At 36.8% G+C, this 249,629-nt stretch overlaps 1 protein-coding gene across 1 annotated transcript; it reads left to right on the top strand.

The window, feature by feature from the left end:
• The first annotated feature begins 28,822 nt into the window (after positions 1-28,822).
• Positions 28,823-222,896, top strand: LOC123538529 (uncharacterized). The gene is made up of 9 exons (XM_045322688.2): positions 28,823-28,957; positions 48,692-50,073; positions 55,121-55,255; positions 103,169-103,249; positions 144,446-147,298; positions 163,331-163,377; positions 189,838-190,006; positions 208,855-209,023; positions 219,765-222,896. Exons 2-9 carry the CDS (start codon positions 48,741-48,743, stop codon positions 219,913-219,915), a joined length of 4,938 nt encoding a protein of 1,645 aa, XP_045178623.2. The 5' UTR covers positions 28,823-28,957; positions 48,692-48,740; the 3' UTR covers positions 219,916-222,896.
• The last annotated feature ends 26,733 nt before the right edge of the window (positions 222,897-249,629 follow it).

Raw genomic sequence — 249,629 nt, 5'->3', positions numbered from 1 at the left:
GTTTTCAGCTTTTTGTCTTCTTCATTTTGGCGCTCACGTTGCTTATAAGTAATAGTCACTTTTGGCACACATTCATCCACTGCAGTGTTAAGCTTTGTCATAAATATGTTCCACTGTTCTTCAATATCTTTATCTTTTAACTCTGTTTCCCATTTTACATTCAAAATTTCTTTCATTTTCTCAAAATCTAACTTTTCATACAACTATCTGACCTTATCTGGTATGTCTTCCGTGTATGCATTAAATTCAGTTCTAATCACAGAATGGTCGCTCTTGCCTAATGGACTGTCTATAATTACATCATTCACCATGCTCTCTTCATTCGTGAAACAGAGGTCTATCAAAGTCGGGTTATTAGTTCCTCTACATCTAGTTGGATCTTGAAACATAAAAACATCCCTATTCTTTTCAATAAATTCATATTCTGCGTTAGTAGGTCCACCAGGAGTACTCATAAGTTTCCAGTCAATATTTGGGATAGTTTATGTCACCTACAACCAATACATGTGTGTATCCCATGTTATTCACTTCATCAAGCAGATTGTTCAGTTTCTCATTTTTTTCAACTGTAGAGTTTGGAGATCTGTATATAGATAAGAATAGTAATTTATCATTTTCTTTTAAGGATATCTCAATGCACTGGTATTCCTCAAACTCATTTTCAAGTGTTATAGGTGTATAGCTAAGATTTTCGTTCACACAGAGTAACATGCCCCTGCCTTTCTCTGATTTTCCAATATTTCTGTGTATAAATTCATAACCATTCAAATTATATTCACCCAGCTGCCTTTCAAATTTAAAGTTTTTAGGTTTCACTTCTGATAGTGCAATAATACTTGGCTTTCTTTTACATGTTTCGAATAAGTATACTAGTTCATCCATTTTATCATTGTTCAACATATCTACATTAGTAAATCTAACAATAGGCTGTGTTCAATTGAAACCATTCAGTTTTGGCAAATTGTTTATGTGACTCAGGTGTGACTCAGGTGTAACCTGGATTTGCAGAGATGCACTACATGTACAGAAACTGTTGAAAAGGCCTTTCTGTTAAAAGTATTAAAGCATTGTTACAATAATGTTAACTATATAATTACGCATGACATGATACAAATTTAGCAATCATTCACCATTTTCATGGTCATTGCGATTTAGTTTTACACCAATCATTTTATAAATCATGCAGCTAACAGAAATTCAATCTTTATGAAATATGGATAGACACATACTTTATTTAGTTTTCATATTGTACAGTAAGTATGCCATTTGAATCAGCAGTTCAAAAACTATCATGTTATATTAATAAAATCTTGGAAGTCTATCGCGCATAAACTCATTTTATTGAAATCTTTAAAGAAATCACAATGTAAACATGCATTTATTAATACTGAATTGTATGTATTAAGAAAATACCTTTATTTCTAAATCATAGAAAATACATGATATAACAAACACTTCTTCAATGATGCGTCCTGTCCATCCTCTATTCTTATTACCAACAAAATTGCACTAATTTATGTCCCTCTATATTATTCCTAAGATGAGATTATATAACATAACCATGGTAACTAGAAGATATGCTGTGAATTTGTAAATTGGATGGATTAAAACCATATGTTTCCTGATAAAAGAGGTAAAGGCCTTCTGAATGACTCTGTAAAGTAAATACCTGGCTTCAAAATTGCGATCCATATAACAGATCACGTTCCATTAGCGATCCATTACAACTATTTCTTGACAGTTTCAATGGATCGCTAATGGAAAGCTTTAACAAACACCGAAAAAGTGGTTTCGACAGTGTTTATAAGGTGTTTTGATAGTGTTTATTAGGATTTTTTTCTTTGGGAATAATGAGAACGGTATAAAATTTACAAAGAGCCAGGAGACTATATTTTATCTTTAAAAACGGACGTTGATTAAAAAAAATGTTTTAAATACATGTACATGGTAAGTCACAGGAAACAGAAGTATTTATCATTCTTTATTCACGGGAAAAATACGATCGCAAATTCGACAAATAATTTATATACATATACTGGTTCGAGTCGTAAATTCGGCCAGGTCGTAAATATTCGGCCACCCACTTTAAAGCTTTTTTCGAGCCAGATGCTTGAGAACGCATCTGTGTCATCACAAGCACTTGCGTTAGCAAAATGTGGGCAAAAAAAAAACAACAAGTTGAGGTGAGAAGAAAAAAAGTTGTCCTTCCCTGAAGTTGTGTACTCTAAATAGCAAATATTTTGTCTCGCGGGTCGCGTGACGTCATCGCACGCGCTCGTTTATGCCCGGCAAGGGTTAATTCAAATCTAAACTTTATAACACGAAAAGAACATGCGCTAACTAGCATAAACACGTTAAAACCAAGTAAATGAATATATTGTCCCTCAACGTCGTTGAATTTCCATGTCTACGTTGTTTTTTTCACGCTTACCTCATTTCCTTCTGAATTATTCGTTATGGGGCCGTAATACGTTTATGCTTTGCCACGGAACGCGCATATATAAAAAGGTGTTATAACAGCACGTGAGCGCGCGAATGTCTCTTTTAACACACGTTTACTCCCCTGTTAAAACACCCCCGCAAAGTGACAAGAACAGCAGTTTTATGCTAGAATGTGTAATAAACAGTGACGTAAAAATTAAACTACGTCATGCTGGTGTGAGAAGGATGACAGGCGCTTTTTTGTCTCTGTTGGCAAATATTTCCCAGGAGGTATGCTATTGAAAATTGATTGCAGTTTGTTGAAAAAAGAATGATTTTGTCTGTAGCATCGATTTATTTCCAAGACAATGTTGACAACATAACCAACTTTATATTTGTGAGTACATACCATGGCACGTGGTTTGCGACGTCATTTTCGGGTATTACGGCAAGAAAATTAATAAAACAAATCTGTCGATTCAGAACATTAAAACACCGAAAGTATTGTAAGGCAATGCCTCCCTTACAGATGATAGGATTGGGTAAATGGCCAGCCATTAAGTTATAAATATTAAAATTAAGTGTAGGTAGATTTCACATACCTCAGCCAAGTGAAGAATATTAAGATGAATACTGAATCAGTGTTCAATAAGAGTTAATAAGTATCCATTTCATGGTGACACATATTTATAAGATGAATATCACAAAGTGCACGGTTAACTTTTCCACTAATTATAGAGCCTGAACTTCTTATGTTGAGAACTTATCATTTAATTGCGATGATATTTCGGTGGTTTGCACTGGACAGGAGAGTTTATCTACAAGTAGGACTAGATACAAGACAACAGGAATTTGTTGGTATTTTCAACAGAAAAACTCTAAAATAGCTCAACAAATCTGCTCTAAAGTGTAACTAAATAAACATATTTGTGTTTGGATTCTACTTGGAAGGTATGGAACCTTGAATCTTTGAATATTTCAATGTTCTGTTAACATTTTAAAGCTCTGTTAACACTTTAATAGCAAATCAACATTTATTACTAGGAATGCATAATAACAGGACACAGATAAGTTATTATCTGCCTACACCAATAAGGTACCATGTGGTCGCTGAACCTAGATGCTGTATTGGTTTGCGAGTAATTACATTTAAGCTGTTTATTCATTAATAAGTAAATTTAACTGAAAAAGATGTGACTTTGCGGACTACTGTATATTCATAAGAAGATCCCATTACATAGGCTGAGTCCTTTGTTGCATGGCTATAACTTCGAGACTTTTGACTTTCGTATATACAACTACATGTATAGTAAACAATTACTATTCATTACGGCGTTTGTTCTGTTTGGCGCTAAGACAACTCCAGACATCTACATACAAGTGTATGCAAGTCACGAGGTGTGACTGTTTATGCTTGCATGTTATTCACTCCCTTTCCCCGACGTACCGGCTAATTACAGTTGGACATCCACACGTTTGCATGCAGGCCACAGGAGGTAAAAAGACATGAATCTGACAAGACGTTAGCATCTCTTGGTGATGACCTTCGTATTATGGCACAGCGAGCATATCCACATCTTGATAATATTGCCCAGGAGTCATTGGCACTTCATCAGTTCTACAAGGGAGTAAGTCCTGAGATGAAATGTCGTTGCTTGGACAGGGAGTGTAGGACAATTCAGCAAGCCGTGGATGTTGTGGAGCGGTATGAGTTGGTCTTAGGACGTGACGATAAAAAAAGAGCCACAGTTAGAATGGTTAAAAGAACTGACAATGATGAAAAATCAATCAAGCATGCCAACAATAGTACAGAGATAGTAGGTCACTCGAGGAACAGATGAGCATCATTATAAGCAGACTTGATGAAATGGAGACCAGACTGGAGAAACAAAACAACCAAGCAGGAAGTAACATTTATGACAGACCTAGGAGGAAGTACACTGGTTGTTATGTCTGCAAATCTATGGACCATTATGCCAGCAGCTGTCCTGAGAAGCGGACACAGACAAAGGGTTCAAGGTCGTATAATGATAAAATTTCGATTAACTTTTCTTGCAGGAACTGAGTTTTAATTTAAAATGTTTACAAAAGACGCAATTTGGTTTTAAGGGGACGCATATTGCTACATTCACAGTTCATACAGCAATGCGGAAGGGGTGCATATTCAAGAAATCGATGGTGGGAAAATAAAAAAACATATTCCTAAACTGATATAATACTGATGGACACCTGTAATATTCAGTATTTTGTGGATAAGGATGTGGTACTATGAATGTAATAGGAAAACAGAGGTGTTTGTGAAAGTACATTCAACACAAAATATTAAGCTTTTGTATAAGGAAAAAACAGGTGTTTTACAATAACAGTGTTCCAAATAATGTTGAAGGGATGAGATTTTCTTTCTAACACACCAGGTGTGCTTAAACGTGTAAAATTTAACGCCACGTCAGTTCATCTCGGGATGGACGCCATATTTCTCATTGATAAAAAATGTAAACAAAAAAATCAGAGTGGGATTAGCATTGCAAGGGCATAACACGGCATTCTACACAATGAATACCTTAAAACAGATATCTAAGATGCTACACAGGTCAGGCGGGTTAAATGCATAATGTCGATCACTTGAAATTCATCTTGAAAAGGTGGTTAATTTTAGTTTGTTTACATGGTTTTTAATTTTCCCACGACTTCTCGGCGATTCACTGCAAATGTATTACTGCGCCGGACGAAAGGTAACTCTAATTAACAACGGGAGACAACTTAGGTGTCAGCACGTGTATGATTTTTAAAAAAAACATGTCGATGATTATAATTTCTTATCAAATAATGAATCCTATTCAGATATTCGTCTTTAATATTAGAAAATTATTAATTTCTGTGGACATTTGTCAAAAAATATTACTTACAGTAGACTACTTTGCGCATCAAACTGGTTTCCGCTTCAGTTGTGAGGCACTTCCGTTATACTTTTGACAACAATAACAAAACACAAAATGAATCAATAAAGTCACTTATAAACCGACTGCTACTTAAATCAGTGTAAGTAAAGTTGTTGTTACAACATGTTCGTTACGTTATGAGATAAAGTTTATCTTGAACTGCATAATCCATTAACTACGTTTACCGCATTTACAACTTATTTGACCCCATTTTTTTACGTGAATGACAGCATTCTCGTGCAACTCGTGCAAACAGAGTTATGAAAAGTATGGTGGAGAATTCAAGGACAAATTATAAATGACATTAAAGTGAGGATAACTGTATATTCGTCCAGTTTTGATCATTGACATTCCTGCTGTGTATTAGTAACTTTTGTGAACAAGATTAGAATGTTGCTTTTGCACAAATACACATTGATTGGACCTCTCAACCAAATTTCATAACTTATTTTAGGGATTTTTAAGACAGTACATTTTCAAAAGTTTGTTGAATGTGTTTTGATATTTAAGTCCATTGCAGTTCATGAATACCAAGTTAAAAATTAATAATGGCAACATTTCTAGGCCTTTATTGTAAGCCACTAGACTTCTGTAATGATAAATGTTTAATGTATTAAGGGGAATATACTCTTTTAGTTTTGTAATGTGGCATTCCTTGACCACCGTATCTTTTCTTATGCACTACTTTGTAAACAAACTAAATAATGTGTTTTAGCTCACATATGCCAAATGAAAAGCAAGACAGTGAACTTATTTCACATTCTTTCTTTAAATTAGAATCTGTAGGACATTGATAAATGTTTGGTCAAAGTGAAGCACTATTATTTTCGCACCAAAAAGTCTTAATTGTTGACTTTGAATGTACACAAGAAGTCTTATGTAATTCAACAACAACTTTCTTGTTTCAGTTTTTCTCATTTTTATTTTAGTGAGCAATCCTTTGTGTACTTATAACAGTTGAAACAGTATTCATTTCATTTACCAAAACCTTGTACTTTTTTGCAGGTAAATTTTATAATACCCCACCCACTTTTTTCTAATTTCAAAGTATGCGCCCCCTTAATACAGGTTATAGATCCGGCCTACGCGGATGGTACTATTTTGTAGGTTATTTATAGTTTATTTTGGTCACGTGATGAAGAATTGTTTTGGTCATGTGACCAAAAAAGCATGCTCATTTTCATACGTTTTTTTTTTTGTTATAAAATATAGATTATGACATATATGTAATTAAGCAATGCATTTTTTGATAAAGTTGAATCTCGGAATCTTTCTGAAAGTAAAAAAGACTTGAATTACATAAAAGTTATGGAGGAGATGGAATACTTGTTCTTCGGTTTCGAATAAGCGTATCGTTTGTAAATTTATGGTATGGTTAATCTGTGGTCACGCTTCGCTGCCCACAATAAATCGCACACAGAAAAGACAACAGTTCGTAGAAATAAAAGTGTCCACCACATAATATTTTCTATGGCCATTTTCCTCCGACAAGTGTATCGTTATACATATCTAATCAGCTGAACTCCATCTGCATTGAATCATTTTATTTATCCCCCCGCCAAAGGCGAAGGGGATATTAGAAATGCTCTCCGTCCGTCCGTGCGTGCGTCCGTCCGTCCGTGCGTCCGCAACGATCTTTGTCCGGAGCATAACTCCAAAAGTACTGGAGGGATTTTCTTCAAACTTCATACACTGATAGAACACATTGGGAGAAAGTGCAATGTGCAAGAACAATAACTCTACCTTGCCTATTTTTTGAGTTATTCCCCTTTATCATATTTTCTTAAAACATTTTGTCCGGAGCATAACTCCAAAAGTACTAGAGGGATTTTCTTCAAACTTCATACACTAATAGAACACATTGGGAGGAAGTGCAGTGTGCAAGAACAATAACTCTACCTTGCCTATTTTTTGAGTTATTCCCCTTTATCATATTTTCTTAAAATAAATTTTCCGGAGCATATCTTCTTCATGCATCGAGGGATTTTGATATATCTTGGCACAAATGTTTACCACCACGAGGCGCAGTGTCATGCGAAAGAATCAGGTCCCTGGGTCTAAGGTCAAGGTCACACTTAGAGGTCAAAGGATACAAGAATAAAAACCTTGTCAGGAGCATTTCGTCTTCATGCATAGAGGGATTTTGATATAACTTGGCACAAATGTTCACCACCACGAGACGGAGTGTAATAAGCAAGATCCAGGTCACTAGGCCTAAGGTCAAGGTCACACTTAGAGGCCAAAGATCAGATACAAGAATGACTTTGTCCGAAGCTTTTCTTCTTCATGCATGGAAGGATTTTGATGTAACTTGGCACAATTATACACCATCATGAGACGAAGTGGCATGAGCTTTTCCCTTCTTTAGAATTACTTCCCTTTGTTGTTACTTTAAATAGCTCTTATTGCAACTTTTTCATTACTAGTCATAGTGAAAAACCGAGACCACTTTTCTGTAGTACAACAAGCATGCTAAATCCAATTTTGAGGTGTATTTTGACCAATCTCTAAAGGAATCAATCGACTTATCTGCCTAATTAATGACAGTCTTCACATGCCCCAAAATTAATGCAGTTAAATGTCGCATTCCTCCATTTCTCTAATATTTTCAAGTACTTCTCCATATTCATTGTCATGGTTGGAATCGTTTCATTTCTTGAAGTGTTTCTTGATTTGAAAGTGACTGACTTGTCAAAAGTTTTGTCTTATTTGAAATGTGATTTCAGTTTTATGACCTATTTTTTATCGGTGCACAAATTAAGCACTTTCTGAGTGACTGTATTTTGGAGTAGTATGTGTTCTTATTGTAGAACTTGCCTTCAGCGGGATGATTGTGTTCATTTGATTTAATCCCTTCGCAAAAAAAGGCTTAGCAAGATATTGTTCTTCTTTTAACTTGTAAGGGGAGGTCTACTTTTCACCTTGAGACTTCTCATCTGCAACGAATAAACAGTGTGCATGATACTTGAATATATAAAAGCTTTATAATGTGATTAAAAAATTAGTCGTTCAATCGTTATTCACACACATGCTTCTCTTAATTCTAAAATAACTTTAAGACAATAAATCCAAAAAGGTAAATAACAATCCCTGTAATCATACCTTATTTCTCTTGAATAAAACTACTTACTTGTAGTCAAACCGTCCGCCACAGCGCCAGCACTACGGTATAGCGCCATCACTAGTGCGAAAGCGCCACCACTTTTAAAAATGCTGGTGTAGTTCTTTTACGGGAGATTTTATTAATACTAATGTATGTCTGTGTGAGTATCATACATATTTAGATCATTTGCATGCGCGAAAATGTTCATATAGTGTGTCTATGCATCGAAATTTAGTTGGAATGCATATAGATGTCAAAATTTACAAACGTCGGAATCAGGGGAAGTTAAAGCTCTTGACACAACAATTTACATAATATCTCAACGAAATTACAGTCATCATGTAGCAAAAATGTTGTTATGCAGCACTACATTCTCCGATTTTTGAATTAGGTTATATCAACGAAAATGTAACGTAAAATATAAATTGTACTCACCTGTTACGTTTTAAAACCGGTGATAGCTGCACCACGGAAATATCAATAGCTCTTTTCCTTATCACCACTTTTTGGTGGTGGCGCTAGGGTTTAGTAGCCGTGTATTCGCCGAAAATTCGAGATATTACTCGCAATGAACTGTAGGTATCCGCATTTATGTTTATATTACTGAATACTGTATGATTAGACGGAAAAACAGATTCATAGTCAGTTATTTTGATTCAAACTACATTGTTGTGTATCTATCGCAGGAACTTTCAAGTGTAACAGGACTGACCAACGTATCAACTTTATCAAGATTTCATTGGACGGACAGACGGACGAAAAGTGGTCACAATTCCTGATTTAAATTAACCCAGGTTCATTATTATATTAAATTGAAATCTATTTTATTTGACCACTAAAAGAAAAACCAGTTCAGAGTACACAAATACTTTATTGAACTTATAATGTTTTATCAATGATAATTATCTGAAATACACTCAAAAATAAAATCTGAATTATAAATTTAGTGAGAGGTAAGAAGGATAAAGGGAGAAATGACCAGCCTGGCGACAGCAGTTAAACGTTATCTTGAGCGTCTGTAGATCTGGCAAACGTACATGAAGAAAATTCGGTATATATAGCGAAATGTTCCCCGCCAAAATTAGAAAAAATATACTTTACATGAAATACAGCATACTGATAAAATTATCTGAAAAAGGGATGATACAAAAATATCTCTAGAATGTATAAAATGACGTAAGTTTCAAAAATGCCAAAGAATAAAAGTAGCTGTATGAGAGCTTATTGAACTGTCCCTCTTGTATTTACTAATACAAACAAAATGAAGAAAAAGGATAAAAGCAAGAAATGCATGCTCTTTGCACAATAAAGATACTAAAATAGGTAGGAAAGGCCCAGTTGACTGAACATGAATTAGGCCAGACTTAAAATATCTTTGTTTTAGGCCTTAAAACTGCCTAATATGATTATTTAATAAATGGATACAGGTAGATTAGTTAGTAATTGTTTCTGAAAATAAGCATATCCGTTACACAAGCAACGAGGGAGTGATAAAGTCACCAAACGCTTCAATAAGATAAGGCGGTGACACGAGATTGTCGCCTGTTGCCATTCTCTGTATTTTATACTTCTTTGGATTAACCAAGAAACTATCAAGATCAACTTTCAAAAGATTTAAAACAGAATAATTGATATATACATATATACAAACAAGGGTGTTACTCAAATGTTAATAATTCAAGCAGATTGGCATCGTATAGTCTTTACAAACACTCATTTCAACTGGAAGAATACTTTGATCGTGTAAACATTAGTAAATACAGAATATCATTGATAAAATTTAGGTTACCTTCTCATAATTTAACAGTAAAATCGGGACGATATGAACATGTCAGACAAGACAGACTGTGTCTAAATTGCCACATGAATGTAGTAGAAAAATTTTATTTTAATTAATCCGCCCAGAATATTACAGTTTAATTAGGAAATTTTTGAAACCATATTTTTGTCACTGGCCAACTGTTCATAAGTTTGAAATATTAATGTCTTCAACTTAATAATTTAACTAAGTACCTTTATTTTGCCACTAAGGAACGAAATAATGTATAATTTCTTGTGCTTTACTTTGAATAATTCGTATTGTATTGCAATACTGTTTTCACCTGTAAGTATTATCTTGTTTTTTACATAAATGTTAAAGTATTTAGAGATGGATAAAGAAAGCCTTAGAATGCAATTAGAAATACAGGCTTTAGATAAGCAGCTGTTGGCATGTGGCCCTCAAAAGGCCCCTAATTCGCCTTTGAACACTGCAGAATTTTTCTATAATTTAGACAAAATCTTGCCTGATGGCCAAATGCATAGTACACCAAAAGAAACAGGACACGGCATACATTACTGGACGACTATGTATCCAGAAAGGGCATTGAAAAAAAAGAAAAACATAATATACGTAAACCAAGTATTAGGCCATCCATCAAAAAAGGTACCCAGACACCAACAATGGTATTGAATGATATAGGATCCAGAACTGAGTGTGCGGAAGCACCGACACTGCCAGTTGACGAAACCCCAATATCTGATCAACTTGATAGCAAAAAGCTAAGGTTTACCGACCCCATTCCGCATAAGGACGAGCACTGTATGAGACATGACAAAGAGCAGACAACAATTCCTTCCACAGAATGCCTTTCCGTCAGTAAGGTGGGGAAGCAGCATCAAATCCAAGGAACAAAAGTTAAACCAGCAACAAACGACGATATTAGAGGTTAGTTAGATTACAAAGGACATTTTGAGGTTTGTGCGAAAATAAATGATTGGTCATACACAGAAAAAGGAATGTATCTTGCAGTATCTTTAAGGTGCCAAGCACAAGATGTGTTTGGTAAATTAGAGAAATCATTTGACTATGACCAATTGGTAAAGGCATTGCATTGCATTTCGCTCCTCCAAACCAGACTGAACTTTATAGAGTGCAATTAAGAGAACGTCGACAAAGGGGTTCAGAGACATTAGCAGCATAAGGGCAGGACATTCGAAGGTTAACGAATTTAGCCTATCCTACAGCGCTCGCCGATGTAAGAGAGACACTTTCTAAAGAACAGTGTTTTAGATGCATTGACTTATTCAGAGATATGACTCCGTGTCAAGCAAGCACGACCTATTGCTTTGAATGACGCTGTGCGCCATGCACTTGAGCTAGATGCCTTTAATAGCGCCGAAAGATAGCAAATGGAAAGTCACGGCTTTATAGTTAGAAGTGGTTAAATGCCTCCGCTACTATTTTCTTATGTAAAAATAACAATTTATAACATATTTTTTTCAGCATTTCTAGCAGTTCACTTCCTGCGAGACTACCCTTTCTTTAGAAGGGGTTAAATGCCTCCGTTACTATTTTCTATGTAAAAATAACAATTTATAACACATTTTATCAGCATTTCTAGCCGTTCAGTTCCTGCGAGACTACCCTTGTCTTGAAGGTCTGTCTTTAGTCAATCAAAAAATACCGGAAAAATATGGGGTTGACTATAATGCAGTGGAACCATGATCACGTGACTGAGACTACATTCGAATATCCAGCGAATTGCTACCTTCATGCCTGTAATGAGAAACATTTCTGAGCTAATTCATTCACAATATTCCAGGCAAAAAGCACCTACACCACAATACACTAAAACTAACTCTGATTTTGAAAAACTTCAAAAGTCTGTAAATGACTTGAGTGAGGCATTCTATGAGTGGAAAAACGGTTACATAGACCTCCCTCAACTCATAAAAATTTAGATACAAGAAAAGACCAACAAAACAAAAGGAAATGCTATACATGTGGGTCTGAACAACAACTAGCTAATACGTGTCCACAAAAGGCGAAATCAAGAATATTTAGCTCTTCAAATTAAAAAGGTCTTATTCAAATGTCGCATCATTTGGAGCAGAGCTCTTTCTTCAAAATAGCATTAACAATATTACACTTGAATGCCTGGTCGATACACTGACTTTACTTTCTCACAAAACATGGGATCTCATAAAAGACAGAAATACAGCTTCTTTGTGAAAATCCAATACACAAATCTATGCAGCTTCTGGTGATCCTTTGAACGTTCTAGGCAAAACATCGGTTCATTTTTATATCAATGGAATCCATGTAGTTACAGAGGTCCTCTTTGCTGAGACAAATATTGATAGGTCTAGACTTCATGAAAGCAAATAACTGCCAATTAGATAATTCACACAAACACCATTACCGTAAAAGGTATGCTTTGTGAAGGTCATTTAGGTTGCTACAATGTAACTCTTAAAGAAATGTGTCACATTCCCACAATTCAGAAATGATAGTGACTGGAGAGCTACCTATACCACCTTCAAGAAAAAATGACCTTGGTATTATGGAACTATTACATGACTACAATAAATGCAATATGGGCATAGTAGCTAAAGCACTTGTGCATGCAGGAGATACCGTTAAAATATAAGGTTACTAAATACAAGTCAGGTAACTGACAAATACTACCCAGGTACACACATTGCCAATTTAAGTCTCGTGTATCAAATATCACCGGTTACTGCAAAGACACAAAGTCATATACACATACACGCAAATCAAGTCCCAGAACATTTGTCAGATGTTTATCAAAGAACTACTATAGGCCTTACAAAGCTGACCTTTTGAAAAAGCATTCCAATATATTTTCCAAAACTGATACTGACATTGGTAGGACAGGCATTATAAGACATAATATCGATATAGGAAATTCCCATCCAATCAAACAGCATTTACGAAGAATGCCAGTTTGCATGCAGGAACATGCTAGAACAACATGTCATTCAACCTTCTTCGAATCCTTGGGCAAGCGGAACTGTTATGGTTTTTGCTTGTTTTTCTTTGGGTTTATTGCTTGTTTTTCTTTGGTTTTAACGCCGTTTTTCAACAGTATTTCAGTTATGTTACGGTGGGCTGTTAGCTTAATCAGTGTTCCTGGATTCTGTACTAGTACAAACCTGTTCTTCGCAAGTAACATCCAACTTCACCACATGAATCAGAGGTGGAGGACGAATGATTTCAGGCACAAAGTATTTTATCAAATCGTCACTGAGAACATACGCCTCACCCAGGGCTCGAAATCACGACCCCGAGATCCGTAGAAAAGAAAGACGGCACCAAAAGGTTTTGCGTAGATAAGCGAAAACTGAATGATGTTACTGTAAAAGACGCGTATCAAATACCTCACATAGACGATTCGTTAGATCAATTGTCCGGGGCCACCTGGTTTTCATGTTTAGACTTGTATAGCGGATACTAGCAGCTCGAGGTAGATCCCAAAGATAGATAGAAAATGGCCATTATATCCAGGGAAGGGTTATTTCAATTTAAAGTCCTCTCACTTGGACTTTGCAACGCCCCTGCCTTATTTGAGCGTTTAATGGAAAAGCTATTGGCAGGTCTAAATTGGAAAATCTGTCTTATTTATCTAGACAACATAATATTGAAAGGAAAATCATTTTCAGACATGGTTCAAAATTTGGATAAAGTGAAAACCAAGAAAATGCCAACTATTCGCCAGTGAAGTTGAGTATTTAGGTTATAACATCTCGAAACACGGAATCAAGACTGACCCAAAAAAGAATGAGGCCGTGAAAAATTTGGCATAACTCACTACTCTAAAGAGGTGCGGTCATTTCTATGTTTCTGTTCCTATTATCGTAGGTTCATTGAGAATATTTTTGAACTTGCAAAACCTCTTCACAACATTTCCGAAAAATGTTAAATGTTTTATGGTCAAAGCAGTGTCAACAATATTTCCTATTTTTAAAACAAAAGTTGATTGATGCTCCAGTGCTCAATCACCCAGACTTCAATGAGCCGTTCATTTAAGACACTAATGCTAGTTATCAAGCCATAGCTGGTGTCCTTTTCTCAAAACATTGATGGAATCGAACGTGTTGTAGCATATGCAAGCAGAATTCTCACCAAACAAGAACGAAGATACTGCGTTACAGGAAAAGAACTTCTTGCTTTGGTCCATATTGTAAGGTTAAACACTATTTATATGGTAAAAAGTTCTTGATCAGACCCGATCATGGTAGTTTAAGGTGGCTAATGAATTTCAAGAATCTTCAAGGTCAAATTGTGGCTGGAAATCCTATCATTATTCCAGTTCGACATGAAACAGCGTCAATGTAGACTACATGGCAATGCCGATGGACTCAGTAAAATACACTGTGGGCAGTGTGGCCGGACAGAACTAGAAGAAGGCCGTGTCAGATCAGTCACTAGACAGTTTGAGATTTCAACCTTCGCCTTCCCCTTCAACGTCTCTCATATATATTTGGGGTAACACGTCACCGATATGGGTGTATTTTATTTATATCAGACGTTGCTACTAAAGTTTTCCATGTAATAACAAGTAAGCCTAAGACTTCTCTTTATTACTATGTGAAATAAAAAGCTTTGTTTCAGGATTTCTGCTTATTAAGTTATTCGATTATCCATATGTATAATTAGACTAAATTTGATGCGAAACACTATCAATAAGTATTAGAATAATGAAGTTTTGTATGGCTAATAATTTTAACTAAATACATTGAATTGAACCTGGAAGTATGAAGTTATCAACTGATTTTGAGAAGCATTGAGATTTTGTTCAAACTTTAACTTCTACGGCATAACTGTGTCCCCAGGCGGTATTGATTATACTAGATGGGCCTTTTTGTCGTATGAAGTGAAGTTTTGAACGTCCAAAGATGTGATATCACGAAAGTCACAACTTCAGTCTTTTTTCATCTACTCTGTCCACATACTCGGCATCAAGACGCACTGACGTACGCACGCACGCACGCACATACACCGATCATTCATTTGGACAACTATGTCTTCGCTCGCTTACGGGCTCGACAAAAATTGTATATTCAAACAAATACATGTATATGCCCACATGTTATTTTGTGCGACAATTTCCGTCTCCACCTAACATTTCTTGACTGTTTCGCTAGGCACATGGTGACTTGGCACGATTATATTGTGCTGTCTGAGAGTTTGGCATTATACAGAGCCATGCAAAGTGTCATGATGCCAAAACGTATGATATCACGAGAGTATCTTACATTTGTTCCAATTCGCTTGTTAAATGTATTCATAACTTGTGTATATTGGCTCATGTTATCAACATATCTTTTAAAAGGTTAATTTTTCATCAGGAACATTGTTTATGAGTGTCTACAAGTAAAACGCGTCTTTTAAGGAATTCGTTGTACAAAGTACCAATTCAAAGTGAAAAATCCTTTAAGAAAAACTATGAAATACTAGTTTCATGTTTTTTGTTTGAAAAATATTAACTGCATCATCTGTCAAGAACACCATCAACAATAAAATACGTTGATATGATTCATCAACAATAAAATACGTTGATATGATTATCATTTTTATAATGTACGAAAAAAATACGATCATAACTATGGATAAATGATAGGGCGGATTAAATGAAGTAAGGTTCATTCTAAAGTTTGAAATCTCAAGGAATTTTAATCGAACTTCAACTTCATACGTTAACTTCGCAAGAGACGTTGAAGGGGAAGGCGAAGGTTGAAATCTCAAACTCTCTTCTGTAGAGTCACAAACCTCTCCTGACTTCGAATCTCTTGTTGAATCCAAAGACTGTATAGGGACATAAGTACTATGAAAGAATGTGATATGTATGGCCAAAAACCAACTGCTGCAGACTTTTAAGCGAAAGTTACTTCCTTATAACCCTCCATAGTCAGTACCCTTTCTTCAGCGTAGAGAATAATTTGTTGATCGGTGAATGGAAAGATCATGAAACAAACACACAGTACAGTCAAGCCGTTGAAAATACGCAGAACAAGTCTGAGATTTTCACATGATCTTAATACCGTAGCACACCTAGGTATTTAGAAGACATTCGAACGAATACGTGCCAATTATTTTTGGCCAGGAATAAGAAAAGATGTAGACAGAATGGTCGAAAGGTTTAATAAAACGCTTGCTAGGATGCTTAGCATGTTTGTGGACGAAAATCACACCAATCGGGATGAACATCTTCCATGCGTCATGATGGCCTATAGATCATCTGTTCTGCCAACTACTCCCCTAATATGTTAATGTTAGGTCGTGAAACCACAGCTCCACTTGTCATAATGTTTGAAATGCCCCCGACTATGTAAATCAGTGGGTGTGGGAATTACAGGAGACATTTGAAAATAGTTACAAAGTAGTTACGGAAAACACTGGCAGGTCAATGAGTAGATAAAAATCGTATAGGGACACTAGAGTTTCATATGAGAAGTTTGAGCCAGAAGATTTAGTTTATGTTTTTTTCCCCTGTAAAAAAGTAGGTTGCTCTTCAAAATTTACCTCATTGTGGAGAGGTCTATTCAAGGTGAGTGAAAAGATTTCTGTTGTTCTTTACAAAGTTAATTATGGCAGAGCAGGCGTTATGCAGGTCATACATTGTGACAGAATGCAAAGATCAAGGAAACAAAATTTTCAAGGTCAGAATGAAATGGAATCTGAGGAAATACAAGAAGATTCAGTTGATGCAAAAATACTGAATAATAAGTCTAGCATACAGGTTAATGGTAAAGAAATGCTAAATAAAGACGTAAGTAGTGAAAGGAGAAGAAAGAAAATAGAAAAAGAGAAAACTCCACAGGTCGTTCAACACAATAAAAACGAAAATCTTGCAGGCTCGGTTTGATTGAGACTGTTCATGGACGGTAGTGGAAATGCATGCTATCGTTCACGCCCTATAGCAACCGGGTTGAGCTGAACTCAACATTACACATGTTAAAAGTACAAAAAAAAAAACATTTAGAGACATCCGCAGATGTGCACATGGAACCTTTAATGCTACACTTGTGTGTAATTCTACGAAAATCGGCGTATGGTCCCCAGTTAAAATAAGCCATTCTGGCATAGGGATTACATATTTATAATCAGTTCAAAGTTAAAACTTTGATTTGGTTATGCCAAGAAATTGAGGTTTTGACATTTTATGATGTTTCGTTAATTACTAAATGAAAAAAAAAACCCTGTTGATATTCAAGTTTAGGCGTAAAAAATTGTTTGTTTCCGGTATCCCGACCTACACTAAATTTTTGGCCCGACCCTTAATGTTTTTATGGCCTTGGAGAATTTTTTTTTTCAACTTTGCAAAACTGCACTTTTTATGCTTTAAACATTGCCAGTGATGTTAGAAATCAACTTACTGATGCTCTAAAGGCATAACCCCCTTATTTGTATCCATTCTGACATAAAAATAATTTCCGAAAAGTCTCCCTTAATAAAAATCAAAGCCTTGAGATGTCTGGTGGTTGCGGGTTTTGCTATATTTATTTTCATTGTAAATGCCAAATGTACATGTATAAGAAACAAAATACTAAGCCCGCCCACTTAGCTCAGTAGGTAAGAGCGTTGGTCTACGGATCGCAGGGTCGCGAGTTCGATCCTCGGGCGGGGCGTATGTTCTCCGTCACTATTTGATAAACGACATTGTGTTTGAAATCATTAGTCCTCCACCTCTGATAATTCATGTGGGGAAATTGGCAGTTACTTGCGGAGAACAGGTTTGTACTGGTACAGAATCCAGGAACACTGGTTAGGTTAACTGCCCGCCGTTACATGACTGAAATACTGTTGAAAAACGGCGTTAAACCCAAAACAAACAAACAAACAAACAAAATACTAATGTGCCTCATATCTAAGATAAACTCTGCCTAACCTTACATGAACAGCTGGCAGTCAGTGATGTAACCATGGACTGGAATACCTAATCATTGACAGGTCTTATATAATCTAAATGGCCAGTGTGAATGGATAGAGGATGAATAAGAACTGCTTGATCATTGATAATTCATCCGCATTGTTCATGAATGGGACTACTTTGTGTAGCACATGAACATATTCTTTGGATGTGAATTGGAATCAAATAAAGATGCTACATGATTGTCAGAAATACACTTAACTTTGGTAGCGGGATAAACCCGCAACCAAAAAATCCAAAAAAAAAAAAATTCCAACCTACCTACCCTAATTTTTTTGAGCATGTTACCGGAAGGCAATATTGACATTCTGAGTTTCGAGTTTAAAGTATCTTTATTGTCATGTCAAATTAAAACATTATGTTTCGTTTAGTAAAAGCAGTCGTTAAATAGCTATAAAAAGTTTTTCTATTGTGAAGTTTCGTAAGACTGGTTTTAAGTTAAAGCGTGGGTAGTGTGACAAAATGTCTCTGATACTCTAATTAGATCGTTCTTTTAAATTGCTGCCCTTGAACCAAACTGCTCTAGATAGGTTCTACTTAGTTCTTTCCCCTTTATTATACTGTTAATCACAACCCGTACGTATTTGGGGTAAATTAAAGCATTGATAGCATTCATATTTCGTTAAATCATTTAGTATTCTGCTGTTTATGATGCACTTTCGCTGTTTGAAGCTTTATTTTAATAGGTATCAATAAACGCTTATTGTTTGCATATATACGTACACGTATAATCAGTCAATGTCAGGACGGCGTTCTTTCAAATGAATATATGTATTTTTATCCAATCAGTGGACGTTTTACATAGTTATATTTAGTAGCCTTACGCATTTCACAGAAGAATGTCCATGGATAAGTAAGGTGGCTGGCGCGCGCGAAGATCAAGAAGCAAGTCAAAGGACTTGGCTTCACTTTAGATGACTCTCAGTGCGCAGTTGGCGCTCGAAGGAGACACATCGGTAATGATTAATTATTTAATTATTTGTTGCACTAGTCAAGCTGGGACTTTGGGACGACAATGCCAAGTAAACAATTTATTTTAAAGCAAAAGACATTCGTTAGCTAGATATATTGAAAGGCATTTGAGGCTTATTATACTAGTTGCACCAGGGCTTTAGGCTGAAATTTCTATGTAGAACAGATAAGAGCATTCTGTGTCTTTATTGATCAAACGGTCATAGAAGCCTGGGTCGTGGTATTCGATTTGTTATTTTAGTTAGGCCTTTTGTTGTAAGTTAAGGATTTAATTTTTTTTTTTAGAGTTAACCTATCCACAAACCCACGACCCCTGGATTGAGCGGACAACACCTTATCCACTAGACCACCGATCCACCATTTTAGTGTTATTGCATTCTAATACTTTTTCTTGTCTTTTTATGATATTAATTAGTGTATTTCTTATCTAGACCGCTTGGATAAATAATAAGACCCACCGAAATGTGTTACAATAGTCTCATGAACAGACTCAATCAAACCACGTCTGCAATTTTCACTGTTTGCCTTGTTCTCCATGCTTCCGGGGGATCTATTTTTCAGATTTTACATAAAGTATTACAAATTTTATCCTCTTTATACTGTTCAACAGTTTACACCAGTATAGTTGATAATTCTACTTTTTATTTGCAAAGATATTGGCGTAGTCCACCATATAACATACAATTAGGATTTATAAAATTAAACAGGAGATATTTGATTTGATTTATTTAATACTGTCATGGTTAATAAGAACATGTGACATTTACATCTATATCTACGGGATACTCCCAACAATCAATTTCTGATCATAACTGGGAGGTCGGGGCAGTTGTTAAAAACATGTTGCTATATTACATGATACGTGATGTGCATGTGTTAAGAGAGTAAGAGTAGTTCTAAATAAAGCTTAGTTAAAGGTAAAAACAGGACGGTGACATTAGTACATATAGGAGTCTAGGCCAGATGTGAAGCATTGAAGGTTCACACTGTCCTTAATGTTATAAGGAAAGGCGTTCCATTTTTAGCTTAATGCGTTATCATCTGTTGTTGTTTTTTTACTCCTTTTTCAAATAGACAGTTCTATTTTCCAAGTGAACAAATCATTTATTTTTTTTGCATTGATATATATAATAATTCAAGACATATAGTGCAGTATTTTTATTATTATAACTTTTTAAATAAAAAAAATGCCCTGCGTAATGCCTGCATTTTTTAAACCATTAAGTACTATATTTTTATCACATTTAAGAACTATAAACATGAACTGAACTTTTTGTTTTTATCTCAACTGCCTTTTAAACATTTCGAATAAAATTTTGGTGAAAAATCTATTTGCCCCTAAAAAATTCTGTTTGTGATAAAGAAATGTGTAACAGCCGTCCCCCCACATTAATTATTTAAATAGAAGAAGCAAAACTTTAATAATTAAACACTGATTCCGATACAGTTTTACATATTGATTATGAAAAAGGTGAAAAATGAGTAATATGCTATGTTTTAAAGAAAATAATTACTAATGTGTAAAAGTTGTCTGTAACATCCGTCCCCGTAACATCCACGCACTCCCCCCCCCCCACCCCCCTTAGCATGGCAGCTAATAACTTGTATATCTACTTTATTTCAAATTTATTTATTTGTTGGATTTTAAATTACACCGACACAATGTAGGTCATATGGCGACTTTCCAGCTTTAATGGTGGAGGAAGACCCCAGGTGCCCCTTCGGACATTATTTCAGGCCCGAGCGGGCACCTGGGTAGAACCACCAACCTTCCGCAAGCCAGCTGGATGGCTTCCTCACATGAAAGATTCTATGTCCCCGGCGGGGATTCGAACCCACAGTGGTGAGGGGCAAGTGATTTGAAGTCAGCGACTCTAACCACTCGGCCACGGAGGCCCCTACTTTATTTCAAAGGCTAAATGAACATTGTTAAACTTATATTTACAAAACCAGGAAAAAAATACATCAAAACCTTTTTTTGTGGTCCTAATGTCTCATTTAAAAAAAAAAACAAAAAAAACCAAAAAAACAACAAGCAAATTCGATGAATTGGTATCCCCCGCCGAAAAGGTTTGTGGTAAGGAATGGCAAAAAAATATATCCGGCAAAAAGTTAAGGATGTTAATAAGAAGCAAATAATTTCATTAGTCAAAATCATTTAACAGAAAACAAATGTTTAATTAAAGAGTACATAATAAATGTATGATACTTTGATCTTGACTAAAGAATTTATTTTGAATGGGATATGCTTACTGTAATAAGCTTAGCTTTTAAAATTAAATGCAGTTAATTGAAATGTGAGCTTGAAGTTTAACTGGAACGAAATATTGTCTTTGAGTGGTTTGGCACCAGGTATTGCTGTTTAACATGAACATTTGAACTTAAAATAACAGATGTCCTTAAGAGAACACAATCAAGTAAGATATGTATCTATTTATTTTTTTAGGGGGGTGGGGCTGCGGGGGAACGGGTGAGGGAACAAAATTTCACATGTTGATCATAAATATTGATGGAAAATTAAAAATGAAAAAAAATGGGTGAAGTGGGGGGGGGGGGGGGGGGGGGGCAGAGGATGCATGATTAGTGGTGGGCACGACTGGGCGGAGGAGCGAGGTGGGGGGAATGGTACAACTTGCATGTTGATAAATATTCATGGAAGGTTTGAAAGAAATCTAAAATAAGGAATGAAAAAAAAATAAAAAAATTTAATGGGGGGGGGGGGGGGGGGGGGGGGGGGGGGGGGTGAGGGGTGTGACCAAAGCAAGTGGGTGACCAGGTGTGGGTGCGCAACTTCACATGTTTATAATAAATGTTCATAAAAAAGAATGAATGAAATTCTGCCAAATGGTAAGTTTGTTATGTACAAATATGTGGATTTTTAGACAATTAAAGGGCAATAACTCTGAAGTTACAAATGAAATCCGTACGAAATTGTGTATGCACAACCACATTATAGTGCTCTAAATTCTGTTTAAGTTTCATAGTTCAAGGTCAAATATATCAAAAGTTATGATGCAGAAATTGCCATATCTACAGATCTATAGTACCCTATATAGTTAACACTAGAAACTTCTAAGGGCCATAACTCTGGTGTTACTTGGGCAATCTGACTGAAACTTGATGGGCCCTATAACTTCATAGTGGTGAACATGTATATGAAGTTTGTTTGAAAAAAATCTAAAATAAGGAATGAAGTATTTTTTTTATTTTTTTTTTTTGGGGGGGGGGGGGGGGGGAGGGGGGGGGGGGGTGTGATCAAGGTAAGGCGGTGACCAGGTGTGGGTACACAACTCCACATGTTTACAATAAATGTTTATGAAAAAGAATGAAAGAAATTTAATGAAATTCTACCAAATGCTATTGTTATGTACAAATATGTGGATTTTTATACAATTAAAGAACAATAACTCTTAATTTACATATAAATCCGAACGAAATTGTGTGTACACAACCACATTATGGTGATCTAAATTCTGTTTAAGTTTCAGAGTTCTAGGTCAAATATATCAAAAGTTATGATGCAGAAATTGCCATATTTATAGTACCCTATATAGTTAACACTAGAAACTTCTAAGGGCCATAACTCTGGTGTTACTAGGGCAATCTGACTGAAACTTGAAGGGCCGCAAGAACTCATAGTGATGAACATGTATATGAATGACCATTTCCTAGATATGGCTCCGGACGGACGGACGGAAGGAAGGACGGACGGACAACGCCAAAACTATATCCCTCCGACTTTCGTCGGGGGATAAAAAACCCAACAAAATTTAGCAATTTAAAAACAAATTAAAAAGAAAATGCATTTTTAGAGGGCGGGGAGGGGGGGGGGGGGGATTTTTTTTACTTAAATGATGAAAAAAGTGTAAAAAGATGGTATGATTTTGAATAGTATGTTCATGCAAATAATCAAGAAACAAAAAAAGAAATTTAAACTACAATAAAATGTCTTCATTATATGCCTATAAAATAAGGGGACGGGTGTTACAAAAAAAAGGGACAGATGTTACATTATTTCTATGTCGAAGTATTTTTCAATTTAATTTTTTATACTTAAATAGGTTAAAGCCATGCAAGTCTTTCCTGTGAATTTTAACATTTTAGTCAATAAATAAGGCAAAAAATTTCAAATTTCTTGGTGGCAGAAAAAGTTGCAGATTAATAGGTGCTAATAACATCTTATCAATTAGTTATAAAAAACTGAACTTCAGCGGCATGAACTAATAAACAAGTTAATCCCCTCTCATAAAATTGATGAGGTCAAAGGACCATTTTTATTACCTAATTGGATTATGATTAACAATAAATGGACCCTGACCTTGCTCCTGTAAAAACAATATTAAATTCTTAACTAGCTTTGATTAGACAAATTGGTCATATCTCACCAAAGGAGGGGGAGGAGCTACCTGACGGAAAAGGAGGGGGAGGAGCTACCTGTCGGAATATGCAAATTAGAAAAGTGACCAGTGCTTAATTAAATTTAATGCTAAGAGCCTATAAATTCATATGTTTGAAAAAAAACAGTATTGTTAAAGTTCGCAAACATTGACCAACAAGCTAAAAGAGAAAAAGAGAAGAAAAAAAGAAGTCCGAGAGAAAAACTGAAACGAAATAAGATATTATATTGAAATTTGAAAATTAACTTAATTAAGTAATATTTGTAATTGAATTCAATATTAATTCATGTATTTCTGAACAAAATTATTACTCTACATTAAAAGTTCAGTGGTGCCAAGTAAATAAAATCATTTTTTAAAAAACAAAATCATATATATTGGCGAGGCTAGATGTGATTTATGTCACTGGCAATGAGATTTAGTCACATAAATGCATATTTATGTAGATCAAAGCTTTATAAGAAGCTAAATCTGATGTACTTTATACCTATTCATTTGCTTATGAAAAACAATGTTCTATAATATCCATTCCCCCTCTTCTTAGGGATATTTGTGTGTTATTTTGAAATATATTTGCAACTTATTGACTAACAAATGAAATGATTATATTAAAGATGTGTTTGTTCCTTTCTTTTAAAGCTGTTTTGGTAAACATCCCTTTGTGTTTATGTTTGATATTGAAAACATAAAATTTTGTACTTTCTTCTTCCTGAAATCTTGGGATTCAACAAATGAAAAAAAAAGAATAGATATAATATCAGAAATATTTCTGTTTTATTTGTTAAGGAGAACCCATATAACAACAAAAATAAGAAATTGACATCTAAACCGCAGAAAACCTCGAACAGAATTTAACATTTAATATGTTTATGTAACATCTGTCCCCTTGCTCGACTGCCCGAGGAAAAACTAAAAAAAAAAAGAAGAAATGATAACTAAAATGCTATCTTTTCTTTGCTTGAATGACAATATAGACATACTACGGCCTTAAAATATATCATCCCGCCGCTTTTATATGCAGTCTTATAACTCTATTTTTTACGGCAATATGCCTTGTTCAAAGAACCCGATTTGACAATTAATAGATGTAACTAAAACAAATTTTGTACAAATCATTTTTTTTCTCTGAATATCGCATATTGCTGAAAAATGTAGGAAACAGAGTTAAAAATATCAAGTGATTTAATTTCCTCCACGTAGGAGTTAAAAATATTTTAAAAGGTAGTCGATTCCGACACTTTCGAAATATTTACTTATTTAGTTCATGAAAATAATTGAATACAATGAATCTGAATTAAAAAGCACAGTATTGAAATAAATGCGAATTGATCAAGTTATAGTGATGGATAGATTGTTTTCTTTTAATATTGAAAATTTATACTTTTACAACTTCAAATGCATAAAAATAATATATTAAAATTATATAAATCAAAATAATTGGGACAATTATTTCTAATTCAAATGTTTTAATTAAGTGTCCTTTATAAAAGAATGACATAGTGTCAGTTTTTCACACCTTAACACATTCTATGTCGTCTGCGTTTTCCAATATCCTTCTTTACCTATATGGTCTGCATAAGAGAAAACCCTTCTTTGTGTATGTGGGCTTCAGTCACTCTATCTGTATGTGGTCTGCGTTTTACCCTGTCCCATTTTGTACAACATTATTAGGGATGCATGTATTCTTCTCTGTTCTAATGTCTGCCATTTAAGAGTTTCAAGTATTGATGTTACACTGCTTTGGTATGAGTACTCATTCATGACATATCTGAGTGCAACTCTTTGTAACTTTGTGGACGTATGTTTTGTAGGCAGTTTCTTTGATATTATGGTTATTACATTAAATCCATGAATCACTATAGCGATTCATATTTTAATTTGCCGATTCTATTCTGTCATTCATTTCGCATGAACACCTGATAAAAAGTTTAATTTCTTATATTTACATTATATTTCCTTTCCATTTGTAAACAAGAGATTATTATAAATTGCACATATTTTGTGGCATTTAACACTAAAATCAGCTTCCCCGCCATTCTGTGCATCAGACGGAACAACTGCGATGTCATCTAAGGAACGTTCTCCCTGACTATACGCGGACGTCGTCAAAACAGTGGCTGGTTATCACTAAGCAGCGATGATGTAACGTTTGCGCCTTTTCTTTTGCTGTTCATACGAAATGAACATCATAATTTTCAATGGAAAAGAATAGTGCGAATGTAAATATTAGCTTTTGAAGATATAGTTTCAATATGTTTTTTCCATCTAAAGTCATCACTGATGGTAATCCCCAGGTATTTAGCATTTTCTGTAATTTTTTGTTCTTGATTTTGTAATTAGTATGGAATGATGGTGTTTTTTTCTTTTTTTGGTGATTCTTATAATTTTGCATTTATCAGGATTGAACCGGTCAGTGTAAACACCCGGGACACCCCGTGATACCACGGGACACCCCAGGATACCTATATTTTTATAGAAAGCTTTGAATATAATTGTTTTTATTGCAGCTTTATCAAATTAAACAATAAATTGAGCATGAATATAGGTGTATCGTAAGTAGCAGACTCATAACACGAACCCCGGGACTCCCAATTCTTCTTCGCGATTACAGTCATAAACTGCATACAATGGGATGCCTTATTTCCCTAAGAAAGCTTGCAAATACTTATTTTGTTATTTAGATGTACTTATTTCTGAAATAAATAAAACATAAATTCAAGAATATTATAAGTAGGCTATACTGCTCATAAAGCATACCCCGTCACTATTATGCAGTATGCGATTCTCGGATGAATCAGGCGTCCCGGGGTTCATGTTATGAGTCTACTTATATTCATGCCCAATTTATTGCAAAATATGAAAGAAAAAATGCAACAAAAACAGTTAAATTCAAAGCTTTCAATGAAAATTAAGGTATCCTGGTGTGACCCAGAGAATCCCGGGGTGTTTACCCCGACCCGAATTGAATTCCATAGACTATTTAATATTAATTAATTAAGTTCATTCCCATTCTTCTAATTTTGTCAAATCATCTTGAAGTTTGTTAGCGGCTACTGATGAGTCGATGGTGAGATAGATGATGGTGTCATCAGCGAATAAGCGTATTACCTGTTACAGAGTCAGAAAGGTCATTGATGAAACAATGGAAGAGACTGGGCCCAACAATGAACCTTGAGAACCCCTGACAGAACTGGTAAAGAATCAGGATTTGAGCCTTCAACTATTACAGATTAAGAGCGATTACTAAGGAAAGATTGACTGAGTGGGCTCATTGGTTGAGAGGGATAAGACGCTTTCCTACGGATGTTAAGGCCCCTGGTTCGAATCCTGGCTACTCCCATTGCGGTGTGTCCATGGGCAAGGCACTTTATTAAGATTGCCTCAGTCGAACCAGTGGTAAATGGGTACCAGCAAATTGCTGGGGGTAAGGTACAATTGGTTTTAACTGTTTTTAAATAGGGTCTCACAAAAAGCTGTACAGAGCTTATGTTAATTGTTTCACAAAGCGACGGTAAATAAAATTTATCTTTACCATCATCTTTACCTTTACTGAATCCAAGATAGACATGTTTTGTTGATACAATGTTTCTTGAGTTTATACATAAAATACAAAGGAAGTGTCTATCCGTCCGGTAACCGGACGCCTAGCCTGCGTTCTAGTCGTCCGGTTACCGGACGGCTATCAAATCCTCGGGGGGATTTTCTAGTCGTCCGGTAATTGATTTCTTAATGGATAAGTAATGATTTTATATAGTTATAAATGTTATTGACTTAAAATATCAATACTTACCTGATTTTTCAGTCGATTAAACGCAAGAGATCGTGTTTGTTTACAAATCTGTTGATATTCTATTTTTAGAAATGATAAAACATTGATCGCCGAACGTCCATATGCTATTTTGTAAAAAGTGATGTTTTTTTCTAACGGCCGAAACTTTAATTATTAAAACACAAATTTATATATATTTTTTGAATAATGGAAAGCTTAAAAAAGGCAATGCATTCATTAATTTTGACAATTATAATTATTTCAAAATAAAATGGATTAATTATGAACGCTTAACTACTGTTTTTCTTCAAGTTTTGAACATCACGCTGCCGCTTTTGAAATTAGATGTTATTTAAAACAGCTCTAATTCATTAATAAATATTTGAATACTAAAATATGAAAATTGAAAGTTCTTCAAAACTGTTCTAATTTTAAAAATTCCGATCCCATAAAAGCCTCCAGATGAACATATTTTAATAAGTGACGTCACGTTGATCTCGCCATGATTGAGTTCGGCAAACTTCCATTTTATCGGCTGAATAATGCAGTGATTTATTGTAAATGTTTATTGTATGTATTTACACAAACTTTTGTTTACAGATAAGTATCGATATCTTAAGTAAATAACATTAAAACTATATAAAATCATGTCTTATTCATTAGAAAATCAATTACCGGACGACTAGAAAATCCCCTGAGGATTTGCTAGCCGTCCGGTAACCGGACGACTAGAACGCAGGCTAGGCGTCCGGTTACCGAACGGCTAGACACTTCCTAATAGGCCCTACAAAGTAAAATAAAATGTTAACATGTAACAACCGGAAAAGACAAAATTATACAAAGTAACAGGAGAATGAGTAACAATTACATTGTAATCATAGCGAGCTCGAGAATCGAGCTTTACGGTAACGCAAGTATACTTTCACACTTGGTGATGGATTTGAAAAGTTTCGTCGGAAGTTTTAAAAAAGCGCACCCTAGCGGACTGGTGCTCACAGGAAGTACTTCTTTCCGGAGTGAATACAGAACTTCATTCAATTGCTAAAAATTACTCATCACTTAACAATAATGAAAAAAATGATTTCCAGTTGTTTGAAAAAAATATTGTTTTCATTTAAAAGATCAAGCATCGGCCAGAAAATGGAAAAAATGTCATAATAAGCCAAAAGAAACGGGAACGCGGTAATGACGTCACCGTGACACCGGCTTCCCATAAACTTTGCAACGTATGATATTCACTGTTAATAGGTATGGTGACACTAAATGTAGACTTTTTAAGTGAATAGGTTCTCCTGAGTTCTTGTGACTAGTGAATAGTTTCTTTGTGACAAATAAATGATCCATAATATTTTCAGATAAATCCGATTTCTTTGAGCTCGCTTTGAGGCTTTGCCTTATTTCATATTATTTTTTCTCCCACATTCAAGGATTCCGGACCAAGGCAATTAGCATGGGATCATGACAGTAACACTTTGTTGTGATTACTAATTCTTCGTGGTATTTCATCTCGCACTTAACAAACAGAACGAGATGTAATTACTTCCTGTGTAGAAATTTAGTAATCTCTACCGACAGTTTTATGATATATATTTGCTTTAAAAGGAAAACAAAAGGACGAGACATAAAAAGATATCACCCTAGTAAGTTAATATAGAGTTTTGTTTAAGTTTGAACTACCAAATCTTGAGCTGTCAGCCTGTACATGTTTAGTCAAAAGTGACACGAAATTCGGATAACTTGCGACACATAATCTATTATTTTCTAAAGTCTGTTCCATTCCAAAGGTTTACCCCAACTTTGGAGTCATATGACAAAACTACGACACTTACCGGCAAAGTAAACATGGTTTGATAAACTAAAAAAAAAGTCACCCTCGAGAAATTTAACGATTTTTTTCTGCTTTGCCAAATATCCAAATAAATGACAAATTTATATTTTCAACGGCAGTCTCCCATTGTAATTTCTTGTCGCCATTGGAGTTTGCTCTCTAATATGAAGTATTGCGGGAAAATTCTCGTGAATTTTATCGGGAGCGACTCAAAACTCATTTCGTTCACAATTCACTACAAGTGAATGCATGGGTGAAATGAAATTTTGTGTTTAAAAAACATGTTATTTAGATCTAGAAAAAATGTAAATTGACTCACTTTTAACCTATCAAAGTTGTAAACACTCCAAAATTCTTCCAAGTCTTCAATAGCTCTATCCAATCCTCAATGAATCAGTTGTAAACAAACAAGCTCTTTAAAGTCTTTTACACATCGATGAAATTTAGGCATCAATCGCACCATGCCCTTGAAACGATGACTTGTTCAATTTAACATCATTTCCAAACGCATGGTTCAAAGATAACCTGTATTTTAGCATCCTTAATGAAGTATTTACAGTCCGCCACATATCCAATTTCTTTCACAATGAACACAATATTCACCCTATCGAGTCCCAGTTGTGTATGCTTCTTTTTCTTTGAAAGAAACTTATGACGTATGAGATAAATGACGTAGTATTGCTGGCACTATGCAGATTTATATGAGGCGCACAAGGGAAAATTTACATAGGTGTACAATCAGCCCATAGAAGATAGAAATCTTGAGGTGTGTCATGCTATAATCATATTTTACTTTTTGAAATTTATAGATCTATTTAAACAATGATTAATTCTTTATCATTTCGTCAACCTATCTGTTTTATTTTTTTTATAATGTTGCTGTTTATATAAAAGCATCTCCTTTTTTAAAAGCGAAATCGGATAGTGAACCCATTCTCTGTTTTTATTAAATTATTATTATTATCTTTATTATGCCAGATTTACATTTGACTTAAATAACTGGTAAAAAGTCCAGAGAGCAGTCATAGAACGTAAAATATTGTTATTCATAGCCGCCGATTTCAATTATAAAAAAAATATCCCCGAACTATCGTTTATCAACTTTTATTGTCCATCAGAGCTACGATGTCCAGAAACAGATTTAAACATTTACAAACTATTTTCAAATCATTCATGAATAATTAACGCTAATGCGAGCTGAAACTTGTTTTCTTTCCGTTAAAGTTTTGCTTTAGTCTTACATTACTCCAGTCAGGGTTTTTTTTAACAAAGGTTTGATATTTTCTTTTTGTTTCTAATCATTATTTTTATATATCCTATATTCCTGTTGAATTTGCAGTCTGGAGTATGCTTTTAAATTCCACAAAGGTATGAGCGCAATCGTCGCAAGTGTTACGTAACTTCAGATTTTTTTGCTGGATTTAACGAGCACAGATTAATTATTGTCTCTGGCACAAAGTCTTTTTAATAAGGTCCACGGAGACAGATTGATAATTCTTTTCTTTTCGGTCGGTGCTCACACGTGTAACATTTGGCACGTGACGAGGCGCGCGATCGAAGAAAATATGATAGAATGATCAAAATGATAAGCAAAAAGTGTAACATAGGCGTAGGAGCAGCGGGACCTGAAGGACACCCGGTGTACAGCATGTATTTTGCCCCCCCCCCCCCACCCCCTCCATCTTACCTCCCCGTCGTTTCCCGCACTTTTAATTAAAACAAGAGGGTTTTTTTTCCTAGAATTAACAGAAAAAGTCCATTTGAGAAAGCATTTATATAAGAATTTAGACTAAATTACAGGGGTGTAAAAAATTTTTTCCCACCACTCGCCCTGCAGGACTAATAGCCAGTAATATCTACTCGCCCTTAGTGAACAGCCACTCGCCCTAATAATTGACACTTTTAATACTGTCACTTTTATGAAAGGAGTATTATGTACAATAGTATTATTTCCCGAAAAATATTTATTTTGAAAAGTGTCAAAAAAATGTGGACACAATAACCATCGTCCATCCACCCGTGTTGAAAGAGATGAAAAAAACGTTAAAGATTATCGGTAATTATTCAGTTGATAAATTAAGTAATTGACCTTGTTTTCATGATCAATTTACACCCCCTCAAAGAGCTAAAAGAAGTGTGTCAGTATCTTGACATCTGAAGTGGAGATCAAAGCGGTATTTTTGCTTGAGATTGTCATGGCATTACGTCATGTTTTTTCGCGCCATGTGACACATCACTGTTTGATCGTACCGCATCGGTTCTTAAAGGTAGTCAATCACATTAATTTTGAGGAACATTTTCTGACATTTTTCAGTATTTATATATTCTGTTAGAGATTTATTTAAGGAACGAAAAGACCCATTACATAAAGTTAGATACCTATTGGAAATGTATGATTTATTACTTCTTAAGAAATTTTGTAATTATCTCCCTTTAATACAAAAGTGTTTAAAACGTGGATTATTTCTTTTAATTTCAATATAATTTCTAGTTTTACATTTGCATTTGATATATATTGGAATATTACAACTATCTGAAACAAAAGGCAAGTTTTGAAACAAAGTGTAGCTTTGGAATTGATTTATTTTAAATCTATCTGGGTTGCGCAACCGAGATAGACAAAGGGAGGTAATAATAATTTTATAAACTTGCATTTCTAATGAATTTGGCAAGATATGTTCTTGTCAATGCAAATCTTTTACAACTCTAATACAGTAGTGCTTTTATTCATAACATTCCTTAGGCAATGTATGTTGGTTGGGCAACCAGGATAGGAAAATCATAGTTTAAACATTCTTCCAGTGAAAATCTGATGTGTATTAAGAACTAATTAAACACAAATAAGTGTAAATTATCAGTTGGTAAAGTCTTTTAAAAGTCTGAAAGTTGACCAAAATCTGATTAACCACCTTTAAAATTGCTGAGAAATAGAAATCAATAAAAAGTTTCTTCTTTAATTTGTTATCAAAAGCGAATGTGCTATATCCCGTATAAAAGGTAAATGTCTCAAACGATAGTTACTATAGCAGATATCCTACCTCTGTGACCTATTTGCCCTCAAGGAATTTACATTATTGTTTGACAAAAAAAAAACTTTTAAATTGTTGGTAAAAAAAATACATGTACAAAGATTCATTTAAAACTTAATAAAAACCGCAATGACATCACATTGCTTTATTTTAAAATCGCATTTCTATTTACGTTCATGAGGTCAGGTACCCTATTCTGCCGCACTAACAGAAATCTGTTTGCCAAAAATCGTTTTACTCTATGTATTGTAATTGCTGCCGCTTTTTCATTATTTAAGATTTTTTTATTCTGTTTTTTGTTCTTTCTGGTCAAAAGTCTGAATTTTATGCCCAGAGTATTCATCATTTATTTACTTTTCGAAAGAAATAAGTATCTAAGATCGCGCTGTTTGAATTTTTACAAATGATTATATGAAAATTCGACCGTTTTTATAGAATTTTGCCTACATTTCTGTCGATATCTTATTAAAATCATTATAGAATTCAAATAGTATTATTTCTCAAGAGGTGTTGAAAACTTGAAGCGAAAATGTTAAAAAATGAATGCACTACGCACGGTTTTTGTGTACGTGTCGATGTAAATTAGATATTTAATACGACAGGTCGCACGTGCTTGTGGAATGGAAAATTACCGGCATGACGTTTTGATATCTTTACGATTCGCGGGTAAATTCCAGTCAATCCAGGTAGCGACTGAACCATCTCAAAGTTTGTTGAGGTTTTGGAGTTGTAATTTCTGAATTTTGGTAAAGTAAGGACGTAAAAAACCACTCGCCCGATCGGTCGAGTATACAGCGAGGTCCACTCGTCCTACTCAGACTTTAACTCGCCAATGCGAGCGGGCGAGTGGAATTTTACACCCTGTCAGTAAAACGTTAAATTGTTACCTTTGAAAAAGAGGCCATTGTCCGTTCTACATTTTTTATCCACAGTGGTGACTAAAGGAGTTTACATGCAACATAAATATGGAGTCTTAAAGAAAAAATTTGTTTACGTTATTACTTTTCTGTATGTTTTCCGTCACTGGTCCAATATAAAAATTTGGCCTTTCAGTGGAACATTTACATAAACTGATATTTCTTTATAAATTAGATCTGGGTCCTAAATATAACTAAAAAATACAGAAATGTTAACAAAATTATTTAGGAAAACCCAATATTTCTATTTCTAAACGGTCAAGATAGTTTTTGTAACTATGAACGTATTTCAACGCAAATATTTCGAGTAGTAGACATCTAACCATTTTATGTTTAAAACATTTTTTTCCTTGTCCTGTCCGTTCAGATTAATGTGACGTGATTGAAAGGGAATATCCTTACGGACTGCGAAGTTTAGTTTCCACTTTTATTAATTAAATCCATAAAAATACTCCCGGGAGGTAATATCTATCTAGGTCACATCCACAGAAGTCAAATTATATTATAATTTTCCGGTCTAACAACAGAAAACATAATATAAGAAGAATACCCATGTGTTATTAAAATATCGAGACGCTCGCACGCACATTTGTTTTTAGAATGCCATTGATTTTTGTGTTTGTTTCTTTCTATTTTCTTATTTATTTATTTATTTATTTATTCATGTTGAGGTGGCCTGACATGAATTCCCCAAGAATTAGCATAATACGATAACAAACAGAGTATTTTCAAATATTAACTCGGGCGTTTTAATTTTGAGTTGACCCCTAGTTTGTTGCGCTACGGACGCCACCATATTGGAAAGTCGACGTAACGTCATATAGCATTACGGCCTATGGGGAAAAAAGAAAAATCCAAGATTATATCTTTAAAATACACTTTATTGAAAAAATGAAAAAAAGGTCTAGAGATATTGATGTATGGTATATAAATATGTTTTTTGGACGATTTTATCGATACTGATAATTCAGAAACGAGGTAAACGTAATAGGTGGAACAGACTTTAGTCTCAATTTTTCGACTGCAAGGCAGGCCAATTTCACAGACTGACAATTACTGTATGTCTTTAAAGTAAATCCTGGGAGAGAAAATACAAAGGTCCCTGGGGCTCGAACCCGGGACCTCAAGAGGAATTCCAGACGTTTCACCCCCAAGACTTTTCCTCCCCTAGACCAGGCTGGTAACATTGCCCGATCGAGCTTACAACATAAAAAGTAATATTTCTTGAAAAATAATGAAGATATTTCTTTCAAACTTGGTCCATTTATTAAGCATAACAAGTGATATAAATTAGAATAAAAATATCTTGCTTCCCTTCAGTTTAGATAGAATTATTTCCCGTTTTCAGATTTTTAAGATGCATAATCTTTGAAGTCCAAAAAAAATATGTTCTAATGCTAAGTTTAAAACAAAAAAGGGTTCAATGGCTTTCTAATGCTCTTAATTATTGCGCCAGTACATGAATGTATACATTTTACTGTGCTTTCACTTACAACATTATAGAGAAATGTTAGTTCTAAAAAAATTGTTCATACATCTGCAATAAAAACAAAGTATTTACCCTAAATATATTGAATAAAGGTATTGGCGCACAAGTTTGGAGCAATAGAAAGCCATTGAACCCTTTCCTGTTTTAAACATTGCATTAAAACATAAATTTTTGGGACTTCAAATATTATGCATCATAAAAATCTGAAAAAGGGAAGTAATTCTAACAAAACTGAAGGCAACAACGTTATTTCTATCTTAATAAGCATCATATGTTATGCTTTATAAATGGACCAAGTTTGAAAGAAAAATCTTCATTATTTTTCAAGAAATATTAGTTTTATTTCGAAAGCCCGATCGGGCAATGTTACCAGCCTGTAGACTTTTCACCCCCAAGACTTTTCACCCCCAATTTAACAAACCCTAGACTTTTCATCCCCAATTTTCAATATACTGAAGATATTTTGAAATATTTTGTTATTTGAGATTTAAAATTACATTTTTTTTATTTCTTATAGGTTGTTGGGGCATTTATGAAGATAACTGCTACTTTCCTGACCATAATTCTATAAGTGGTACCCTGAATTTAGGGTAATACAATCAACTTGGTCCATTTTTTTAAACTTCTATTTATTCTGTGACTTCATAATGATTTTCACTGTAAGTCAATTTTTTAAACTCTTCATGTGTGTTGATTTAATCAACACCTTTTGATTGACAGAAATAGACTTAAGTGTTAATCTTTTTATCTCTTCACAGGTGTTGTAATTTAATCAACACCTTTTGATTGACAGAACTTAAGTGTTAAAAGATAAATGGATTAATTTGCTAACCTGTAGTATATTATTCTTTAATATGTCACATGTGTAACAGGAATCCACCTATAAACTGGAATACACTTTGCATAACCTGAATACACCTGTATTTCTTTAATTAATGGTATTTTTGAAGGGTTTTTGACAGAATTCAATCATATATAATTAACATACGAAAGGAAACTAAAATACGTTCATGCAAAATAGTTTTATATGAGATTGAAATTTGGTGAGCCTGCAGGAAATTCCCTTAAACCTACCATAACACCTTCCATATACATACTAAAAATTTGAAATGTAGTAAACGTGTAACCAATGTAAGCGGAAAACACACTGACAGACGTGGAGGTTAAAAGTGTTTTGCCTACAAAATGGAGGTTTTCTCAGTAGTTAGGACATAATTATAATGATTGTATTTGGAATGAGCTTTCCAGACATGTAATTTTTAGTGGGATGAATTGGGTTTAAATATATGTATTTGAAGCCTCCAAATTTAGCTACGCGATTTGCTTCGCTGGTTAAATATACACATTATGTCATAGAAGGAAAACTTTTCGCATTGTTTTGAATGGTTAGTGGGTTATACGTGGAGGAGAGATCCTGTGCAAAAATTATCATAATATCGCGACTCATACAATTAGTTGGACTAATTATTATCTAGCTCAAATTCCCCACAGCAATTACGTCCTCTTATGGTAGATAAATCACTGCAATTGCGAGTTGTTTAACCAGATTTGTTTTTTTTTTTAAGTTGCATTATTCGCATCTCGATGGTAATATTTGCGCACATAATTATTCAAATAACAAATTGAAGTGATTTTTGTTAAAAATATCCATTGGACATAAACTGGGCAAACAACACTGTATGCGGACATCAGTATCACAAACATATCAACAAACAAATTCTGTTATTAGAACTGGAATTAGACCTCGCATAAGTTGTTGATTTTTCCACACGAGGTGACAATACCCGTGACCTTTTCCTCACCAACTGACCTGAGCTAGTGAACAGGTGTACACCCATTCCCAGCATCAGCAACCACCCTTGGATCAATAGGAATGTTAGGTGTGCTACAAGGTTTGAAGAGGCATTGGTTCTAACGTGCCAGGAAATCTAATACTCCAGCAGACTGGGCAAAGTACAAAGTTGTCAAACGGAGAGTCCAATGCATGTGCCTCTCAACCCATGACAACCACGTTTCAGATATGCTGACCGAAGACCACGAAAATCCCAATGCCTTCTAGAATTACATCAAATTCAAGAGAAAAGATAGCTTTGGTTGGTGTGTCAGTGTCTGCTGTCAAGATGGATGGCCTGATACATTGTGGTAGCACCTTGGTCTTCACAAAAGAAGATACAGCAAACTGCCCAACTCTGCCCCCAAGTCATACACCACACCTAGCTGCCATACATATCAACAGAAAAGGTGTCCTTTAGGACTTAGCTTTAGCTACTGAACAATCTCAAGCCACATAAAGCAGCAGGGCCAGACCAAGTCTCGACCAGATTACTCAAACTGGCATCTGAGGAACTGTCTTCAGGCCTGACCTGGCTATTACAGCTTTTATTTACCTTGGCAAAATCCCAGATGATTGGAAATCCACCCTCGTCTCACTGATCTTCAAGAAAGGCAACTTTTTCCTGCCCATCAAACTACCAACCAATCTCCTTGACTTATGTACTTTGTAAGGTTCTTGAACACATCATTCACAGCAACATCATGTACCATTTTGACATACATTGTATCCTCCTCACAGACAGCCAACATGGTTTCCACAAAAGGTATTCCTGTGACACCCAACTTATCACCACTATCAATGATCTCGCCAAAGGCATAGACAACAACCATCAGATTGACACAATCTTACTTGATTTCTCCAAAGCCTTCCACAAAGTTCTGCACTGAAGTCTATTACAGAAACTAGATCACTATGGTGTCCGGGGAAACATCTCATGCATCAAAGACTTTTTGTCATCAAGAACCCAGCAGGTTGTCCTTGAGGGCTCCAGTTCAGCTACCATCTCAGTCACTTTAGGTGTTCCCCAGGTCCTCTTCTCTTCCTGGTTTACATCAATGATCTCTCGTCCAAGGTTAAGTCCACAGCTTGATTGTTTGCCGATGACTGCCTTCTATACAGGATCATCAACACCAAGGAAGATACACACCAGCTGCAACAAGACCTTGACAACCTTGCATCATGGGAGCATGATTGGCAGATGGCATTCAATCCCGACAAATGTGAAGTTATACACATCATCACAAAGCGACACCCAAAAATCACCCCCTACAGCATTTACAGCATTCAACTGAAAGCCCTGAAATCGCCCCCTACAGCATTCACGGCATTCAACTGAAAACTACAGACAACACTAAATACCTTGGTGTTACCATATCAAATAACCTCTCCTGGAAAAAGCACATTGACAACATCACTAAAAAGGCAAATTCCATCATGTCCCTTATCAAGAGAAATATCCGTTCTAGCCCCCAGAGTACCAAGGCCAATGCGTTCAACACCTTTGTCTGTCCAACTTTGGAAGCATGCTTCATCAGTCAGGTCCTCTCACTCTGGAAGTCAAATCAACCAACTTGAGATGGTCTAGATTTGTGAAGAACAACTACGCCTGAACTAGCAGCGTTACTAATATGCTCTGTGAACTGAGGTGGGACAACCTACAAGATCGACACAACTCCTCAAGGACTACTATGTTCTACAAGATCAGGAACAATCTCATCGGCATAACTCCCGACCCATCACTTCGTGAGGCCTAGACCACCAGAGGCCATAAGCAGCGTTTCTGCCAAATTCATGCACGAATAAACATCTTTCAGAACAGCTTCTTCCCTGCCACCATTATCCTATGGAACAAGCCGCCTCAAATTGCTGTTGGCTAGACAACCGTGGAAGGTTTCCAACTGGTTCTGGCCAACCAACACACCTACTAATCTCTTAGAGATGTTTTTATCAACTTTTATTCTACTGTGTATAGAGGAACTTATTTGGAAAAGGTCGGTCCTGCCAGCTGCACATGTGTAATATAGTTTTATCAAATCGCGAATATACTCCATACGGAGGGAGACAATTTCTCAAGATGATGACGATGATGTTTTACAAATGAAACAGGCTGCTGGAAGAACAAATTTGGTGGTGAAACTCTGTTTCTTTTTAGTAACATAGAAAGTTGAAAATGATAGTCAGTTTTCATAAATACAGTGCTCAGCAAATAAAAAGAAATTTCTACAGATGACGGATTACCTCGCAAGTATTTTATAAGTGCAGAAATAAAATCGTCATCAATAGGCATTTACTAGCAACCACACATAAACCAATAATCCCTTTAGAATACACAGTAAATTCACGAGTGATTGTTTTTAATAAGTGGCAGTGGCTAGGGGTCCGGTTACCGGACCTTTAGACAACCCATACAGGGCTGACTAGAGATCCGGTAATCAATATGAATACTGAGAACGGTAATTTACAAAGAGCTAGAGACTATTTTATCTTTAAAAACGGGAGATGATTTCAAAGTTTGTTCTCATATTTTCTTGTTGTTTTAAATACATAGTAAGTCACAGGAAACAGAATTATTTATAATTCTTTAAATTGATAATTTGAGATAAGAATTTAAAATCTAACTTTTTAGGAGCAATTTGTACTTTATTTATAAATTCATGATAATAATAATGCAATATTCAATTTCCTATTGTTTATGTCAAAATAGATATAAATATTATGTTTATGAAATGCTAAATTTAAAGAAAATAATGACGCTGAACTATTTACTGAATTTAGAAAAAAAATGTCACCTCAGCCATTTTTAGCAAACTTTCTAAATTTAATCTAATACTTATTTTCTTGACAACATTTTAGAAGTTTTCATCAGTTTTGTACAATGGAGAAATAATTGTTTTTTAGCTCTGTATGCGAGTGATATTTAATAACTTTTTCATTCAAACTTTATAGTAATGCATTCATACAAAAACAGTGTTTTTCCACAAAATTTATGTGAATTTTTAGCAGGACTATTCGAAGAATAGTCTAGCTATTCTACTCACCCTGGCGTCGGCGTCGGTGTCTGCGTCACACCTTGGTTAAAGTTTTGCATGCAAGTACATATGGCTATCATTTCAAGACATATAACGATAGCTTTGAAACTTATTTTTTCTTTTTCTAGGTCAATTACCAACCTCACTGGGTCAAGTCCCATAACTCTGACATGTATTTTGAGCAAATTATGCCCCCTTTTGGACTTAGAAAGTCCTGGTTAAAGTTTTACATGCAAGTTACTGTCTCCAAAACTAATGCAGATATTGAATTGAAACTTCACATGTGTCTTCGGGGTTACAGAACTAGTTGATAGCATCAAGTCCCATAACTCTGACCTGCATTTTGGCCAAATTCCTGCTTCTGGGACAATAATTCGAATAGTCGAGCATTGGCTGTCTTATGGACAGCTCTTGTTATTTTGTTTATGTATCTACTGATGCTGATGAAATTCACAAAAAAGGATTACATAAATGAAAAGAGCAGGAAAAATTACATTAGAGCACCAGATTTGAAAAGAAAACATCAAAAACTAAAAAAGATACATAAACAATTATGAAAAAAATATCAAAATTGGTTGCGTCGTTTCGCTATTGCTTATTGTTTTGAAAATGTCTCTTCATACTCATTAATTTGGTGAAACTTCATTGAAGAAATAACAAGTTTTAAAAAATGGTTTGGGGTTGCTACATTTACAAGCGATCTGCCTCCAAAACTTCCAGTCGTAAAGTGCTCTCTGCGCATTTGCAATGTAAGTAATGAAATTTCTAGGGAGAAGCACTTATTTACTGTCTGGGTTCTTAGAAACGCTTAACTCTGCATATTTGTACACATTCTTTTAGGAAAAGGACACCTAAATATTCCAACAGCGTGTCAACAGCCTTGACATCCATTCCACAACGCTGCCACGCATCTCTCGATCTTTGACTTTTATTTAAACATGCGATAAACCAATGACAGCTTTGGATGTAGAACGCGTGACGTATTTTGTCGGCAAAATTATTTAGCTCAGCCTTTACATGTCATCGTTGATTGAAGTAATTTGGCGAGGTAGTTATTGTTGTCATCAGAGAAATGAAAATCATGTTTCACAGACTGAAATAAAAGGCAATGACAGACGTTGAATGAAAAATACACATCAGTTATAAATTTCACGGCAATGTTTTTTTAGCTAAATCACGGAAGTTGCCATTTTAAAATTATATTTTGTAATAAAACTTTTGAACAAACAACTGATGGGACATCTGCGATAATTTACAAGAATTTTTAAATCATGATCGTAAATTGATTTTGGCAAATTCACAAAATAGCAAATATGATGTTCACAAATTCAAATAAAAACTGCATATTAACTTATTAGCCAAATTATCCATTTGTTACCCTGTCCGTTTCAAAAAATAATCTTTAAAATCATTGCGCAAATAACAAATTTATTGCGCTGTGCATTTTATGAATTGCGCAGGCTTACAAAGCTTGCGTAACATCCAGCGAAAGACAAAATATAGTTCCAGAACATACTGCTAGTATTTTATAGAGTGGGTACCTCTGAAAGTATTGGAATGTCTCTTATCAAAGAGTTTACCACATCGATGAAATTAAATTATGACAGCTTCATTTTAAATGACCCGAATAAGATATGTGCAGTATGTTAATTCTTCCGCGAGACTTTGCGGATGAATCCTAACTACATTCTGGACACTTGTTGGCGAGCACGCGTGACCTGTTTATAACAACGCTTCTATGACTTTGCATGGGTTGAATTTTGCAGTCAGTAAACGGATAAATTATCGGAAGAAAAAGCTCTTACTGGTTTGTTTAGTTACTGCTGATATAAAAAATGATTTTATTTCTTATTTTTCGAGAAATAAACAAATCGGCGAAATATTAAATTGTATTTTCTTGTAGTTTTTTAAATCGAAAGTAGATCGTAAAGGTAATTTAACTGTAAACTTCAATGTCAGATACTGCCAATTGCTGCTAAATGTCTTCGTATCACCACAATTTGTAAAATATATTGTTGAAACTGGAGAAGAGTGTAATCGTATCCGAATATAATATTTTGGGTAAATATTGAGCTGTGTTATGAAATTTTAACGTTCAAGTAACATGCATGATAGATATTATTGTAGCAGAAATGATTCTAGAATTTATTTTTATTACACCTACATATAATCTGTATCAGACTCATATTCTAGTCCTGAGGCATGATCTGAAAGTAAAAAGAGGAAGTGACGGTCATACTTTGGATATTGTAATACTAGAAAGAATTTAATAATAGGTAATATTTAGAAATTGAAACAGAAGATTTTCAGTTAAAATCGCACCAAAGGCTGTATCAAGGGTCTATATATTCAAAAATTTCTTGTGGTAATACCCCAAACCCTACTTGCAGGAAGGGGTATCCTCCAACACCCTTCCCCCATATTGCCACTTTACAGTTTGATACATTTGTCCTTTTACCACCTGCCGCAATGCCCATTTCAAAATCTGACTGCAATTTAAAGCGGAAAGAAACACCCCTCCCCACACCCAACCTGCTACCGACCACGTAAAAATGGCTCAAACATTTTTCTGCCCAGTCTGGGCCTGTCTGTCTACATGAATCAAAATGGATAATTGAAAGTGGATGGACTTCGGGATAACAGACATGATTTTTAAGGGATTAACAAGTCTGAAATAGAATAAATGATAGTTTTAACTAAAAAAGAACTGCATCTTATTAATATCGGTTACACTGTATATTGACACTCAGCAACATTTACATACATGTATCTCTAAACGCAAAAGTAAGTATACTTTAAATTGACATCACTTATAATATGATTGAACAATACCTAACATATGACAAGGCTATCGCCAGGCCCATCATAATATCTGTAAAATATCAGTTCTTTCGTCCATCTGTTACAAATTGTATGTGGCAATCCGCGCTGTAAAATTTTAATATTATAAATTGTCATATTCAAATTTTATCATGTGCGAATATATACCAGCCGATAATTGCCTCTTTTGGCAATGCCGGAGGCAAATGTTTACTGGAAAAATATATAAAGTCATGGCAGGGTTCCCATGGTCAGGGAAAAGTCAGGGAAAAACATATTTTTTTCAAGGTCAGGGAAAAGTCAGGGAATTTTGTAATTGGTAAGGGAAATTTAGAAATTGGGCAAAAGTCAGGGAAATTTAGAATTACAGGTTGAGGGTTTAGGAATCAATCTGTGAAAAGCAGAAAGAATGTAATAAAAGGCTATGGCAGTTTCTTAAATTTTAGTTTAAACCTAGCACTTTTGCAAATATTTTAGTTTGCACTATAAATTATTCTGTATTTCATATCTAAAAATTACAGTCTATCTATCATTAAGTCTGTTAACAAAACTAATGTAGAATTTTAACAGAAAAATTAAAGACTGTAGAACATAATTTTATTAAACAAGCTTATATCCCTTCTGTTTGCTTTGAACAGTGTCATGTTTTACAAATGCAATATGAAATGTGTAGTCCTGCATAGTTGAAAAGTTATATCATTGTAAAATGTACTGACATAAAAGCCATTTAACAGTTACTGTTCTTTTCTGTCAGTTAGGCTTGCATGGAAATTTTATTAAGAAATGCTGAGGAAATTCCAGCGTTGCCTGGTTAAGATTTATGATTAGATCAGCTTTTCTCCTAAACTATCAAAGGTATTGTGTTAAAACTTGCAACACTTCTTCACCATCAATAGCTGACTCTGTACAGCAAGAAACAACTCCATCCTGCTTTTTGCAGGAATTGTGGCCCTTTTGGACTTAAAAAATATTATGTTTCTTGGTTATGTTTTGCGTTTAGGTCAACTTTTCTCCTTAATGGCCAAAGCTATTGCTTTAAAACTTGGGGCATTATTCACCATTAAAAGCTGACTGCACAGCAAGTACCATAACTCTACATCGCTTTTTGAAAGAATTTTGGCCCCTTTTGGACTTAAAAAATCATGGGTAGGACAATATAGAAAATCATTGGTAGGACAATATTTCTAATATATAGAGACAAAAATATCAGAATGATGAGTGTCTGCACCCAAAAGATGGTGCTCTTGTTAATCATATCAAATGATGATATGTTTACATATTACAGTTGTAGCAGTTTAGTTAATTTCAGGTTTTATTTTTAGTGAAAATATTATTGTATCCCCCGACAACAAAGTTGTAAGGGGGGGGTATACTGGTTTCAGGTTGCCTGTCTGTCTGTCTGTCCGTCTGTCTGTCTGTCTGTCTGTCCGTCTGTCCGTAGACGCAATCTTGTGCGCACCATCTCTCCTTATCCCCTTGACACAATTTAATGAAACTTCACACAAGTGATCAGTACCAACAGTAGTTGTGCATGGGGCATGTTAGGTTCTTTTAGAAAAAAAATTTGCAGAGTTATGGGACTTTGTTTTTTTTTGTTACTATACTATATACATAGACACAATCTTGTGCGCACCATCTCTCCTCATCCCCTTGACACAATTTAAAGAAACTTCACACAAGTGATCAGTACCAACAGTAGTTGTGCATGGGGCATGTTAGGTTCTTTTAGAAAAAAAATTTGCAGAGTTATGGGACTTTGTTTTTTTGTTACTATACTATATACATAGACACAATCTTGTGCGCACCATCTTTCCTCATCCCCTTGACACAATTTAATGAAACTTCACACAAGTGATCAGTACCAACAGTAGTTGTGCATGGGGCATGTTAGGTTCTTTTAGAAAAAAAATTTGCAGAGTTATGGGACTTTGTTTTTTTGTTACTATACTATATACATAGACACAATCTTGTGCGCACCATCTCTCCACATCCCCTTGACACAAATTAATGAAACTTCACACAAGTGATCAGTAACAACAGTAGTTGTGCATGGGGCATGTTAGGTTCTTTCAGAAAAAAAAATTTGCAGAGTTATGGGACTTTGTTTTTTGTTACTATACTATATACATAGACACAATCTTGTGCGCACCATCTCTCCTCATCCCCTTGACACAATTTAATGAAACTTCACACAAGTGATCAGTAACAACAGTAGTTGTGCATGGGGCATGTTAGGTTCTTTCAGCGACAAATATTGCAGAGTTATGGGACTTTGTTTCTTGCTAACATACTATGTACATACAGTCTGCATATGCAATCTTGTGCGTACCTAATCTACCAAACCCTTGCACACAATTTAATGAAACTTCACACAAGTGATCAGTACAAACCCTAGTTGTGCATGGTGCATGTTACATTCTTTTAGATAAATATTCTGCATAGTTATGGGACTTTGTTTTTTGTTACTATACTGTATACATACAGTCTACATAATTATGCAATCTTGTGTGCGTCAAATTGCAATGTACTGTGTCAGTGCATGCGGGGGGGTACATTCATCACCTTTAGTGATAGCTCTAGTTTATTCTATACACCAAGTTCAGAAATTTTTAATTTTCGAAAGTAAACTGGCATGTCCAATTGATTTCATGTCTGATCTTATATTATTATTTTTACAATGCAAACTGAACTACTGTAATATAAAACAAAACAAATAACTTCTAAATATATTGTAGCATACATGACTGTTTTATTAAGTCTGCAAGGGACCTACCATTTTAGTGAAAAAATGCTATTTTCTAAAAAAGTCATATGAATAAGGGCAATTTTTCATAGAATGTCACACAGTCATTTGAACTTACTCAGTAGTAAAACCCAAGAATGGTCATAGGTAGTCTTTCAGTGAATAATATGGACCTTTCTTATTGCCTGTTACATCTCACTAAAATAATACAGGGTTTGTTTAACTTGAACGAGTTTTATTTACACTATTGTTTTCATTATAACAAGAAAGGTGGTAAAACTTAGCTGATACGGAGGATTGAGGTCAATATTTATAAATCTATGCCCAGCTAAACTTCTGTGAACACGGAGCATTTTAGTCAGGGAAAATTGGACTTTGGTCAGGGAAAAGTCAGTGAAAAGTCAGGGAATTTTATATTCTCTGCTTTGTGGGAACCCTGCATGGGCAGTATCTTAGTGTCAGCTGTCCAATTGTAGTTTGTACTTTCAACATTTTTATTTCTGCGAACCACTCTTCAATTTTAGAGAAATATATTGGGTTTAAATACTTGTATAATGTCAATCAAAGTTTTACTAGGCATCGACTGAATGTTCATTTCATTTATTGTAGCAAAATCTCTTTTTAGTTGGGGAAAAAACTAAAAACAAACTGAAACTGGTAGACTATACTGTCAGTACATCAATCATTAGCCGACTCAGGCCCTTCAGGATTTTGATTTTCATTTGTCACACATTTTCGCAACCCCAATTTCCAAATAATTTTGGTTGTTCAAAGAAGACCTACCTTTAATTCAAAATAAAATTGTCAACATGCAGAATACAACAACATGTATATCTCTATTAAACTCTAATCTTGCATCAAACTGTTCTTTGAATTATAAAGCCCTTTTATTTGAAATATAATTCCAAGCCCCTCCCCCCCTACAGTTAGCTGAGAAGTGACTTATACTCATCAAAGATGCACCCCACTATTTCACAGAAACACACCAGAGGCCACCATTTCATATCTGTATTTCATAATTTCCTCCCCTCATCAAGGGGAGACTAACCCCTCCTTTACCTCAAAATTTAGACCTAAATATGCACCAGAGGCCCCCCATTTGGGCCATTTCATACCTATATTTAAAACATTTCCAGGGGGAGAGCCTCCTGACCCCCCAATAAAAGTTTAAAAAACCGAATGATGAAATAAACTATAAAATTAACAAATGCAACATGTACAGTGTGTTGGAGAATACACCCCTGCACCCCCCCAAATGCGTCACTGATTTCGATATTTTGTGGCCAAAAAAAAATTAGGGCCAGTCTCAGGAAACCCAGTTTAATCCTGTAGGAAACATTAATTAATAAATTATTTATACTAATAGTAACAAGCGTTCTTGAGTTATCATCCAGAAACCGTTTAACTGTTCCAGGTCACTGTGACCTTGACCTTTGACATACTGATCTCAGAATCAATAAGGGTCATCTGCAGGTGATAACCAACCTCCCTATCAAATTTCATGATCCAAGGCCGAAGCTTTCTTGAGTTATCATCCGGAAACGGATTGGTCTACATACTGACCGACATCTGCAAAACAATATACCCCTCCTTCTTCGAAGGGGGGCATAACTAGCCATTTGTCTGTAGTAATACTTAAGCAACTTAGTGTTTTTTCTTGGGATCAAAGGATTAGAATGATCAACTTATATTTTTCTTTAGTGTCTAAGACTTGATTTGTACTTATGCTGAATTCGTTTGCTGCAATATTATTATTATTATTATTATTATTATACCAGATTTATATAGCGCCCTTTTCATGATCAATTTCACATTCTAAGGCGCTTTACATAGTTCAAATGCAGCCACACAGGGCGCATAATTCATCCTCTACTAGTACAGACACAGAGCGATCTGACCAGAGGGACAGAGTGAGACAAAGCCCCCACCACAGAGAGATCAGAAATCAGATACAGGCTTGTCAGGCTAACTTAGCCTAGATCGTTGCGAATAGACAGCCTGGTTCTTTAACGTGCCCAGTGTATAGCACAGATACATGCAAGGATTGCCTGGGTTTCTGACCAGTACACCTCTAGTTAGGTGGGAAACACTGAAAAGCGTTTCTGAAAATTCCCGAGTAGCTGCCAGGGATCGAACCCCCGACCTCAGGATTGGAACAGCAGTGACTTATCATCGCCACTCTGGATGCAGACTGGATTTGAACACAACTTGTATTGGCATAATATCTCAGTTCCTTTTGAAAACTGACCAGATCCCATCATGAGTTCCAGAGTTATGGCCCCTTAAAGGGCCAAAATTTGCTATTTTTGAATAGAATAGAGACCACATTTTGCAATCAGCTTTAATCAAACTTGCACACAAGTTGTATTGGCATAATATCTCGGTTCCTTTTGAAAACTGGCCAGATCCTATCATAGGTTTCAGAGTTATGGCCCCTTAAAGGGCCAAAATTTGCTATTTTGGCTTTTGCAGCCATATAGAGACTTCATTTATGGTTTGATTTGATACAAACTTGCAAAATATCTTCAACAACAGTAAGTCTTGGATTCCATGATGACTCTGTCAGAACAAATCATACGTTCCGGAGTTACGGCCCCTGATTGACCCCTGAAAGAGCCAAAATTTGTTAATTTTTACCTTGTGAACACAATAGAAATGATATTTTATATTTTATACACTTACACACAACTTAAGTTGCAATAAGATCTGGGTTCCTTTCGAAAACCAGCAAGATTCCATCATGGTCTTACTACCTCTGAATGGGGCAAAATTTTCTATTTTGGCCCTTTCAGCCATATAGAGGTTTCATTTATGATTTAATTTGATACAGACCTGCACAGAATGATAAGCTTGATGATCTCTAGACCTTGATCGAAACTGGGTCATGTTTGGTCAAAAACTAGGTCAAATCAAAGGGAAAGCTTAAGTTAAAAACCTAGAGGCCTCATTTATGACCATATCTTAATGAAACTTGGTCAGAATGTTTATCTTGATAATTTCTAGGCCAAGTTAGAAACTGGGTCATATGGGGTCAAAAACTAGGTCACCCGGTCAGATCAAAGGGAAAGCTTGTTAACAACCTAGAGGCCATATTTATGACACTATCTTAATGAAACTTGGTCAGAATGTTGATCTTGATGATTTCTAGGCCAAGTTCAAAACTGGATCATACAGGGTAAAAAAACTAGGTCACCCAGTCAAATCAAAGGAAAAGCTTGATAACACTGTTCATTTGATATGCATGAAACTTGATCAGAATGTTTGTCTGCATGAAATATCATATGAATTTTTATCTGGGTCATGTGGGTTTAAAAACTAGGTCTCAAGGTCAAATCAAAGAATAAGCTTGTTTACACTGTAAGGGGCACATTTTTGATTTTATCTTCATAAAACTTGGTCAGAATGTTTGGTATCATGAAGTCTTGGATGATTTCAAATCTGGGTCATGTAGGGTAAAAAACTAGGTCAGTTCAAAGAAAATGCTTGTTTACACCCAAGAGGCCGCATTTTTTGGTCCAATCTTAATGAAAATTGGTCAGAATATTTGTCTCCATGAAATCACTAGGTAAAATATGTTTACACTGTTATGGTGTGTTACTCAGGTGAGCAACCTAGCGCCATCTTGGCCCTCTTGTTTGATCTTTAGGATCTACATTGTTTAATATTTCTTTTACCTTCATTTCAGTTATTTGTGCTTTTGGCGAATTTCAAGTTTCTTGTTGTACACAGATGAGATGGCAGGCAAGAACGAGAGAGCAGCAACTCTACCATCTAGTCTACGTCATAGTGTACCACATACTGAAGAAAATGAAGGGTTCTTTACAAAACTTAGAAAGAAATTTAAACTAAAGAAAGGGAGATACCATGTGGATGTGAGCACAGGAGAATGTGAAAATATTGCAGCTGTGTCTTTTAAAAAGCGACACAGTCGTGAAGTTCTTGATATTGAATCTCCAGATAAAACATGCAATCCAAAGTTAGAAGAACATGGTTCCTCAAAACAGTCAATAAAGAAACAGGTTGAAAAGAATTCTTTAGGTTCAAAAGGCAAGGAAAGGAAGTTGTCAAATCCTGAAACTTACACAAGAAATCTGAATAGTTCAGAAATGAACACCTTTCAGAGAAGTAGCTTTGGTGGCAAAACTAAATCTACAAATGAATATAGCCCTCTTACATATGACACCAAAGAAAATGTGACAGACAGGTCTCTCAAATTAAGAGAAAGCACTCTAAAGAATGATTGTGTACTTCATGATGACAGTGCCATAGATCTTGATACTGATGTTGAAAAAGTTGCAAGTAAACCTGAGAATACAAATCCTAACATTGGATCATTTGATCCAGGTTATGAAAAACTACCAGAAAGGAGACTGGATAACAGTATACAGAAAACAGATTACACAAAGAGAAGTGACTTTGATCCTAATTATGAATCTGTTCAGGAAGCTCAAGAAAATAAGGTTAAGACTGAAAGTGAAATTGATCCAAATTATGAAAGTGTTGATGATGTAAAAGCAAGAATGCAACAAGAAATACCAAAAGATGAATATTTCAATATAGAAGATGATCCTGGATATCAATCTGTTAAAGGTGTGAAAATGGTGACACCAGAGAGAGATACAGGTGGTTTAAGGTCACCAAAAACATACAGCATTAATCAGTCTATTGAATCATTAGATGAACCAGGATATGAGTCTCTTCATGATGTAAAGAAGAGAATCACTGAACAAAATTTTGCAAAGTGTGGTAGTAACATTTCTGTAGGTGATCATATGGCATCAAAAACTGGTGAGTTTTCTCTCAGTGTTAGCGAGGTTGATGATTTCAATGATTCTGCTATTGGTTCAGTTCCAAAAACTGATTGTTTGCCACAAATGGACTTTCCTGAAAACAGATCAGTGTCTGGAGATACAAGTATCGTGACATCTGAGATTAATAGTGGACTACATGCCTTTGCAGAGGCAGCCGTCAGTCTGGCAGGTTTTGCCACAGCATTGACCGGATCTGGAACCAGCAAGAACAGTGGATTTGAAAGCAAAGACAGAAGTGTAGAGTTGGAACAAGGAGGTATGTTCTTAAATAAATATACAAATATACCAGAATTAGTACAGCAGTCATTTCATAAATAATAAATAAATAATAAACGCTATGTTTGTTCTATTGTAGTTCGATCCAGATTGAAATTGTGTATAAACACTGTTTTGATCCTAGACATTTCATGTCGAATTAATATGCAGAATTTAATTAATTTTATTCACGTAATAAAGCATGGAGTTTTATGTTCTATTAAAGATTCAATTTAAGTTTTTTTTAAAAAAAACCCACACAAAATGCCCGATATGTCCCAAAACTGCCTCCAACAGTTATTAGTCCCCTACTGGTTGAAAACCAGTTTTGGGGACTATAGGAATGTGCTTTTCCGTCATTCCGTCTGTCCATCCGTCCGTCTGTCCGTCCGTCCGTCCGTCCGTCCGCAGTTTCGTGTCCGGTCCATAACTCTGTCATCCATGAAGGGATTTTAATATTACTTGGCATAAATGTTCCCCATGATGAGACGACGTGTCATGCGCAAAACCCGGACCCCTAGCTCAAAGGTCAAGGTCACAGTTGGAGGTCAAAGGTCAACAGGGCTTTTTTCCTGTCCGGTCCATAACTCTCCCATCCATGAAGAGATTTTAATATTACTTGGCACAAATGTTCCCCATGAGAAGACGACGTGTCATGCGCAAAACCTAGACACCTAGCTTAAAGGTCAAGGTCACAATTTGAGGTCAAAGGTCAACAAGGCTTTTTTCCTGTCCGGTCCATAACTCTCCCATCTGTGAAGGGATTTTAATATTACTTGGCACAAATGTACCTCATAATAAGACGATGTGTCATGCACAACTTTCAAACCCCTAGCTCAAAGGTCAAGGTCACACTTAGCAGTCAAATGTTAACATAGCATGAACAGGGTCTGTTTCGTGTCCGGTCCATTACTCTGACATTCATTAAGGAATTTTAATATCACTTAGCACAAGTGTTCCCCATGATGAGACGACGTGTCATGCGCAAATCCCAGACCCCTAGCTCAAAGGTCAAGGTCACAATTGGGGGTCAAAGGTCAATAAGGTTTTTTCCCTGTCCGATCCAGAACTCTGTCATCCATCAAGGGATTACAATATTACTTGGCATAAATGTTTCCCATGATGAGACGACGTGTATTGCACAACACCCAGTACCCTAGCTTAAAGGTCAAGGTCACACTTTGAGATCAAAGGTCAAGAGGATTTTTTTCCTGTCCGGTCTATAACTTTGTCATGCAAAGCAGGATTTAGATATCAGTTGGCACAAATATTCCCCTGGATGAGACAACATGTCATGCGCAAGAACCAGGTCCCTAGGTCTAAGGTCAAGGTCATATTTAGAGGTCAAAGGTCAAATTCAAGAATGACTTTGTACGGAACATTTCTTCTTCATGCATGGAGGGATTTTGATGTAACTTGGACCAAATGTTCACCACCATGAGGCACCCTTGTTTTTAGAATTACATCCCTTTGTTGTTACTATAAATAGATTTTATTGTAACTTTTTTATTACTGGCGGTAGAGAAAAATCGAGACCACTTTTCTGTGGTACAGCATGCATGTTACATCCAATTTTTAGGTGTATTTTGACCTATCTCTACCTGGTAAAGAGTTTCTTGTGGACTTATATTATATAGATTTTTTTTTTTTTTTTTTTTTTTTTTTTTTTTTTTTAGCTCACCTGTCACAAAGTGACAAGGTGAGCTTTTGTGATCGCGCGGTGTCCGTCGTCCATCGTCCGTCCGTGCGTCCGTCCGTGCGTCCGTCCGTAAACTTTTGCTTGTGACCACTCTAGAGGTCACATTTTTCATGGGATCTTTATGAAAGTTGGTCAGAGTGTTCACCTTGATGATATCTAGGTCAAGTTCGAAACTGGGTCACATGCCGTCAAAAACTAGGTCAGTAGGTCTAAAAATAGAAAAACCTTGTGACCTCTCTAGAGGCCATAATTTTCAATGGATCTTCATGAAAATTGGTCAGAATGTTCATCTTGATGATATCTAGGTCAAGTTCGAAACTCGGTCACGTGCGGTCAAAATCTAGGTCAGTAGGTCTAAAAATAGAAAAACCTTGTGACCTCTCTAGAGGCCATATATTTCAAAAGATCTTCATGAAAGTTGGTCAGAACGTTCACCTTGAGGATATCTAGGTCAAGTTCGAAACTGGGTCACGTGCCTTCAAAAACTAGGTCAGTAGGTCAAATAATAGAAAAACCTTGTGACCTCTCTAAAGGCCATATTTTTCATGGGATCTGTGTGAAAGTTGGTCTGAATGTTCATCTTGATGATATCTAGGTCAAGTTTGAAACTGGGTCACGTGCGGTCAAAAACTAGGTCAGTAGGTCTAAAAATAGAAAAACCTTGTGACCTCTCTAGCGGCCATATATTTCATGAAATCTTCATGAAAATTTGTCAGAATGTTCACCTTGATGATATCTAAGTCAAGTTCGAAAGTGGGTCACATGCCATCAAAAACTAGGTCAGTAGGTCAAATAATAGAAAAACCTTGTGACCTAACTAGAGGCCATATTTTCCATGGGACCTCTCTAGAGGCCATACCCTTGAATGGATCTTCATGAAAATTGGTCAGAATGTTCACCTTGATGATATCTAGGTCAAGTTTGAAACTGGGTCACGTGCCTTAAAAAACTAGGTTAATAGGTCAGATAATAGAAAAACCTTGTGACCTCTCTAGAGACCATATTTCTCAATGGATCTTCATGAAAATTGGTCAGAATTTTTATCTTTATAATATCTAGGTCAAGTTCAAAACTGGGTCACATGAGCTCAAAAACTAGGTCACTATGTCAAATAATAGAAAAAACGACGTCATACTCAAAACTGGATCATGTGGGAAGAGGTGAGCGATTCAGGACCATCATGGTCCTCTTGTTTTAAAGATTAATTTCCCTTTGTTGTTACTATAAATAACTTACATGATAACATTTTTATCAGCCAAAAATCATTAAACAATATAGATATAATTTATCATGGAGATAACAATTTTTATAATCAGCCAAAAATATATTCATATGAAAACAAGTATAGGTTTTTATAGGGGCCAAATATTATTCGTCCGAAAATGATTGGATATTCAGAATCATGTCCAAAACAAGCATATCGGTATTTAAAATCAGTGTTAAAAATGTTAGTTGTTACAATATACCTGACAATGCTCTACAACATGGATTATATATCAAACTATGTCTCCCCCCAACTGGGGGAGACATAATAATAATTGTTGTTGCTTTGTCCGTCCGTCATACTTCATTTCCGATCAATAACGGAGAACCATTTGACCTAGAACCTTCAAACTTCATAGGGTGTCGGGGCTTATGGAGTAGACAACCCCTATTGTTTTTAGCTCACCTGAGCACGAATTCCTCAAGGTAAGCTTTTGTGATTGCCCTATGTCCGTCGTCGTCCGTCCGTCGTCGTCAACAATTTGACTGTTAACACTGTAGAGGTCACAATTTTGGCCCAATCTTAATGAAACTTGGTCAGAATGTTACCCTCAATAAAATCTTGGAGGAGTTCGATATTGGGTCATCTAGGGATCAAAACCTAGGTCACCAGGTCAGATCAAAGGAAAAGCTTGTTAACACTCTAGAGGTCACAATTTTGGCCCAATCTTAATGAAACTTGGTCAGAATGTTACCTTCAATAAAATCTTGGACAAGTTTGATATTGGGTCATCTGGGATCAAAAACTAGGCCACCAGATCAAATCAAAGGAAAAGCTTATTAACACTCTAGAGGTCACAATTTTGGCCCAATCTTAAAGAAACTTGGTCAGAATGTTACCCTCAATAAAATCGTGGACAAGTTCGATATTGGGTCATCTGCTGTCAAAAACTAGGTCACCAGGTCAAATCAAAGGAAAAGATTGTTAACACTCTAGAGGTCACAGTTTTGGCCCAGTCTTAATGAAACTTGGTCAGAATGTTGCCCTCAATAAAATCTTAGACAAGTTTGGTATTGGATCATCTGGGGACAAAAACTAGGTCACCAGGTCAAATCAAAGGAAAAGTTTGTTAACACTCTAGAGGCCACATTCATGGCTATATCTCTATGAAAATTAATCAGAATGTTTGTCTTGATGACCTCTAGGTCAAGTTCGAACCTGGATCATGTGGGATCAAAAACTAGGTCACCAGGTCAAAAAATCAAAGGAAAAATTTGTTAACACTCTAGAGGTTACATTTATGACTGTATCTTCATGAATCTTGGTCAGAATGTTATCCTTGATGATCTTTAGTTCAATGTCGAATCTGGATCATGTGGGGTCAAAACTAGGCCACTAGGTCAGATCAAAGGAAAAGCTAGTTAACTCTCTAGAGGCCACATTTATGACCATATCTTAATGAAACTTGGTCAGAATGTTAATCTTAATGATCTAAAGGTCAAATTTCAATCTGGGTCAGGTGGGGTCAAAAACTAGGTCACAAGGTCAAATCAAATGTAAAGGTTGTTTACAATCTAGAGGCAACATTTATGATTGTATCTTCATGAAACTTGGTCAGAATGTTAATCTTTATGATCTTTAGGTCAAGTTCGAATCTGGGTCATGTGGGGTCAAAATGAAAGGAAAAGCTAGTTAACACTTTAGAGGCCACATTTATGACCATATCTTAATGAAACTTGGTTAGAATGTTAATCTTGATGATCTGATCTTTAGGTCCATAGGTCAGATGAGCGATACAGGGCCTTCAGGGCCCTCTTGTTTAAACTGAAGATTGAGGCAATGTTTATTAAAGGGTATCAGTATCCAGACATTAAAGTTTGGATATACGGATTTTGACCAGTAAAAAATTCTGGGGCGGGGTGTTTCAGATAGGGGCGGTTGGGAATGAAGGTCTTTTAATTTTCTATTGTTTGTGCAGTTGAGAATATTTGTCACATGTCAGTAGGACACATTGCATTGCATGGCAATACTTGATTTATTAATTTAACATCAGTAACTGCTTAAAATATTTCAAAAACTCTGAATTTGGTATTAATAAGATGAACTCCCTTCCCAGCAGCAAATGTTTCTCTGTGTTTATTTCAGAAAACCAGTACAACAGTGTAAAGAAGCCAGTGACAGATGATGGGGAAAACCCTTACAGCACAGTAAATAAGGAGAGAAAAGCGACTGATTGTGATCAGCAAGTGGAGAAAATTGATTCCTGTTTGATTAGTCCTGGTATAAACTAAATTTTATGCTTACATAACTCCCCAACAAAAGAAAGAAGTATATGCATATAGCTTTGCATTCAGGCCACATTTAAAAAAGTCTTTGTTTGCTGTCTCCCAACCTTACTTTTTAAAGTTGGGTAGGTAGGTAGGCAACTCATTTTTTGTGGGGGTAATAGACAATTACCAGTAGATATATGATAGTTTCTTACAGAATATTTCTTCTGTATTAATAAGACATATTGTATAATGTCATATAAAAGGATGAAATTAAATAATACAATTTAAACTTTCTTATTCATTATTTTGCTTACTTGAAATATATGTGGCACTTGTCATATCACAGCTTAAAAAAAAATTTGACCAGCATTGTCCAATAAAAACTTTTGGGGCACAGCATTTTAAGTGGGTAGGTAGGGAGACAGCAAACATATTTTTAAATTTGGCCTCATCTTTGGCTTCATTGTTCCGTCTGTTGATAGACCACAAGTTTTCTACTTATAAATGGGAGAACCTTAGACCTAAGTATTTTTGTGCCCCTCAAAATTTTTGGGAGGACTTTAAATTAGCCCTTGTTCGTCCATCCGTCAGTCTGCTTGGATGTCCGCACATACAGTAGGATGGTAATGTGGCTAGGAGAACAATAGATAACAATAATTCTATTCATTCTGTTTCTTTATTGCGCTTAAAAAGAACAACTATTACAGAGGGAACAAAGGTGTAGCTACCCTGCCATTAGAACATCAGTCAGGATAGTATCTGTCTATCCAAGTGTGTGTCAAAGAGTCCTCAAACATCATAGCATGTGAAGTTATGCATGTAAGATTCCACTCCAAAAGGGAGGATGTACAGTAGTATGCTGTAAGGATTAAATGCTATGACAAAAATGACTTATGTTAAACCGAAAACTACATTGCAAAAGGAATTTTTGAATGGTTAGTATGGTTTTGCTTGACATTTCACAAAACTAATTGCCAGTGCTATGGCACAAAGCCGGTTCTTTAGCAGTATTGTCTTCATAGCCGGATAACTATAAAGACAAATAAGTTTTTTTAAGGTTTTGGGTCTGGTGCAATGTTTACAAATAAATGCCTTGACATAATTTTGCCCCTTTCCCCCATAAATGTGACACTTCTTTGCATTCTACAAAAGCACTTTCATTAGATATGCCTTTTTACCAAAATTGATAGTTCTACTTCAGCTGACTATAATTTCTAGCCTTTTTATACGCCCGTTTGAAAAACGGGACGTATTATGGGAACGCCCCTGGCGGGCGGGCGGGCGGGCGGCGTCCACAGACCTTGTCCGGAGCATATCTTCTACATGCATGAAGGGATTTTGATGAAACTTGGCACAGTTGTTCACCATCATGAGACGGAGTGTCATGCGCAAGAACCAGGTCCCTAGGTCTAAGGTCAAGGTCACACTTAGAGGTCAAAGGTCAAATTCAAGAATGACTTTGTCCGGAGCATATCTTCTTCATGCATAGAGGGATTTTGATGAAAATTGGCACAATTGTTCATCATCATGAGAAGGAGTGTCATGCGCAAGAACCAGGTCCCTAGGTCTAAGGTGAAGGTCACACTTAGAGGTCAAAGGATACAAGAATGAAAACTTTGTCCGGAGCATTTCTTCTTCATGCATAGAGGGATTTTGATATAACTTGGCACAAATGTTCACCACCATGAGGCGGAGTGTCATGCGCAAGAACCAGGTCTCTAGGTCTAAGGTCAAGGTCACACTTAGAGGTCAAAGGATACAAGAATGAAAACCTTGTCCGGAGCATTTCTTCTTCATGCATAGAGGGATTTTGATATAACTTGGCACAAATGTTCACCACCACGAGACGTAGTGTCATGCGCAAGAACCAGGTCCCTAGGTCTAAGGTCAAGGTCACACTTAGAGGCCAAAGGTCAGATACAAGAATGACTTTGTCCGAAGCATTTCTTCTTCATGCATGGAGGGATTTTGATGTAACTTGACACAATTATACATCATCATGAGACGAAGTGTCATGTGCAGTTCCCTTCTTTAGAATTACTTCCCTTTGTTGTTACTATAAATAGCTTATATTGTAAGTTTTTCATTACTAGTCGTAGGGAAAAATCGAGACCACTTTTCTGTAGTACAACATGCATGCTACATCCAATTTTGAGGTGTATTTTGACCAGTCTCTACCTGGTAAAGATTTTTGTGAGGACTTACATTTTTTTTTTTTTTATTTTTTTTTTTTTTTTTTTTTTTTTTTTTTTTAAGATTAACTTCCCTTAGTTGTTACTATAAATAACTTATATTGTAACTTTTTTATAATTGAGCGTAGGGAAAAACCAAGACCACTTTTCTGTGGTACAACATAGATGTTACTTTCCAATTTTAGGTGTATTTTAAGGTATCTCTACCTGGTAAGGAGTTTTTTTGTGGACTAAGAAAAACAAAACACTTAGTTATTACAAAAATTACCACAAAATTAAAATTCCATTTGCAAATACAGGTGCTAGAGTAAAGAAATTTGCTGTGACGGGCGTATATTGTGACATTCTTGCACTCTTCTTCTTTGATAGTAAGTTCTGTTTGGTAGAGTGAAAACACATTAAGCACATTCAATTTGACTGTAAACATATTTATGTTTATTTGAGGTATCATAAATATGATGGATAGATCTTTTATTTTATCATCATGGATATTAAACATTTAGTTCCTTTATTAAATTACATTGACTTTTTGCTAATTATGTATAAATTTGCTCAACAATTCAAAGAACAGATAGAGCTATTACACTCACTCGTGCGTAAGTTTTTGTATGTAAGCTGGTATCTCAGTAAGGGGGGCATACATAGCGTTGCTGCTGTCCACACATCTGTATGTCTTGAAATTTTGTGTGTCCAACTCGTTCTATAATATTAGCTGATCTGCTTCAAACTTTCACAGGTGAACAACCTTGATGTGCAGATGACCATAGGAAGGAATTTTGTGTGTGACTATTTTTACTGCAGTCACGGCCCTTTGATAGTTTGGCTATAGAGACAATTCTTGTGTGGTCTTCTTTAAACATTGTTCAAAGAATTGACTTCCATTCATGGCAATCGGAAGGAAAAACTTTAAAAATCTTCTTTCAAAACCACAGGTCCTAGGGCTTTGATATTTGGCATGTAGCAATTATCTAGTGGTCCTCTACCAAGTTTATTCAAATTATCCCCCAAGGGTCAAATATGGCCCCGCCCAGGGGGTCACATGGTTTATATAGACCTTTGATATTTGGTATGTAGCATCATCTAGTGGTCCTCTACCAAGATTGTTCAAATTATCCCCCTAGGGTCAAATATAGCCCCACCCTAGGGGTCACATGGTTTATAAAGACTTATATAGGGAAAAACTTTGAAAATCTTCTTGTCCAAAACCACAGGGCCTAGGGCTTTGATATGTGGTATGTAGCATCATCTAGCGGTCCTCTACTAAGTTTGTTCAAATGATCCCCCTAGGGTCAAATATGGCCCCGCCCTGGGGGTCACATGGTTTATATAGACTTATATAGGGAAAAACTTTGAAAATCTCCTCGTCCAAAACCACAGAGCCTATGGCTTTGATATTTGGTATGTAGCATTATCTAGTTGTCTCCACCAAGTTTATTCAAATGATCCCCCTAGGGTCAAATATGGTCCCGCCCTGGGGGTCAAATGGTTTATATAGACTTATATAGGGAAAACTTTGAAAATCTTATTGTCCAAAACCGCAAGGCCTAGGGCTTTGATATTTTGTATGTAGCATCATCTAGTGGTCCTCTACAAAGGTTTTTCAAATTTTCCCCCAGGGTCAAATATGGCCCCACCTAGGGGGTCACATGGTTTATATAGACTTATATAGGGAAAAACTTGGAAAATCTTCTTATCTAAAACCCCAGGGCCTAGGGCTTTGATATTTTGTATGTAGCATTATCTAATGGTCCTCTACCAAGACTATTCAAATCATTTGCCTAGGGTCAAATATGGTCCCGCCCTGGGTGTCATTTGGTTTATATAGACTTATATAGGAAAAACTTTGAAAATCTTCTTGTTCAAAACCACTTGGCCTAGGGCTTTGATATTTGGTATGTACTATTGTGTAGTAGTCCTTTTCTAAGTTTGTTCAAATTATTTCCCTGGGGTTAAAACTGGCCCCACCAGGGAGGGATGGGGGCACATGGTTTAAATAGACTTGTATAGGGAAAAACCTTTTAAAAAATTCTTATCTTAAACCATAAGGCTCAGAGCTTAGATATTTAGTATGTGGCATGCTCTAGTGGTTCTCTACCAAGATTTTTCAAATCATGACCATGGATGCCTATGGGTCTCTTGTTTTACATTGACTTATATAGGAAATACCTTTAAAAAATCGTCTTGTCTTGAACCATGAAGTCCAGACCTTAGATATTTAGTATTGTCTAGTGGTCAACTATCAATTTTGTTTAAATCTTGACCATGGGGTCAATATAGGGTCAGTATAGGCTATGTTCGGGTTGTCCCTTGTTTTACATAGACCTACTTGTTTTTTTGTCCGGGTTGTCCCTTGTTTTGCATAGGCTTACTTGTTTTTTTGTCCGGGTTGTCCCTTGTTTTACATAGGCTTACTTGTTTTTTTGTTCAGGTTGTCCCTTGTTTTACACATGGTTCCCACGCTTCCTGGAAAACTGGAAAAGTCCTTGAATTTTTCATTTCATTTTCAAGGCCTTGAAAGTACTTGAATTTTAAAGAAAGAGCAAAAAACCTGGAAAAAGTTCGGAATTTTGTTCTTTCTGTATGCTCGCAATATTGCCAGTGTACATAAAAAATATTTAAATACAGAAACACCGGCATTGCTATCCCTTTTCTTGAAAAATTTGTGTCTTTAAGATTCTTTTCACTTCAGTTGAGATGTTAGTGGTGTTACACCTACTTAGTCTATACGGAGTTGTCTTTCTTTGTAAAGCGTCTGGTGATTAAGATGAAAGAAAAACGTGGCACACTTTGAAAAATGATTTCTTTCCTACAAAGAAGAGAAATTGGCAAAGCTAGTGTAAATTACGACCTCAAAAGTCTGAAAATTGACAATAAATTGGTATTGCCAGATGACTGCATTGTACGAGTCCTGTTTTTGAGTTTAATTAAATTTATATGTATTATACCCCCACCGATGAAGTTCAGAGGGGGTATATTGGAGTCTGTCCATCTGTCCATTTATGTCTGTCCATGATTCTTGTGAACCTAGCTCTAAACTGTTTGAAGGGTTTTGTTGAAACTTTACAGACTGGTAGTATATGGCATGAGGATGCTCATTTTACAAGATAATCTCCCAAAGGGGAGATAACTCGGACCTGGATATTTTCCATTATGTCTCTTAAACAGTACTACTTTAACCAAGTGACAGTGAGCGAGGTAGAAGTATTTATCCTCTTTAGGGATAACTCTAGCTTATTTTCTTAAAGTTCTAGCACCTAGCTCTAGCTTATTTTCTTAAAGTTCTAGCACCTATTAAAGATCTTAGAGGCAGTGAAAGAATTTCATATCTGACGGGACTTGAACATACAATGTCTGGATCAGGTTTGGGCGCTCTACCTTTGAACCACGAGGCGCTCTATCAGTCCTTGAATTTTGTGAAAATGTCATGGAAAAGTCCTTGAATTATTTCCACGGAAAAGAGTGGGAACCCTGTTTACATAGGCTTACTTGTTTTTGAAGCAATGGCAAAGAAATTTGGACCATAAGTAAAATGTTTGATACAAATTTCAATACTTATCTTGAATAGTCTTAATCTTGACCTACTGACCTACTTTTTTTGTTTTTGAAGTTACAGCATAGAAGTTTGGACCACATGTATAATTTTTGATACAGATTTCAATACTCATCTTGAATAATCTTGATCATGACCTACTGACCTACTTTCTTGTTTTTGAAGCTACAGCAAAGAGATTTGGATCACCTGTATAATGTTTGATAGTTTTCAATGAATAGTCTTAATTGTGACCTACTGACCAACTTTCTTGTTTTTGAAGTTACAGCAAAGAAATTTGGACCACATGTAAAATGTTTGATACAGATTTCAATACTCGTCTCAAATAGTCTAAAGCATGACCTACATTCTTGTTTTTGACGTTACTGCCTAGAATTTGGACCACCTGAATAATTTTTGATGATTTCAATAATCATCTTGAATGGTCTTAATCTTGACCTACTGACCTACTTTCATTTTCGAAGGTAAGCATAGAAATTTGGATTCATCTTTAATATTCTCAGCCCTGACCTTCTGACCTACTTACTTTTTTTTTAAGCTACAGCAAAGAGATTTGGATCACCTGCATATTTTTTTAGCAAATTTCAGTACCGGTAGTTATCTTGAAAAATCTTTACCATGACCTACTTGCCTAGTTTTTTATACTCCCACCAAACATGTCTGGGAGGGGGGCGGCTATATAGGAGTCAGTTTTGTCGCGTTGCGTCGCGTTGCATCGCGTCGCGAAATCTATTATCTCAGTTATTACTAAATGGATTTGATTCAAACTTAAAATAGATGTTCCACCTTATCACCCACATCATGTGACACAAGGTGCATAACTCTGACACCAAGTTTTCATGAACTATGTCCCCTTTTACTTAGAATTTAGGGTTAATTTTGTTGTATTTTCACTATATTTCAGTCATTACTAAATGAATTTGATTCAAACTTAAAATAGTTGTTCCACCTCATCACCCACATCATGTGACATAAGGTGCTTAACTCTGACTTAAATTTTTTATGAATTATGTCCCCTTTTACTTTAAATTTAAGGTTGATTTTGATGTATTTTCACTATATCTTAGTTATTACAAAATGGATTTGATTAAAACTTAAAATAGATGTTCCACCTCATCACCCATATCATGGGACACAAGGTGCATAACTCTGACACCAATTTTTCATGAATTATGCCCCTTTTTACTTAGAATTTAAGGTTAATTTTCATGTATTTTCTCTATATCTCAGTTACTACTGAATGGATTTGATTCAAACTTAAAATACCGTATAACTCTGTATTAACGCCCCCCTCTAATTAACGCCCCCCCCCACGTTTTTTGGGGGAAAATAAAAAAATCTTACCTTCAAAAATTGGTCCTAGATCCAACAGAATAATATCCAGATAATAACAATTCCATTACAATACAAATGAATTTAAAAAAAACACACTTGATACGGGGTTATACGCAAACTTTTAAACACGTCAACATCCTGAACAGGCATGGCACAAATAAATCTACTGTGTGTAAGTACCAAATAATGCCACGTGCAGGTAAATCCACATAAAGTTAATAATGCTACAGTATTGATGGAATTTAACTTGGATCACGTCACTCAGCGCGCGACTTTACACAGATTCCCAGTACGATTACGTATCGGGTTATGTCAGTGCATGAATTGGGATGAATAGGGGGGCGTTTATACGAGTTACTTACATTGTTTGGATCAAATTTTTAATAAAATGCATCGCCCCCGGGGGCGTTTAAACGGGGTTATACGGTAGATGTTCCACCTCATCACCCACATCATGTGACACAAGGTGCATAACTCTGACACCAATCTTTCTTGAATTATGTCCCCTTTTACATAGAATTTAAGGTTAATTTTGATGTATTCACTATATCTCATTCTGATTGGCTTAGAGCCAAAGGGAAGTAACCTTTTTTAGCTCACCTGTCACAAAGTGACAAGGTGAGCTTTTATGATCGCGCGGTGTCCGTCATCCGTGCGTGCGTGCCTCACTAGGTCAAATAATAGAAAAACATTGTGACCTCTCTAGAGGCCATATTTTTCATGGGATCTGTATGAAAGTTGGTCTGAATGTTCATCTTGATGATATCTAGGCCAGGTTCGAAACTGGGTCACGTGCGGTCAAAAACTAGGTCAGTAGGTCTAAAAATAAAAAAACCTTGTGACCTCTCTAGAGGCCATATATTTCACAAGATCTTCATGAAAATTAGTCAAAACGTTCACCTTGATGATATCTAGATCAGATTCAAAACTGTGTCACATGCCGTCAAAATCTAGGTCAGTAGGTCAAATAATAGAAAAACCTTGTGACCTCTCTAAAGGCCATATTTTTCATGGGATCTGTATGAAAGTTGGTCTGAATGTTCATCTTGATGATATCTAGGTCAAGTTCGAAACTGGGTCACGTGCGGTCAAAAACTAGGTCAATAGGTCTAAAAATAGAAAAACCTTGTGACCTCTCTAGAGGCCAAATATTTCATGAGACCTTCATGAAAATTGGTCAGAATGTTCACCTTGATGATATCAAGGTCAAGTTCGAAAGTGGGTCACATGCAATCAAAAATTAGGTCAGTAGGTCAAATAATAGAAAAACCTTGTGACCTCTCTAGAGGCCATATTTTTCATGGGATCTGTATGAAAGTTGGTCTGAATGTTCATCTTGATGATATCTAGGCCAAGTTCGAAACTGGGTCACATGCGGTCAAAAACTAGGTCAGTAGGTCTAAAAATAGAAAAACTTTGTGACCTCTCTAGAGGCCATATATTTCATGAGATCTTCATGAAAATTGGTCAGAATGTTCAACTTGATGATATCTAGGTCAAGTTCGAAAGTGGGTCACGTGCCTTCAAAAACTAGGTCAGTAGGTCAAATAATAGAAAACCTTGTGACCTCTCTAGAGGCCATATTTTTCATGGGATCTATATGAAAGTTGGTCTGAATGTTCGTCTTGATAATATCTAGGTCAAGTTCGAAAGTGGGTGACGTGCCATCAAAAACTAGGTCAGTAGGTCAAATAATGGAAAGACCTTGTGACCTCTCTAAAGGCCATATTTTTCATGGGATCTGTATGAAAATTGGTCTGAATGTTCATCTTGATAATATCTAGGTCAAGTTCGGAACAGGGTCATGTGCCGTTAAAAACTAGGTCAGTAGATCTAAAAATAGAAAGACCTTGTGACCTCTCTAGAGGCCATACTTATGAATGGATCTCCATAAAAATTGGTCAGAATGTTCACCTTGATGATATCTAGGTCAGATTTGAAACTGGGTCACGTGCCTTAAAAAACTAGATCAGTAGGTCAAATAATAAAAAAACCTTGTGACCTCTCTAGAGGCCATACTTTTCATAGGATCTGTATGAAAGTTGGTCTGAATGTTCATCTTGATGATATCTAGGTCAAGTTTGAAACTGGGTCAACTGCGGTCAAAAACTAGGTCAGTAGGTCTAAAATTATTAAAATATTTTGACCTCTCTAGAGGCCATATTTTTCAATGGATCTTCATGAAAATTGATCTGAATGTTCACCTTGATGATATCTAGGTCAGTTTCGAAACTGGGTCACGTGCAGTCAAAAACTAGGCCAGTAGGTATAAAAATAGAAAAACCTTGTGACCTCTCTAGAGGCTATATTTTTCATGAGATCTTCATGAAAATTAGTGAGAATGTTCACCTTGATGATATCTAGGTAAAGGTCAAAACAGGGTCACGTACCTTCGAAAACTAGGTCAATAGGTCAAATAATAGAAAAACCTTGTGACCTCTCTAGAGACCATATTTTTCAATGGATCTTCATGAAAATTGGTCAGAATTTTTATCTTGATAATATCTAGGTCAAGTTCAAAACTGGGTCACATGAGCCGAAAAACTAGGTCACTATGTCAAATAATAGAAAAAACGACGTCATACTCAAAACTGGGTCCTGTGGGAAGAGGTGAGCGATTCAGGACCATCATGGTCCTCTTGTTTTATTTTGGTGCGTATAGGTCGCACTTTTTCTACCCATTTTGCTGCCTGAAAAAGTTCCTGCGACCTATACGACAGAACATTGCCAGCAGTTTTTTTTTTTCGGGCCAATTTTCTGGCCATAGCTCTCGCAAAATTACATGCATCTGTTACGAACGAACAAAATGGATAAAAAATATCAATATCGGCGGCTTTTCAACCAATAGCGGTTACTTTCAATAAAATATATCGTAAATTATACTAAATAACCCATACAGACTATTAAAATTACGAATGACTTTAATTCAAAGATGTTTTTGCAGTCTGAATTACGTTTGTTTCTACTTTCGTTTTACTGGACGCCATTGACATGTACTCCGGGTTGGATAAAATCCGGACAGATCTGTCCTCCATTCCAAACATTGTTTATACTAATTCTTAGTGTATTAAAAAACTTGAAAGATAATTTTTTACTTTCAATTTTTAAATAAAAGAAAAAAATCCAAAAAGAGATGTTTTGTTAAGCTTTTTACTCAGAATCAAAAGAACGCGGTTAATATTTACATGACACGGAAAGGTGTTATAATTGCTGTGCAAACAATTCACACTTAAACTTGCATGATAACAGAATGTAAACGCAAACCGTCTGCTGCCAATTAGTGTCAAAAAGCCGCTTTTCTTTGATGTAGTCTGTTACCGATACTACTGTTGGTACGAAACGGTTGGGAACGAAAATAACACTGTTCGATTTCCACCAATCAGGTTCTGATAATGATTCAGTCCGCGGCATCAATATGGCAGCCGCCATAACTTTTTTGCCTGTAAATATTAAATATTGCTGGGGAAAAAATCAGAAATTTAACTGCAACTAATACGCTAGAAGTTAATTCTCCGACCATTTCCAGAGCAAAAATTAGATGCGGACTATACATTACCGCGACCTATACACACCAAAATACGGTATAAGTCCTATGTAAAAAGTAAATACATTTTTCTGTGGTAACATGGGTCGGTAAGACACTTTTTAGCCCACCATCATCAGATGGTGGGCTATTAAAATCACTCTGCGTCCGTGGTCCGTCCGTCCGTCATTCCGTCCGTCCGTCCGTTAACAATTTCTCGTTATCGCATCTCCTCAGAAACTACTGGGGGGATTTTGACCAAACTTTGTCAGAATGATGTATTGGTACCCTAGTTGTGTCCCCCTGAATATCAGACTGGTTCAACAATTCTTGAGTGAGTTATGGCCCTTTGTTTATTTCTATATTTTACATAGATTTATATAGGGAAAAACTTTGAAAACCTTCTTGTCCAAAACCACAGAGCCTAGGGCTTTGATATTTGGTTTGAAGCATCATCTAGTGGTCCTCTACCAAGTTGATTCAAATTTTTTCTCTGGGGTCAAATATAGCCCCGCCCTGGGGGTCACATGGTTTATATAGACTTATATAGGGAAAAACTTTGAAAAACCTCTTGTCCAAAACCACAGGGTCTAGGGCTTTGATATTTTGTATGTGACATCATCTAGTGGTCTTCAACTAAGATTGTTCAAATTATACCCCTAGGGTCAAATATGGCCCGCCCTGGGGGTCATATGGTTTACATAGACTTATATAGGGAAAAAACTTTGAAAATCTTCTTTTCCAAACCACAAAGCCTAGGGCTTTGATACTTGTAATGTAGCATCATCTAGTGGTTCTCTACCAAGTTTGTTCAAATTATCCCCCTAGGGTCAAAAATGGCCCCGCCCTGGGGGTCACATGGTTCATATAGACTTATATAGGGAAAAGCTTTTAAAATGTTCTTGTCAATAACTACAACATTCAAATTTGGACCACATGTATATTTTTGAGTGGCAAGATGAACCCTGACATGAGTTGACCTTGTTTTTAACCTAGTGACCTACTTTCACATTTCTGTAGCTACAGCCTTCAAATTTGGACCACATGTATATTTTTGAGTGGCAAGATGAACCTTGACATGAGTTGACCTTGATTTTGACCTAGTGACCTACTACTTCCACATTTCTGTAGCTACAGCCTTCAAATTTGGACCACATGCATAGTTTTGTGCACTGGAAAAAACTTTGACCTTGATTTTGACCTAGTGACCTACTTTCACATTTTTGAAGGTACAGGCGTTAAATTTGGACCATATGCATAGTTCCATGTTTCCAAATGAAATTTGACATTGATTTTGACCTAGTGACCTACTTTCACATTTCTCAAGCTACAGCCTTCAAATTTGGACCACATGCATAGTTTTGTGAACTGAAAAAAACTTTGACCTTCACATTGACCTAGTGACCTACTTTCACATTTTTGAAGGTACAGGCTTCAAATTTGGACCACATGCATAGTTTTGTATTCCGAAATAAAATTTGACCTTGATTTTGACCTAGTGACCTACTTCTACATTTCTCAAGCTACAGCCTTCAAATTTGGACCACTTGCATAGTTCTGTGTACTGAAATGAACTTTGACCGTTACATTGACCTAGTGACCTACTTTCACATTTTTAAGGTACAGGCATCAAATTTGGACCACATGCATAGTTTTGTATTCCGAAATAAAATTTGACCTTGATTTTGACCCAGTGACCTACTTTTACATTTCTCAAGCTACAGCCTTCAAATTTGGACCACATGCATAGTTTTGTGTACCGAAACAAACTTTGACCTTTACATTGACCTAGTGACCTACTTTCACATTTTTGAAGGTACAGGCTTCAAATTTGGACCACATGCATAGTTTTTTGTTCAAAAATAAAATTTGACCTTGATATTGACCTAGTGACCTACTTTTACATTTCTCGAGCTACAGCCTTCAAATTTGGACCACTTGCATAGTTTTGTGTATCGAAATGAACTTTGACCTTAAGATTGACCTAGTGACCTACTTTCACATTTCTGTAGCTACAGGCTTCAAATTTGGACCACATGCATAGGATTGTGTACCGAAACAAACTTTGACCTTGACATTGACCTAGTGACCTGCTTTCACATTTCTCAAGCTACAGCTTTCGAATTTGAACCACATGCACAGTGTTGTGTACGGAAATGAAATTTGACCTTGAGCTAGTCAATAAATCTTGAAATTTGGAACACTCAGAAATGGCACATTGGTGGGTGCCAAGATCACTCTGTGATCTCTTGTTTGTATTCACTTTTAGTGTATCTCTAATATTAGAGAATTTTTTTATATTTACTAGTATTACTATACTAGTATTATACTAGTATTACTTATATGTGGAAGCCCAGGATGATGTACTCCAAAGATGAGTAAAATTCTTTTTAAGTATTAAGCTTTTTTTGACATTTTTATATTATTCTAAGTATTTTTAAGATTTCTTATGGTTGCCATTCTTCTGTGACAAGACTGTATGGTGGGGGTATGAGTCACTCCTGTGACAGTTCTCGTTGTTTTTGAAGCTTTAGGAAAGAAATTTGTTCAAGCAAGCAATTGATCTCAGTTGAGTCGATATAGGGCCATTATGGCCCTCTTGTCTAGAATTATAGCCCTTTCTTTATAAAAACTTAGCTATTTAGATAATGGTGCAGTATGTGGGTGCATACACGTCCAATGGACACAATTCTTGTTGTTTTAAAATTGTATGTTAAAAATGCCAAATATTGAATAAGAAAAAAAAAGATGCCTGTGTCCGGAATAGAACTTGGACTGCCGTGGCAATAAAAACTTTTCTGCTGTTGTTACCAATACTGCTACGGAGGATTATGTGTTTTAACGCATTATATAGATATTTATGATGAAGGCAGTTTACCTTGAGTAATGAATAACGAATTATTTTCTATTTTCCTTGTAAAAACTAGTAAAAACAACTATTTCTCTTTTATTTTATGCTAACTAATGAAATACTGTATTCTATCAGTTAAATATTTTCATATCTCATCACTCAGACTGTGAAAATATGAAATCTATATTTTCACACTTTGAGAGATATAGCTCCTCCCCTCATTACATTGTGTATGAATTTTAAATTATTTGCTTAAAACTGGATGAAAATTGTAGTCGCACTTTGTTCTTTATAGTATATTTCTCAATTCAAATTATTTTACTTAAAGAGAATTTCATACCGTTATGCAGCAAAAAATGAAACAACATGGAACTTATGTTGCATGCGTCTTTATAGCGTCACAGCACGTCTGACGTCATGTCTGTTTACGCGCCTCTGTTTCCCGCGCTGAGATTAAAATAGTTGCAAAATGCACATCTCAACGTAATACAGCATAAAATAAAAAGAAAATTTGTTTGTTTTTCGTGAATATGGAATATATCTCACCTCGAAGTGGGAAAATTTTCACATTTTCACTCGCGCTACGCCCTCGTGAAAATATTTGAAATTTTCTCACTTCTCAGTGAGATATATTCCATATTCACTCAAAACAAACAAATATCCTCTATGTATTTCCATAAAATATCTGGCAGTAATTAAGTTTCAAAGCATTCTTAAGAAATATAGCATTAATTTCCTAAGACCTAAGTTTTTAGCTCACCTAAGCACAAAGTGCTCAAGGTGAGGTATTGTGACAGGTCATTGTCCGGCGTCTGGCGGTGTCCGGGTGCGTCGTCCTTCAACATTTGCCTTGTGAACACTCTAGAGGCCACAGTTGTGACCCAGTCTTTGTGAAACTTGGTCAGAATGTTTGTCTTGATGATCTCTAGGTCAGGTTTGAAACTGGGTCATGTGGGGTCAAAAAGTAGGTCAGTCGGCCAGATCATAGGAAAAGCTTGTGAACACTCTATAGAGACCACAGTTGTGGCTCAATCTTTATGAAACTTGGTCAGAATGTTTGTCTTGATGATCAAGTTCGAATCTGGGTCATGTGGGGTCAAAAACTAGGTCACCCGGTCAAATCAAAGGAATAGCTTGTGAACACTCTAGAGGCCACAGTTGTGACTCAATCTTTATGCAACTTGATCAGAATGTTTATCTTGATTATCTCTAGGTCAAGGATGAAACTGGGTCATATGGGTTTAAAAACTAGGTCACTAAGCCAGATCAAAGGAAAAGCTTGTGAACACTCTATAGAGGCCACAGTTGTGATTCAATCTTTATGAAGCTTAGTAAGAATGTTTGTCTTGATGATCTCTAGGTCAAGTTTGAAACTAGGTCATGTTGGGTTAAAAACTAGGTCACTAGGCCAGATCAAAGGGAAATTTTGTTAACACTCTAGAGACCACAATTTAAGTTTGAAACTCATGAGAATTGTTCAGAATGTTTGTCTTGATGACTTCTAAGTCAAATTTGAAACTGGGTCATGTGGGGTCAAAAACTAGGCCACTAGGTCAAATCAAAGGAAAAGCTTATGAACACTCTAGAGGCCACAGTTGTGACTGAGTTTTTATGAAACTTGGTCAGAATGTTTGTCTTGATGATCTCTAGGTCAATATCGAATCTGGGTCATGTGGGGTCAAAAACTACGTCACCAGGTCAAATCAAAGGAAAAGCTTGGGAACACTCTTGAGGCCACAGTTGTTACTCAATCTTTATGAAACTTGGTCAGTATGGTTGATCTCTAGGTCAAGTTGAATCTGGGTCATATGGGGTCAAAAACTAGTTCATCCAGTCAAATCAAAGGAAGAGCTTGATAACACCCAAGAGGCCACAATTATGACCCTATGTTCATGAGACTTGGTCAAAATGATGATCTTGGTGATCTTTAGCGCAATTTTGAATCTGGATCATCTGGGGTCAAAAACTAGGTCACTTGTTAAAATCAAAGAAAAACCTTTTGCAAGCAATAGGGGCTTCATTTTTCATTTGATATGCATGAAACTCGGTCAGAATGTTTGTCTGCATGGAATCTTGGAATACCTTTTATCTGGGTCATGTGGGGTCAAAAACTAGGTCACCAGGTCAAATCAAAGAACAAGCTTGTTTACACCCTAGGGGGCACATTTTTGATTCTATTTCCATGAAACTTGGTCAGAATGTTTGTTATCATTAAGTCTTGGATGATTTGAAATCTGGGTCACCTGGGGTCAGAAACTAGGTCACTAGAGAAGCTTGTATACACTCTAGAGGCCACTTTTTTTGCTTCAATCTTCCCGAAACTTTGTCAGAATGTTTGTTTTCATGAAGTTTTGGACAAGTTCAAGTCTGGGTCATGTGGGATCAAATACTAGGTCACTAGGTCAAATGAAAGAAAATGCTTGTTTACAATCAAGTGGCCACGTTTTTTGGTCCAATCTTAATGAAAATTAGTCAGAATATTTGTCTCCATGAAATCACTAGGTAAAACATGTTTACACTGTTATGGTGTGTTATTCAGGTGAGCGACCTAGGGCCATTTTGGTCCTCTTGTTGTTCTTTTTTTTTTTTTGGTAGACATTTGATCTGGAGGCCAGTGCCTTTAGTTTTTTCTGAGACAAGAATATTGGAACATTTTTTTACAAGTAAAACTTTCACTATGCACTAACTAATATATTCTTGTACTAAATACTTTAAGGGAAAATAACTCCTGCAGTAATGTTGTTTGTTTAAAATTATCTGACATTAAAACATTTTCTTGTGTCATATATACTTATTAGAGGGATCAGAAAGTTTTAGCTCACCTGAGCACAAAGTGCTCATGGTGAGCTATTGTGATCATGCTGTGTCCGTCGTGCGTGTGTGCGTCCGTCAAGTCATCCGTCCATCGTCAACAATTGTGTTTAAACAACATTTCGTCCAAAAGCACTAGATGGATTTTGATGAAACTTGGTCTGGATGTTCTTTGGGTGGTCATCTACCAAAATTATTCAAAAGGTTCCACTTGGTTGCACATAGGGGCCACCAGAGCTAAAAATAGAATAATCTTCAAACGACATCTCCTCCTAAACCACTGGTCTGATTTTGAAATAATTTCACACAAATGGTCCTTATGTCACCCTCTACCAAGATTATTCAAATTATACCGAATCGCCGAAAAACACGGCGGGCAGGGGGTGTGGTCACTTTTCCCTATATATATATAGTAGAAACTTTAAAAATCTTCTTGTCTGAAACTTCTGGCCTGATTTTAAAATAATTCAACAGAAATGATCCTTATGTGACCCTTTAAAATAATTCAACAGAAATGATCCTTGTGTGACTCTCTACCAAGATTGTTCAAATTATTTTGATTGGTAAGAAAACATGGCCGTCAAGGGGCGTGGTCAATTTTCCCTATATGTATATAGTGGAAATTAAAAAAATCTGCTTGTGTGAAACTGCTGGCCCGATTTTGAAATAATTTTACACAAATGGTCCTTGTGTGACCCTCCACAAATATTGTTCAAATTATTATTCTGAATCATCAAAAAACATGGCTGCCAGGTGGCGTGGTCACTTTTCCCTATCTGTATATAGTGGAAATTGAAAAAATCTTCTTGTGTGAAACTGCTGGCCCAATTTTAAAATAATTTTACACAAATTGTCCTTGTGTGACCTTCTTTCAAGATTGTTCAAATTATTATTCTGATTCATCAAAAAACATGGCTGCCAGGTGGCGTGGTCACTTTTCCCTGTATGTATATAGTAGAAACTTATAAAATCTCCTTGTATAAAACTGTTAGCCCAATTTTAAAATAATTTCAGACAAATGGTCCTTGTGTGGCCTTCTACACATATTGTTCAAATTTCTTTAAACAACATCTCCTCCAAAACCACTGAATGGATTTTGATGAAACTTTACACAAATGATCTCTGGGTAGCCCTCTTTCAAAGTTGTTCAAGTGGTTCCGGTTCATTGAACATAAGGGTCTTTTTGGTTAAAAATAGGTTTTCAGCCATCAGACTTTAAAAATCTTTTACTCTAGAGCTTTGACATTTGGCATGTGATATAAGAGTGTTACTCTCTACCATAATTGTCCAAATTATTGCCCTAACTTCAAAAATGGCCATGCCCATGTGTCTGACATGTACTTACTAAGAAACTTTGAAAATCTTCTTCTCTGAATCAATAATAGCTAGAGCCTTTATATTTGGCATGTGGTATCAGAGTTGTACTGTCTACCATAGTTATTCAAGTTATTGCCCTAGGTTCAAAAATGTGTGTGACAATATAATATAGGCCAACATAAAAGAAACCTTGCTTTGTACTTTGTACCATTATGTTACACAAACACACTTGAAGCCTTGTACACAGGTGAGCACTTTAGGGTCAATGACCCTCTTGTTAGCTCATCTGAGCAATGCTCATGGTGAGTTATTGTGATCACGCTGTGTCCGGCGTCCGTCATCTGTTATGCGTCCGCCCGTCCGTCCGTCGTCAACAATTGTGTTTAAAAGACATCTCCTCCATAACCACTGAATAGATTTTGATGAAACTTGGCATGGATGTTCCTTGGATGGTCCTCTACCAAAATTGTTCAAATGGTTCCACTTGGTTGCACATAGGGGCTGCCAGATCTAAAAATAGAAAAATCTTCAAACAACATCTTCTCCTAAACCGATGGTTCGATTTTGAAATAATTTCACACAAATGGTACTTACGTCACCTTCTACCAGGTTTGTTCAAATTATTTTGATTTGTCAAAAAACATGGCCGCCAAGGGGCGTGGTCACTTTTCCCTATATGTGTATAGTGGAAACTTTAAAAAGCTTCTTATGTGAAACTGCTGGCCTGATTTCAGAAAAAATTTACACAAATGGTCCTTGTGTCACCCTCCATCAAGAGTGTTCAAATTATTTTATTCGTCAAAAAACATGGCCACTAGAGAGCGTGGTCACTTTTCCCTATATGTATATAGTGGAAACTTTAAAATTCTTCTTGTGTGAAACTGCTGGCTGAATTTAGAATAATTTTACACAAATAGTCCTTGTGTGACCCTTTAAAATAATTCAACAGAAATGATCCTTGTGTGACCCTCTATCAAGATTGTTCAAATTATTCTGATTCGTCAAAAAACATGGCCGCCAGAGGGCGTGGTCACTTTTCCTTATACACTGGGACCCCGTTATAACGCTGTCGTCAGGGTCCAAGGTTCGAGACCCGCAGATCTAGCGGGGTTGTATTTATAACGCGGTTTGGACGTATCAGCGGTATATGCAATACCCCACCTCACCCACGTATTAGACATATTTTGAATGCTGTTTTATTTTACATAAGAAATTCTAATCGTATAAGTGGGATATTTATTTACCTTAAATGCTACTGAAAAATTCATTAAAAGAATTATAACGCTGTGTCAGCTTTTCATTTCGTTGTGATTCTAAAAGAAAGTTGGAATTGTGTATCCTGGAAGTAAACATTTAACGCTGAGTGAGAAGCGCACCGTAGTGAAAATTACATGTGCAACGCATTGGTTTATATAACTAAAAGAGAGATAACACGGACATTCTTAAAAAATAATTTTGAATTCATGTAGAAAATGGATAAAATAAGATTGTTAAATCACCATTGTTTCGTTAATTCCGATGTACTGAATAAGTAAGTAAGTAAGTAAGTAAGTAAAGACTTTATTTAAAGTGGATAACATATACGGCATTGGATACATTTTTCAAAAACCGATTAACAATATGGTCCACTAAAATGAATGTGATGATTACGAAAAACGGCTGCATTTTATTACAAATATGGGCCTGTTGTTCGATTTTTTTATTAGCCCACCATCATCAGATGGTGGGCTATTCAAATCACTCTGCGTCCGTGGTCCGTCGTCCTTCCGTCCGTCCGTACGTAACACTTCATTTCCGAGCAATAACTGGAGAACCATTTGACCTAGAACCTTCAAACTTCATAGGGTTGTAGGGCTGCTGGAGTAGACAACCCCTATTGATTTTGGGGTCACTCCGTCAAAGGTCAAGGTCACAGGGGCCTGAACATTGAAAACCATTTCCGATCAATAACTAGAGAACCACTTGACCCAGACTGTTGAAACTTCATAGGATGATTGGTCATGAAGAGTAGATGACCCCTAATGATTTTGGGGTCACTCCGTCAAAGGTCAAGGTCACAGGGGCCTGAACATTGAAAACCATTTCCGATCAATAACTAGAGAACCACTTGACCCAGAATGTTGAAACTTCATAGGATGATTGTACATGCAAAGTAGATGACCCCTATCGATTTTGGGGTCACTCTATTAAAGGTCACGGTCACAGGGGCCTGAACATTGAAAACCATTTCCGGTCAGTAACTTGAGAACCACTTGACCCAGAATGTTGAAACTTAATAGGATGATTGGTCATGCAGAGTAGATGACCCCTAACTATTTTGGGGTCACTCTGTTAAAGGTCAAGGTCACAGGGGCCCGAACATTGAAAAACATTTCCGGTCAGTAACTTGAGAACCAATTGACCCAGAATGATGAAACTTCATAGGATGATTGGTCATGCAGAGTAGATGACCCCTAATGATATTGAGGTCACTCTGTTAAAGGTCAAGGTCACAGGGCCCTGAACATGGAAAACCATTTCCAATCAATAACTTGAGAACCTGTTAACCCAGAATGTTGAAACTTCATAGGATGATTGTTCATGCAGGGTAAATGACGCCTATTGGTTTTGGGGTCACTCCGTGAAAGGTCAAGGTCACAGGGGCCTGAACATTGATAACCACTTCCACACAATAACTTGAGAACCACTTGACCCAGAATGTTGAAACTTCATAGGATGATTGAACATGCAGAGTAGATGACCCCTATTGATTTTGGCGTCAGTCTGTTAAAGGTCAAGGTCACAGGGGCCTGTTCATGTAAAATCATTTTTGGGAAATAACTTGAGAACCACTTGACCTAGAATGTTGAAACTTCATAGGATGATTGGACATGCAGAGTAGATGACCCCTATTTATTTTGAGGTCACTTCATCAAAGGTCAAGGTCACAGGAGCCTGAACAGTGACTTGAGAGCCACTAGGCCAAGAGTGTTGAAATTTAGTGGGATGACTGGACATGCCAAGTAGATGATCCCTATTGCAGCCAACCATCAGTGTCTCTTTGACTTTCGCTTCTGACCCCTATTGACTTCTTGCCTATAGGACTTTGCATTTGGGGAGACATGTGCTTTTTTACAAAAGCATTTTCTAGTTTCTTCGTGTTCCGGTCAGATGATTTTTGACTGAGTTATTGCCCTTTGATTATTCAATATTAGTATACTATAGTACCATGTCTTATCCGGGTATTACTCAGCAACCACCGGCTGGAATTCATGGAAAGCTTCACTTCCTAGAAGAGATGCTTACATTGTCTTCATGTTCTGGTCAGATAATTTCTCACTTAGTTGTTGCTCTTTAGTATTCAACATAGTATAATAGTACCATTTCTTGTCCAAAGTATTCCTCAGCAACAACTAGCTAGAATTTTTCAAAGCTTCATATGTAGCTTCACGCTCAACAGGAGATGAGCATATTGTCTTCATGTTCCGGTTGGATGATTTTTACCTAGTTATTGCCCTTTGATTATTCAACATTAGTATACCATGGTACCATTTCTTGTCAGGAGTATACCTAAGCAACCACTGGCTAGAATTCACCGAAACTTCATAGGAAACTACACTTCCAAGAGGAGATGGGCATATTATCTTCATGTTCTGGTTGGATAATTATACCCCCACAAGCGAAGTTTTTTTTTGTGGGGGGGAGGGGGGGTGTATATAGGAGTGAGCAGGGCGTTCGGTAGGTTCTGAAACTCAAGAGTCATTGACTCTTCAGCCTAAATTTTCAAGGGTCAAAATCAGATTTTCAAGAGTCAAGATCAGCTTTTCAGGGGACAAGATATACTGTTATTAATGAAACTTCCACATACTTTATCTGAAACAAGTACATTAATCTTTACAGATTTTCTTAAGCAATTCATATTTTAATTTTAGTTGTCTTTGCACATTGCCTAAAGTGGGTGGGGTTTGGGGCCTTTGCATGACTTTATTCTCGGCAAATTCTTCAAAATAAGAGCTGCTTTTGCAACAGTGATCATATTTTTCTTAAATACAGACTTTTTATTGGCTTTTTTAAGGCTCAGGGTGAGCTATTCTGATTACTCTGTGTCCGGCGTCCGTTGTCCGTCGTCCGTAAACTTTTACTTTAAACGACATCTCTTCATAAACTGCTAGGCCAATTTCATCCAAACTTCACAGGAATGTTCCTTGGGTGAAGCTCTACAAAAATTGTTCAAAGAATTGAATTCCATGCAGAACTCTGGTTGCCATGGCAACCGAAAGGAAAACCTTTAAAAATCTTCTTCTCAAAAACCAGAAGCCTAGAGCTTAGATATTTGGTGTGAAGCATTGCCTAGTGGACCTCTACCAAATTTGTTCAAATCATGACACCGGGGTCAAAATTGCGCCGCCCCAGGGGTCACTTGATTTTACATAGGAAAATCTTAAAAAATCTTCTTCTCAAAAACCAGAAGCGCTAGAGCTTAGATATTTGACTTGTAGCACTGCCTAGTGGACCTTTACTAAAGTTGTTCAAATCATGACCCCGCCCCAGGGGTCACTTGATTTTACATAGATTTCTATAGGAAAATCTTCAAAATTAAAAAAAAATAAACCAGAAGGCCTAGAGCTTAGATATTTGACATGTAGCATTGCCTAATAGACTTCTACAAAATTTGTTCAAATCGTGACCCCTGGGGTCAAAATTGACCCCGCCCCATGGGGTTACTTGATTGTACATAGAAAAATCTTCAAAATTTTCTAAAAATAAACCAGAAGGCCTAGAGCTTAGATATTTGACCTGTAGCATTGCCTAGTGGACCTCTACAAAATTTGTTCAAATCATGATCCCTGGGGTCAAATTGACCCCGCCCCAGGGGTCACTTGATTTTACATAGGAAAATCTTCAAAAAATTTCTAAAAATTAATCAGAAGGCCTAGAGCTTAGATATGTCACATGTAGCATTGCCTAGTGGACCTCTATAAAATTCGTTCAAACATGATCAAAATTGACCCCACCACAGGGGTCACTTGATTTTACATAGGAAAATCTTCAAAAATTTTCTAAAAATAAACCAGAAGGCCTAGAGCTTAGATATTTGACATGTAGCATTGCCTAGTAGACTTCTACAAAATTTGTTCAAATCATGACCCCTGGCATCAAATTGACCCCGTCCCATGGGGTTACTTGATTGTACATAGAAAAATCTTCAAAATTTTCTAAAAATAAACCAGAAGGCCTAGACCTTAGATATTTGACATGTAGCATTGCCTAGTGGACCTCTACAAAATTTGTTCAAATCATGACCCCCGGGGCCAAAATTGACCCCGCCCCAGGGGTCACTTGATTTTACATAGGAAAATCTTCAAAAAATTTCTAAAAAATAAACCAGAAGGCCTAGATCTTAGATATTTGATATGTAACATTGCCTAGTAGACTTCTACAAACTTTGTTCAAATCATGACCCCCGGGGTAAAATTGGCCCTGTCCCAGGGGTTACTTGATTGTACATCGGAAAATCTTCCAAAAAATTTCTAAAAATCATCAGTTTGACATTTGAAACATGTAGCTCATATTACTCAGGTGAGCGATCCAGGGTCATCATGACCCTCTTGTATTTAGATTGTACTAGAAAAATCTTGTAAGAAATGATAAAAATGTCCGAAAATGGCGGTTCCAAAAACAAATGACAAATTTGGAAAACGAAAGTACAAATTTAAAATTCTTGATAAAACACCAGTTTTAAATTTCATTTTTTCACCATACCACTTGTAATTTCTGCTTTTAATTCAGTATTTAATTTGTTTTGGCCCAAACAAAGCTCCGGCAATGATAATAAATTTGCTATAGACCGTGACGGCCGGCCAGCTCATGTAATCGTATCAAGCACACAAAATAATTAACAAGTGGTACAAACACCATAATCTAAGGCTGCATTGTTTATCAATTAACTTTTCCACATTGATCACAACAATCACCTTTGATAATGACATGGCATTATTGTACTAAATACACACCGCGAGATGACCACGTGTCAGTTGGCGCGTGGCATGATTGACATCTGTCTGTAGTTAATTAACATAGGATGCTCCACCTACTCCCATGCTTCCGCTTGTGCTGGCGAACAATATTGAAATTCACTGGAATTTTGATTGACAAGGGGCAGAATTTTCGAACTCGAGACGCATCAAGGTAAATTTCCGCATGTCAAGGGCATATTCTGTGCGATCAAATACGAGTTTTGCTTGATTTTCGCGGGTCAGTACCCAGGACCTTGGGTCAACCTAACACCTTGAGTGAGCTTGTTGGTTGGTCTGTTGGTCCAATGGTTTTCATGGTTTCCGGACAATAACTTATGAAAGGCTTGACAGATTTAAATAATTTTTGGTACACAGGTGTTACATCATAAAATACAAGTCATGTTCGACTTTGAGGTCAGTAGGTCAAAGGCCAAGGTCACAATGACACGGAACAGTTAAACAGTTCCCAGCAGATGACCCCTATTGATATTGAGATCAGTAGGTCAAAGGTCAAGGTCACAGTGACCCGGAACAGTTCAACCATTTCCGGATGATAACTTGAGAACGCTTGGGCCTAGGATCATGAAAGTTGATAGGGAGGTTGGTCATGACCAGCAGATGACCCCAATTGATCTTGAGGTCAGTAGGTCAAAGGTCAAGGTCACAGTGACCAGGAACAGTTAAAACGTTTCGGGACGATAACTTTAGAACATTTGGGCCTAGGATCACAAAACTAAATAGGGAGGTTGAACATGACCAGTAGATGACCTGTGTTGATTTTGAGGTCAGTATGTCAAAGGTCAAGGTCACATTGACCCAGAACAGTAGAACTTTTTTTGCAGGGTTGGCAGATTTAAATCATTTTTGATACACAGGTGTACCATCATCATATATATCAAGTTGGACTTTGACATTGGCTTACTTCTGTGACAAGGTCGTATTGTTGGGGTAAAATTTGTCACTCTTGTGACCACTCTAGTTTTCACTGAGTTATTTCTCATTAATTATTCAACAATAGTGTTATCAAAATGTACACTGACAAAGACCAACCTGTCACAAATACAGTGTTATCAATAAATTATGTCTCCCCCAGGAGACATATTGTTTTTGCCCTGTCCGTCCGTCCGTCCTTCCGTCCGTCCGTACGTCACACTTGATTTCCGAGTAATAACTGGAGAACCATTTGACCTAGAACCTTCAAACTTTATAGGGTTGTAGGGCTGCTGGAGTAGATGACACCTATTGTTTTTGGGGTCACTCTGTCAAAGGTCAAGGTCACAGGGGCCTGAACATTGAAAACCATTTCCGATCAATAACTAGAGAACCACTTGACCCACAATGTTGAAACTTCATAGGATGATTGGTCATGAAGAGTAGATGACCCCTATTGATTTTGGGGTCACTCTGTCAAAGGTCAAGGTCACAGGGGCCTGAACATTTAAAACCATTTCCGATCAATAACTAGAGAACCACTTGACCCAGAATGTTGAAACTTCATAGGATGATTGATCATAAAGAGTAGATGACCCCTATTGATTTTGGGGTCACTCCATCAAAGGTCAAGGTCACAGGGGCCTGAACATGGAAAACCATTTCCCATCAATAACTGGAGAACTACTTCACCCAGAATGTTGAAACTTCATAGGATGATTGTACATGCAAAGTAGATGACCTCTATCGATTTTGGGGTCACTCCATTAAAGGTCAAGGTCACAGGGGCCTGAACATTGAAAACCATTTCTGGTCAGTAACTTGAGAACCACTTGACCCAGAATGTTGAAACTTAATAGGATGATTGGTCATGCAGAGTAGATGACCCCTAACGATTTTGGGGTCACTCTGTGAAAGGTCAAGGCCACAGGGGCCTGAACATTGAAAACCATTTCCGGTCAGTAACCTGAGAACCACTTGACCCAGAATGATGAAACTTCATAGGATGATTGGTCATGCAGAGTAGATGACCCCTAGCGATTTTGGGGTCACTCTGTTAAAGGTCAAGGCCACAGGGTCCTGAACATGAAAAACCATTTCTGATCAATAACTTGAGAACCTCTTAACCCAGAATGTTGAAACTTCATAGGATGATTGTTCATACAGAGTAAATGACCCCTATTGTTTTTGGGGTCACTCCGTTAAAGGTCAAGGTCACAGGGGCCTGAACATTGATAACCAGTTCCGATCAATAACTTGAGAACCACTTGACCCAGAATGTTGAAACTTCATAGGATGATTGAACATGCAGAGTAGATGACCCCTATTGATTTGGGAGTCAGTCAATTAAAGGTCAAGGTCACAGTGGCCTGTTCATGTAAATCATTTTTTGGAAATAACTTGAGAACCACTTGACCTACAATGTTGAAACTTAATAGGATGATTGGATATGCAGAGTAGATGACCCCTATTTATTTTGAGGTCACTTGATCAAAGGTCAAGGTCACAGAAGCCTGAACAGTGACTTGAGAACCACCAGGCCAAGAGTGTTGAAATTTAGCGGGATGACTGGACATGCCAAGTAGATGATCCCTATTGCAGCCAACCATCAGTGTCTCTTTGGCTTTCGCTCCTGACCCCTATTGACTTCTTGCCTATAGGACTTTGCATTTGGGGAGACATGCGCTTTTTTACAAAAGCATTTTCTAGTTATTTCTGTTTACAGTAATGAAGACCAAACTAAAACTAATTTCAGTTTCATTCATTCTCTGAAAACTACTGAGAGTACTTATATAAAAAGCTGGAGAAGATATTAATATCCTATGGGGAAGTGTTAACCCTGCCGCGGAAACCGATGACAAATAATTTTACTGTCTCACTAAAATCATATTAGCTGCTCTCATGCAAACTACGTATAAATCAAAGAACAAACTAATTGTTTTTCTATTAAACTTAATGTAAAACTGTCTGCCAGTTACCTGAGGAGCTCGAATTCAACTTGAAGTACAGCCGAAACGTGGATCTTGTTTCCGTAAGTCACAACAAACAATTGATTTACCCAAAGTCATTTTTAAGTAACACAAGTATTTTGGAATACCATTATCCGGGCAAAGAACCGAAATGTATCTTTTCTTATTGTAAAGGACATGCAACAAAACAGTTCCCTAGTTTAAATTGGCTAACGGAACTACATTTTGTATGGAACTGGAATATCAGAGTCCTGAGACTAACGGAACATTTTCATTGGTCGAGAAAATCCGTAAGTCACGCTCATTGGATAGACTGAAAAAGACTGTTTACAATTTACGAAAATAATGCTGTATCCATCCGTGAGAATGGGCATATGGTTAAAATTTACGTTTGATCCTCAAGGTTACATTTTCCGTAAGTCACGGAATCCGTAAGTGAATAAAATCCATCAGTTAATAACAGTATATATAAAATCTATACAAGAAACAGTACAAGTTCAGATTATATACGATTTCCGTAAGTTACGGAATCCGTAAGTTAATAAAACCATTAGACAGTAGAGTCTACATTCAATCATAGATACAAGTAACAATTCACAAGACCAGCACTGGAGAAGCATACTACCAGTGAACGTTAACAACTTTCACCCCTCCAAAGAACTATTACAAAAGCAACACATTTACAAATTATTTTGGTTGTTTTGTTTCAACATCATTTATAAATATAACATACCATTTCAGTATCAATTAAAAGTTATAAAATGTTTAAGGGCTTTTATTGCTATTTTCTACTTGTGGCATTTTACCATTCCGGCCATTTCGGTAATTAATACAGGATTTTAGTCGATGCCATCCCGTACCTTGTACCGTAAAATACATGCCTATGAATAGCTTACAATACTGAACTATAGATACATCCTAGTCAGGACTATTTCTCAGCAACCACTGGAATTCAGCGAAAATTAATAGGATGCATGACTATTAAGAGGTGTACATATTTTCTTCATGTTCCAGTGGAATGATTTTTCAATGAAATATATTTTGCCCTTTGATTACTCAACATTAGTGAATATGCCCAGTCAGTGAATTCCACTTTAAAAATTTGTTCTTTTAATATGCAGCATTTCAGGGAGCATCCATCGCTGTTTTACTGATATTTACTTGTTCTTGTAATTTTGAATTATCATCAAGAAAAAACTCCAAACTGCTTTTACTAAAACAAAATGGCTGATAGTAGTAATTAATTGAAATTGTAAATTTAAATGGAAAATGATCGATAATCAGCATTGAAATGACGGGAATATACAAAAACACAAAACTGCTTTGAGAAAAATACTTTTACAGTCAATATGCCTAATGTGTTTCTGCATTACCAAAAAAGGGTTTACAGAAAAAGAAAATGGCAAGAAAATTGTGGGAAGTTGAAGTAGAACCATCAAGTTTAGAAAAACAGACATTTATAGTATGAAGAGATAGAGGAAAAGGGCAAACTAATGTCAGAAATCAAAACAACCATTTTAACCCCAAACCGTTCCATGAAATTTTTTGTATATAAAGTTATACGACTATAAATGCAATGTTGCTAAAGAGTAGACATTGCGCCACAGCACTGGCACATTTATTTTGTGAAATGTTGTGAAATGTGAAGTGAAAAACCTATTTACTGGTCAAACATTCTTAAGCACATGTGCCTACGATTAAAAACAGCTATTTTAACTCCATTATTGGGAGAATAGGGGGGCTATTCTACTCGCCCCGGCGTCAGCGTGACCTTTCTTGGTTAAAGTTTTTCGGCAACCTTTGTTTTTCTATCATATCTTTGTTACTGTTGCTTGTATCTTACTGTAACTTCACATAAACATTGACAAAGAATGTGCAGGGGCTGGGCCCATTATACCCAAGATCAGGATCACAAAGCTGTTATACTTAGGTTAGTTTTAAGGTTAAAGTTTTTCTGTTATATCTTTGTAACTATTGCTTATATCTTACTGTAAGTTCTCATAAACATTGTCCAGCATACAAAGCATGTGCAGGGGCATGGCCCATTATACCTAAGGTCAAGGTCACCAAGGTGTTATACTTAGGTTATTTTTATGTCCCCGAATGGAGGCATATTAGTTTTCAACTGTCCATCCGTTCGTTTGTTAGTTCGTTCGTCAGTTCGTTCGTCACGACGTTAACTTTTTGCATGAAGGCACTTTACTCGTGAACCACTGCACCCAGGACCGTCAAACTTAACGTGCTGATAGTACTTATTGAGTACACGACCACTACTGACTTTGGGGTCACCAGGTCAAAGGTCAAGGCGCTGTGGGGGCATTTATCACCATTAGTGACAGCTCTTGTTAAGGTTAAAGTTTTTCGGTAACTTTTGTTTTTCTGTCATATCTTTGTTACTATAGCTGATATCTTACTGTTACTTCACATAAACATTGTCCAGCATACAAACAAAATATGTGCAGGCGTTGGCCCTATTATACCCAAGGTCAAGGTCACCAAGGTGTTATACTTAGGTTAGTTTTAAGGTTAAAGTTTTTTGGCAACCTTTGTTTTTCTGTGATATCTTTGTTACTATTGCATATATCTTACTGTAAATTCACATAAACATTGTCCAGCATACAAACAAAATATGTGCAGGCGCTGGCCCTATTATACCCAAGGTCAAGGTCAACAAGGTGTTATACTTAGGTTATTTTTAAGGTTAAAGTTTTTCGGCAACCTTTGTTTTTCTGTCATATCTTTGTTACTATAGCTGATGCCTTACTGTTACTTCACATAAACATTTTCCAGCATACAAACAAAGTATGTGCAGGGGTTGGCCCCATTATACCCAAGGTCAAGGTAACCAAGATGTTATAATTAGGTTAGTTTTAAGGTTAAAGTTTCTCGGCAACCTTTGTTTTTATGCCCCCGGCATCTACTGATGTGGGAGGCATATAGTGATTGTCCTGTCCGTCCGTTCATTCTTTCGTCAAATTAGCATGTAAAGTTGTGCACCTGTGTTTTGTTTGGTGTTTCATTCAGTCAGACTAGAGTTATGACCCTTGACCTAGTCAAAAATATGCTTAAAAGTCTAAAAGTTTGTGATGCACATATCTGGTTAAATATTTGACCTAGAGTTATTAAATCATATAGGATTGTTTTAGAATGTGAAGTTTTACACCTTGGGTTTTGTTACAGATTTCACCCAGTCAGCCTAGAGTTACAGCTCTTGGGCAAATGTATGCATAAAAGACAAAAAGGCTTATGTCGCCTGTATCTCAAAACATACTGGATCTAGAGAGATTAAAACCTTGAGAAAAAGTGTTCAGTGTGGAAAACTGTGCACTTGGTGTTTTGTTTGTGATTTCTGTCAGGTGGCTAAGAGTTATGGCCCTGGACTTTGTCAAATATATTCTAAAAGGATCAAAAGTTTGTGGTGCATGTATCTCAGAAGTATTTTGCCTGGAACCATGAAACATTAGGGAATTGTTACATAGCACCTGATGATCTATTTGGTATTTCACTCAGCCAGACTAGAATTATGGTCCTTGACTTGTAACAAAATATGCCTGAAGTCCTTAAAAGTTTGTGCCAGAAACAGAAAATATCTTTAAAAGCTTCGTTTCATGAACCCTTGATGGATCTTCATTAAACTTGTAAGATCCTCTGCCAGATTTATTCAAATGGATGCACTTTGCCCCTTTTAGGAGTCACTAGTGCTGAAAATAGAAAAACCTTTCAACAGCTTCACTTCATAAATCTTCACCAAACTTGGTCTGTAGCATCATTATAAGGTCCCCTATTCACGTTGTTTAAATGGGGGCAAGTAGCCTCTTTTTAGGCGTGTAACATTCTTATAAAGTTCTCTGTTAATTCTCTTCCAATGGGAGCTCTTGTCCCCTTTAAGCAGAAAGAGAGCTTAAAATAGAAATATCTGTTAAATGAATTTCCCCTAAAATTCCTTTGCAGATCTTTATTAAATGTTGGACGGTAACATCCTAGTATGGTCTTATGTCAGAATTGCTCAGACGGGGGCACTGCTGATGGTAAGCTTTCAGGATTGTTATACGCCTGAAGGGACATATCATGTTATACCCCGGTGTCTGTCTGTCCATCTGTCCGTTTGTCTGTCCATTAGCAATTTCGTGTCTGCTCTGTAACTCTTGAACCCATTGAAGGATTTCAAAGAAACTTGACACAAATGTTCACCACATCGGGATGACATGCAGAGCACATGTTCTGGATGGCTCACTTCAAGGTCAAGGTCACGCTCGGGGGTCAAATGAGTGTGTTTTGTGTCCACTGTAGCTCTTGACCCCCTGGAAGGATTTCAAGAAACTTGACACAAATGTTCACCACATCAGGAAGACGTGCAAAACGCATGTTCTGGATGGCTGGCTTCAAGGTCAAGGTCACACTTAAGGGTCAAAGGTCATATGAGTGTGTTTCGTGTCCGCTCTGTAAGTCTTGACCTTCTTGAAGAATTTCAAAGAAACTTGACATAAATGTTCACCACATTGAGACGACATGCAGAGCGCATTTTCTTGATGACTTGCTTCAAGGTCAAGGTCACACTTAAGGGTCAAAGGTCATATGAGTGTGTTTCGTGTCCGCTCTGTAAGTCTTGACCCCCTTGAAGAATTTCAAAGAAACTTGACATAAATGTTCACCACATTGAGACGACATGCAGAGCGCATTTTCTTGATGACTTGCTTCAAGGTCAAGGTCACACTTAGGGGTCAATAATCATATGAGTGTGTTTCGTGTCCGCTCTGTAACTCTTGAACTGCTTGAAGGATTGTAAAGAAACTTGGCACAAATGTCCACCACATTGAGATGACGTGCAGAGTGCATGTTCTTGATGTCTCACTTCAAGGTCAAGGTCACACTTAGGGGTCAAAGGTCATATGAGTGTGTTTTGTGTCCGCTCTGCAACTCTTGACCCCCTTGAAGGATTGTAAAGAAATTTGACACAAATGTTCACCACATTGAGACGACGTGCATAGCGCATGTTCTGGATGTCTTGCTTCAATGTCAAGGCCACACTTAGGGGTCAAAGGTCATCGCTCTGTAACTCTTTAACCGCTTGAAAGATTTTGAAGAAACTTGACACAAATGTTCACCACATCGAGACTGTGTGCAGAGCGCATGTTCTTGATGGCTAGCTACAAGGTCAAGCGCACTTTTAGGGATCAAAGGTCATACTTCCGAGCGTTTATTGCTCCGCATTGCGGTGCTCTTATTGGATATTGAGCTGCTGTCTGTTGTCCACAGTTTCTTTAAAGAACATCTGCTCCTAAACCACTGTGCCTGTTTCAACAAACTTCTATGGCCTGTATCTTGGATGGTCCCCTTTCAGATTCCTTCAAATCTAGGTCTTCCACGCAAACTTCTGGTTGCTATGTCAAACAGAGGGAATTTTTTTTTTAAATAATCTTATTATAAACCTCTGGCACAATTTTGAAATAATTTCACAGAAATATTCCTTGCATGAACCTCTACCAAATTTTGTTAGATCATGCTGTTTCATTGAAGCAGGGCTAGTTTTTATGCCCCCGAAGGGAGGCATATATAGTTTTTGAACTGTCTGTCTGTCTGTCTGTCAGTCTCTCCGCAATTTTCGTGTCCAGTCCATATCTTTGTCATCCATGGATGGATTTTAAAATAACTTGGCATGAATGTGTACCACAGTAAGACGACATGTCGCACGCAAGACCCAGGTCTGTAGCTCAGAGGTCAAGGTCACACTTAGATATTAAAGGTCTTTTTTCATGATAGTGCATTTGTGTCCGGTCCATATCTTTGTCATCCATGGATGGATTTTCAAATAACTTGGCATGAATGTGAACCACAGTAAGACGACGTGTCGCGCGCAAGACCCATGTCCGTAGCTCAAAGGTCAAGGTCACACTTAGACGTTAAAGGTCATATTTCATGATAGTGCATTGATGGGCGTGTCCGGTCCATATCTTTGTCATTCATGCATGGATTTTAAAATTATTGGGCATGAATGTGTACCACAGTAAGACGATGTGTCACGTGTAAACTCTAACATCGGCCATAACTATTCATTCAAAGTGCCATCGAGGGCATGTGTCATCCTATGGAGACAGCTCTTGTTCATCAATAGATATATGGAAAATTTTGAAAATCTTCTCTTCTCAAACTAATGGCTCGATTTTAAAATAATGTTTGTTAGGTGATCCACTACCAAATTCCTTAATAAAGCCATGTTTATTTGTAAAATAGCATGGCTGCTGGAGGGCTCAACTAATTTTCTTTGTATGGTTTTATAGAAAACCGAAAACCTCTCAGAAAATGCTCACTTGATTTGAAAATAATTTGACAGCAATGTTGGTTGATCCTCTATGGAATTCCTTCAAGTCATTCTGTGTTGTTAAGGGGGATGGGCTAGTTAGCTTACCTGAGCACAAATGCTCGGGGTGAGCTGTTGTGATCACCCACTGTCTGGAGTGAGTCCATCTGGCCTCAACACCATTCCATCAATAGTAGGAAGTGTTAAGTGTGACTGAACTTATAATTCCAGCAGTAGTAGGCAGTGTTTAGTTAGACTATACTATTTAAACAATAGTAGGCATGTACTATTCCAGCAGTAGTAGGCAGTGTTTAGTTAGACTATACTATTCAAACAATAGTAGGCATGTACTATTCCAGCAACCGCCTCGGTAGCCTAGTGGTAGAGCGTCCGCTTCGAGTGCGGGAGGTCGTGGGTTCGATCCCCGGCCGCGTCATACCAAAGACGTAAAAATGGTACTAGCAGCTTCCTCGCTTGGCGCTCAGCATTAAGGGGATAGTGCTAGGACTGGTCAGCCCGGTGTCAGTATAATGTGACTGGGTAGGGTATCATGCCACGTGTCTACGGCGTGATATTCCAGTGAGGCAGCACTATAAAGTTGGGCATTGTGCTCACTGCTACAAGTAGACACCGTCGTTTATATGACTGAAAAAAAGTTGAACATATCAGCAGTATAGATAGTGAACATCACAAGTACACTATTCCAGCAGTAGTAGGCAGTGTTTAGTTAGACTATACTATTCAAACAATAGTAGGTATGTACTATTCCAGCAGTAGTAGGCAGTGTTTAGTTATGACTAATCGTTTAACAGGTTTAGTAGATGTACTATTCCAGCAGTAGTAGGGTGTAGTTAGACATACTATTCAAACAATAGTAGGCATGTACTATTCCAGCAGTAGTAGGCAGAGTTATTAATATATATACAATTTTGTTTTACAGGGAGATTTTTTTGTTAAATTTGAAATGAGCAGGGGAGGAGGGAATAAAATAAAAAGCTTGAAAGTGAGCATCTCGGAAAAAAATAAAATAAAATAGAATTTTTTAAGATTTTTTTTATTTTGATGAACTTTCGTTTCAAGTTTGTTTACTTGTGTTTGTGTCATATTTGATATTGTGATGTATTGTTATGTTTTAAGACTATAAAAGCCATTTATACAGGATGAACATTGAATAAAATTTTCATGCATGCTTGTGAATAAACTGCTTCAGGCACTGTAACTCACACTGGCAAGTCTTTAAAATTCAGAAAGCTTGTTTTACTTAATTTAAGTGGAAGACAAAAATTATTTTATCTGTTACAACAGCCACAGTAAATTTCAGTGACAGCAAGTAGAGACTAAACACGTCTGGTATAAAGTGGCCTAGTAGTGTAGTAGTTTTGGTGGTTTGGTTTGCTTGCATCTTCTGCTGTGTAACCTCTGCTTTTTATACATAATATTTACTTATTGTATCTTTCACCAATATCATCTTTAATGAGCTAACTTTACAGTTTATGCCAGCTCATAATATACTGGATTTTATCAGCAAAATAAAGTATTTAATAACTTTGAATAACAGTCACAGTGCAGAGGGCAAGATTTTTTTTTCAGTGATGAAGAACGAAAGATAATCTAGCAAAAAGTTATCTGAAAATTTACCTCATTTAACTCTGTAATTTGCACCTTTTTATAATACACTTAGATCAAGTACTGAAGTTGCTTCTGTAATTTGCACCTTTTTATACTACACTAAGTTCAAGTACTGAAGTTGCATCACTTTTTGTCAAAATATTGTCTCCAATAAAAAGTATTCTTTATTATTCTTTATACACTTATGAATTCTATTGAAGTTACAAAAGAAATGGACCATCTGTCTGAGATTTTGCCAAAACTACCAGCTGCTTTATGCCAGACAGTCCCAAGCCTGTGTAAAGTGTGAGGGGTCACCATTGAAATAAAAATGTAAAAAAAATCTGCTGTTACAAACATTTATTTGTTCTGCAAACAACTAATGTTTTGAATAAAATTTAATGTCAAAGCACCTTTGATATTGTATTGCCTTTCTATGGCAAACTTGTAAGTTGAATCTATTGAAAACAAAATGTGAGTAAGACAATCTTTAGACAATTTAATACTTTTAATACTGTCACTTTTATGAAAGGAGTATTATGTACAATAGTATTATTTCCCGAAAAATATATATTTTATGAAAAGTGTCTAAAAATAATTGGACATATTCATCGTCCATCCACCCGTGTAGAAAGAGAGAGAAAAAAACGTTAAAGATTATCGGTAATTATTCAGTGATAAACTAAGTAATGTTGACCTTGTTTTCATGATCAATTTACACCCCCTCTAAGAGCTAAAAGAAGTGTGTCAGTATCTTGACATCTGAAGCGGAGATCAAAGCGGTACTTTTGCTCGAGATTGTCATGGCATTACGTCATGTTTTCGCACGATGTGACATATTACTGTATGATCATACCGCATCGGTTCTTAAAATTGCTGAGAAATAGAAATCAATAAAAAAATTCTTCTTTAATTTGTTATCAAAAGCGAATGTGCTATATCCCGTATAAAAGGTAAATGTCTCAAACGATAGTTACTATAGTGGATATCCTACCTCTGTGACCTATTTGCCCTCAAGGAATTTACATTATTGTTTGACAAGAAAAACTTTTAAATTGTTGGTCAAAAAATACATGTACAAAGATTCATTTAAAACTTATTAAAAACTGCAGTGACATCACATTGCTTTATTTTAAAATCGCATTTCTACTTACGTTCACGAGGTCACGTAACCTATTCTGCCACACTAGCCAAAAATCGTCTTACTCCATGTATTGTAATCGCAGCTGCTTTTTCATTATTTAAGATTTTTTTATTCTGTATTTTGTACTTTCTGGTCAAAAGTCTGAATTTTAAGCCCATAGTATTCATCATTTATTTACTTTTAGAAAGAAATAAGTAACTAAGATCGCGCTGTTTGAATTTTTACAAATGATTATATGAACATTCGACCGTTTTTAGCTCATCTGATTTTTTGAAAAAAAATGATGAGTTATTGTCATCACTTGAGCGGTTGTCGGCGTCGGCGTCTGCGTCGGCGTTGCCTGGTTAAGTTTTATGTTTAGGTCAGCTTTTCTCCTAAACTATCAAAGCTATTGCTTTGAAACTTGGAATACTTGTTCACCATCATAAGCTGACCCTGTATAGCAAGAAACATAACTCCATCTTGCTTTTTGCAAGATTTATGGCCCCTTTTGTACTTAGAAAATATCAGATTTCTTGGTTAAGTTTTATGTTTAGGTCAACTTTTCTCCTAAACTATCAAAGCTATTGCTTTGAAACTTGGAATACTTGTTCACCATCATAAGCAGACCCTGTACGTCAAGAATCATAACTCCATCTTGCTTTTTGCAAGATTTATTGCCCCTTTTGGACTTAGAAAATCAGTTTTCTTGGTTAAGTTTTATGTTTAGGTCAGCTTTTATCCTAAACTATCAAAGCTATTGCTTTAAAACTTGCAACACTTGTTTACCATCATAAGTTGACCCTGTATAGCAAGAAACATAACTCCGTCCTGCTTTTTGCAAGATTTATGGCCCCTTTTTGACTTAGAAAATATCAGATTTCTTGGTTAAGTTTTATGTTTAGGTCAACTTTTTCTCTTAAACTATCAAAGCTATTGCTTTGAAACTTGCAACACTTGTTCACCATCATAAGCTGACCCTGTACAGCAAGCAACATAACTCCATCCTGCTTTTTGCAATAATTATTGCCCCTTTTTGACTTAGAAAATCATTTTCTTGGTTGAGTATTATGTTTAAATCAACTTTTCTCATAAACTATTAAAGCTATTGCTTTAAAACTTGCAACAGTTTTTCACCATCATAAGTGGACACTGTACATCAAGAAACATAACTCTATCCTGCTTTTGGAAGAATGATGGCCCTTTCTAGACTTAGAAAATCATGGGTAGGACAATATTTCTATTACACAAAAAAAATCAGATGAGCGTCAGCATCCGCAAGGCGGTGCTCTTGTTATAGAATGTTGCCTACATTTTTGTCGATATCTTATTAAAATCATTATAGAATTCAAAAAGTATTATTTCTCAAGGGGTGTTGAAAACTTGAAGCGAAAATATTAAAAAATGAATGCACTACGCACGGTTTTTGTGTACGTGTCGATGTAAATTAGTGTTACGATAGGTCACACGTGCTTGTGGAATGGAAAATTACCGGCATGACGTTTTGATATCTTTACGATTCGCGGGTAAATTCCAGTCAATCCAGGTAGCGACTGAACCATCTCAAAGTTTGTTGACGTTTTGTAGATGTAATTGCTGAATTTTGATAAAGTAAGGACGTAAAAAAAAACACTCGCCCGATCGGTCGAGTACACAGCGAGGTCCACTCGTCCTACTCAGACTTAACTCGCCAATGCGAGCAGGCGAGTGGAATTTTACACCCTGTTAATGCCGATAGATGTACGGCAAAACACGTTATTTTGCACGCGTTAAACTCCCTTTCTGTGAAATTACGTCCAGGTGAAAATACAGTAATTTTATTTTCTTAGGGGCTGTAAACAACCGACCAGCGGAAAAAATAAAATAAAACTCGGGAAAATGAATTTTAATTTTATTCCACTTTTGCAATATTTAGGACCGGCGCTCCCGTAAAACGAAAAATAAAAAAACTCTGGCCTAGGCAGTGTTTAGTTAGAATGTACTATTCCAGTAGTAGACAGTGTTTAGTTAGAATGTACTATTCCAGCAGTAGTAGGTGTTAAGTAAGACAATACTTTTCAAGCAATAGTAGGCATGTACTATTCCAGCAGTAGTAGGCAGTGTTTAGTTAGACTATACTATTCAAACAATAGTAGGCATGTACTATTCCAGCAGTAGTAGGCAGTGTTTAGTTAGACTATACTATTCAAACAATAGTAGGCATGTACTATTCCAGCAGTAGTAGGCAGTGTTTAGTTAGACTACTATTCAAACAATAGTAGGTATGTACTATTCCAGCAGTAGTAGGCAGTGTTTAGTTAGAATGTACTATTCCAGTAGTAGACAGTGTTTAGTTAGAATGTACTATTCCAGCAGTAGTAGGTGTTAAGTTAGACAATACTATTCAAGCAATAGTAGGCATGTACTATTCCAGCAGTAGTAGGCAGCGTTTACTTAGACTCTACTATTTAAGCAATAGTAGGCAGTATTAAGTTAGAATGTACTATTCCAGCAGTAGTAGGAGGTGTTAAGTTAGACAATACTTTTCAAGCAATAGTAGGCATGTACTATTCCAGCAGTAGTAGGCAGTGTTTACTTAGACTATACTGTTTAAGCAATAGTAGGCAGTATTAAGTTAGACTGTAATATTCCAGCTATAGTAGGCAGTGTTAAGTTAGACTATGATATTCCAGCTATTATAGGCAGTGTTATGTTAGACTATAGTATTCAAGCTATAGTATGCAGTGTTAAACTATAATATTTCAGCTATAGAAGGCAGTGTTAATTTAGACTGTAATATTCCAGCTATAGTAGGCAGTGTTAAGTAAGACTATAATATTTCAGCAGTAGTAGGCAGTGTTAAGTTAGACTGTAATATCACGTGCGAAAAAGAAACAGGAAATCCTGGGATTATCCCAGGAAGTCCCAGGACTATCCTGGGATAATGTCCTGAAAATATCTCAGTAATTCCTGGGATAGTCCTGGGACTTTCCACGCCGTTAAATGGGAATGGGACAATCCCAGGATTTTCCTGTGAACAGGAAAAAAACAAGACACCAGAACACCAGGAAACCTATTGCTGTACTGCTATCCTGAAAATCCCAGGAATGTCCTGTATATATTGTCCTGTTCTCAGGAAATCCCAGGAATGTCTTGAGAATTTTTGAAGTCAGGATATCCCAGGAAAATTGTCCTGTCTTCAGGAAATCCCAGGAATTCCTGATGTCAGGAAATTTCAGGACAATTGTCCTGTCTTCAAGAAATCCCAGGAATTCCTGTTGTCAGGAAATCTCAGGACAATTGTCTTGTCTTCAGGAAAGTTTCCAGGACATGTAATTGAATACCTTGTAAACATGATTTGAAATTCTCTTTGGCGGGAAGTACAGTTAACAAATTGAATGAATGTTAAAGTTCAATTGTATTTACAGTAAGAATAATAATTAAGGATTATCATTTCCAAATATTAAAAGATATTTTCTAGTTAAAAAGTATACATCATGTACATTGAAACATACAACCTGTCATAGCAGAAATATCTATTTATCAGTTCAAATATGTGCATACATGGCAAAAACACTAGGTGTAGTATTTAGTCTAGAAACATCACAATATGAGCTTCATACTGAGCAAAAAGCTCTTATCATTCTATGATCTGTTTACTTTTAAGAGTGAAACTGCCTTTGATCAAACATGTACAGATAATGTAAACAGTACCAACATATTTCACTCTTTAACGCTCTGATTTTAAAGAAAAATACTTTTCTAAATGACTTACTGGTATTGTTTTGTAAAATCATTAAATGAAGGTATATATTTAGTATTATTTCTAAAAGTTTAATACAGAAATAATTTGCTAACTTACAGCAAATATAGAATATATTCCTGTTACTCCAACAACACCACAGAGCAAGTGCTTAATGATACAAAACATGGGTCTTCAACACCAGGATGTAATTAACTTACTAGACCATTACAAGATCATGTTTCAAATAATTTACCATCTTTCAATTTGTATCTTTTAGAAAAAGTCCTGTCTTTTTCCTGTGAACAGGACAATTTCCATCAAAAGTCCTGTCTTTTTCCTTTGAACAGGATGATTTCTATCAAAAGTCCTGTCTTTTAGTGTTAAAGTCCCGTCTTCAAGACTTTTATGCAGCCTTGCTAAAAGAATCTCAGGATAATCCTGGGATTTCCTGAGAACAGGAAAATATTTCTGCACGGGATTCCAGCAATTATGGGCAGTGTTAAGTTAGACTGTAATATTCCAGCTATAATAGGCAATGTTAAGTTAGACTATGATATTCCAGCTATAGTAGGCAGTGTTAAGTAAGACTATAATATTTCAGCTATAGTAGGCAGTGTTAAGTAAGACTATAATATTTCAGCAGTAGTAGGCAGTGTTACGTTAATCTGTATTATTTCAGCAGTAGTAGACTATAATATTCCAGCTATAGTAGGCAGTGTTATGTAGGGCTATAATATTCCAGCTATAGTAGGCAGTGTTCAGTTAGACTATAATATTCCAGCTATAGAAGTCAGTGTTCAGTTAGACTATAATATTTCATCAGTAGTAGGCAGTGTTAAGTTAGATTATAATATTCCAGCTATAGAAGGCAGTGTTCAGTTAGACTCATATTCCATCTATAGTTGGCAGTGTTAAGTTAGACTGTAATATTCCAGCTATAGTAGGCAGTGTTATGTAGGGCTATAATATTCCAGCTATAGTAGGCAGTGTTCAGTTAGACTATAATATTCCAGCTATAGAAGTCAGTGTTCAGTTAGACTATAATATTTCATCAGTAGTAGGCAGTGTTAAGTTAGATTATAATATTCCAGCTATAGAAGGCAGTGTTCAGTTAGACTCATATTCCATCTATAGTTGGCAGTGTTCAGTTAGACTATAATATTCCAGCTATAGAAGTCAGTGTTCAGTTAGACTATAATATTTCATCAGTAGTAGGCAGTGTTAAGTTAGATTATAATATTCCAGCTATAGAAGGCAGTGTTCAGTTAGACTCATATTCCATCTATAGTTGGCAGTGTTAAGTTAGACTGTAATATTCCAGCTATAGTAGGCAGTGTTAAGTTAGACTATAATATTCCAGCTATAGAAGGCAGTGTTCAGTTAGACTATAATATTTCATTTGTAGTAGGCAGTGTTAAGTTAGATTATGATATTCCAATATAGAAGGCAGTGTTAAGTTAGACTGTAATATTCAAGCTATAGAAGGCAGTGTTAAGTTAGACTGTAATACTCCAGCTATAGAAGGCAGTGTTAAGTTAGACTGTAATATTCCAGCTATATTAGGCAGTGTCAAGTTAGACTATCATATTCCAGCTATTGTAGGTAGTGTTCAGTTAGACTATCATATTCCATCTAAAGTAGGTAGTGTTAAGTTAGACTGTAATATTTCAGCTGTAGTAGGCAGTGTTAAGTTAGACTATAATATTCCATCTATAGAAGGCAGTGTTAAGTTACACTGTAATATTCTAGCTATAGTAGGCAGTGTTCAGTTAGACTATAATATTCCAGCTATAGAAGGCAGTGTTCAGTTAGACTATAATATTTCATCAGTAGTAGGCAGTGTTAAGTTAGATTCCAGCTATAGAAGGCAGTGTTAAGTTAGACTGTAATATTCCAGCTATAGAAAGCAGTGTTAAGTTAGACTGTAATATGCCAGCTATAGAAGGCAGGGTTAAGTTAGACTGTAATATTCCATCTATAGTAGGCAGTGTTAAGTTAGACTGTAATATTCCAGCTATAGAAGGCAGTGTAAAGTTAGAATATAATATTCCAGTTATAGAAGGCAGTGTATAGTTGGACTGTAATATTCAAGCTATAGCAGGCAGTGTTAAGTAAGACTGTAATATTCCAGCTATAGAAGGCAGTGTTAAGTTAGACTGTAATATTCCAGCTATAGTAGGCAGTGTTAAGTTAGACTATAACATTCCAGCTATTGTAGGCAGTGTTCAGTTAGACTATAATATTCCATCTATAGTTGGCAGTGTAAGGTTAGACTGTAATATTTCAGCTATAGTAGGCAGTGTCTAGTTAGACTATAATATTCCAGCTAAAGAAGGCAGTGTTAAGTTAGACTGTAATATTCCAGCTATTGTAGGCAGTGTTCAGTTAGACTATCATATTCCATCTATAATAGGCAGTGTTAAGTTAGACTGTAATATTCCAGCTATAGTAGGCAGTGTTAAGTTAGACTATAATATTCCAGCTATAGAAGGCAGTGTTACGTTAGACTATAATATTTCATCAGTATTAGGCAGTGTTAAGTTAGATTATAATATTCCAGCTATAGAAGGCAGTGTTAAGTTAGACTGTAATATTCCAGCTATAGAAGGCAGTGTTAAGTTAGACCGTAATATTCCAGCTATAGAAGGCAGTGTTAAGTTAGACTGTAATATTCCAGCTATAGAAGGCAGTGTTAATTTAGACTGTATTATTTCAGCTATAGAAGGCAGTGTTAAGTTAGACTGTAATATTCCAGCTGTAGTAGGCAGTGTTAAGTTAGACTATAATATTCCAGCTATTGTAGGCAGTGTTCAGTTAGACTATCATATTCCATCTATAGTAGGCAGTGTTCAGTTAGACTAATATTCCGGCTATTATAGGCAGTGTTAAGTTAGACTATAATATTCCAGCTATAGTAGGCAGTGTTAAGTTAGACTATAATATTCCGGCTATAGTAGGCAGTGTTCAGTTAGACTATAATTTTCCAGCTATAGTAGGCAGTGTTCAGTTAGACTATAATATTCCAGCTATAGAAGGCAGTGTTCAGTTAGACTATAATATTTCATCAGTAGTAGGCAGTGTTAAGTTAGATTATAATATTCCAGCTATAGAAGGCAGTGTTAAGTTAGACTGTAATATTCCAGCTATAGAAGGCAGTGTTAAGTTAGACTGTAATATTCCAGCTATAGATGGCAGTGTTAAGTTAGACTGTAATATTCCAGCTATAGTAGGCAGTGTTAAGTTAGACTGTAATATTCCAATTATAGAAGGCAGTGTTAAGTAAGACTGTAATATTCCAGCTATAAAAGCTAGTGTTAAGTTAGACTGTAATATTCCAGCTATAGAAGGCAGTGTTAAGTTAGACTATAATATTCCGCTATAGTGGGCAGTGTTAAGTTAGACTGTAATATTCCAGCTATAGTAGGCAGTGTTAAGTTAGACTGTGATATCCCAGCTATAGTAGGCAGTGTTAAGTTAGACTATGATATTCCAGCTATAGTAGGCAGTGTTAAGTTAGACTATAATATTCCAGCGATAGTGGGCAGTGTTAAGTTAGACTATAATATTCCAGCTATAGTGGGCAGTGTTAAGTTAGACTGTAATATTCCAGCTATAGTGGGCAGTGTTAAGTTAGACTGTAATTTTCCAGCTATAGTAGGCAGTGTTAAGTTAGACTGTCAGCAGTAGACAGTGTTAAGTTAGACTGTAATATTCCAGCAGTAATTGGTAATGTTAAAAGGAAAGGCAATGTTGTTCTTATGTTAAATCATTTATAGAAGTGAAAGAATTTTCAAAATCAGCTTGAAAATGAGAAAGTTATGAGCATTTAAAAATTTGTGAAAATGTTGGCCATGGCAACAAAAAACAAAATGGCAGATTTACTAAATTTCAAGATAATAATTATACTGATTTGTTTAAAATATTTTTTCTACTTTTTTCAAGCTATAATGGAAAAAAATATCATGCTTGTTTTACATTTAACACTCAAGAAACAGTTGAAATTAATCCATATAAAAGGTAATTTGCTAAATAAAGGATTCAGCAGTGTGTAAAATTTTAAAGATGTCATAAACACACTAAAATTTTCTTAGATTTCAAACTGCCATATCTTTTTCAATAATGGTCTGATTTAAAACTTCTCTCAGCATTATGAATTGCTTGAGGATGGCTTTCATATAAAAATAACTTATTGTCATTCAGTCCTTTAAGTTACATTGAACTATTCCAACAACAGCAGGCAGTGTTAAGTTAGGTTGTATTATTCCAACAATATAGCAGGTAGTTTTCAGTTAGGTTGTATTATTCCAACAATATAGCAGGCAGTGTTCAGTAAAGTTGTATTATTCCAACAATATAGCAGGTAGAGTTAAGTGAGGTTGTATTATTCCAACAATATAGCAGGTAGAGTTAAGTTAGGTTGTATTATTCCAACAATATAGCAGGCAGAGTTAAGTTTGGTTGTATTATTCCAACAATATAGCAGGCAGAGTTAAGTTAGGTTGTATTATTCCAACAATATAGTAGGCAGTGTTAAGTTAGGTTGTATTATTCCAACAGTATAGCAGGTAGAGTTAAGTTAGGTTGTATTATTCCAACAATATAGCAGGCAGTGTTAAGTTAGGTTGTATTATTCCAACAATATAGCAGGCAGAGTTAAGTTAGGTTGTATTATTCCAACAATACGAGGGTTGTCCTAGAAAATTGCGAACTTTTTTAATTATTTCGAAAATAAGCGACGCATCAAATAATTATTTCAACTGGTGTTATTTCAGTGTATACTCGACAGGACTATAGAGTTTGAAATTAAATATCTGTCATATTATTCGAGTATTTTTAGCTCACCTGAGCACAAAGTGCTCAAGGTGAGCTTTTGTGATCGCCCTGTGTCCGTCGTCCGTCGTCAACAATTTGACTGTTAACACTTTAGAGGTCACAATTTTGGCCCAATCTTGATGAAACTTGGTCAGAATGTTACCCTCAATAAAATCTTGGACGAGTTCGATATTGGGTCATCTTGGGTCAAAAACTAGGTCACCAGGTCAAATCAAAGTAAAAGATAGTTAACACTCTAGAGGTCACAATTTTGGTCCAATCTTAATGAAACTTGGTCAGAATGTTACCCTTAATAAAATCTTGGATGAGTTCGATATTGGGTCATCTGGGGTCAAAAACTAGGCCACCAGGTCAAATCAAAGGAAAAGCTTGTTAACACTGAGGCCACATTTATGACTATATCTTTATGAAACTTAGTCAGAATGTTAATCTTGATGATATTCAGGTCCAGTTTGAATCTGGGTCATGTAGGGTCAAAAACTAGGTCACCAGGTCAAATCAAAGGAAAAGCTAGTTAACACTCTAAGAGGTCACATTTATGACCATATCTTAATGAAACTTGGTCAGAATGTTAATCTTGATGATCTTTATGTCAAGTTCAAATCTGAGTCAGGTGGGGTCAAAAACTAGGTCACTTGGTAAAATCAAAGGAAAAGCTTGTTAACACCTAGAGGCCACATTTATGACTTTATTTTCATGAAACTTAGCCAGAATGTTATTCTTGATGATGTTTAGGTCAAGTTCCAATCTAGGTCATGTGGGGTCAAAAACTAGGGCACCGGGTCAAATCAAAGGAAAAGTTAGTTAGCACTTTAGAGGCCACATTTATGACATATCTTAATGAAACTTGGTTGGAATGTTAATCTTGATGATCTTTATGTCAAGTTTAAATCTGGGTCAGATGGGGCCAAAAACTAGGTCACCACCTCAAATCAAAGTAAAAGCTAGTTAACACGTATAAGCCACATTTATGACCATATCTTAATGAAACTTGGTCAGAATGTTAATGTTGATGATGTTTAGGTCAAGTTTCACTCTGGGTCAGGTAGGGTCAAAAACTAGGTCACCAGGTCAAATCAAAGGAAAAGCTTGTTAACACTCTAGAGGCCACATTTATGACTTTCATGAAACTTGGTCAGAATGTTAACCATGATAATCTTTAGGTCAAGTTCGAATCTGGGTCATGTGGGGTCAAAAACTAGGTCACTGGGTCTAATCAAAGGAAAAGCTAGTTAACACTCTAGAGGCCAAAATTTATGACCATATCTTAATGAAACTTGGTCAGAATGTTAATCTTGATGATCTTTAGGTCAGTAGGTCAGGTGAGCGATACAGGGCCTTCATGGCCCTCTTGTTTAAGATACAGCCTTGAAATTTTGGTGACATACACCATTTTGCACACAAATCGTAAAACTGAATTTCATTGACCATGAATGTGACCTACTGACTTTCTTAATATTTTATCATCAGTTTGACATTTGAAACATGTAGCTGATATTACTCAGGTGAGCGATCCAGGGTCATCATGACCCTCTTGTTTAAATAATGGACAGTCGTCAGTGCTAGTCGGCGCACGCTCAGTTTTCCCCCTACAAAAAGAAGCGGCTTCCATTTAAACTCGTGTAACTTACCTGATATACATATGACAGGATTAAAATTTATATCGTTGTTATTTAAATGGCAACCTATGGAACGTAATTATGTTGCGTTTCAAGTCTTTGATGTCACTTGCTTTAAAAAAATGATGTAATTTTGAAAGTAATGGTCTCACGTACTTTAAGAAATGACAACATCAGATAAGTTCACGGCGCAGAAAGTATTAAAAGTATTTTGAATCACTTGCCCAACCTTCCTTAAAACATTTGTGCCATGTAAAGACCTGTGTCCTACTAAGATTTGCCTGACTTGTAGAATTTTCCACTTCCCGTTGTGTTTGAGAAGGAGTCATACCGCGACCTACACAACACTTTATCAATAGTGTCTGCGCCGCAAACTTATCTGACATCGCAATTTCTGAAAGTTTGTGCAAACGTTACTTTCAAAATTACATCACCATTTTAAAGCAAGTGATGTCAAAGACTTGAAACGCAACATAATTACGCGCCACACATTGCCATTAACGACAATGTAAATTTTAATCCTATGAGATGTATATTGGGTAAGTTACATGAGCTTAAATTGAAGCCGCTTCTTTTTGTAGGAGGAAAACTGAGCGTGCGCCGACTAGCACTGACTGCCGTCCATTATTTAAAGAATACTCAAATAATATGAGAGGTATTTAATTTTAAACTATATAGTCCTGTCAAGTATACATTGAAATACCATCAGTTAAAATAATTATTTCATGCGTCGCTTATTTTCGAAATAATAAAAAATAGTTCGCGATTTTCTGGGACAACCCTCATATAGCAGGCAGTGTTAAGTTAAATTGTATTATCCCAACAATATAGCAGGCAGTGTTCAGTTAGGTTGTATTCCAACAATATAGATGGCAGTGTTAAGGTAGGTTGTATTATTTCAACAATATAGCAGGCAGTGTTAAGTTAGGTTGTATTATTCCAACAATATAGCAGGCAGAGTTAAGTTAGGTTGTATTATTCCAACAATCTAGCAGGCAGAGTTCAGTTAGTTTGTATTATTTCAACAATATAGCAGGCAGTGTTCAGTTAGGTTGTATTATTCCAACAATATCGCAGGCAGTGTTCAGTTAGGTCAGGGTTCGAATTTAGCCTGATTTTCTACTTGCATTTTTTCGCAAGTGGTATTTTTTTAACTTGCTAAATGAAAAACAACTTGCATTTTCCGCGACATGTTACTTTATTAGAACATTAACACAATCATCCACGTGACAAGTCCAGCCAATCGTATTTGCGCTATATAAATATTAACTTATTAATAGATTACCAAAAAACCCACCGGATGCGGTAAATGTCATCAAAATTGGCGCAGGTACTTGTCAGCAGTTGAAAAGACATGCGCACGGGACATGTATCGAGTGTAAATGTCCTTTACGACGAAAGATGAAAGAGTGCTCCGAAAGAAAGAACAGTGTAAGATCGAGACGACCGTTAGAAATGCACATTATTCGCCCAAACATTTTCACTAGCAAAAAAATGCTGGTGTCTGAAATCTCACCTTGCAGTTTGAAATTTGCACTCGCATTTCGCGAGTATGCGAGCTTAAATTCGAACCCTGTTAGGTTGTATTATTCCAACAATATAGAAGGCAGTGTTTAGATAGGTTGTATTATTCCAACAATATAGCAAGCAGAGTTAAGTTAGGTTGTATTATTCCAACAATACAGCAGGCAATGTCCAGTTAGATTGTGTTATTCCAACAATATAACAGGCAGAGTTAAGTTAGGTTGTATTATTCCAACAATATAGCAGGCAGTGTTCAGTTAGGTTGTATTATTCCAGCAATATAGCAGGCAGAGTTAAGTTAGGTAGTATTATTCCAATAATATAGCAGGCAGAGTTCAGTTAGGTTGTATTATTCCAACAGTTAGCAGGCAGAGTTAAGTTAGGTTGTATTATTCCAACAATAAAGCAGGCAGAGTTAAGTTAGGTTGTATTATTTCAACAATATAGCAGGCAGAGTTAAGTTAGGTTGAGTTGTATTATTCCAACAATATAGCAGGCAGAGTTAAGTTAGGTTGAGTTGTATTATTCCATCAATATAGCAGGAAGTGTTAAGTTATTCAATGCATACTCAAATGTGTATTTTCCTAGGCATTGTGTATTCTACCCTCCCTTCATGTCTCTGATAAATCTATGAGAAAGTGCATGAAAAGTTCTAATCTTAGATTGCATCCAGTTAGTTTCCTTTCTAAATACATACCTTACTATTTTGCTTGTTTTAGAAGGACCTGTAGGTGGATATGACAGTGATACAGAACTTATGTTAGACCCTGGCTATGCTGAATGTGCTGATGCTATCAAAGGTATATCACTTTTTAGCTCAACTTTTCGAAGAAAAAGTAGAGCTATTGCACTCGCTCCGGCACCGCCGTCGCCGTTGGTTAAAAGTTTTTGATAAAGTTAGATATTTCTGTTACCATCAAAGCTATTCACTTGAAACTTAAAACAGTTATTTACTATCAAAGTCTACAACAGGAGAAAGAATCCCCATAACTCTGATTTGAATTTTGACAGAGTTATGCCCCTTTTTAACGTAAATTTTTCTTGGTTAAAGTTTTATAAAGTTTTTACTGGCAAAGCTCTAATTCAGAGTCAAGCACTTACAGCGTGCTGTTTTACGGATAGCTCTTGTTTTTACATCTAATTAATATGCGCAACATCAACCAAATCGACCAGTTAAATTTACCAGTTCATACAACAATAATCAGTTAAATTTACCAATTCATACGACAACAATCAGTTAAATTTACCAGTTCATACAACAACAATCAGTTAAATTTACCAATTCATACGACAACAATCAGTTTGTTTACTGTGTAACAAATAATGGCTGTGCCTGCAAAGTAGAAATAACACCAATTCGGCAATACAAGGTGGTTTATCTAATGCGTTAAAGAGCCTAAAATGGCAAATCACAGCAAAAATAAAGTATGATCAAGAATATGAAAAGTCAAAGAGGCCACCAAGAGTGGACTATGGATAGACTGTGGTTGAACAATATAGACCTTGGCATGGCTTATACAGATAGTAATACAAAACAAGAGAATTTGGACATGCATAGTTTGGCATCAGCTATCCACAATGCCCATAAAGAAACTAAATCCTGTTTTTTCCCATAAATTATAGATGGGTTTCAGACTGATCTCCAAGGATATGGCAGTAAGTATCCCAGATGGCTTAAGTCTGAGTGTTAATTTATATTCCAGGAACCTTAAACATTTGAAGCACAAGGAAATATGCTCATGGAACACATTGATGACCATTTTTTCTTAAATGTAAAATAGTCATGGAAATATGACTTTCTTAATAATTCCAAGTGTGGGTGTTTTTGGACACATATTTCCTAATTAATAACGCCCATCCCCATTCCCAGATCAGTGGTAAAAATTACTGCAGACATATTGCAAATTGGCAGTGAATTACCCTAATGGTTTTTGAGGCCAGTGAGCAAAAGGTCAAGGTCACAGTGACTGTACAAAATTAGTTTCTGCTCAATATCTCGTCAACATACAACCCTCAAGCACAGCAAGCACATTGCTCAAGGGCATTAAATGACACTTTAACTTAGAGCTAAGTGGGTCAAAGGTCAAGGTCACAGTGAATGGTAACACAACAACCATTTTGAGAACAATCTGATGTAAACTTAGCCAGTGGTCATGGTCACTGTCGTGCTTTGTGGTTATTTAGATATATTACGTGATGGTGCTTCTTTGTCTGTCTGTCTGTTTGCAATACTATCTCTGCTTAATAACTTCAGAATGCATTGAGACATATGGTCCTCAAACTTGAAAGGCACATTGCTTCATATGTATTTTATTCCACATGGCAGTGCTCTTGTTAACTCACCTGAACAAAAGGTCCAGCATGAACTATTAGTAAAGGTGGATGGTCTCGCATCCATAATTTATCAGCCATTATCCTGCATCAACATTTTTAGCTTTACTGGTCGAAGAATAAGGAGGGCTCTAAATTAAATTAAACTTTGAAATTAAAGGTTGAGCGCAATACTGCCATAGCTCTTTTTAGCTCACCTGAGCACGAAGTGCTCAAAGGTGAGCTTTAGTGATCGCCCTGTGTCCGTCGTCCGTCGTCGTCCGTCGTCCGTCCGTCCGTCCGTCCGTCCGTCGTCAACAATTTGACTGTTAACACTCTAGAGGTCACATTTTTGGCCCAATCTTAATGAAACTTGGTCAGAATGTTACCCCCAATAAAATCTTGGACGAGTTCGATATTGGGTCATCTGGGGTCAAAAACTAGGTCACCAGGTCAAATCAAAGGAAAAGCTTGTTAACACTCTAGAGGTCACAATTTTGGCCCAATTTTTATGAAACTTGGTCAGAATGTTACCCTCAATAAAATCTTGGACGAGTTCGATATTGGGTCATCTGGGGTCAAAAACTAGGTCACCGGATCAAATCAAAGGAAAAGCTTGTTAACACTCTAAAGGTCTCAATTTTGGCCCGATCTTAATTAAACTTGGTCAGAATGTTACCCTAAATAAAATCTTGGACAAGTTTGATATTGGGTCATCTGGGGTCAAAAACTAGGTCACCAGGTCAAATCAAAGAAAAAGCTTGTTAACACTCTAGAGGTCACAATTTTGGCCCGATCTTAATGAAACTTGGTCAGAATGTTACCCTTAATAAAATCTTGGACGTGTTCGCTATTGGGTTATCTGGGTTCAAAAACTAGGTCACCAGGCCAAATCAAAGGAAAAGCTTGTTAACACTGTAGAGGCCGCATTTATGACTGTATCTTCATGAAACTTGGTCAGAATGTTAATATTGATGATCTTAAGGTCCAGTTTGAATCTGGGTCATGTAGGTTAAAAAACTAGGTTACCAGGTCAAATCAAAGGAAAAGCTAGTTTACACTGTAGAGGCCACATTTATGACCTTATCTTAATGAAACTTTGTCAAAATGTTAATCTTGATGATCTATAGCTCAAGTTCAAATCTGGGTTAGGTGGGGTCAAAAACTAGTCACCAGGTCACATCAAGGGAAAAGCTAGTTTACACTGTAGAGGCCACATTTATGACCTTATCTTAATGAAACTTTGTCAAAATGTTAATCTTGATGATCTATAGCTCAAGTTCAAATCTGGGTTAGTGTGGGTCAAAAACTAGGTCACCAGGTCACATCAAGGGAAAAGCTTGTTAACACTCTAGAGGCCATATTTATGACTATATCTTCACGAAACTTAGTCAGAATGTTAAACTTGATGGTCTTTAGGACAAATTTGAATCTGGGTCATGTCGGATTAAAAACTAGGTCACCAGGTCAAATCAAAGGAAAAGCTAGTTAACACTGTAGAGGCCGCATTTATGACCATATCTTAATGAAACTTAGTCAGATTGTTAATCTTGATGATCTTTAGGTCAAGTTTAAATCTGGGTTAGATGGGGTCAAAAACTAGGTCACTAGGTCATATCAAAGGAAAAGCTTGTTAACACTCTAGAGGCCACATTTATGACTGTATCTTCATGAAACTTAGTCAGAATGTTAATCTTGATGATCTTTAGGTCAAATTCGAATCTGGGTCATGTTGAGTCAAAAACTAGGTCACGGGGTCAAATCAAAGGAATAGCTAGTTAACACTTTAGAGGCCACATTTATGACCATATCTTAATGAAACTTGGTCAGAATGTTATTCTTGTTGATCTTTAGGTCAATAGGTCAGGTGAGCGATACAGGGCCTTCATGGCCCTCTTGTTTTATTTAATAGGAGTTACGACAGTATTGTGCTCAACCCTCTAGACTTGCACTCAACCAGTAGCATCTGCATCATTATTCTGCATCTGTATTGTTATAATTTTTTATGAAGTCCAATATTTTCTTCATTACTGAAGATATTCTCATTGTGACAGTGTTCATTAGTTTATACTAATTTATTTTAGGTCGATTGTGAAGCAAGTTCTTCAACTTGTATTAATCACTCTCGACACCTCATTCCAGATGGAATTCATTGCCACCAGGGTATTAGCGTGGCAAGTTGTATAACTCTACCTACTGTATTTTCAGAATTATATACCTTTTTGACCTGGAAATTGTGGTTAAACTTTTTTCAAAGAGTACCGTACCATGTTTTTAACATTTGAAGATACTACATTAAAATTTCACACTAATCTTTCAAGTAGTAACACAAGGTCAGAGCATTAAGTCCCATAACTCTTACATGAAATTTAGCAAAACTATCACAATTCTAGTGTTGAAGTTTTGCATACAAATTTGCTCTCTCCAAAAGCTATGCAAATATTGAGTTGAAATTTTATACAAGTTATTGAGGTGGCTAAAACATGGTGAAAGGTGCATGTTAGTCAAGCAAGCTGTCATGAGGCAGCTGTTGTTACTTAAACGTCTTATCTTAAACTATTATTCAGAAGTATGCCAGCCTTAGTTTGTGGCGTCCTGACATGGACTTTTAAACAGCTTCTCATGAACTGTGTGATGAATTTCACCAAACTTGGTCTGTAAGCATGTTTGTACTTACCTTTCTGTAGTTTGTTCAAATGGTTCCACTTTACCCCTTTTAAGGGTTACCATGCATGAAAATAGGAAAACCCTTGCAAAACTTTTTAGTGAACCACTTCTTTTTTGATCTTCACCAAACATGGTACATACTTAGAGGAATCCATCCAGCTGCCTTACAGAAGGTTGATGGCCACCAGAGGTAAAAATTGAAAAACCTTTGAACGACGTCTTCATGTAAACCACTTGAAGGATTATCATTTAATGTGGTGTGTACCATCCGGGTAAGGGTCTGCTTGACTGATTTTTAAAGGGCTGCCAGAGCTTAAGATAAAAGAACCTTAAAATGACATTTACATATGAATTGCTTCAAGGATAATGAAATGGTAACCTTGGTCTGTAATATTCTTGTATAGACTTTTTAGCTCACCTGTCACGAAGTGACAAGGTGAGCTATTGTGACCACTTGATGTCCGTCGTGCGTCGTGCATCAACAATTTCTAATAAAATCTTCTTCTTGAAAACCACTGGGCAGAATTACACCAAACTTCACAGGAATGATCCTTAGGTGGCCCCCTTTCAAAATTGTTCAAAGAATTGAATTCCATGCAGAACTCTGGTTGCCATGGCAACCGAAAGGAAAAACTTTAAAAATCTTCTTGTCCAAAACCACAGGGCCTAGGGTTTTGATATCTGGTGTGTAGCATCATCTAGTGGTCCTCTACCAAAATTGTTCAAATTATCCCCCCAGGGTCAAATATGGCCCCGCCCCGAGGGTCACATGGTTTATATAGACTTATATAGGGAAAACTTTGAAAATCTTGTACAAAATCACATGGCCTAGGGCTTTGATATTTGGTATGGAAAATTTCTAAAAAAATCTTCTTGAAAACCACTGGGCAGAATTACACCAAACTTTAAAAATCTTCTTGTCCAAAACCACAGGGCCTAGGGCTTTGATATCTGGTGTGTAGCATCATCAAGTGGTCCTCTACCAAAATTGTTCAAATGATCCCCCAAGGGTCAAATATGGCCCGCCCCGGGGGTCACATGTTTTATATAGACTTATATAGGGAAAACTTTGCAAATCTTCTTGTACAAAACCACATGGCCTAGGGCTTTGATATTTGTTATGTAGCATCATCTAGTGGTCCTCTACCAAGATTGTTCAAATTATCCCCCTAGGGTCAAATATGGCCCCGCCCCGGGGGTCCCAGTTTTACATAGACTTATATAGGGAAAAAAGTTTAAAAATCTTCTTGTCTGAAACCACAACACTTAGACCTTTGATATTTGGTTTGTTGCATTGTCTTATGGTCCTCAACCAAAATTGTTCAAATTGTACCCCTTGGGTGAAAAGAGGCCCTGCCCAGTGGGTCCCAAGTTTTATATAGACTATATAGGAAAAAGCTTTAAAAATCTTCTTGTCTGAAACCATACGACCTAGGCTTTTGATATTTGGTGTGATGCATTGTCTAGTAGTCCTCTACCAAAATTGTTCAAATTATGCCCCTGGGGTCACTTGGTTATTATGTGAGTTATATAGGAAAAATACTTAAAAAATCATCTGATCCTATTTCCAAGACTGTTTGATTATAATTACCTGATGACCCCAAGTAATATGATGTCACTTGACTGTGACCTTGACCTACTGACCTACTTTCTTGTTTTTTAAAATACAGCCTTGAAATTTTGATGACATACACAGTTTTGCACACAAAGCGTAAAACTGAATTTCATTGACCATGAATATGACTTACTGACTTTCTTAATATTTTATCATCAGTTTGACATTTGAAACATGTAGCTCATATTACTCAGTTGAGCGATCCAGGGTCATCATGACCCTCTTGTTTCATATTTGTTCAAATGGTTCTTCTTGGAGGCTTTAAGGCGCTATGGAGAACCCTTTAACTAAATTTAAATGAACTGCTTAATGGATGTTCATCAAACTTGATTAGAAGCAAGAATTAATAGTCACGTCATCTTCAGGTGAGGGAAGTGGACCCGTTTGAGCATTTTGTTAGCCCACCATCATCACATGGTGGGCTATTCAAATCAGTCTGCAACCGTGGTCCGCCGTTCTTCCGTTAACAATTTCTCGTTATTGCATCTCCTCAGAAACTACTGGGGGGATTTTGACCAAACTTTGTCAGAATGATGTATTGGTACCCTAGTTGTGACCCCCTGAAAATCAGACTGGTTCAACAATTTTTGAGTGAGTTATGACCCTTTGTTTATTTTTATAGTTTACATAGATTTATATAGGGAAAAACTTTGAAAATCTTCTGATCCAAAACCACAGTGCCTAGGACTTTGATATTTGGTATGTTACATCATCTAGTGGTCCTCTGCCAAGATTGTTCAAATTATTAGTCCCCTACTGGTTGAAAACCAGTTTCGGGGACTATAGGAATGCACTTTTCCGTCATTCCGTCCGTCCGTCGTCCGTCTGTCCGTCCGTCTGTCCGTCCGTCTGTCCGTCCGTCCGTCCGTCCGCAATTTCGTGTCCGGTCCATAACTCTGTCATCCATGAAGGGATTTTAATATTACTTGGCACAAATGTTCCCCATGATGAGACGACGTGTCATGCGCAAAACCCGGACCCCTAGCTCAAAGGTCAAGGTCACAATTGGAGGTCAAAGGTCAACAGGGCTTTTTTCCTGTCCGGTCCACAACTCTCCCATCCTTGAAGGGATTTTAGTATTACTTGGCACAAATGTTCCCCATGATGAGATGATGTGTCATGCGCAAATCCCGGACCCCTAGCTCAAAGGTCAAGGTCATAATTGGAGGTCAAAGGTCAACAGGGCTTTTTTCCTGTCCGGTCCATAACTCTCCCATCCATGAAGAGATTTCAATATTACTTGGAGCCCGCCCGCTTAGCTCAGTAGGTAAGAGCGTTGGTCTACGGATCGCGGGGTCGCGAGTTCGATCCTCGGGCGGGGCGTATGTTCTCCGTGACTATTTGATAAACGACATTGTGTCTGAAATCATTAGTCCTCCACCTCTGATAATTCATGTGGGGAAGTTGGCAGTTACTTGCGGAGAACAGGTTTGTACTGGTACAGAACCCAGGAACACTGGTTAGGTTAACTGCCCGCCGTTACATGACTGAAATACTGTTGAAAAACGGCGTTAAACCCAAAACAAACAAACAAACAATATTACTTGGCACAAATGTTCCCCATGAGGAGACGACGTGTCATGCTCAAAACCTGGACCCCTAGCTTAAAGGTCAAGGTCACAATTAGAGGTCAAAGGTCAACAAGGCTTTTTTCCTGTCCGGCCCATAACTCTCCCATCTATGAAGGGATTTTAATTTTTCTTGGCACAAATGTACCTCATAATAAGACGATGTGTCATGCACAACTTTCAGACCCCTAGCTTAAAGGTCAAGGTCACACTTAGCAGTCAAATGTTATCATAGCATGAACAGGGTCTGTTTCGTGTCCGGTCCATAACTCTGACATTCATTAAGGGATTTTAATATCACTTAGCACAAGTGTTCCCCATGATGAGACGACATGTCATGCGCAAATCCCAGACCCCTAGCTCAAAGGTCAAGGTCACAATTGGGGGTCAAAGGTCAACAGAGTTTTTTTCCTGTCCCGTCCATAACTCTGCCATCCATGAAGGGATTTTAATATTACTTGGCACAAATGTTCCCCATGATGAGACAACATGTCCTGCGCAAAGCCCAGACCCTTAGCTCAAAGGTCAAGGTCACAATTGGAGGTCAAAGGTCAATAAGGTTTTTTCCCTGTCCGATCAAGAACTCTGTCATCCATCAAGGGATTACAATATTACTTGGCATAAATGTTTCCCATGATGAGACGACGTGTCATGCGCAACACCCAGTACCCTAGCTTAAAGGTCAAGGTCACACTTTGAGATCAAAGGTCAAGAGGATTTTTTTCCTGTCCGGTCTATAACTTTGTCATGCAAAGCAGGATTTAGATATCAGTTGGCACAAATATTCCCCTGGATGAGACAACATATCATGCGCAAGAACCAGGTCCCTAGGTCTAAGGTCAAGGTCATATTTAGAGGTCAAAGGTCAAATTCAAGAATGACTTTGTACGGAACATTTCTTCTTCATGCATGGAGGGATTTTGATGTAACTTGGACCAAATGTTCACCACCATGAGGCACCCTTGTTTTTAGAATTACGTCCCTTTGTTGTTACTATAAATAGATTTTATTGTAACTTTTTTATTACTGGCGGTAGAGAAAAATCGAGACCGCTTTTCTGTGGTACAGCATGCATGTTACATCCAATTTTTAGGTGTATTTTGACCTATCTCTACCTGGTAAAGAGTTTCTTGTGGACTTATATTATATAGATTTTTTTTTTTTTTTTTTTTTTTTTTTTTTAAAGATTAATTTCCCTTTGTTGTTACTATAAATAACTTACATGATAACATTTTTATAATCAGCCAAAAAAAATTCAATATGAAAACAACTGTGGGTTTTTATATATGCACATTTTAATCCAAGTGTGTTGTTATAACATATTGTATATGTAGTACAATATTGTTTATACATCATTGACAGATATCAGTTCATTATGTTATACTGCAGTAGAGAAAATTAGGTGCCTTCCAGTAGGGGACTTTGTATTGCATGGCAATACTTCATTCACTTGTTTCCCTAGGGTCAGATATGACCCTGCCCTGTGGGGGGTGGGGGTCACATGGTTTATATAGACTTATATAAGGAAAAACTTCGAAAATCTTCTTGTCCAAAACCACAAAGTCTAGGGCTTTGATATTTATAATGTAGCATCATCTAGTGGTTCTCTACCAAGCTGGCACAAATTATCTCCCTAGGGTCAAATATGGCCCCGCCCAGGGGGCACATGGTTTATATAGACTTATATAGGGAAAAACTTTAAAAATCTTCTTATCCAAAACCTCGCCCCATGTGGTTCTGGGACGATCTGTGTATGAAAAGAATTGGAACCACTGCCTTACCCTTGCATGATCGTAAGAGGCGATTGATAGGGTCTTAATACTTGGTTTTGCAGTAACTCTGTGATTCCAGCAGGTATGCAAATTTTGAATCCATACCTCATGTTTTTATTTTGATGTAAATGAGATGTGGAACCAAAATTTGTAGTCCTGTTTGGCACTATATAACCTATACTGTGTTGGTGCGCCGTAAAACCCAAATAAATAAATAAATTTCCAAAACCTCAGGGCCTGGTGCTTTGATATTTAGTATGTAGCATCATTTAATAGTGCTCTACCAAGTTTATTAGAATTATCCCCCTAGGGTCAAATATGGCCGTGCCCCGGGGGTCACATGGTTTATATAGACTTATATAGGTAAAAACTTTAAAAGTCTTCTTATCCAAAACCTCAGGGCCTGGTGCTTTGATATTTAGTATGTAGCATCATTTAATAGTGCTGTACCAAGTTTATTAAAATTATCCCCCTAGGATCCAATATGGCCCCGCCCTGGGGGTCACATGGTTAATATAAACTTAGATAGGGAAAAACTCTTAAATCACAGGGCCTAGGGCTTTGATATTTTGTATGTAGCATCATCTAGTGGTCCTCTACCAATATTGTTCAAAATATCCCCCTAGGGTCAAATATGGACCCGCTCAGGCCCAGGACAAATGGTTTATATAGACTTGTATAGGAAAAACTTGAAAAATCTTCTAGTCTGAAACTGGAAGGCCCAGCCTTTTGATATTTGGTATGTTGGATTGCCTAGTGGTCCTTTACAAAGATTATTCAAATTATGCCCCTTAGTTTAAAAGAGGCTCCACCCAGGGGGTCCCAAGTTTTACATTGACTTATATAGGAAAAAAAAATTAAAAATCTTCTTGTCTGAATGTTCAAGGTCTAGGCCTTTGATATTTGGTATGTATCATTGCCTAGTTGATCTCTAACAAGATTCCAAAATGAAATTTGACCTTGATTTTGACCTAGTGACTTACTTCCACATTTCTCAAGCTACAGCCTTCAAATTTCGACCACATGCATAGTTTTTTGTTCCGAAATGAAATTTGACATTGATTTTGACCTAGTGACCTACTTTCACATTTCTCAAGTTACAGCCTTCAAATTTGGACTACATGCATAGTTTTGTGTACTGAAATGAACTTTGACTTTGACATTGACCTTGTGACCTATTTCTCATTTCTCAAGCTACAGGCTTCAGATTTGGACCACATGCATAGTTTTTTGTACCGAAATAAACTTTGACCTTGACATTGAACTAGTGACCTATTTCACATTTTTGAAGGTACAGGGTTCAAATTTGGACCACATGCATTATGAGTTTTGTGTACCGAAATAATCTTTGACCTTGACATTGACCTAGTGACCTACTTCCACATTTTTGAAGGTACAGGCTTCAAATTTGGACCACATGCTTAGTTTTGTGTTCCGAAATGAACTTTGACCTTGATTTTGACCTAGTGACCTACTTTCACATTTCTCAAGCTACAGCCTTCAAATTTTAACCACATGCATAGTTTTTTGTACCGAAATGAACTTTGACCTTGAAATTGACCTAGTGACCTACTTTCACATTTCTCAAGCTACAGGCTTCAAATTTGGACCACATGCATAGTTTTGTGTTCTGAATTGAAATTTGACCTTGATTTTTACCTTGTACCTACTTTGACATTTTTCAAGCTACAGCCTTCAAATTTGAAGCACATGCATAGTTTTGTGTACCAAAATGAACTTTGACCTTGAAATTGATCTAGTGACCTACTTTCACATTTCTCAAGCTACAACTTTCAAATTTGGACCACATGCACAGTTTTGTGTACCTAAATGAACTCTGACCTTGATTTTGAGCTAGTCTTGAAATTTGGAACATTCAAAAATTGCCCAATGGTGGGCGCTGAGATCACTCTGTGATCTCTTGTCTACTTTTAGATTCTTCAGTGGGTAGGATGTAAATGGTGTCTTTCGTTGGTTTAAGTGAGAAAATTGTGTCTGACAGGTAAATATGGCGAATTTTGTTGACAAATCATCACCCTAGGGCAGATATTTTGCCAAGGATGTGAGTTTTTCTTTTACTTTGGAAACATTACATACATGCATTCTGTGATCACGCTATTTAACTACTTGCGACAATTTACCCCGAGTCTGTACCTGGCGCCGTAAAAAGTTATTGAACCCTTTATACGGAGATAAATAGTTAATGTCCTGCTCAAGGCCACTTTTCCAACGATTTTTGTAAAAAACAGTACAAATTCGACCAATGTATGATAGCCAAGGCTTTAGAATTATTAATTCTTACTTATAATTGCATAGCACAAGTGCAAGAACCTTTTATTGCCGATTTTTTCTTAAACAATTAAAGTCGATTTCAGTTACCACAAAACATTTCGATAGCCGAAGCGTTTTCAGTTGTGACGTTTCATATTTGCAAGCTAGCAGTTCATAAGACAAGTTAAGGATGATTTATTATACGCCCGAAGGGACATATTATGTTATACGCACGGTGTCCGTCCATCTGTCTGTCTGCTCTGTAACTCTTGAACCCCTTGAAGGATTTCAAAAAACCTTGAAACAAATGTTCACCACACCGAGATGACGTCCAGAGTGCATGTTTTGAATGTCTTGGTTCAAGGTCAAGGTCACACTTAGGGGTCAAAGGTCATATCAGTTTGTTTCGTGTCCGCTCTGTAACTCTTGAACTGCTTGAAGGATCTCAAAGAATCCTGGCACAAATGTTTGCCACACCGAGACAACGTGCAGAGCGCATGTTTTGGATGACTTGCTTCAACATCAAGGTCACACTTAGGGGTCAAAGGTCATATATGGCTTTGCTTTGTGTATATTGCTCTGCATTGCAGTGCTCTTTTTTTATTTGGCAGATCCTATTTTAGCTCATCTGATTTTTTGAAAAAAAAAATGATGAGTTATTGTCATCACTTGATTGGCGTCGGTGTCGGCGTCGGCGTTGCCTGGTTAAGTTTTATGTTTAGGTCAGCTTTTCTCCTAAACTATCAAAGCTATTGCTTTGAAACTTGGAACACTTGTTTACCATCATAAGCTGACCCTGTACAGCAAGAAACATAACTCCATCCTGCTTTTTGTAAGATTTATGCCCCTTTTTGTACTTAGAAAATATCAGATTTCTTGGTTAAGTTTTATGTTTAGGTCAACTTTTTCTCCTAAACTATCAAAGCTATTGCTTTGAAACTTACAACACTTGTTCACCATCATAAGCTGACCCTGTACATCAAGAAACATAACTCCATCGTGCTTTTTGCAAGAATTATTGCACCTTTTTATGCCCCCGAAGGGAGGCATATAGTTTTTGAACCGTCTGTCGGTCTGTCAGTCTGTCGGTCTGTCAGTCTGTCCGCAATTTTCGTGTCCAGTCCATATCTTTGTCATCGATGGATGGATTTTCAAATAACTTGGCATGAATGTGTACCACAGTAAGACAACGTGTCGCGCGCAAGACCCAGGTCCGTAGCTCAAAGGTCAAGGTCACACTTAGACATTAAAGGATAGTGCATTGATGGGCGTGTCCGGTCCATATCTTTGTCATTGATGGATGGATTTTCAAATAACTTGGCATGAATGTGAACCACAGTAAGACGACGTGTCCCGCGCAAGACCCAGGTCCGTAGCTCAAAGGTCAAGGTCACACTTAGACGTTAAAGGATAGTGCATTGATGGGCGTGTCCGGACCATATCTTTGTCATCGATGGATGGATTTTCAAATAGCTTGGCATGAATGTGTACCACAGTAAGACGACATGTCGCGCGCAAGACCCAGGTCTGTAGCTCAAAGGTCAAGGTCACACTTAGACGTTAAAGGATAGTGCATTGATGGGCGTGTCCGGTCCATATCTTTGTCATCGATGGATGGATTTTCAAATAACTTGGCATGAATGTGTACCACAGTAAGACGATGTGTCGCACACAAGACCCAGGTCTGTAGTTCAAAGGTCAAGGTCACACTTAGACATTAAAGGTCATTTTTCATGAAAGTGCATTGATGGGCCTGTCCGGTCCATATCATTGTCATTCATGCATGGATTTTAAAATAACTACACATGAATGTGTGACACAGTAAGACGACGTGTCGTGCGCAAGACCCAGCTCCGTAGGTCAAAGGTCCTAAACTCTAACATCGGCCATAACTATTCATTCAAAGTGCCATCGGGGGCATGTGTCATCCTATGGAGACAGCTCTTGTTGACTTAGAAAATCAGTTTTCTTGGTTAAGTTTTATGTTTAGGTCAGCTTTTCTCCTAAACTATCAAAGCTATTGCTTTAAGACTTGTAACACTTGTTCACCATCATAAGCTGACCCTGTACAGCAAGAAACATAACTCCATCCTGCCTTTTGCAAGATTTATGGCCCCTTTTGGACTTAGAAAATATCAGATTTCTTGGTTAAGTTTTATGTTTAGGTCAATCTTTTTTCTTAAACTATCAAAGCTATTGCTTTGAAACTTGCAACACTTGTTCACCATCATAAGCTGACCCTTTACAGCATGAAACATAACTCCATCCTGCTATTTGCAATAATTATTGCCCCTTTTGGACTTAGAAAATCAGTTTTCCTGGTTGAGTATTATGTTTAAGTCAGCTTTTCTCATAAACTATCAAAGCTATTGCTTTAAAACTTGCAACAATTTTTCACCATCATAAGCGGACGCTGTACATCAAGAAATATAACTCTGTCCTGCTTTTTGCAAGAATGATGGCCCTTTTTAGACTTAGAAAATCATGGGTAGGACAATATTTCTATTATACAAAAAAATCAGATGAGCGTCAGCACCCGCACGGCGGTGCTCTTGTTTAGCTCACCTGTCACATAGTGACAGGGTGAGCTTTTGTGATCGCCCTTCGTCCGTTGTCCATCCGTCGTCCGTCTGTCTGTTCACAATTTCCTTGTGAGCACGATAGAGACCACATTTTGTATTTGATTTTAATTAAACTTCCATACAACTTGTATGGGCATAATATCTCGGTTCCTTTTGAAAACTGGCCAGACCCCATCATGGGTTCCAGGGTTATGGCCCCTTAAAGAGCCAAAATTTGCCATTTTTGGCTTGTGAACATGATAGAGACCACATTTTGCACACAACTTGTATTGGCATAATATCTCAGTTCCTTTCGAAAACTGGCCAGATCCCTTCATGGGTTCCAGGGTTATGGCCCCTTAAAGGGCCAAAATTTGCTATTTTTGGTTTGTGAACACAATAGATACCACATTTTGCAAACAACTTATATCAAACTTGCACACAACTTGTATTAGTGTAATATCTAGGCTCCTTTCAAAAACTGGCCAGATCCCATCATGGGTTCCAGAGTTATGGCCCCTTAAAGGGCCAAAATTTGCTATTTTTTGCTTGTGAACATGATACAGGGTTCGCACAGACCTTGAAAAGTCCTTGAATTCGATGGTAGTCCTTGAAAACTTCTTGAAAATGACAAAAACCCTAAAAAAAACCTGGAAAAGTACTTGAATTTTGAAAAAAACTCCTTGAATTTGACCTTTCACTCCTTGAAAATATTCTTTCCGTAACTTTGCTTTGTAAAAAGAATTTAAGGCTTAAAATAAATCGGAGAAAATGAAAATAAATTCGTGAAATTGCAGGATCGGGTCACTCGTATGCTATTATAGTGGTCTATGGCCACACTTTATCGATATTTACAGAGTGCTATTTCTACTGTATCACCGTTTGCTTGTTTCCGTTTCCGTTTAAAAAATACGGAGAATAATAACTCGCAATTTTTAGCTATTTGCGCATGTTTCCAGTGAATTAAAATGTGTAAGAAAAATAAACATGTTTACTCAAGTAAGCGGGAGACAAAAGACAAATATAAACAGTGGCTGAAGCCCTATAGAGCAGACAGAACGAAGTGTATTTGTACGTCGAGTGACAAAATTTTGAGGTATCATTAGTAGGAGTGCGCTAAAAAATCACAAGAAAAGCGTTAAACCTCAGCAAAATAGTGAATCACATCAATCTAATAATCGAATTACGTCATTTTCAAAGGTGTGACAAGTGATGGTTGTTTTATTTTTGCATTACGTAATAAAAGTTGTTCAGATTAGGTTGTGGTTTTGAAAAAAAATAGTGCTTGAAAAATTGTAAAAAGTCCTTGAAAAGTCCTTGAAAAGTACTTGAATTTTGTCTCTGATATTCTGTATGAACCATGTGATAGAGACCACATTTTGCAATCAACTTCAATTAAACTTGCACACAACTTGTATTGGCATAATATCTCGGTTCCTTTCGAAAACTTGCCAGATCCCATCATGGGTTCCAGAGTTATGGCCCCTATAAGGTCCAAAATTTGCTATTTTGACTTTTGCAGCCATATAGAGACTTCATTTATGATTTAATTTGATACAAACTTGCAAAATATCTTCAACAACAATAAATCTTGGATTCCATGATGAATCTTTCAGATCCAATCATAGGTTCCAGAGATACAGCCCCTGATTGACCCCTAAAAGAGCCAAAATTTGGTAATTTTTACCTTGTGAACACGATAGAAGTGACATTTTATATTTGATTTTAACCACACTTACACACAATTTAGTTCACAATAAGATCTGGGTTCGTTTCAAAATCTGGCTAGATTCCATCATGGGTTCTAGAGTTACTGCCCCTAAATGTCGCAAAATTTTCTATTTTGGCCTTTTCAGCTATATAGAGGTTTCATTTATGCTTTGATTTGATACAAACTTGCACAGAATGATTATCTTGATGATCTCTAGGCCTGGATCGAAACAAGGTCATGTTGGGTCAAAAACTAGGTCATCAGGTCAAATAATAGGAAAAGCTTGTAAACAACCTAGAGGCCCCATTTATGACCCTATCTTCATGAAACTTGGTCAGAATGTTTCTCTTGATGGTTCCTTGGCCAAGTTTGAAACTGGGTCATATGGGGTCAGAAACTAGGTCACCCAGTCAATCAAAGGAAAAGCGTGTAAACACTCTTGTTCATTTGATGTGCAAGAAACTTGGTCAGAATGTTTGTCTGCATGAAATATCATATGAATTTTTATCTGGGTCATGTGGGGTCAAAAACTAGGTCACCAGGTCAGATCAAAGAATAAGCTTGTTTACACTCTAGGGGACACATTTTTTTATTCTATCTTCATAAATTTTGGTCAGAATGTTTATCATGAAGTCTTGGACAAGTTCGTATCTGGGTCATGTGGGGTAAAAAACTAGGTCACTAGGTCAAATCAAAGTTAATGCTTGTTTACACTCAAGATGCCATGTTTTTTGGTCCAATCTGACTGAAAATTGGTCAGAATATTTGTTTCCATGTAATCACTCGGTAAAACATGTTTACACTGTTATGGCTTGTTACACAGGTGAGCAGCCTAGGGCCATCTTGGCCCTCTTGTTGTTCACTTACAATAAAAGAAAATTGAATTACTTCCCTTTTATGTTACTATAAATAGCTTATTTTGAAACTTTTTTATTATTGGATGTAGGGAAAAACCAAGACCACTTTTCTGTGGTACAACATGGATGATACCTCAAATGTTTAGGTGTATTTTGACATACCTGTACCTGGTAAGGATTTTTTTGTGGACTTTTTTTGGGAATTTCTTCCCTTTGTTGTTCCTGTCCTTTGGGCTTCAACAGTCAAGTTCTTTAAATTTTTCTCCCATCCTCTGATGTAACCCTTTCGGGCGTATATTTCCCCGCTTGGCGGAGCTCTTGTCTTATTGTGTTATACTGAATTACATAACAGTGTTTCAGATTAACTTTTAAACTTGGTAGCCAGCTGGGCTCCTAGACTGAAAATTTTGGTAGCCCAGCTTGAAACTTGGTAGCCCCAGCTATTTGAATGGTATAATTGGGAGAATAAATACTGAATTACAAATATCACATAAATATATAAGCCATAAAAACCACCATTGCATAATTTCTGAAAGGTCTTTGAAGACAAGGAATTTTATTATTCTATCTAAAATGAAAATCAGTGCTCTTACTTTAAAGTTAGATAAAAAGAATAAAGAATCTGAAAATGAATTTTATTTTTTCAAGAACATACAGTATTAAAATAAGTGACAGTCTCTTCTAAGTAAACGTCATGAACACAACAACTGTTAGGTATCATGTTAAATATCATGTAGGTCACTAATAAGCTTTAGTGAAAGAGCTGTTTATGAACACATCATAGTAACTGGTAATAACCTGTGTAAATAACTTCCTACAGGTATGGCTTTGATGGAGGTTTTGAAACACCTTGAATAAACTGCTACATCATAACAAGAAACAACTAAAAACTGCACGTTTTACATTGTCAAACTCGTTACATCGGTGAGGCCATGACACCGGTGTCAGGGTTCATGGAAACACTTAATTCTGCGTGTTTGTACGCATACTTTTTGGAAAAGGACGCCAAAATATACCAACCACGATTCCCTGGGATGCATAAAAAAATTGTCAAACATGAACTTACCGATTACACAAAAGAATTACCCTTTCAGAAGATATTTTGCCTGTCAATCAAAGGCGGAGTTTGCGGTGGCTGCTTTACGCTCTCAGCCAATCAAAGGTCATTGTTTTCCAATAACTGCATGGTCAATTAAGGCAGTATTGTTTACTTAATAGATTTAATCAACACGCGACAAACATGCCTTTGATTTATGTGCTAAGTGTGTTGACCAGTTCATTTTCATAACGCGCAGCTCCCTTATGCTTTTTGCATTCGCTGCAAATTAAATGGTAATAACCTGTGAAAGTAGCGATGTTTGCAGGACAGTAATTGGACTTAATTGTGATGTTTTTCGCAGCCGTTCCCGAATTAATAAATTATTGTGACAGTAATTGACTTGCTTTGTTTCCACAATGGATGCGACATAAAATATATTTTAAACGCCAACATCGTTCAGTGATTTAAAGTATGGAATTTGGGGAATAAAAATTATTCAATGCAAAATTTGGACATTCTGATGTGATTCTGTTGCACTTATAATACACTGTGTATTGTAAAAACCACGTCGGAACATTTTGAAATAAATGAAACTGATAACAAAAAGTGGAACGGTCTGAAACGGATTTCCGGAAACCTGGAACGGGATAAGATGGCATTTAAATGCAATTATGTGTGCATGCTCATGCATTATTTCCTGGGCTCCCAGCTTATGATTTTTACTTGCACAGTCCGATTTTTGGTCGCATTGGGTGACCACTAATCTGAAACACTGCATAAGGTGTGCGTAATTTTATTATGTAAGTACATGCTAAATGCAATCAGTAATTGTGATTTTACACGTTAGAATAGTAAATTGTGATTACCACATACTGTGATGTTCTGTCGGAAACATATAAGTTTGGTTTCCTAGTTGCGGGTTTAGTGCTTATAACATTGGACCTCTATTCACAATTTTAATTTACTGATTGCATTTAGCATGTACTTACAATTATGCATATTTTATATAATTCAATAATTCAATTCTGAGAAATAAAGAAATCGACTTAAACAAGAAAAAATCGGCAATGATAGGTTCTTGCACTTGTGCTATGCAGTCTTAAGTAAGAATTAATAATTCTAAAGCCTTGGCTATCATAAATTGGGTCAAACTTGTACTGTTTTTTACAAAAATCGTTGGAGAAGAGGACTTGAGCAAGACTTGAACTATTTATCTCCATATAAAGCGTTCAATAACTTTTTACGGCGCCAGGTACTGACTCGGGGTAAATTGTCGGGAGGAGATAAATAGCGTGGTCACAGAATGCACACATGCAATGTTTCCAAAGTAAAAGAAAAACTCACATACTTAGCAAAATATCTGCCCTAGACTGATGATTTGTCAACAAAATCCGCCATATTTACCTGATAGAAACAATTTTCTCAATTAAACCACTAAAAGACACCATTTACGTCCTACCCCCTGTTCTCATGTTTCTTGATACTTTTAGCCTAATCATCTTGACCCTTGCCCATATTATCCCCCTGACTTCTGCACTTCACACCCTCCCACCCAGCAAACATACAATGTCATGAGCAACCATTGTTTATTAAGTGGAAACTTTTTAACTCACCTGTCCCGTAGTGACAAGGTTTGTGATCACCCTTTGTCTGTCGTCTGTTCACAATTTCTTATGAACACGATAGAGACCACATTTTGCAATCAGTTTTAATCAAACTTGCACACAACTTGTATTGGCATAATATCTTGGTTCTTTCTGAAAAATGACCAGATCCCGTCATAGGTTCCAGAGTTATGGCCCCTTAAAGGGCCAAAATTTGCTATTCTGGCTTGTGAACACGATTGATACCACATTTTGCAGTCAGTTTTAATCAAACTTGTGCACAACTTGTATTGGCATAATATCTCTGTTCCTTTCGAAAACTGGCCAGTTCCCATCATGGGTTCCAGAGTAATGGCCCCTTAAAGGGTCAAAATTTGCTATTTTTGGCTTTTGAACACGATAGAGACCACATTTTGCAATCAACTTTAATCAAACTTGCACACAACTTGTATTGGCATAATATCTAGGCTGCTTGCAAAAACTGGCCAGATCCCATCATGGGTTCCAGAGTTATGACCCCTTAAAGGGCAAAAATTTGCTATTTTGACTTTTGCAGCCATATAGAGACTTCATTTATGGTTTAATTTGATACAAACTTGTAAAATATCTTCAACAACAATAAATCTTGGATTCCATGATGAATCTTTCAGATCCAATCATAGGTTCCAGAGATACAGCCCCTGATTGACCCCCAAAAGAGCCAAAATTTGGTAATTTTTACCTTGTGAACACGATTTCCTTGTGAGCATGATAGAGACCACATTTTTAATCCCCCGCCGTGGTGGAGGGATTATAGGAATGGTCTGCATCCTTCCGTCCGTCTATCCGTCCTTCCGTCCATCCTTCTGTCCGTCTTTCCGTCCTTCCGTCCGTAACAAAATCGTGTCCGGTCCATATCTCCTAAACCCCTTGAAGGATTTTCATGAAACTTGGGTCAAATGATCACCTAATTAAGACGATGTGCAGAACCCATGAGTCAGCCTTGTCAGTTCAAGGTCAAGGTCACAACTCAAGGTCAAACGTTTGAGCCTGCCATTTTGTGTCCGCTCTATATCTCCTAAAGCCCTTGAAGGAATTTTATAAAACTTGGGTCAAATGATCACCTCATCAAGACGATGTGCAGAACCCATGAGTCAGCCATGCCGGCTCAAGGTCAAGGTCACAACGCAAGATCAAAGGTTTGAGCCTTCCATTTTGTGTCTGCTCTATATCTCTTAAACCCCTTGAAGGAATTTTATAAAACTTGGGTCAAGTGATCACCTCCTCAAGAGGATGTGCAGAACCATCAGTCAGTCATGCTGGCTCAAGGTCAAGGTCACAACTTAGGGTCAAAGGTTTGAACCTTCCATTTTGTGCCCCCTCTATATCTCCTAAACCCCTTGAAGGATTTTCATCAAACTTGGGTCAAATGGTCACCTCATCAAGGCGATGTGCAGAACTTATGAGTCAGCCATGTCTGCTCAAGGTCAAGGTCACAACTGAAGGTCAAAGGTTTGAGCCTTCCATTTCATGTCCGCTCTATATCTCCTAAACCCCTTGAAGGAATTTTATAAAACTAGGGTCAAATGATTACCTCATCAGAACGATGTGCAGAAATTATGAGTCAACCATGCCAGCTCAAGGTCACAGTCACAACTAAGGGTCGAAGGTTTGAGCCTTCCATTTCGTGTCCACTCTGTATCTCCTTAACCCCTTGAAGGATTTTCATCAAACTTGGGTCAAATGATCACCTCATCAAGAACTCATGAATCAGCCATGTCAACTCAAGGTCAAGGTCACAACTGAAGGTCAAAGGTTTCAGCTCTGTATCTCCTAAACCCCTTGAAGGATTTTCATGAAACTTTGGTCAAATGATCACCTCATCAAGACGTTGTGCAGAATTCATGAGTCAGCCATGTCAGTTCAAGGTCAAGGTCACAGCTAAAATCAAAGGTTTTACCCTTTCACTATCCATAGCAGTGGCGGGGGATTTAGCTGTCTTTCAGACTGCCTTGTTTTTTATTTGATTTTAATTAAACTTGCACACAACTTGTATGGGCATAATATCTCGGTTCCATTCGAAAACTGGCCAGATCCCATCATGGCATAATATCTTGGTTCTTTCTGAAAACTGGCCGGATCCCATCATGGGTTCCAGAGTTATGGCCCCTTAAAGGGCCAAAATTTGCCATTTTTGGCTTTTGAATATGATAGAGACCACATTTTGCAATCAACTTTAATCAAACTTGCACACAACTTGTACTGGCATAATATCTCGGTTGCTTTCGAAAACTGGCCAGATCCCATCATGGGTTCCAGGGTTATGGCCACTTAAAGGGTAAATATTTGCTGTTTTGGCTTTTGCAGCCATATAGAGACTTCATTTATGGTTTAATTTGATACAAACTTGCAAAATATCTTCAACAACAATAAATATTGGATTCCATGATGAATCTTTCAGATCCAATCATAGGTTCCGGAGTTACAGCCCCTGATTTACCCCTCAAAGAGCCAAAATTTTTGTTATTTTTTACCCTGGGAACACCATAGTATTTGGTTTTAACCACACTTACACACAGCTTAAGTCACAATAAGATCTCAGTTCCTTTCAAAAACCGGCTAGATTCCATCATGGGTTCTAGAGTTAAAATTTTCTATTTTGGCCCTTTCAGTCATATAGAGGTTTCATTTATGCTGTGATTTGATACAAACTTGCACAGAATGATTATCTTGATGATGTCTAGGCCTGGATCGAAACTGGGTCATGGTGGTTTAAAAAACTAGGTCATCAGGTCAAATCAAAGGAAAAGCTTGTTAACAACCTAGAGGCATTTATGACCTATCTTCATGAACTTGGTCAGAATGTTTAACTTGATGATTTCTAGGCCAAGTTTGAAACTGGGTCATACGGGGTCAAAAACTAGGTACCAGGTCAAATAAAAGAATAAGCTTGTTTACAACATAGGGGGCACATCTTTAGCTCACCTGAGTCGTCTGTCTGTCGTCCATCAACATTTAGCTTGTGTATGCGATAGAGGCTGTATTTTTCAACTGATCTTCATGAATTTTAGTCAGAATGATAACCTTGATGAAATCTAGGCCAGTTTTGAAAATGGGTCATCTGGGGCCAAAAACTAGGTCACTAGGTCAAATCAAAGAAAAACCTTGTGTATGCGATAGAGGCTGTATTTTTCAATTGATCTTCATGAAATTTTGTCAGAATGATTACCTTGATGGAATCTAGGCCAAGTTCGAAAATGGGTCACCCGGGGTCAAAAACTATGTCACTAGGTCCAATCAAGGAAAAGCCTTGTGTATGCGATAGAGGCTGTATTTTTCATTTTATCTTCATGAATTTTGGTCAGAATGATTACCTTGATGAAGTCTAGGCCGAGTTTGAAAATGGGTCATCTTGGGTCAAAAACTAGGTCACAAGGTCAAATCAAGGAAAACCTTGTGTAAGCGATAGAGGCTGTATTTTTATGCCCCATAAGGGAGGCATATAGATTTTGAACCGTCTGTCTGTCGGTCTGTCGGTCTGTCCGTATTTTTCGTGTCCGGTCCATATCTTTGTCATCGATGGATGGATTTTCAAATAACTTGGCATGAATGTGTACCACAGTAAGACGACGTGTCGCGCGCAAGACCCAGGTCCGTAGCTCAAAGGTCAAGGTCACACTTAGACATTAAAGGTTATTGCATTGATGGGCGTGTCCGGTCCATATCTTTGTCATCGATGGATGGATTTTCAAATAACTTGGCATGAATGTGTACCACAGTAAGATGACGTGTCGCGGGCAAGACCCAGGTCCGTACCTCAAAGGTCAAGGTCACACTTAGACATTAAGGGATAGTGCATTGATGGGCGTGTCCGGTCCATATCTTTGTCATCGATGGATGGATTTTCAAATAACTTGGCATGAATGTGTACCACAGTAAGACGACGTGTCATGCGCAAGACCCAGGTCCGTAGCTCAAAGGTCAAGGTCACAGTTAGATGTTAAAGGTCTTTTTTCATGATAGTGCATTGATGGGCGTGTCCGGTCCAAATCTTTGTCATTCATGCATGGATTTTAAAATAACTACGCATAAATGTGTGACACAGTAAGACGACGTGTCGTGCGCAAGACCCAGCTCCGTAGGTCAAAGGTCCTAAACTCAAACATCGGCCATAACTATTCATTTAAAGTGCCATCGGGGGCATGTGTCATCCTATGTAGACAGCTCTTGTTAATTGGTCTTCATGAAATTTTGTCAGAATGATAACCTTGATGAAATCTAGGCCAAGTTCGAAAATGGGCCACCCGGGGTCAAAAACTAGGTCACTAGGTCAAATCAAGGAAAAACCTTGTGTATGTGATAGAAGCTGTATTTTTCATTTTATCTTAATGAATTTTGATCAGAATGATTACCTTGATGAAATCTAGGCTGAGTTCGAAAAAATAGGTTATCTGGGGTTAAAAAGTAGGTCACTAGGTCAAATCAAAGAAAAACCTTATGTGTGCGATAGAGGCTGTATTTTTCAACTGATCTGCATGAAATTTGGTCAGAATGATGACCTTGATGAAATCTAGGCCAGTTTTGAAAATGGGTCATCTGGGGCCAAAAACTAGGTCACTAGGTCAAATCAAAGAAAAATCTTGTGTATGCGATAGAGGCTGTATTTTTCAATTGATCTTCATGAATTTTGGTCAGAATGATTGCCTTGATAAAATCTAGGTCAAGTTTGAATATGGGTCATCTGGGATTAAAAACTAGGTCAAATCAAATAAAACCCTTGTGTATGCAATAGGGGCTGCATTTTACACCGGATCTTCATGAAATTTAATCAGAATGTTTGTCTATATGAAATCTAGATGGATTTTGAATATGGGTCGTATGGGATAAAAAACTAGGTCACCCGGTCAAATTAAAGAAAAACCTTGTGTATGCAATAGGGGCTGCATTTTACACTGGGTTCTCATAAAATTTAGTCAGAATGATTGCCTCGACGAAATCTAGGTCAAGTTAGAATATGGGTCATCTGTGGTCAAAAACTAGGTCACTAGGTCAAATCAAAGAAAAACCTTTGTATATGCAATGGAGACTGTATTTTTCAATAATTGATCTTCATGAAATTTGGTCAGAATGCTAGCCTTGATGAAGTAAAGGTCAAGTTTGAGTATCGGTCATCTGGGGTCAAAAACTAGGTCGCTAGGATATATCAAAGAAAAACGTTTTGTATGCGATAGAGGCTGTATTTTTTAATCAAGGTTGATGAAATTTAGTCAGAATGATTGCCATGATCAAATCTAGGTCAAATTTGAATGTAGGTAATCTTAGCTCAAAAACTAGGTCACTAGGTCAAATTGAAGAAAATGCTTGTTTACACTTAAGAGACCACATTTTTGATCCATCTTAATGAAAATTGGTCAGAATATTTGTTTCCATGGAATCACTATGTCAAACATGTTTACACTGTTATGGTGTGTTTATCAGGTGAGTGACCTAGGGCCATCTTGGCCCTCTTGTTTATTTTATCTTCATAAAATTTGATCAGAATGTTTGTTATCATGCAGTCTTTTGGAAAAGTTTGAATCTGGGTCATGTGGGGTAAAAAACTAGGTCACTAGGTCAAATCAAAGAAAATGCTTGTTTACACTCAAGAGGCCACATTTTTACGTCCAATCCTAACGAAAATTGGTCAGAATATTTGTCTCCATGAAATCACTAGGTAAACATGTTTACACTGTTATGGTGTGTTACTCAGGTGAGGGACAAGGGCCATCTTGGCCCTCTTGTTTTAAAATCCTGTCAGAAAACACTGGCCTTATTTCAAAATAATTTCACAGATACTTTCTTTGTGTGACCATCTACAAAACTGTTCAAGCAAGCTGTGAAACACAAGTGAGCAGTCTAAGGACAGAATGGCCTTGATGTTGAAATATTTAAAGAATGATAATTAGTCCCCTACCGGTTACCAGAGGGAACTATAGGAATTATAGCTCTGTCCAGGCAAACGAGAGAACATTTGTTGGGTACCGACAGTAATTTCAATCTATTCCTTACTGTTTATTCGCTTGTTGGGTACTTTATAACAAAAGAAATCCCCAATAAAGGTCCATTCGTAAGAACATCTGTCTGTCCGTCCGCAAATCTGGACCCTGCAATTACTTAGACAGTATTCAAGCTACGGTCATAAAACTTGGTATGGGAATAGAGGGCAATATGTAGATTATGCACTAACATGACTTATGCTTGTAGGTCATAGGTCAAGGTCACTGTTGAAGGTCAAGTAAAAGTTGTTTCTGCTTCATAACTTTTATGTGCATTGATGGATTATCTTAGTACTACACACAAACATTCCGCGTGATGAGACAGTGTGTCAACACATCTTTGCTTGTCGGTTAAAGCTCAAGGCCACTGGTAGGGACTTCTGTATTGTCACTGCAATACTCAGTCACTTGTTTTATGTATTTGGCACTGTTTAAATTCCTGTCCCTAGATTTGCCACTATAATGCCACCCTTTTCAATGGTGGAGTATTTAGACAATTTTCCACCAAAATGCCACCAAAATGGTGAACAAATGAACAGGACAGTGGCAAACCTGTTTTCCACTAAATTCCGCCTTTTTTCACTTGTGTACACCTTTAGGTGGCAATAAGTGGAGTATTTAGACAGTTTTACACCATTATGGTGGAAAATTTGTTTGCCACTTAATTCCACCAACAGCCACCATGAAGGTGGCAGTAAGTGGAGTATTTAGACAAATTACCACTAAAATGCCACCCTTATGGTGTAAAATCTATTTTCCACTTAACGCCACTTATTTCCACCAATCGCCACCTAACAGGTGGCAGTAAGTGAACAAAATTTCACCAAATCGCCACCACTATGGTGGCAGTCCTATTTTCCACTAAATGCCACCAAATAGCTGGCAATAGGTGGAAAATATGTGGCAACTAGTGGAAATCGGCTGCACCTGCTGAATCTGAAAAAATCAGTAGTAAGCAAAAATCAAATTATATTAATATATTTTTTTTTCTATGCAAAAATCAAAGACCTTCACACGAAATCACAAAAGAACATGAGGATCAGGATGTTGTTGATGCAGTCTTATTTTTAAGCTCACCTGAGCACGAAGTGCTCAAAGGTGAGCTTTAGTGATCGCCCTGTGTCCGTCGTCGTCCGTCAGTTGTCCGTCGTCCGTTGTCGTCAACAATTTGACTGTTAACACTCTAGAAGTCACAATTTTGGCCCAATCTTAATGAAACTTAGTCAGAATGTTACTCTCAATAAAATCTTGGATGAGTTTAATATTGGGTCATCTGGGATCAAAAACTAGGTCACTAGGTCAAATCAAAAGAAAAGCTTGTTAACACTCTAGAGGTCACAATTTTGGCCCAATCTTAATGAAACTTGGTCAGAATGTTACCCTCAATAAAATCTTGGATGAGTTCGATATTGGGTCATCTGGGTTCAAAAACAAGGTCACCAGGTCAAATCAAAAGAAAAGCTTGTTAACACTCTAGTGGTCACAATTTTGGCCCAATCTTAATGAAACTTGGTCAGAATGTTACCATCAATAAAATTTTGGACAGATTTGAGATTGGATCATCTGGGGTTAAAAACTAGGTCACCAGGTCAAATCAAAGGAAAAGCTTACTAACACTCTAGAGGTCACAATTTTGGCCCAATCTTAATGAAACTTGATCAGAATGTTACCCTTAATAAAATCTTGGATGAGTTTGATATTGGATCATCAGGGGTCAAAAACTAGGTCACCAGGTCGAATCAAAGGAAAAGCTTGTTCACACTGTAGAGGCCACATTTATGACTATATCTTCATGAAACATGGTCAGGATTTTAATCTTGATGATCTCAAGGTCCAGTATGAATCTGGGTCATGTAGGCTCAAAAACTAGGTCACCAGGTCAAATCAAAGGAAAAGCTAGTTTACACTGTTAAGGCCACATTAATGACCATATCTTAATGAAACTTTGTCAGAATGTTAATCTTGATGATCTATAGATCATGATCAAATCTGGATCAGGTGGGATAAAAAACTAGGTCACTAGGTCAAATCAAAGGAAAAGCTTGTTAACACTATAGAGACGACATTTATGACTGTATCTTCATGAAACTTGGTCAAAATGTTAATCTTGATGATCTTTAGGCCAAGTTCGAATCTGGGTCATGTGGGGTCAAAAACTAGGTCACCGGTTCAAATCAAAGGAAAAGCTTGTTAACACTCTAGAGGCCACATTTATAACTATATCGTCATGAAACTTAGTCAGAATGTTAATCTTGATGATCTTTAGGTCATGTTCGAATCTTGGTCATTTAGGGTCAAAAACTTGGTCACTGGGTCAAATCAAAGGAAAAGCTAGTTAACACTTTAGAGGCCACATTTATGACCATGTCTTAATGAAACTTGGTCAGAATGTTAATCTTGATGATCTTTAGGTCAATAGGTCAGGTGAGCGATACAGGGCCTTCATGGCCCTCTTGTTCATATTCCAGGATGGTTTAAGTAGATGGCGAATGACTCTCCAAATTTCACTCCTTTGGATGTAAGGCCATTTTTCGAGCACACAATCTGTAACAGCAAACCATACATCTATTAATAGATATATTTTTCTAACATTCTGAATAATTTTGCAGAAAATTGTATATTTCCTCTAGGAGATATGAAATCAAAAGACTGAACTAACTCACTGACACAACAACAAACTCTACAAACTTAATCTGTTTCAAATAATATGCCACATCTTTGTTAAAACTGTGAGAAGTTTCATCAAAATCTACATTGTAGAAAAAGTTATATTCCCTCAAAAGGTTACATTGTTTTGTGGGAATATATGCATCTTGAATCAATGAAAGTGCAATAACACTGCAAGAACTTGAGAATTGATGTGGAAGCACCATTGCTCTAAGGTGATTTACACCTTGTGTCAGATTTCATGAATATCTATCAATGAATTACTTGTTATGTAGGAATTTATGGATTGAAAAACAAAGAGCAACAACTCTGGTTACTGAAGCGATCCCGACAGCAATTGCACATGCTTTTGTTTGTTTGTTTGTTTGTTTTGGGTTTCAACAGTATTTCAGTCTTGTAACGGCAGGCAGTTAACCTAATCAGTGTTCCTGGATTCTGTATCAGTACAAACCTGTTCTCCGCAAGTAACTGCCAACTTCCCCACATGAATTATCAGAGGTGGAGGACGAATGATTTCAGATACAATGTCTTTTATCAAATCGTCACGAAGAACACACGCTCCTCCCAGGGATCGAACTCGCAACCATGTGATCCGTAGACCAACGCTCTCCCTACTGAGCTAAGTGGGTGGGCGTTAAATTGCACATGCAATGCTGTCCTGTAGTGATCTACATCTTTGTAAAGTTTCATGAAGATCCATCAATAGATACAGGAAAAATCCCTATTTTTTTACCAAATCAAGGGGAAATACTTCTTTTACTAGGTAAATAATTGAGCGTTGTTAATGAGCTGATAATAATTACATGAGGTTAAGTAATTTTATAGACAATGCTACTAAAATATTTTTCCAGTTACAAGCATTTTTATCATATAATATGCCAGGAAATTCTATTAATTGGTGTATTTCTTTAAAAATTAAGGGTTATTTAAACATTAGCTTTTATAAAAACATATAATATTTACCTGATTCAGGATTATCTTGATATGTTTCTTTTATGCAGTAATAAGCTGTATGCTGTTCAGGTATATACAGTCAGGCAGGCAGATCATGTCACAAAGTTGCACTTTTTTCACAGAAGGTTCCTGGTATGAACAGTTTAAAGTACATATTAGTGCTAATCAATAATGTAAATAATTAAAAAATGATACAATTTTACAAGCAGTGTTATAAACATGATTGAGCTATATTCCAGAAAATATATCTGGGATAATCCATCTGGCAGGCTTCCCAAGAAATAAAAGGAGATTTGTTGATTTTAATTTCAAGCAGTTTTGTAAATGTTGTTTCAAATTCAAGTATTTGTTAAGAGTAAGTAAGTAAGACAATGTTAAAGACAGTAATAATTAAAAACTAGAAATATGTCCATGGGACACAGATGCCCCCACTACATGACAAAAGACACAGATCAACTTTGGGAGAACAATAAGTGCTACAAAACATTAAAATGATAATTTTTTCCTAGGTCAGGGGCCATATCTCCTACACTACTGAATGACTCCGGATGCGAAACCCCAGGTGCTCAACTGCTAATGCTGACCAACATTCCTGTAAACTTCGGTGACTCTAGGTCAAATACTTTTGGAGCTACGCATGACACAACATTAAAATGACCAATTTTTAACTAAGTCAGGGGCCATAACTCCTACACGACTGAATGAATCCGGACGCGAAACCCCAGGTGCACAACTGATCTTTTCAAATTCAGCCAGTACAGCCAATTTCCACTAGTTGCCACTTATTTTCCACCTTTTTCTGTCTTTGAGAATTGTTGATTGAAAAAGTGACTTATTAATATTTACATTGAATATAATAAGAAAATATAATAAATAATAAATATTCCGTCTCACAAAATAACCAAAATTCAAATTTTCTGTAACCACTCTGAATTTTATTTTTGTCCAGCTGGATTCCGCGTAGACTTATTCTCGTTTTATCAAAACCCTTTGAAGAAGGAGCCTGGTTACTGTTTTGCAGATGTCGGTCAGTCCGTCTGTCAGTCGTTCGGTATGTAGACCAATCGGTTTCCGGATGATAACTCAAAAATACTTGGGCCTAAAATCATAAAACTTTATATGGAGGTGGGTCATGACCAGCAGTGACCCTTATTGACTTTGAGGCCAGTAGGTCAAAGGTCAAGATCACAGTGATAACTCTAGTACTCTTTGGCCTAGGATCATGAAAGTGAATAGGAAGGTTGATCATAACTAGCAGATAACCCCTATAGATTTTGAGTTAAGTAGGTCAAAGGTCAAGGTCACAGTGAGCTGGAACAGTTAAGCAGTTTCCGGATGTTAATTTGAGAACTCTTAGACCTAGGATCATGAAACTAAATAGGGGGGTTGATCATGACCAGCCGATATTGATTTTGAGGTCAGTTGGTCATAGGTCTAGGTCACATTGACCCAGAACACTAGAACTTTTTTTGCCCAATAACTAGAGAATGCTTTGGTCTAAGATCACATTTGATACAGAAGTCACTTATGACTGGTAAATGACCTATAATTATTGATTTGAGGTCAGTACATCAAAGGGTCCAGGTCAATTAGGCCTGAAGTTTGAAGTTTAGTGTTCATTACACCTTGATTCCAACCTGAGTCCATTTGAAGATTTTTATTCAGGGTAATCCGATGTCTTACAGTTCGCTTTTAAATCAAACATCACAAAAATTTCTAAGTTATTTTTCCACCTATTCGCCACCAAGAAAATTTTCTAAGTCCCTATTTTCCACTAAACGCCACTCAATTTCCACTGTGAAAACAAACTATGTTCTACTTTACACCAATTTCCACCTTTTTGCCACCATAAAGAAAAACTATGTTCAAATTTACACCTAATGCCACCAAAATAAAGTGGCTTTTCATGGCAAATTTACCAGTTATGTTGAAAAAAAGAGTTGAATTACACCAAACGCCAGCTAATGCCACCTATTTCCACCAATTGCCACCATTTTTCCATGGAAATAAGTGGCAAAGAGTGGCATTAGGTGGCAAATCTAGGGACGGGTTGGGCAAAATCACAATTTCAAAAAAAAAAAGAAAAAAAAAGTCCAAAATTAATGTTTGCATGAAAATGTTTTTTTTTTATGCTAATATCCTAATAGTTTTATAGCAGTCTACCAATAAATAAAGCTAAACTTTGAATTAAAAATATTTTTTGTCCAAAGTGGCCAAAATTTACAAGAGATTACTTCAGCCAGCAGATCTTTTTTTGATTGTAAATTAACAATAAATCAAGAAGTTTTGAAATTTAAAAAAAAAATCTGTTCTTTAGCATGATGTATTATAATCTCAGTGGTACCTGGCTGAGAAAATTCCAGAGGTTTCCATGGAATGTCTGTAAATTTCCATGGAACTCCGGAGTATTCGGACAGACTTTCCGGAGTTGGATATGGAATACTGCAGAAAACTATGGAAAAAATGTCCAGGGATTTCCAGAGTACTTTCCATGGACAATTTTCTGGAGTGATTCCACAGACGTCAGTGAACAGTTTTTCGGAGTTATTCCATGGATGTCCATGGACAATTTTTCGTAGTTGTCCAGGAAGTTCTGCTGACAGTATTATTCAATAGCAATACATGTGATTTATGAGACTTTTTTGCAGTGCATGTATAGTGAGCAATAACACTTACAAGCAATATGATTTTATTGCATGTGAAGACTTTGCAGTTTCAAACACTATATGAGATATATAACCAAGGAAAATGTATTCTTTGTAATAAACTTTTGCCACTTAAAAGTAGGTGATTAGACAGGGCTTTTTTCTGGGAGTTTTCGGAAAAAGGCCCCTGGTCAAATTGGGAATTTTTTACGTGGTAAATTGTCAAAATTGGGAAAATGTATACAAATCAAACAAGTTTTTAACATTTAATCATTTGAGTTTAAAACTTTAGTTTCTTAAGTTTTACTGGAAGATTTTCAAATGAATTACAAATTTAAAGTATCTCCTAGTGAAATTTTGAGAATTTATTTTTTCAGGATTTTTTCCCAAGTTGCTGATACATGTATACTATTATTGTAAAAATAAAAAACAGTAACTCTTCATTTCTCATGTTTAAGGTTTTGTTTACACACAGTTTGTTTCCACCATAATTACAACTGAATTGTCAAAAAACAGAATGTGTGTGTGTTCGAGTGAAAAACTGGGTCACGAAAATATGTGACATTTGATTTTAATGGTGTAAGAACTATTTTGTGTGATTTCCTTAGCAAACAGAACTTACTATTCAAGGGTTATCTTTAAATAATCAAAAACCTGATTTCAGTTGGGAATTTTTTCTTTGAATTGGGAATTTTTTGCCTTAGATTGGGAAAAATGGTGCATATTTGGCATTAGGAATGGGGCCGATATTCGTCCCCGTGAGACAGGTGGAATTTAAAAGCCCTGTTAAAATACTTTTTATCACCCGTCGAAAGCGGAGGGATATAGTTTTGGCATTGTCCATCCGTCCGTCCGGAGCCATATCTAGGAAGTGGTTGGAAATATTTAAATAAAATTTCATATACATGTTCACCACTATAGGGAAATGCGGCCCGTTAATTTTCAATTTGCCCAAGTAACACCAGAGTTATGGCCCTTAGAAATTTCAAGTGTTAACTATATAGGGTACTATAAATATGGTAATTTCTCCTTCATAACTTGTGACATATTTGACCTAGAACTATGAAACTTGAATTGAATTTAGATCACCATAATGTGGTAGTGCACACACAATTTCATCAGGATCTCTTTAGTAACTTCAGAGTTATTGCCCTATAATTGTTTAAAAATCCACAAATTTGTACATAAATTAACCAATTGGTAGAATTTAATTAAACTACTTTCATTTTTTTCTGTGAACATTAAATTTTGTTGTTGACATGTGGAGTTGTTTACCCACACCCGGTCACCCCCACCACCCTGGTCACAACCCCCCCCCCCCCCCCCCCCCCCCCACACACACCACCAGCAAAAAAAAAAAAGTCATTCTTTCAAAATAATTTTTAAATCAATCAAAACGACATAATCATTATGACACTAAAACAAAGTTGTACCCTCCCCCCCACCCTCACTCCTCCACCCAGTCCACCGCCACCACTCCGATGCAGCATTCCCCCCCCCCCCCCCACCACCAATTTTTTTTTTTTTTTTTTTCAGTTTTTATTTCCCTCAGTATTTATTATCAGCATGTGAAGTTTTGTACCCTCAACCCTGGTCACCCCCAATTCCCCCCCCCCTCTCCAAAATTTTTTTCTCTTTTCATTCCTTTTTTTTTTTAATTCTAAAAGCTAAGCTTATTATAGTAAACATATTCCATTCAAAATAATTTCATTAATCAGGATCAAAACGTAACATACATTCATTATGTACACTTAAAACATTTGTTTTCTGTTAAATTGATCCTGACTAAAAAAATTATTTGCTAGTTACATCCTTAACTTTTTGCAGCATATATTTCTTTGCAATTCCTCACCACAAACCCATTCGGCGGGGGATACCAATTTCATCGAATTTGCCTAATTACATACTCATGAATAAAGATTAATTGCAAAAAATAATGATGAAATCATTCAAATAAAAGTCTGACCTCTGTTGTAAATATGCGTATTATCCCCCACCAAAGGCGGAGGGATATAGTTTTGGCGTTGTCCATCCATCCGTCCGTCTTTCTGTCTGTCCAACCATCTGGAGCCATATCTAGGAAGTGGTTTGGAATATTTAAATAAAACTTCATATATATGTTAGCAACTACAGTGAAACACCGCTCGCTCGAGCATCGATGACTCGAGCACCTGGGCTCGCTCGAGCAATTCATGTGGTCCCGGCCGATTTCCTTCTATTTTCTATGTGAAATTACCATGGCTGGGTCGAGCATCGATAACTCGATCGCTCGAGTATGACACCTGGTCCCTGTGTATTAACTTACTCTTTGTTGCTTATGGCAAACTCGAGCAGAGGTGTCAAAATTTTTCACACCATCCGCGGTCAGAATGTATCGGTTAATTTAAAATTTTCTCACATCGTGAAAATTGCATGGTCTATTCCCCGACTATCTTAAATGTTTGTTTGTCGGTATATTTGATCTGATAATGAGATTAATTACTGATGAAAGGTGGAAGAAAACTTTTATTGATCAAAATTGTTATTAATTATTACTTTTTTTTCTGTGGGATCGAGGAGATAATTATGAGATCTTAATATTTTAATCAACAGTTGTTTGCATGCAAAAAAAGGAAATAAGATAGCATTTTCATAAAATTGAGACGATAATTATGAGATCTTATTTTGGAAAAGAAAATTGCGAATTTGATTACAGTATTTCAAATAAAAAATGTCTTAGCTGTTTCTTCAAATGTGCCATTTACGATCTCTCATAAATAACGTTTGTAATACGTTTTTTTGAAAATGTCACGAGTGTGTTATTATAACGCATCAATGTTTCCTCTGCAAATGGTCTCAATGACAGTTGGTAAAACAAACTTCAATTTTCTTCGTATGTTGGTCAATGTTTGGGTCGCTCGAAACCATGGATAACTCGAGCATTTTGCTCATCCCCTTGCGACCTCGAGCGAGCGGTGTTTCACTGTGTAGGGAAATGTGGCCTGTCAAGTTTCAGTCAGATTGCCCAGTGACACCAGAGTTATGGCCCTTAGTAGTTTCTAGTGTTGACTATATAGGGTGCTATAAATATGGTAATTCATAACTTGTGACATATTTGACCTAGAACTATGAAAACTTAAATTGAATTTAGATCACCATATTGTGATAGGGCACACACAATTTGGTCAAGATCTCTTGAGTAACTACAGAGTTATTGCAGTTAAATTGTTTAAAAATCCACATATTTGTATATAACAAACTAACCAATTGGTAGAATTTAATCAAACTTCTTTCAAACTTTTTCCATGAACATTATTTACCAACATGACATTGTGAAGTTGTGTACCCACACCCGGTCACCCCAACCTCCCTGGCCCCGTGTTCACAAAACATTTTTCAGTCTCAGCTGAGTTTGAGTTTGAAATTTTAATATCAATTTTACTAAAACGACAAGGTTAATTTCCATCTGAGACTGACTCTCAGTACTGAAAAGACACTTGAAAATAGTTAATAACTTAAAATTTAGTTTTAAACGTGCCATTTAGATATAAATGACAAATAAAGTTTCATTATTAAACTCAGCTGAGATTGAAAATGTTTTGTGAACATGGGGCCTGGTCACCTCCCCCCCCCCCCCATCTAAACCTTCTATGAATATTTATCAACATGCAAAGTTGTAACCTTGCCCCCACCTGGCTCCTCCACCCAGTCACCCCAGAAATGCACCCCCCCCCCCCCCAAAAAAAAAAGAAAAAATCTTATGTATATTTATCAACATGTGAAGTTGTAACCCCCCCGCTCAATCATGTATTGAGCAATTTATAGAATCCCCAATATTGACTTTGAATTTTATTACCTTTCATGATAAAGTTTCACAGATTTCTACACAACTTGTTAACATAGACTTCCGGTTACATATTTTGAAAATTCATCCTAATGTAAGATCAGCTGATCTTATTGGCTGACCTTGATCACATGGTATTCCCGCTCTGAAGCTAATTGTTTCCTGCTGTGTTAAAAGTCTCTCAGAAAATGACTTGAGTTGTTGTCCAGAGTTAAATGACCAGAAATTTTTTCTAGGTGCTTCATTTTCGCAGTGTCAGCGAACATTCCATGAACATTTTGAAGGATGTGACCCCATACAAAAGCAGGGCCTTTGCAGAGTATACTTTTTATCTTTGCAAAATATTTGCCATAACCTTTGCAGAACAGTTGTAGCACATGATTGCTGAATATATTCCACAGACGAGTAGAAATGGAACGAAACGTTCAACTATTCTGCAAAGTTTTTGCAAATATACACTACACACACAGAATGCAAATACTTTGCAAACAATTTACAATTCACAGCTAAAACTTTGACAAATACATCGCAAAGTAATAGCAAAGTATTTGCAACTTACGTGCAAATAATATGCAAAGTATTTGTACATATGTAACAAATAGCAAGAAATGAATTTCTGAGGTTCAAAGAAAAGAATTAACTTTGTTTAATATCTGAAAATTGATGTGAAGTGACAAAACCATTTGCAGTTTAAATAACAATTTTAAAAAATTAATCATTGCAGTGATCATTCAGTAACAATAACTAAAATCATGTATGTAAGTTTCAACAATTGCTTCTGTACAAATCATTTTATATAACTATCATTGTTTAACATTACCTTTTCAAGATCAAGATCACATGCTGCAATTCTCTGGTTCTTGGAAGAGCATTATCCTTAATCAACAAAATTTATATCCAGAAAATATAATCAGAATATAATGATCTGTCTAACACAAAAGTTTGCATCACCAAAATATTTCTACTACATGATGTGTAAACATTTCCTCACAATATTTTCAAAAATCCTACCATTTGAATATAGACCAATCAGAAAACAGAATGGTTAATTACTTCCTGTACCTAGAGTCTGTGAGGAAAGTAAACTTATCTGTTTTAATTATTAATCCCCCGCCACAATTGGTGGGGGGTTATAGGAATGGTCTCCGTCCGTCCTTCTGTCCGCCCGTCCATCTGTCTGTCCGTAACACTTTCGTGTCCGCTCCATATCTCCTAAACCCCTTGAAGGATTTTCATCAAACTTGGGTCAAATGATCACCTCACCAAGACGATGTGCAGAACCCATGAGTCAGCCATGCCAGCTCAAGGTCAAGGTCACAACTCAAGGTCAAAGGTTTGAGCCTTCCATTTTGTGACCGCTCTATATCTCCTAAACCCCTTGAAGGAATTTTATAAAACTTGGGTCAAATGATCACCTCATCAAGACGATGTGCAGAACCCATGAGTCAGTCATGTCGGCTCGAGGTCAAGGTCACAACTCAAGGTCAAAGGTTTGAGCCTTCCATTTTGTGTTCGCTCTATATTTCCTAAACCCCTTGAAGGATTTTCATCAAACTTGGGTCAAATGATTACCTCATCAAGACGATATGCAGAACCCATGAGTCAGCCATGCCGGCTCAAGGTCAAGGTCACAACTCAAGGTCAAAGGTTTGAGCCTTCCATTTCGCGTCCGCTCTATATCTCCTAAAGCCCTTGAAGGAATTTTATAAAACTTGGGTCAAATGATAACCTCATCAAGATGATGTGCAGATTCCATGAGTCAGCCATGCCAGCTCAAGGTCAAGGTCACAACTGAAGGTCAAAGGTTTGAGCCTTCCATTTTGTGTCTGCTCTATATCTCTTAAACCCCTTGAAGGATTTTCATCAAACTTGGGTCAAATGATCACCTCATCAAGGCGATGTGCAAAACTCATGAGTCAGCCATGCCGGCTGAAGGTCAAGGTCACAACTCAAGGTAAAATGTTTTAGTCTTCCATTTCGTGTCTGCTCTGTATCTTCTAAACCCCCTTCAAGGAATTTTATAAAACTTGGGTCAAATGATTACCTTATCAAATTGATGTGCAGAACTTACGAGTCAGCCATGCTGGCTCAAGGTCAAGGTCACAGCTTAGGGTCAAAGGTTTGAGCCTTCCATTTTGTGTCCACTCTGTATCTCCTAAACCCCTTGAAGGATTTTCATCAAACTTGAGTCAAATGATCATCTCATCAAGAGCTCATGAGTCAACCATGTCAACTCAAGGTCAGGGTCACAACTCAAGGTCAAAGGTTTGAGCTCTGTATCTCCTAAACCCCTTGAAGGATTTTCATGAAACTTTGGTCAAATGATCACCTAATCAAGACGTTGTGCAGAATTCATGAGTCAGCCATATCAGTTTAAGGTCAAGGTCACAGCTAAAGGTCAAAGGTTTACCCTTTCACTATCCATAACAGTGGCGGGGGATTTAGCTGTCTTTCAGGTTGCCTTGTGCAAATGCTTTGATCTTTCATTTGTGTACAAAGTGTTTATTTGCAATACCTTTGCTAACAAAATGAGCTAAGTGTTTATTTGCAAATGCTTTGCTGTCTGCTAACTTAATAAAGTATATGTTTGCAAAACCTTTGCAGTCTGTAATTTATCTAAGTGTTTATTTGCAAACCCTTTGCTTTACTGTGATACATTTTGCAGACTGTTTGAAAAAGTCTGATGCAAGTACTTTTCACCTGGAATATAGTTTATGAGAAAACAAATATTTAAAATATATTCTGCAAATACATAACAAAGGGTTAAATGTGTTCAGAGTGATTTCCAGAGATGTCCGTGGAACATCTTTGCAAACACTCTGGACATGTTATATAACAGGTCACGTTTCAGGTCACTTTTCCATACTATTCCATGGAAAATACCTACTTTCCATGGAAGTTTTGCATTTGTCAGCAATTTTTCCACAGTTACTCTGGAATATGTACAGCCGGGTATTGTCTTTTATTTAAAGCTACTTGCCCAATTTTGAAGTGATATTGATCAACATGTTCCTTCCTACCAAGTTTGGCATAGAATGTTCATATAGCCCCGAAAAATAATGAAGTGAGTGAAAATAAATGTAAGAAAGGATGTTGCTTTTCTCCATTATATGAAAACAGTATTCCTTATTGCCCAATATTTGTTATAAAATATTAGGATACTTTGGAAAAATATTGTCAGTAAGTTCATACTACAGGTCAATTTCACAGTACCTACATCTTAAGATTTTTTTTGCCCCCCCCCCCCCCCCCCCCCCCCCCCCCGACAAAAAAAATAAATACATAAAATTGGAGAAGTGGGGGTAGGTGGGCACTAAGATTTGCCCTTGTCTGTTTTTCTCTCCATCCATCCATCCGACTTTGTGTTGTGCATGTCTCCAAAAGTATTTGACCTAGAGTTATCAAACCTCACACAGGATTGTTGTGTACCTGGTGCTTCAGATGGGGTTTCACACAGCCAGATCAGAATCTTGGCCCTTTGCTAAAAATTATGCATATAGTGACAGGAGTGGTGGCACCAGGACACATATCTAGCTGAGAGAATTTCCCCCCTAAAATATGTGAATGAGTCATTTCAGACAGAAATCATGGAAAAAAAGCTTCATAGGGAAAAGGTGGATCAAACAGTTTCTAAGGTCCGTGGTTAAAAAACACAAAATCTAACTTTCCCAGTATTAAAGCAGAATCTGTAGGGGGGCCTCTGTGGCCGAGTGGTTAAGGTCCCTGACTTCAAATCACTTGCCCCTCATCAATGTGGGTTCGAGCCTCACTCGGGGCGTTGAATTCTTCATGTGAGGAAGCCATCCAGCTGGCTTACGGAAGGTCGGTGGTTCTACCCAGGTGCCTGCTCGTGATGAAATGATGCACGGAGGGACACCTGGGGTCTTCCTCCACCATTAAAGCTGGAAAGTCACCATATGACCTATCATGTGTCGGTGCGACGTTAAATCCAAAAAAAAAAAAAAAAAAAAAAAAAACGAATCTGTAGACTATTAATTGCTTTTATCTCTAGTTAGTCTTAATTTCTCTGTTAACAATTACTTGAACTATTAATTAGAATAACTTAATGTATAATTATTATGCCCCCCCTTCGAAGAAGGAGGGGTATATTGTTTTGCAGATGTTGGTCGGTCTGTCGGTCGGTCGGAATGTAGACCAATCTGTTTCTGGATGATAACTTAAGAACGCTTGGGCCTAGGATCATGAAAGTTGATAGGGAGGTTGGTCATCACTATCAGATGACCCCTATTGATTTTGAGGTCTGTATGTCAAAGGTCAAGGTCACAGTAACCCTGAATAGTAAAACGGTTTCCGGATGATAACTCAAGAACGCTTGGGCCTAGGATCATGAAAGTTGATAGGGAGGTTGGTCATGACCAGTAGATGACCCCTATTAATTTTGAGGTCAGTATGTTAAAGGTCCAGGTCACAGTGACCCTGAACAATTAAACGGTTTCTGGATGATAACTCAAGAATGCTTAGGCCTAGGGTCATGAAAATTGATAGGGAGGTTGATCATGACCAGCAGATGAACCCTATTGATTTTGAGGTCAGTTAGTCAAAGGTCAAGGTCACAGTGACCAGGAACAGTACAATGGTTTCTGGGCAATAACTCAAGAACGCTTAGGCCTAGTGTCAGGAAAATTGATAGTTAGGTTGGCCATGACCAGTAGATGACCCCTATTGATTTTGAGGTCATTAGGTCAAAGGTCAAGGTCGCATTGGCCAGGAACAGTTAAACTGTTTCTGATCTTCTTGTCCAAAACTATAGGGCCTAGGGCTTTGATATTTGGTATGTAGCAAAATCAAGTGGTCTTCTACCAAGATTGTTCAAATTATATCCCTGGGGTCAAATTTGGCCCCACCACGGGGGTCACATGGTTTATATAGACTTATATAGGAAAAAATTTTGAAAACCCTCTTGTCCAAAACCACAAGGCCTAGGGCTTTGATATTTTGTATATGACATCATCTAGTGGTCCTCTACTAAGATTGTTCAAATTATTCCCCAAGGGTCAAATATGGCTCCGCCCTGGGGGTCACATGGTTTACATAGACTTATATAGGGAAAAACTTGGAAAATCTTCTTGTCCAAACCACAATGACTATGGCTTTGATATTTTGTAATGTAGCATCATCTAGTGGTTCTCTACAAATTGTTCAAATTATCCCTCTAGGGTCAAATATGGCCCCGCCCCAGGGGTCACATGGTTCATATAGACTTATATAGGGAAAAACTTAGAATCTTCCTGTCCATAACTTACAACATTCAAATTTGGACCACATGTATAGTTTTGAGTGGCAAGATGAACCTTGACATGAGTTGACCTTGATCTTGACCTAGTGACCTACTTTCACATTTCTGTAGCTACAGCCTTCAAATTTGGACCACATGCATAGGTTTGTGTACTGAAACAAACTTTGACCTTGTTATTGACCTAGTAACCTACTTTCACATTTTTGAAGGTACAGATTTCAAATTTGGACCACATGCATAGTTTTTTGTTCCAAAATAAAATTTGACCTTGATTTTGACCTAGTGACCTACTTTCACATTTCTCAAGCTATACAGCCAATTCGAAATACAAGCATAGTTTTGTGTACTGAAATGAACTTTGATCTTGAGATTGACCTAGTGACCTACTTTCACATTTCTGAAGGTACAGGCTTCAAATTTGGACCACTTGCATAGTTTTGTGTTTCGAAGTAAAATTTGACCTTGATTTTGACCTAGTGACCTACTTTCACATTTCTCAAGCTGCAGCCTTCAAATTTGAACCACATGCATAAGTGAGCATATAATTTGTTCCTTGTGCAATTACTAAATGCATCAAGGGGGGCCTTTCGTGTTCGATGAGCTCTTGTTTTAGTTAAATTTGGCATAGATGTTTGTAAAATATAATAAATTTCTCTTTTAGGTTTCATACCATACTCCTTATATTCAGAAGGGAGTGGTTCAAAGATGTCAAGTTGTACTAGTCTAGATTTATCCGCTGAAGATTTTGCACTGGAACCAGGCTATGCAGAATGTGCAGATGCAATTAAATCAGGGGCAATAAAGAAGATATCAGTTTCTCATGAGAGACTTGTTGATCAGACAGTAGGTGGAAAACATGAAGACCTGAAAGTGAAAGGAGAAATTAGTTCAGAAATTTATGCTAACCCACAAATATTGTTCAGAAAAAGGTCAAAATTGGTAGAAGATGGCAACCAAGATAATTTGAATGAAAACAATGAAGAAATGGAAGTTAGTCAAGAAAATACCTTCTCTCTTGGAGAAGAAATCTGTCTTGCAGTTGAAAGTAATAGTAAAAAGCAGGAAAAGAAATCAAAGAAGACAAAAGAAGTGAAAGAAGTGCCCTCTGAGGCACCTCCGCTTCCAGCAAGAAACTATAGTTTGTATCTAGAAAGTGAGGAAGCTGAACAGGTTGTGCAAGAGGTGTTGCATGATTGTGGGAAAGATAAGAATACGGACATTTGTATTTTTGATGATGCCTTTGAAACAGAAGAACAAACTACTAATAAACCAGCAGAAGGAAAACAAAATAAGGAAGTGAAACAATCTGACATTGATGTTAACTGTGAGGTTTCTTGTTGTGAAATAGAACAAAAAAGGAATAACAAAGCTTTAAATGAAAGGTGTGAAAAAGGTAGAGAATATGTACAAACTGATACTGATAAAAGTAGTTCTCGAATGTCTTGTGATTTATTTGACAATGATGTAACAGATCCATCTGAGGGAATCACATGTCTACAATTTACAAAACATGAACAAAATGAAAAGACACAAATAACAGCAGAAGAAAAGCAAAATAACAAGGCTTGTAAAGACGAACTAATGCTGAGCTTTGCAGGCACCAAGTTTTCTGCTGCTATCAGTACACAGGCAAATACGACAGAACAGTTAAAAAGTGCAGACCAGGACAAATGTGACAGTAACTATTATGATACAAATGAAACTTTGCAAGAAAACACTTTTGATACAATTGATGATACACAGCCACTGGAGAATTGTCTACAGGTGATAGTTAAAGATGAAAATGGCCTTGAGAAAATTCTCAAAGTTATTGAGAAACAGGAGTCATTTAAAATACAGAAGAAAAGGGAGAGCATCAGAATGAAAGCAAGTAAATGTACAGATGTGCACATTTTTGAGAATGAACATTATGACGATAAAGATCTACATGAACATTATGATGATAAAGAGCTACAAGAAACCAAAGATAAAAAAGATTTAAAAACTTTTACTCCAAATTCTACAAACATACAAGAAACCAAAAACTATAATGATGTTGCTAAACAAAGGCAGTGTTGTAAAGAAGATTTGTATATGCATTCATGTTGTGGAATGATGTCTGATACTAACTGTTCAGGCCAAGCTTTTAAGTTAAAAGAACTGGAACTGTCAGAAGCTAGAGGCAACAAAAAAGATGACATAATTGAATCTGTGCATGGTCCATCAGAGACAGACTCAAATAATTTTCTTACAGTTGCAGTGAAAATGAAATCTATTTCTGTTGATTCAGATAGCGACTTCATTAACATTGAAGATTTACCAAAACTTGAAATAAATGAAAGTGACCTAGAAAGCCCTTTTGACAGTAGTGATAATTCAAATAACTTAGATATTGAAATAGAAAGTGCATGTATCAATGAATTAACTCAGAAACTAAATGCTGAAGACATTCCTTGCACATGTTCAACACATTATGAATTGGAGTTAGATATAGCTCAAGATGAATCAGAAAAATGTTGTTTAGGATGTTATGCTGGTGGAATTTCTGGAGAAGATGAAGGTGTGGAAATTATAGCTTCAGGAAATACTGATAGTGTGAGAAAACATCTTCATACATTAGAACATAAATGTTCATTCACTCAATCAGAAGAAGCTAAACCACAGTGTTCACTTGTTTCATCACAGAAAGAGAACTTAATTGCAAGTAAAGAGAGCATGGACATGACTGATACAAAAGAAACCAGATTTACAGATACATATCAAAGTGAGGCTAAGGTATTTGAAGATGTAATTATTAACAGTGAAATAAATGACAGAAAAGCTACACTGGACAGTAGACTTTGCGTGATTGATTCTGAAAAAGAGAGTGAATGTGATCTCTCTAAATTAATGGGTAGTTATTGTGATGATACTGTAGCCCATGTAGACAAGATCAATAATGAATTAAGTGATGATAGTGCAGTAGGTAATATTGATGACTATCCTCAAAATGAAGGTCACAATCATATTGATTTAACAGTGGCTAACACTTACAGCAGTGCTAGTCAAGATACAACAAATTTTATTGCTAATACACAAACTAATACAGAAAATGTGTCCTCACAGGAGCTGCATTTGATATATGAAAAAGAGCATCCTAACTTGTATGAAGATACAGAACCCACTCATATGTCATTACAAGAAGCTATGGGTTTGTCACCTCAAAATCTTCATGTGACTAGGTCTCATTCAGATAGCAGTGGACACAGTTTACTGTTTGCAACCAGCTCTAACATTTTTATTCACTCTAATATTCCTAATGAAAACACCAAGCAAGAATCTGCTTTAACTCCACCTCCCAGACCACCACCAGTATCTAATGCTAGTCAATCAAAAGCCAGGATTTCTGTTCCTGATCAGTCAGGGGAAGCAGTCACACCTGTAGATGAGGTTCCACTTCAGTTCAGTATCTCTTACATCAGTGGCCAATCAGAGGAAGATTCCCCGCCTGCTATACCTCCAAGACACAAGACTATTAGATCACCTAGACGTCCAGGTAATTGAAAAGCTGTTTGTACAAGTTTGTCTCTTCTAAACAGAGTGCCTTCATCACTTATGAATACAGTGAAACATAGCTGAATGGAGCATTGATGGCTCAAGCACTCAAAATCACCCGAGCAAATCATTTGTTCCCTGCTGTTTTCTGTATATTTTCCTTAAGAAATTCCCATGGTTGTGTCAAGCATCAGTAATTTGATATTTTGGGAATGAAAACCTGTCCCTGTTGATAAACTTATTCTTGGTTTCTATTGGCAAACTCAAACATGTGTCAACAATCTTCACATCTTTGATTGTCAGTTAAAACAGAAAATACAAAATTTTCTCATGTGAGATATTCTCTAATTTAAGATTTTTGCAGATATATCTGAGCTGATAATGAAATTGTGTATTAGTGTTAGTGTAAAAGAAATGTTCTTCTGTATAATATTGGATTAAAGAATCTAAAATCTGTCTAAATTCAGTTTGGACCTCAGCTTTGGGCTGATATGAAAACATTGAATGGGATCACAGGACATAAAACACGTTTTTGTAGATTAAAAAAAGTCACCATGGGGAATTTTAAGGATTTTTACAGCAATGGTCTGGTTTTCTTGTGCGACTGAATTTTATTTTCTCTACAAAAATTCACTGGTCGCCATTGCCAAATATTCTCTATTTTGGAGATTAACGGAAGGTGTTATGCCCCTTTTTTAGCTCACCTGTCACATAGTGACAAGGTGAGCTTTTGTGATCACCCTTCGTCCGTCGTCCGTCGTCAGTCTGTCCGTGCGTCCGTTCGTCCGTCAACAATTTCTTGTCTGCACGATAGTGGTTTCATTTATGATTTTATTTTAACCAAACTTGCACACAACTTGTATCACCATAAGATCTCGGTTCTTTTCTTGAACTGGCCAGATCCCATTACAGGTTCCAGAGTTATGGCCCCTGAAAGGGCCAAAATTAGCTATTTTGACCTTGTCTGCACAATAGCAGCTTTACTTATAATTTGATTTTTACCAAACTTGCACACAACTTGCATCACCATAAGATCTCGGTTCCTTTCTTGAACTGGTCAGATTCCATTATGGGTTCCAGAGTTATAGCCCCTGAAAGGGCCAGAATTAGCTATTTTGACCTTGTCTGCACAATAGCAGCTTCATTTATGATTTGATTTTAACCAAACTTGCACACAACTTGTATCACCATATGATCTTGGTTCCTTTCTTGAACTGGCCAGATTCCATTATGGATTCCAGAGTGATGGCCCCTGAAAGGGCCAGAATTAACTATTTTGACCTTGTCTGCACAATAGCAGCTTCATTTATAATTTGAATTTAATCAAACTTGCACAAAACTTGTGTCACCATAAGATCTTGGTTCCTTTCTTGAACCAGCCAGATCCCGTAATGGATTCCAGAGTTATAGCCCCTGAAAGGGCCAAAATTAGCTATTTCGACCTTGTCTGCACAATAGCAGCTTCATTTATGATTTGATTTTAACCAAACTTGGACAAAACTTGTATCACCACAAGATCTTGGTTCCATTCTTGAACTGGCCAGATTCCTTCATGGGTTCCAGAGCTATGGCCCCTTAAAGGTCCAAAATCGGCTATTTTAACTTTTGCAGCCATATAGAGACTTCATTTATGGTTTTATTTGATACAAACTTCCAAAATATCTTCAACAACAATAAATCTTGGATTCCATGACAAATCAGATCCATTCGTAGGTTCCAGAGTTATTTTATATCTGATTACCTCCCCTGATTGTAATCAAAATGGATTTATATCAGTAAGTACTTACAGGACTTATTTGAAATTTCATTATTGTCATTAGTTGGACTGAGCCAATGAGGGTAGATAACTATGGACTGATTTTATGTCAAATTACCTCCTTTTATTTCAAATTAAAATGGCTATATCTCCGTAACTAATGAAGATACTGATCTGAAATTTCATTTATGTCAACAGATTTATTTGGCAGATCTTTCTTTTGTTAACTTACAATCATTTGTTTTTAATTACTTCCCTTTTACGTTACTATAAATAGCTTGTTTTTAGTATCTTTTTATACGCCCGTTTGAAAAACGGGACGTATTATGGGAACGCCCCTGGCGGGTGGGCGGGCGGGCGGCATCCACAGACTTTGTCCGGAGCATATCTTCTACATGCATGGAGGGATTTTGATGAAACTTGGCACAGTTGTTCACCATCATGAGACGGAGTGTCATGCGCAAGAACCAGGTCCCTAGGTCTAAGGTCAAGGTCACACTTAGAGGTCAAAGGTCAAATTCAAGAATGACTTTGTCCGGAGCATATCTTCTTCATGCATGGAGGGATTTTGATGAAAGTTGGCACAGTTGTTCATCATCATGAGACGGAGTGTCATGCGCAAGAACCAGGTCCCTAGGTCTAAGGTCAAGGTCACACTTAGAGGTCAAAGGACACAAGAAAGAAAACTTTGTCCGGAGCATATCTTCTTCATGCATAGAGGGATTTTGATATAACTTGGCACAAATGTTCACCACCACGAGGCGGAGTGTCGTGCACAAGAACCAGGTCCCTAGGTCTAAGGTCAAGGTCACACTTAGAGGTCAAAGGATACAAGAATGAAAACCTTGTCCAGAGCATTTCTTCTTCATGCATAGAGGGATTTTGATATAACTAGGCACAAATGTTCACCACCACGAGACGGAGTGTCATGCGCAAGAACCAGGTCCCTAGGTCTAAGGTCAAGGTCACACTTAGAGGCCAAAGGTCAGATACAAGAATGACTTTGTTCAAAGCATTTCTTCTTCATGCATGGAGGGATTTTGATGTAACTTGGCACAATTATACACCATCATGAGACGAAGTGTCATGCGCAATTCCCTTCTTTAGAATTACTTCCCTTTGTTGTTACTATAAATAGCTTATATTATAACTTTTTCATTACTAGTCGTAGGGAAAAATCGAGACCACTTTTCTGTAGTACAACATGCATGCTACATCCAATTATGAGGTGTATTTTGACCAATCTCTACCTGGTAAAGATTTTTGTGTGGACTTACCATTTTTAGCCCACCATCATCAGATGGTGGGCTATTAAAATCACTCTGCGTCCGTGGTCCGTCCGTCCGTCATTCCGTCCGTCCGTCCGTCCGTCCGTTAACAATTTCTCGTTATCGCATCTCCTCAGAAACTACTGGGGGGATTTTGACCAAACTTTGTCAGAATGATGTATTGGTACCCTAGTTGTGTCCCCCTGAAAATCAGACTGGTTCAACAATTTATGAGTGAGTTATGGCCCTTTGTTTATTTCTATATTTTACATAGATTTATATAGGGAAAAACTTTGAAAACCTTCTTATCCAAAACCACAGAGCCTAGGGCTTTGATATTTGGTTTGAAGCATCATCTTGTGGTCCTCTACCAAGATGTTACAAATTATTTCTCTGGGGTCAAATATGGCCCCGCCCTGGGGGTCACATAGTTTATAATGACTTATATAGGGAAAAATTTTGAATAACCCCTTGTCCAAAACCACAGGGCCTAGGGCTTTGATATTTTGTATGTGACATCATCTAGTGGTCTTCAACTAAGATTATTCATATTATACCCCTAGGGTCAAATATGGCCCCGCCCTGGGGGTCATATGATTTACATAGACTTATATAAGGAAAAACTTTGAAAATCTTCTTGTCCAAACCACAAAGCCTAAGGCTTTGATACTTGTAATGTAGCATCAGCTAGTGGTTCTCTACCAAGTTTGTTCAAATTATCGCCCTAGGGTCAAAAATGGCCCCGCCCCAGGAGTCACATGGTTCATATAGACTTATATAGGGAAAAGCTTTTAAAATGTTCTTGTCAATAACTACAACATTCAAATTTGGACCACATGTATATTTTTGAGTGGCAAGATGAACCTTGACATGACTTGACCTTGATTTTGACCTAGTGACCTACTTTCACATTTCTCAAGCTACAGCCTTCAAATTTGGACCACATGCATAATTTTGTGCACTGGAAAAAACTTTGACCTTGATTTTGACCTAGTGACCTACTTCACATTTTTGAAGGTACAGGCTTCAAATTTGGACCATATGCATAGTTCCTTGTTCAAAATGAAATTTGACATTGATTTTGACCTAGTGACCTACTTTAACATTTCTCAAGCTACAGCCTTCAAATTTGGACCACATGCATAGTTTTGTGTACCGAAAAAAACCTTGACCTTCACATTGACCTAGTGACCTACTTTCACATTTTTAAGGTACAGGCTTCAAATTTGGACCACATGCATAGTTTTGTATTCCGAAATAAAATTTGACATTGATTTTGACCTAGTGACCTACTTTTACATTTCTCAAGCTACAGCCTTCAAATTTGGACCACTTGCATAGTTTTGTGTACCGAAATGAACTTTGACCTTTACATTGACCTAGTGACCTACTTTCACATTTTTAAGGTACAGGCTTCAAATTTGGACCATATGCATAGTTTTGTATTCCGAAATAAAATTTGACCTTGATTTGACCTAGTGACCTACTTTTACATTTCTCAAGCTATAGCCTTCAAATTTGGACCACATGCATAGTTTTGTATACCGAAATGAACTTTGACCTTTACATTGACCTAGTGACCTACTTTCACATTTTTAAGGTACAGACTTCAAATTTGGACCACATGCATAGTTTTGTATTCCAAAATAGAATTTGACCTTGATTTTGACCTAGTGACCTACTTTTACATTTCTCAAGCTACAGCCTTCAAATTTGGACCACTTGCATAGTTTTGTGTACCGAAATGAACTTTGACCTTAAGATTGACCTAGTGACCTACTTTCACATTTCTGTAGCCATAGGCTTCAAATTTAGACCACATGCATAGGATTGTGTACCGAAACAAACTTTGACCTTGACATTGACCTAGTGACCTACTTTCACATTTCTCAAGCTACAGCTTTCAAATTTGGACCACATGCACAGTGTTGTGTACAGAAATGAAATTTGACCTTGAGGTAGTCAGTAAGTCTTGAAATTTGGAACACTCAAAAATGGCACATTGGTGGGCGCCAAGATCACTCTGTGATCTCTTGTTTTTTTTTTTTTGTTTTTTTTTTTTAAGATTATCTTCCCTTAGTTGTAACTATAAATAACTTATATTGTAACTTTTTTATAATTGACTGTAGGGAAAAAACAAAACCACTTTTCTGTGGTACAACATAGATGTTACTTTCAAATTTTAGGTGTATTTTAAGGTATCTCTACCTGGTAAGGAGTTTTTTTGTGGACTTACAATGATTACTAAACAACCACAAAATTAAAATTCCATTTGCAAATACAGGTGCTAGAGTAAAGAAATTTGCTGTGACGGGCGTATATTGTGACATTCTGGCACTCTTGTTTATTATTGGCCGTAGGGAAAAACCGAGACCACTTTTCTGTGGTACAACATGGATGGTACCTCCAATTTTTAGGTGTATTTTGACATATCTGTACCTTGTAAGAATTTTTTTTCCTTTTTGGTTTAATTTCTTCCCATTGTTGTTCCTGTCCTTTGGACTTAGATATTTTTTTCTGAGGACCTTCTTGTCCTCAAGTGCAATGATAACAGGTGAGCGATATAGGGCCATCATGGCCCTCTTGTATCTTAGAATTTTTTGGTTAAAGATTTTGATAAAGTCAAATATCTCTGTTACTATCAAAGCTTTTGACTTGAAACTTAAAATAGTTATTTACTATCAAAGTCTACACCAGGAGAAACAGTCCCCATAACTCTGATTTGAATTTTGACAGTTATGCCCCTTTTTAACTTAAATTAAATTACTATGAAAACTACTTGCAACTGGCCGGTGTGCGCGACTTTCCTCGTTCTAAAAATAACAACCATTAAACGCCTAAGAATTTTTAAATATATACGGTCATGAAGGTCACACGTGATATATGCAGATTTCCCCTAAACAACAATTTGTGTAAACGATGGCTTGGAATTTATGGCCTTAAATAACAGGGAGTGTTAATCAAAATAGAAGGACCACCCAAAGAGTTAATTGCAGAGGAAGTCACCCATGATATGCCGACAATTGATCAGCAAAATATTAAATAATATTTTAATATTTAGCCCAAGTATTGTTCGGTTAGGAGCCACGAGGTCAGCAGTCTTTTTGTACTTTTTAGCTCACCTGTCACATAGTGACAATGTGAGCTTTTGTGATCACCCTTCGTCCGTCGTCAGTTTGTCCGTCCGTGCGTGCGTCCGTCAACAATTTCTTGTCTGCACGTTAGTGGTTTCAGTTATGATTTTATTTTAACCAAAGTTGCACACACCTTGTATCACCACAAGATCTTGCTTCCGTTGTTGAACTGGCCAGATTCCTTCTTGGGTTCAAGAGTTATGGCCCCTTAAAGGTCTAAAATCGGCTATTTTGGCTTTTGCAGCCATATAGAGACTTCATTTATGGTTTTATTTGATACAAACTTCCAAAATATCTTCAACAACAATAAATTTTGGATTCCATGACAAATCAGATCCAGTCGTAGGTTCCAGAGTTATTTTATTAGCTCACCTGTCACATAGTGACAAGGTGAGCTTTTGTGATCACCCTTCGTCCGTCGTCCGTCGTCTGTGCGTCCGTCCGTGCATGCGTGCGTGCATCAGCAATTACTTGTCTGCATGATAGTGGTTTCATTTATGATTTTATTTTAACCAAACTTGCACACAAATTGTATCACCATAAGATCTCGGTTCCTTTCTTGAACCAGCCAGATCTCATTATGAGTTCCAGAGTTATGGCCCCTGAAAGGGCCAAATTTAGCTATTTTGACCTTGTCTGCACAATAGCAGCTTTATTTATGATTTGATTTTTACCAAACTTGCACAAAACTTGTATCACCATAAGATCTTGGTTCCTTTCTTGAAACGGCCAGATTCCTTTATGGGTTCCAGAGTTATGGCCCCTGAAAGGGCCCAAATTAGCTATTTTGACCTTGTCTGCACAATAGCAGCTTCATTTATGATTTGATTTTTACCAAACTTGCACACAACTTGTATCACCATAAGATCTTGGTTCCTTTTTTAAACTGGCCAGATTCTTTTATGGGTTCCAGAGTTATGGCCCCTGAAAGGGCCAGAATTAGCTATTTTGACCTTGTCTGCACAATAGCAGCTTCATTTATGATTTGAATTTAATCAATCTTGCACAAAACTTGTGTCACCATAAGATCTCAGTTCCTTTCTTGAACCGGCTAGATCCCATAATGGGTTCCAGAGTTACGGCCCCTGGAAGGGCCAAAATTAGCTATTTTGACCTTGTCTGCACAATAGCAGCTTCATTTATGATTTGATTTTAACCAAACTTCTTGCACAAAACTTGTATTGCCATAAGATCTTGGTTCCTTTCTTGAACTGGCCAGATCCCATCATGGGTTCCAGAGTTATGGCCCCTTAAAGGTCCCAAATTGGCTATTTTGGCTTTTGCAGCCATATAGAGACTTCATTTATGGTTTTATTTGATACAAACTTCCAAAATATCTTCAACAACAATAAATCTTAGATTCCATGACAAATCAGATCCAATTGTAGGTTCCAGAGTTATTTTATATCTAATTACCTCCCCTGATTGTAATCAAAATGGATTTATATCAGTAAGAACTTATAGGACTTATTTGAAATTTCATAATTGTCATTAATTGGACTGAGACAATCAGGGTAGATAACTGTTGACTGATTTTATGTCAGATTACCTCCCTTTATTTCAGATTAGAATTGATATATCTCCGTAACTAATGAAGATACTGATCTGAAATTTCATTTATGTCAACAGATTTATTTGGCAGAGCCTTCTTTTGTTCACTTACAATATTTTTTTTTTAATTACTTCCCTTTTACGTTACTATAAATAGCTTATTTTTAGGAACTTTTTTATTATTGGCTGTAGGGAAAGACCGAGACCACTTTTGGTACAACATGGATGGTACCTCTAATTTTTAGGTGCATTTTGACATACCTGTACCTTGTAAGAATTGTTTTTAGCTCACCTGCCACAAAGTGACAAGGTGAGCTTTTGTGATCGCGCGTCGTCCGTCGTCCGTCCGTGCGTCCGTAAACTTTTGCTTGTGACCACTCTAGAGGTCACATTTTTCATGGGATCTTTATGAAAGTTGGTCAGAATGTTCATCTTGATGATATCTAGGTCAAGTTCGAAACTGGGTCACGTGCCTTCAAAAACTAGGTCAGTAGATCTAAAAATAGAAAAACCTTGTGACCTCTCTAGAGGCCATATATTTCATAAGAACTTCATGAAAATTGGTCAGAATGTTCACCTTGATGATATCTAGGTCAAGTTCGAAACTGGGTCACGTGGGTTCAAAAACTAGGTCAGTAGGTCTAAAAATAGAAAAACCTTGTGACCTCTCTAGAGGCCATATTTTTCATGAGATCTTCATGAATATTGGTCAGAATGTTAACCTTGATGATATCTAGGTCAAGTTCGAAACTGGGTCACGTAGGGTCAAAAACTAGGTCATTAGGTCTAAAAATAGAAAAACATTGTGACCTCTCTAGAGGCCATATTTCTCAATGGATCTTCATGAAAATTGGTCAGAACGTTCACCTTGATGATATCTAAGTCAAGTTCGAAACTGGGTCACTTGGGGTTAAAAACTAGGTCAGTAGATCTAAAAATAGAAAAACCTTGTGACCTCTCTAGAGGCCATATTTTTCATGAGATCTTCATGAATATTGGTCAGAATGTTCACCTTGATGATATCTAGGTCAAGTTCGAAACTGGGTCATGTGGGGACAAAAACTAGGTCAGTAGATCTAAAAATAGAAAAACCTTGTGACCTCTGTAGAGGCCATATTTCTCAATGGATCTTCATGAAAATTGGTCAGAATGTTCACCTTGATGATACCTAGGTCAAGTTCGAAACTGGGTTACGTGCGGTCAAAAACTAGGTCAGTAGGTCGAAAAATAGGAAAACCTTGTGACCTCTCTAGAGGCGATATTTTTCAATGGATCTTCATGAAAATTGGTCAGAGTATTAACCTTGAAGATATCTAGGTCAAGTTCGAAACTGAGTCACGTGGGGTTAAAAACTAGGTCAGTAGATCTAAAAATAGAAAAACCTTGTGACCTCTCTAGAGGCCATATTTTTCAAGAGATCTTCATGAATATTGGTCAGAATGTTCACCTTGATGATATCTAAGTCAAGTTCGAAACTGGGTCACGTGGGGTCAAAAACTAGGTCAGTAGGTCTAAAAATAGAAAAAAACCTTGTGACCTCTCTAGAGGCCATATTTCTCAACGGATCTTCATGAAAATTGGTGAGAATGTTCAGCTTGATGATATCTAGGTCAGGTTCGTAACTGGGTCATGTGCGGTCAAAAACTAGGTCAGTAGGTTGAAAAATAGAAAAACCTTGTGACCTCTCTAGAGGCCATATTTTTCACGAGATCTTCATGAAAATTGGTGAGAATGTTCACCTTGATGATATCTAGGTCAAGTTTAAAAGTGGGTCACATGCCTTCAAAAACTAGGTCATTAGGTCAAATAATAGAAAAACCTTGTGACCTCTCTAGAGGCCATATTTTTCAATGGATCTTCATGAAAATTGGTCAGAATTTTTTATCTTGATGATATCTAGGTTACATATGCTCAAAAACTAGGTCACTATGTCAAATAAAAGAAATAACAACGTCATACTCAGTTCAACACTGGGTCATGTGGGGATAGGTGAGCGATTCAGGACCATCATGGTCCTCTTGTTTCTTTTTGGTTAAATTTCTTCCCTTTGTTGTTCCTGTCCTTTGGACTTAAATAGTTTTACTGAGGACCTTCTTGTCCTCAAGTGCAATGATAACAGGTGAGCGATATAGGGCCATCATGGCCCTCTTGTATCTTGATTACCTCCCCTAGTTGTAATCAAAATGGATTTATGTCAGTAAGTACTTATAGGACTTATTTGAAATTTCATTATTGTTATTAGTTGGACTGAGACAATCAGGGTAGATAACTATGGACTGATTTTATGTCAAATTACCTCCCTTTATTTCAAATTAAAATGGGTATATCTCCGTAACTAATGAAGATACTGATCTGAAATTTCATTTATGCCAGCATATTTATTTGGCAGATCCTTCTTTTGTTCACTTATAATATATTTTTTTAATTACTTCCCTTTTACATTACTATAAATAGCTTATTTTAAGTAACTTTTTAGCTCACCTGTCACATAGTTACAAGGTGAGCTTTTGTGATCACCCTTTGTCCGTCGTCCGTGGGTGCGTCCGTGCGTCCGTCTGTCAACAATTTTTTGTCTGCACGTTAGTGGTTTCATTTATGATTTTATTTTAACCAAACTTGCACACAACTTATATCACCATAAGATCTCGGTTCCTTTCTTGAACTGGCCAGATCCCATCATGGGTTCCAGAGTTATGGCCCCTGAAAGGGCCAAAATCAGCTATTTTACCTTGTCTGCACAATAGCAGCTTTATTTATGATTTGATTTTTACCAAACTGGCACACAACTTGTATCACCATAAGATCTTGGTTCCTTTCTTGAACTGGCGAGATTCCATTATGGGTTCAAGAGTTATGGCCCCTGAAAGGGCCAAAATTAGCTATTTTGACCTTGTCTGCACAATAGCAGCTTCATTTATGATTTGAATTTAATCAAACTTGCACAAAACTTGTATTGCCATAAGATCTTGGTTCCTTTCTTGAACCGGCCAGATCCCCTGATGGGTTCCAGAGTTATGGCCCCTGAAAGGGCCAAAATTAGCTATTTTGACCTTGTCTGCACAATAGCAACTTCATTTATGATTTGATTTTAACCAAACTTGCACACAACTTGTATCAGCACAAGATCTTGGTTCCTTTCTTAAACTGGCCAGATTCCATAATTGGTTTCAGAGTTATGGCCCCTTAAATTCCAAAATTGGCTATTGTGGCTTTTGCAGCCATATAGAGACTTCATTTATGATTTTATTTGATTCAAACTTCCAAAATATCTTCAACAACAATAAATCTTGGATTCCATGACAAATCAGATCCAATCGTAGTTTCCAGAGTTATTTTATATCTGATTATCTCCCCTGATTGTAGTCAAAATGGATTTATATCAGTAAGTACTTACAGGACTTATTTGAAATTTCATTATTGTCATTAGTTGGACTGAGCCAATGAGGGTAAATAACTATGGACTGATTTTATGTCAAATTACCTCCCTTTATTTCAAATTAAAATGGGTATATCTCCGTAACTAATGAAGATACTGATCTGAAATTTCATTTATGTCAACAGATTTATTTGGCAGATCCTTCTTTTGTTAACTTACAATAATTTTCTTTTGAATTACTTCCCTTTTACGTTACTAAAAATAGCCTATTTTTAGTAATTTTTAGCTCACCTGTCACAAAGTGACAAGGTGAGCTTTTGTGATCGCGCAGTTTCCGTCTTCCGTCATCCGTCCGTGCGTCAGTGCGTCCATCCGTCCGTAAACTTTTGCTTGTGACCACTCTAGAGGTCACATTTTTCATGGAATCTTTATGAAAGTTGGTCAGAATGTTCATCTTGATGATATCTAGGTCAAGTTTGAAACTGGGTCACGTGCCTTCAAAAACTAGGTCAGTAGATCTAAAAATAGAAAAACCCTGTGACCTCTCTAGAGGCCATATATTTGACAAGATCTTCATGAAAATTGGTCAGAATGTTCATCTTGATGATATCTAGATCAAGTTCGAAACTGGGTCACGTGCCTTTAAAAACTAGGTCAGTAGATCTAAAAATAGAAAAACCTTGTGACCTCTCTAGAGGCCATATATTTGACAAGATCTTCATGAAAATTGGTCAGAATGTTCATCTTGATGATATCTAGATCAAGTTCGAAACTGGGTCACGTGCCTTTAAAAACTAGGTCAGTAGGTCTAAAAATAGAAAAACCTTGTGACCTCTCTAGAGGCCATATATTTCACAAGATCTTCATGAAAATTTGTCAGAACGTTCACCTTGATGATATCTAGGTCAAATTTGCAACTGGGTCACGTGCCTTCAAAAACTAGGTCAGTAGGTCAAATAATAGAAAAACCTTGTGACCTCTTTAAAGGCCATATTTTTCATGGGATCTGTATGAAAGTTAGTCTGAATGTTCGTCTTGGTGATATCTAGGCCAAGTTCGAAACTGGGTCACGTGCGGTCAAAAACTAGGTCAGTAGGTCTAAAAATAGAAAAACGTTGTGACCTCTCTAGAGGCCATATATTTCATTCGATCTTCATGAAAATTGGTCAGAATGTTCACCTTGATGATATCTAGGTCAAGTTTGAAAGTGGGTCACGTGCCCTCAAAAACTAGGTCAGTAGGTCAAATAATAGAAAAACCTTGTGACCTCTCTAGAGGCCATATTTTTTATGGGATCTGTATGAAAGTTGGTCTGAATGTTCATCTTGATGATATCTAAGTCAAGTTCGAAAGTGGGTCACGTGCCTTCAAAAACTAGGTCAGTAGGTCAAATAATAGAAAAACCTTGTGACCTCTCTAAAGGCTATATTTTTCATGGGATCTGTATGAAAATTGGTCTGAATGTTGATCTTGATGATATCTAGGTCAAGTTCGAAACACGGTCATGTGCGGTCAAAAACTAGGTCAGTAGGTCTAAAAATAGAGAAACCTTGTGACCTCTCTAGAGGCCATACTTGTGAATGGATCTCCATAAAAATTGGTCAGAATGTTCACCTTGATGATATCTAGGTCAAATTTGAAACTGGTTCACGTGCCTTAAAAAACTAGGTCAGTAGGTCAAATAATAAAAAAAACCTTGTGACCTCTCTAGAAGCCATACTTTTCATGGGATCTGTATGAAAGTTGGTCTGAATGTTCATCTTGATGATATCTAGGTCAAGTTTGAAACTGGGTCAACTGCGGTCAAAAACTAGGTCAGTAGGTCTAAAATTATTAAAATCTTTTGACTTCTCTAGAGGCCATATTTTTCAATGGATCTTCATGAAAATTGATCTGAATGTTCACCTTGATGATATCTAGGTCAGTTTCAAAACTGGGTCACGTGGGGTCAAAAACTAGGCCAGTAGGTATAAGAATAGAAAAACCTTGTGACATCTCTAGAGGCCATATTTTTCATGAGATATTCATGAAAATTAGTGAGAATGTTCACCTTGATGATATCTAGGTAAAGTTCAAAACAGGGTCACGTACCTTCGAAAACTAGGTCAATAGGTCAAATAATAGAAAAACCTTGTGACCTCTCTAGAGACCATATTTTTCAATGGATCTTCATGAAAACTGGTCTGAATTTTTATCTTGATAATATCTAGGTCAAGTTCAAAACTGGGTCACATGAGCTCAAAAACTAGTTCACTATGTCAAATAATAGAAAAAACGACGTCATACTCAAAACTGGGTCATGTGGGAAGAGGTGAGCGATTCAGGACCATTATGGTCCTCTTGTTTTATTATTGGCCGTAGGGAAAAACCGAGACCACTTTCCTGTGGTACAACATGGATGGTACCTCCAATTTTTAGGTGTATTTTAACATATCTGTACCTTGTAAGAATTTTGTTTTTCTTTTTGGTTAAATTTCTTTCCTTTGTTGTTCCTGTCCTTTGGACTTAGATATTCTTTCTGAGGACCTTCTTGTCCTCAAGTGCAATGATAACAGGTGAGCGATATAGGGCCATCATGGCCCTCTTGTTTATTATTGGCCATAGGGAAAAACCGCGACCACTTTTCTGTGGTACAACATGGATGGTACCTCCAATGTTTAGGTGTTTTTTGACATATCTATACCTTGTAAGAATTTTTTTCTTCTTTTTGGTTAAATTTCTTCCCTTTGTTGTTCCTGTCCTTTGGATTTAGATATTTTTTCTAAGGACCTTCTTGTCCTCAAGTGCAATGATAACAGGTGAGCGATATAGGGCCATCATGGCCCTCTTGTTTGACTTAGTAGTTTTTGGTTAAGGTTTTTGTATGTAAGCTGGTATCTCAGTACCCACTATATAATGGGAATCGATTGAAACTTCATACACTTGTCCACTGTCATGAGCTGATAAGCACTGTGCAGATTCCATAACCCTGGTTCAAATTTGTACAAAATATGCCCCATTTTTGACTTTTGTATTCATTCAATTGACAAGGCTGTTGAATAGTCGAGCGTTGCTGTCCTCCGACAGCTCTTGTTTACTATTCTTATCATGTTGAATTTGAAATACGATTATGTCTGAAAGTTACAAGAAATATAGCATACAATATGGAAATACACATTACTAAATTCTGTTTTAAAGTAGTACATAGAACAAGTTTAAGCATAGCAAAAGTTCCTTCTAGGGCACATCTATATAAATATATAATGATCATCTTGTAAATTTTGGTTGTAATTTCTTCTTTAAATATTGGTCATCAGTGTGTGGAACACTAGGATTGGACGCAATGACAAGACCATTCTACCTTATTGGCATTCCATAACCCCCGTTTAAGCGCCCCGGGGGCGTTACATTTGCACCAAGAGGGCGTTTATATCTGCACCAAAATAAAAAAAAAATAAAAAACTAAAATTTTTAAAAAAGATTATTTTGTTTTCTACTGCCTGAAAAAAAAATGTCAAGTCCGCTATTTCCACAGTAATTACGCTAAAATAAGTTGTTAAATCCAACAACAAAGAAAATCTGTTACCACTTTGAGCTGAGTAAATACGGCAATTAAGAAACACTGGCTGTACACGTTGACCCAATTTAAACTCGTAATGTCCACGTATTATTGGAAAATCGTACACGCGTGTAGATTTTTAGAGAAGTTTATAGAGATGATATAGCGGACAATTAAAAGTGAATAGTGGATATTTTACGGAACTTTGTGTTTTTTTTTCTAACATGTAAAATGGATATTATACGCAAGTGTTTGGTTTTAAATCAGTTACTTTTTGAAAAATGTTCATCCCTTCAATAGCTGGTGATGGGATCCTAATTTACTAGTGATTTGGCCCGCCGTGATTTGATGCGCTAACAGTCTTCGACCTCGCACACAACAAATTTAGCGGTCATTAATCAAGTAATTCATGGCTGTAATTTAGTAGTATCTGTCCTAAACATCCGGGCATTCGATTCATGAATTTGATGTGCACAATGAGAGGGTCGCAATGGGGTTTGTTTTCACGTTATTAAACATGCATTCGAAGGTAACGAAGTATGTTAACCTTTGTGACAAATGAGATGTTTGGCCTGTTTCAACAACTCCACTTTTCCATCCCCGGGTTTAGTAATGTGTAATCTGCAGAGCGTGTGAGCTTTTGTGATCACCCTGTGTCCGTCATCTGTAGTCAACAATTTGACTGTTAACACTCTAGGGGTCACAATTTTGGCCCAATGTTAATGAAACTTGGTTGGAATGTTACCCTAAATAAAATCTTGGATGAGTTTCATATTGGATAATCTTGGGTGAAAAACTAGGTCACCAGGTCAAATCAAAGGAAAAGCTTGTTAACATTCTAGAGGCCACATTTATGACTGTATCTTCGTGAAACTTGGTCAGGATGTTTGTTTTAATGATCTTTAGGTCAAGTTCGAATCAAGGTCATTCTTTGGTATCTACCAAACTTATATAGAATTTGTTTTACAATGATACCTAGGGCAAGTTCAGTAAGCAGTTAGTTTGGTCCAGTGTCTTTACAGTTACAACTTTTGAATTATTGAAAATTACCAAAGTTTAAATTATATGATATAATTTATTTCTACTTCTTTCACATATGTTTACTGCTGAAGGGAATTAAAGAAAACTTGAATAATGATAAGATAATGGATGGCTGAGAAGGGAAGAACATTTAGCTCTGCAAACAGATGGATACAAACCACCTTTACTGATACCTCTCTGCAAACAGATGGGTACGAATCACCTTTAATGATACCTCTAGTTGCAAACAGAAGGGTACGAATCACCTTTACTGATACCTGTCTGCAAACAGATGGGTACGAATCACCTTTACTGATACCTGTCTGCAAACAGATGGGTACGAATCACCTTTACTGATACCTCTATTAATTATACATTTTTATATTTCAGTTTCCTATTCGCAGGATTTTATGGAGAGTATGAGACAACTGAAAGATGTAAGTATAAACTCTATATACATATGTTTGCCACAAACAACTTAATATATCTCTATAGCAATTCCTTTCTTGTTTGCATATTATTAAGTTTATTTATTGTTGCCAGCATTAATCAATATGGGCTACACCTCAGTAAATTTAGTGGCAACATTGTGCAAGATACAGAAGACACTCGATTCCATACGCTTCCATGGTTCTTACTGTTGTGTGTGTAAAGCACCCATTATGCTCATACACCCAGGATGTATTATGGGATGGTGCATGTGTGCATCTATCCATCTGTTTATCCAACATAATTCGTGTCCAGAGTATAACTTTTAACCATTAAAGGTATTGACTTTAAACTTGGCATATAGGAAGATGCGATGAGATGATGTGCAGAGCGCCTGAACCAGCTCTGCACATGTAGGTCAAATTGAACTAAAAGGTCAAAATTGTCCATCATATTTTGTGTCCGAAGCATAACTAAATAACCATGCAAGGTATTGACTTCAAACTTGGCTTGTAGCTGTAGGTAAGTGGCAAAGAGAAGATGTGCAGAGCACTTGAACCGGGTCTGTAGGTCAAAGTTCAAGGTCACAGATTGAGCTCAAAGGTCAAATCTCTCCATCATATTTTATGTCTGGAGCGTAACTTAGTAACCATTCAAGGTATTGACTTCAAACCTAGGATGTAGGTAGCGACCACAGACCAAATGTTTTTTTGTTCCAGATATACGTGTGATACATCATTTTAAAGTCTATGAGAAGACTAGTACAAAACTGGAAAAAAAAAATGAAAATCAGACAAGGCTAGCAAAAGTTATGCCCCTTTGAAAATTTAGATAACTCTGTTTTTTCTGCCATTTTCAGAAATTCGACCACAACCAAGACTTTCTGGATAGTTTTTGATAAAACATGCGAGTGTGATACATATGGTTAAGCACTTGATGAGATCATTTAATAATTACAAAAAAATTGACAGAATATTAGTCAGTTATGGCTCTTTCAATCTTTAAGGATTTGGTTTAATTTCTGCAGACTTCAGTTAAAATACAGTATGCTTACTCTGTTAAATGGTACAGAAGTTTTCATAAAGACATTAGTGTTATGCATCATTGGAAAAGTCTTGCAGTAAAAAGGTGCACAGTTTATGACGGCTTGATGACTATGTGCAGAGTCACAAAGCTTTGAAATTAAACAAAATAGGCTCACAAATGCCTGTCTTTTTCCATACTCAAGATGTTGAAGCAGTTGTCGCTGAACATTTTATTTATTTTTAGCTCACCTGTCACAAAGTGACAAGGTGAGCTTTTGTGATCGCGCGGTGTCCGTCGTCAGTCAGTGCGTCCGTGGGTCCATAAACTTTTGCTTGTGACCACTCTAGAGGTCACATTTTTCATAGGATCTTTATGAAAGTTGGTCAGAATGTTCATCTTGATGATATCTAGGTCAAGTTCGAAACTGGGTCACGTGCCATCAAAAACTAGTCAGTAGGGTCAAAATAGAAAAACCTTGTGACCTCTCTAGAGGCATATATTTCACAAGATCTTCAGAAAATTGGTCAGAATGTTCACTTGATGATATCTAGGTAAGTTCGAAACTGGTCACGTGCATCAAAAACTAGGTCAGTAGTCTAAATAGAAAAACGTTGTGACCTCTCTAGAGGCCATATATTTCACAAGATCTTCATGAAAATTGGTCAGAACGTTCACCTTGATGATATCTAGGTCAAGTTCGAAACTGGGTCACGTGCCCTCAAAAACTAGGTCAGTAGGTGAAATAATAGAAAAACCTTGTGACCTCTCTAAAGGCCATATTTTTCATGGGATCTGTATGAAAGTTGGTCTGAATGTTCATCTTGATGATATCTAGGTCAAGTTCGAAACTGGGTCACGTGCGGTCCAAAACTAGGTCAGTAGGTATAAAGATAGAAAAACCTTGTGACCTTTCTAGAGGCCACATATTTGATGTGTTCTTCATGAAAATTGGTCAGAATGTTCACCTTGATGATATCTAGATCAGGCTCGAAAGTGGGTCACATGCCTTCAAAAACTAGGTCAGTAGGTCAAATAAAAAAGAAAAACCTTATGACCTCTCTAGAGGCCATATTTTTCATGGGATCTGTATGAAAGTTGGTCTGAATGTTCATCTTGATGATATCAAGGTCAGGCTCGAAAGTGGGTCACGTGCCGTCAAAAACTAGGTCAGTAGGTCAAATAATAGAAAAACCTTGTGACCTCTCTAAAGGCCATATTTTTCATGGGATCTGTATGAAAGTTGTTCTGAATGTTCATCTTGATGATATCTAGGTCAAGTTCTAAACAGGGTCATGTGCGGTCAAAAACTAGGTCAGTAGGTCTAAAAGTAGAAAAACCTTGTGACCTCTCTAGAGGCCATACTTTTGAATTGATCTCAATAAAAATTGGTCAGAATGTTAACCTTGATGATATCTAGGTCAAGTTTGAAACTGGGTCACGTGCCGTTAAAAACTAGGTCAGTAGGTCAAATAATGAATAAACCTTGTGACCTCTCTAGAGGCCATACTTTTCATGGGATCTGTATGAAAGTTGGTCTGAATGTTCATCTTGATGATATCTAGGTCAAGTTTGAAACCGGGTCAACTGCGGTCCAAAACTAGGTCAGTAGGTCTAAAATTATTAAAATCTTTTGACCTCTCTAGAGGCCATATTTTTCAATGGATCTTCATGAAAATTGATCTGAATGTTCACCTTGATGATATCTAGGTAGTTCGAAACTGGGTCACGTGCGGCCAAAAACTAGGCCAGTAGGTATAAAAATAGAAAAACCTTGTGACCTCTCTAGAGGCCGGGGCCTCCGTGGCCGAGTGGTTAGAGTCGTTGACTTCAAACCATTTGCCCCTCATCGATGTGGGTTCGAAGCCTCATTTGGGGTGAGAATTCTTCACGTGAGGAAGCCATCCAGCTGGCTTACGGAAGGTCGGTGGTTCTACCCAGGTGCCCGCTCGTGATGAAATAGTGCACGGAGGGGCACCTGGGGTCTTCCTCCACCATTAAAGCTGGAAAGTCGCCATATGACCTAAAATTGTGTCGGTGCAACGTTAAACCCAACGAAATAGATAAAATCTCTAGAGGCCATATTTTTCATGAGATCTTCATGAAAATTAGTGAGACTGTTCACCTTGATGATATCTAGGTCAAGTTCAAAACAGGGTCACGTACCTTCGAAAACTAGGTCAATTGGTCAAATAATAGAAAAACCTTGTGACCTCTCTAGAGACCATATTTTTCAATGGATCTTCATGAAAATTGGTCAGAATTTTTATCTTGATAATATGCAGGTCAAGTTCAAAAATGGGTCACATGAGCTCAAAAACTAGGTCACTATGTCAAATAATAGAAAAAACGACATCATACTCAAAACTGGGTCATGTGGGAAGAGGTGAGCGATTCAGGACCATCATGGTCCTCTTGTTTTATCAGCTCACCTGTCACGTAGTGACAGGGTGAGCTTTTGTGGTCATCCGTCCGTCGTCCGTCCACAATTTCCTTGTGAACACAATAGAGACCACATTTTGTATTTGATTTTAATCAAACTTGCACACAACTTGAATTGGCATAATATCTCGGTTCCTTTCAAAAACTGGCCAGATCCCATCATGGGTTCCAGAGTTATGGCCCCTTAAAGGGCCAGAATTTGCCATTTTTGGCTTGTGAACACGATACAGACCACATTTTGCATTCCACTTTAATCAAACTTGCACACAACTGGTATTGGCATAATATCTCAGTTCCTTTCGAAAACTGGCCAGATCCCACCATGGGTTCCAGTGTTATGGCCCCTTAAAGAGCCAAATCGGCGATATATGACCATTTTGTGTTGATTCGCAGTAAAACCCAACTCACTCACTCACTTAAAGGGCCAAAATATGCTATTTTTGGCTTGTGAACACAATAGAGACCACATTTTGCAATCAACTTTAATCAAACTTACACACAACTTGTATTGGCATAATATCTCGGTTCCTTTTGAAAAGTGGCCAGATCCCATCATGGGTTGCAGAGTTATGGCCCCTTAAAGGGTCAAAATTTGCTATTTTGGCTTTTGCAGCCATATAGAGACTTCATTTATGGTTTGATTTGATACAAACTTGCAAAATATCTTCAACAACAATAAATCTTGGATTCCATGATGAATTTATCAGATCCAATCATAGGTGCCGGAGTTGTGGCCCCTAATTGACCCCTAAAAGAGCCAAAATTTGGTAATTTTTACCTTGTGAACACGATAGAAGTGACATTTTATATTTGATTTTAACCACACTTACACACAACTTAAGTTACAGTAAGATCCTTTCAAAAACCAGCTAGATTCCATCATGGGTTCTAGAGTTACAGCCCCTAAAAGGGGCAAAATTTTCTATTTTGGCATTTCAGCCATATAGAGGTTTCATTTATGCTTTGATTTGATAAAACTTGCACAGAATGGTTATCTTGATGATCTCTAGGCCTTGATCGAAACTGGGTCATGTTGGGTCAAAAACTAGGTCATCAGGTCAGATCAAAGGCAAAAGCTTGTTAACAACTTAGAGGCCCCATTTATGACACTATCTTCATGAAACTTGGTCAGTATGTTTATCTTGATGATTTCTAGGCCAAGTTTGAAACTGGGTCATATGGGGTCAGAAACTATGTCATCGGGACAAATCAAAGGAAAAGCTTGTTAACACTCTTTAGGCCACATTTATGACCCTATCTTCATGAAACTTGGTCAGAATGTTTATCTTGATGATTCCTAGGCCAAGTATGGGGTCAAAAACTAGGTCACCCAGTCAGATCAAAGGAAAAGCAGGTTAACACTATTGTTCCTTTGATGTGCATGAAACTTGGTCAGAATGTTTGTCTCCATGAAATATGTTATGATTTTTTATCTGGGTCATGTGGGGTCAAAAACTAGGTCACCAGGTCAAATCAAAGAATAAGTTTGTTTACACCCTAGAGGGCACATTTTTTACTCTAGCTTCATAAATTTTGATCAGAATGTTTGTTGTCATGAAGTCTTGGACAATTTCAAATCTGGGTCACGTGGGGTCAAAAACTAGGTCACTAGGTCAAATCATAGGAAAAGCTTGTATACACTCTAGAGGCCATTTTTTTGTTCCAATCTTCCCGAAACTTTGTCAGAATGTTTGTTTTCATGCAGTTTTGGACAAGCTCAAATCTGGGTCATGTTGGATAAAAAACTAGGTCACTAGGTCAAATCAAGAGAAAATGCTTGTTTACACTCAAGAGGCCATGTTTTCTGGTCCAATCTTAATGAAAATTGGTAAGAATATTTCTCTCCATGAAATCACTAGGTAAAACATGTTTACACTGTCATGGTGTGTTACACAGGTGAGCGACCTAGGGCCATCTTGGCCCTCTTGTTTTATTTTATTTTATTATGTCTCCCACCACACAGTGGTGTGGGAGACATATTGATTTACTCCAGTCTGTGTGTGTGTCTGTCTGTCTGTGTGTCTGTCACAAAGCTTGTCCGCACTCTTAAGTCGAACATTTCTCATCCGATTTTCACCAAACTTGAACAAAATGTGTTTGACCATGAGACCTCGGCCAAGTTCGATAACAAGCCAAATCGGTCCAGGCGTCTTGGAGTTATGGCCCTTGAATTACCAAAAATCAGCCTTTTTACTCTTGTCCGCACTCTAATTCAAACATTTCTCATCCAATGAACTTGAACAAAATGTGTTTGACCATGAGATCTCAGCCAAGTTTGATAACTAGCCAAATCGGTCCAGGCATTTTGGAGTTACAGCCCTTGAATTACTGAAAAATCTGCCTTTTTAGCTCACCTGTCACATAGTGACAAGGTGAGCTTTTGTGATCACCTTTCGTCCGTCATCAGTCCGTCCGTCCCTCCGTCTGTGCGTCAACAATTTCTTGTCTGCACGATAGTGGTTTCATTTATGATTTTATTTTAACCAAACTTGCACACAACTTGTATCACCATAAGATCTCGGTTCTTTTCTTGAACTGGCCAGATCCCATTATGGGTTCCAGAGTTATGGCCCCTGAAAGAGCCAAAATTAGCTATTTTGACCTTGTCTGCACAATAGCAGCTTTATTTATAACTTGATTTTTACCAAGCTGGCACACAACTTGTATCACCATAAGATCTTGGTTCCTTTCTTGTACTGGCCAGATTCCAGTATGGGTTCCAGAGTTATGGCCCCTGAAAGGACCAGACTTAGCTATTTTGACCTTGTCTGCACAAAAGCAGCTTCATTTATGATTTGATTTTAACCAAACTTGCACACAACTTATATCACCATAAGATCTTGGTTCCTTTCTTCAACTGGCGAAATTCCTTGATGGGTTCCAGAGTTATGGCTCCTGAAAGGGTCAGAATTAGCTATTTTGACCTTGTCTGCACAATAGCAGCTTCATTTATGATTTGAATTTAATCAAACTTGCACAAAACTTGTGTCACCATAAGATCTCGGTTCTTTTTTTAAACTGGCCAGATCCCTTAATGGGTTCCAGAGATATGGCCCCTGAAAGGGCCAAAATTAGCTATTTTGACCTTGTTTGCACAATTGCAGCTTCATTTATGATTTGATTTTAAACAAACTTGCACACAACTTGTATTACCACAAGATCTTGGTTCCTTTCTTGAACTGGCCAGATTTCATTATGGGTTCCAGAGTTATGGCCCCTTAAAGGTCCAAAATTGGCTATTTTGGCTTTTGCAGCCATATAGATACTTCATTCATGGTTTTATTTGATACAAACTTCCAAAATATCTTCCAACAACAATAAATCTTGGATTCCATGACAAATCAGATCCATTCGTAGGTTCCAGAGTTATTTTATACCTGATTACCTCCCCTGATTGTAATCAAAATGGATTTGTATCAATAAGTACTTATAGGACTTATTTGAAATTTCATTATTGTCATTAGTTGGACTGAGCCAATCAGGGTAGATAAATATGGACTGATTTTATGTCAAGTTACCTCCCTTTATTGTACCCCCCGACAACAAAGTTGTAAGGGGGGGTATACTGGTTTCAGGTTGTCTGTCCGTCTGTCCGTAGAAGCAATCTTGTGCGCTCCATATCTCCTTATCCTCTTGACAGAATTTAATGAAACTTCACACAAGTGATCAGTACCAACAGTAGTTGTGCATGGGGCATGTTAGGTTCTTTTAGAGAAAAAATTTGCAGAGTTATGGGACTTTGTTTTTTTGTTACTATACTATATACATAGACACAATCTTGTGCGCACCATCTCTGCTCATCCCCTTGACACAATTTAATGAAACTTCACACAAGTGATCAGTACCAACAGTAGTTGTGCATGGGGCATGTTAGGTTCTTTTAGAAAAAAAATTTGCAGAGTTATGGGACTTTGTTTTTTTGTTACTATACTATATACATAGACACAATCTTGTGCGCACCATCTCTCCTGATCCCCTTGACACAATTTAATGAAACTTCACACAAGTGATCAGTAACAACAGTAGTTGTGCATGGGGCATGTTAGGTTCTTTCAGAAAAAAAAAATTGCAGAGTTATGGGACTTTGTTTTTTTGTTACTATACTATATACATAGACACAATCTTGTGTGCACCATCTCTCCTCATCCCCTTGACACAATTTAATGAAACTTCACACAAGTGATCAGTATCAACAGTAGTTGTGCATGGGGCATGTTAGGTTCTTTCAGCGACAAAAATTGCAGAGTTATGGGACTTTGTTTCTTGTTAACATACTATGTACATACAGTCTGCATATGCAGTCTTGTGCATGCCTAATCTACCAAACCCTTACACACAATTTAATGAAACTTCGCACCAAGTGATCAGTACCAACCCTAGTTGTGCATGGTGCATGTTACATTCTTTTAGATAAATATTCTGCATAGTTATGGGACTTTGTTTTTTGTTACTTTACTGTATACATACAGTCTATATACATACTGTCCACGTAATTATGCAATCTTCTGTGCATCAAATTGCAATGTACTGTGTCAGTGCATGCGGGGGGTACATTCATCACCTTTAGTGATAGCTCTAGTTTCAAATTAAAATGGGTATATCTCCGTAACTAATGAAGATACTGATTTGAAATTTCATTTATGTCAACAGATTTATTTGGCAGATCCTTCTTTTGTTCACTTACAATAATTTTTTTTTAATTACTTCCCTTTTACGTTACTATAAATAGCTTATTTTTAGTAACTTTTTTATTATTGGCCATAGGGAAAAACGGAGACCACTTTTCAGTGGTACAACATGGATGGTACCTCAAATATTTAGGTATATTTTGACATATCTGTACCTTGTAAGAATTTTTTTTTTCTTTTTGGTTAAATTTCTCCCCTTTATTGTTCCTGTTCTTTGGACTTAGATATTTTTTCTGAGAACCTTCTTGTCCTCAAGTGCAATGATGAGCGATATAGGTGAGCGATATAGGGCCATCATGGCCCTCTTGTTACACTTGTACGCTCTCTAAGTCGAACATTTCTCATCGGAACTTCACCAAACTTGAACAAAATGTGTTTGGCCATAAGACCTTAGCCAATTTCGATAACTAGCCAAATCCGCCCAGGCTTTTTTGATTGATGGCCCTTGAATTACTGATTGGATCCACTCGTCGAGACCATCTAATTGGATCCACTAATCTAAGCCATCTAGAGACACTAGACATTTTTCATAGGGGCAGTTGTGGGAGACATGCGCTTTTCTCAGAAGCATCTCTAGTTTATTTATTTATTTTATTTTTTTATTAGCTCACTGAGCTTTTGTGATCGCATTTTGTCCGTCATCCGTCTGTTCACAATTTCTTGTGAACAAGATAGAGACCACATTTTGCAATCAACTTTAATCAAACTTGCCCACAACTTGTATTGGCATAATATCTCATTTCCTTTCGAAAACTGGCCAGATCCCTTCATGGGTTCCAGGAGTTATGGCCCATTAAAGGGCCAAAATTTGCTATTATGGCTTGTGAACACGATAAAGAGACCACATTTTGCAATGGATTTTAATCAGACTTGCACACAACTTGTATTGGCATAATATCTCAGTTCCTTTCAAAAACTAGCCAGATTCCATCATGGGTTCCAGAGTTATGGCCCCTTAAAGTGCAAAATTTGCTATTACGGCTTTTGCAGTAATATAGAGACTTCTTTTATGGTTTCATTTGATGCAAGATATCTTTAGCAACAATATATCTTGGATTCCATGATGGATCCATCAGATCCAATGATAGGTTCCGGAGTTACGGCCCCTGTTTGACCCCTAAAAGAGCCAAAATTTGTTAATTTTTACCTTGTGAACATGATAAAAGTGACATTTTACATTGGATTTTAACCACACTTACACACAACTTAAGTCACAATAAGATCTTGGTTCCTTTGAAAAACTGGCTAGATTCCTTCATTGGTTCTAGAGCTACTGGCCCTGAATGGGGCAGAATATTTCATTTTGGCCCTTTCAGCCATATAGAGGTTTCATTTATGCTGTGATTTTAAAGAAACTTGCACAGAATGTTTATCTTGTTGATCTCTAGGCCAAGCTCGAAATTGGGTCATGTGGGGTCAAAAACTAGGTCACCCGGTCAAGTCAAAGGAAAAGCTTGTTAACACTCTTGAGGCCACATTTACAACCCTTTGTTACTATTGCTGATATCTTACTGTAACTTCACATAAACAATTTGTCCAGCATACAAAGTATGTGCAGGGGCTGGGCCCATTATACATATGGTCAAGGTCACCAAGGTGTTATACTTAGGTTATTTTTAGGTTAAAGTTTTTCGGCAACCTTTGTTTTTCTGTCATATCTTTGTTACTATTGCTTATATCTTACTGTAAGTTCACATAAACATTGTCAAGCATACAAACAAAGTATGTGCAGGAGCTGGGCCCATTATACCCAAGGTCAAGGTCACAAAGTTGTTATACTTGGAATTATTTTCATGTTAAATTTTTTTAAAAGCTCCATTTATAGACATATCTATAGTACTTTAAAAGATAATGACTTGAAATTAAAAAAAATTTTTATAATCATTGTGACAGGATGGTCAGTATATCATCAATGAAACTATCTGAGTGCCAAAAGTCCTTCAAAACCTTCCGCATCAGTCTGCAAAACGTTGCAGGAGCATTAACCAATCCAAATGGCATTTTACGAAATTGGAATAAACCTTTTAGAGTTTCAAAGGCAGTCATGGGTTTTGCTTTTTCAGACAAAGGAACCTGCCAATAACCTTTGCTGAAGTCTAATTTAGAAAAATATTAATTTTGAAAACATCTCCTCCATGTTTGGCATAGGCTCAGCATCGAACATCGTCAATTTATTAATCTGGCGGAAATCAATACAGAACCTGATACTGTCATCTTTTTTATCCCCCGATGAAGTCTGAGGGATATAGTTTTGGCATTGTTCGTCCGTGCGTCCAGAGCCATATCTAGGAAGTGGTTGAGAGTATTTATATAAAACTTCATATACATGTACACCACTATGCGGTTATGCGGCCCATCAAGTTTCAGTCAGATTTCCCAAGTAACACCAGAGTTATGGCCCTTAGAAGTTTCTAGTGTTAACTATATAGGGTACTATAAATATGGCAATTTCTGCTTCATAACTTGTGATATATTTGACCTAGAACTATGAAACTTAAACTGAATTTAGATCACCATAATGTGGTTGTGCACACTTTCATCTGGATTTTAATAACTTCAGGGTTATTGCCCTTTAATTGTTTAAAAGTCCACATAATTGTACATAACAAACTTACCATTTGGTAGAATTTCATTAAATTTCTTTCATTCTTTTCCATGAACATTTATTATAAACATGTGAAGTTGTGTACCCACACCTGGTCACCCCCCTTGCCTTGGTCACACCCTCTCACACCCCCCCCCCCCCCCCAAAAAAAAATAAATAAAAAACAAATTTTCATTCCTTATTTTAGATTTTTTTTCAAACCTTCCTTGAATATTTATCAACATGCAAAGTTGTACCATTCCCCGACCTTGTTCCTCCACCCAGTTGTACCCACCAACCCGATCATGCATCCCTCCCAACATTTTTTTTTTTTTTTTTCGTTTTTAGCTTGACTATTCGAAAAATAGTTTAGCAATTCTACTCAGCCTGGTGTCGGCGTTGGCATCGGTGTTGGCATTGGCATCACACCTTGGTTAAATTTTTGCATCCAAGTACATACAGCTATCATTTAAAGGCATATAGCTTTGAAATTTGTTCTTCATTTTCTAGGTCAATTACCAACCTCAGTGGGTCAAGTTCCATAACTCTGACATGTATTTTGAGCAAATTATGCCCCCTTTTGGACTTAGAAAATTCTGGTTAAAGTTTTACATGCAAGTTACTATCTCCAAAACTTATGCAGATATTGAATTGAAACTTCACATGTGTTTTCAGGGTTATAAAACTAGTTGATAGCAGCAAGTCCTATAACTCTGACCTTCATTTCGGCCAAATTATGCCCCCTTTTTGACTTAGAAACTTCTGGTTAAAGTTTGCATGCAAGTACATACAGCTATTACTAAAAAGCATATAGATTTGAAACATATTTTTTCTTTTTCTAGGTCAATTACCAACCTCACTGGGTCAAGTCCCATAACTCTGACATGTATTTTTGGTAAATTATGCCCCCTTTTGGACTTAGAAAATTCTGGTTAAGGTTTTACATGCAAGTTACTATCTCCAAAACTAATGCAGATATTGAATTGAAACTTCACATGTGTCTTAGGGGTTATAAAACTAGTTGATAGCAGCAAGTCCCATAACTCTGACCTTCATTTTGGCCAAATTATGCCCCCTTTTGGACTTAGAAAATTCTGGTTGAAGTTTTGCGTGCAAGTACATACAGCTATTACTAAAAGGCATATAGATTTGAAACTTATTTTTTCTTTTTCTAGGTCAATTACCAACCTCACTGGGTCAAGTCCCATAACTCTGACATGTATTTTGGGTAAATTATGCCCCCTTTTGGACTTAGAAAATTCTGGTTAAGGTTTTACATGCAAGTTACTATCTCCAAAACTAATGCAGATATTGAATTGAAACTTCACATGTGTCTTCGGGGTTATAAAACTACATGATAGCAGCAAGTCCCATAACTCTGATATGCATTTTGGTCAAATTATGTCCCCTTAACTTAAACTTAAAACTCATTTAATATTTAACATTTTGGGTAAAATTTTCCTGCTTCTGGGACAATATTTCGAATAGTCGAGCTTGGCTGTCTTATGGACAGCTCTTGTTAATTTGTTAATTTTCCATCAATATTTATAATCAACATGTGAAGTTTTGTATCCTCACCTGTTCCTTTCCCCCCCCCCCCCCCCCCCCCCCCCCCCCAAAATAGAAAAATATATATATAGATTGTAACCACACCCACCCCGCTGCCGGCCATGTTAAAGATATCTTACTTGATTGTGCTCTCTTAAGGACATCTGTCCTTTTAAATGTACATGAACTTGTTAAACAGCAACACTTGGTTCCAAACTGCTTGAAGTTCTAGTTACACTTCAAGCTCACATTTCAAATAACTCCATTTAATTCTAAAAGCTAAGCTTATTACAATAAACATATTCCATTCAAAATAATTTCTTTAGTCAGGTTCAACATAACATATATTTATTATGTACAGTTTAAACATTCGTTTTCTGTTAAATTGATTTTGACTAATGAAATTATTTGCTTCTTAGTAACATCCTTAACTTTTTGCCAGATATATTTTTTTGCCATTCCTCACCACAAACCCTTTCGACGGGGGATACCAAATCATTGAATTTGCTTGTTCCTAATAAGGACAATTGGGGAGGAAAATGAAGCATTTGATGGTCCAATTACTCCCAACTCCAACATTTTATCTACTTCCTCTTTCACAACTGGCTGCGAATGAAAAGGAATAGGATAACCTTTTACACTTATCGGATCTGTAGTTGACTACTGAATATCATGTTCAACTAAGTTGGTATTCCCAGGAATATCTGTCAGTACATCTGAGAATTTTTCTAACAATTCTACTACTTCTTGCTTACATTCTATTGGTAACTCTGGATTTACCTCTACATCTTTGTACATTTCTGTTCCCTGCTTTATAGGACATAATACTATATCCTTTTCTTCTCTGCTTGAAATCTCATCACTACTTTCATTCGGATCTAATCTATCGTAATCTCTTTGATCCTCCTCTACAATAGCTGCACCAACCTTACTTAATACACCCTTATCCAGTATAGAGTTACTATCATCATTTCTTTCATAGTACTGTTTCAGCATGTTTGCATGAAAAGTTTTCAACTTTCCGTCTACGTCTATCCTGTAATCCAGTCTATTTACTACCTCTACTACTACGTATGGGCCTTTCCAATGCAAAAACAACTTATTATGTTTCGTAGGTAATGATACAAGTACCTTACTACCCGTCTTAAACCTTCTATCTCTAGCCTTCCTATTGTAATACTTTTTGTGCCCCCCCAATGAGTGGTGGGGGCATATAAATTTGGTCTTGTCGTGCATCCGTCCGTCCGTCTGTCCGTCCGTCCGAGCTCACATTTGCATACTTAGGTGGCTATAGGAACAATAGGTAACTGTACTTTTTCTTTGATGTCATTCAAGCCTCACTACTTTCTACACAACTTGTTAACATCAGACTTCCAGTTACACATCTGAAAATTCCTCTTTGTAAGATCAGTTGATCTGATCGGCTAAACTTGATCACATGGTATTCCCAGTCTGATACTAATTGTTTTCTGATGTGTTTGAAATCCCTCAGAAAATGACAGAGTTTTTTTCCAGAGTTAAAACAACCAGAAATTTTTCTAAGTGCTACATTTCCGCAGTGTCCGTGAACATTCCTTGAACATTTTGAAAGATGTCCAGAGTGATTTCCAGAGATGTCCATGGAAAATATTTGCAATCACTCTGAACATGTTATATAACAGGTGACTTTTCCATACTTTTCCATGGAAAGTACCTACTTTCCATGGAAGTTTTGCATCTGTCTGCAGTTTTTCCAGAGTTACTTTGGAGTATGTACAGCCGGTCTAAAAGTATCCATATGTAGGAACTTCCGTCCGTGCGTCCGTCTGAAGTTCGTGACGCGCCTAGCTCGAAAGTATTTGATATAAATTAATGAAACCTTGCATGAGTCTTTATCATAATATGAACTTGCGCACCTCCTATTTTTCATCTGGCTCCGCCCCCTTTTTTTTAGAATTATGGCCCCTGAAATAGTCAAAAATGCACATTTTTACCTTGTGACATGCCTAGCTCAAAAAATATTTGATATAGATTCATGAAACCTTGCATGAGTCTTAATCATGATATGAACTTGCACACCTCCTATTTTTCATTTGGGTCCGCCCCCTATTTTCAGAGTTATGGCCCCTGAAATAGTCAAAAATGCACATTTTCACCTTGTGACATGCCTAGCTCAAAAAGTATTTGATATAGATTCATGAAACCTTGCCTGAGTCTTAATCATGATACGAACTTGCGCACCTCCTATTTTTCATTTGGGTCCGCCCCTTATTTTCAGAGTTGTGGCCCCTAAAATAGTCAAAAATGCACATTTTCACCTTGTGACATGCCTAGCTCAAAAAGTGTTTGATATAGATTCATGAAACGTTGCATGAGTCTTAATCATGATATGAACTTGCGCACCTCCTATTTTTCATCTGGCTCCGCCTCCTATTTTCAGAGTATGGCCCCTGAAATAGTCAAAATTGCACATTTTCACCTTATGACACGCCTAGCTCAAAAAGTATTTGATATAGATTCATGAAAACTTGCATAAGTCTTTATCATGATATTAACTTGCACACCTCTAATTTTTTTGCTGGGTCCACCCCCCTATTTTTAAAGTTTTGGCCCCTGAAATAGTAAAAAAAATCACTTTTTCACCTGATTATGTGCCTAGCTCAAAAAGTATTACATGTAATTCAGGAAACCTTGCTGGAGTCTTTATCGTGATATGACCTTGCACACTTGGCATTCTTCTTGAGAATCTTAGCTGTTATTACAGAGTTTAATGGCCCTTGATATAGCCAAAATAGTGGATTTTTCTTTTGTGATGCTCATAGCTCAAAAAGTATAGGGCCTAGAATAATGAATCCTTTTCATAAAATGTTTGTTGAGGCAATACCCCATTAAGACTGCAAACATTTGAATTATTGCCCCTTATTTGTGACAAATGTACCAGTGGGGGGCACACCCTGTGTCCTACAGACACATTCTAGTTGTACCTAGCACTACTCTTTGATAACTGTTGCTGAGCTATCTTACACGTACACATATCCTCTAACTTTTCTTGCAGATCCATGACATACTGGTAAGTGGTTTTCACCTCATCATTCTCCGTCTTACCAGCCCATAACTCTCTTAGGACAGTTATCGGTCCACGAATTGTTCTGCCGTAAAGTAACTCAAAGGGAGAAAAACCCAAACTCTCTTGCGGGACTTCACGATACGCAAACAACATAGCATTCAAATACCTATCCCAATCTCTAGGTTTCTCTCTACACATATGCTTCAGCATTTGCTTCAAACTACTGTTAAATTTCTCTACTAAACCGTTTCACATAGAGTGATATGGCGTTGTAGTCAACTGCCTTAGTGACAATAACCTACTAACTTCCACCATAAAGCCATCCAGCTGGCTTACGGAAGGTCAGTGGTTCTACCCAGGTGCCCGCTCATGAGGAAATAATGTACGAAGGGGCACCTGGGGTCTTCCTCCACCATCAAAGCTGGAAAGTCGCCGTATGACCTATAATTGTTTCGGTGAGATGTTAAACCCAACAAAATAAATAAAAATAAAAAAACTTCCGCCATAAGGTCTGACGTAAACTGTGATCCACAGTCAGTAATTTAAGCATTTCCTCTGGAACTCCTAATCTACTATACATATCTACTAATGCCTCTGCTACTCTCTCAGTTTCAATACTAGGTAGTGCTATTGCTTCCAGATATCTAGTAGCATAATCTACCATAGTCAAAATATATCTGTTTTATCTATCAGTCATAGGTTCGATTGGGCCAACAATATCGACAGAAACTCTCTTAAACGGAGTATCAATCATTGGCATCTTTCCTAAAGGAACTTTACTTACTCTTCCCTTAGCTATAGTACGTTGACATACACTACATGACTGACAATATCTCCTTATCTCTGCCGCCCGCCCGCTTAGCTCAGTAGGTAAGAGCGTTGGTCTACGGATCTCGGGGTCGCAAGTTCGATCCTCGGGCGGGGCGTGTGTTCTCCGTGACTATTTGATGAATGACATTGTGTCTGATATCATTAGTCCTCCACCTCTGATTCATGTGGGGAAGTTGGCAGTTACTTGTGGAGAACAGGTTTGTACTGGTACAGAATCCAGGAACACTGGTTAGGTTAACTGCTCGCCGTTACATGACTGAAATACTGTTGAAAAACGGCGTTAAACCCAAAACAACCAACCAACCTTATCTCTGCCATTACTCCTGGCCAGTAAAATTCACCCAAGACTCTATCACTAGTCTTTCTCACTCCTAAATGACCTTACAGTAACGAATCTTGCGCAACTTTCTGCAAAGTTTGGTACAACTAACAGTCTGCTTTTTTCTGCATTATGGGAGGTATATTCTCTATAAAACAGTTTATTTCTAACCTCAAAACTTACTAACCCTTTACCTCTACACTGCTTACTCGTACCTTCTTCCTACACAAATCTGAAGTGCTATCATTCTGTTGCTTTTCCAGAAATTCCTCTCCAGAGATATCTAGAATCTGTGACGGAACTTTAAGCTTAATTATAATAACTTGCTTCTTAACTTTGGGCCTGCGCCCTAGTTTCTACTGCTGACGCTAAGCTACTAAACTGAGGTTCTACAGCTCCCTCTACATTGCCAATTATAACATCATTTGTAGGATTATCTACAACCAACACCTCAACTGTTGAAATACAGACAGTCAATATTTACTCAAGATACATCTAGCCCATGTTCACTCCCATCTATGTACTTATATCAACGGGTTTTCTCTAAAAACTGATTTGTTTCTACTAAGTCCTGTTTCACTATCACACATGTACAACCTGTATCTCTCATAGCAATTATATCCCTACCATTACAAGTACACTGGGACCCCATTATAACGCTGTCGTCGGGGTCCAAGGTTCGAGACCCGCGGATCTAGCGGGGTTTATAACGCGGGTTGATCGTATCAGCGGTATATGCAATACCCCACCTACCGGTAATGTATTAGTTGTATTTTGGATGCTGTTTTATGTTAATAAGAAATAAGAATCGTATAAACGGGACATTTGTTTACCTTAAATGCTACTAAAAAATACATTAAAAGAATTATAACGCTGTGTCATCTTCTCATTTTGTCGTGATTCTAAAAGAAAGTTGGAATTGTGTATCCCGGATGTAAACATATATAACGCTGTGTGAGGAGTGCGCGGTCGTGAGAATTACATATGCAATGCAGTTGCACTGGGGGTTTATGTAACTAAAAGAGAAAAAACGCGGACAGTCTTAGAAAATTTAATTTTGAATACATGAAGAAAATCGATAAATAAGATCAGAGTTCTGCTGAGGCTGTGTTTTTGCGCCATTGGCGCAAAAAAAATATGAATGGCGCAGCAAATTTCGCGTCGGTGGGCCTTTGGCGCGCCAGAAAATCTGAAACTCGAACCCGATAACAATCGCTAGTTTGCCAGTCTTGCACGGTAGATAGACATACCTCCAGGGGAGATCACTGTGACGGATTTGAAAAAATAATGTGTCGTGATAATTGCGCCATGATTGTATCAAAATGGCGGCCACACCGAAAGGAAAAGTGATTTTGCACAAATTTTTCAGTCCTCCTGCCTCTAAGAAAATAAACCAGACTTTAGTTACACTAGGGAAAGATACAAATAGAAATGATACATTGAACAAAAGCGACGATTCAACTACATATGTCGCTGAACATTAAACAACAACCCCAGAATCACAGAGTGATCCGACACCCACCCAGTCAAGTAATTTGAGTAGAGCGAAAAAGTAAGAGTAAAACATCTGACAAACAGAGCTTTCAGAAGAAGTTATTGGTTGAGTATACATGGTTAAGTTATAAGGAAAAGAGAATAAATGGCATGAACTTTGTGTATAATTTTACATTTAAAAAAAAAAATACACTTCTTAAATGCATAAGAAATGTAAAGTCTTTTTAATGTAAAGTCTTTTTAATGTAAAATTGGTTCTTTTTGAATGGCCCCAAAAGTTTCAGAATGGCCCCATGTTTTCAGGGTAGATGGGCCATGGGCCCATCATGCTGAAATCCTCGGCAGAACTCTGAAGATAGAAAGTTGTTAAATCACCGTCGTTAATATATGATATTAAAAAGGGAGAACATTCTCAATATGGCTTTCAGTGCGTCGAATCTTCGTTAATTCTGATGAACTGAGTGTGATGATTACGAAAAACCGCTGCATTTTTAGCTCACATGTCACAAAGTGACAGTGTGAGCTTTTGTGATCGCGCAGCGTCCGTCATCCGTCCGTGCGTAAACTTTTGCTTGTGACCACTCTAGAGGTCACATTTTTCATGGGATCTTTATGAAAGTTGGTCAGAATATTCATCTTGATGATATCTAGGTCAAGTTAGAAACTGGGTCAACTGTGGTCAAAAACTAGGTCAGTAGGTCTAAAAATAGAAAAACCTTATGACCTCTCTAGAGGCCATATTTTTCAATGGATCTTCATGAAAGTTGGTCTGAATGTTCACCTTGATGATATCTAGGTCAAGTTCGAAACTGGGTCAAGTACCATCAAAAACTAGGTCAGTAGGTCAAATAATAGAAAAACCTTGTGACCTCTCTAGAGGCCATATTTTTCATGGGATCTGTATGAAAGTTGGTCTGAATATTTATCTTGATGATATCTAGGTCAAGTTCGAAACTGGGTCACATGCTATCCAAAACTAGGTCAGTAGGTCTAACAATAGAAAAACCTTGTGACCTCTCTAAAGGCCATATTTTTCAATGGATCTTCATGAGAATTGGTCAGAATGTTCATCTTGATGATATCTAGGTCAGATTCGAAACTGGGTCACGTGCGGTCCAAAACTATGTCATTAGGTCTAAAAATAGAAAAACCTTGTGACCTCCCTAGAGGCCATATTTTTCAAGGATCTTCATGAAAATTGGTCAGAATGTTCACCTTGATGATATCCAGGCCATGTTCGAAAGTGAAAGTTTTTGCGATCAAAAACTAGGTCAGTAGGTCTAAAAATAGAAAAGCCTTGTGACCTCTCTAGAGGCCATATTTTTCAATGGATCTTCATGAAAATTAGTTAGAATGTTCACCTTGATGATATCTAGGTCAAGTTCAAAACTGGGTCACGTTCGGTCCAAAACTAGGTCATTAGGTCTAAAAATAGAAAAACCTTGTGACCTCTCTAGATGCCATATTTTTCCATGGATCTTCATGAAAGTTGGTCTGAATGTTCACTTTGATGATATCTAGGTCAAGTTCGAAAGTGGGTCACATGCGATCAAAAACTAGGTCATTAGGTCTAAAAATAGAAAAACCTTGTGACCTCTCTAGAGGCCTTATTTTTCAATGGATCTTCATGAAAATTAGTCAGAATGTTCACCTAGATGATATCTTGGTCAAGTTCGAAAGTGGATGACGTGTGGTCAAAAACTAGGTCATTAGATCTAAAAATAGAAAAACCTTGTGACCTCTCTAGAGGCCATACTTTTCATGAGATCTTCATGAAAATTGGTCAGAATGTTCACCTTGATGATATCTCTCTAGAGGCCATATTTTTAAATGGATCTTCATGAAACTTGGTCAGAATTTTTATCTCGATATCTAGGTCAAGTTCAAAACTGGGTAACATGAGCTCAAATACTAGGTCACTATGTCAAATAAAAGAAAAAAATGACGTCATACTCAGTTCAAAACTGGGTCATGTGGGGACAGGTGAGCGATTCAGGACCATCATGGTCCTCCTGTTTTACAAAACTGGGCCTGTTGTTTGATTTTTTATCCACTCAAATGTTCATGTCATCCGCTTAATTGGTGCAAACTTAAAAGGTTTGATAGTTGACTGACCAATGTTACATGCTTGTTATGCGGACAATCTAATTTTGACACGGTACTGATTGCCTAATTGTCACATGTCTACATGTATTCAAACTTTAACAAAGGCGATAGGCAAACAAGTAAGCTAGCAGACAATAATAATTATTATTGATTTTTGTCACAGTTGTCATGGCAAAGGTGTTAAAGTACAGGTACATGTAGTTTTAACGCTGGTTATGTTAAAATTAAATAACATCCGCCTACTTTTTTTGTTGTTTTCTTACCCCCGAAAATTCCGGAGTCAAGAGCCTACCGCATTATAACGAATACCGCGGTATATCGAGTAGCATTATAACGGGTTTCAAGTGTACCGGCTTTTGTAGGACGTGAACTTTCACTAAGCATACCTAACTCCTCGACATCACTGAGTTCTATTGTACTATTTCCACTCTCCGACCTATTTGACTGACTCTTATCTCTATCTCTATTTCTTCCTCTACCTCTACTCCTAGTTCGGTCACGGCCTTTACCACTGTTTCTATTTTCCTTACTATCTCTATTCTCTGCTTTATTTCTCTCCTGCTCTACCTCAGCAGCTGCACTAGCACTGCTTCCGGACTTACACTTCTGTGTGTGTTTGGGTTTAACGTCTTTTTCAACAGTTTTTATACGCCCGTTTGAAAAACGGGACGTATTATGGGAACGCCCCTGGCGGGCGGATGGGCGGGCAGGCAGTCGGGCGGCGTCCACAGACCTTGTCCGGAGCATATCTTCTACATGCATGGAGGAATTTTGATGAAACTTGGCACAGTTGTTCACCATCATGAGACGGAGTGTCATGCGCAAGAACCAGGTCCCTAGGTCTAAGGTCAAGGTCACACTTAGAGGTCAAAGGTCAAATTCAAGTAGGACTTTGTCCGGATCATATCTTCTTCATGCATAGAGGGATTTTGATGAAAGTTGGCACAGTTGTTTATCATCATGAGACGGAGTGTCATGCGCAAGAACCAGGTCCCTAGGTCTAAGGTCAAGGTCACACTTAGAGGTCAAAGGATACAAGAATGAAAACTTTGTCCGGAGCATATCTTCTTCATGCATAGAGGGATTTTGATGAAAGTTGACACAATTGTTTATCATCATGAGACGGAGTGTCATGCGCAAGAACCAGGTCCCTAGGTCTAAGGTCAAGGTCACACTTAGAGGTCAAAGGATATAAGAATGAAAACTTTGTCCGGAGCATTTCTTCTTCATGCCTGGAGGAATTTTGATATAACTTGGCACAAATGTTCACCACCACAAGACGGAGTGTCATGCGCAAGAACAATGTCCCTAGGTCTAAGGTCAAGGTCACACTTAGAGACCAAAGGTCAGATACAAGAATGACTGTCCGAAGCATTTCTTCTTCATACATAGAGGGATTTTGATGTAACTTGGCACAATTATACACCATCATGAGACGAAGTGTCATGCGCAGTTCCCTTCTTTAGAATTACTTCCCTTTGTTGTTACTATAAATAGCTTATATTGTAACTTTTTCATTACTAGACGTAGGGAAAAATCGAGACCACTTTTCTGTAGTACAACATGCATGTTACATCCAATTTTGAGGTGTATTTTGACCAATCTCTACCTGGTAAGGATTTTTGTGTGGACTTACAATTTTTTTTTTTTGGAATTTTTTTTTTTTTTTTTTTAAGATTAACTTCCCTTAGTTGTTACTATAAATAACTTATATTGTGACTTTTTTATAACTGACTGTAGGGAAAAACCAAGACCACTTTTCTGTGTTACAACATAGTTGTTACTTTCTAATTTTAGGTGTATTTTAAGGTATCTCTACCTGGTAAGGAGTTTTTTTGTGCACTTAGAAAAACAAAAGAATTACAATGATTACTAAACAACCACAAAATTAAAATTACATCTGCAAATGCAGGTGCTAGAGTAAAGAAATTTGCTGTGATGGGCGTATATTGTGACATTCTGGCACTCTTGTTCAGTCATATAAATGACGGTGTCTACTTGTAGCAGTGAGCACAATGCCCAACTCTATAGTGCTGCCTCACTGGAATATCACGCCGTAGACACGTGGCATGATACCCCACCCAGTCACATGATACTTACACCGGGCTGACCAGTCCTAGCACTATCCTCTTAATGCTGAGCGCCAAGCGAGGAAGCTACTAGTACCATTTTTTTTTACATCTTTGGTATGATGCGGCCGGGAATCGAACCCATGACCTCCCGCACTAAAAGCGGACGCTCTACCACTATGCTACTGAGGCGGTTACTTACACTTCTACAGTAATACGAACTGTGCCCTATACGACCACGTTTAGTACATTTTAATACACCAAGAGGTTGATAACCTCTGCCTCTATTCACACCATTACTACTACCTCTGTTTGCAGTGCCTGCATTTCGATTATTAGGAAAATGCCTCTGAGGGGTTTCATATGGCTTATTGCCTCAGTCCTTATTGGTTCGATTCCTGACGTACTTGGGACCTCCACGGGTTTTCGCAAACAAGTCGGCATATTCCGCTACATCCCTAGCTTTAATCGGCCTCTTGCTACTCATATTCTGATACAGTTCTCTATTACATAGTTACATCTAAGAATTGATCCCTAAGCATAAAATCTAACAATCCTTGTAAGTTGTTATGGAGGTTGGTCATGACCAGCAGATGACCCCTATTAATTTTGAGATCAGTAGGTCAGAGGTCAAGGTCACATTGACCTGGAACAGTTAAACTGTTTCCGGACTATAACTTGAGAATGTGGCCTAGGAATTTAGACCAAAAGATGCAACAGAGGCCACCATTTCATACCAGTACTTCTATATATCCAGGAGACCCACTGACCCCTTGCAGGGGAGAACGGCATACAATCTTTCGTACCTACCTCTCTCCCCTACCAAAAGGTTGAACAGCATTGGGTTTCCACTAGAATGAGGTAGGCAGTGAAATCATTATAACTGCCTCTGTCTCTTCCTGTGTCCAGATTAATGACACAGAGTACTCAAAACTGTCCTGTAAAAGGTTTTGGGGGATGATGATTGGGAATGTCCAGATCATCTGGTGCATTCTTGGGTTATTTCAACAACAGTGTCATTCAGTTTTTTCAAAATTTGTTAGTAATTACAAAATGTAAGATCTTGTCAATGAATGTCTGCATGCAAGTTTGTGCTCTCTGGAAATTCCTGGAAGATTTTTTCTGAATGTCTGCCATGAACCCATGAATGTTCTTGTTTCTCTGAAGATCTATTCCTTGCAATAAAAAAAAAAAAAGAAAAAAAAAATCCCTACCTACCTACCCACTTCCAAAAATCAGGGTCGGAGCACTACAAACAAATGATTTATATATGCCCGTTTGAAAAACGGGACGTATTATGGGAATGCCCCTGGCGGATGGGCGGCTGGGCGGCTGGGCGGGCGGCATCCACAGACTTTGTCCAAAGCATGTCTTCTTCATGCATGGAGGGATTTTGATGAAACTGGGCACAATTGTTCACCATCATGAGACAGAGTGTCATGCGCAAGAACCAGGTCCCTAGGTCTAAGGTCAAGGTCACACTTAGAGGTCAAAGGTCAGATGCAAGAATGACTTTGTCCAGAGCATTTCTTCTTTATGCATGGAGGGATTTTGATGTAACTTGGCACAATTGTACACCATTATGAGACGGAGTGTCTTGCGCAGGTCCCTTCTTTAGAATTACTTCCCTTTGTTGTTACTATAAATATCTTATATTGTAACTTTTTCAATACTAGTCATAGGGAAAAATTGAGACCACTTTTCTGTAGTACAACATGCATGTTACATCCAATATTGAGGTGTATTTTGATCTATCTCTACCTGGTAAGGATTTTTGTGTGGACTTAGAATATTTTTGTGGGGGGGGGGGGGGGGGGGTTTAAGATTAACTTCTCTTAGTTGTTACTATAAATAACTTATATTGTAACTTTTTTATAATTGACCATAGGGAAAAACATAGACCACTTTTCTGTGGTACAACATAGATGTGTTACTTGCAAGTTTTATGTGTATTTTAAGGGGGCCTCCTTGCCCCTCATCGATGTGGGTTCGAGCCTTACTCGGGGAGTTGAATTATTCATGTGAGGAAGCCATCCAGCTGGCTTACGGAAGGTCAGTGGTTCTACCCAGGTGCCCGCTCGTGATGAAATAATGCACGGAGGGGCACATGGAGTCTTCCTCCACCATTAAAAGCTGGAAAGTTGCCATATGACCTATCTTGTGTCGGTGCGACGTTAAATTCAACCAAAAAAAAAAAATGTGTATTTTAAGGTATCTCTACCTGGTAAGGAGTTTTTTATGGATTTAGAAAAACAAAAGAATTACAATAATTACTACACAACCACAGAATTAAAATTCCATTTGCAAATACAGGTGCTAGTGTAAAGAAATTTGCTATGAGGGGCGTATGTTGTGACATTCTGGCACTCTTGTTAAATTCTGGCTTAATATGTTGTGCCAGTCTTCAAGTCACCAACTGAGTGTTGCCAAAAGACAAGTTGTCTTGTTATGGAGAACGCTTGTGCCAAGAAGTATTAAGATCCCTTGATGCCAGCCCGATGAAAGAGTTATGGACTCACAGGAAATAAAACCTGCTAAACTGACCTCCAACAGTGGCCTTGACCTCTGAGTTTGGGATTTGAGTGTTGCGCGAAACACACCATCTCATGATGGGGGTACATTTGTGTAAAGTAATATTAAAAGCCCTTGATGGATGACAGAGTTATAGACCGGACAGGTAAAGAAAGCTAGTGGTATTTGATATCAGAGGGTGAAATCAGATTCTGAGCAGTTTTGGGCCTTTTTCTAATCTTCTAGTTCTATTTTAGATAGCAGGTTGTTCTTGTTCCTTTTAAAAAGAATTATAGTTTTTGCCATGACTTACTGGTTAATGTTGTTGACCTTGAATCACTTTCCCGTCACCCATGTTTATTTAAGCCCTTTTGATGTGATGTGAAGAATTCACCAGCTGGTTTAAAAATGGCCAGCATTTCTACTCAAGGAACCACATATTAGTTTATAAGTGATGTCATTTAAGAACTTGTTTGTTGAAGAAAGTTTTAACTTAGATGTAATTATGTTTCACACAATGTAGTAGGAGAGACATATTGATTTAGTGATATTTGTCAGTCTGTCTGTATATCACAAAGTTTGTTCATGCAACTCCGCCGACACCACTGGACAAGTTTACACCAAACTTCTCAAGAGTGATAACCGTCGTTTATATGACTGAAAAATTGTTGAAAAAGACGTTAAACCCGAACACACACTCAAGAGTGATAAATGCTAAGCCTGGTTGTGCATATCTTCTGCATTTTCCAGTTTGATGATTTTCAGCCTTTTATTAAATGGATTTATGCCAAATCTTACAGGTCAAACCTCATTATGCATATTGTCAGAAATTTGTGGTTTGATAATTATCAAGAGTTATGGCCCTTGATTTATCCAATTTTATGATGTTTTGGCCAGTTCACTTATAATAATTAGCAGATTTCCACCAAACCTAACAGGAATGATCAGTGCCAAACTTCCTTCTGCATATTGTTATCATGTTCAGGTTCAGTGATTTTCAGTGGTTATGGCCCTTTATTTATTATTTTTTACCTTGTCTAAGCAACTGCTCCAATACTACCAGGAGAAATTATACTAAACTTCACAAAAGTGATCATTGGCAAGCCTTATTATGCATTTCTTGGGCATGTTCCGGTTCTGTGTTTTTAAGTAGAATTATTGAACTTCATTCATCAAATTTTATGATGTTTTAGCCACTTCTCTTTTCCACCAAACCTTACAGTAGCGCTCAGTGTCAAATCTAACTGTGCATATTATTGATATGTTCCGGTTCAGTGATTTTCAGTGGAGTTATGACTTTATTTTGATATTTTGGAAACTTGTTCCCCATTGGGCAGATTTCCACCAAATATTACAGGAGTTATCAGTGCCGAGCCTAGTTATACAAGCCGTTGGCATGTTCAGGTTGAGTGATTTTCAACAGAGTTATAGCCCTTGGTTTGTCACATTTTACTTGCTGCATACAATTTGCCTAAATTTCACTAAATGTCACGAGTGATTAATGTGATGCATAGTTGAGCATTTTATCATCATGTTCTAATTAAATGATTTTTAGTCATGACCCTTGATTTGTCAAATTGTTTGATCTGTGCTTCTTCTCCTTTACCACTAGTTGGAATTCCACTAAGCTAAATATGAGTTACTAATGCTTAGCCTAGTTGTGTTTATCATCGAAATGTAATGGTTCGGTGATATTCCCTTGAGTTATGGCCGTTATTGTGGAATTTTATGATTTCTGCATGGTAAATGGTGGCAGACATACGTTTTTAGTGAAAAACAATCTCTAAGTTTATTTTCATAATTTCAGTGTGGTTGGTATTGGGGGCCACTCAGCTGGGAAGAGGCAGAACATAAACTTGCCAAGAAACCTGAGGGCACATTCCTTGTACGAGACAGCTCTGACGAACATTATATTCTTAGTTTGTCCTTCAAAAATCAAGGTCGTGTTCATCACACAAGGATAGAGCATCATAAAGGTAAAGAACGATAGTAGTTATTTGAAACAAGTGATTATCGTGATATGATTTTTGTTCTTGTACATGGTTCTTGGAACTCACAGTGACCTTGATCTTATGGCTCTTCAAAACTGGCTATGATAGTATTCAGCATCCCTAAAATTTCTACCTTTTCCTGCTTTTTAATCCCCCGCCACAATTGGTGGGGGGTTATAGGAATGGTCTCCATCCGTCCTTCCGTTCGTCTGTCCGTAACACTTTCGTGTCAGCTCCATATCTCCTAGACCCCATGAAGGATTTTCATGAAACTTGGGTCAAATGATCACCTCATCAAGACGATGTGCAGAACCCATGAATCAGCCATGCGGCTCAAGGTCACAACTCAAGGTCAAAGGTTTGAGCCTTCCATTTTGTGTCCGCTCTATATCTCCTAAACCCCTTGAAGGAATTTTATGAAACTTGGGCCAAATGATCACCTCATCAAGATGATGTGCAGAACCCATGAGTCAGCCATGCCGGCTCAAGGTCAAGGTCACAACTCAAGGTCAAAGGTTTGAGCTTCCATTTGGTGTCTGCTCTATATCTCCTAAAACCCTTGAAGGATTTTCATCAAACTTGGGTCAAATGATCACCTCAGCAAGACGATGTCAAAACCCATGAGTCAGCCATGCCGGCTCAAGGTCAAGGTCACAACTCAAGGTCACAACTCAAGGTCAAAGGTTTGAGCCTTCCATTTTGTGTCCGCTCTGTATCTCCTAAACCCCTTGAAGGATTTTCATCAAACTTGGGTCAAATGATCATCTCATGAGTCAACCATGTCAACTCAAGGTCAAGGTCACAACTCAAGGTCAAAGGTTTGAGCTCTGTATCTCCTAAACCTCTTGAAGGATTTTCATGAAACTTGGGTCAAATGATCACCTCATCAAGACGTGCAGAATTCATGAGTCAGCCATATCTGGTCAAGGTCAAGGTCACAGCTAAAGGTCAAAGGTTTACCCTTTCACTATCCATAACAGTGGCGGGGGATTTAGCTGTCTTTCAGACTGCCTTGTTTTCAATTTGGCTAAAATTCTTAGAAAAAATGAAAAATGAAAGGAAATTCCTAAAAATGCCCTACTATTTTCTCCTAAATTCCTATATTTGTAAATAAGATTAATTAATGCTAAATATGTTTTAATGTAGTTTTATAGGTCTTCTTACTCAGTGTGAGCTGTTTTATCCAGTTTGTAGACAGTTGATCTCGTGTTGTTATTGGCTCTGACTGGATGACAGAGGTGTTAATTCTGAAGGTTTTTATTTTAGTAAAATTTCTTAATTTTAGCCCTGAGAATATCTAAGAAATTGTAACAAATTCCTAGTTTTAGCCCTCATTTTTGTTAGCATTGAGGTGAGTTTTTCTGATCGCTCAATGTCCGGCGTCTGTCGTCTGTCTGTCAACATTTAGCTTGTGTATGCGATAGAGGCTGTATTTTTCAACTGATCTTCATGAAACTTGGTCAGAATGATAACGTTGATGAAATCTAGGCCGAGTTTGAAATTGGGTCATCTCGGGTCAAAAACTAGGTCACTAGGTCAAATCAAAGAAAGACCTTGTGTATGCGATAGAGGCTGTATTTTTCAACTGATCTTCATGAAACTTGGTCAGAATGATAACCTTGATGAAATCTAGGCCAAGTTCGAAAATGGGTCATCTGGGGTCAAAAACTAGGTCACTAGGTCAAATCAAAGAAAAACCTTGTGTATGCGATAGAGGCTGTATTGTTCAATTCATCTTCATGAATATTGGTTAGAATGATAACCTGGAGGAAATCTAGGCTGAGTTCGAAAATGGGTCATCTCGGGTCAAAAAGTAGGTCATTAGGTCAAATCAAAGAAAAACCTTGTGTATGCGATAGAGGCTGTATTTTTCAATTGATCTTCATGAATGTTGGTCAGAATGATTGCCTTGATGAAATCTAGGCCGAGTTCGAAAATGGGTCATCTTGGGTCAAAAACTAGGTCACTAGGTCAAATCAAAGAAAAACCTTGTGTATGCGATAGAGGCGGTATTTTTCAATTAATCTTCATGAATATTGGTCAGAATGATAACCTCGATAAAATCTAGGCCGAGTTTGAAAATGGGTCATCTCGGGTCAAAAACTAGGTCACTAGGTCAAATCAAAGAAAAACCTTGTGTATGCGATAGAGGCTGTATTTTTCAATTATTCTTCATGAGTATTGGTCAGAATGATAACCTTGCTTAAAACTAGGCCAAGTTCGAAAATGGGTCATCTCGGGTCAAAAAATAGGTCACTAGGTCAAATAAAAGAAAAACCTTGTGTATGCAATAGAGGCTGTATTTTTCAATTAATCTTCATGAATATTGGTCAGAATGATATCCTTGATGAAATATAGGCCGAGTTCAAAAATGGGTCATCTCGGGTCAAAAACTAGGTCACTAGGTCAAATCAAAGAAAAACCTTGTGTATGCATAAAGGCAAAATATTTTCAACTGATCTTCATGAAATTTTGTCTGAATGGTTGTCTTGATGAAATCTAGGTGACATTCCAATATGGATAGTCTGGGGTCCAAAACAAGGTCACTAGGTCAAATCAAAGAAAAACCTTGTGTATGCGATAGAGCCTGTATTTTTCAATTGGTCTTCATGAAAACTGGTCAAAATGATTGACTTGATAACATCTAGGTCAATATCGAATATGGGTCAATTTGGGTCAAAAAAATAGGTCACTAGGTCAAACAAAGAAAAAGCTTGTATATGCGATAGAGGCTGTATTTTCCAACTGATCTTCCTGAAATTAAGCCAGAATGATTATCTTGATGAAATCTAGGTCAGATTTGAATATGTGTCATCTAAGATCAAAAAGCAGGTCACTAGGTCAAATCAAAGAAAAACCTTGTGTATGCGACAGAGGCAAAAAATTTTCAACTGATCTTCATGAGATTTTGTCTAAGTGTTTGCCTTGATGAAATCTAGGTGAAGTTCGAATATGGGTCATTTAAGATCAAAAAGCAGGTCACTAGGTCAAATCAAAGAAAAACCTTGTGTATGCGACAGAGGCAAAATTTTTTCAACTGATCTTCATGAAATTTTGTCTGAATGTTTGCCTTGATGAAATCTAGGTCAAGTTCAAATATTGGTCATCTGGGGTCAAAAAGTAGGTCACTAGATCAAATCAAAGAAAATACTTATTTATACTCAATATTTTTGCTCCAGTTTTAATGATTATTGGTCAAAATATATTTTTCCATGAAATCACTAGGTCAAACATGTTTACACTGTTATAGTGTGTTATGTGGTGTTTCTCAGGTGAGCGACCTAGGGCCATCTTGGCCCTCTTGTTTAAAATAGCCTTAAAATTTGCCCTAAATTTTTGTCAGAATGTGCTTGACAGCCTGTACTGTTTGACAATTGCCAAAAATATTTACATTTATTTATACCTTTAAATATTCTGTAAAAAAGCAGGCCTTTATTTCACCATTAAATGCAAAGTCAGAAATCAAGATAGAAACCTGAAGCAGTATCATCCTTCTACTTAGTTGACCTTAACTTTGTTTAGGGTGAGCTATTAGACTAAGTACAGATGGATTGCCCATAACTTGTCATGTGATAATATTTTTAGCTCATCTGATCTTTTGAGAAAAAAAAGAGTTATTGTCATCACTTGATCGGCATCGGTCTTGCCTGGTTAAGTTTTATGTTTAGGTCAGCTTTTCTCCTAAACTATCAAATCTGTTGCTTTGAAACTTGCAACACTTGTTCAACATCAAAAGCTGACTCTGTACAGCAAGAAACATAACTCCATCCTGCTTTTTGCAAGAATTATGGCCTTTTTTGGACTTAGATAATATCAAATTGCTTGGTTAAGTTTTGTGTTTAGGTCAACTTTTTAGCTTGTTATTCTGATCGCTCGATGTCCGGCGTCCGGCATCTGTCGTCTGTCAACATTTAGCTTGTGTATGCGATAGAGGCTGTATTTTTCAACTGATCTTCATGAAGTTTGGTCAGAATGATAACCTTGATAAAATCTAGACTGAGTTCCAAAATGTGTCATCTGGGGTCAAAAACTAGGTCACTGGGTCAAATCAAAGAAAAACCTTGTGTATGCGATAGAGGCTGTATTTTTCAATTAATCTTCATAAATTTTGATCAGAATGATTACCTTGATAATCTAGATCAAGTTCCAAAATGGGTCATCTAGGGTCAGAAACTAGGTCACTAGGTCAAATCAAACAAAAACCTTGTGTATGCGATAGAGGCTGTATTTTTCAATTAATCTTCATGAATTTTGGTCAGAATGATTGCCTTGATGAAATCTAGGTCAAGTTCGAATATGGGTCATCTGGGGTCAAAAAGTAGGTCACTAGGTCAAATCAAAGGAAAAGCTTATATATGCAGTAGAGGCTGTATTTTTCAATTGATCTTCCTGAAATTAAGTCAAAATGATAACATTAATGAAATCTAGACTTCATTTGAAAATGGGTCATCTTGGGTCAAAAAGTAGGTCACTAGGTCAGATCAAAGAAAAACCTTGTGTATGCGATAGAGGCTGTATTTTTAGCTCACCTGAGCAATCAATGTCCGGCATCTGTCTGTCTGTCGTCTGTCTGTCCGTCAACATTTAGCTTGTGTATGCGATAGAGGCTGTAGTTTTCAACTGATCTTCATGAAATTTGGTCAGAATGATAACCTTGATGAAATCTAGGCCGAGTTTGAAAATGGGTCATCTGGGGTCAAAAACTAGGTCACTAGGTCAAATCAAAGAAAAACCTTGTTTATGCGATAGAGGCTGTATTTTTCAATTGATCTTCATGAAATTTGGTCAGAATGATTGCCTTGATGAAATCCAGGTCAGGTTTGAATATGGGTCATCTGGGGTCAGAAAGTAGGTCACTAGGTCAAATCAAAGAAAAACCTTGTGTATGCGATAGAGGCTGTTTTTTTTTATTTCAGTTGATCTTCCTGAAAGTAAGTCAGAATGGTTGCATTGATGAAATCTAGGTAGAATTTGAATAGTGGTCATCTGTAGTCAAAAAGTAGGTCACTAGGTTAAATCAAAGAAAAACTTCATGTATGTTAGTATTCGATAATCCTAGTTTTTCGACCAAGAATGTAATTATTGGATAATTTGATTGCCGAGAACCATTGTTTACGGACGTTAACCTATGTTGACGACCATGAACTTGGGTTTACGAGCGTGAACCGTAGTTTACGAATATAGACCTAGGTTAACGTTCGAAAAACTTGCTTTCTCGAACAAAACTATGATTTTTGGTCATTATCCTCTGTTCACGAGCGTGATCCTATGTTTACGGTCGTAAACCCATGTTCACGGTCGTAAAAGCGTAAATTCTCGATCGTTAACATATGTTTAAGTTTGTAAACTATGCTTTACACTCTTGAACCCTGGTTTACTCCCGTAAACATAGGTTTACGCTCTTTAATTTAGAATTACGGCCGAAATTCAAAGGTCAATCGAAAAACCTAGTAGAAACCTGGGTTCATGGGTGTGTTTTCGCTCGAAAATATGGGTAAGTATTAGAAAAACCTGGTTTTACATTGGAAAACCCTAGTTTATCTATTGTTAATCCTAGTTTTTCGACCGTGAACCTGGATTCACGTTATTATTGGACAATTGGCGTGCCATAACCGTTTATATATGTTTCTAAAGAAATAAACATTGAGGGCCATAATATCAGATAAAATATAAAGGTAACAAACGCATCATCTATATTTCGATATGCAATCCCAACCACACACACAGGCACACACGCATGCACACGCGCACACACACACACACACACACACACATTATGTATGAATGTATGAACACTGATCAAATGGGGCGATTTACTTGTCGATATGAGGGAAATTTTGGGCTCGAATCCAACTATAAACCGGACTGTTAATGATTATTGTCTAGTCATGTTCCTTCCCTAATACGATGGTTAGGAAAATTGACGTACCCGTAATAATTTACTCCTTGTTATCCCCCGACGAAAGTCGGAGGGATATAGTTTTGGCGTTGTCCGTCCGTCCGTCCGTCCGTCCTTCCGTCCGTCTTTCCGTCCGTCCGTCCTTCCGTCTTTCCGTCCGTCCGTCCGTCCGTCCGGAGCCATATCTAGGAAATGGTTGCGAATATTTATTTAAAACTTCATATAAATGTTCACCACAATGAGTTCTTGCGGCCCGTCAGGTTTCAGTCAGATTGCCCAAGTAACACCAGAGTTATGGCCCTTAGAAGTTTCTAGTGTTAACTATATAGGGTACTATAAATATGGCAATTTCTGCATCATAACTTTTGATATATTTGACCTAGAACTATGAAACTTAAACAGAATATAGATCACCATAATGTGGTTGTGTACACATAATTTCATTTGGATTTATTCGTAAATTAAGAGTTATTGCCCTTTAATTGTATAAAAATCCACATATTTGTACATAACAAACTTACCATTTGGTAGAATTTCATTAAATTTTTTTCATTCTTTTCCATGAACATTTATTGTAAACATGTGAAGTTGTGTACCCACACCTGGTCACCCCCTTACCTTGATCACACACCTCCCCCCTTATCCCCTGACCCCCCCCACCCCCCCAAAAAAAAAAAAAAATTCATTCCTTATTTTAGATTTTTTTCAAACAAACTTCATATACATGTTCACCACTGTAAGGTTATGGGGCCCATTAAGTTTCAGACAGATTGCCCAAGTAACACCAGAGTTATGGCCCTTAGAAGTTTCTAGTGTTAACTATATAGGGTACTATAGATCTATAGATATGCCAATTTCTGCATCATAACTTTTGACATATTTGACCTAGAACTATGAAACTTTAACAGAATTTAGAGCACTATAATGTGGTTGTGCACAGACAATTTTGTAAGGATTTCTTTTTGTAACTTCAGAGTTACTGCCCTTTAATTGTCTAAAAATCCACATATTTGTACATAACAAACTTACCATTTGGCAGAATTTCATTAAATTTCTTTCATTCTTTTCTGTGAACATTTATTATAAACATGTGAAGTTGCGCACCCACACCTGGTCACCCACTTGCCTTGGTCACACCCCCCCCCCCCCCCCCCCCCCCCCCCCCCCCCCCCCCCCCCCCCTCCCAAAAAAAATTTTTTTTTTTTTTTCATTTCTTATTTTAGATTTTTTTCAAACCTTCCAAGTTGTACCATTCCCCCACCTCACTTCTCCATCCAGTCATGCCCACCACTGATCATGCATCCTTTGCACCCCCCCCCCCCCTCCAACTTCACCCTTATACCTTTTTTTTTTTTTTTCATTTTTAATTTTCAATCAATATTTATAATCAACATGTGAAATTTTGTTTCCTCTCCCGTTCCCCTGCACCCCCACCCCCTAAAAAAATAAATATATACATATATATATTTCCATTCCTTTTTTTTTTTTTTTTTTAAATGTTCAAACCTTCAACATGTTAAGTTGTGACTGCACAAACCTTGCCCTCAGCCATGTTCAAGATATCTTACCTGTGTTCTCTCAAGGACATCTGCTCTTTTAAGTTCAAATGTACATGTTAAACAGCAACACCTGGTGCCAAACCACTCAAAGACAACATTTCGTTCCAGTTAAACTTCAAGCTCACATTTCAATTAACTGCATTTAATTTTAAAAGCTAAGCTTATTACAGTAAGCATATCCCATTCAAATTAAATTCTTTAGTCAGGATCAAAGTATCATACATTTATTATGTACTCTTTAATTAAACATTTGTTTTCTGTTAAATTGATTTTGACTAATGAAATTATTTGCTTCTTATTAACATCCTTAACTTTTTGCCGGATATATCTTTTTGCCATTCCTCACCACAAACCCTTTCGGCGGGGGATACCAATTCATCGAATTTGCTTGTTTTTAAAGAGTATTCAATTCCTACCATGAGATTACTTAAACTAATTTTTCAGGAGGGCGTAGGTTCAAGCCCCACTAGGACCAAACATTGTTCATTATATTTCTTTTTTCAAGTAAGATATGCTTTTTTATGCCCCCGAAGGGAGGCATATAGTTTTTGAACCGTCTGTCTGTCTATCTATCGGTCTGTCAGTCTGTCAGTCTGTCTGCAATTTTCGTGTCCGGTCCATATCTTTGTCATCGATGGATGGATTTTCAAATAACTTGGCATGAATGTGTACCACAGTAAGACGACGTGCAGTGCGCAAGACCCAGGTCCGTAGCTCAAAGGTCAAGGTCACACTTAGACGTTAAAGGATAGTGCATTGATGGGCGTGACCGGTCCATATCTTTGTCATCGCTGGATGGATTTTCAAATAACTTGGCATGAATGTGTACCACAGTAAGACGACGTGCAGTGCGCAAGACCCAGGTCCATAGCTCAAAGGTCAAGGTCACACTTAGACGTTAAAGGATAGTGCATTGATGGGCGTGTCCGGTCCATATCTTTGTCATCGATGGATGGATTTTCAAATAACTTGGCATGAATGTGTACCACAGTAAGACGACGTGTCAGGCGCAAGACCCAGGTCCATAGCTCAAAGGTCAAGGTCAACTTAACTTTACAGAAGTGCATTGATGGGCGTGTCCGTCCATACATTGTCATCGATGTGATTTTTCAAATAACTTGGCATGAATGTGTACCACAATAAGACGACGTGTCGTACGCAAGACCCAGGTCTGTAGCTCAAAGGTCAAGGTCACACTTAGACGTTAAAGATCATTTTTCATGATAGTGCATTGATGGGCATGTCCGGTCCATATCTTTGTCATTCATGCATGGATTTTAAAATAACTATGCATGAATGTGTGACACAGTAAGACGATGTGTCGCGCGCAAGACCCAGCTCCGTAGGTCAAAGGTCCTAAACTCTAACATCGGCCATAACTATTCATTCAAAGTGCCATCGGGGGCATGTGTCATCCTACCGAGACAGCTCTTGTTTTTTTTTCAAGACTTATTATCATTGATCTGTCGTACAAAAGTGGAAATGTTTTATTTGATTAGCCATTTCTTGCTGCTTAAAATTAATTAGTCCTGAAGGATGAATGTTTAGACATCTTTGAAAATACTTAATTACATTTGTAAAAGTTCTTGATTTTGCGTTTATTCTTTAGTTTACAAAGTTTGGAAGAAATGTAGGTAGTTAGGTTTTACTTCTGCCCTATGGTTCTTTATGAATGCAGAGATCAAGGCCATAATTTTTAAGAGTTGGAGCTTAATTTCTGTCCGATTAAATCCTTTTACTCGAGGCTCCCCAGAAAAATTGTTACCAGAGATATCGACAATTTTATTTTGTGTTTTATAATTGTTTCGCCATACTTTGAGGTTTCATTTAGAAAAATATTTGAGCCATGGCATGAGAAAACCAGCATAGTGGGTTTGCGACCAGCATGGATCCAGACAAGCCTGCGCATCCGCGCAGTCTGGTTAGGATCCATGCTGTTCGCTTTTAAAGCCTATTACAATTAGAGAAACCGTTAGTGGACAGCATCCTGACTAGACTGCGCGGATGCGCAGGCTGGTGTGGATCCATGCTGGTCGCAATCCCACTATGTTTGTTTTCTCATGGCGCGGCTCATTTGGTAAAATGAACTCTCTGCGATCGTTTTGCGCAATATCACTTTGAAATTTGTCTCTGTTTTAGCTGGAGGAAAAAAAGACATAATTTATACAAAATTAACAAATAAAAAAACAAACAAACAACAACTACATGATAAAAAACGTTTAAAGATGAATCATAGTGCGAAATTATGTTAACTTCAGGACTGTATCAAGTTAATGCAATTGTTAAACATTACCAATACGGGTCCACTATCTTAATGTAACCTGAAAACAGTTGAAAACTTGTGTTTAAACAAAACTCGCTTACATCTACGCCCCCACCCTTTAAGCAAATTGGTGACAAAGCACTTTTTACATGATATCTTTCAGTATTCGTCAGAACATTTAAAATGAATTTGGTATAAAAATAGCTTCAAAAAGGTATAATGTGGTCTTTTGTTTTTAGCTCACCTGAGCAATGCTCAGGTGAGTTTTTCTGATCGCTCGATGTCCGTCGTCCGTCGTCCGTCGTCTGTCGTCTGTCAACATTTAGCTTGTGTATGCGATAGAGGCTGTATTTTTCAATTAATCTTCATGAATATTGGTCAGAATGATAACCTTGATGAAATCTAAGCCGAGTTCGAAAATGGGTCATCTCGGGTCAAAAACTAGGTCACTAGGTCAAATCAAAGAAAAACCTTGTGTATGCGATAGAGGCTGTATTTTTCAATTCTTCTTCATAAATATTGGTCAGAATGATAACCTTGATGAAATCTAGGCCGAGTTCGAAAATGGGTCATCTTGGGTCAAAAACTAGGTCACTAGGTCAAATCAAAGAAAGACCTTGTGTATGTGATAGAGGCTGTATTTTTCAATTGATCTTCATGAATTTTGGTCAGAATGATTGCCTTGATGAAATCTAGGCCGAGTTCAAAAATGGGTCATCTCGGGTCAAAAACTAGGTCACTAGGTCAAATCAAAGAAAAGCCTTGTGTATGCGATAGAGGCGGTATTTTTCAATTGATCTTCATGAATTTTGGTCAGAATGATTACCTTGATGAAATCTAGGCCGAGTTCGAAAATGGGTCATCTTGGGTCAAAAACTAGGTCACTAGGTCATATCACGTAAAAACCTTGTGTATGGGATAGAGGCTGTATTTTTCAATTGATCTTCATGAATTTCAGGTCAGAATGATTGCCTTGATGAAATTTAGACCAGGTTAGAAAATGGGTCATCTGGGGTCAGAAACTAGGTCACTAGGTCAAATCAAAGAAAAACTTTGTGTATGCAATAGAGGCTGTATTTTTCAACGGATCTTCATGAAATTTAGCCAGAATGATTACCTTGATAAAATCTAGGCTGATTTCGAAAATGGGTCATCTGGGGTCAAAAACTAGGTCACTAGGTCAAATCGAAGAAAAACATTGTGTATGAAATAGAGGATGTATTTTTCAATTGATCTTCATGAAATTTGGTCAGAGTGATTGCCTTGATGAAAACTAGGTCCGTTTTGAATATGGGTTATCTGAGGTCAAAAACTAGGTCACTAGGTCAAATTAAAGAAAAATCTTGTGTATGCGATAGAGACTGTTTTTTTCAGTTGATATTTATGAAATTTGGTCAGGTTGATTGCCTTAATGAAATCTAGGTCGAATTTGAATATGGGTCATCTGAGGTCAAAAACTTGGTCACTTGGTCAAATCAAAGAAAAAACTTCTGTTTGTGATAGAGGCTGTATTTTTCAGTTGATCTTCATGAATTTTGGTCAGAATGATTGCCTTGATAAAATCTAGGTCGAGTTTGAACATGGGTCATCTAGGGTCAAAAACTAGGTCATATCTAAGAAAATGCTTGTTTTTTTTTTGGTCCAATCTTAATGAAAATTGGTCAGAATATTTGTTTCCATGAAATCACTAGGTCAAACATGTTTTACACTGTTATGGAGTGTTTCTTAGGTGAGCAACCTAGGGCCATCTTGTTCATTTAATCTTCATGAATATTGGTCAGAATGATAACTTTGATGAAATCTAGACCGAGTTCGAAAATGGGTCATCTCGGGTCAAAAACTAGGTCACTAGGTCAAATCAAAGAAAAACCTTGTGTATGCGATAGAGGTGGTATTTTTCAATTAATCTTCATGAATATTGGTCAGAATGATAACCTTGATGAAATCTAGGCCGAGTTCGAAAATGGGTCATCTGGGGTCAAAAACTAGGTCACTAGGTCAAATCAAAGAAAAACCTTGTGTATGCGATAGAGGCTGTATTTTTCAATTCTTCTTATGAATATTGGTCAGAATGATTACCTTGATGAAATCTAGGCTGAGTTTGAAAATGGGTCATCTCGGGTCAAAAACTAGGTCACTAGGTCAAATCAAAGAAAAACCTTGTGTATGCGATAGAGGCTGTATTTTTCAATTGATCTTCATGAATTTTGGTCAGAATGATTGCCTTGATGAAATTTAGGCCGAGTTTGAAAATGGGTCATCTGGGTTCAAAAACTAGGTCACTAGGTCAAATCAAATAAAAACCTTGTGTATGCAATAGAGGCTGTATTTTTCAACTGATCTTCATGAAATTTAGCCAGAATGATTACCTTGATAAAATCTAGGCTGATTTCGGAAATGGGTCATCTGGGGTCAAAAACTAGTTCACTAGGTCAAATCGAAGAAAAACATTGTGTATGCAATAGAGGATGTATTTTCAATTGATCTTCATGAAATTTGGTCAGAGTGATTGCCTTGATGAAAACTAGGTCCGTTTTGAATATTGGTTATCTGAGGTCAAAAACTAGGTCACTAGGTCAAATTAAAGAAAAATCTTGTGTATGCGATAGAGACTGTTTTTTTCAGTTGATATTTATGAAATTTGGTCAGGTTGATTGCCTTAATGAAATCTAGGTCGAATTTGAATATGGGTCATCTGAGGTCAAAAACTTGGTCACTTGGTCAAATCAAAGAAAAAACTTCTGTATGTGATAGAGGCTGTATTTTTCAGTTGATCTTAATGAATTTTGGTCAGAATGATTGCCTTGATAAAATCTAGGTCGAGTTTGAACATGGGTCATCTAGGGTCAAAAACTAGGTCATATCTAAGAAAATGCTTGTTTTATCGCAAGAGACCAATTTTTTGGTCCAATCTTAATGAAAATTGGTCAGAATATTTGTTTCCATGAAATCACTAGGTCAAACATGTTTTACACTGTTATGGAGTGTTTCTTAGGTGAGCGACCTAGGGCCATCTTGGCCCTCTTGTCTTCTCATGTTACTGTGGCAATTCCATGCAGCGATTACGTCGTAGTACCTATAACAAATTATCTGAAAAATAGATTCTTAAAACTTAAGCCCTAAATATAAGACCTGACATAACTCATATCACTTTAAGTTCATTTTAATTGATATTTCATATTTCTTGTTTTCCATGTTATGTCAGGTCGTCGAATAATGCGCAGTATAACTTGTATCGACGATTGTTTCTGTTTAATTAGCTACTTATAGACCGGGGTCATAATCCATAACGAAGCGGTCAACAGTGTTCAGGTACGAAAAAGTTCCATTCATACGGACATTTCATTCATAGAGGCGAATTAATTGACCATCATTATGTAATATTTTCTAATGTTATCTTTCAAGTATTTGCCGTTAGAAAAATAAAACATTATTATAACCAGGACTCCAGATAAGATGCGTATTAGCGTAAATTACGCTTTGAAATAATGCATATACGCATGTCTGCTAATTTTTTAGCGTATAAAAGCGTACATAAAATTACAGAAACGCATGCAATGACTTTTTACTAGCGTAAACAAAATCTGAATCATCTGGATGCTTTACATAACAGAGCACGATCGGCATTCATTCTGCCACATTGAATGTACACAGGCATTGAATTGTACTCTATAAACCTAGGTTAAACTATATTATACACTCAATGCGCGGGTAAATCAAATTGTTGGGAATTAATATTGATGGTAAGGTAGTGTATTTTAAAGTGGTGTCGATTTAAAATATCAACTTCTGGTGTGAGTAAACAACAACATGTCTCTTTCTAAGAATGTATGAAGTGAACAAACATGGTAGGCATTCTTTAAACCAACAAAAAATGATTCCCAAAACACCGTTAAAGGTATATTGAATAATCTATTGGATTTGGCGGTGAGTGTAAAGCCAAAGCAAGCCAATGGAGAAAAAGAAGCGAAAACTTAAATGCTTAATTGAAACTGAACTGCAAACAAATTCATGGTTGTTGCACCCAATAAATATGTTATAAAACTTATTTCTTTTAATCTTAATGAAACTTGGTCAGAATGTTACCCTCAATAAAATCTTGGATGAGTTTGATATTGGATCATCTGGGATCAAAAACAAGGTCACCGGGTCAGATCAAAGGAAAAGCTTGTTAACACTCTAGAGGTCACAATTTTTGCCCAATCTTAATGAAACTTGGTCAGAATGTTACCCTCAATAAAATCTTGGAAGAGTTCGATATTAAGTCATCTAGGGTTAAAAACTAGGTCACCAGGTCAAATCAAAGGAAAAACTTGTTAACACTCTAGAGGTCACAATTTTGGCCCAATCTAATGAATCTTGGTCAGAATGTTACCCTTAATAAAATCTTGGATGAGTTCGATATTGGGTCATCTGGGGTCAAGAACTAGGTCACCAGGTCAGATCAAAGGAAAAGCTTGTTAACACTGTAGAGGCCACATTTATATCTGTATCTTAATGAAATATGGTCAGAATGTTACTCATGATGATCTCAAAGTCCAGTTTGACTCTGGGTCATGTAGAGTCAAAAACTAGGTCACCAGGTCAAATCAAAGGAAAAGCTAGTTAACACTCTATAGGCCACATTTATGACCGTATCTTAATGAAACTTGGTCAGAATGTTAATCTTGATGATCTATAGGTCATATTCAAATCTGGGTCAGGTGGGGTCAAAAACTAGGTCAGTGGGTCAAATCAAAGGAAAAGCTTGTTAACACTCTAGAGGCCACATTTATGACTATATCTTCATGAAACTTAGTCAGAATGTTACTCATGATGATCTCAAAGTCTGGTTTGAAACGTGTTTATGTAGGGTCAAGAACTAGGTCACCAGGTTAAATCAACGGAAAAGCAAGTTAACACTCCAGAGGCCACATTTATGACCTTATCTTAATGAAACTTGGTCAGAATGTTAATCTTGATGATCTATAGGTCATGTTCAAATCTGGGTCATGTGGGATCAAAAACTAGGTCACCAGGTCAAATCAAAGGAAAAGCTAGTTAACACTCTAGAGGCCACATTTTTGACTGTATCTTCATGAAACTTGGTCAGAATGTTAAATCTTGATAATCTTTAGGTCAAGTTGGAATCTGGATGATGTGGGGTCAAAAACTAGGTCACCAGATCAAATCAAAGGAAACGCTAGTTGACACACTAGAGACCACATTTATAACCATATATTAATGAAACTTGGTCAGAATGTTAATCTTAATGATCTTAAGGTCAAGTTCCAATCTAGGTCAGGTGGGTTCAAAAACTAGGTCACCAGGTCAAATCAACGGTAAAGCTTGTTAACACTCTAGAGGCCACATTTTTGACTGTATCTTCATGAAACTTGGTCAGAATGTTAAATCTTGATAATCTTTAGGTCAAGTTGGAATCTGGATGATGTGGGGTCAAAAACTAGGTCACCAGATCAAATCAAAGGAAACGCTAGTTGACACACTAGAGACCACATTTATAACCATATATTGATGAAACTTGGTCAGAATGTTAATCTTAATGATCTTAAGGTCAAGTTCCAATCTAGGTCAGGTGGGTTCAAAAACTAGGTCACCAGGTCAAATCAACGGTAAAGCTTGTTAACACTCTAGAGGCCACATTTATAATTGTATCTTCATGAATCTTGGTCAGAATGTTAATCTTTATGATCTTTACGTCAAGTTCAAATCTAGGTCATGTGTGGTCAAAAACTAGGTCACCAGGTCAAATCAAATGAAAAGCTAGTTAACACTAGAGGCCAGATTAATGACCATATCTTAATGAAACTTGGTCAGAATGTTAATCTTGATGATCTTTAGGTAAAGTTCCAATCTTGGTCAGTTAGGATCAAAAACTAGGTCACCAGTTCAAATCAAAGGTAAAGCTTGTGAACACTTTAGAGACCTAAGTTTAAGTTTAAAACTCTGAGAATTGATCAGAATGTTTATCTTGAAGACCTCTAGGTCAAAATCAAATCTGGGTCATGAGGGATCAAAAACTAGGTCACCAGTTCAAATCAAATGAAAAGCTTGTTAACTCTAGATGCCACATTTATGAACATATCTTCATGGAACTTGGTCAGAATGTTATTCTTGACGATCTTCAAGTCAAGTTTGAATCTAGATCATGATGGGTCAGTCACTAGGTAACCGGGTCAAATCAAATGAAAAGCTTGTTAACACTCTGGAGGCCACATTTATGACCATATCTTCATGAAACTTGGTCAGAAGGTTATTCTTTGATCTTTAGGTCAAGTTTGAATCTGGGTCATGTTGGGTTAAAAACTAGTTCTCCAGGTCAAATCAAAGGAAAAGCTTGTTAACTCTCTAGAGTCCACATTTATGATACTATCATCGTGAAACTTGGTCAGAATTTTTGTCTTGATGATCTTTAGGGTAAATTTGAATTTGGGTTATGTAGGGTCAAAAACTAGGTCATTTTCTGAAATCACAGGAAAAGCTTATTAACTGACTAAAGGCCACATTTATGATCCTGTTTTCATGAAACTTGGTCAGAAGGTTTATCTTGATGATATCTGGGCCATGTTTGAATCTGGGTCATAATAGTTATGTAGTCAAAACTGCACCCTGCTTTTTTTTGGGCGCTAGAATAACACTCGTATAAAACTCTAGAAGTCACATTTTCTACTTGATCTTCATAAAACTTTGTCAAAATGTTTGGCTCTATGAAATCAAGGCCAACTTAGATTCTAACTTATCAGGGGTTAGAATTAGGTCAGGTGAGCGATACAGGGCCTTCAGGGCCCTCTTGTTTCAATTGGGGACACTTGGCCCCTTTTAGAAGCTGCTAGAGTTAAAACTAGAAATACCTTTAAACAACTTCTTCTAATGAATTGCTAGATGGATTTTCATCAGACATGGTGTATAGGATCTTTATAAGGTCCTCACAAATTTGTTCAAATGGGGGCAGTTGGCCCCTTTTAGGGGTTGCTGGGGCTAAAAGTAAAACTACCTTTTAATGACTACTTATCATGAATCACTCAATGGATCTTCATCAAACCTTGTCTGTAGCATTAGTATAAGGTCTTCTCATAAATTTGTTCAGTTTGGGATGTTAAGCCCCTTAAAGGGTCTGATGGCTAAGGTCCTCTTCAGGTGAGCTACTTAGGCCCATATGGGCCTCTTGTTCATGTTGTGGTCAGATGATTTTCATAGAGTTATTACTGTTTGATTAATCATCATTAGTATATTATAGTACCATTTCATGTGAAGAGTATTCATCAGGAACAACTCACTGGTATTCATAGGAAACTTCACTCTAAAGGTAGTTCTGCATGTTTGATAAACCGGATGTGATGGCGTAACGTCATTTATCCAGAAAAAGTTAGAATAAAGCCTGGATTCGGCGTACGAAAATGAAAATCATTTAATGAATTAATGACAACTTGAGAGTAAATTTATTAAAATGACACTGATACTGTATTTCTTAAGTCAAAATATGATATTAAAACATATGACACATTAAATAATTCAAAATATCGTATAGCGGGTAATTTCTGCGGTCAAAATATTCTGTGTTTTGGTCCCAAAAATTGTGTAATAAATTTCTGCGTGTTTAATTTCTGCGTTTTCACATAAAAGGAAGAGAAATTTCTGCATTTTAGATACCAGGGAGGAGGTAGTTCCTCGCATGATAGTGCGCCATGAGAATGATAGCGTATGAAAACAATAAACTAAATTACTGGTAACTGCTGTAATGTAACTGCTTTTTAATGAATACATTGTAGGATATAATAACATGAGAATTGAAAAATATAAGTCCAACATCAATTGTACAAACTTCAACTGCAAACTAAGATATATCGGCATAACGGTTATACATGTATGAAGGTTACTAAAGTATAGTTCGGATGATCTTCACAAGGGATTAATAAGAACAACACAAGAGAAATTCACCCAGTGTATTTCATTCACAAAACAAAAACGTTTTGTGAGGGAATAAGAATTAGGACTTTGATTGACCATTACACCTAATTATACCATTAATGGTAATTGTTAGATGACGACGGTAAATAAAAATTTCCAATAATTACCTCAGGTAACATAGCGTGAAACAACGTTGGTGAAAAATGAATGCAGATTCTTTTGCATTTTAAATTTTTGCTGAATGAATATTCTGCTGTAAATATTTTTGCGATTCTACCGAGAGACTGCATAAACGCAGAAATATTCCCTCCGTAGAAATAACCTGCTATACGGTAATGTCTTAAAATCAGCGTCAATATTTGGTTCACTTTAATCATGGTCAAATATCTCAAAAACAAGCACATGGACCTATACATTTTATTTCACCATGTTATAGGCAATATGTTTATTTACAACTGTGAGAAGTTTCATCAAAGTCTACATTGTAGAAAAATTTCTATTTACGAAAAGGTTTTGAAAGCTACGATTTTCCCATAGACTCCCATTATGAAAAAATGCCTGAGGTCCAAATTTTTCAAATCAGTCTAGCAAAAAATTAAGCACACTACCCTATCCTTTTTATTTGCTTAATTTTCTAGGTATATTGTGAAGGTTTGAAAAATCAGAGTTTAATCAAATTCTACAAAAAAAAAATTCGATCCAAACGTGCAGAACTACCTTAAGAGGAAATACGGATAGTATCTTCATGTTCTTTCAGATGACTTTTGTCGAGCCCGCTTGTAGAAGCGAAGACATAGTTGTCAGAATGGCTGTTCAGTGTATGTGCGTGTGTCCATCCATCCGGATTTGTTTGTCCGGACCATAACTTTGACATGCTTTGAGCAATCTTGTTTATATTTGGCATGAATGTTAACCTCAGTGAGACAAAGTGACTATTGCCACTGCAATACTCGGTCACCTGTTGAAAGAAGTTGTCAAAGTCAAGGTGTCAGCATACCTCATACCTTAGTATATTAGACTGCTGTGAGTGGCTATAGTGTGGGGCAAATGCATATTTCAAACATTGTAATTAAATAGGTGAAGCAGGCTTTTGTAAAACTCGGGGTTGCCATGGCAACTGGAAAGAAGACCTGTTGATATCCTCGTTACTGACCAAAAAGTAAATGGAAGATCTTTAGTGTTAACATTAACATGTTTGTTTCAGGACATTTCAGTTTTTGGTCACAGCCAGATAGTCATGGGAAGTCCACTATCAAGGAGTTTATAGAACAATGTGTGGAGAACTCGAGGAATGGAAGGTTTTTGTACTTCATACGTCCGAGTGGTCCTGGCAGCCCACCAATGCCCATACAACTACTCAATCCTGTTTCAAGGTATAACTACCATAGTATTATTATGTCTCCCACTTCATGTGGGGCAGACATATTGATTTAGTGCTGTCAGTCTGTCTGTCACGGTTTGTCCACTCAACTTCTCCGACACCACAATGCAGATTTACACCAAACTTCACAGTGATTATTGCCAAGCCTAGTTTTGCATATCCTCAGCATTTTCCAGTTTGACGGTTTTCTATGGAGTTGTGTGCCTTGATTCATCAAATTTATAATGCGGCCACTTTTCTTATATTATTAGATGGATTAACACCAAACATCACAGGAATGATCTGTGCCAAGCCGCATTGTGCATATTATGGGTATTTTCTGGTTCGATGATTTTTGGCGGAGTAATGGCCCTTGATTTGTCGTATTTTACGTTGTCCTGGCAACTGCTCCGATACCATCAGGAGGAATTACACCTAACTTCACAAAAGTGATCATTGCCAAGCCTAGTTGTGCATATCTTCGGCATGTTCCAGTTTGATGTTTTTCAACAGAGTTATGGCCCTTGATTAATCAATTTATATGATGTTATATGATGTTTTAACCATTTCTCTTATATAATAGGGTTGATTTCCACCAAACGTTATAGGTGTGATCAGTGCTAAGTCTTATTATGCATATAATTGGCACATTTTGCTTCAGTTATTTTGAGGTCAGTAGGTCAAAGGTCATGGTCACAGTGACCCAGAACAGTTATTTAATCATATTTTACATTGTTTACAATATTTGCTGTATACAATTAGGCTGAATTTCATCAACCCTTACGAGTGTTTAGTGTGAAGCATAATTGTTCTTTATTATTATCGTCATATTCAGACATGATTTTTTTCCGCTTCTCACTCCCTCAAAGACCGATTTTTTATGGTTGTTTCCGATTTTTTATGATCACTGAAAAATCCGATTTTTTCGAATCCGTTTCAGTACTTTCACCAATTTTGGCATTTAGAATCACACAGCTTCTAAACTCAGCAGCCCTTTTTTACGCCGATTTTGTGGCCGAAATTCGGCCCCATTCCCCAGGCATAATAATATACTTTTATCCCCAACTACACTAAAAAATTCCCCAATTGCAACACCAATTGCAAGTCGTTTTTATCAGCGAAAATTTCCACCGCCCATGGATTAATAGATCTGAATGTATAGGTTCTAAAAGGCTGCAATGGGAACATCTCAGATATTACCGTTTGCGTCGGTCATGGGGAATTTTCCTTTCTAAAGAAAAGCCTTTCTATTCCGGAATAATCTACAACAATCCGATTTGCATCTACAACAATCCGATTTGCGTATAAATTTATCTAATCAAGCCGATTCGCGGAACGAAAATATCAGAAATATTGTAACTTTTTAAAAGTCAAACGGCTCACAAATAATTTGCGCGATCGTCGCGTTCATTTCAATCGACTCGAAGATTTCAATCGTGTTCATTTCAGCTCACAAATAATTTGCGTGATCGTCGCGTTCATTTCAATCAACTCAAAGATTTCAATCGCGTTCATTTCAGTCTACTCGTAAACATTTCGGTGCGCCCAACATTTCACTCGCGTTGTTAAATTCAGTGAAGGAAGTTTGAGATACAAATGAACTAAAGCAGTTCGTTTGGTTCTTTCATGTGCCCAATGTAAAGCGTGCCCAATGTAAAGCATTGATACACGGGGATGATATTTTTAAACACCTCCCAAGTGCTTCGAAACAAAGTGCTAATCATACCTTTAGGTGGTATTTTCGCTATACATATTATATGTATGGAGTAGATTGTGAATTGAGATTTATATATAATGCAATTTAAAGCATTTAAAAGCTTTTAAAAGTCATAAAATAAAAAAGGACAACTCTACTTTTTATAAATGACCTTATATTAAGTTTGAAATACAAAGGGCAAAAAAAAGAACTAAATATTAATGCTTTATAAACATCTAAGTATGAAAAATCCCATTAAAGGGAGATAATTTAAAAATTGCAAAGTATTAAAGGAATAATTTTTTTAATTATTATTAATTTCTTATAAATAAAAATGAATTTTTATGAAATAACAAAAAGAACCACTTAAAAAACATGAGTTTTGAAATTGAAATTAGGTGCCAGGAGAAGCCTAGAATGCAGGATTTTTCACCATTTACCCAAGAGCTTCTGGGGGCCTTAGGCGGGCCCGGCCGTAATTTTCAGCTTTTTTGGCTAGGTTGCAAAATCATGTCTGCATATTTTCAGCAGAATCATGTCACATGATTTGTCAACTTTTTTGATCTACGATACTTCTCTTAAATACTGGTTGGAATTCCCAAAAACTTCATAGAAATTACCACGGCCAAGCCTGGTTGTGTTTGTCATTAGAATGTTATGGTTCATTGATTTTCCCTGGAGTTATGGCCCCAGACTTCTTGAAACAATTGCTTGCAGTTAGTGGATGTAGGGATTTAAGATCACTGTTAAATTGAGACTGAAAATGGTTTGTACAGTCATCTTGACTGGCGATCCAGTGGTCCCCGATTGAATCCCTGTCCAGGCACTGGAAATTTCTGAGATGCTCTTGAGTGTCTCCCTCCTAACTAGAGACCAGTACTGGTTCTTCCCAAGAAAGATGGCTTTGTGTGTATCAGTGCTTTAAACTGGGCACATTAAAACCAGATTGTCTATCCGTAAAGAGCTAGGCTAAGTTAGCCAGACAGGCCTGTATCCAAAAGATTTCTTTCTCTCTCTTTTCTGAAGACTTTGTCTTACTCTGTCCCTCTGGTCTGATTGCTTTGTGTCTGTACTAGTATAGGATGAATTTGGTGCCTTGAAGTGGCTGCCTTTCACTATGTAAAGCCCTTTTGAACATGTTTATCATGAAAAGGGCGCTATATAAATCTGGTGTAATGTAATATGGTTTCTGATCAATAATTGGAGAACATTTGGGCCTACATGACTCAAACTTCATTGGATGATTGCCTATTGTCAGTATATGACCCAATATTTTTGGAGGCCAGTAGATCAAAGGTCAAGTATTCACTGAATAGTAGATCTATTGCATTCACCTTTGTGTCAGTGTTGCCGTTTTGGTTAAGTTTTCATACTTAAGCTGGTATCTCAGTAATCACTAGACTAACTTTGAATGGATTGAATGCTTATACCCATTTATCACTTATCCGAATTTATGTTTGTCCAAAATTAAATTCGCTATAGTTTCTGACACAAACTCGCCTGTTTTTGCTAAATCATTGTCAATGTTTTTGCATGTTGTGCAAGTATTTAAATTGAAAAGCATAAACTCTGTGTAAGCACTAAACTGCCGCATCCTCTGATCACTCCATGAATATTGACGCCAGCGAAAACGAAAGTACACTTTGGCATGTGGCGGTAAAAAGACCTAATTTTATGACTGGTTTGCAAATTGTTTTGAACATTACGGATCAGCGACTATGATCATGTTATTGGATCAGTCTAAAATCTCACATGCACATGTTTACAGTTGCCTCCGAGTATGATTAAACGGTTAATTGTTTGCAGGTTGTGACAGTAGGTGTAAGAAAAGTAATGCCTCGGGCGTGAATTTCTCGATGAACAAGAGGATTATAGACAACTATCAAAATTATGTTTGAAGACTAGATAATCGATTGCCGGGCTACCTGATATGGAGTTTCAAGTATTTTAATGCAAAATGTGTGAAAACACTCCGGGAAAGTTTTACACAGGTTTTGTTAAAAACTTATGATGAGTTACAGAAATGCGTTGTAAAATATATTTTAATGAAAAACAGCATTTATTTATCTTGAGATTTTACGTAAGCTCTAAATTTTACATTTTATACAAAAGTAATTTAAGACGCCGGGTCCCGATACCGGCTATTAACTATGCCCAAGTCATTGGTATTTACTCTCCTTGGATTCTCTTCAATATAGATGTACGCGGTGTAAACAAAGATCGATTTTCTTCATTTTTGAGTCGGGGGAAATGTTTGGTCTTTTTCTATCCCCATATATAGGACGCACCAGTCCTTCGAGACCAGAATCTCGGTAAAAATGTGCATCCTATATTCGTAGAATGACGATACTTAAACCTGGTGGTCACTTGTTATATGAGTTATATAGGAAAAAATACTTCAAAAATTATCAGATCATATTTCCTAAACTGTTTAATTATTGAGTCGGCTAAAGGCTGAAAGCCTTTTGACGAGTCCTTGCTATCCAACGATTCTCTAAATGGACCAAATAACACAGTGAAGGGATGTAGTTCCATTAGATTTCTCAAACTTCAAACAGTTCATTGCATGAATGAAGTTAAGTTGTGTCAATTCCCTTTGCTATGACCAATATACGATGTAATCTGTCATATTTATGACTTGTAATTGTGCAATTCTCGAATGTAACTCATTAAGCATAAATGTGCATTTTAAGTATTGCGCAGGCTTACAAACCTTGGGTAACATCCAGCGAAAGACAAAAAATAGTTCCACAGGGCTCCAGATAAGATGCGTATTAGCATAAATTACGTATAGAAATAATGCAAATACGCATGTCTAATAATTTCCAAACGTATAAAAACGTATATCAAATTACAGAAACGCACACAATGCTTTTTTAAAAACAAAATCTGAATCGTCTGGATGCGTTAGGTAACATAGCCGATCAGCCTTAATTCTCCCACATTGAACGTAAACATGCATCGTATGATTTCTATAAACTTTGCGTGGGTTGAATTTTGCAGTCAGTAAACGGATAAATTATCGGAAGAAGAAGCTCTTACTGGTTTGTTTAGTTACTACTGATATTAAAAATGATTTTAATTCTTATTTTTCGAGAAATAAACAAATCGGCGAAACATTAAATTGTATTTTCTTGTAGTTTTTGAAATCGAAAGTAGATCGTCTATGTTTGGCTGTTTTCACGAAACGAAACAAATTTTTTATGAAAAGATTTATATAAGAGGTAATTTAACCGTAAACTTCAATGTCAGATACTGCCAATTGCTGCTAAATGTCTTCGTATCATCACAATTTGTAAAATATATTGTTCAAACTGGAGAAAAGTGTAATCGTATCCGGATATAATATTTTGGGTAAATATCGAGCTTTGTTATGAAATTTTAAGAAAAAAACTAAAAACAAACTGAAACTGGTAGACTATACTGTCAGTACATCAATCATTAGCCGACTCAGGCCATTCAGGCCTTTGATATTTACCAGTTGTATCTAAGTGATTACGTGTCACCTTATTGTAACCTTGACCTACTGACCTACTTTCTTGTTTTTAGCTCACCTGAGCACAAAGTGTTCAAGGTGAGCTTTTGTGATCGCCCTGTATCCGTCGTTGTCCGTCCGTCCGTCGTCAACAATTTGACTGTTAACACTCTAGAGGTCACAGTTTTGACCTAATCTTAATGAAACTTGGTCAGAATATTACCCTCAATAAAATCTTGGACGAGTTCGATATTGGGTCATCTGGAGTCAAAAACTAGCTCACCAGGTCAAATCAAAGGAAAAGCTTGTTAATACTCTAGAGGTCACAATTTTGGCCCAGTCTCAATGAATCTTGGTCAGAATGTTACCCTCAATAAAATCTTAGACGAGTGCGATATTGGGTCATCTGGGGTCAAAAACTAGGTCAGCAGGTCAAATCAAAGGAAAAGCTTGTTAACACTGTAGTGGCCACATTTATGACCATATCTTAATGAAACTTGGTCAGAATGTTAATCTTGATTATCTAAAGGTCAAGTTCAAATCTGGATCAGGTGGGGTCAAACACTAGGTCACTAGGTCAAAGAAAAAGCTTGTTAACACTCTAGAGGCCACATTTATGACTGTGTCTTCATGAAACTTAATCAGAATGTTAATCTTGATGATCTTTAGGTCAAGTTTGAATCTGGGTCATGTGGGGTCAAAAACTAGGTCACCAGGTCAAATCAAAGGAAAAGCTAGTTAACACTTTAGAAGTTACATTTATGACCATATCTTAATGAAACTTGGTCAGAACGTTGATCTTGATGATGTTTAGGTCAATAGGTCAGGTGAGCGAAACAGGGCCTTCATGGCCCTCTTGTTTGAGATACAGCCTTGAAATTTGGATGACATATACATTTTTGCATACCGATCTTAAAACTGACTTTCAGTTACCATGAATGTGACCTACTGACCAACTTTCTAATATTTAAGCATCAGTTTGCCATTTTTAAAGCTTTAGCTAGGAAATTTGTTCAAGCAAACAACTCAACTCAGGTGAGCGATATAGGGCCATCATGGCCCTCTTGTTTTATTTTTATCTCTGTAATTACTTGATGGATTTGATTCAAACTTAAAATAGTTATTCCTCATCATCACCCACATAAACTGACTTAAGGGCCATATCTCTGGCACCAATATTTCATGATTTATCCCCCCTTTTCACTTAGATTTTCAGGTTAAAGTTTTGATGCACTTTCACCCTGTCTCTGTTATTACTGAATGAATTTGATTCAAACTTAAAATAATTATTCAGCATCATTACCCACATCATATGACACAATATGCATAAATCTGGCACAAATTTTTCATGAATTATTCCCCCTTTTTACTTAGAATTTCAGGTTAAAGTATTGATGCAATTTCACTCTATCTCTGTTCTTATTGAATGGATTTGATTCCTACTTAAAATATTTGTTCAACATCATCACCCACATCATATGACACAAGGTGCATAACTCTGGTACCAATTTTTCATGAATTATTCCCCTTTTTTACTTAGAATTTCAGGTTATAAAGTTTTGATGCATTTTCACTATCTCTGTTATAACTGAATGGATTTGATTCAAACTAAAAAAAATTTCAACATCATCACCCACATCATATGACACAAGGTGCATAACTCTGGCACAAATTTTTCATGAATTATTCCCCCTTTATACTTAGAATTTCAGGTTAAAGTTTTGATGCACTTTCACTCTATCTCTGTTATTACTAAATCAATTTGATTCCTACTTAAAATAGTTGTTCAACATCATCACCCACATCATATTACACAAGGTGCATAACTCTGGCACCAATTTTTCATGAATTATGCCCCATTTTACTTAGAATTTAAAGCCCGCCCGCTTAGCTCAATAGGTAAGAGCGTTGGTCTACGGATCTCGGGGTCGCGAGTTCGATCCTCGGGCGGGGCGTATGTTCTCCGTGACTATTTGAGAAAAGACATTGTGTCTGATATGATTAGTCCTCCACCTCTGATTCATGTGGGGAAGTTGGCAGTTACTTGCGGAGAACAGATTTGTACTGGTACAGAATCCAGGAACACTGGTTAGGTTACATGACTGAAATACTGTTGAAAAACGGCGTTAAACCCAAAACAAACAAACAAACAAACTTAGAATTTAAGGTTAATTTTGATGCTTTTTCACTATATCTCAGTTATTACGAAATGCATTTGATTCAAACTTGAAGTAGTTGTTCCACATCATCACCCACATCATATGACACAAGGTGCATAACTCTTGCACCAGTATTTTATGAATTAAGCCACCTTTCTGCTTAGAATTATTCTTATATAGTGTTTTGATACACTTTATCTTTACCTCTCTTTTTACTTGATATTTTTGACACAGACTCAAGCTATTGTGCAATATCTTCATCCACCATTTGAGTCATTAAACACTCCAGTGACAGCTCCAATTTCCTCAGATGTGCCCAATTTCACTATCCAGCATTGAAATAGTAGAACGCACTGTCTCCTTTGACAGCTCTTGTTTCAAATGGGGGTGCTTGACCATTTTTAGAAGCTTACAGTGCTAAAACTAGAGAAAATGACTTCTCATGAACCACTGAAAATAGAAAAAACATTTTAATAACTTCTTTTCATGAGCCACTGTATGGATCTTCATCAAATGGTCTGTAATATCATTGTAGTGTCCTTTTCCATTTTTTTAGCACACGCTCAGGTGAGTTATTGTGAACGCTCGATGTCCGGCGTCTGTCATCTGTCAACATTTAGCTTGTGTATGCCATAGAGGCTTTATTTTTCAATTGATCTTCATGAAATTTGGCCAGAATGATTGCCTTGATAAATTCTAGGTCGAATTTGAATATGGGTCATCTGGGTTCAAAAACAAGGTCACTAGGTCAAATCAAAGAAAAACTTTGTGTATGCGATAGAGGCTGTATTTTTCAACTGATCTTCATGAAATTTGATCAGAATGATTGCTTTGATGAAATCTAGGTCTAGTTTGAATATGTGTCATCTGGGGTCAAAAAGTAGGTCACTGGATCTTCATCAGACTTGGTCTGTAGCATCTCGGTTCCTTTCTTGAACTGGCCAGATCCCATTATGGGCTCCAGAGTTATTGCCCCTGAAAGGGCCAAAATTAGCTATTTTGACCTTGTCTGCACAATAGCAGCTTCATTTATGATTTGATTTTAACCAAACTTGCACACAACTTGTATCACCACAAGATCTTGGTTCCTTTCTTCAACTGGCCAGATTCCATCATGGGTTCCAGAGTTATGGCCCCTTAAAGGTCCAAAATTTGCTATTTTGGCTTTTGCAGCCATATAGAGACTTCGTTTATGATTTGATTTGATACAAACTTCAAAAATATCTTCAACAACAATATATCTTGGATTCCATGTCGAATCTCAGATCCAATCGTAGGTTCCAGAGTTATTTTATATCTGATTACCTCCCCTGATTGTAATCAGAATGGAATTATATTGGTAAGTGAATTAAAGCTTTGCCAGTAAAAGGGGCAATTAAAGCTTTGCCAGTAAAATGGGCATAATAGTCAATAGCTTTGAATGTAACAGAGATATTAGACATTATATAAAACTTTAACAAAAAAAAATGAAGTTTAAAAGTGGCATACTCTGTCAAAATTCAAACCAAGAGTTATGAGGATTGTTTCTTCTGGTGTAGACTTATATCCAGGGCTGAGCGCGAAACTATTGTATCTTGTTCTTTATTCATATACAGTTACAATAGTTTCGCCTCAGCCCATGATATACATTATTGTGTGGCCAAAAATGTTGGATTTTGCCTCTAAGTTACATGTCTGTTCGCTTAATTTATGCAGATAAAAAACCTCCAGTTTTGAGACCCCAACTCCAGCTGAAAAATGGCAAACCTCCAGTTTTGGGATTCTGAACTTATCACATGTATGCCTATGGACTGATTTTATGTCAAATTACCTCCCTTTATTTCAAATTAAAATGGGTATATCTCCATAACTTATGAAGATACTGATCTGAAATTTAATTTATGCCATCAGATGGACTTTGACAATCACTGAAGATACATATTGACTGAATTTATGACAAATTACCTCCCTTTATTTTTGATGTAAATGAATATACCAGTAGCAGCTTCTAATGAGATTGGTTTGAAACATTATTTATGCCTTCAATGGTAAGAAATTTCTACTTTTACTTACTTTTCTAATATATTGTTGTAAAGGCTTGTACTCTATATCTTCTACATGCATATACCAATGCATGATTACCTCCCTTGATTTTAATAAAAATGGATTTATCTCAGTAAGTAATTATAGGACTTATTTGAAATTTCATTATTGTCTTTAGTTGGACTGAGACAATCAGGGTAGATAACTATGGACTGATTTTATGTCAAATTACCTCCCTTTGTTTGAAATTAAAATGGGTGTTTCTCAGTAACCAATGAAGATACTGATTTGAAATGTCATTTATGCCATCAGATGGACCCGGACAATCAGGGTGGATGCATACTGACTGAATTTATGACAAATTACCTCCCTTTATTTTATGTAAATGAATATACTGCAGCAGCATTTAATGAGATTGGTTTTAAATGTTATTTATGTCTTCCAGGGTAAGGAAAAGTCATGCTAGTACAAAAATGCAGCATTTGAGCCTAGGACCCTCAGACTTGGTATAGAGATTGGCCCTGACTAGTACCCGCCCCATAGGTCAAAAGGGACTGTTACAAGAAAATATCTTTCCAAATGATATTTAATGTGTATGCCTATGTGATCTATGTCAAAACTTGATCTTATCATTAAGAGCAATGGTACTCAGGTGAGCGATATAGGGCCATCATGGCCCTCTTGTTTAGAATTATGTCCCTTTTGTTGTTACTATAAATAGCTTATATTGTAACTTACTTATTACAGGCCATAGGGAAAAATGGGGACCAGTTTTCTGTGGTACAACGTGCATGTTACATCCAATTTTTAGGTGTATTTTGACCTATCTCTACCTGGTAAAGAGTTTTGTGTGGACTTATGTAGAATTTATTTTTTTTTACTATAAATAACTTATATGATACCTTTTTGATAATCGGCCAAAAAAATGCCATATGAAAACAACTATAGGGTTTTATATATACAGATTTTAATCCAAGTGTTTTGTTTATAACATATTGTATATATAGTACAATATTGTTTTTACATTATTGACAGATATCAGTTCGTTATGTTTATACTGCAGTAGAGAAAATTAGGTGCCTTCCTTCACGCTCACATTTCAAATAACTCCATTTAATTCTAAAAGCTTAGCTTATTACAGTAAACATTTTCCATTCAAAATAATTTCATTACTCAGGATCAACATAACATACATTTATTATGTACACTTAAAATATTCATTTTCTGTTAAATTGATTTTGACTAATGAAATTATTTGCTTCTTAGTTACATCCTTAACTTTTTGCCGGATATATTTCTTTGCCATTCCTCACCACAAGCCCTTTCGGCGTGGGATACCAATTCATCGAATTTGCTTGTTGAATGTGTTTTGTATATAAATCTTACATGTGTTAATTTTCAGGTTTGTACAGATGAGATCACTACAGCATATGTGCAGGTTCCGTATTTTACAGCTTGTGCGGCGGGACCACATTGACCATCTCCCAGTTCCTACAAGAATTAAACAGTATTTGAAAGAGGCTCAGTATTATGTTGAATACTTAGATGATTGAGTACATGTTTGGTTATCTATGATGATTGAGTACATGTTTGGTTATCTATGATGATCATCTAAGATGATTGAGTACATGTTTGGTTATCTGTGATGATCGAGTACATGTTCAGTTATCTAAGATGATCGAGTACATGTTCAGTTATCTGAGATGATCGAGTACATGTTCAGTTATCTAAGATGATCGAGTACATGTTCAGTTATCTATGATGATTGAGTACATGTTTGGTTATCTATGATGATCGAGTACATGTTCAGTTATCTAAGATGATCGAGTACATGTTCAGTTATCTAAGATGATCGAGAACATGTTCAGTTATTTATGATGATTGAGTACATGTTTGGTTATCTGTGATGATTGAGTACATGTTGAGTTATCTAAGATGATTGAATACATGTTCAGTTATGTGTGATGATTGAATACATGTTTGGTTATCTATGATGATTGAGTACATGTTTGATTGAGTACATGTTTAGTTATCCATGATGATCGAGTACATGTTCAGTTATCTAAGATGATTGAGTACATGTTCAGTTATGTGTGATGATTGAATACGTGTTAGGTTATCTATGATGATTGAGTACATGTTTGATTGAGTACATGTTTGGTTATCTAAGATGATTGAATACATGTTCAGTTATGTATGATGATTGAATACATGTTTGGTTATCTATGATGATTGAGTATATGTTTGATTGAGTACATGTTTGGTTATCCATGATGATCGAGTACATGTTCAGTTATCTAAGATGAATGAGTACATGTTCAGTTATGTATGATGATTGAATACATGTTTGGTTATCTATGATGATTGAGTACATGTTTGATTGAGTACATGTTTGGTTATCTAAGATGATTGAGTACATGTTTGGTTATTTATGATGATCGAGTACATGTTCAGTTATCTAAGATGATTGAGTACATGTTCAGTTATGTATGATGATTGAATACATGTTTGGTGATATGATGATTGAGTACATGTTTGATTGAGTACATCTTTGGTTATCTATGATGATTGAGTACATGTTTGGTTATCTATGATGATTGAGTACATGTTTGGTTATCTATGATGATCGAGTACATGTTCAGTTATCTAAGATGATTGAGTACATGTTCAGTTATGTATGATGATTGAATACATGTTTGGTTATCTATGATGATTGAGTACATGTTTGAGTACATGTTTGGTTATCTATGATGATTGAGTTCATGTTTGGTTATCTATGATGGTTTTCATGTCATGGTTTCTCAGAAGTTGTAGTTTTTTTATTGTGTTTGTGAAAAGCTCCTGAGAAGTTAATACATGAAGGAAAGAATATTATGGTTAGCATTATATATAGGTCTTTCTACCTGAAAATGGGTTCTTGAATACACCTGTTTTGTTTAATGTAAACAATTTGATAACTCTGTTATAATTAAATTGAATGTAGTCATGATCCAAAATGAAAGTATAACAAAACTGACTTTCGTATATAGAGGAAGTGAATGAAATATTGTGTACACTGTGTTTCTCTGACCCTACAACCTTAGCTCATAATTCATGTGATTGGGCATAACAGTTTAATGCTACTAAGTTGATGTTGTGAAGAGGTAAAGGTGAAGGTAAATGCTCTTATCAGGAAAAGTGAAATGGTTATTGAGTTATCCAGACAGCTGTAACTGTCCTGACAAAAATTAAAATGGCAAAGTTGTCACTAGCAATTCATTTCATCTGAATGAGAATAACTAGTCTATTTTCTGATTCACTTATCTGCAAGAAAAAGAAAAGTAGCTGTCAGATATACATCAAGTATTTTGGGTAATGAAATATAGTAAAAAACTTCAAGCTTAAATTAAATGTTCTAGGGACTTGTGACTTTGTATTCATTGAATGTCTAAAAATTTGCAAAATTTAATTTCAGAAACACAATAACCTTATATTCTGTTTACTTCTTTCATTTATGCACATCATTTGAGTAAACATAGCTACAACTGCAGAAGTTTGCTGTATTATGCAGTTTCAGGTCAAAGTTGACTAGGGTGTATGTGCACTTTTTTGGCTCACCTGAAAAGGTTCAGGGTGAGATATTGGTACTGTTGGATTGTCCATTGTCCACAGTTTACTTTAACAACTTGTCCTCTGAACCTGCATGTCAGAACTTTGATCTGTATCATATTGGCCTGGATCTATCTCATTTTTATGCCCCCACTTTGTTGGGGGGCATATAGATTTGCCCTTATCTGTCCGTCCGTCCGAGCTCCAAAAGTATTTGATGTAGAATCACAAAACTTTACAGGAATGTTGGGCAGCATGTGTAGTTGTGCACCTGGGGTTTCGCATCCGGATTCATTCAGTCATGTAGGAGGTATGGCCCCTGACTGTAAAAATTGATCATTTTAGTGTTGTGTCGCGCCTAGCTCCAAAAGTATTTGACCTAGAGTCACAAAACTTTACAGGAATGTTGGTTAGCATGTGTAGTTGTGCACCTGGGGTTTCACGTCCGGATTCATTCAGTCATGTAGGAGTTATGGCCCCTGACTTAGTAAAAAATTGGTCATTTTAATGTTGTGTCGCGCGTAGCTCCAAAAGTATTTGACCTAGAGTCACCAAAGTTTACAGGAATGTTGGTCAGCATGTGCAGTTGTGCACTTGGGGTTTCATGTCCGTATTCATTCAGTATTGTAGGAGTTATGGCCAGTGGGGGCATCTGTGTCCCATGGACATATTTCTAGTTTTGTTTCAAATGATTCCACTTGACCCTTTTTAAGGGCTACCAATGCTAAAACTAGAAACAAATATTTCAAGCACTTCTTCTGATGAACTACTTGCTGTGTCTTCATCAAACCTGGTCAGTAGCATCCTTATATGGGCATATCACAGATCTATTTATACGATTCCACTTTACCCTTTTTTGGGGGCCACCAGAGTTGATAATAGAAAAAGTCTGCAGATGACTTCTTAACTGTCTGATATATCTTCACCAGACTTGCTTAGTAGCTTAGTTTAGTCATTCCGTCCGGAGTCATATCTAGGAAATGGTTGGGAATATTTATTTAAAACTTCATATACATGTTTACCGCTATGAGTTCTTGCGGCCTGTCAAGTTTCAGTCAGATTGCCCAAGTAACACCAGAGTTATGGCCCTTAGAAGTTTCTAGTGTTAACTATATAGGGTACTATAAATATGGCAATTTCTGCATCATAACTTTTGATATATTTGACCTAGAACTCTGAAACTTAAACAGAATTTAGATCACCATAATGTGGTTGTGTACACACAATTTCATTCTGATTTATTTGTAAATTAAGAGTTATTGCCCTTTAATTGTATAAAAATCCACATATTTGTACATAACAAACTTACCATTTGGTAATATTTCATTAAATTTCTTTCATTCTTTTCCATGAACATTTATTGTAAACATGTGAAGTTGTGTACCCACACCTGGTCACCCCCTTACCTTGATCACACACCTCCCCCCCCCCTCCCCCCCCCCCCCCCCCCCCCCCCCCCCCCCCCCCCCAAAAAAAAAAAAAAAAATAATAAATCATTCCTTATTTTAGATTTTTTTCAAACAAACTTCATATACTACATGTTCACCACTATAAGGTTATGGGGCCAATCAAGTTTCAGACAGATTGCCCAAGTAATACCAGAGTTATGGCCCTTAAAAGTTTCTAGTGTTAACTATATAGGGTACTATAAATATGGCAATTTCTGCATCATAACTTTTGATATATTTGACCTACAGCTATGAAACTTTAACAGTATTTAGAGCACTATAATGTGGTTGTGCACAGACAATTTTGTACGGATTTCTTTTGTAACTTCTTATTGTTATTGCCCTTTAATGTCTAAAAATCCACATATTTGTACATAACAAACTTACCATTTGGCAGAATTTCATTAAATTTCTTTCATTCTTTTCTATGAACATTTATTATAAACATGTGAAGTTGCGCACCCACACCTGGTCACCCACTTGCCTTGGTCACACCCCCTCCCCCTCCCCACCCCAAAAAAAAAATAATTTTTTTTTTAATTTCTTATTTTAGATTTTATTCAAACCTTCCAAGTTGTACCATTCCCCCACCTCACTTCTCCACCCAGTCATGCCCACCACTGATCATGCATCCTCTGCCCCCCCCCCCCCCCCACCTTCACCCTTTTACCCCTTTTTTTTTTATTTTAAATTTTCAATCAATATTTATAATCAACATGTGAAATTTTGTTTCCTCTCCCGTTTCCCTGCACCCCCACCCCCTAAAAGAATAAATATATACATAGATCTATATATATAGATATATATATTTCCATTCCTTTTTTTTTTTTTTTTTTTTTTTTTTTTTTTTTTAAATGTTAAGTTGTGACTGCACAAACCTTGCCCTCAGCCATGTTCAAGATATCTTACCTGTGTTCTCTTAAGGACATCTGTTCTTTTAAGTTCAAATGTACATGTTAAACAGCAACACCTGGTGCCAAACCACTCAAAGACAATATTTCGTTCCAGTTAAACTTCAAGCTCACATTTCAATTAACTGTATTTAATTTTAAAAGCTAAGCTTATTACAGTAAGCATATCCCATTCAAAATAAATTCTTTAGTCAGGATCAAAGTATCATACATTTATTATGTACCTTTTAATTAAACATTTGTTTTCTGTTAAATTGATTTTGTCTAATGAAATTATTTGCTTCTTATTAACATCCTTAACTTTTTGCCGGATATATCTTTTTGCCATTCCTCACCACAAACCCTTTCGGCGGGGGATACCAATTCATCGAATTTGCTTGTTCTAATTCCTAATTTCCCAATTTACTGGCCGCCAGAGCTATAGGTAGGAAATCTTAAAACAATATCTTCTTATGAACCATTTACTAGATCTCCACTAAACAGTTGGTTTGGGGGTTGCTATTTTTTTTTTGTTCCCCACTAAAAATAGCTATATTTTCCCATTAAATTGTTATAATTTTTGGCTAAGAAGGTCATATCGTCCCCTTGGTATTTAAAGAAAACATTCAGTAATATACATGATGAATAATTATCCCCTGCCGATGAAATCGGGAGGTGGGTATTGAAATGGCATTTTCCGTCTGTCCGTCCGCAGCCATTTCTCAGTAACTAGCAGGTAGAGTTTCATGAAACTAGAAATAAACATGAACCAACTTACTGCGATGATGCTCGTCAAATTTTTTTTCGGATTGGTCAATTTCCCTTACAGTTATTGCCCTTGATATAATGAAAAATGCCCAAAAATGTCCATCCACAGCCATTTCTCAGTAACTATCAGGTAGAATTTCATAAAACTTGAAATAAACATGCACCAACATACTGCGATGATGCTCGTCAAGGGTTTTTTTGGATTGGTCAATTTTCCTTAGAGTTATTGCCCTTTAATTGTTTAAAAATCTACAGATTTGTACATAACAAACCAGCCAATTGGTAGAATTTCATTAAACTTCTTTCATTCTTTTCCATGAACATTTATTATAAACATGCGAAGTTTTGTACCCACATCTGTCTGTTCACCATCTTGCCTTGGTCACACACCCTCCCCTCCCCCCACAAAAAAAAAATTCATTCCTTTTAGCTCACCTGTCACATAGTGACAAGGTGAGCTTTTGTGATCACCCTTCGTCCGTCGTCCATCGACAGTCCGTACGTCCGTCTCGTGCATCCGTGCGTCAACAGTGTCTTGTCTGCACGATAGTGGTTTCATTTATGATTTTATTTTAACCAAACTTGCACACAACTTGTATCACCATAAGATCTCGGTTCCTTTCTTGAACTGGCCAGATCCCATTACAGGTTCCAGAGTTATGGCCCCTGAAAGGGCCAAAATTAGCTATTTTGACCTTGTCTGCACAATAGCAGCTTTATTATCCCCCGCCGATGAAATCGGGAGGGGGGTATTGAAATGGCGTTGTCCGTCCGTCAGTCCGTCCGTCCGTCCGTCCGCAGCCATTTCTCAGTAACTACTTGGTAGAATTTCATGAAACTTGAAATAAACATGAACCAACATACTGCGATGATGCCCGTCAAGTTTTTTTTTGATTGGTCAATTTCCCTCAGAGTTACTGCCCTTGATTTAATAAAAAATGTCCTTCTGCAGCTATTTCTCAGTAACTAACAGGTAGAATTTCATCAAATTTGAAGTAGACATGAACCAAGATACTGTGCTGATGCCCGTCAAGTTTTTTTTTTGATAGGTCAATTTCCGTCAGAGTTATTGCCCTTGATTTAATGAAAAATGTCCGTCTGCAGCCATTTCTCAGTAACTAGCAGGTAGAATTTCATCAAACTTGAAACAGACATGAACCAAGATACTGCGACGATGCCCTTCAAGGTTTTTTTCGATTGGTCAATTTTCCGTATAGTTATTGCCCTTTAATTGTTTAAAAATCCACAGATCTGTACATAACAAACCAACCAATTGGAAGAATTTCATTAAACTTCTTTCATTCTTTTCCATGAACATTTATTATAAACATGTGATGTTGTGTACCTACACCTGGTCACCACCTTACCTTGGTCCCCCCCCCCCCCCATTTTTTTTTTTTTTTTTTTTTTTTTTTCATTTTTCATTTTCTATCAATATTTATAATCAACATGTAAACTGTTGTGTCCTCACCCACCCCCCCAGCCCCACCCAAACAAACCATTCATTTTCTTTTAATTTGATTTTGACTAATGAAATTATTTGCTTCTTGGTAACATTCTTAACTTTTTGCTGGATATATTTTTTTGCCGTTCCTCAACTCTGACCCTTTCGGCGGGGGATTCCAATTCATCGAATTTGCTTGTTTATAATTTGATTTTTACTAAACTGCCCCACAACTTGTATCACCATAAAATCTCGGTTCCTTTCTTGAACTGGTCAGTTTCCTTTATGGGTTCCAGAGTTATGGCCCTTGAAAGGGCCAGAATTAGCTATTTTGACCTTGTCTGCACAATAGCAGCTTCATTTATGATTTGATTTTAACCAAACTTGCACACAACTTGTATCACCATATGATCTTGGTTCCTTTCTTGAACTGGCCAGATTCCTTAATGAGTTCCAGAGTGATGGCCCCTGAAAGGGCCAGAATTAGCTATTTTGCCCTTGTCTGCACAATAGCAGCTTCATTTATGATTTGAATTTAATCAAACTTGCACAAAACTTGCGTCACCATAAGATCTCGGTTCCTTTCTTGAACCGGCCAGATCCCGTAATGGATTCCAGAGTTATGAACCCTGAAAGGGCCAAAATTAGCTATTTTGACCTTGTCTGCACAATAGCAGCTTCATTTATAATTTGAATTTAATCAAACTTGCACAAAACTTGTATCACCACAAGATCTTGGTTCCTTTCTTGAACTGGCCAGATTCCTTCATGGGTTCCAGAGTTATGGCCCCTTAAAGGTACAAAATTGGCTATTTTGGCTTTTGCAGCCATATAGAGACTTCATTTATGGTTTTATTTGGTACAAGCTTCCAAAATATCTTCAACAACAATAAATCTTGGATTCCATGACAAATCAGATCCATTCGTAGGTTCCAGAGTTATTTTATATCTGATTACCTCCCCTGATTGTAATCAAAATGGATTTATATCAGTAAGTACTTATAGGACTTATTTGAAATTTCATTATTGTCATTAGTTGGACTGAGCCAATGAGGGTAGATAACTATGGACAGATTTTATGTCAAATTACCTCCCTTTATTTCAAATTAAAATGGGTATATCTCCGTAACTAATGAAGACACTGATCTGAAATTTCATTTATGTCAACAGATTTATTTGGCAGATCCTTCTTTTGTTAACATACAATCATTTTTTTTAATTACTTCCCTTTTACGTTACTATAAATAGCTTGTTTTTAGTAACTTTTTTATTATTGGCTGTAGGGAAAACTGAGACCACTTTTCTGTGGTACAACATGGATGGTACCTCCAATTTTTAGGTGTATTTTGACATATCTGTACCTTGTAAGAATTTTTTTTCTTTTTGGTTTAATTTCTTCCCTTTGTTATTCCTGTCCTTTGGACTTAGATATTTTTTCTGAGGACCTTCTTGTCCTCAAGTGCAATGATAGCAGGTGAGCGATATAGGGCCATCATGGCCCTCTTGTTATTATTTCTTTTCAAACCTTCCATGAATATTTATCAGCATGCAAAGTTGTACCGTTCCCCCACCTCACTCTCCACTCAGTCTTGCCCACTACCCCGATCATGCATCCCCATCCCCCACCCATTTTTTTTTTTCATCATTTTTAATTGTCCATCAATATTTATAATCAACATGTGAAATTTTGTACCCTCACCTTGTCACCTCCACTATCCCCCCCCCCCCCCCCCTAAAACAAAGCATTCATTTTCTGTTAAAATGATTTTGACTAATGAAATTATTTGCTTCTTAGTAACATCCTTAACTTTTTGCCGGATATATTTTTTTGCCATTCCTCACCACAAGCCCTTTCAGCGGGGGATACCAATTGATCGAATTTGCTTGTTTTATCAAAGTTGGAGTTCATGTAATTTTCAACCCCAATCTTCAAATTTATGACTCGTGACTGATAATTTTGTCAGGCTGTGTTTACTTCTCATCAGGTGTCAAAGTTTGAAGGTAAATTGGCATCAGTTCTTGCAAATTGGGACTGTACCTGTTATCATGACATTCTAATGTCTAGCTTTCAAATTTGGATTTTTGTGCCCCTCCAAAATTTTGCAGGGGGGAGCACTTAGAGTTGCCATTGTCCATCCGTCCGTCAGTCAGTCCATCTGTCGGGTTCATATTTCAGAAAGTATTTGACCTAGAGTCATCAAACCTCACATCAGTTCACACATTATTACGCAATTATATTCTCAAAGTGTCAACTAACTTCAGCAGTCGAATTGTCAAATACACCACCTAGACTGGTTATCGATTTTATTGACTACCAGCACCTAGGTAAATATGTGTATCGGGAACCAATTCTTGGGCCGCTTATATCACTACGGAAAAAAACAAATGATGAGAAAAAAACTATGCGCCACTTATTTTCGCCAGTTTGCAAAATTTAGCGCCAAATTCTTAAAATTATTGCAAATGGCGACATTGGCGATCGACAGCGGAGGCCCTGCCCCGTAAGACTGCAAACATTTGAATTATTGCCCCTTATTTGTGACAAATGTACCAGTGGGGGCACACCCTGTGTCCTACAGACACATTCTAGTTTGTTGCTTTTTTTCACTCTGCAAGACCAGAGTTAAGGCCCTTGCATAGTAAAAAAACAAAAGTTTGTGTTGCATGTGTGTCAAAATGTGCATAAAACATTAGAGGATTATAGCCTATGAAGTTTTGCACCGGGTGTTCTCTTTGGGATTTTACTCAGCTAGGCCAGAGTTATTGTCCTTCATTACGTGAAAAATACACATAAAGTTCTTAAAAGTTTGTGTTGCAAACATTTAAAAAATGTTTCACCTTGAATCATAAAACCATGTACAGTGACAGGAGTTCGGGTGGGCGGGGAGGGGGGGGGGGGGGGGGGGGGCACCTGTGTCCCATAGACACACATCTAGTTCCCTCTTGGTTCATAGTCTACTGTGCAGAAAGCCACAGGTTGTTTTGAAAAATCAGAACAAACACCGCTTGGTCCTATTGACCATTTTTGTATAGCTCTCCAGTGGTTTGGCTTGACCCCTTTTAGCTAAAAACAGAAAAAAACTTTTTAACTACTGCCCTTGAAGTTGTTGATGGATCTTCACTAAACTTGGTCTGAAACATCACGGTATGGACCTTTTCAAGTTTACTCAAATGTTATAATGTGTCAAGACATGTAGTCAAGGTCAAGGTCAGGTGAATTACTAAGGGCCATCATGTAGTGAAGGTCAAGGTCAGGTGAGTTACTAAGGGCCATCATGTCCCAATTTTTATAGGTGTTCATATAGTGAATGCTTTGAAAATTTTGTATTTTTTGTAATGGAAATTGTTCTGTACATACATAAGTATACAAATACAGTGTAAATAAGAAATAAGGGGCCATAAATACATATCTTTGATAGATGTTGCTTGTAGATTATTTATTGTTTTGGATATACATTGTTTACTTGATTTTTGTTTATATCGTTTCCTGTGTTAATGATGCTTTGCTTCTTGTTATCTCCTAAAGAGTTTGTTGTTTTCATTACATAGGACAGACAACTTAATTGTAAATTGTTTTATCAATGCAGATAAGGTTTGTGTTACTTAAAGTCTGTAGATATAAGAGGAAAATACAGGCTCTTGTTTGATTCATGTGGCAAGTTACAGTGTATCACTAATTTTGCGTCACCTGTCTTCACATTTATGTAAAGGGTTCCAAGACTTTGAATTTTCAAACCAAACTTTAGTTATGGGATTACTTGAAAAGTTGTTTGCTAAAAAAACAAATAATTTGAGCAAATGATTATCTTCTGATACTGCTGTGGCTATGTTGGCAGTATTTTTATAATGTTATATTTACTATTTATTGTATTATTTACTACTTTATTTGTAAAGTAATTGTTTTGGTTTCATTTGTGTAGTATATTCAGATGTTGTGCCAAAGATATATATGTATAATAATTATGTTGTTCATGTACTGTTCATTTGTTCAAGACTGATCTTTCTGTAAAATAGGGCATTTTTGCCCCAACTTGTCATTTTGTTACTGACATATATTTATATATATATTGGCCATTTCATGAGAAAACCTGTATTAGTAACAAATAATCAAAATTGAGATAACACAATATCCACTAAGAACATTCTTTTACCTTTCAAATCTGAAAATTTGAAGTAAAAATATTATTTTCACTATTTCAAGAGTTACAATGGTTTTAAATAAGTCACCGGACGCATTTTGAGAAGTGACATTTAGGTAGTTCTGCACGTTTGAAAAACCGGAAGTGATGGCGCAACGTCATTTATATGGAAAACGTAGAATAAAACCTCGGTTCGGCGTAAAGGTAAGGTTAAAGTTTTTCGGCAACCTTTGTTTTTCTGCCATATCTTTGTTACTATTGCTTATATCTTACTGTAACTTCACATACACATAATCAACGATACAAACAAAGTATTTGCAGGGGTTGGACCCATTATACCCAAGGTCAAGTTCACCAAGGTGTTATACTTGGGTTATTTTTAAGGTTAAAGTTTTTCGGCAACCTTTGTTTTTCTGTCATATCTTTGTTACTCTGTCTTACTGTAACTTCACATAAACACTGTCCAGCATACAAACAAAGTATGTGCAGGGACTGGGCCTATTATACCCAAGGTCAAGGTCACCAGGTTGTTATACTTGGAATTATTTTCATGTTAAATTTTTTCGAAAGCTTTATTTATAGACATTTCTTTGGTACTTTAAAATAATGACTTGAAATTAAAGGGGAAAGGCAACATTGTTCTAATGTTAATTTTGTCAGTTGGGATTTCTTAAATCATTTAAAGAAGTGAAAGAATTTTCAGAATTGGAGTAAAAATGAGAAAGTTATGAGCATTTAAATATTTGGTCAAATTGGTGGCCATTTTGTTTCCATGGCAACAAAAACAAAATGGCGGATTTAATAAATTTTTAGATACACATTTGAACTGCATTTACTCAAAGAGCTAAAAAAATAAATAGATCGGCAACTTGAAAGGCATATAGAACAAATCTCGCCAACATCCCGTGATAACTGAATGAGATCTCGTTTATCAGAAGTGACACTTTCTCCACGCGCCATTTTGTTTGCGATAGCAATTATTCATCGGTAAATTAATTATCACCGTATGACCACACTTCTTTTGATGGCAAGAAACGTGTACTTTGTGTCTTAAGACTATTTCACATTAAACAAATGTTGTTTTAGAAGCTAACATGTATTTTAAATGTAGTTTTAAAGGTACAAATTGTAATTCCATGCTCGTCAATGTTTGTTTTTACTTAGATAACGCCGATTAACGCTCTGACACGAGATCATGCGAGATTACAGACAGTTGCCATTCTGTGTATTTTATACTTTTTTGATTTACTTAATACTGTAAAATAATTTCTTTACTTTTTCCGGCTATAATGAAAGAAAGTATCATGTTTTACATCTTACACTCAAGAAACGTACGAAAATTAGTCTTTTAAAAGGTTATTTGCTAAATAAATTATTCAGCAGTGTGTAAATGACATCATAAACACACTAAAATGGCTGCCTCCATTATCAGCCATTTTCTTAAATTTCAAACTGCCATATCTTTTTCAATAGTTGTGCGATTTTAAAAATTCTCTGTGTTATAAAAGACTTGATGATGGCTTTCATATAAAATTAACTTATTTTCAGGCTTTCCTTACCCTTTAAAAATATTTCTTTATAATCATCATCTGCATGTGTGGTTACAATCCTCAGAACTCTAATTGTATTTTTGACAGAATTATGCCCCTTTCATACTTAAAGTTTTTTGGCAATCTTTGCTTTCTGGATATACCTTTAGTACAATATAAGATAATGACTTGAAACTGCCTTCTAAAGTAGAGGTCTCGTATTGAGACATAAATTCATCTTACTGTCAAATCGCCGAATACTGGAGCGCTGACAGATCTTGTTCTGATTGAAATATATAATATAAGTTACAATTGAAATAAAAGGTTTCAACATAGCACTTTAATTCTCTAAAAAGTATTTCATAAATTCAAACAAAAAGAATTAAAAATATCCAAATTCACCAGCTTTTAGCTCCACTATTCGGAGAATAGGGGGGCTATTCTACTCGCCCCGGCGTCGGCGTGACCTTTCTTGGTTAAAGTTTTTCGGCAACCTTTTGTTTTTATGCCCCCGAAGGGAGGCATATAGTTTTTGAACCGTCTGTCTGTCTGTCGGTCTGTCCGCAATTTTCGTGTCTGGTCCATATCTTTGTCATCGATGGATGGATTTTCAAATAACTTGGCATGAATGTGTACCACAGTAAGACGACATGCAGTGCGCAAGACCCAGGTCCGTAGCTCAAAGGTCAAGGTCACACTTAGACGTTAAAGGATAGTGCATTGTTGGTCGTGTCCGGTCCATATCTTTGTCATCGATGGATGGATTTTCAAATAACTTGGCATGAATGTGTACCACAGTAAGACGACATGCAGTGCGCAAGACCCAGGTCCGTAGCTCAAAGGTCAAGGTCACACTTAGACGTTAAAGGATAGTGCATTGATGGGCGTGTCCGGTCCATATCTTTGTCATCGATGGATGGATTTTCAAATAACTTGGCATAAATGTGTACCACAGTAAGACGACCTGTCATGTGCAAGACCCAGGTTCGTAGCTCAAAGGTCAAGGTCACACTTAGATGTTAAAGGGTAGTGCATTGATGGGCGTGTCCGGTCCATATCTTTGTCATCGATGGATGGATTTTCAAATAACTTGGCATGAATGTGTACCACAGTAAGACGACATGTCACACGCAAGACCCAGGTCCGTAGCTCAAAGGTCAAGGTCACACTTAGACGTTAAAGATCATTTTTCATGATAGTGCAATGATGGGCGTGTCCGGTCCATATCTTTGTCATTCATGCATGGATTTTAAAATAACTATGCATGAATGTGTGACACAGTAAGATGATGTGTCACGCGCAAGACCCAGCTCCGTAGGTCAAAGGTCCTAAACTCTAACATCGGCCATGACTATTCATTCAGAGTGCCATCGGGGGCATGTGTCATCCTACGGAGACAGCTCTTGTTCTGTCATATCTTTGTTACCGTTGCTTATATCTTATTGTAACTTCACATAAACATTGTCCAGTGTACAAACAAAGTATATATAGGGGCTGAGCCCATTATACCCAAGGTCAAGGTCACCAAGGTGTTATACTTTGGTTATTTTTAAGGTTAAAGTTTTTCGGCAACCTTTGTTTTTCTGTCATATCTTTGTTACTATTGCTTATATCTTACTGTAACTTTACATAAACATTGTCCAGCATACAAACAAAGTATATACAGGGGCTGGGCCCATTATACCTAAGGTCAAGGTCACAAAGTTGTCATACTTGGAATTATTTTCATGTTAAATTTTTTTTAAAGCTTCGTTTATAGACATATCTTTAGTACTTTAGAAGATAATGACTTAAAATTAAAAATATTTCTTTATAATCATATGTGTGGTTACAAACCCCATAACTCTAATTGTATTTTTGACAGAATTATGCCCTTTTTGTACTTAAAGATTTTATTGCAATCTTCGCTTTCTGGATATAACTTTAATGCAGTATAAGATAAAGACTTGAAACTTAATCTTTATCATCATCATCTGCATGTGTGGTTACAAACCCCATAACTCTTATTGTACTTTTGACAGAATTATGCCCCTTTTGTACTTAAAGTTTTTTTGCAATCTTTGCTTTCTGGATAAAACTATAATGCAATATAAGATAAAGATTTGAAACTTAAAATGTATCTTTATCATCATCATCTGCATGTGTGGTAACAATCTCCATAACTCTGATTTGTATTTTTGACCAAATTATGCCCCTTTCATACCTAAATTTTTTAACAAACTTGGTTTTCTGGACATAACTTTGGTACTATATAAGATGACTTGAAACTCAAAATGTATCCTTACCATCATCATCTGCATGTGTGGTAACATTCCCAATAACTCTGATTTGTGTTTTTGACAGAATTATGCCCCTTGGTGTATCTTCCTTTTAAAGTAGAGGTCTCTTATTGAGACATATATTCAATTTACTCTCAAATAGCCGAATAGTGGAGCGTGCTGTCTTACAGACAGCTCTTGTTAACCAGGGGCCATATTCATAAAGCATCTTAAGTATAAGTTTTGACTTAAGTTGAAAATTTTACTTAAGTTTGTGGTGATTTCAGCTTAAGTCTAAGTAAAAACTTAAGTCCTATTCAAAAAACAGCTTAAAGTTAAGATACGTAAGAAATGACTTAAGTCAGAAAACAAAATGGCGCCATGAGTACGATTAAAGTGCTGTTTTTCAGATTAAAGCACTTTAAACATAATTGTGCATGTTGTATCTTTCTGAAATGAATGTTGTTTTTAGTTCACCTGTCACATAGTGACAAGGTGAGCTTTTGTGATCACCCTTTGTCAGTCGTCCGTGCGTGCGTCCATCCGTCAACAATTTCTTGTCTGCACGATAGTGGTTTCATTTATGATTTTATTTTAACCAAACTTGCACACAACTTGTATCACCATAAGATCTCAGTTCCTTTCTTGAACTGGCCAGATTCCTTTATGGGTTCTAGAGTTATGGCCCCTGAAAGGGCCAAAATTAGCTATTTTGACCTTGTCTGCACAATAGCAGCTTCATTTATGATTTGAATTTAATCAAACTTGCACAAAACTTGTGTCACCATAAGATCTCAGTTCCTTTCTTGAACCGGCTAGATCCCATAATGGGTTCCAGAGTTATGGCCCCTGAAAGGGCCAAAATTAGCTATTTTGACCTTGTCTGCACAATAGCAGCTTCATTTATGATTTGATTTTAACTAAACTTGCACACACCTTGTATCACCACAAGGTCATGGTTCCTTTCTTGAACTGGCCAAATTCCATCATGGGTTCCAGAGTTATGGCCCCTTAAAGGTCCAAAATTGGCTATTTTGGCTTTTGCAGCCATATGGAGACTTCATTTATGGTTTTATTTGATACAGACTTCCAAAATATCTTCAACAACAATAAATCTTAGATTCCATGACAAATCAGATCCAATCGTAGGTTCCAGAGTTATTTTATATCTGATTACCTCCCCTGATTGTAATCAAAATGGATTTATATCAGTAAGTACTTATAGGACTTATTTGAAATTTCATTATTGTCATTAGTTGGACTGAGACAATCAGGGTTGTTAACTATGGACTGATTTATGTCAAATTACCTCCCTTTATTTCAAATTAAAATGGGTATATCTCTGTAACTAATGAAGATACTGATCTGAAATTTCATTTATGTCAACAGATTTATTTGGCAGAGCCTTCTTTTGTTCACTTACAATATTTTTTTTTAATTACTTCCCTTTTACGTTACTATAAATAGCTTATTTTTAGTAACTTTTTTATTATTGGCCATAGGGAAAAACCTAGACCACCTTTCTGTGGTACAACATGGATGGTACCTCCAATTTTTAGGTGCATTTTGACATATCTGTACCTTGTAAGAATTCTTTTTTCTTTTTGGTTAAATTTCTTCCTTTTGTTGTTCCTGTCCTTTGGACTTAAATATTTTTACTGAGGACCTTCTTGTCCTCAAGTGCAATGATAACAGGTGAGCGATATAGGGCCATCATGGCCCTCTTGTTTTTTAATTACTTCCCATTTACGTTACTATAAATAGCTTGTTTTTAGTTACTTTTTTATTATTGGCCGTATGGAAAAACCAAAACCACTTTCCTGTGGTACAACATGGCTGGTACCTTCAATTTTTAGGTGTATTTTGACATATCTGTACCTTGTAAAAATTTATTTTTTTCTTTTTGGTTTAATTTCTTCCCTTTGTTGTTCCTGACCTTTGGACTTAGATATTTTTTCTGAGGACCTTCTTGTCCTCAAGTGCAATGATAACAGGTGAGCGATATAGGGCCATCCTGGCCCTCTTGTTTCAATTTTGTATTCATTCAGTTAACTTCCTTTAGTGACTAGGATGTTGAATAGTTTAGAATTGATGTCCTCCCTCAGCTCATGTTCTATTGGTTTGGCTTGGTCCCATTTAGGGGCTGTCAGAGCTAAAGATAAAAGACTCCTTTATATGATTTATTCTCATGAACTGTTTGTTGGAGCTTCACTGAAATATGGATAATTTAAGCATAATTAGTAGTCAGTTGTTACCGAATTATCAATTAAAAAGGGGAAAATAGGATTTACAAATCAAACTGCTTAATAAATTTGAACATGGTCGTAAATATTAAAGTTTTACCCTCCTTCCCATTGAAATAGTGATCAACAAATATTGTCTTACTGTAAAACGTTTCAATACAAGTATCTGAAAACTTGAAAATATTGATCAGTAGTCAGAACAGAAGATTCATGAATAATATTTTGGTTAATACTGGCTGTTTAATGTTAGCTCAAAAATCATGTGCTTTGAAGATGAAAGCTATAAAATTCTGCACTCCTACTGATTCTTAAAGTCATGAGGTCTATAATTTAAGGCGTTAAAGTTTTTCATATCTTGTTTTATGTCTTAAGAAGATAGTGATGTTGCCGTTTTAATGATTTTACTCACAGGCTACCATTTATTCATAAAATGATATTCGTTTCTGTATGCTGAGTCCAGGCTTTATTCTAAGTTATCTGGATAAATGACACTACGCCATTACTTCCAGTTCATCAAACATGGAGAACTTGTAACCTTTAACTGTTCGATTTTTGAAAACTCAGCAAACTATTCAGCAGAAATCTTGGCCATGCTCATATTTCCATGCTTACGGGTGCACCTTGAGTTTACATATTGAGGGAATATAAAGATGTTGTAATAGTGTTTGTATTCAGACGTGCATGTAACTTTTTCTATGCACTTACAGTTTTTTTCTGCGTGAATGTTCTATTTTATGTTTTTTTGAAAATAATTTGATGAAAAATGTTTGTATATAATAATTTATGCTTGCTAGTATTTGGCTGTTAAAAATATTTATAAGTTTTATTTATTATACTTGATTGCTTAGAATAATAACTTCTGCCAAATAACCAAAGGTTACACTTACATTATGATTTCTTTTTTGCCTTAGATACATGTACTTTCTAGCTTGACTATTACAAATTTTTCTTTTTTCAAATAATAGAGCTTTTATTGTCAACTTACCATCCACTGTGTAATTGCTACTGCATAGTTTAACTGTTGGGTGTTGTTGTTTTTATTTTGTCAGAAGCAGCTGTTTAAATGTATCATTGGGAACATTCTAAAGGTTTGTACAAAGGAAAAATTCTTGTATATATTTAATGTGGATGAGATCTGAGTGCTCCAGCAGATTAACATAAAAAATTATTAAGTATTGTTTTAAGGCTTGTCCATAAATTGTTCATACTAAATAACTCGGTTCTTCCTTGCTTCTACTGCAGGGAGCATTGTCATTCACATGATTTCTGCAGTAAAGAAATCTTTAATGAGAAATAACATTAAATTTTGAGAATAAATGCATTATGAAGACACTGAAAAAATAGTTGCGTATATCCAGTGCTTTTGTCAGCTCACCTTAGCTCAAAATGCTCTAGATGAGAAATTGTGATCGCCCTGTGTCTGTCATCTAACTTCATGTGTCATCCAAAGGCCTTACGGCATTCTTACTTTTTAGCTCACCTGAGCACAAAATGCTCGGGGTGAGCTGTTGTGATCGCTCACCGTCCGTTGTCCATCCCCACTTTCCTTTAAACAATATCTCCTCCTAAACAACAAGCCCAATTTTGATGAAACTTCACAGGGGTGTTCCTTGGATGGTCTTCTTTAAAAACTGTTCAAAGAATTGAATTCCATAAAGAACTCTGGTTGCCCTGGCAACCGAAAGGAAAAACTTTAAAAATCTTCCTGTCCAAAACCACAGTGCCTAGGTCTTTGATATTTGGTATATAGCATCATCTAGTGGGCCTCTACCAAGATTGTTATTAGGGAAAACTGATCTTAAGCTGGACGCAATCAAGAGTCGGACAATTTTGACGTTTATTTTCACAATGATACCGCTATATGACTGCACATAGCTTTTCAATGGCCGAAAAATAAACATCTCATTTGTTATGAGTTGCCTTTTGTTGTTACATGACGCACTTCTGCTCTTTGCCTTGCCTCACAGCAAATTGTAAACAGTACAAATCGCGGGATTTTTAAAAATCAATTCAGATAAAACTCAAGTTTCATTTTACTTTAACCTTGCGTATTTTGTGCCAGGAAGTATAGTAGACACCTGAAATGCAACAAATAGACAGACATGACATTAATACAAAGGAGAAAATCATTCTTTCATTATCCTACTTTGTTTTTCACACGGTGTAGGCACTAAAATGAAAGCTATCAAATCGATTTAGGTTATAACACACTAAATAGTTGTTGTTCTTTATTCTATATAAAACTGACCTATTTCCGATGACCGCAGCACACATCAGGACCCATTTTAAATTTCTGTAACTTATATTTTCTTCAAGAATATTGTCAGTGCTAACTAAAAATCAAAAGAAAAGTGGGGGTCATGTTTGATGCAAGAAAAATAATTTCAGTCAAACACACAAACTGCAAAATCAGCTAAAAAATGAGACCCCAAATTATACTGGTGGTGTATGATCTAAGTTTCCATGAAAAATTTTGTCATGTTGTTATTTCATTATGAAAATGCTACCTACATGTCAAGCATACATCTGTCATGTGATTTTAGCAAAAAAAATGCAAAGAAAATAAGGAAAATAGCTCTACAGAGCAAAAAAAAAATAAGGACTATTTGTGTCCGCCATTATGCGACTACCATTTTTTTTCGCGCCATTTTTCTATTTAGTGTCTGTATGCCTATAAGAAAAACTTTTTTCTCTGACAGTATGCCAATTTCATTTGAAATGTACAAGAAACCCAAATGCATGAAGAAATACAAGGTTTTAGCTTGATATCACCAGTTTCCAAGTTTTTATGGCATTTTCAGTACCATAAGACAAAGCGTCAGACTTTGTCAAAAATAGCTGTCGCGACATAATTTTGAAGCAGTTACCCTAAATTCAGCCTTGTTTTGCCCTGTTTTGACATTTTCTACTCTGATCTGCATGCAAATTACACATTTAAACTGTTATAGATGTTCACTTTTACCTCTGATGGCCAGAATATAGCAATCAGTAGCCTATAAATATGCAGTTTTTGAAAAAAATACACCCAAAACAGTGAAAATGTGATATTTTTGGATTTTATCCTCATTTTCAACAAAATTGCAATTAATTTGTCATTTTCTATCAAATTCTAATCAAACTAGCCCATTCCCACCATCATCTGGCCAGATTTCATTTTTTACCAATGTCATCTTATAGGTTATAACACACTAAATAGTTGTTGTTCTTTATTCTATATAAAACTGACCTATTTCCGATGACCGCAGCACACATCAGGACCCATTTTAAATTTCTGTAACTTACATTTTCTTCAAGAATATTGTCAGTGCTAACTAAAAATCAAAAGAAAAGTGGGGGTCATGTTTGATGCAAGAAAAATAATTTCAGTCAAACACACAAACTGCAAAATCAGCTAAAAAATGAGACCCCAAATTATACTGGTGGTGTATGATCTAAGTTTCCATGAAAAATTTTGTCATGTTGTTATTTCATTATGAAAATGCTACCTACATGTCAAGCATACATCTGTCATGTGATTTTAGCAAAAAAAATGCAAAGAAAATAAGGAAAATAGCTCTACAGAGCAAAAAAAAACTAAGGACTATTTGTGTCCGCCATTATGCGACTACCATTTTTTTTCGCGCCATTTTTCTATTTAGTGTCTGTATGCCTTTAGGCTCAGACAGAGAAAATATGCAATTTGATATAGAGACGGACAGTGTCCGACTCATTATCAACATCATATTCAAATGATAAAAAATGCAAAGAAATCACATCTTTCTTTTGTAGTAGTTTTATTTAGATAACTTTCATTATATCATGAATTATGCCCCCTTTTACTTAGAATCAAAGGTTAATTTTGATGCATTTTCACTATGTCTCAGTTATTTCTAAATGGATTTGATTCAAACTTAAATAAGATGTTCCGCCTTGTCACCCACATCATGTGACCCAAGGTGCATAACTCTGACACCAACTTTTCGGGAATTATGCCCCCTTTTACTTAGAATTTAAGGTTTATTTTGATGCATTTTCACTATATCTCAGTAATTACTAAATGGAATTGATTCAAACTTAAAATAGATGTTCCACCTCATCACCCACATCATGTGACACAAGGTGCATAACTCTGACACCAATTTTTCATGAATTATGCCCCCTTTTACTTAGAAATTAAGGTTAATTTTGATGCATTTTCACTATATATCATTCTGATTGGCTTAGAGCCAAAGGGAAGTAACCTTTTTTAGCTCACCTGAGCACGAAGTGCTCAAAGGTGAGCTTTTATGATCACCCTGTGTCCGTCGTCCGTCGTCAACAATTTGACTGTTAACAATCTAGAGGTCATAATTTTGGCCCAATCTTAATGAAACTTGGTCAGAATGTTACCCTCAATAAAATCTTAGATGAGTTCGATACTGGGTCATCTGGGGTCAAAAACTAGGTCACCAGGTCAAATCAAAGGAAAAGCTTGTTAACACTCTAGAGGTCACAATTTTGGCCCAATCTTAATGAAACTTGGTCAGAATGTTACCCTCAATAAAATCTTGGATAAATTCGATATTGGGTCATCTGGGTTCAAAAACTAGGTCACCAGGTCAAATCAAAGGAAAAGCTTGTTAACACTCTAGAGGTCACAATTTTGGCCCAATCTTAATGAAACTTGGTCAGAATGTTACCCTCAATAAAATCTTGGATAAATTCGATATTGGGTCATTTGGGTTCAAAAACTAGGTCACCAGGTCAAATCAAAGGAAAAGCTTGTTAACACTCTAGAGGTCATAATTTTGGCCCAATCTAAATGAATCTTGGTCAGGATGTAACTCTCAATAAAATATTGGACAAGTTTGATATTGGGTCATCTGGGGTCAAAAACTAGGTCACAAGGCCAAATCAAAGGAAAAGCTAGTTAACACTCTAGAGGTCACAATTTTGGCCCAATCTTAATTAAACTTGGTCAGAATGTTACCCTCAATAAAATCTTAGATGAGTTCAATATTGGGTCATCTGGGGTCAAAAACTAGGTCACAAGGTCAAATCAAAGGAAAAGCTTGTTAACACTCTAGAGGTCACAATTTTGGCCCAATCTTAATGAAACTTGGTCAGAATGTTACCCTCAATAAAATCTTGGATAAATTCGATATTGGGTCATCTGGGTTCAAAAACTAGGTCACCAGGTCAAATCAAAGGAAAAGCTTGTTAACACTCTAGAGGTCACACTTTTGGCCCAATCTTAATGAATCTTGGTCAGGATGTTACTCTCAATAAAATCTTGGACAAGTTTGATATTGGGTCATCTGGGGTCAAAAACTAGGTCACAAGGCCAAATCAAAGGAAAAGCTAGTTAACACTCTAGAGGTCACAATTTTGGCCCAATCTTAATTAAACTTGGTCAGAATGTTACCCTCAATAAAATCTTGGATGAGTTCAATATTGGGTCATCAGGGTTCAAAAACTAGGTCACCAGGTCAAATCAAAGGAAAAGCTCGTTAACATTCTGGAGGTCACAATTTTAGCCCAATCTTAATGAAACTTGGCCAGAATGTTATCCCCAATAAAATCTTGGACGAAGGAAAAGCTAGTTAACACTGTAGAGGCCACCTTTATGACAAAATCTTAATGACACTTGGTCAGAATGTTGATCTTGATGATCTTATAGGTCAAGTTCAAATCTGGGTCATGTATGGTCAAAAACTAGGGCACCGGGTCAAATCAAAGGAAAAGCTAGTTAACACTTTTGAGATCACATTTATGACCATTTCTTTATGAAACTTGGTCAGAATGTTAATCTTGATAATGTTTAGGTCAATAGGTCAGGTGAGCGATACAGGACCTTCATGGCCCTCTTGTTTTTAATTTTTGTACTGAGTTACTTTCCCTTACATTCCAAGAATAAGTCTATTTTTAGAAATTCTATTTTTAGATTTTCAATATTTTAGGTATTTTTCTAACTGTTTTATTATTAGTCCTATGTAAAAAGTAGACATTTTTCTATGGTAACATGTGTCGGTAAGACACTGTTTTTTATTCATTTTTAGTGTATCTCTAATATTAGAGATTTTTATATTTCCCTCATCCCTCATCCTGGGCACATAAACTAGTATTACTTGCATGTGCCACTGAAGCCCAGAATGAAGTACTCCAAAGACGAGTTAAAAATTTTTTATAGTATTAAGGCTTTTTTTACGTTTTATATTATTCTAAGTATTTTTTAAATTTCTTATGGTTGCCATTCTGCTGTGACAAGACTGTGTGGTGGGGGTATAAGTCACTGCTGTGACAGTTCTAGTTTAAACTATTGTCCTAATTTGCAAACATTAATAGAAGAATAAAAACTTAAAATGCAGATCTATGTGTATGTTGTTTAAATATTTCTATGTCTTTTTGTATTTAAACAAGGCATTGCTTTAACAAATAAGGGCACTTAATTTTAAACTGTTGCTTAATTAGACCAAAGAAGTATAAACTAAACCTATTTATTTTTATAGCTCTTTGATTAGACACATTATTAAGAAAACAGTAATAAAGTTTAAAGACCTAAATGTTCAGACCGTTTTGTGTTAAACACATGACTTGTTATTGTTAATTGCAGTATTACACTACATTTCAGTTTTGTTTGTTTGCAGCAACTAGCATGATAATGGCACATCATAATATTTTCTAATTTTTTAACGTTTATGGGCACATTAATTTATACTTATGCGAATACTACAAAGATCTGGTAAATTAAATAACCTGCGTATCAGGCATCAGGCCAAAATTAAAATTAGGTTTGTTTGCTGTCTCCCAACTGACCCGCTAAAAACACTGGGCTCCGAATTTTTTTTATTTCACTCACCAGATTTTTTTAGCTCACCTGAGCCAAAGGCTCATTGTGAACTTTTGTGACTGCTCAATGTCCGTAGTCCAGCGTGCGGCCGTCAGCAATTTCTAAAAAAATCTTCTTCTTGGGCAGAATTACACCAAACTTCACAGGAATGTTCCTTGGGTGGCCCCCTTTCAAAATTATTCAAAGAATTGAATTCCATGCAGAACTCTGGTTGTCATGGCAACCGAAAGGAAAAAATCTTCTTGTCCAAAACCACAAGGCGTAGAGCCTTGATATTTGGCATGTGATATCACCTTATGGTCCTCTATAAGGATTGTTCAAATTATGCCCCTGGGGTGAAAAGAGGCCCTTTCCGGTGACAAGTTTTACATAGACTTATATAGGAAAAAACTTTAAAAATCTTCTTGTCTAAAACCACAAGACCTAGGCCTTTGATATTTGGTATGTAGCATTGCCTTGTCGTCATCTACCAAAATTGTTCAAATTATAACCCTGGGGTGAAAAGAGGCCCTGCCCCGGGTGTTCTCAAGTTTTACATAGACTTATAAAGGAAAAAACTTTAAAAATCTTCTTGCCTTAAACTGCAAGGCCTAGGCTTTTGATATTTGGTATGTTGCATTGCCTTGTGGTCCTTGTTGAAATTATACCCCTGGGGGAAAAAGAGGCCCAGTCTTGTGGGGGGCCCAAATTTAACGTAAGACTTACATAGGGAGAAAAAATTCTTCTTGTCTGAAAGTTCAAGGCCTTGGCCTTTGATATTTGATATGTAGCATTGCCTAGTGGATTTCTAACAAGATTGTTCGAATTATGCCCCTGTGGTGAAAAGAGGCTCCATCCTGGGGGTCACTTGTTATATAAGTTATATAGGAATAAATACTTAAAAAATTATCAGATTATATTTCCCAGACTGTTTAATTATAATTACCTGATGACCACAAGCGATTAGGGGTCACTTGACTGTGACCTTGACCTACTGTTCTGCTTTGTCATTTTTAGCTCACCTGTCACAAAGTGACAAGGTGAGCTTTTGTGATCGGGCGGTGTCCGTCGTCCGTCGTCCGTGCGTCCGTAAACTTTTCCATGTGACATCTCTAGAGGTCACATTTTTCATGGGATCTTTATGAAAATGGGTCAGAATGTTCATCTTGGTAAATTCTAGGTCAAGTTCGAAACTGGGTCACGTGCCGTCAAAAACTAGGTCAGTAGGTCTAAAAATAGAAAAACCTTGTGACCTCTCTAGAGGCCATAATATTCAATGGATCTTCATGAAAATTGGTCAGAATGTTCACCTTGATGATATCTAGATCAAGTTCGAAACTGGGTCACGTGCAGTCAAAAACTAGGTCATTAGGTCTAAAAATAGAAAAACCTTGTGACCTCTCTAGAGGCCATAATTTTCAATGGATCTTCATGAAAATTGGTCAGAATGTTCACCTTGATGATATCTAGGTCAAGTTCGAAACTGGGTCACTTGGGGTCAAAAACTAGGTCTTTAGGTCTAAAAATAGAAAAACCTTGTGACCTCTCTAGAGGCCATATTTCTCAATGGATCTTCATGAAAATTGGTCAGAATGTTCACCTTGATGATATCTAGGTCAAGTTTGAAACTGGGTCACGTGGGGTTAAAAACTAGGTCAGTAGATCTAAAAATAGAAAAACCTTGTGACCTCTCTAGAGGCCATATTTTTCATGAGATCTTCATGAATATTGGTCAGAATGTTCACCTTGATGATATCTAGGTCAAGTTCGAAACTGGGTCATGTGGGGTCAAAAACTAGGTCAGTAGGTCTAAAAATAGAAAAACCTTGTGACCTCTCTAGAGGCCATATTTCTCAAAGGATCTTCATGAAAATTGGTCAGAATGTTCACCTTGATGATATCTAGGTAAAGTTCGAAACTGGGTCATGTGCGGTCAAAAACTAGGTCAGTAGGTCTAAAAATAGAAAAACCTTGTGACCTCTCTAGAGGCCATATTTTTCAATGGATCTTCATGAAAATTAGTGAGAATGTTCACCTTGATGATATCTAAGTCAAGTTCGAAACTAGATCACGTGGGGTTAAAAACTAGGTCAGTAGATCTAAAAATAGAAAAACCTTGTGACCTCTCTAGAGGCCATATTTTTCATGAGATCTTCATGAATATTGGTCAGAATGTTCATCTTGATGATATCTAGGTCAGATTCGAAACTGGGTCACGTGCGGTCCAAAACTAGATCATTAGGTCTAAAAATAGAAAAACCTTGTGACCTCTCTAGAGGCCACATTTCTCAATGGATCTTCATGAAAATTGGTGAGAATGTTCAGCTTGATGATATCTAGGTCAGGTTCGTAACTGGGTCACGTGCGGTCAAAAACTAGGTCATTAGGTCAAATAATAGAAAAACCTTGTGACCTTTCTAGAGGCCATATTTTCCATGGGATCTTCATGAAAATTGGTCAGAATTTTTTATCTTGATGATATCTAGGTCACATGTGCTCAAAAACTAGGTCACTATGTCAAATAATAGAAATAACGACGTCATACTCAGTTCAACACTGGGTCATGTGGGGATAGGTGAGCAATTCAGGACCATCATGGTCCTCTTGTTTAAGATACAGCCTTGAAATTTGGATTACATGTACAGTTTTGCACAATGATCTTAAAACTGAATTTCAATGACCATGAATATGACCTACTTTCTAATGTTTTAGCATCAGTGTGCCATTTTAAACATGTTGCTCATATTACTCAGGTGAGGATTCAGGGTCATCATGAACCTCTTGTTTATAAGTTCCGATCAGCTGCAGAACATTAACCCAAACTGCATTCACGTGACAGAGCAGCACTTTCAATTAACCCCCGAACGTCTATCACTTTCAATTAACCCTCGAATTTCTATTACTGGCCGACAATTGAATTAGTCTGTGTTTGCATCATAAGGTGTGAAAATATATTTGACGACATTTAATCGACTGATGATTGCTGCATTGACAAGCTTACAAAATTAGGTTCTGCAAAAAAGCGAATTTTCAAAGCGCGAAATACCATACTTAGGACCATTATGATATTTTTCTAGATGTAAATGGGTTTTTTTTGCTCATGTGTTTGCGGAAGGGCTACTCCAGTCTCTCTCAGGTCAATAAATATCAAAAGAGAATTTACAGCAGGAGCTAATATTTCCTGTCCATGTCTGGTCCTGAGAAGGATAACCTGTCTTATTCATTCAATACACCTCTCCCGATTAAACTCGTAGGCGCTGCCACCTAAAACGTTATGAATTCCGCCATTTTGATTCGATGTCGCCGCCCAAAATTCATCAGGTTATTGGATGTTAATATGAAAATAGCTCAGAATCTCAAGTTTCACAACTTGAAATACAGACGGTAAACAAAAATCCTGAACTATGAGCACTAAAAATGAATTTATTGCTGATGCACTCGTATTATATTTTGGCTGGAAAACAATACACGTGCGTTTCATGTTCCAGGAAAGGAATTTATTGCTGATGCACTTTGTATTATATTTTGGCTGGAAAACAATACACGTGCATTTCATGTTCCAGGAAAGGAATTTATTGCTGATGCACTTTGTATTATATTTTGGCTGGAAAACAATACACGTGCGTTTCATGTTCCAGGAAAGGAATTTATTGCTGATGCACTTTGTATTATATTTTGGCGGGAAAACAATACACGTGCGTTTCATGTTCCAGGAAAGCAATATGAACTAGGCTAATAGAAATTATTCAAATTTTAATAATATAAGGGTTATAAACAGAGCTGTTACACATGTTTTTGTGCACCATATAACCTATACTGTGTTGGTGCGCCGTTTAACCCAAATAAATAAATAAATATTTTTTGGCTGGCTCCACCCCCTATTTTTAAGGTTATGGCCCTGAAATAGTCAAAAATGTACATTTTCACCTAATAATGTGCCTAGCTCAAAAAGTATTTGATGTAAATTCATGAAACCTTGCTTGAGTCTTTATCATGATGTGCCTTGCACACTTGGCATTCTTCTTGAGAATCTTAGCGCTTATTACAGAGTTATGGCTGTTGAAATAGCCATAATAGTGGATTTTTTGTTTGTGATGCTCATAACTCAAAAGACTGAAATACTGTTGAAAAACGGCGTTAAACCCAAACCAAACAAACAAACAAACAAAAGGTATATGGCCTAGAATAATGAATCCTTTTCATAAAATGTTTTTTGAGGCTATACCCCATTGGTTTAAACATAATTGTATGATTAAGCTAGACTTACCTGTAAGGTGACGGTTAATCATGATTTCATCCACACAAAACTCCCCAAGGGCTCACACAAAGAGAAGACGCAGCTATCAGCAGCAAGTGGTCATATTTTAGAGTAATAATATTGAATGATGTTCCGAGAAGTTCACTATTTCCAAAATCATAGTGAACGGGCGGTTTTGGGTAGGGTGTGTGAGCCCTTGGGGAGTTTTGTGTGGATGAAATCATGATTAACCGTTGCCTTACAGGTAAGTCTAGCTTAATCATACAATTTCATCTCACACATAAACTCCCCAATGGGCCCCACAGAGACTTTAGAGTTGATTTTGGAAATAAGGAATCGTCGAATTTTGTTGTTGGTAGCAATAAAATTAAGACATCCGGAATGTTATAATAATAATAGATATTTTTTCCCTTTTGTAAATGGCAGCTATAGGTCAGCAGTATAAAGGAAATGTCGTAAATCATGTGATTTATTACAATGAAAACAAATGCACATACAACCAAACGTTGTTGAACTGTTCGTGTACCTAACTAAAATTTTTCAAAACATAGACAAATAATATACATAGACAAATAATATACAGTCGCGTGCAATCATTTGTTTAAAGGCCAAAATTAGTCCCATCATTTGGCTTCTAAGATATCCTGCAGTGTATTCCTAGCACAGTCATTACTAATGATGGGTTTATTATAGTATTTAGCAAATGTCCGGGCGTTCCCCCCCCCCCCCCCCCCCCCCCCCTGACTTAACAGTTGCAGATAACGGAATTCCGCACATCTTAGCCATTGATGTTGAGGCCGCGCGAGTACTGTGTGGTGTGAATGATTTATGCACACCTGCTCTTAGCATAATTAGTTTTATCCAGCGACCTATTGTTTGTTTAGAAGCAGCCCCATGCGGTTTAATTGACGATATCAGCAATTTATTGGTACTTCTCAGGGATTTTGTTCTTTCAATGTACTGAAGAAAAGTCTGCACGATGCACAATCGTGAATAAAGGTCGTAACTTTCAAATACGATAGGTGCTTGGTGATTTCCTGGTTTAGAGGTCTTTAACAGGTGTGGCATGTTTATCGTTACTTTTTTATCGCAAATATTTACATCCTCAAGACAAACTAGATGAATCGTTTGACACCGCTGTCCGGATAATAATAAAAACATCATGCACAATTTTCCAGACAGTGATAAAAGGTTATCAGTGTTCACGTGTGTTAGAAATTCTAGAACCACTCGAACGTCCCATATTTTGTTATACTTAGGAAGGGCCGGTCGTTCATTGAAAACACCTTCATGAAACGTTTCAACAAGCAATCATGACTGATATCAATACCAGAAATTAGTTTGAGAAAACCACTGACAGCTGATTGCGCAATACCAATCGCATTGTAACTCAGTCCTTTCTCATAAAGTTCAGATAAAAAATGAAGCACTGTTTTCATAGTGGGTTTAAAGGGATCATCTTTTCCCTTACAATAATGTAGCCATTGTTTTACATATGAGTCATATTGTTTTCTTGTGGTCTTGCGCCAAGAACCGATGATAAGGTCTTGAGTTTTTCACGAAACTCCTTTACTTTCCAAGGCTGTCCGGATATGGGAAAAAGAGCAAGACGCATCTTTTTAGCTCACCTGTCACAAAGTGACAAGGCGAGCTTTTGTGATCGCGTGGTGTCCGTCATCCGTCCGTCCGTGCGTGCGTGCGTGCGTCCGTCTGTAAACTTTTGCATGTGACCACTCTAGAGTTCACATTTTTCATGGGATCTTTATGAAAGTTGGTCAGAATGTTCATCTTGATGATAGCTAGGTCAAGTTCGAAACTGGGTCATGTGCCTTCAAAAACTAGGTCAGTAGGTCTAAAAATAGAAAAACCTTGTGACCTCTAGAGGCCAAATATTTCACAAGATCTTCATGAAAAT

The sequence above is a fragment of the Mercenaria mercenaria genome, chromosome 18, assembly GCF_021730395.1.
Source record: "Mercenaria mercenaria strain notata chromosome 18, MADL_Memer_1, whole genome shotgun sequence".
In the NCBI taxonomy this organism is placed as follows: Eukaryota; Metazoa; Mollusca; class Bivalvia; order Venerida; family Veneridae; genus Mercenaria; species Mercenaria mercenaria.
The sequence above is the reverse complement of the archived record's forward strand: the minus strand, read 5'-3'. Positions and strand labels throughout refer to the sequence as shown.

Bases quoted from the DNA above. Each gene is read 5' to 3' on its own strand.
- LOC123538529 (XM_045322688.2), top strand. From the start codon at position 48,741: ATGGCAGGCAAGAACGAGAGAGCAGCAACTCTACCATCTAGTCTACGT. The intron at 50,074-55,120 runs GTATGTTCTTAA...TGTTTATTTCAG, and splicing joins TGTAGAGTTGGAACAAGGAG to AAAACCAGTACAACAGTGTA. The intron at 163,378-189,837 runs GTAAGTATAAAC...TCATAATTTCAG, and splicing joins GTATGAGACAACTGAAAGAT to TGTGGTTGGTATTGGGGGCC.